Below are 271,786 nucleotides of genomic sequence, written 5' to 3'. Positions count from 1 at the left end.
GAGAAAATCAAAGGATCCGATTTTTTAGCTCTTGTTGGGGTTTGGGCGAAATTCTAGTGAGCTCTGCGCTTTTTTTCTGTTCCTTTTTATGCCGCACCTATGAGTGACTCGAATAAGTATTTGATCTACACACACAACATTCGGCATTCACAGCTTTCGGATTGGCACAAATGACAAAAACTTATTTGTTATCGAAAAGCATTCATAGTTATCATTTTTCCATTTCTTTTTTGAAGAAATCAGAACGTCTCCAGTGTTCTCCTAGCCAAACATTCTGTTTTCCGAGCTAATACAACGCATTTCACATCATAATGGATTCCTGTTGCAATTTATTGATTGGCAATGTCAAGCAATAGCCAAGATTGTTAACAAACTTCATTACGGCTAACGTTACGGCGTCGTCTGCCTTCGTTAGAGCCTGGGAAGTCAGATCATTCGTAATATATCCTCTCAAATGCCCTATCCAGGACCTATCATCATTCCATAAGATGTTACCTCCAAAACTGAAACCAAAAGAGCCCAAATCGTTGTGCTTACCTAAGTAGCCGCGTTGCCGTGATATGAGCAGACCTCCGCATGATAAAATCTCTCCGCTAACGAAAATGAATAGAGAGGAACACCGCTTAGTCATGGCCAACGCAACGAGACCTTTGCGGGTCTTGATCTACGGGGTCAAATGCAGGTCGCATCCTAATTATTATTAAGGGGACTACGCCGAAATGTTAGCCGTAATGAAGTTTGCTAGCAGTAATGGCTCTTACCCACTCTCATTTCACAATCGATCGACATTTGCAATCGTTATGTCAGGATTCAAGGAATGTCATACGTTTACGCTTCTGAGAGATGAAACCTGTTGTCTGCCTCAAATCCATGCCTTCGATGTGGTGTTGCCGAGTTTCCATGACATTTTCCTCAGTAATTGAAACATAAATAAAACCCTAGAATGCAAATCCTAGAGCATCAAATTTTTGTCCAAGAATGATGTGGTGTTGTTCTTTCACAATGAACGACCGAAAACCAGATATTCATCGACGTACCTTTCATTTCTATCTTCCAGCATTCCTCCTCTACCACTTTGTAATGCTAAAACGAAGACCAGAAACAAAGAGCAGACCCCTACAAGTTCTCTCAATGTAGGATTCATTGCAAATCAAGCACTCAATCTCATATATCGCATGTCGTTTGGATCTACCCATATTTATGTTACTGAATTCGGCTAAAAAGTCGAAGAAAGAGGAAAATAAACATAACTTCTTGCAACTTGCGACATTGGTTTGGGACAGATTCCACTTACACGGCGAAGAGATGAACACGGTGTACAACTAAAGAATTACATGTGTATGTGTGTGCGTGTTTGTGTTTTTTGGGTTGGTTGATGTTGGAGGTAACATCATGTAACTACGTTAGTAGAAAACGAACGGAATGTACCACTTTTTCTAGCAGCTGTGGACGAAGTATCTGATCACACAGCTCAAAGGCAGCATACCACGAATGTGAGGTGGTGCGGATTTCTCCTTGCATCACTGCAAACAGCCGCCTCCAGAATGCTGTTTTGTACGACGCCATCTATTGCAAGGCTCCACCCTTTGCGCCGCCTCCGCCCTACGATTCGTCCAAGATCAATTCAGACTGTGCCGATAGGCTCTAATGGACGCTACGCGTGCAAGGGTGGCGCGCTGCAATAGAAGCCATCTTACAAAACAACATTCAGGGGCCCGCTGCTTGCAGTGATTCAGGGAGAGATGTGCGGAACCACACCGATCTCCATAATCTACGGCTCCGTATACGGATACTCCTCCTGAGATCTGTACCACCCCAGATCCGTGGTGTGCTGCCTTTAAAGTAAAGCTAAACGCAGGTACATGAATATAAAACATCCACGCGGGGCAGTTTACCAAGTAGTGTGACAAATTTTTCACGCATTTTTCAGTTCAACAACTTTTTTTTTCGTCATGTTTTCTTGTTGTGCCAACGAGGTTTTGATAAAATTTTATGGGTGACTTGGCGTTTCGATAATCTCGTCTTTACCAACGGCCTGAAAATGGCTCGAGGTCATTGATACTATGGATATCCCACCAAATTCCTTCTCTCTTCTATCCAATTCCCAGTATCGCTTTAAGTACACCATGAAAGAATTCCAAACACGAAAACAAACAATGGTATCACCTACTAGAAAAACTAGTGAACCACCACCTTAGAATTCTTACAGATAGGTCACCCAAGACGAATGAGATCGACACACTGCATAGTATCCTTAAAGGCAGCATGCGACCCCGTACACGGATACTCCACCTGAAATCCGTACCTCCCCAGATTCGTGGAATGCTGCCTTTAAGTATTGGTGTCTGAATAGCGTTGGAGAACAGCGTATAGGACATTCCTTTAGCTCACAGAGTTACAAACGTCATAAAGCCATTAGTTATTGATAAACACTCATTTTTGCTATTCATGGATGGATTTTAGGTCCGGTACAAATCCGGACTCTTTTGTAAGTTCAACAAGACGATAAAAACAGTACATATTTATACAACACAACTTGGCGAAAAGAAAAATATGACCCGTAACTATATGCAATAGAAAAAAAACGGTGAACAACATCTGACTGTCTACACAAACAATGAAAAAAATTTCGAGGTACACTAAAAAGGCATTCGTTCTACATACACCCTGTATGCAATAATTTTTTTCGGAATCAGCTGAATTCCGGTATTTTTGGTGTAAATCCAATAAATTAAGTATTAATAATATTAATGCCAGTATGCCAATTAATATTTGGAGTTGACCACATGTGTTTCACAGATTTCATCGCTTCTACAGTAAATTACAGAAGAGTTTCCGAATCATCCAATGACGTCACCGATCCTTTGGTGTTAATTGTGGAATTCCCTTTGCTAACATCTGGGCTACAGTACACTTGAGTTGAGTGCAGCTGTGGCTGAAAATATTTAGTAGGGTTATTATTATTATTATTATTATTATTATTATTATTATTATTATTATTATTATTATTATTACTATTACTATTATTATTCGATTTTTATTATTATTTTATCACTATTATAAAATTATCATTACTGTTATTGTTATTATCATTATTATTGTAATACTATTACTATTTTATTATTATCACTATTATTATTATTATTTTTATTTTTATTATTATTATTAGTACTACTATTACCATCAAATTTATTTATTTAGTTTTTATTCTATTATTTTATTTTTTTCTCTCATTATTTATATTCGCATTAATTGTGTTATTTTTAACATATTTATTTACTACAGATATTTTTAACGAAAGCTATTCAAAGAATTCTTGGAACTCGGTGAATGGCTTTCATTTTAAAGGTCCCAGTGTTGCATGTTGTTTAGTAGATCCCCGGATCAAATCAAGCGGGCTTTAATCCCTGAAAATTTATTTGATCTTTGATTTTTTCGAAAAAAATTCGTACATTTGGGGTATCACATGTGGGATAAAAAAACAACCTGTACTTTATTTATGCAATTTTTTCAAAACAACTGTTAATGAACCTCCGTATCCAGATTTCTCCGTCCAGGCAGATAGCAATTTTGAAAAAAAGAAGGACAAGCAGCTGATTTCCTAGGAGAAATTACCGTAGTCTTCGTATTTGAAAAGAGAGAAGCATTCTCTGTAGTTGTGTTTTCATGAATATCAAAAGAATAAAAAGTGAATTTGGCAAAATTGAGAAAAAAAAATCGGTGAGACCGTCTGAGGAAACAATATTTTCGAAAAAGCTACGATATTTATGAATTCTAAAGTAGTTCTAAGTTATTCCTAAGAATTATGTCCAGATTTTTGAGGACTGAAAAAACAAGGAAAATTTCTTATTTCTATAAAATAATCCATGTGTATCAAACATCACCATCATTTATACTGAAATATCCTTGCCTCTTTGTTAATAGATTCAGAAGTACGAGAAAATTTCGAAAATCCGTGTTCAATATATTTCACATTATACATATGTATTAGAAACTGAATTCCACCCAATCAATTTCAATCAATATGCGCATAGAAACCTACCCGAATTAATTCGGGGCTATTTGAATTGGATTTTTCAGGTTTTCGAGGTTCCTCAAAAACATAGGATGACATTTGGGATCGAATGGTCGACGATGCTTTTGATGGGAAGGATCTAAAAACATTTAATTTATCAAATTTATGGAAATAATCAAATTCATTTTGAAAAAAATTATGCTTGTAAAAGAGGCTGAAAAACATCGAAATGGTTCCATAAAATCCTCAAAAACACAATTTTTGATGCTATAAAAAGCGCGGTAAACAAGGATCAGGGTCAATTTACGGTTGTGTTTTTTCACTTGATCTAGATTTGGTTCCAGAAGAAAGATTTTCAGATGAACCTGATCGCATTTCGTATTTGAGCGCTTGCTTCGTCCGTAAGGCTTCGGAAACGACGACGTTGATCCTGTACGATTTTTGCATGTGCAGAACGGATTCCTGAAGTGAAGACAAAAAATACAGTATACAGTTTTTCAGGGGTGTGGAAAATTCTCAATCGCTATGAGTTGAATTAAAACCAAGAAATTTCGATCGATTCGATATTCGAAATTTCAGTAGATTCAAATATTATGGTGATTCGAATATCACCACTATGTCATTTATAACACAAATGATAATTAAACCTTAATTAATTATCTTAATTGGGTAATTATTCTTTTTAATGTTTTCTTGTTATGCTAACAACGTTTAGGTGAAACTTTATTATTAGCCGATGTGCCAATTCAATGTTTTTGTCCTCCCAGAAAAGTCTGGTACCAATTTTTCGATGGGATGAAAGGCTTGGTATGCATCAGGGCGGATTCGAACACGATGATCGATTATAGCAACAGCGGAACCTCTTAGCGACTGCGCTACAACCATTATTAGCCTCACGTTTCGACAATCGTCTCGTCTTTATCAAAGGCCTGAAAATGGTTGGAGATCCATGCATATCCCATCAAATTCCTCTCTCTCCTTGACAAACCTCAAAATCGCTTTAAGCACACCAAGCAAAACGTTAAAAAGGAAAAAAAATTAATAATAGTGTTTTTGTTTTCCTTTTGAAGGTGTTGCGTGGTGTACTTAAAAGCATCACTCCACGAATCTGAGGTGGTACGGATTTCAGGTGGAGTATTCGTATACGGCATAGTAGATTATGGGGAGGAGACTGATTCCGTCCATTTCTTCCTAATTGCCGTAAAAAACAGCCCGGAAGATACAGCTTCGGGCGCACTTTTTTCTACAAGGAGTTCGACTGGAGCGCGCCAGCCTTGTGTGGCGCCGCATCTTCCGGGCCGATTTTTTACGGCAATTAGGAAGAAATGGACGAAATCACCCCTCTCTCCATAATCTACCATCGCTTATACGAATACTCCACCTGAAATCTGCACCACCTCAGATTCAGATTCGTGGGCTGATGCCTTTAAAGCATTATCGAGGCTTGGCAAGAAGAGAAGAGGAGTTTGATGGGACATACGCATGGCATCAAAGACCTCAAACCATTTTTAGGCCTTTGATAAAGACGAGTCGTTGTCGAAAAGTGAGGCTAACAATAAAGTTTCACCTAAACCTCATTGATATGACAAAAAAAAAACATAGATCCACTTCCTAATGCTAAGGTTTCAAGAAGAGAGAACTTGGAGATTATCTTCCTTTTTTATTTCTATCATTTTACTAAAAAAAGAAACAGCTCACCTCTATTAAGTAACGTGAAAATAAGCGGATAGGCGACACAACTAACGTATGGTAGAAGATGAATGAAGTACGAGACGATGATCACTGGAAAAATCCGAGGAAAAATTAGTTCAATTCAAAAAAAATTTTGCCCACAACAAAAATATATGAATAAATAACTTTTATATAGTTCACAGCAGGCTCTCTTTACTATGCTATTTGTTTACATATTTGTATATTGTATCAATATGTGTGTTGTGTATGTGTTTATTGTATTTTATGTTTGTATTTTTGTATGAATTCATATATCTATGGTGATATAATATATTACCGTATTATTCTTAGCTTTTAGGCAACTGTAATAAAATGCTACCGTATCCAGTCTTAAGGTCACAAGTAACAATTCAAAACGTTATTTTATTCTGTTCAACGTTCACTGATTAGCTTTTCTGGAGACAAATAGAAACTGAAAAAAAAGAAAAAGGATTTTCTAAACTCTCAGCGGTATTTGCTCCTATTTGTAATAAAAGTTATAAGAAAGGGAAAAGGAAAAGGGAAAGAAAGGATTCATTTCGGATATATCCAGACAAGGAACGCCTAGTAGTTCAAATATTTGCACATCAACTAAGTGAAAACGAGTGCTGGACGAGTTTGTTGAGGGAATTTCTCCTTAACGTTTAGCTTTAGATAGTGGGAGAAAAATAAGAAACTTACTGCTGTTTTTTCCCATCGCGAAGATATTGTGAGCGAACATTGAGACCCAATACGGTGACCAACATAGCACATAAATAGCGGTAAGCAGAAAAACAGTTGTGATCACTTTACGTAATGCAGTGTCCATAGAACTGAAATCCACATTTTTTTCAAATTTTTCCTATCAATTTTTCACATGTGTTCTCTGGATAAGAAAAACGGTTGTCGGGATAAAGAAAAATGCCATTATTTTTATCTGTTTTGTGGAGAATGTCGTTTTTCCACAACTCCTCCATACAGTTTAGTGTTTTTGGATAGCCGAAGCCAGAGAAACAAAAAACCACCCACCTGGATGCCACTAATGTCGTCAAAGCTCGTCGTTTGAGGAAAAATGGCACGGATACGTACCAATAGACGATACCGAACAACGGTACAGCATATGAAGTGATACAAGCCACAAGATTAAACCAGAATTGTATTTCTGCAAAAGAAAAATCCACTAATCTGCTTCAAAATTGTTTCAAAATTCAAAAAAAAAGTGTTTATTGATCACTAAAAGTACTGCACCAGCTTCTCTTCCCAGAGAAAATTATGTGTGAAAATTTTGCGATCTTTTCCCGCGAGTTTTTAATGAACTGATCACAACAGTGCCAATAAATGAGTTTGAACTGTCACGGATGCGTACCTGGTGGTGGTAAAAATCCACATTTTCTTATCACTGTCACTTCGTTTGTTGCATTGTTGGGATTGAAGTAGAAGGTGTAGACCTAAAGAAAACGGAAGTAAACACTTGTAAACAAAAAGGTGCGAGAACATTGTTCGGATAATGTGACACCTTTAAAACCTAAACAAAATTTCGGGGAAAAGAAACGAATTTATCAGCCTCAATAAGTAAAATAGAGGCAACACGACACGACATTGACAATGTCAGAATTTCTCCATAAATAGATGGAGGTGGTGATGTTATTGTAAGAAAATAGAACGAAAGTTGGGCAAGAGAATGCTAACAGAAGACGTTGAGAACCAGAGTTCTAAAAATGGTCATCGGGAGAAGTTTTAATTTTAAAACAAAACTTGAAAGAAATTGCTTCATCATTAATCGATCGTACCCGAAAAATCTATGTTCTAAAAGGTTTTAGTTAGCTTTTCATATATATCTATATGCTCTAGATTGATTTCGTGCACATTTTAAAATAAATAAATTTACTGAGGAAATGGACCAGAATTAATTTATTATATCTTCACAAAATGATTCCGAAAAATAAAACAGCCTTGTTTGAACTGTCTTTCCAACGATACAACTTTTTACAGGTGATAGAACGAAAGCGCTTCGCATCGCGTGCACAATTGTGCGTGTTGAGCGGCTCCTGTTGCGGGAAGTTTTGAGCGGATGGGGGCAAGCAATACAGTCTTTTTCCGATGTCCATGATCCAACTAGTATAACACAAACAAGCAGCGGATGCTGCTCCAATCGCTGAGTTGCGAATTGCCCCATTTCTATTACCCGTAATAAGTTGCTTCGTTCTGGACATCTGTGCACCGTAGACTTTTCTGGATTATTAAAGGGAAATGAGCGTTATCACGCTCAAAATCGTGGACTACATCCCTCTTCCTTAGTATTCGTGGAGAGATCCCAACATCGCCTATTATGTAACACACGCTGTCTATAGCCAATTTAAGAAAAGTTGGGAGCAGAAATTGGAAAATTGGAAAAATTCGTGGAAAAATTTCGAATACGTTTTGCTCGACTTCGACGATTAAAAGTGATGAACTTTTCCAAATTTTAATTAATTAATTTCTAATTTTCAATTAGTAGACTTCTCAAAAATTATTAAAACAGAAAAACGGTGTTTTTGATCATTTTTGCGATACTCCCTGGAAATTGTACATTTAAGATTCAACAAAGGGTTTTTCAACGGTTATAACTCGAAAATTTGCTCGGCTATAAGCGACAGACGAGCGACTACGCTTTGAAAATATTCTTATTAATATTACTATTATTTTTTTAAAAACAATGCACCTACCTGTGAATAAGCGAAGACAGGCCAAAGTAGTACCATAACACATCCGAGCGCAAAAATTACTTGTAGAACAGCGTGCTAAACGGAGGGAAATAGGAAGAAGAAGCGGGAAATTCGAAAATAAACAGAGATATGGGGATGAAAGAAACGGAAATTCTGCTACATGGAAAAAAGATGACATGGAAATGCTTTAATTTTTTTCAAAAGGGAGAAATCATTAGAAAAAGCTGACCTTCAATGTAGCCGCACGTTCTCCTCTAGCTTTATCCAGACATACCGTAGTATAGCATGTCCTGCTGATCAGGAACACTATGATTGGAGCGACAAACCTAGAAGCGCAGGTGTTTATCAGTACATTTGTGGATCAATCTCTTTTTTTCGGTGGAAAAAAATCCTTACTTGTTCATAGAATCCAGAACCAAATACGAAGTACAAGCAGCAGCGCTAAATTGCCATGTTCCAAATACTAACTCGATGATTAGTAGTAACATCGCTAAAGTAAAAATTATTACAAATTCATGCAAAAATATGGGATTATATCCTGCAATTTTAGGAAAATTTACCAATCATCGTTGTCAAATCGCCAACAACCAGAGCAAATATGAAGAATAAGATGCTTTTTGGGACCTAAATGTATTAATAATAGATCAAGTATGGATTGTCGACATTGAAAAGATAACATATTTATTTGGTTTATTCGCATATTATTTGTATTTACACTTTTTCACTTCATTTATCTACTTTTATACATATTGGACACTACTGAAGAAATTTTAACTAAACGTTTCAAGAACATCGTAAAAAGTCTAGTGTGGGTCCCATCAATTTTTTTTCCAGATCTGTCCTTTAATATTAGTAATTGACGCATGATTTCCTGTTCATATGACCTGTTCACAAAAACGTAAAAGTCCCGAGCAAAATTCCAGAAAAACTGGGAAAAAAAAATACAAACGCGCCATGTAATCATCGTATTCCATTTGCGTAATAATATAAGGCACTTTGTGTAGTAAACATCCACACCTCTCACTGCGCTGGCTGTCCAGAAACTTTTCGTATATCGATTAAGTTTCTCCTTTGGCTAAGGACTGTGTGGAAATATTCAATGAATCACTGATGAATCAATGATTTACTCGATTTGTAAGAGATGAAAAGATGAAAAGTATCCTAAGAAGTATTTGGTATTTATTTTACTTTATTTTTTTAGTTATTTTCCAACTGCATGCCGTGCAAAATGCCGCATCTTCTGAAGGTACAACTTGCTGAACTTTTTCTGAACTATATTTTGATTCTATATGGCTTTTCACTCGAAAGCTTCCATTCCTTTTTAATTATTTAATTTTCTGCACAATTTTTATCTTTGCTTTTATCTCTTTTTTATTTTTTAGAGCTTTATGTAATCTGGAACGAAGCAAAGATAATGTGAGCCATAGGCTTCTGTGTGAACAGCGGAAGAGAAGAAATTTTGTAGAGTGTACTATCCTACATTATTCTGCATACAGTATTCTACAGTAACGGGAAGCACGATGTTGGGGTGGTCTTCTAACAACTTAAAGGCATCACCCCACGAATCTGGGGTGGTGCGGATTTCAGGTGGAGGGTTCCTATACGGGATCGTATGTTATGGAGAGGAGGGTAATTCCGTCCATTTTTTTCCTAATTGCCGTAAAAAACAGTCCGGAAGATGCGGCGCTGGACGAGGCTGGCGCGCTCCAATCGAACTCGTTGTAGAAAATAGCGCCCCGGAACGCTCAAACCCGTATCTTTCGGGCCGTTTTATGGTAATTAGGAAGAAATAGACGAAATCACCCTTCTCTGCATAATCTATAACTCCGCGTAGGCATAACCCATTTGAAACTCGTACCACCCCACAGTCGTGAAGTGATGCCATTAAGCATGGACTAATTAGTGAGTTAGAAACAAAAAAATAAAAATAACTGATACTAAAGAAATTCAGGATCAGCACTTCATTTAGGGAACGATGAGTCTACTAATTTTCATATTTCTCTCTTTCCTCCAACGGTTTCTCATTTCCTGTGATTGGGACCTTCCCCAGAAAAATCTTAACGCTAGAAATTTTATCTTTGCTTCCATAAAGTTTATTCATTATGAATTCCAACATTTTGTAGGGTAGATATACAGGCCTCGAAAGCCCATGTAAAAGGTCCTATTCCTTATGGGGACACCCATAATCACTACGACACGAGGCACATAGAATGAGACCCGGTGCGAACCCCTGTCGTTTCCGCGGTGCATCCATTGGAAGTTTCTCGAACGCATTTAAAAAGAACCTAACCCTATGCGACCTATATCTCTATGAGACCTCAAGGAAACGCATGAATAAATTCTTCAGACACTATTGTCCTCTGCAACACAAAGCGCTAAAATCTCCGACTTTTCACACAATTCTTTCTTCTTCCGTGTCTTTTCACCAAGTTCAAGTTAGAAATTTATCCAAGCATGAACAGAAGCTCAGTTTTTTTCTCTACTTTTAAAAAAGTAGCATAGGTAGATTTCCTGAAATACACTAACCTTGACTGCTGGAGCGAAAAGCAACGGTGCAACCACATATAATACCCATAAGTTGACAACAAATCCCACAATATTGAAACCGATGTAGGTTAAAGCCACATAGGTACGGTAACCCTGAAAAACAAATGAGTGACGTTAATAGATGGTGCCGTCGGTGCACATTCAAATAAACTTTCAAATCTCTGTTCTGTTTATTTCACTGGATAATTTTCTGGCTCTGGATGATTCTGATTCATATTCTGGTGAAAAAAAACACATTTCGAAGGGGGATTCGTCCGAAAACATGACAGCTTTGTCATGATAATTTACTAAAGGAAAAAAATTGGTTTGTTGAAATAGGACCAACACATTTATGAGATAATATCGATATTATTTCTGGATCTTATGGAATTATAAATACAAGCAATAGCAAAAGAACAAAGCTGATGTGAGGGCCATAACCTTCAGAGCACATTTTTGTAACTTCCGTTGATGAGCTCACGCTTTAGCCAGTTTCTATAAAGATAATTGAGGATTGTGACCTTTATTTCAGGCTGCGCCACAGCTCTTTATGCATTTATAGTTTATTTATTCATTGTTCTTATTGTTAGTATGTTTATTGTTTATTTTACTTATTTATGGTTTCATACCATCCAGAAATAATCCTCTGATTTGTTATTCTAAAAGAATTTTGATTTTATCTTGAGAAATCGTAGCTTCATCCTTAGTAAATTACGGTAGGGACAAAAAAACATGAAGAATGGTCCTGTCACGAAAGCGATTGCGCTCGACGAGCGGTGCAGAGAACCGTAGCGGTTAGGGGACCCTTGCTAGCACCATTCTTTGCTGCAACTCGCGAGGGTCCCGCCACGGCTCCAACCGACTTCTCCACCGTGGCGCTTCGAGCGCAGCAGCTTACGCAACTGCACCTTGGTTAATGTCGTTTTGACCCACGACCTCATTTTACAAATTTTGACTTTAAGCAAGTAAAAAAAATTATGTAGCCACAAAAACATTTTGTGAACACGAACGGTGCGGGATTTCGTTTTGCGTATCGCTTATAGCGCTACACAAAAAATCTTTACCCTTGCTGAGCTTCAATACAAAGAGTGATAATTGCTTAATTTTGCAATTCTTTTAAAATTCCAAATTCAAAAACTGAGGGATTCTCTCGGTGACCTGGTGAAGAAAATGACATGGTTTCTGATGTGCGCTAATAGCGCCGCAAAAAACAAGACATCGCAAAACGTCCCAGTAACGAGTCTATTTCTTATTTTGGCTTACTTAGGGCTACTACGAATATTTTCCACTTCTATACTGTTTATAAACCATTTACTACTAATATTTATTGTATTTACTGTCATTTCTCAAAGAAATGATAACAAAATACCGTAATCAATCATATTAGGCTTAATTTCTCCACTTAAAACTGTAAACATTCGATCCATTTCATCTACATCCTATTCCTATCATGTAACTAATTTCTGGATTTTTCTTCTTGGACCCAATAAACCCGTCACTTCCTCACGGGCGGCATAGAAGAATAGATAATTCGTCTGAATATCGGACTCTTCCTCATATGGACGGGACGGACGTGAAGACATATGACCTGACTATTCTAGGAGCACGGCGAAGGTTCGTAGTGGGAAACTCGCCCATATTTAGTGTGAGACATTCGAATAGCGCCAATACGCGTATAAATAATGTCAATTTCCGGATGCCGGCTCAAAAACGTCATGTATGGTTGATTTAGGAAGTGAGTTACTAGCCGAAAAATCCGGGAATATAACTCGGATGCGTTAATTTACCAGTTGAAAATGATTTTGCTGGAATTGACGTCAATTCTCGTTACTTCTCAGGAACATCTAATATATATTAACGTTTAGATGTGTATTATTGTAGCAAAAACATCATTTCTATTAAAAATTGTCTATGGAATGGCGACTCGGGCTTTTCAGCGCTGTCGCTACAGTTGTGCCCTATCTAAATGAGGAACAAAAGGGCACAATTTGAATTTTGAAAAAAACGCAAAGTGAAATGAAATCTTTCTGGAATTCCCTATAACAAATGCAGCAATCTTTACTATTCTAATGCTACACTTTTTCCTTCCGAATTTCTCATTATCCGCGCTTTCACAAATCGAAGGTTTTTGTTTGAAAATTTCGTAATTAAAGGCATCACCCCACGAATCTGAGGTGGTGCGGATTTCAGGTGGAGTATTCGTATTCAGGATGGGAGACTACGGAGAGGGGGGTGATTCCGTCCATTTCTTGCTAATTGCCGTAAAAAACGGTCCGGAAGATGCGGCGCGGCACAAGACTGGCGCGCTCCAATCGAACCTCTTTTACAAAATGGTGCGCCAAAACGAATGAAGCCGTATCTTCCGGGCCGTTTTTTTACGGCAATTAGGAAGAAATGGACGGAATCACCTTCCTTTCCGTAGTCTCCCATCCTGTATACGAATACTCCACCTGAAATCTGCATCACCTCAGATTCGTGGGCTGATGCCTTTAATTAAGGGAGCAATTCAAATGTTCAGCGTTGCGTTCAGCTGCAGCATATTTATAGAGATAATTTTTCTTTTCAATTTTTGGAAGAAATTTTAGTCTTGTAAATTTTGGAGAAATGATGGAAACAACCATTGACAGACAGTCGAGTCGAACATAGTCAGTGCGGCAAAAAGGGTCCTTAAGCGAAAAGATCCCACACTTTTGAGGATTATGTGACTGTTTAGCTATGTATCCTTCACTTTTTCAATCAATTGGTCAATATTATTCAGTAAAGTAAAAGAATAAAAGATAAAGTGTCTGGTGAGCACCAGAGCGGATACGAACCTCTGATCAACGGAACCTCTAACCGACTGCGTTACACCCGGAAAACGGAATAAACGTGAAATTCTTCCAATCAACCTCGATTGCCAGTGTTTTCCGATAACAATTTATGATTGATACGACAATTATTGATTTTTTTCTGATTCGTTACTCACTGAAGGACTGCGACTGCCGATGACAATTTCTACGGTTCGATACACATTTCAGCTGAAAAGAAAAAGAAAACGCCAAAGAATGCACTTTAGGTTTATAACCCGGCCCTGTCAGTGGAGCATGAAGGCGCGTTCGGCGCCAAGAGCGAGTTTTTTTTTAATATTACGTTGCGGATGCTAATTAGAAGCATCAAGACTTTCTTTCCAACATCTGCCTGCTTTCACACCTCGTCTTCCACAATACATAGGCAGCTTGGAAGAATATCTTTGTCTGGAAACACGCCGAGCCGCCGTATTTAATCAAATCAAATCCCACCCTCATTCCTGGATCTTGTGGATAGATTTGAGAAAAATTCTCAGGATCTGCTGTAGAAGTCGAAAAAAGGCTTTTGAAGCTTTCTGGCGCAGATTTGATAAATTAATCTATTTGAACTTGGTTCCGTAGTGGACTGATTTCATTTCATCACCAATTCTTGCAAAAATACCGCCAAAATGTTTAATTTAACTTACTAATTTAACTTACTTGATCTAACTTAATTGCTTAGCTTAAGGCGAGCAAAAATATTTCTAAAGTTGATATCTTCCTAATTATCTTATCTTACCTTTTCCTCTTTCTGGCAAGACATTAAATACAATAAATAGGCAAATAAATAAGTAAATAGAGCTCCAAACATGCGTATATGTCTAGGTTTTATTTTTTTTACACTAGAAAAATCTTCGAAGCCTAAACAAACGAAAATTTGGCTATAAACACAAAATTTCACCGTTAGACAGAATGTTAGCATAAAATCAAAGATATAAGTAATTGGTTAAAAACATTGTTGGAAATTCCCGTCGAAAAATCGAATCTTTACTCCTTTTTCTCGAAGAAAAATGAGGGAAGAATCCAAGGGAGGAAAGATGGTGAAGGTTCTAAACATTTCAATTTTGAAATGCAAAAATTGTTAGTCCCGAGAGATTTCAGAAGATTTTCAAATTAATTCTTATGCTTTTTCAATTTAACCAAGGGGGGAATTTCCGGAAAAACTTTGCAGAAAACGACTCAGCCTTGTACGTATGTGGGTGGTGAGACGTTTACGTCATAGAGCCTTCATCCATTTTCTGGTGGATAGCCCTCACGAATGTACATGTGTGTTACGAAAAGTGCAATAAAATACATCGCATCCATGCCCTCGTTTCGCTATTTCAATATTTCTTTCGACTTCAATAGCTAAAAGTTCCATGTACCTCTTGATTACGAAACGTCCCAAGAAAAAAAAAACGATGCTGTAAGAGAGGAAGAAAATCCACACAATGGGGAAGTGATGGAAAGGCGAAAGGCTCAATGGAGTTGGATGTTTCCATCTTTCCGTAGGAGACAGACAGACAATGATGCACTACTGACTCGCTAATGGTCTGTAATTATTTGTAACTCAATCATACTATCATGCTATATAATAAAAGACTTATTCTATGTGTTTGTGTGTGTTTGTGTATGTTCATTACTGAAAAGCCGATTTAATAGCGATAACCTTGGAAAAACAAACGATACAACGGCTCAATGAACGAATCATGCGACAATTACGATGTGTTTTGTGTGCGTGTGTGCACATTTTCATACCGGAATAACAGACTGAGAGAACGTATGAAAATTTTTGCACAACTACATACTACAAATACTACAACCACATTATTCGAATTTTACTAGCCAACCAATTTTTCTCTCCAGTTCTCGGGAATTGGATTCTTGACAGAATTCTTCGAACAACTTGCTCTTTTCGTTGAAAGGAAAGTAGTCTGATTTATTGATGAGAGCTTAGCGGAATATGCAATGTTCTAAACAGGAAGACCTTATGCGAGAAATATCCAGAATAATTCGCCAAAATCAAGCGCATCCTGCACTGATGTGCAAAACTTGAGGACGAAACTAATTTTCGAATGACATGTCACGTGACAGGTAGGATAGCTTGGTGGCCACTTGGAGCATACACAGAAAGAACTGTTACAGTATGATAGAGAAAGTAACTGAAAGAAATACGCAATGAGATCAACACAAGTGACGATTCTATCCGAAGAGAATAATTAATAAGGATTCCGTCTCTCCGACGATACAACTTATTACGGGTGATAAAACGAAAACAATCCGCAAAGTGTCTACACTTTTACGAATGAGGCAGCTTTTGCTGTTTAAAGATAAAGGATAAAGTTCCTAGCGTTAATCAATCCGCTTAGGATGCGCCCCCACGTTCACTTCAATTCAGAATCGTTTGAGGTTTACGAACGTGTAACTGGCCTATACAATAACTTGCGGTGGCTAGCCGATGTGTCAAGTTAGTGTTCTTCTCCTCCCAGACAAGTCTGATACCAATTTATCGACCCCGGAGGGATGAAAGGCTTGGTGAGCACTTGGGCGGATTCGAACCTCGGATCGATCGTGCAGGAAGCCGAACCTCTTACCGCTATATTACACCCACCCAAGGACAATAATTATACACTGAATTCACCGCGAATTATGATGGTTCCCCGGATATTACGGTAACAAGTGGGACGTCATTTTTAATAGGTTGTGTGTTTGATCACCATGGACGTCACGGCACGCTTTGAAACGGAGTGCGATGCTCATCAAAAGGTGCCCGAACTAATTGGGTACAACCGACGAGGCTAGACAAGACAAGGCTAGTCAGGAGAAGTCAAGACAAGTCGAGACAAGTTATAACAAGGAAAACTTGACCAGTGATTTAGTGGAACTCTGAAATGCAATGAAATGAGTAACCAGAGGACAGCATGAAGCCATGGCTTCTACTCCTGCGACAGGAAAGAAATATATCATATAAATATGCTATAAATATATCTTCCGCAAAATTTTTTCAGTAACAAAGCAAGGAATTCCACGGCAATACTCTGAGATAGTGATTGTGATGACATAACTACTAGATTTCAATTCTTCGATGAAATCCGCGATCGGGTCGTTAACGCTTCGTCGACGGATTCCTCCTACGCACGTGTTTTAAATAATTTATACATATTTATATGTATTTACATGAGCAATCTTTGAAACGTGTGAGATGGTTTCTGTCAACTTGTCCTAACTTGTCATGTCTTGTCCTGTCAGGGTTGCACCCAATCGGTTCGGATCACTCCTGAGCGTCCCCCCTCATTTGCAAGGTGCTCTCATCCTGGTTGGTTAGGATTTCGTTACGTTGACCTCACGTCATGTGACGTCCAACTTTCTGTGAACGACTGAGGGACCTTTGGCACATTGCATCCTCTCACATTTTCATTCATTTCCATACCGTATCGTTAATATTTTTTGTTAATAATATTATTTCTTTTTAATAATGTTATTTTACTTTACCTAACTCGTCCTTAAGTTCTGCACAACAATGTATTTCTATCGAACACACAACTTCTTCTTTGTCACTTCGTGAATTTCTGTTCTCTTCAAGCAAACGAAGACAGACAAGAAACAATTTGATTCTACATCCAGAATCGTCCAAAGAATACAAATTTCTTGGACAATTCCGGATGCGAAACTACTTTTCCTGAAATGTCAAGCTATAAACAAAGGCAAATGATGTTTCAGCAAATTCTTAGTTGAGCTCATAAAACCATTCGGTAGCATTAGCAAAAATTTGCTCGAAAAACAACATTTTACAGACTTCAAGAACTCTAGGATAAATTTAGAGTTATAGAGAGGTGTACTGTAGCTTGTAAGCATAAGTAGAGGAGTTCTCAACAACAAAAAAAGGCTAAGAGCCCTTAAAGAAGTTTGGATGATAAATAAATGAAGCTCGAAGGAAAATTTCTAGAGAAACTATGTTTGTGCGCTTGCATTAGCAGTTTGTCACCGATTCACGTCACCTCTCAACGTCGTAAGCCTAAGGGTTTCCGTGAAATTTGACATTTTTGTGTAGTTGCAGCTTCACCCAGTGACGTCGATTTTAATTTTGATTAAAACTCACCATCAGCATCCCCAGAATGTGCTGTCAGAATTTCCTGTCAGTTAGCTTAGTTGCAGACGAAGAGGTGGTGAAGCGAATAGAATGAGTGAAGAAGGCGGCCGACGCATAGCCACATGACCACACCCCCATCCATATAGATGCCGTCGAATGTAGAAGTTAGGAAGGCTAGGGGAACTGCTAACTAACTAATATGCAGAAAAATCCGGCATGCACTAGAACGATTCAAGGACACTAGACCACAGGGGCAAAGATTCGTGTCTAGAGAAGTAAGACATAGCTGAAAATCAACTGGAGTGAACGTTCTATGAGGAATCAGTTTGAGAACCTCCGAATAGCTAGTATACTCCGAGTTAACCGATCAAATGGACCTGATTTTGGAATTTTCGAGAATCTTCCGATAAACCTAGTTATTGGAAGGAAACATAGACAGATGAATAAAATCAAATAACCATTAAAAACACAACTCATAATGATCTTAGAATTTTCAAACACGTCCTTGAACTTAATCACGCATCCAAAAAAAAAAACTCACAAAATCCAGAAGTCCCAAAAATTTCTACTTCATTGTCCATTCTTCTATTTCTGTTATTGTTATTGTTATTATTTGCTGTTTTTATGTCTCCTTCATTACTTAAGAATATAGTGGAAAATATTGCAATTTTATTCAATTCTTTCTATAATTTGTTTAAAAAATGATCATAAAAAAACTGACCCAGTTTTTTTTTTGCATTTGCGTGCTTAGAACCACACAAATATTGAATAATGATTCTAATAAATAGCATGTTTCTATGAAGGGACCATTGTACAATCCTTAACAGGATTTTACCGGATACTTGAATGAGAGATCACAAAATAAATTAATTACCTAGTACGTGGTAATTAAAAAGGAAAAAGGAAAAAGTCACTCGCGTATCAATCCGCTTGGGCATAACAAAACGACGATGCAACTTATTACGGGTAATAAAACGAGGGCAATCCGCAGCGTACGCTCGCTACGCTTATACGAATGGGGCAGCTTTTGCTGTTTAAGGATAAAGGATAAAGTCACTGGCGTATCAATCAGCTTGGGATGCGCCACCACGTTCACTTCAATTCAAAATCGTTTGAGGTTTACGAACGTGTAACTGGCCTATACAATGACTTGCTGGGGCCAGCCGATGTGTCAAGCGGGTGCTTTTATCCTCCCGGACAAGTCTGGTACCAATTTGTCGACCACAGAGAGATTAGTATGCGCTTGCAGTTGTATTTGGTAATTATCAAATTAATTATCCATTATTTATTATCCATCAGTCGGTCTATCCATTATTAATTGACTAATCCAACTATTAATTAACGACAGACTAGGAATAGAAGTGAAATTTGAGCTCAACCCATAGTTCAATCTCAAATATTAGACAGCAAATAAATATATACGAGCAGAAACAATATGTTCATTACCGTAAACATAACCTAGAATCATTCTCACACAAATCTGAGCAGTTAGGGGAGAAATTGCATAGATCGCTCGTAATCGGCTTGAAATAAATGAAAACGATACGTTAATACGTGATCAGATTATCTGGAAAAATGATCTACATCACAGGTTTCAAATTTCCTACGCATTACGCTTTGATGGAAGTTTTTACAGCGATATCCCGTAATAAAGCTTCATTTTCACAAGTATATGGGCTACTTATGGAGTAACGCAGTATCTCCGTTATTTTGTGCCATAAAACGATCTAAGAAGGCATTTTATAAGATATTCGAGAAAAAATTCATTTTTCATTCATTTTTCCTTTCCATGATTCCATTTTTTTTTCTCATTCATATGGTTTGAACAAACCAAGAGAGATCTGTCCTAGACTTCTGGTTTTTTTGAGGATAAATCTGTGCCAGTATCCAGTCCTTGGGAGGACAAACACAATGAAACTGCGTCTTCTTTTTCAAATCGTGTTATACAATATTATTCGATCGATTTGCCGACACAAACTCGGTGTAGTAGCAGTTCGTTGAAGGACTTAGCAATTACTGAACGAATATTTCCAATGTTTGAATGAGTGCATATGCGTATTTCCGTTCCTTCGATGCATTTAACAGCGGACAAATTTTCATTTTATGACTAGTACCGTGTACTGGTAGAAATCCAATTTTATACTTTAATTTGTTGCATACTGTTACTGTAGGTAGTAAATTCGTCACGTTGCCTTACCGATTTCGTAGGTTTAAAAACATCACCTCACGAATCTGAGGTGGTACGGATTTCCGGTGGAGTATTCGTAAATGGGATCGTAGATCATGGAGAGAGGGGTGATTCCGTCCATTTCTTGCTAATTGCCGTAAAAAAACGGCCCGAAAGATGCGGCGTGTGCACACGGCTGGCGCGCCCCAATCGAACTCGCTGTAGAAAGTAGCGCGCCGAAACGCTCCAAGCCGTATCTTCCAGGCCGTTTTTTACGGCAATTAAGAAGAAATGGACAGAATCACCCCCCTCTCCTTAAAATCTTAATCTACAATCCCGTATACGAATACTTCACCTGAAATCCGTACCACCTCAGATTCGTTGGGTGATTTCGGAATCCTTAATATAAAGAGCTCGCTCACAGTTATAGTGAACCTGCCATTCTGCCTAGCCCGAAGCTCCCCGTCGTGGCGGAAGCCCGATATACGGCTGCGGTTGACTGGACATCTCGTTCAACTTAAGGGTAAGGCCCAAGGCAGTCGTGGAGTGTGATCGAGGGTCTCGAAGGTGTTCTCCCAGGAGAGAAGATCGCACCCATAATAGGTGACGAGTCTCAGAACTCCTTTGGTTTCCCAAAGCGAAGACCCAAGCGAATGGGTTGAGGGAGCGTGATTAGCGCCAGAGCGATTGGTGTAGGATAGTTGCCTACAACGCAGAGCGAGGAAATCGTTCTGGAGCGGTACCGTTGGATTAGAGAAGGCTCCCGGCCGAACAGTCAAGTAGACAAGCGCATGATTATCCAGTTATACTTTTAACCTCCTGATTGTAGTTGTGCGATAAGGATGAAAGTTAGCTGGCTACATTTATTTATTAAAGAAAATCAAGGGACAAAGTGCTCCACTATCGTCGTAACCTTCAGGTCGATATGCAACACCCCAACCACAGCTACATAAATATATCCAGTAAATTCCAATGTATCTAGCCTGGACATATTTATTCGTCCTGGCGCGTATATCCACGTAAATAAATGACACTGGACACGAGATCTGAACTTAAATATTCGTTCAAAAATTTAGAAGGCAGACGAAACTCCTTGATTAAGGAGTGTAACTAAACTATGGGTGAGCTAATAAGCTCTTCTCTGTCAACAAAGAAACTTTACGACGAAAAAATTGAATTTATCTGAGGGGACATCTAATTGAGGATTCGTTTTTAATTTCCACTGCATTTTCGCTGCAATCCCGTTATCTGCACTTAATCGCAGAAACGAAAGCATTCGTTCCTAAAAGGTTATTTCCTGAAGAAAAACCATCTTCAAAAACTTTCTACGTGGGTTTTAAAACAAAAGATAAACGATTCGAGGAAGTTACGGTAATCGCCTGAGGATATAAGCATTTACAATTTATCGCAACGTTAGAAAAAGCGCTTCGGATCACAGAGAGATCCTCTAATCTGGCACAGGTCTGCACTTACAGCACAAAACAATGCAATAAACCATTTGAATCAAAAGTAAACGGTCATTCTCGTATCTTTCCTTCTCGGGAAAAAAATTAATGCTATCAGAATTGATTTCACATTCATTACTCCTATGGGTGTCAAAAGTTGTGTCGTCGGGTAGGCTGATCTATCTGGGTGTTCATGTTTTATGGTTTTCTAGTGACTTTCAACGGAATATACATAGTCGTCAAGTGATCATTGGTATACAAAAAAAAACTTATTTTTTAAAGTCTATGCTACTGAAAAACAAAAACAAATTAAACATGTTCAATAATTTTTACTGTTACTGACTGTTTTGATTGATGCTTCTTTAAAATATTTTGTTACTATCACTTATAAACATCACTGTTTGTTATTTATTTGCTCACTGAAGCTGAATTTTTTTCCCCCAAAATACTTTTATTATATTCCTACTACTTTCTTACCTAGTATTACTTACTATAATACTATAAATATTTACTACAGATACCTTTTTTGTATCCTCTAACGAATCACAAAGGCGATGAATTTGAAGCTTGAAATTTTTGTATGTACAAAACAAATTTATGGGGTAAAATTACATCGCATTTCTTCTAAGTAAAAGTAACAAAAGTGCATGCATCAGAAATGAGCGCACTATAGTTAATTAGGAGAATATATTTCTTTAATATTTTTACCTAAGCTCTCCAAAAAAAACTCATTGAAACAAAAATTCTCCTCAAATTCTGAATGTATTCGAGGAAGAGACATACAAAAAATTGCATATACGCATATAAAATAAAGTTTTATAAGAGAATAATGCGATAGGGTTGCAACTCATATGAATAAGTACAGAAAACGGGGTTATATGTAGTTTCTCTCGAAAATAACATTCTCGGAGTATAGTGGAACTTTCCGGATGATCTACTCCTTCAAGATCGTTGAATTGCAGGAAAAGAATTCGATTATCGTATAGAGTGGATAAGTAGCAAGTCATTTTCTTAAAAATTTTATGGAATTCCAAATAAAACTCCAAATAAATAAAAGTAAAATTTCTTGTAAATTTGTGTGACTACATGAAATAAAAAATTAAATTTTCCGAAAAGAAACACTAAATCCGTGAAAATATCCGCATTTTAGTGTTGGTGACACTAAAATATAAAATAAAATATAGAATTCACAACAACTTAACATAAAATATGCGCTTTCTCTAGGTCTTACCATTATATTTTGAAGAAAAAGAGAAAAATGAATAGAAAAATAATGAAAAGTAAAATAAAGTAAACATAATAAATAATAATAATGGCTATAAATAATAATGGAAAAATGAAAAATAACTGGGAGAAATGGGGGAAAAGAATTGAAAAATAAATTAATGGAATAAGATCATTGAAATGTGAAAATAGGAAAAGATCGCTGGGATTTGAGTTCATAGATCACTTCATGCCAATGTAGATTACCCGGAAGCAAAAGTTACTCATCTACGGATAATGGCTTGATAATCAGATTTGGCGGCACTACACTTTCCGTTCCAAAAATTATTACATCTAGGAACTACATACTACTTCCGCTACGGCTACTTCCTTCAGATTTAGTTAGAAACGGGAACGAGGTCAAAAAAAAAATCTAACCTGAGACCAAAGTGAGTTAACTTCGGCTTCGGATGAGAGCAAATGACGTGAAAAAACACAAGAAAAAAGAAAAAAATTACATTAGTAGTGAAGGGAAAAGAATTAATGAATATGGAAGAGAATAAAGGAGAACTTTGCGACCAAAAGTCTATAGAACCTTTCAGATAAGATCCATAAAAAAGATAAGGCTAAGTAATAGGGTAAGCAAGAATCCATAATAAGCTGTTGAAGGTCAAGAAAACGTGGTCATTGAATATTTGAGCCGAACAAAATAAAAATCCAGATCAATCATCAGATCATCGCAATCTGGAGAACACGTCATGAGCTCTGATTTAATTATTATTATTAATTATTTATGGTTCTTGTTGTTTATATATTTTTTTAAAATATTTAAGGTCTAAAAAATTAGGCAACCTTAAAATATATGTACCAGGGTACATTTCACCAAGAGAATTAGATTATAATACTAAATTAATTTGAAAAACATTATTTTCCCACTGCCTCCTTTTACTTAGGTGACCACTTCTACATTTCATGATGTTGAATCTAATCCTGTAATTCTGACTTTGAAAAAGTTCCTAGAATTTTCTTTTCTGAATAAATAACAATAACTTGAACAATAGTCAATAACAATAGCAATGAATAACATTTTTTCTGAAATGTTTTGAAGCCGTAAGGGTTTTTCCACTAATCCTTCCGTTCATTTCTCGTCTCCAATAATCCATTCGAATGAGTGAGGCATCGGAGCGTCATCCGAGCATCACCACATTGACTCGTGTAAAACTTCCATGACTCATGAAAGTAAAGGATAAAAGATAAAGTGCGCGGCGTCGACTAATCCCTATCGGGATGCGCCTACGGATTCGACATTAATTCAGAGTAGCTTGAGGTTTATGAGTTCACGTTCAGCCGTAGAATTAGTTGCGGGGGAAATCCCCAGTGTTAAGTCAGTAATGTTTTTATCTTCTCCGACATGTCTAGCTCCAATCTATCGTTACCGGAGGGATGAGAGGCTTGGTTGGCGCCGGTGGGGTTTCGAACCATCGACAGCGTCGTCACACACGAACCTCTTACCGGCTGCGCCACTTATCAGACCTACATATCAGATCAGAGAGACACAGACTTAATCCAAATTAAACTCAGGTAGAAAAGAGCTAAAGAACAGAGAAAACTGCTCAAGTAAGGGAAAATCACCAGAAAATATAATTATCATTATTCCATATTTGATTGATCAGAAAAAGAATCTATTTTTTCCCGCACCTCACAGTATTACAGCGATTTTTCTCTACACCCTTGGATATATACCCGCCCGATTTGCAAAAATGCTTCCGTGAAATTTTCTAACAACTGCCAACTCATTCTCGCATATCTCCTGCTGTTTCTATGGTACTGGGGTGAAAAAATCTTTTAAATGGACTTTCATTTAAAAAAAACTGCGGCATGGTTACCCATAGTCAACGCGGAAGTAGGGTCCTTACGCGAAAAAATGTCCCAATTTTTTTAGTCAATTGGTCGTCAGTATTTCTTAGTAGAAAAAAATAAAAGAAATTCAATTTTAAATCGACAGAATATTGCGATAACGTGTTTTCTCTTCAATACCATAAGTCTACAAGTCTGCGGAGAGGTAAGCCCATGAGAAAATTCTAATTTGTGATAATCTCGTAATCACCTCGGGATCACTCGTAAATCCTCTCTTCTCGAGGATTATCTGGATGCGTCACTCGCGCTTAAGACAGGAAACAACAACGGTCTGAGATCAGCTTGAAAGGAAGCAGCAAAAATTTCTGCTGAGTCAAATGAAGGATGTTCGGGGAAAAAAAATTCACACAAACGGAGTTTTGAGTCAAACAAACTCATCTACTCACTTTTAAAAAGTGCTTTTACCCTTCATTTGGGGGTAAAAGAAAAAGCTGAAACAGTTTCTAAAAAAAATGTATAGATTTGAACAGGAATGAAACGGCGTGATCCAAATTTTTCTTTTGTAGCAGTATTTTTTCCTTTCCTTTTTCTCTATGTCCGAGAAGATAACCACTTCTAAAATTGCCCGACTTTCCACTTTAATTCTTGAATCGACCTCTATATTTCCGGATTTTTCTTCAATTTTCTGCTCTACGGCGAGTAAGCATGTCAGTTAGCTGGAATTTGCGCATTTTCATATGCTATTGTGATTCTAGAAAAATTATGTGTATACATATTTTTCCTAAAATCCCAATTTACCTTCATTTTTCATATTAGAGGTATCATCTACGCATATTTCATTGATTTGCAGTGTTTTGTTTTGATATCTAAGGCAAATAAAATTTTTGAATGGTATGTAATCCTATGTACTGCTGATTCCTACGAATCATTGCTTAATTTGGTTCTGAGTCTGGTTGTTTTTGATCCGCGCTTATAAACATGGAGGATGGAGCAAAAAATAAGTAAATAATAAATAATAAAAGTGAATAAAATAACAATAACTATAATAAATAAAATTTTTCTCAATGCAATAGGATACAAGAATGTGATCGTTCTGATTTTGGTAAGAATAAATTTCCATGCCTGAAAGCGGCTGAAAAGAGCCTGGCCAGTTTTTCTTTTTCCTGTTTTTGTCTGGACGGCTGCATCGACAACCAAGTATCCTTATTATTATTATTATTATTATTATTATTATTATTATTATTTGTTCTTTAGCATTGGTATTTTTAGGATGACTCTTAAAAACCCATACAATGAGTTCTAAAAATTCGGAAAAGGTCAGAACAGTGAGAGAGATTTTTTAGACTCTTAGGAATTTTTTTTTGAATGCCATCGTATGTAATCCAGTGGCCAACTTCAAAAAACACACTTATGAAAGAACAATGGAGTGCTGTGGATTTCCTTAGAATTTCTTAGAAATTCTCGGGAAAGTAAGATACATTTTCTAACACTCTCCTTTCCTTCGGGAGAATATCATTCCTTTCGAGAATTCCATTAGTAGGAGTAGTGAATGGAGCACAAGAAGCCCGCTGTCCTTTTCCTTGATTCATTGATTGCGCCAAAAAACGCGTCCACATAAACAAAACTTAGAAGAATAGATAAAGAATAGATTTTTAAATAACAGACTCGTTTGATTTCTGTTTTTCGCACTTTTCGAGGATCAATGATCAGTTTGTTTACGATGGAACATGAAAAAACAACAAAGTTCTGGTACAAATTAAATTAATTGCCATCAAGAATTTCATCGAGAATTGAGAAAAGTTCAAGTCTCATTGTGAGAAAAAGAACGAATAGTTAAAGTGGAGTGTTTTTCATTCCAGAAAGTTCGTGTTTTCCCAAATATTGAAGTTAGTTGTACTTTGTTTTTAATTTAATTTTTTCCCGAGTAAACCTGGAGCAATTTAGAAAAAAAGAGTCCATTGAGAAGTGCTAGCTTCATACAGCTTTTTCGGCTCTACAATGAGCCCAAGAAATTTGAAAAAGGTCAGAACTGTGGTAGAGTTTTTGAACTCTTTGGATTTTTTTAAAATCCATCTTATGTAATCCAGTGGTCAATTTCAAAAAAGACACTTAGAAAAAAGACTCAGTACATATACTGTAGCGCCTACACTGCCCAAAGACGAACAAATTCATGGAAGTATTAGGATAACCTTTCCAGCATCAGGATTAACTGACGGCTTTTAAACTGATAAAATGTGTTCAATTAGAGTAATACTGCTTAAAAAATTCCAAAAAAAATTGTGGACCGTTCAAAATGTCATACTCTTATTATTATTTATTTACTATATTTAGTCATTTATTCCTGAATATAGTGAATAGAATTTCCTTATTCCTGAATAGAATGAAACGAAGGTTTCCACGGAATTGAAGGGTTCACCAAATCTGTAGCGGTGGCCCACCTCATAGTAAACTCATTCAAAGAGCAAGTATCGGCGACGTATGCGTGAAGTTGATGACAGGGAAAAGCGATGAAATCATGGATTTTTTATTATATTCATATGCTATTTATTTGACATTATTTATCCATATTATCACCATTTATTAATATATTTTTCTAATGTATATTCTCAAAATTAGGTGGAATGTGAAAGAGGGGCACTGTGAAGAGGAAATCTCAAAAAAAAAAACCAAAGTTTTTCCACTATCAAACTCGGATGTTTTAATTTTATGTTTATTTGTTGTATTACTGTTTATTTGTTATTCTTATGTCCACTTCCTATATGATTATTTATCATGCTAATATTTACATTTATGTATATTTAGGTATACAAGGTGCATCATAAACATGATCATTTTTCGCGCTTCATTTTTCTTTCTTCAAGCAAATCTTTCGATTCTTCGTTCATTTCACCATGTTGGGAGAAGTTTAGTAGATCAATTTATCTTTGGACCTCCCTAGTTCTATTGCCAGTTTTTATATTTGTCGAAAATTTTCTCAAGTGGAAGCTATCGTAGGAAATGGATTTTAGGTCTTATATGTGCAAGAAAAGTTGACAAATAAGTCTTTTCCAAGCATATCAAATATTTGTCATATAGAAGATCCATAAGTTGCTTCATAAGTCATGGATCCATAATAGGCAGGTCAGCGACTTCTTCGACCCTAACTCTGAGTTCTGAGAGAAAGGGATCGTTGACTTGCCGATTAGGTGGGACACATGTGGATTAGGTTGTAATTAATTAACTTTTTTAATAGTAATTATACTATTGATTAAATTCTGTTGTAAACTAAGAAAAAAATGAAGCAGAAAAAAATGACAATCATTCATGCTCCGAACACTTTTCTAAACAAAAAGCAACCAAGCAAAAACAGCAGTCCTACCCTGAGCGTCTGAAGGTGGTTGTTCGTATCAAGTAGAGTCATATTGAAGAAAGACCTTTTTTCTTATTAATAAGATTATTAATAGATCATTATTAATGCTTGCTGTCTTCTGATCAATTTCGCTTGAATAACTCCATTTTTATCGAGTGACCATATTTATGGCGAACTTTGTGTATACATTTTTCATAAGTGGATTCTATTTTGGTGGCGACATTAAACATCAAATGACGCATCGTCTTCTTAGTGATAATGGGGAGAATTGAACGCAATTAATGAGTTCTTTTGAGACCTACGGAGGCTATTTTTGACTCGTTCGTAGCAAATGTCGAAAGCATGCAGGAATGAGCACACACTGGAGCGACAATGGATGAGAATCTCCGAAAGAAATAGTGGATATATGACGTCACGATGATGATATATCACGTGTCTTTATTAACGTCTGCCGACGGGGGATCCTCGTAAGGGAAAAATAACGCTTTTGAGTTCTTATAATATCACGTGACTTTTTGGTTTTTTTTTTCCTTCATGGAAGGATTCGTCTCAAAAGCTCACATCCATAATTCTCTTTTCAGTTTTTAAGGTTCAATTTTTGGGCTATGCAATACCGTAACACCGGCCGTTTTTCTCCGTGTTTTTCCCAACTGGATACAAAATTCCTATTGATTTAGAATTTCTATCTTTTTTTTTCGCCCCCACATGCTACATATTTATTTACTCATATAAATATATATATATGTTTTTATTTATTTATTTATTATTTCCGTATTCATATCTATTTATCAGATTCCCTAAAAACGATACGATTCCTTAAAAAAATTTTTAATGAATTACAATTTACACTTACAATACACAATAAATTATTCAACCATTATTTTTTGTTTCAGTTGTATTTTTTGGAAAATTTTAATATTTTTTCATTAACATGAGGCAGCTTAAAACTCCCAGGAGTAGAGAGGCTATTTTTTGAATGGAACAACCTAAGACAAGCTGTACTGCCTTACGTATTTCGTGCATATTGATTCAACGAAGAAAAGAAGCGTTATTGATTTTTTTGTGATAGATGAGAAGCATTCATGCCAGTTTCCAGGGGTTCAACGATTCTGCTGAGCTAATATTGAGTGCGTGTATTTTGAGTACCGATGAAAAATTGCTGTAATTTCTCGCAAAAATGACACGCCTGGTGTTTCAGCCTGGTCCAATTTTTTTCTAAATGCTTTGCATGCCTTGCATATTCCCTTGTTTCTACTAGAATTCCATCTTTTGAGTATGGACACATTGAGGGCGCTAGGATTCCTCTAGGAATAGATAGGGTTAGCGGTACAATTTAAGAGTATGAGCACGGTAACGTTGGATTTCCTTACAGTCTGAGGAAAAAAAGGTGTGACACGGCCTTGTCGAACTGAATTTTCCCCCTACGAGGCTTCTAATAACGTCCCGCGTCTGCGAAAACAGCATACACGCCTCCTCTGCAAGCAATCCACCTGAGAATGGGCTAATAGGATGCTCTATGCCTTCTGCTCGCTCGCAGAGGAGCGCGCCTGCGTGCGCCCGTGTGGACATATACGTGACACGTTGTTAGGTGCCTCGTAGTAGATTCGCAACGGCTAGATGGTCTTCCATGCTGTTTTTCTGGATAGTTCCGTAGAATTAAGCGCTATGAGACCCCTGATACTCGTGTACTACATCCTTAACCCTATTTATTTGTGGACATTTACCCATTTCCTGATAGTATGCTATTCTTAAAGAAATGTGTTGCAATAATTGCTTCAGGAGGCAAAGTTCCCGGATTTGCGTAAGTCATTAGAAAGTTCTTCTGTTCGGAATTACTTATTTACGTCAAACACCAACTATTTTGTTGTTGTAGGAATAATCGGGAAAAGTTTTTCCAGAAGTTCAGAACTGAAAATTCCATGTTCTCTTTGTTACTTCGAATGACACGCAGATTATTTATAAATCGCTGGAGGGTGTTTCATGTTCCTAAAATTTAGTGGTTTTTGAATTATTAATCGGTTAGTTAACTAATTGTTGGACTATTTTCGTTTTAACTTCACCTTTTATCTTTTATTTTTAGTTTTATCATTACTTTATTACTATCCATTATTATTATTTTATTTTTCCTTCTTTTAATTTTTTTTTTGCAACTTTTTTTATTTCCGACTCCAACTGGAAGAATTTCTTGTATGAAGAGCTACAAGCCACAGCCTTTTCAGCTGTACGAGGCGTTCAAAAAATTATTAAAAATTATTATTATTAAAAAATAGTTCAAAATTAGGAAAACGTCGGAAATGAAGGAGATTTTTTGAACCCTTTAGAAATTTTTTTTCAGATTTAAAAATAATCAATCGTGTAATCTTCTGGTCAATTAAATAACTATGCTCTACAAGAGAGCGGGTTTCTTGCTATTTTCCTCAAGAGGACCTCCACACTGACCTGAAAAGGTGTACGTGGCTCCAGGTGAGTCCAACCTTCGTACTCATCGTCCGAATCCGATGACATCATTTCCTGCAAATTGTCATTACTATGTTAAAATCTGTATCTGACGTAAAAAAATCAATACGATTCGACGGCCAAAAATCAACAGACGAGTAATAACGAGCAGCATTACTGTAATGGAGATAAAGAAAAAAGAAATGCGGAGGATTGTCTGAAATTTTCCGAAAGTTACTTGAAAAAAAGAGATAGAAAAAAAAGAAGTGAATTAAAATAAGCTTACGGTTGGTTGGAAAAAGCGTCGAGAATCTCTCTCCAAATAGAAACTATAGAAAAATGTGAAAAAAAAATTTTTCCGTTGTCAGAGTGCATTTGCTCAAAAATGTTGTAGGAGATTCAAAGAACAAAACAAAAATACATACAAGAACTGAAGGAAGACAAGATTCAGAAAATTTCCAAGCATTCGAAGGATGCACAGGTAGAAATAGTGTCAAGCATTGCGATGGAATAAAATCGAAATAAATCTAGTCATCAAAATTTTTCCGTTAATGTAAAACCCGACGAATCCCCATCATATTGTTTTAAATGTTAAATTTTTTTTCTGGATTTATTCTCTATTTTCTTTATTTCTGGATTTATAGAAAAATTAAAACATTTAAACAATAGAATAAAAATAAAGAAATATTTTATCGATAGGTATAGAACTTATATCATAAATAAAAGATATAAGGTAATAAACTAGTACAAAATCAATATTAAAAAAGTAAAAAATAGTGAATGTTATGTTAAAAGTCGCATGTAAATTAAAGAAGTTGCTCGAAGAAAAAGAAGAGAAGGAAAAAATTGGAAAAAAAGTCTCACTACTAAATTTCTAATAATATAAAAATAATAACTTCTAATATAAGTAGATGAATTTCGTTTGTTAGAGGTCATCTTATTCAAATATTCATAAAATACAGAAATTAGTAAAAATTTGAAAGAATTCCCCCAGGAATAGGAATGCGAAAAATCTTGTCCACGTTTTTGTTTGTGAACGATTTCTCTCTTCCTGAAAATATATATTACAGCTATAAACTAATCATTATAATTGTTCTCACCACGTTCACGTTCATTTCATTCGTTCTTAGAATTCTTCTAACACCTACGTAGTAATCGTATGAACGTGTGAATGATTAGAAAAATCCATAAATACGTCCTTAAAGTGCAAAAATTCCATTATTTTGACGAAAAAACACTATTAAGCTTATGTTACGTCGTCGGTATTACTTCTCAAAGAACTATCATTACTATTAAAAAGTGAATTAGAATTACAAATTACCCTACAACTATTATTATTAATTGATGTCATATCTTATATTAATACATGTACGTGAAAAATGAGTAGATAAAAATTATAAATTTCTTTGAATTTATTTGTAGAAATAGACCACATCTAAAGAAATTTATTTTACTTTTTCCCCTAGAAATTTTCCTTTTTCATCTCTATGTACGACTTTCAATATTTCCTATTCCTATTTTCAATATTTATAATATTCCTTTATTTCTTTTTCGCTAATATTTTTCTCTTCAAAAAGATAAGATTCTTCCTTTGATTTAAAAAAGCTTCATTACAGTACACAGCAGTGAAATTTAAGCTTAGAAGATAGAAGGCTAGGAAACCTTGGAAGAAAATGCAGGGTTATATAGATTATATTTATTCGATTCATTATTTATTTATTAATATTTTTATTTATTAATATTTTTATTTATCGCTTTATTTTCGCAGAAAAAAAAAACAGATTTTTACTTTACAACGTTCCCGCATCTTCCCGAACCCTGGAATTATCCTCCTGGGCTGCTGCACGCATAGCGTACTCAATTATACTGAATAAATACCTTTACCACGATAGAAATTAACGAGAGGTCACTGAGTTTTGAGAGGCGCAGAGGCGAGGAAAAATTCCCGGCGTTGACATGATTTTGTAACGATTAGCGATCAGCGCGGTCGAGCAAGGAACCTGCCGTTCTTGCGCAGTTTATCGCTGCTACCGTAAACAAAGAAAATTTTAGCTGTAGTTTAGAGAAAAACGAGAGAAAAAATAAAATTGTGTGAATGTGCTAGATGGTCGAGCAAAAAAAAACATCTACGTATCATGATCATTTTTAGATCAAAAAATAAGGAAGGATGTAGGAGAGGAATCCCTGGTGTTGAAGGAATATTTATGAGAATTATTGAAAATCGAATTATTATTATTGTTAAATTAAACTTTTATTATCGAATTATTGAAAATTAATTATGAGAACACTTAGCTTTTTTTACTGATTTGATTCAGCTGTAGGCAAGATAGGTATTGATTTTTCCCCGTTAACAGCTGACGCTTCGACGCCAGAGTTTGGGAACTTAGAGTTATCAGCGATCTATCCTCGTAAACATCACTCATCACCCTACAGAAAGCATTCAAACGATAAGGTACCTCAGAGCACAACACACTGGCTGATGCTTATTCCCTAAATGAGGTAAGCACTAGCACTAGATATATTGTTGAGGATGTTGATGCTTAAGAGGGGGTACTTCACTGATGGTTCTGATTTTCCAGGCACTAACGAAGCCGATAACGCCGTAACGTCACCTGTTCATAGGGAGAAGATCAATACTTATCTTGGCTACAGCTTAAGGAAATCAATAAAAAGCTACCTACGTTCTGTTCTGCTCTTGCCAAGATTCAAGGATACAGTCAAACCCGGTCAAACTGATTATGACAGCATTATCCATACCTAGCATACCTTTTCAAATCGATCCACGTATTTTGGCCATGGATCTGATCTCAGAGAAATGTAAGACAAATCACGTCAATAGTCAATTCTTCAGAACCCCTGCGGGACCCTCATACTGTCAAAGATAATACTTCGTAAATTCCCCTCGTTTTTGAATGGGTCCCCTAAGATTATATGATTAGAAATCCAAAAAAAACTACAATTTTTTTAACGGGCATTAAGCCCCTTCCTCCATGATACAGTATGCTACAAAAATAAATATTACTGTAGTGAAGCGAAATAATAAATGCAGGTATACAAAAAAAAGAAACAACAATTCGTTTTTTGGGTGCATGAGAAAAAGAGGCGATGAAGGCTTGGCTGGTTCACAGCCGATTCGAACCATCGACCGTGCAGCAGCAGCCGAACCTCTTACCGACACGGCTACACCTGCACAAAGTGATAATATTAGTAGTATCATAATATTGTACTAATAATTATGTAGTAAAGGAAAAATGTAGAAGAGTAATATTAATAATAGAATAACATAGAATAATATAATGTAATAAAAATAATATTCATAGTAAAATAAAATAACATGATAATAATATATATTATAGAATCAAAAGAATGAAAGAATGAAGTCACCGGCGTATGAATCCGCTTGGGATGCCCCAACACGTTTTAATATTTCAATTTTTTCTCGTAATTTTTTCGCAGTTGAGGTTTACGGATGTGTAACTGGCCTATACAATGACCTGTGGGGGCCGCCGGTGTATCAAGTCAGTGTTTTTATCCTCCCAGACAAGTGTGGTACCAATTTATCGACTTCGGAGGCATGACAGGCGTGGTTGGGATTAGGGCGGTTTCGAACCCTCGACCGTGTGGTTAAAGCGGACCTCTAACCGACTGCGCCACACCCGCCCTAAGAAAAGTAATAGTCATACATAATAGAAATACACTTAAATATCTGATAACTCGTCATAGAGTGTTTTTTAATATTGTCTCATAACGTCGTCGGACATTGTTCCATGCGGCAAAAAGATGTCCGACGGAATCGTCGGACATTGTCGTCAATGGATTAATGGATGAATGTATTATATTATATTAGAATTTTGAAAGAAAATTATGTTCACCTCACAAAATGCAAGCAAACTTGAATCATAAAGAGATGTTCGGGCGGACTACTTATATTTTATTACATTTTTACTGGCGATTCGATCGAATTCAGTTTCATTGAGACTGTATTCATCGAATTTTTCGAAATCAGGTAGTGGAGACGTAAGTGAACGTCAACGTCAAAAAAATCTACGCGCGGAAATCAATCGATAATCGTTCTCGATACAATGTTTGTTCCCTATGAATTCTGGAGGAAAAAAAGCGGTCAAACGGTTATTTATGATCCACGAGCTCAGCCTTTTTCCAGATTTCCAGAAGTCTCAAACAATTTTTCAGCACTTCTCTCATTGAGCTTCTCTCTTATCGCTTTTCTGCGTCGTTTCGTAAGCTCCGAGAACTTCTTGGATTCATAGTTCCCTCCGGCTCTTTCGATTGCATTTTGACGTGTTTCTGGTGTTTTTCGAGAGGTCCCAGGGGTGAGAGGCGACCAGCGGTGCCATCATCATAAAACGTAACTGTCAAGAGGTTCGTTATGATTTTGAGACATCAATCGCTTAAATTTTGCCATTTTCTCCCTTTCCCCGGGAAAGTAAATCTTAAATGATCTGGACTCATGTGCGAGATGAGGATCCATCATTATGCAAAACCTTTCAGAATTAGCGACGACAATATGAGATGACGATGTAAAAAAAAACGATAGTTATGTAAAATGGGTCCCGAATGATGAATGGAACAGAACGCATAAAATCCTAAAACGATCCTCTTGGAGCATCTGGAAACATTTGAATATCGCCAAACAATCGAAAACGCCATTCGTATTCGATATGATTTCTAACATATGAGGCATTCCGCTTTTTTTACAGCTTTGTCGTGAAAATAACAAATGTGAATCCTTGTTAGAGGAAAAACATTTCTAAAAATAAATGTCTCGAATGTAAATAAATTAACAACAAATAATGTAAGTAAAATTAAAATTTGTTGGGAATAAATTCTTCATGAAATAGAAATCAAACTGTCCACGGAACCACTTCAAAAAAAAAAAGAAATCGAGAAAGAGGAATCCTACCGTCATCTATGAGTTTACAACTAAAAAAATTGAAATTGTCCTCAAAAAAAGAAAGCATGCAAGTAATGGAGTTTTGAAATGAAATGGAATGCATTGAATGTTCTATTTATCCGAAAAATCTCCTTTAATGAAATCCTGGGATCAAAAACATCGAAACTACCGCTTTGCTTGGATTTACGATGATCAAAGTTTTTTTGCAGATTTTTTTCTTCGTATTATCACATTTATTTTTCCATGTTTATTTCCGTAGATTCTTTCTGAGAAAAGAAAATGGAGCAAGAAATAGACAGTAGAGATGAACTTCCTGCACATATTCAGCCGCTTTATTTTTTTCAGGATTTCAGGATGGCGTCACCAATAAAAAGGATTACATTCTTCTAAATGGAAGAGAAAACAGCGAATAGAAAACTTCTTTAATCTCTGGAATTTCGCAGAATTACACAAGAGCTAGGATAAAAGGATCAAGTGTCTGACGTTAATCAATCCGCTTGGGACCCGCCACCACGTTCACTTCAATTCAGAATCGTTTGAGGTTTACGAACGTGTAACTGGCCTATACAATGACTTGCGGTGGCTAGCCGATGTGTCAAGTCAGTGCTTTTATCCTCCCAGACAAGTCTGGTACCAATTTATCGACCCCGAAGGGATGCAGGGCTTGGTGAGCACTAGGGCGGATTCGAACCTCCGATCGATTGTGCAGCCAGCGGAACCTCTAACCGACTACACTACACCCGCCCTGGCATGAGTTGGGATAGGTTTTTTTTTTTCTTCTACAGCTCCACCACTCAGGAAAGGCTGCCTGGAGAAAGTAGGGCAGAAATTCCGTGAGCAGCGTTAAAAGTGGAAACGATATGAGGGGAAGAGTGTCGAGTGTCGAAAAAAAAGTGAAACTCAAGAAGCTATTGTGTGATACACATCATTTCTGGAACGGATACATATTTCTGACACTCTATACGATCTCAAAGATAGAGGAAAAAATCCTGGAAGTGCATGGATAGTGTTGATATTTTCTGCGAAACGTGGCTGCCCCGGTCGGAACTATAAAGGAGACTGCGTCAATATGCATTGTCCAGAAATAAATTGCGTTAATTTTATTCTTCCCTCAAACATAATATAGCTCCTTTTTCTGTGGTGCATCATTTGTGTAAAATAAATAAATAAATGTTAGTGGACAACATGAAATAAACGAACGATAGTAAATAAATAAATAAATAAATAAATAAACATTTCAAAGCAAAGCAGAGTTCTGAGTTGCTGGATTTCCTCATAACTTTGTGGCGATAAAAGAGGAATTTCACCAGGAAAAAAAGAAAATATATTTTGTGGTTTTAAAGCAGAGGAGCGAATTTCTCACCACCTAAACTTATTGGTGGATTTGGATCAAAAATGGAAAATGTTCCATAACTGTTCGATTTAAATACTGCAATTAAAACCTATCAATCATCTAAAAAAACATCTATTCCTATTTATGAGAAATACATTCAAATAACACTTTACAGTATTCCAATTATGAATGGTTGATGGTTAATTAACGAAGTAAGGGGAATATTGAATAATAGCATTAGCTACCATTGAAGAAAAAAAAAAACCTGAAAATTTGTCCTCAAACTCATTATTGAGGTGATAATGACCACAAACAGCACAGTTTCAGAGTGCTCGAGCAACTTTTTCTTTGCAAATGAAGCTTGATGATGTCAAAGAATGAACTATCGCTTCCTCTCGCCTCAAATTGATATCAAATCTGCCTCGAACCCCCTGAGGGATTAAAATTGAAACACCTGCTAACGTATGTTCAATCAATCAATAATTAAAATAATCACATGTAAAAGGATTACAGACACAAGAATGAATAACGGGTAACCGATGAATGTGAAAAGTTTTGGATGGATCGCAAGAAAAAAGAAAAAGAAAAAAAAAGTAATAAAGAGATCATGAAAGGACATTTTTATTTGTCCCCTTCTATTATTTATGGTAACAATTCCTTGAGAAAAAAACAAGTGAAAAGAACTATAAATGTTATATATTTTTTTCTATTAGCACCTACGCGGTTCTTGGATGGAACTTTCATTAGCCTGACATTTCGGCGTTTTCGCTTTTTCGCCGTCTTCAGAGGTCTAAATTAGGTAAATTAAATTAAAAATTAAATTTAGACCTCTAGAGGGCAGTGAAAAAGCTGAAGAGTAAGCCTAATAATGGTTCCGTCCAGAAAACTCGTAGGCACACTAATGAAAAGTGAGCCGAAGCTTCAAGACACGAGAACGTTTGAAAAAAATTTGATTTGCACTGTGCGATTTCTCCGGGAGAACCAAGGACAATGTTGATATTTGCCGAAATTCGGCGGAAAGGGTTCAGGACAAATAATCCTAGTGGTCGATATTTTAGAGGCAAACAGGATATAAATTACTCTATAAGTAATCTGGATATATAATAAGAAAGTAGTCAGAAAATCAGGCTTCCAATAATCCCGTAAATACAGAAAATCCATTGCCCCATTACATATATTCGGATATATAATTAGATATGTATTGCATACAAAAAGAACAGTACCAACATTTTGATCTACAGAAAAAAAATTCCGCGATTTTCGCCGATAAATTGTGAAACTGCTAAATAATTCCCTGTAAAACACATAACTGCGGATTTTGAAATGCATCAGATTCTTATGCTAAAGAAATAGAATAAAGTAGTACATCGCCTGAATAGAATAAAATGCTAAAGAAATATTCTTATGCTAATGAAATAAAAAAAAAATAAAATAAAATAAAGAAGTACAAAAAATTCCATTTTTTGGGATAATGATAGTGACAACGGTATAGTTCACGAGCATGGGGAGTAGATCACGCTCAATTCCCCGTAGTAATCCAAGAAAAGGTTTTTAAGGGGGGGATGACATGATCCTGTCTCCCTAACGATGCAACTTATTACGGACAATAGAACGAAAGTATTTCGCAACACGTCTACGATTGAACGGGTATAAGGATTGTTCGGCTGCTTATGCGAGTTATATTACATGGATTGCAGACGGTGAACGACAATTGTCGATTGTCCGCGTTCTATCACGTAATTAGTAGCATCGTTGAGGCAACCGGATCACGCAACGCTCTTTCACACCTCCTTTTATTTGGACGAATAAGAGGAATTGAGCAATTACCACCGCCATAATCCTACACTACACTCCACTATCCTACACACTACACTATCCTTATCTACGTATTCTATGGGGGAAGATCCGAATACCGTGGATTTCGTGATACGTTGCCTTTAAGCAAGTGTTTTTTCCTGCTTTCATTAGCAATGCTAATCCTTTTCCAGTTACTTCGATCCATACCTCTTCGCTAACATCACTCTCATTGGAAATTTTCATGCATATACATTAGGGATGGACGTTTTTTTGTGGTATTATTCCGTGAAACACAAAAAACTCATCATTGAAGAGGTGAGAGGCGAATTAATGCGAATAATACAAAAGTTCTCTGAAAAGGTATCCTGAAAATTTTCACAAAAGGAACGGCAAAACATGCGAAGGACCATTGAAAATCCAAAATATCTATAGCTGTTGAGGGCATAATGACCAACCCTTCACGCTTCTTTTCACTAGAATTCAGGCGATGTACTAGTTTTATAGCCCTCTTTGTGGACTTACCTGGACAACATCCGGAAAAAAAGCGCTTATCGAGCTCAACGAACATGTACTCGAGGAAATCCATCACCTTCCGGAACAATACATTGAACATTCGAGAAAATTAGGGGTGGTGTGAAGGGAGGGGGGAAAGGAGGATTAGGAGGAGTGGATAGCGACCCTGCCGCTATCCACTCCTTTAGCAACCTAGAAGAAAAATCGAAGAAAAGAATAAAGATAAAATATTTTTTTAAACTGTCGTAAAATAAATAAAATCAAAATAATAATAGATAAAATAAAGTAAATTTTAAACTGAATTCGGTTCTTCTATTCCTCACCATTTTCCTCTCTTTTTTTCTAATTTATTTTTATTTTACATACACTTACATACACCAATGATGCAACAGAAAAGAAGGATAAAAAATGGAACACACTTTGTCCGATTCAAAAAAACCTTACGAGAAAATAATTTACAATCTTTACTAAAACCAGAACCCAATTTATTGTCAGATGAAACTGATGCTGTGTTTTTTTTTTGTGGTGGACTGAAAAAGTCGAAAATGTCGTTCCCCCTCTCCAGAAAGTGAAGACATCTACTCCCTCATCCAGAGCGATTATCATTGGTCCAATTATCGATACAACATGCATGTGATAACATCACGTGATCATCAGGGACAGTTCCACTGATTGGGACCCCAAAAAAATATCCAGTTTTCTCTAAATACCTTCCTTTAAAACGAATACGTTCCATTCAGTGAATGCGTAAAGTAGTAAATATTTTGCAAAAACACGACCATAGGAGCCAAGTGTTGATCATTCGGCGAGAAAAAAAAAACCATTCCCAAAAAGAAATCCATTTAAAGGCATCACTCCACGAATCTGAGGTGGTACGGATTTCAGGTGGAATATTCTTATAAGGGATAGTAGATTATGAAGAGGGAGTGATTCCGTCCATTTCTTCCTAATTACCGTAAAAAACGGCCCGGAAGATGCGCGTGCACAATGCTGGCGCGCTCCAGTCGAACTCCTTGTAGAAAATAGTGCGCCAGAACGCCCAAAGCCATATCTTCCTGGCCGTTTTTTTAACGGCAATTAGGAAGAAATGGACGGAATCACTCCCTCTCTATAATCTACGACTCCGCATACAAATACTCCACCTGAAATCCATACCACCTCAAATTCGTGGAGTGATGCCTTTAAAATGATGTGTCGACCAAAAAAATGAATAAAACAAAATATTCGAGACTTAACCGATAATGAAAGGTAATACGCGGACCCGAAAATAATCACAATATTTAGTTTCTTCCTGCGTTTCCTGCGTTAACGTAGAAATCCCTGGAATTTTCGGAGATTACATTTTTTTTCACTGGCTATCTCCTACGCTGACACATAAGATTCTAGGACCTCTGAAGGATAAAGAAAGGAAAAAACCCTTCAAAAAAAGATACCATATAACCTACAGTACTCTTTCTTGTGATTTAATTAAACGAGTCAAGGATTTTTTTTTTGCCACATGATACAATTTGCAACTTCGTACTCTTTACTTAATCTCATTACTATTTTCCCACTATTTGCACACACAGTTACAACCACGTATTCAAAGGTAGAAAAAAAGCAGAAAATGATATTTTTGAAACAAAACAATCTTGAAGATCAAAAAAGAGACGTGCGTTCTTCAAGTATACGTGCGAATACGGCACTACGTCGAAGGAACGAAGTTCCGGCAAGTTATCCGAGAAAAAAAATCCGCTCACGGCTATATTGGATAGCTCTAGAAAAGTGGATAGCATATCCTGTGCGCTGTTTGTTTCTTGCACGTGATGGATGTGGTTTGAAAAAAAGAGGCATATCGGAGGAGGTAACGTTAAGCTTTTGAATATCGATAGCAATATGTGTGTGTGTGTGTGTGCGATGAAGTGAAGGAAAGAATTCTCTCTTAATCGTTCGTTTTTTTTTTCCATCGAAACGCAGAAGTGAACGCAAAGATTTTATTGATTATTTTTCTTAGGGCAAAATCAAAGAGTTTTGTGCAGGATTCACGAATGAAAAATATAATTTCACGGATCTCAAGAATGAGTCAAAGAATACAGCCCTGCTCTAAGACCTTTTTGTTTTGCACCTTATACGTTCTCTTCGTGCCCCGTGCTACTCTAATTGAGTTCTTCTCCAGAGATTCGCTGCTTAATGGAAGGATAGGCCAATGAACAAAGAACAACGGATAGGAGTTTTTTTTCAGAGAAATATTGAAAATTTCTTCTTTTTTTCTGGAAAAAAGTTGTGTATGTAGGTTCGAATTGTGACAAATTGAATGGGGAATGGTAACCTGGAAAATCTCGCATGATTTCGTTCCGCTTACAGCGATTCTGGCTTGATGACTTGACTTTCTTTCCTTTTTCTTAGAAAATTTTTTTTGACGTTTGACTCTTTTCTTCTTCTAAGAAACGAAAAAAAAATCTTCTTCTTAAAGAAAAGAAGTGTAGTTTTGATTGTGACAATGTAGAATCCAGAAAAAACTCGCATTTGTTTTGCCGTGCTTTTAGCGATTCTGGTTTGAGTTGATACGAAAAGCACCAAAACAGTTTAATCCAAAAATAAATTAATTTTTTTCTTTCGGAGAATGAAATAAATTCCTCTGTTTATGAACGACGAAATAATTTTTTCCCTCTTTCTCTGGCAAGGTTTTTTTTCGTTTATTTCGAAAATATGAAGAAATCCAACATATGCGCAGAAACCCAAAGGTACTCCTGGATATCATCCTCTTTTGTCAGCTAGACAAGGGGGCAATTTCCAGGACCACACTTTAAAACGTGTGATCAAATCGAAATATTTTTAGAATTACTCGAAATTTTAAACGTAAAAGCACGAACATCTCCAGTTAATTTTAAAACACATCCTCAAAATTTGATCACGAATTCAGGTTCCTAAAAAAACGTACATGAAATTTAAAAAAACCAGGAAGTTTATGCACTTTTAAGAGATTCTCAAATCGCAAATGTTTTAAAGGGATTAGCGTGATGTTCGATAAATTATTTGCACAGACATTTAAAAAGATTTAGAAGGAGAAAAAGAAAAAACTGAAAGAAAATACATCCGCTTAATACGGTCGAAAAAGGAGGAAGTAATAGATTGAATGCAAAAAATTAAGACGAACAAGAATCACGAAAAAGATGACAAATAAATAGATAAAATTAAATTTTTAGAACAAGTGGTTGTATGTGAAATAATCTTTTCATAAAATTAGAAATTTCCATTGAATTTGGGCTTCACCCTACAAACGGACACAGAAAGATCCGAAAATGACTCGAAACCCTCCACCCTTTCACACTCCTGGGCTGACGTAAACTTCGAATCTTTTCGGGACCATAAAATTGTTGCCCTGGATTTGTCTGCGACCATAAGGAGATTGATTTGATACATCGTCTGTTCCCTCCCTCCAAGCGCTCCTCCTCCACTCTATGCCTCCCTCCGTCCTCCACAAGTCATTTGATAAGAGCACAAAACTGAGTCGAAAAAAAATTGAAGGTGAATGTGCATCTCAAAAAAGGTTAAGAAATCATTTTAGGTTCTGAAGATAAAAAAAAATGTTTTTGAAACATTTTTAGCATTTTTTTTCAACAAGAATTGAAAAAAATACATTGAACAGTAGTAAAACTAGAATTTAAGCGTGCTGGAGATGTTTCTGGAGATGTTTCCATCAAATCTCAGTAGACGATCGCTTTGGGAAGTTGCTTATTCAATAGATATGTGCTATAGTTTCTTGAAGTGATTAACCTCGAGAGAACTTTATTATCCACTTGAATGTACTACGCGCAGAGAACGTCAATAACTCAATCAAACAACTCCAGTTAAGCATTCCGGGAAATTTCTGCTTGTGGTTGAGCCAGGACGAAGTCGCTACTGAAAGTAGAAACCCAGGAGGAGGCGTGATCGTGAGGAGAAGAAAAATTGATACATATGTATTATAGTTTCTAAGAGTAATAAGCGCTAAGAAAAGCTTCTTAGACACTGAAGTTGAGGGGAATTACAAAAAAAAAGAAACAATAAAAACTTCAGTTAATCATTCAGAGAAATTCATCTTGAAGGTTACCAGGACGTGGCCGCAACCTAACTGGAAATAGAATACCTTATTTGGAGTGGTCGGGAAAGAAAAAAGTTGTTTCTGAAAGGTCGCAAAGAAGCTAGTGGCTTAAATGTTATAAAAAAAAAAGTTCATTCGATGTTTTCTTGTTTTGAAAACGAGGTTTTGGTGAAACTTTATTGATGTCCTCACGTCTGGATGACCTCGTCTTTAACAAAAGCATGAAAATCGCCAAATATACTGAACATCCTAAACATTTCCCATCAAGCTCGTCGTTTCCCCTTGCCAAGTCACAGCATAGCTCCAAATATGTTACCCAAGAACCACAAACAGAAAAACAAACGGATCACTTTTATCGATTAGCGGGGATGGCGAACCATCACGCCTTACAGCCTGTTACCATGAGGAATGAGATCTTTATACGGTGCACTGTCCTTAAAGGCAGCTCATCACGAAACCGGCATACATGGGAACCTGTGGGAACGTATAGGGTTCGGGGCGTGGATAACGAAGGTGAGCGTGGCCCCGCCCAATCGCTGCTAATCGTCCTAAAAAATGGCGCGGAAACGGTGTTAGTTCCTATGAGGTACGTGAGAACGCATCGCCTCGTACACGTTCCGATCCCCTCAGCAGCCTCGATTCATTGGTTTTCCTCGAACACGCTGTTGATTAGACTTCATTGATTTGCCGGACGCTCGCTCTTGGACGCGGCGCGTGCACAACGGTGAAAACCTTTGTGCACGCGCCGCGTCCAAGAGCTGCACCACGATCTCTATACTTTCCAATAGGTTTCACACTACGTTCATTTTTTGGTATAGGTTGCCTATGGAAAGTTTCTGCACAAGGTCGTATATTGCACAAAATCAAGTGGTTCCGCTCACCTCTCAGTAGTCGCCGTAAAAAACGCCGTTTTTGCGGTGGCTTTGACTGCAACGCATCACCGTTGCGCACGCGCCGCATCAACGAGCGAGCCTTCGAGGATCAATAAGGTCTCCTCAGCAGCTTATTCAAGTTAAAGGCATCACAAATCTGGAGTGGTACAGAGGAGTATTCGTATACGGGATCGTAGATTATTGAGGTAAGGATGATTCCGTCAATTTCTTCCTAATTGCCGTAGAAAACGGCCCGGAAGATACGGCTTCGAGCGCTCCGGCGCACTACTTCCCACAAAGAGTTCGACTGGAGCGCGTCAGTCATGTGCACGCGCGCATCTTCCGGGCAGTTTTTTTACAGCGATTAGGAAGAAATGGACGGGATTACACCTCTTTCCATAATCTACGATCCCGTATACAAATATTCCACCTGAAATCCGTACCACCTCAGATTCGTGGGGTGATGTCTTTAAACTAACGAACAGACTGCTGAGGGGAACGGAACGTGTACATAGAGGCGCTTTCTAACGCACATCGTCGGAGCTAAAGCGATTTCCATGCTGTTTCCTGCGAAGATCATGGAGAAATGAGCGGAACCGCGTCATTTTCCGCAATCTACGACACCATATAAAAGCTTTGCATGAAACCTTCATACCATGTCAGATTGATGGTATGCTGTCCTTGATTAACTGCTTATGGAACAATCTTATAGCTCACAGAGCGCTAAGAATAGCATGAAGTCGTCAGCAATAAATAAGCACTCATTTTGTTATTCATGGATGGGTTTCTGACGGAAATCCGGGATAGTTCTAATGCGTTCCTAGCAGATATTTATTGATGGTGGACTAAAATAGCGCACTTTATTTCATACTCATTTCCATCGTGCTTCTGATTGCTGATGCTCTCAGAATAGTGTCATCTCGGACGTCCATTTCCTTCTCAAGCCTAATATTCTCTAATACGCTAGCTCAACATCCTTCCAGTTTCTCTAATAAAGAAGAAAAGAAGAGCTCGGTTATTATGAATATGCGACAGCCAAAGAATTCCAAATATTTACAATTTCCATACCATTCATAAATGATCGAATCCGAATAAGTAGTATTTTCCAATATCAAGAAAGTAAATAATACTAAGGAATCTGAAATCTGTTCATGTCCAAGAAGAAAAACATCAAAAAATAGCACATAGAAAAGTAATAAGTGGTCTCATGTCAACAACAACGAATCCCTCCAAGTTGGAGAAGTACCGTAATGAATTTTATCTTCCATAAAGATCCTATATCTCCTAGATTCTATCTTCCATATATTGATGTTGACCTTCAAAAATTGAACACAGATCTTAATACGGGGATGGGATTTTTTCCAACAACAAGCAGAAATATAGCAACTACAGCAACTATAGCAAGTACACAAAGACCAATGTAGATCCCGGCTGAGGAATCCCTAAAAATAATTACGGCTACACAATATGTAGTTCTGAATTGTTTGTAGTTGTACTTTTATTGTGAAAAAATAGTAGTAGTGAAAAGGGCCATGTATACGAATCTGGTGGTCGGCTGCTGGCGATCGTTGTGCTTGTACTAAGTACAGTCAAATGTTTGGATATACGCTCTCTACACATGTACGAGCTATACGAACTTGCACAGTTATAACGAATGAAGGTATCCAGATATTGCAAAAAGGTGCTGTCGTCCGGAACTCTGCAAATGTTCAACGGAAGTAGGTCAAAATGTAAAGAGCGTGGAATCTTTGGTAACAACACTACGTTTCATTACGCTGAACTGCCGGACAGGGCCGACCTGCTGGTGCCAGAGAGAGTCCGTGTCGAAAGGGAATTCACGCGAGTGAGCGAAGTCTTGCCGAATATGGAATGGTAAGGAATGGATGGATTCTGTGCGAGTTGTTGCTGTAGAACGAAAAGATTTGGCAGAACTGTGTTCGAAGGCATCACGCCCGTGAATCTGAGGTGGTAGGGATTTCAAGTGGAGTATTCGTATACGGAGTCGTAGATTATGGAGAGAAGGGTGATTCCGTCCATTTCTTCCTAATTCCCGTAAAAAAACGGCCCGGACGACACGGCTTCCGCGGGCGTTCCAGGGCGCTATTTTCTACAAGGAGTTCGATTGGAGCGCGCCAGCCTTGTGTACGCGCCGCATCTAACGGGCCATTTTTTACGGTAATTAGGAAGGAGTGGACGACGGAATCACCCCCATCTCCATAATCTACTATCCCGTATACGAATACTCCACTTGAAATCCGTACCACCTCAGATTCGCGGAGTGATGCCTTTAATGACGACACACCTCGGCGAAAATGTGAGCAACCCCAGAGAAGGGAATTCTACTATTCATCCGATTAATCCAAGTAAATCGCGTACGGAGTCTGCTTAATGAGTTCTTCCTAAAAGCTCGAAGTAATCACGGATCTGATACGCTTCTCTTATTACATTATGTACTCTATACATATACTTATGTTCCTTTTATGATATACTTATATAACCAGGAAAAATATTCGACCTCGACAGAACATTCTTCCGTTCCAACAGATTTGTGGTTCATGTTTTTCGACCACGTCCGATGACAAACTCACTTCGAGGCATAGCAGCTTGGCAGTGTCATCTCATCCGAGCGTTGTACTAGTCGTAGCAAAGCATTAGATGAAAGCACTAGACATATAAAGTCACATAAGCATAAATAGGAGAAAGTGCTCGGCGTGCATGGGCAATTCCCCCAGGATACCTCTACTAGTTCTGACTTCAATTCAGAATCGCTTAAGGTTTGTAAACACGTGTGCAGGCGATACAATGACTTGCTGGCACTGGCCGAGATCTCAAGTCAGTTTTTGTTTTCGCCCTCCCCGACATGTAATGTACAATTTATCAATCCCTACTAGAAGGGTGAAAGACTTCGCTGGCACCGGAGCGGATTCGTACCTCCGATCGCAGCGGAACCTCTTACTGACTGCGCTACACCCACCAATAATGACAGATATTTTTTTGCTGATATTGCCTTTGCCGACTTTTTCCTACTCTTACCGTATCTTGGAAGTCGCTCGAAGTTTCGAAAAAAAATTGGCCCCTTATACTAAACTGAACATCTTAAGCTTTTGCACTTTTCAAAAATTGTTGCAAAAAAACCATGGAGTTCCGTCTCCTGACACCAAATAATCCCCTTCCCTCTTGAAACTACTTATTAGTCCTCGTTACATTATTTCGCAAAATTTGGTAATATAGTCGAGCCATAATAGAATCGGAAAGGATATTTCCCTACTTTTTCCCCCCATTCCATCCATGCTCGGATCGGGATAGGAGAATAAATGGAATAAAGGAGAATAAATGGAACGTATTGTATTGAATTTCTTCAATGAAACAACCAAGCAACAAAACCGCGTCCACAGATGGAGATTCTGCATCCAGCAAAGACGGAAAATGAAGGAAAAATTATTTCGTACATTCTGGCGGAAATAGAGCCTTAATGAGGAAAACAAAACGAGAAAAGAGGGAAATGAGCAAAAATAATCGTAGAAAAAAAGAGTGATTGACAGTGTAGGTGTAAACTACTGTAAATTAGTATCTGAATGAATAGAATTATCAGTTTTTAGCACTTTAGCGCTTAGGTACCTAATTAGGCGATAATTGTTAGGCTAGGATAATTGTGAGGCTGATTGTTGCACTTGTTCCTACGGTGAGGATGGAGACTCTAGAGCCCGTCTCTAAGATGTCTGGGACGATAAATGCGAAAATAGAAGCAAAACCATCGACGACTTCTTCTAGTCTTATTATCGAATGTTACTTGGTTAACGCTAACTCGGTGCAACGGCATTTCCCTCCGGGACCCAACCGATTGTGGTGCAGAAACATTTCCCGCTGTGCAAAAAGTTGTAGAGTTGAAAAGTAGTTAAGTCGCTGGATGCGTTTGTCCTTAGGCGCGAATTTCTCATTGGATGGCAATGTATTCAACCAAGGCACATTTTCCCCCGGAGTGTTTTTTTAGTATCTGGAATTTCATACGGATACGAGCTCAGGATTACTAGGAGAACGTGTCACGTGCATGGAGCGTGTGTAGCGCAGACGGGAAGAAGTTCGGCTGTGACTGCCGCGATAGATCGACGGCTCTCAACCGCTCCAGTGCCCAGCAACCCTTCTATCCTTCGGAGTCAATAAACTGGTATCCTTTCTGTGAACTTCTTCAGCCATCCACTTTTTTTTCGCTTTCTTAATCCAACATCTTATTCCTTCAGTGGAATTTGAGATGTACTCTTTCGGTGAAGTGCTCCGTCATAGCTGTCATAACTACGTTAACCCTTCCACTCTTAGTGGATTATGGATCATGTCCAGAGAAATATTTAAAGGTTCCCGAAGGGAAACTTTTCTGACATGCGACATACGTCCGTCCTATCAGTACTTACGACGTAAATTTGTGTGTTATCCGCAAGGAATTGTTTACACAATAAACTCTTCCAAGACAGAGCTAAGCTGATTTCTCCCATAAGTTTTAGTTCTCAGACCTCGAGATAATGATGACTTAGTATTTGGTTTCTTAAAGGCTTAAAGGCTGGTACGGATTTCAAGTGGAGTATTCGCGTACAGGATAGTAGATTATGGAGAGGGAGATGATTCCGTAAACTTCTCCTTAATTGCCGTAAAAAACGGTCCGGAAGATGTGGCGCGTGCACAAGGCTGGCGCGCTCCAATCGAACTCGTCGTGGAGAATAGCGCGCCTAAAGGCTCAAAGTCGTATCTTGCGGGCCGTTTTTTAGGGCAATTAAGAAGAAATGGACGGAATCACCCTTCTCTCCATAATCTGCGATTCCGTATACGAATACTCCACCTGAAATCCACACCATCCCAGATTCGTGGGGTGATGCCTTTAAATAGGAGCGAGTTCTCGCGTAAAGAAGAGGGATTCCTCTTTGCGAGTAATCTTTGGGCTATTAGAGTGGATCCAGAACGCTTCAAGAGCCTCGCGCCCCCGCAATACTAGGTTCAGCCGCCAATATATTGATCTTAACGTCAAAATCTTCTTCGTTATAACGTTGCACCCTATGAACATCCAACACCAATGTGTCTCAGCAGTTATTTTTTTGTGGACATTGTGTTCCCTCAGTCATATAGGTAATCCTGCTCAATATAATCGATTGAGCATTTCCTGTTTCGTTTTTCCGGATCATGGATAGAAACCGAATCGTCGATCGTAAATTTCGGAGAAAAAGAATCTAGCGATTCCTGAAGAGTCAGGCACACAGCAATCCTGGTGACTTCCCAGCGATCCCAACCCCAATTTTTATCCCATTGACAGCCACATATGATGCACCATGCAAGATGTGAACGCGGCAGGGTTCTGAAGTTTTTTTCATTGATTCATGCGATCATTTATGATTGCTGAGACGCCTACGTAATATCCTCAACACTGATGGGGCACATATGCCCAAGTAATTTTACTGGAAAATTCTTTGTTTGAAAAGAATCCGATATTAGTTTTAAGACGCGTCGAATATGCTCCATATGTTGAACTGAACTGATAGCATTGAAGAGAAAAACAACAAAATTCGGCATGGAAGAGAGAAAGCGTAAAGAAGATTTCTTTAGTATAAACGCTTCTAATCTCTCTACTATAGAAAAAAAAGGGATTGGATCGGAGTTTACATGAAGATCAAAGATTTCATGGTAACAGCTCGCAGAAATAAAAAAATCCACCTCTTATCCTCCTAATTAGTTGGATCTTTTGAATCCCAAAGGAGCATTGGACTGTGTGAACAACAAAATTATCCCCGTCCGCTCTGCTTAATGATTAATAAATCCGGATTAGATGAGCAAAGATGATTGTGTCGGAGGGAATTCCCTAGGTCAGAGATCATCATTTTGAGTTTTGAAATTGAATTTGTTTTTTTTTTCGCAAAATTCAAAACTCTACGAGAGTACGAGAAATCATACAAGAAGAATTAAATACATAAACAAAGTCGTACATAGCTGTTTTTTTCTGATCGCATAGGACAGAACAGGAAAAAGAGGAAAAATGAACGTGTCGAAGAAGAGTTGAGATGTTTCCGCGATTTCTCGGAAACGTTGCGATAAACAGCAAATGCCCCAACAGCTCAATGCCCTTCGATGTATATAGGAATCGGTGGCCGCTAAATGAGATTAAAAGAGAAAAGTACACAGCACTATTGCGTGAATCCTTAACATTTTGAGGATTCCAGTCGAAGAAATTCCATGCAGTGCATGTTTGAAATAACATTATGAGAACTGATGAGAAAAGATGATTCAATTACGTGAGGCGAATAAATGCATTTTTCAGGAAAATGTTCCCAAAGGTGAGTGTTTGCGAGGTTCCTCAATTTCTCCAAAAATTAAAAAATGAGATGTTAGCCCCGCCCATTTTGGGAAACGCACGAAAGCGGGTATATTACTTTAATACATGCATATATATATATATATATATAGCAATATGATAATATAATATTCAATTAATTTCACATTACAATCGAATTTCTTTTGGAGGTTTGTTCGCTAGGAGCAGAAGGCAAACGTTTAGCCTGAATCACGGCAGTGGGCGTGCATCAAAAAGAAATGCTTAGCAGCGAGATTACCCCGATACGGCTATCCTGAAAAAAAATTAACTAAATGAAATTTGATAAAACCTACTACTCATATAATTAGATATACGGATCGGAAGCGAGCGCTGAAGAATCTAAATTTCTTTGGATTTTATGTGGAAAAGTTAAACGCTTCTCCCACAGAAACGTAATTTCTTTCGAAAACTAGATAAAAAAAAATCAAAATCAAAAATCACCCTCAAAATATTTTTCTGGTCCCAGAAGAGTCGAACAAACCTTGAATCGAAAGAAGATATTTGGAGAATTTCCAAAATCAACCCTATGGATAATTTCTCAATTTAAGGATTGTGACCGCATGGATAGCACGCAAAGCGGGGCAGGTGTAGCGCAGTCGGTAGGAGGTTCTGCAGTAACTGCACGATCGATCGGAGGTTCGAATCCGCCCTAGCTCTAACAAAGCCTTTCATCCGTCCATTGCTCCAGGCTTCTCTTTGATAGCATAAAAACATTGATTTAGGATATCGGCCAGCTCCAGAAGGTCTTTGTATGAGCTGAACACGCGTTCATAAACGTTCTCAAACGATTCTGAATGAAAGTTGAACACATTCCCGAAGGGATTGTGGGCACGCTGTGCACTTTATCCATCATCGTCTATCCTTACTGTAGCGTTAGTGGTAATTTATGGACACCCACATATTAGCCTGAATTCTAGGAAAATTTGTCCTTTAACGAATAATACTAGTAATTTTCTAGTGGAGAGCTGTTCACTAAGATGTATTCAACGTTCATTATGACAAAGAAAAAGTCACCTACAAAAATGTCAGCGCCATTGCTCGAAATGACAGGTTTTCCAGAAAGAAAAAAATCGAGATAATAAATCTCATTAAGTAACGAGATGCTAGCATACCACATACTAAACGAAGGTCAATCCCTGCACGGTGCATGAAACATTTTCAGGGACCGCGTAAGGATTTATTCATTCTTTTATTGATTTATTTCACCACCACGTTCATTTTATTCTCGATCTGTTATCCGTTTTATTCCTTGTTTCATCAATTTTTCTAGGAAGAAAATCCAGTGAAAAAACAAAATACAAGAGAAAATTCGTTCGTTTTGACGACATTTGAACGGGACGGGTACTTGAAGAAAGTCGACGTCGTTCTGCTCTTGGACTTTTTTGGATTTCTGGATTTTTTCTTTTTGAACTTCAAATTGAAATACGTTCAATTTTCATTGCAACGGCGAGAAACTTTCCGCTAAAGAATAAGTTCAAGCATTGACTTGTCACGATTCTCGTCTGACATTCGTCGCTATTCAGCGATTGGTAGCTAGAAATCCCCTCTGAGTTGAACAATACAAGAGGGCATTCCTCGTACTGCACTGAATACAAATCCTAGAAGGATTGGTACCGAGAAAGCGCATACGCTGGCGATCTATGGTGTCTATGTTGTCGACGGGACTCTCCTTCTACCCCCGTGAAGTAAAGAGGGAAACTCGAGCGCGGGAACCTCTCGTTTTGAATTTTTCAAAAATAAACGCACAATGATTATTCAAGAAATGCAAAAAAAAACGAAAAATGTAAATGTAGGTAGTAGTTCCGAATCTGGAGCGATCATAACGTCGCCGTTTAAAAATTGAAAATTTAAAAATTCAAAAAATCTAAAAATTGGAACGATACTACAAAAGTTGTTTCTTTCGGATTCTCTCTACTTGGATCAATGAAGATTGCTCCAGAACTTTAGCCTACACCTTCGGGCAAAACGCTTCCTCATGAAGATTGCAGAAATTCCCTTGAGGAAAGAATGTGGACGAAAAAAGACAGCCGTTATTTTTTCCATAAGTTATGGAGTTTCTCCTTCTTTTGAAAATTCAAACTCGCGAACAAAAAGGAGAAGGGTTTAGCGCTAGTAACAGATTATTCAAAAAAAAACATCCTTTCTCTGCACTATAAAGTTTCGTGGTCTTTTTTACGCTGATTTAATTTTTTTAATTTTCAAATCAACATTTAAAAGAGCGCGAGCTTCAGAAAATCTATCAACGTTGACATTAGAAATAGACTTAATGAGCATTGATTTCTAGCACGGACGTATAAATTGCATTTATTTAAACAGAGAAATAAGAATGAGTGAGATATGCACAACCTGCTGACGAATTTACAAGAAATTCCTGAAACAATATTCCAGCGACAATGGCGGTAGCAGAAATTTCTATCTGAGAAAAAGGAGGGCACAAAAAAATGCACATAAAAGGGCGTGGCCTCTGGAAAAACAAAATAAGAATTTAAAACTGGATTCGAACTACTGAAAACAGAGGTATGAAGCATTTTTACTCTAGCAAACGATTAGAATGAGTTAAAGAGAAGTAACTATGTAAGAGTTCGCGGAGATTTTTGAAAATTTTCTCAAAACGTTCTCTAGGCTGACGCATAAATTTGGTTCTGCATTACAGCAACATCACATCGATCTTTTTCTTTTTTTTCCCTGTATTCATAAAACACCTGCGAAATACAAATATAGAAGGACAATTAGTATAAATACCATGTTTGCTGTGTCTCACGCCATATGTTCACTAATGAGACCGCGACATGTCATGTATACGCTTGTTCTTCCGCCGTCTCCTTAATTTGCGTTACGTCTCTCATTCTACTACAGGGACGCTTATTGAGCCTAAGGCTACAGCCAAATTTTTCCCTATTTTATCTCTACTCCGGCGCCACGCCGGCCCATGCACTAGGCTCTAACGCTTGTGGATACACATATGGATTGTTTCACCACTCTCTTGTGGCTCCTGTGTGCTCGACTGCATACAGTACTCGCTGAGTGCTTACTCAGTCTTCATCCCACTCCACCAATATATTCATAAAGTTAAAGGATAAAGTTTCTGGCGTTAATCAATCCGCGTGGGATGCGCCCCCAGGTTCACTTCAATTCAGAATCATTTGATGTTTACGTACGTGTAACTGTCCTATAACTAATGACTTGCGGTGGCTAGCCGATGTGTCAAGTCAGTGTTTTTATCCTCCCAGACAAGTCTGGTACCAATTTATCGACTCCGGAGGGATGAAAGGCTTGGTGAGCACTAGGGCGGATTCGAACCTCCGATCGATCGTGTGCAGGAGGCGGAACCTTTAACCGCTACACTACACGCGCCCAATATATTCATATTAGAGCATAAAAGTAGTGTGGCCTGACCAGCCTCTCACTAGGGGCCAAGCGAGTGCAAATCGTCGGGCGTATGAGCAAACCGTGGACGCGGGAGCGTGTGCTCCACTCCGCCAGACAGTCTTAGAGACGCTGGTTAACTCCTGTTTGCGGTGGCTCCTCGTGCTCATCCTCTGGCTGGTGGCATTGCTCGAAAGTTGCGCATTTTGCTTGTTTGGGTCACTTCCGCTCTTTTACCCCGTTCCCCTCGTTGATCCAATAATGGTACAAAAAAAAATCCGGCTTTTATAGAGGCAAAAGTAACCAAGCCGAAAAGTGCGCGCAATGTAGGAGCGCTGCAGGACCTTGTCGTTCCCTTTCCTGCGGACCCTTTAGATGGAATCTGAAAGAGTCACATCGAATCCGCGACACCCCTAATTCTTCAAAGAATGTAGATGTGCGTTTTATTTGCAGCTAAGGAGCGGACGTGCCATAACCGTCAGAAAAATTGTGCAAAATTTCTCAGAAATATCGCTCCAACAAATTTCTGGATTATTCCTAATAAAAGGAGGGCGGAACATCCCATTCTTTCTTCACAATACGATTTTTTCTGTTAAATGAAGAAGCTATGAACTATATCTTCTGCATTTGCGTACTTTTCTTGAACATTCAGCTAGAGATTTCAAATTGATTTGTGCTTGACCTTTACAAAGAAAACAAAATTTCAATTTTGTGAAATCAACATTTCTTTTTTTTTCTTTTGAAAACGTCAATGTATGTGTGTATGTAATTAAAGAAAAGGATTTGAAGAAACTCTCGATCCATTATCTTCTACTTAACACCCTGATCGTTGCCATTAGTTTTTTTTTATAGTTTCCTGAACACGATCCCTAAAAAATACAATATCTTTTCTTCCAAACTCAGAGTTCAATTGTTCGTGATGTTTCCACAATCTTCTTAAACTCATTCCAAGCAGCACTAATTCAATTACTGTAATACTTATCAGGTTACGGTAGTTCTGCTGTAAAAAAACTCCTCAATGTTAATTCGTATCAACGTCGGTTCCATTGTCTGGAGCAAAATTTGATATGCAAATACTGGCTGGAATTTCTACTAAGAACAAAAAAAGCAAGAAAAGACTTGGAACCGAGGCCAATCTCTCAACAACGCTTTTCCGGGAAAAGTTTAATTACATTTACAATTTTAACAGTACATCTATGGCAGTTTTAGTTAATTCACTGAATCAGAAAACTAAAATGTAACATAGTTCCCTTATTTGGCGGTCAATAAATGAAAATGTTCGCAGGAGAAGGCAGGCAGAACGGGGAATCCGTACCGAGCGATTCCCAGTGCTGCGGCATATTTCATTTGAGAAAAAGGAACAAAAAATATGCTAAACACTTGTACTTCGCACAATTCCTTTTACCCACGTAATATGTTTGAAAAAAAACACTAGTAATCCACAAATTCCTACGCATCGGGTATTCGTCATGGAACGAACTAAAAGTGCACATTGTAATATGGTTAAGAACCATAAAAGACTCCAATCAACCATTTTCAATGGTTTTATGCCGTATTAAATGTCACACGACTGAAATAAAACCCCCGAATTGCAAGCCATAGTCGAAGAAGAACGGGGGAATTCTCCGTAAGCGTTAACTAGAAAGGTCCCAAGAAAAGTCAATCATAAGAAATTGCATAGATCTAGCTTTTTAATTCATCCATTAATGAATATTTTAATTCGAATATTTGAGCATTTGACGTCACCTAGAAGCAGGAAGTGAAACTTTTCGGTGCAACCTCATTCACCGACCTATCCCCTAATTCATTTTACATTTATTCTCGAGTGAAGACCTTTAAAACGACTATCACAAGGATCTCGCTTTGGATGAAGAGTAAATTATTATTCCGCTCCGTTTCAGTACAAACCTATGAATGAATAGTTGAATGAGTGAATGAGTGAGTGAATGGGTGAATGAATCGATGATAAATTGAGAGCAAGTGAATGAACGAACAAACGAACGAATGTACCTCTCGAATGAATGTCGAATGAATGAATGTGGAGTGAATGGGTGAATGGATGGATGAATGTTGGAATGATTGGATGAATGAATGAATGAATGAATGTTGGAATTAATGAACGAATGAGTAAATGGGTGAGTGAATACGTGGGTGAATGAATGAATGAATGGTTGAATGGATGAATTAACGAATGTTGGAATGAATGTTGGAACGAATGAATGAATGTTGGAGTGAATGAATGAATGAATGAATGAATGAATGAATGAATGAATGAGTGAATGAACCAATGAATGAATGGAGGAGTGGATGAACGAATGAGAGAGTAAATGAGTGATTGACCGAGTGACCGGATGTATTGATGAATGCTGAATTGAACGAATCGACGATAAATTGAGAGGAAGTGAATGAACGAACAAACGAGCGAATGAATCTCTCGAATGAATGTTGGAATGAATGAACGAACCGATGAATGAAGAAACGAATGAATGAGGAAACAAGTACCTAAACAAAGGAAAGATTTAATCGATAAATTAGTGAACAGACGACATAATAAAACACTCAAGGAACTAAGAAAAAAGTTACACATCATATTCCTACAAATTAAGAAGTTTATGCTTTTCCTGAAACCTCCAACAAGTACTGAAGCGTGAATGAATGATTGAATGAAGTAAATAAACTATGGAAGTGTGGGCAACGTGTATGGAACTTTCAACAACATTATCTAACGGTTATCGTCCATTTTTTTCCTTCCCTAAAAATTCCTTCAATTTCATTTTAAAAATTTTCAATTTCAAAAAATTTTCATTAAAACGTTCATTTTTGCCAGAAATAAAAGAAGCTTGATGACGATTTATGGTCTCTTCCTGGGTTCCTGGATTGTTTTGCTGACCTGTTGCCAAATTTCGCAGCGATCTCTGAGAGAATCTCTTATGTATTCACAATTTTGAGGATTCATGAGCCATAAAAGATGAGCTTGGATGTCGTAAAGTTGCTGTTGTTATTTTTTTTTCAACACGCAATATAACAGAAACGTAGGAAATCATCACAAATGTCAAGCGAACGTTTGAGGTGAATCCGAAAACGAGTGTGACCGAAATGGGTGGCGGAAAAATTTCTAGATAAAAACATTCAACGTCTATTGGTTCTTATATGAGAGTTCCACTGTAGCATACCGTATACAAAGCACGCAGGAGAAATCTGTTTTTTACGTGAGCAATGGACTTATACAGGAAATGAACAATATTTCATTTGGAAGATCACTACGTGGGCGTAATGATGAACGCTTAAAAAATCCTATAATTTCACACGGTGGTGATAAGTTTGTGATGGAGGAATAATTTTATAAGGACTCAACAGAAAATTTGTCTTAAAGGAGAACAAATAATCAATTTACCAGTAGAGGATGGTCGTTTTAGGACCTATTTGTGATGCTAAGAGTCTTAATTATGTGCTTGTCTAATGAAATTTAAATTTGTGCACTGTTGATGGTCGTTTTAAGATCTACATGTGACGCTAGGAGTGATAATTATGCGCTTGTCCGATGAAATTTAGATTTCTGCACTGTTTAATGATTCAAAAAAAATTCTAACCAGTTTAAAGTTAAAAATTAGTTGAAACATAATTTCAGAGTGTCGTTTGAAATTAAGATTAAGCCATTGAGAAATTAACGTAATTAAATATACTTTATTATTGACGTTTTCATACCATCATATTCCTCACAATACCTAACTTTATGATGATTTTTCTTTATCTTTATTTTTCTTTAGAAATTATTGGAATCGGAGACGATTTTATCCGTAAATGGATGCACTCAACCACCTTTATTCTACCATCTTTAGGTGTTAGGTTTCGATCAATAACCGATAGTCAGTCGATTATTGATCGCGGAAAAAATCTGCGATTGGCTAAGCGCTTGAACGTTTGCAGAAGAGCGCGCGCATACTCATAAAATGAATTTAACATCACTGTGTCTAACGCGAACTCGGTAACAAAAATATTTTTTATGGATTTGTGTGGATCATCTGGAAAATTTTTTAAAGAAAAACCTTAAAAAAACACAACCTAACAGTTGGAGGTCCGCCGAGGAAAATTTTTAAAGAGAACCCTAAAAAAAGATAACCTAATAGTTGGAGGTCCACGGAGGAAATATTTTTTTTAAAAGAAAAACCTAGAAAACACAACCTCATAGCTGGAGCTCTAGATTCACCACCTAAAATCCATAGAATAAAAGATAACGGAAAGTTGTGCGAGTGTTGATAGACGAGCTCCATGGTTGAGCTGCTCTAATTTATGAGCACATACATATATCAATTCCTATCCACATTTTCATGGACTTCATGCCTAAAACAAACGCTTCCACACTTGTTTTTTCCCTTCTGCAATATCCAGCTACAGTACGACAATTCGGGAATTCTGTAATTTAGTGTTTTCGGTAAGTGTTTCAGAGTAATTCTTCGTCAGAAAACGCTGTCGAAAAAAAAAACGCAGACAAACTTACATTTTCCATTTTCTGGCAACGACCATATCGTGGCTATTGCATCTAATTTCGGATTCGAGGAGAAAATCCTATTTTCTGTACGATTAAAAGAATTTCAACGAGAATTGCACTTTTAAATGGGAAAATTTACTAGGTTTTTTTGAGAACGAAATGGAGAAAAGAAGGATTTCGAGAAAGCAGGAATCGAGATTGGAATATTTTCTCCTGAACCATGTAAGGTGGTACATATTTTTGCTGCGACCATAAAAACGTACTAAGAATTTCTATTCTCGGAATCCATTACCACATTCGAAAGCGATTTTTTCGATAGTATAGTAGGTCAAAAAAGTCAAAAAAGAACGAATGAAAAATGAATGGGAGAAGCAAGAAAATCGCTCGATTGTTATGAGTTCATGTAATCCGAGGTGACAACTCAGATGACGTCAGGGCTAAATCCGTCAAAAATAACGGCGGTTTCCCGGCGTGGTAAGCGCGGCGACTAAATTTGATCCGACGCTGAGATAAGAAAAGATCCGAGCTCGAGCACCGCTAATCCGATTGGATCCTTGGGTCAACGATCAGAAATTGCAGAATGGAAAGGAAAAAGCGAACCGGGTACGGGGGAAACGCGTAAGGAACCCTAAGAATCCAGACTTTCCGGGACTTCTCGACCTCTTCGCGTGACATGTAAAAATGAAGAAACGCACATATATCTGTCATAGGGCCATTTCAGAAAATTAATAAAGAAAAAACTCAGAATTTCCGCCGCATCCATTACTCTCCCGTCGGATTCCTTCAGCAGAATGTTCAGGCACAGAGAACATTCCAGAAATCACCAGTGAGTTACTTCCGATCGCATCCAGCACGACGATATCAACCCATTTTAAGGAATTCATCGCGTCCAATGAGTTCCATTAGCTGAGCAGCAGTTCCATCAAATCTCTGAAAAATCAAAAAATTAGAAAAAAAATTAAGGTAGCAGTTTAAGTTCAACGAGAAGGGGCGAACGTCACATTTAGTATAAAGAAGGCAGAAGAAAAAAATCAGGATAAAATCAAGATGGGACCAAATCATTCCTGGATGAATACGAAATAAAGTTGTTGGAAAACGAAAGGAACAGCATGAAAGATCAGAAAATCTTTTGAAAAAAAAATTGTCATTTTATGTATGCTTTTGTTTAAAAAATGATTTTCAACAGAAACAGAAAGGAAGAAAATGAGGAAAATAATTGGAGGAAAAAAGTAAACTGTTGAGATTACGCAGGTTCTACTTAATAATTGAATATCTTTAAGATTTTTTAATGCGCTACAATCTGAGGAGATACGAAATCATCCGTGAATCCACAGTCTATCTAATTATTCTCCATTTTTAGATTAAATAATTGACTAATTATAACGCTAATTAACAGACGGACTAATTACTTAAGTAAGTGGAACTAGGTTTTCAGTCATTACAAATAATGAAGTGGAAGCAGTGGTGCTATTAAGACAAAATAAAAATATTTTATATTATTCACTTATTTATTTTTATTTTATAATTTTTTTCATTTGTGTCACCGCAGGCTAATTTAGAGGACCACGCTTAAAAAGTTACCAAATATTCCGTTCTTAGAAAAACTTGTCCAAAAAAATCACGTGAAAATCATTTGAGTTGCCGCTGCTTCACAGAGCACCTGCGATAACCAGAAATGAATGAATGATGCACCGGTGAACAATGCATATGTAGTAGCGCCAGGACAAACATACCCATTCCCCTTAGCAAAATGTTGCAGAGAAAAGAGTTTTTCTCTCAATGAGGGTGTCTTGAATCCTTGATCGCTGAAGGATGAGGGAAATGTTGCCGAAAACGTTGCAGAGCAGAGAAAAAACGTCAATACACGGCAATTCAACCCACATTTATGTGCCATCATTCGACAGTGGGAGGAGAAGTGTTTCAGTTGATATTATAGCTAAATTGCCCTCAGCTACAGTATCCCGGGGGAGTACGGTATCGCAGCAAGTAATATGAGCACTTATTACTCCCATGGTTTCTAGAAATCATTCAAAAACTTGATTCCGAACTCCGAGAAGATCATCGTTTTAATCAAAATTTGCAGCCATATATTTAATTCTACTACTTAATTATATATTTATTTTTACTATTATTTTTATTTTATGCATTTTATTTTTACTATTTTACTTGATTATTTTTGTTATAAAAATATGGAAAGTGTCAAATTTCGCTGTAAAGGACAGATACATGCTACACGTAAGTTTTGTGGCAATTACGACAGTTAGTAATTATTAAAATTATCCGCATAATTATCACATCACATCAGTTCAGAAATATTGATTATCTGCATAATTATCCCCATTTCATTTTTCCTTCTTCGTTCATCCGATTTTTTTTTCACGGATACATAACGGAGCTTGTGCGACAGTTTCCATGTGCAGTGGATGATAGTCAGAAATATAGCGCGTGTAGGACGAGAAGAGATGCCAGGAATGTAAAAGAATGAGAAAAAATTAGATAAAATAAATGAAATGAATTTAAGAAAGATGCACGACCGCTCGGAAAAAGAAATGCGATGCTGTGTTGTAGTATTGCTCCAGAAAGCGGCCATCTCACAGAAAAAATCCCCAACTTTGTAATTCCTGGCATCTAATGCATTTCAAACGAATCCTCCGATATCTCTGAGGTGTGGAGGTGTGGTAGACGTCACACTTCCAGGAATTTCTTATGATGTGATGGATTTTTCTGGAACTTCGAGGAACCGTACTGGTGGAAAAAACCGACAGCAGTCGGAGTGGGCTTCGAATTAACCCCATTAGAAAATGTTCATGAATTTTCTGAAGGAATTTTTCATACGGTAGTTCCCAAAAAGGTTTTGGAAGAATGTTCAATGAGTAGTTTCCTAAAAAAAAGCACTTTTTATGAAGGGCGTTACGGCTGCTCTCGATAATTTTTTGTTTAAAGACATCAAAAAGGGGCGACGATGAGAAATTGTCAGATTCGTTAATTGCTCATTTATCCAAGGATTCATTCGATTCTTATTTATTTATTTATTTATCAAATTATTAAATCCAGCCATTTTTTCGCTAAGTTGTGAAATGCTCGTAAGCGGATAAAATTCCCGGCGATAACTGGAAATTTGATCGAAGTGAAAGACTGTAAGGCACAGTCCGTAGAGCTGCATCCAGAAGGCTCTAGACAACCAATCACGCAATTTTTACGTGTACACGAGAAAAATTACGAGGTATTTTACGAAAAACAGCAATACGTACGATGATAACTTTTCTATTAGGCGAATTTTTACACCACTTCGGTGTCCAGAAATGTCTACGAAATGGAAAAATAAGAAAATAAGGGAAATATGTAGCCTATGACACAATTGGGTAAGATTTTGCATATATTCAGTGATTATAAAATATAAGATTACATAAAATGGAAAAAGTTTAAAGTGCCTGGCGTTAATCAATCTGCTTGGGACCCGCCAAAACGTTAACGTCATTTCAGAATCGTTTGAGGTTCACGAACGTACAACTGTCCTGTACAATGACTTGCAAGGGCTAGGCGATGGGTCAAGTCAGTGTTTTTGCCCTCTCTGAGAGGTCTGGTACCAATTTATCGATCGCGGAGGGATGAGGAGCTGGTGAGTGCTAGGGCGGATTCGAACCTCCGATCGATCGTGTAGACAGCGGAACCTTTCACCGACTGCGCTACATCCGGCCCTCCTGGATAAATAAACCGACAAATGCTCGTACATACATTTACAAAAATTCGAGTCTCTTCGAATCCCTCGCAAGAAGAGAAGCCGCTGGACAACCTTTGCACCTGATCTGGACCCAATGGAAGGGCCACCGGTCCCAACTCGAGCAAATCGATGAACAGCGGGACCACAGGCGATACATACATAGAAGTCCAGGGACCTGGGATCGAAGAACGAAGATGAAGATCCGCTCTGAGCTCATCCTCATCCCTTCATCAGTGAAGTGGCGTACTTCCAAGTGGTGAACCAGAGATCTCAGCTATTGGTAGTCGTTCGGGGCAGTGTCCGGACTAAATGCCGGATGCAGGCTGGTGGCCCAGTCGAGACTGCGCAGTTTCATCTCACTCAACTTTGTGGTGCATGGATATGTGGTCATGCAAGAAGAATGCTTTCCTCTCCCTATCCCAATAAGCTTTGCAGCCATCCGATCCAGCAGCTTGCAGCACTTCTTAGCAGCAGAATCATGTGACAAAAGCTAGCAATGAATGACTCCCTTGAGACTCCACCAGCAAAAAAACATGATCTTCTTGGACTCTGTGTCGACAAGTCGACGAAGAAACATAACGTAGCATAACAGAACGTATAACGAGGAAGAAACTCGTAAAATTTGTAACGGTAATTACTGTGATCGTTTGTGTACGGCTGATGCAATGGATCGAACCAAATGGGTGACAAGAAGCAGAGAGGCGGACCCTGCAACAACGCGGGACAAACGCTAGGAAGAAGAAGAAGAAGAAGACGAAGAAGGGGAAGAAGAATTACTGTTACCGATTCAATAAGTTTGAATAAGTTGATGCTCACTTTCTGTTGTAATGTCTATATTCGGAGCTCATCGATATATACATTTTAGGTTCTTTTTTGTATATAAGCGGTCCATTCCCATATTTCAGACCCTTTGGTGGAATGAAGACAAAAATAACAAGAGACAAGTGTTCTGTACTCCTGAACAAGTCCATTAAATCCGTGGGTCCCGCATGGCAGTATACAAGTTAAAGGCATCACCTCACGAATCTGGAGTGGTACGGATTTCCGGTGGAGTATTCGTATACGGGATCGTAGATTATGGAGAGAAGGGTGATTCCGTCCATTTCTTCTTAATTGCCGCAAAAAAACTGCCCTAAAGACACGACTTCGAGCGCTCGGCGCGCTATTTTCTACAAGGAGTTCGTTTGGAGCGCGCCAGCCATGCGCACGGGCCGCATCTTCCAGGCCGTTTTTTACGGTAATTAGGAAATAATGGACGGGATCACACCCGTCTCCATAATCTACTATCCCGTATACGAGTACTCCACCTGAAATCCGTACCACCGCGGGGATTCGTGGGGTGATGCCTTTAATTGATCACAACACTCCGATTTCTCCGATGTTTTGGAGGAAATAAAGGACCTGCATCTTCCACCAAACTGATGGGACCCTAAATGATGGATTATGGAGTACTTAGGGTAGATTAATAATCTATAGTATTGAGCTAACAGCCCAACTACCAAACAACTTCCTAGAGCTAGAAATCTCTAAAGTGTGACAAAAAATGGTTACCAGCCTAGAATATCCTAGTGGTTGATAATCCAAGAGTTCTCCAGTGCTTCTATGAAAAAAATGAGAGCACATGCGTTTCAGTAGGTCCCATGGGTCCCGCACCATCATCATCATCTCCATTAACTTCTTCATTTCAGTTAACAAACAAAAATTAGATTTTCCTCCCGCTGAAATGGTTTTGTGTGAAAATTAGCCGGAAAATTTAGTCCACATAATCTGCAAAACTCCTAACCACCACCAAAATTCTTCTCTCCCTTTCTTCGGCGCTTCCTTGTGCGTAGAGCAACGATACTGAAAAATCGACGCTCATCTCGGGACCTCATTTGATTTCCTCTTATTATCCTGCAACAAAATGATTTCTCCTCTTCTCTGAGATCATCTCTGTTCACGATGAAAAATCAAAGAGCAACAAAAAAGGTAACGAGCGAGAATTCAAGGTGAAAATTTCTGGGAAAAAAATCCTTACGATTCTCCTCTACCCAGACATCATCCCTTTCCCTAGAAATTGCTTTCCTTTGACTAATTTTGAGTTAATTAGTTGCACTTCAAGGATAGAAATTGCATGATTTCTTGTTGTTAGTAAGTTAGCATTACAAGTTATTATAATTACCAGTTAGCGTGACTTCATACAGTCAACAGTCTAGCAACAATCCAGAAAAAAACATCGGCGGCTAAGAAAAAACGCTGTCACCTTTTAAGAATGTACACAAAACTTTCATAAAAGATAGTTAGTTGCTGGTGAGGACCAAATTTCGCCTGAGGCCACGTCTAAAACTCGTAGACCGCGGGAAAAGAATTGCTGGATTGTATCCCTAATAAATGGTTGGAATGAGCACAACAATTCTCTAATATCCATGTTGTCCACGAACGTCGAGCAGTTTCTCATTTCAACGAAATTGTTTCAGTGTCGAACCATGGGCGGAAGGGGTTATTCTAAGGAAATGTGAATGAAAATTTGTTACTTTCATACTTTGATTTGAATTTGATTTGATTTCTTTTTTTCTCCAGATGATCAATCGGAGGCATGAGCGTGGAAGACCTGAACGTTTAGAAAATTTCGAAAAAAAAGCGGAAAAGAACTGGTCCACAGCAAAAAAGGCAGCTTAAGAAAGGAGAGAAATTTTTATTTGTAAAAATTGTAATTAATTAATTAATTGTAAAAATTTGTAAATTTGTATCAAAGTGATTCCATCTTTAAAAAAAAGGATAAAGCCAAAATTAATATAATGAAGATGATAATAGTACAAGGTATAATAATATGTATGTATGTAATAATGCAATGAAGATATGTTAGGATAACAAGGAAATACAGATGATGTAAAGATATACAGTAAGAAATTTCTGTGTTGTGTGCAAATTCTATGATATTACCCGAAAACTCGGGAAAATTTCGCCTTAAGAGTATCCGAAAACGTCATCCTTTTTTTAGAAAAATTGGAAAAATCAAAATGAGTCATTACGTTCCTCTTCTCCATTCAGTGGATTGATTCAGCAGGATTCGAGCGAATATCCAAGGATATGGTGCAGCCGAATAATGGAGTTTGGATGAGTGATGCGATAAAACCAGCAAAACTCTCCCCCCCCCGTCTCCCTCCTTCCCTCCCCCTTTTTTTATTTAAATTCCAATACATGGATCTATGTCACCAATTAAAAAAAGAAATTGAGCAATAAGCAATATTATACTAGCAATTAGTTAATTATTATATTGATTAATATTATTTTAATCATCACAATGTTAATATTATTCAAATTTTCTCGTAATTAAATCCAACTGTGATGGGGCGGGTGTGGCGCGGTCGGTTAGAGGTCCGTTCTAGTCACACGGTCAAGGGTTCGAAACCGCCCTACTGCAAATCAAGCCTTCCATCCTTCCGGGGTCGATAAATTGGTACCAGACTTGTCTGGGATGATAAAAACACTGACTTGATCATCAGCTGGACCCCGCAAGTCATTTTGTAGGCCAACACGCGTTCCAAAACCTCAACGAATTCCAGTAAAACACGTTGGCGCATCCCAAATGGATTGATACGCCAGTGACTTTTAAATCCAACTGTGAAAGAAACGAACTGTACTGAGAAGGATTACTGTACATGCTCGAATCTTCCCGTCAAGTTACTGTAGGATTAACACAAGGAAGGAGAAGATGCTGAAAAGATTTCGTAGATTGTGTGACGCAACATATAAGCTCATGCTTATCCTGTAAAACGTCCCCATTCAGGGATAATTTTCAAAAGAAAATAATACCGTTTCGAAAAAAAAATTTCATTTTTCACACAACCGTGCAAGAATTACTTAAATCCTCAAGAAATTTCTTTAAAAAAATCAGGTTAAGGAAAATGCATTAATCTTTTTCCACAGAAAACATAATATTCATAGATGGGTTGAGAGCGAATCTTGTTGCGGACCCAGAAAATATGATATATAAAATAATAAAACATGTCTGAATACACGCAAAACGTAAAAGGATAAAGGATAAAACGCCTCGATCAATCCGCTTGGGACCCACCACCACATTCACATCAATTCAGAATCGTTTGAGGTTTACGAGGAGCCTGTAACTGGCCTACACAACGACTTGCGAGAGCTACGCAATGTGGGTCAAGTCAGTGTTTTTACCCTCCCTGAGAGGTCTGGTACCAATTTATCGACCCTGGAGGGATGAAAGGCTTGGTTGGCGGTAGGGCGGATTCGAACCTCCGATCGATCGTGTGTGTGCGTGTGACACATGAAACACATATGAAGTAATTCATAAAAATAATTTTGTAATATGACAGCGCAAATAATATAAAGAAATAATAGTATAGTAATATAAATGAAATAAATAAAAAATATAAAATAATTAAATATATGCAGGAAATAAATAAATAAATAAAAATATATAAAATAATTAAAATTATATAACTATAACTATAAAAAACTATAACTATAAATAAAATTATATAACTATAACTCAAAAATACTTATAATGTATAATTATTTGAATCTGTGTCTATGCACCATGAGTTCTCATTTTTACTTTTGATACTTTTTTGATAGAGAGCAGACCTACGAAAAACAGAATAAGCTGGCGTAGGAGAAGGGAACGATTACTGTAATCACTACGAGGGAAGAGGATTAAGTACAAAAAGAAAGCCAAAATAAATAAGATGGAGGATAAAATCGAAGAATTCAAGTTGATGTGGATTTAATCACAATTCGGCTCATACCGCAATGTTTGTTTGTTTTTGTTTGTTCGTTCGTTTGAAAAAACCCCCACAACAAAACTGCTCGAGAGTTGATGTGCAGTGCAGAGAGTGCAACGGAACGGGATACGCTAGTTTTCTCATTTCTCCCACTTTTTCAGTGGAGTACATAGTTCTGCTATGCACTTCCCGCTGAAAAATCACCACACCAAAATTAAAGCAAAGACCGATGCGTGATCGCCAGATGAGGTTACTGCTGATTTTTTTTTGAGGAGAATTTTCGTCACTCCAGAAAAAAAAGATAACCTGTGCGAATTTTCTTTCTTCTAAAGCGGGCATTACTCAGAACTTTAGACCTACTGTGTGGTTTTTCTCTCGCCCTCCTTCATCCTCATATGTATTCATGATTAGTTTCGTTAGTTAGGAACGAGTCTCCTCGCAGCTAATGGCTCTTAAAGTGCTGACGAAGACCCGTAGGCGCGAAAATGACGTTAATTTTACGGCGAAGAGCGCTGTATTTTTATATTGTTTTTTTTTTCGAAATTTGCACTTTCATCATTGAATAATAAATAGATTGAATAAAAAGATCTTTAGGTGCGAGGGAAATCGCTTTGATTTGTTACAGACACCAGTAACACTCACGAAAAATTACACATATTCCTGTTTACGTCCAGTATAATTGAAATAAAAATGGAAATAAAAATAAAAAATCCAAGTATGAACTATTTCGAATTTAGGACGGATTAAAAACCATATAAAACCACACAAAAATGCTTCGATTTTGTTGAATTTTTGAATTTTGTTTATAAAAATGTTTAATTAATTTATCGTACGAGTTTACATCACAACCTCACAAATACATATATGTGATACCTATTTGTGTTGACGTTTAGAAATCGTCGAAGGAGAACTGTAAACTCGTCCACATGTCCAAAATTCATGATCAGATAACAAGGCCGATCCTGAGAAGAAAAAAGACACGGAGAATGTGTTGGGAAGAAAATTGATTAATGAGGTGTTTGGTGGCTAATTCAAGCAGATCAGGCGAAATCATACTATCAGGGAGGAAAATAAGGAAAAAAAGAATAAGAATAAAAATGAGACATGATGTGTTTAAATCACTTTGAGGAATTTAATTTAATTACTTCAAATGTTAGCATCCCACGTTAGCACCGTTAACGTTTCACTTACTATTCTTTTATAAATTAAAATTTGAGTCAACATTAAGGTGAGCGCTTACCGAAAGGGGTTACTATAAAAAATCTGTTCCCGGAAAAGAATCGCGACCTATAAAGTACATAGATCGCGCAGTTTTCTGTCCAGAAAATCTTCTACTTGCTTTTTTTCATTTATCCCTATTATTAATACTTCATTGCACAAGTTTACATCACAATCTTACACATATGTGATACCTATTTGTATTGATGTTTAGAAGCGGCGGAGAAAAGTGAACTGAAAACTCGTCCACACCGATCAAAATTGGTCCATCTAATCACATTTCGGCAGATATCGCCCAAATTTTTGGCATTAACGCTGTAAATTTTAGCTCGAACATAAATGACTGCAAAAAACACCTTTCACTAAATTCAAAAACATAAACGTACGACTTTCTGCGTCGATCTGTTCCTACAAATAAATATTAGTTATAAAAAGTTAAAATTAACTATTTTTAGAAAAAGAAAAAATTAGAAAAATTAGATAATTGTTAGTTAAAAAGTTATAAAAAGTTAAAATTACAATGGAGCAATGGATGATGTTGTTGTAAACAAATATCCAATACCGTAATTTAATGAATGTCCTCTGGCTGCCGGCAGTGTTTTCACAATTTCTGCTTTGAATTTACATGAACTACTAGGGCAGGGAAATAATTTTCATATTTTTTTATATATTTTTTTATATATTTTTTTTATTTTTAACATATTTTTTTTATTTTATTTATTTTATTTTTAACATACTTTTCACGCTACATGATGTTCTAAAAATTTCGGATTATTTTAGGAACGAAAAAGTTGAAAAAGACACTGAAAAAGACAGTTGGAAAAGACTGAAAACACTACAAATTCAAAAATATTTCGAGAAAACCTAGTCTTTTTCTCCCCACGAGTGCGAAACGGAAAGTCCAAGAATTCTCGACAAGAACAACTTCTGATCTATCGTGATGCTATTATTTTCGTCATTTGTCAGGAACTATCGTATGCATGGGGCCCGAAGTACATAGATCCATACAGAAAGCCATAGAAAAGAAAAGCTCATGAATTTCTTCGTTGTTTTCGACTGAAACCCTCTATTTACTTATGGTATTCCCACAGAACTTCAAGGATATCAATTTCACTGTGAGTAAATAAATTTCAAATGAGTGCCAGTAAAAATACAGTAGTTCCAGAAAGTTATTAAAAGTTTTCTCAACGAAGCACTAGAGAGAAAATATATTCTATAGGCGATTCATGTTTCCCATTTTCTATGATTTATTAGTGTTTTTTTTCGATGGCATTCACTTTTAGTGTGCTCTCGCTTTAAGTGGACAAGAAACTCGAACCGCTACTTCATGGATTACGGTTTTCATGGATATATCGGTGAAAAGATTCTTGCAGCCGTAGGACATAACGTTCCCGCATAGAACTTGTTTTGTCTCCGTCTAATTCCCTTATTTTGACGCCAAAAACATTTTGGATAGCGGTTAAATCCAATATTCCTGCGATACGAACGGATTTCATTTGCGGAAAAGCCTCATCAACTTTATTTCTTCTTCCTCGAAATTAAACACTGCACGAGAACGTTGTCCAGAAAATCGTCCCTCCCCAGAAAATCAACCCTAGAACGAAGGCTCGTAGCAGCAAACAAAGAGGAGAATCTGCAAAAGTTTGAAGAAGAAATTCCGAACGTTGGTAATTCCCAGGACGTCAAAAACTGAGCTGTAAAGGATGGAAACTGTTCCTTCTCTCCCCCATAATGAACCTAGAGGTGAAAAAACATTGACTGAGTAGAAAAGATAAATTTAAAAAACATCGAAATCCGTGATATTTTTGAAGCTTGCTCAACTAAGTTTGATAGTTCAATACTTTCAAAACTAATATTTACTATTACTACTTCCATAACGAAAAAGATCGCGCCGGTACGCGGCTCCAATCGCAGTGGGTCCCACCACGCGTGTCTTCCTACTGTGACTCCCGCGGCATGCTGGTATATAAGGAGCCACTTGCAACGATCCGGTTCCTGCTCTGATTTCGTCATCCTCATTTTGTGATTTCGTTATGCGTTTTTTCCGATTTCGTAATCTTCTATGTGTAATCGATCAGGAAGACTCGTGAACGACATGGAAAATGAAAGCACCGGTGCCTTCTCTAATCAAGTAAAGCCGCGGATCTTTAGGAGGCACCATGATGACCATGTCTGCCCTTAACCCAGTGACGGCAGTGCGCTTTTTTGCGTGTACTGCACGTGAGAAGAGCGCCTTTCAAACTATTTTACCCGAACAGTAATGGTAAATGTCTGTAAGTTATACAATGAAGTAGCAGAGAAAATAAAACTGGATGAGTATGAAAAGACCGACAAATACTTCCGAGAGGATGATGCATCTGCTAATCGATCCCGCCGAACCCAGGATCACATTCAGACAATCTTCATTACTGACAAAGCTGTAAGCAGTCTGATTTCGGTCTTGGCTGGCCATCCAGGTCACCTGATTTGTCATTGTGTGATTACTTTCTGTGGAGAACCCTCATTGCTAAGGTCTACCACAACAACCCTCATAATCTTCAAGAACTGCACCAGAACATTTATGATGAGGTTGCAGCCATCCCAACAGTCCAGCTTCGATCTACCTTCCGCAACTTACTGACCAGGACTCAATGGTGCCAAGAGATGAATAGTGGTCATTTTCAACATCTGTAACCAGATTAGAGAACTACATATCTTTTTTCCTTTGATGTGTTTCTTTGTAATCTGGAACTCTTTTCCCCGGCCACTTTCAGTTTCCCCATTTCCCACCCGTTATCACGAAAGAGACATATTCGCTATTATAAACGACTCTCTCAGGAACAGTGACGTCTTTCGCTTCCTACAACATGAAACTCGTCAATGCTAGGTGCTGCAAATGTAAAAGCCATTCTTCCAGTGAACGTTTCCAAAAAAGCACAAAACTGTGATATCATGGTTGGATTTGTTGATTTTCAAGAAATAAAAACGTTTTTCTGGTCTATTTAATGTGTAAAGTTATTCGAAGTTGGTGAAACCATCAGGAAAAAACTTTAAAAAAAAAACTAGGAAGTCCTGAAAAATAACCGTTGAAAGGTGTCTCGAGCACTGTTGAACCACACCGTACCAACAAAAACAAAAAAACGTAGCTCACCATTGGGCTGTCCTGTCGACAAAAAGTTAAGGTAAGTAAGGATTTGTAATGTATTCCCCCTAACCATGTAATGTATCGTCCTTTAGTGTATATACTTTAGCCGTTGCCATGCCATGCCGTTGTAAGTTTGTAAGTTCGTTTGTTAAGTTCTTTTCTATCGTTAGTAGTGTATATCCAGCTATTTGGTATTGTAGTAGGGTAATAAGCATAAATCGTATGAAACCATACTATATGAAACAGGAAATACAGAGCCTACACCATAGTATCCTACATGTTATGCGAAATGAGAGAAGGGGAAAGTGAGTAGGAGGGTGAGCCCCAAAGGAACTCGGCAAGCGAAGTCAGAATCGCTGACCACACACCTGTACGGATCCACAAAGGGTAAGTCGCCAGCTGTTGACGTTGTCCATCTGAAACAATTCAGGATCTGAGCAGCAGTTATTGAAATCCCGCTGCACCTTTGGAAGAGATCGAATCGGACTCAGCATACGAAGAAAACTGTACAAAAACTGCAAAAATTTTGTTCCACAAAAAAAATGAGTTAGAAACTAAACGAACGACCATGACTTATAAAGGCATCGCCAAGCGAATTTGGGGTGGTACGGGTTTCAAGTGGGCTACGTCTATCCGGGGTCATAGATTGTGGCGAAAAGGGTGATCCCGTCCATTTCTTCCTACTTGCAGTAAAAAACGGCCCGAAAGATACGGTGCGTGCACAAGGCTGGCGCGCTCCAATCGAACTCATTGTAAAAAGTAGCGCCTCGGAACACTCGAAGCCACATACTTCGGGCCGTTTCTTACGGTGATTAGGAAGAAATGAGCGGGATCCCACCCGTTTCTGCGATCTACGATTCCGTATAATCTTTGACCATCGGAAACCCATATCACGTCAGATTCGTGGGGTGACGTCTTTAAGTTGAAACAATATGGGATTTTTCTAGAATATTAGTTAAAAAATTCCTAACTTAAAACGTCGAGTTGATCAATAGTGTGCACGAAAGAAAAACAAAAGCACCATTCTCTGACCTATGCATACGTAGAAAATTCGATTTTGTCAAGTCCGAAAAGATTAGGAAAGTCATGAAAACATAGTGGGTAGTTAAGCTGAAAAAGCATAGGAAACTCAATTCCGTAGGAAGTTCAAAATGGTTAGGTCAGTAAAGAAATTCGGCGAAGACTTGATTATTTCGAAGATTTCCGGAAGTTCTCCGTGTTCGGAGTTCATTCTTCTCTAATCAGATTTTTGCCCTAGTTTTATATCAATTTTTATTGCAAATTTGTCACAAAACCCGGAAAATAAAGTCCTAAGCAGATCCTTGAATTATAGTAGAACACAAGAGAAAGAATGAGTGGTGCTTACGGAGAATTCAGAGTCACTCCACTTTCCTACGTGGTCTGGTACCGCCCTAGATCGCATGACTCGTGCAAGATTTCTTAGAATTCAAAAGAGGAGTAAAAATTGCTCGTAGGAAGTTCATTTATATTCGCACATCACTCGAATTGTTGTTCTCCCGTCATCGGCCGCAATTATTTGCAGCTGATTTGAATGCGATGCAGTTTGCAGCAGCTGCTATTCAAATACTGATCTCTGACCGACCATGATAATGACGTCAGGGTAGACTTATTTCAAGCAAGCGAAAGTTTCAGGCAACTAACTACTCATCGAATACTCGGAGATTTTCTAAGTCCCTAGAACGTCAGACTTGGTCGGGTTCAGCTACAGATCTAGTCAGGTCAAAACGACTTGAAGCACGGACAGTTGCGTAAGCGACTACGCTCGAAGCGGTGTGATGGAGACAGCGATTGGAATCGAGGTGGGACCATGACGAACTGCAGAGATGGGCGACGGTGGCGAGGATTCTTACACGATACACGATTCACGCCTTTCTTTTGATCTACTTGCACCACAATTTCTCTTATTAATTTGTCGGAAAAGTCATGAAATATTTTTTTCTATGTTTTCCAAAATTATTCATATAAAGAAAAAAGCTCAATCAATGATATATTGTCCGTCTTGTTCGATGACATTTTGCCGATCTCTGAGTGACCGTCAAGATTCCTCATTTATGGATGAATCTGTCTTTTTCGGTAAAAAAATTGAGCCAGGTGCTGACTTACAATCCCATCTTAAATGAGATTTATACCATGTAAGAAGTTTTGATGAAAGCGAAACATGTGAAAATCTGATGGTGCAACATCCGGTGAGTATGGAGGGTCCGAGGAACGCATCTTATCAAAGTTCTAATAATTTTTGAGTTTGATCATCTGTCAAAAATTTTTGGAGTCTGGATGGGCTGCGTTCCTCACACCCTTCATATTCACCTTATCTTGCGCCATCAGATTTCCACTTGCTTCGGTGTCTTCGAAATTTCTCGCATGGCATAACATTCAGTTCAGATGGGGCTGTAAATCAGCACCTTACTCAGTTTCTCGGCGATAAAGACAGATCCACCTATGAACGAGAACTATTGAGGCTCATTCAAAGATGGCAAAATGTCAAATGTCGAACAAAATGGGCAATATATCACTAATCCTTGTCCTTTCTATGAATAAATGAACTTTGAAAAACGTAGAAAAAATACGTCCTGACATTTTCAGCAACCTAATATTAGGTGAAGTGAAAAGATCTGTGCATTTTTGCTGGATGTCTTTGATAAGCCATATCTGACGATGTAAACACCACATAGGATACTATGTACTGTACGGTGATTTTAAAGGCATCACCCCACGAATCTGAGGTGGTACGGATTTCAGGTGGAATATTCGTATACGGGATCGTAGATTATGGAGAAGGGGGTGATTCCGTCCATTTCTTCCTAATTGCCGTAAAAAACGGCCCGAAAGATGCGGTCCCGTATACACATACATTGGAGCGTGCACAAGGCTGGCGCGCTCCAATCGAACTCCTTGTGGAAAATAGCGCGCCGGAACGCTCGTAGCCGTATCTTCCGGGCCGTTTTCTACTGCAATTAGGAAGAAATGGACGGAATCATCCCCGTTCCCCATAATCTACTATCCCGTATACGAATATTCCACCTGAAATCCGTACCACCTCAGATTGTGGAGTAATGCCTTTAAGGTTACATCACGAGAACAAAACCTGAAAAAGATCGTGGGTCTGAGGGCTGAGGCGGCCCAACCGTAGCCGGAGCCCTGATTGACGTTCAAGAAGATTTTCGTGGGTTTTTGGTGGAATTGAGAGGTAGTAGTCAACTATGAGCTCCTCCCATCGGCCCAAGCAAGCAAGCACTCAACTCGGACCTCTTCTGTACACAACTCACCAGATTGAAGCAGGCGATCGACTAGAAGCTACCAGAATTGGCCGATAGGAAAGGTATTGTCTTCCATCAAGACAGCCGCAGGCCGCGTACAAATCTTTAACAACGCGTCAGAAGCTCCGAAAGCTTGGATGGGCGGTTCTACCGCACGTCCACCCTATTGTCCAGACCTGGCCACAACCAACTATCAACTTTTCAAAGGATTTGCAACATACTTTCTTGACAGCACCAAAGATAAAGTTTTTTTTTCTGAAGAAAAGCTGAAGATAGATGGAATTCTCCGAAGAAATGCAGGAAAAATGTTCCGTTGAATAAACACTAGTAGCACATTAAAGATTAGCGACCGAACTTTTCAAGAGACGGAGCGATTGTAGACGAAAATTGCATGCGTTGTTCGCGGATAAGGACATTCTACTAGAGAATATGAACGTTCAAGTGTTCGTTGTCTGAAAAACAGAGTACTCGAATTGAAAAGTACCCTCTTAGTAAGTACGCCAAATTATTCATTCATTATTTCAATGACATTCCCCTCGACCCTTACGCGGTGTTCCGAGCTTACAGTACGACCTTACGACGACAACAACATTTTTTCTTTAGGCGCTTCACATGGAAGCGAAAATGACAAGGAAAAAACGAAGAGTGGAGGAAAAATCGTTGAGGGAAAAAAGCGAAAAATTGATCGCTTCTTATAAATTTCTCTTTTTTTTCCAGCGATTCGATCAACGACGAATCGCAGAGCAATGTTTTTTGATGAGAAACATTTGATGGATGTGAGGAACCGATTCACACGAAGACAACCTATTTCGGTCGAAAACAGAATCAATCATGAAGTTGAACGTCACCGACCTCCTCCGTACTGTAGTGCACCAAAGCCCACCTTATATTGTTTCCACAGAAAATTCCTTTTTTTCAATTATTACTCTCGCAAAAAGCAAGAATGTGGCGTATCTTTATTTTTTCTCTTATTTTTCGTTATTTTATTTTTTAAAACAGAGCTGTTTAAAGTAGCGAAAGATCTATTCACAAGGATATTTGGGAGAACTACCGTAGCACAAAAGAAATTTCTAAAATCTCATCTTAACAGGCCAAATTCAAATCAATTTTTCATAAAGAAAAAATAATGCGGAATAAATAGTAGTTGTGTTGTTGTTGAGAAGTTGCAGAAAAAAATCGATACGCATTTAACCTACGATGAAATTACGGGAGGTTTAGCAGAAACAAATATCTGCATGTGGAAAATAAATTTTAAAAAATAAAAAACTATGAAAAAATACGTACCTGAGAAACAAGAAGCACTAAACAATTATTCCTGGACTCTAAAAATTAAAATCAATTGAGTAAGGCACTGTTACGTCGATCACTCCGTGAGATCCATAACTGACACTATAATTTACGCGATTATACACACAATAGTGAACAAAAAACATTTCTCAAAACGAAAAAAAAACTGTGAAATCACCAAAAATTTTTGAGCTGAGCATCTGTTGGAAGTGAATAAAGAGAAATTCACGAAGACGATCCGGAGATGTATGCCACGTGCAAAATCTGCAACGATGCGCCAGAGTACCTGGAATACTTAGATTCCGCCTTCTCGGTTTTCTCTAACGTTAAGAGAATTTTTCGAAAAAAATCCTTGATGAAAGATGGAGTGGAACTAAAGAAAAGAAACATCCAAAAAAATTTCGCTTTAGACCGGGTTTATAGGTTTGGTGAAAATCTCTTGATTTTTTTTTTAAATTGAATTCTAGGATTGGTGAAAATTTCCTGAACGATTTAATGGATAACTGTTCTTCTGAAATTTGCTATTTCCTCTGTAAAAGTGCACAGAACATGAGTGTAGGCACTGAATGGAAAAATTTTTCAAGTGAAAAGAAAAAGAAAACTTTAGCGGAAATGTTAGTCGTAGCAGACTGCTCGTTGGCTTAGTGAAGAAGTAAAAAAAAACTAAAAAAATGACCACTGAAGACCTTCTCAAGTGGTGAAAATCCATTCTTATAGTAATAAAAAAAGGGAACAAGTGGAAGAAAAGAAGGAAAACATCAAAGTTGAAAACCAGAATATTCAAAGTAAACTCTCGAAAATATTGATGGGCGAATTTTTAAAAAGGTAATTTCAAAGGAGTGGTTAGAATTTTTTTTTTCTAAAAAGATGGAAAAGAAAAAAACTAGAAGATAAAATAGTGCAGATACAGTAGCTACCGTAGCTTTCGTAAAACCAGCTACTCTTACGTATATTTTCACTATTTCCTCAGTTAAAAAGAAATTAAATTTCATTCAAACTTAAATTCAATTCAAATTCATTCAAAAAAATTTTAAGTATACTTTTTCACGGCTCGACTACCTTCGTAGTTGCTGGAATTGGCGAAAACATCGAAAACTCGCACTCCCTATGCCGAAAAGAAGAAGACGAAAAAGAAGTTACGTGAATGATGAGTGGGTGGGGCGTGCGTTAGCTCTGTTGACCTTCCATGATAAATGCTGCGCGCTCATCAAATCCTTTTAACCTTTTTTTCCACGAAAAGTGAGGAATTGCCCTTCAAAAGCGTCTAAATGCTGGGCAAGAGAATACTAACAGAAAAAGTTGAGAACCAGAATTCTCGAAATAGTCGTCGGGAGAATTTTCAACAACAACCGAGAAAAAAGTTTCGAAAAAATCGATAATACCGATAATAATCGATATTATATTGAAATTAATATTATTATTATTTAATTATTATTACTGTTATTATTGTTAAAATTAATATTATTATTATTTAATAATCGATATCATATTTTAAAAAGTCGATAATAATCAATAATCGATCGTCCTCGAAAAACGTCACGTTACAAAAAGTTCCTCCAATTAGCTTTTCATTTTTCTATACGCCCTAGATTTCATCAATATTTCAAAATAAACAAATTCACTAAGAAAATTGACGAGAATAAATTTTTTACTTAATTTTTAACTGATTAAAAAGATTAACAAAATAGAAACCTAATATTGGAAAAAAATGCTCGAGTCCTCACTTTTGACATTAAAAACATTCGCTTAGTTGTTCTTTACTAGTATTTGGAAACTATCATTGACATATTAGTAAATATTGATTGAAATATAAATAGAAGCTTTATTGGATGGTCACATATTGAAAGAAGTAAAACTAAAATAGAATAAATTTTTTCACGGAATAGGAAACCTTCTAAAAATATAACTAAAACTAGTACTTTTTTTAAATAAACTAATATAACTGACTAATAAAACTAAAAAAATCTAAAAATGCCTAACAGTATCAAGAAAATCGGTTGCACCGACATGAACAACGAGGATTTTCCAAAAGAAAAGGATTACTTATAATCACATGCTACCTATAAAAAGTAACTATCAAAAAAGGAATGTAAAGGATTATTCGCTTCAAGACAGAAACTTCGAAGGAAAAAACGAGAGCCAACCAAATCGAAAAAAAAACTTAGAAGACAAACAAAAAGATAATTAGAATCAAATAGAGAGAAATTTTCAAGTAATCTTTGTCAGTGAATTTTTCACAACCGTTCTGGATGCAACGCTTCCAGGTATGCGTTGTTTTTGTTTCCCGAACAAATCTAATTACTTCTTCAAGTAAACAAGAAAATAAAGTTTTCTTATCTACGAAATACCCCATTCAAATAAATGAAATCTCGTAAACATAAACCAGAAACGTAAACAAACATCCGATAACTAATCACCGTACAGCTCTAATATCGTGCATTAGCGTAACAGTCAGGAGTCAGTTTTCCTAAGTTTATGTTGTTATTGTTGTTTTTTTGTTGTGTTTTCCAGAATTCGAAAAAGCTGAGAGAGTAGAGTGGTTGGTAAGATTTGCTATGACTGCGTGATGGATAGTCGATGGTTCGAAATCACCCCGGTGCCCACCATGACTCCATTTCCTCCGAAGTCAGTAAATTGGTGCCAGAGTTGTCTGGGAGGACGGAAACATTGACTTGATTATACTATACTTACTTATAATTTCTTTTCAAGGATCAGTAGATTCAGGGATTTAGAGGAAATCAATGAAGACATTAGCAATAAAAGCTGTAAACGATTGCTTAACTTAAAAAACGTCAACTCTTTCTGATAATCGCTTGTCATTTATTTCATGAGGTCAGATAAATTTTAATATTCTTTTTTATGACAACATAGAGCGAATGATTTTCCTATCGAATTTCCATTTTAATTAGTTACGAATTAGTTTTTCCTATTTGTTCTGTTTCATTTGAATATTATCATTTATGTGTATTGATGAGGTGGGTGTAGCGCAGTCGGTAAGAGATTCCGCTGTGGCTGCAGCATTATCGATCGGAGGTTCGAATCCACCCTAGCGCTCACCAAGCCTTTCATCCCTCCGGAGTCGATAAATTGGTACCAGACTTGTCTGGGAGGATAAAAACACTGATTTGGCCCGTTGGCTAGCCTCCGCAACTCATTGTATGGGCCAGTTACACGCTCGTGAACCTTTAACGATTCTGAATTGAAGTGAACGTGTTGGCGGGTCCTAAGCGGATTGATTAACGCTGGACACTTCATCCTTTATCCTTCATGTGTATTGATTACATTATTGATTACATTGTGTATTATACTTAATGATATTGTATTTGAGCCGTCCCGTATGTTATACTGGAGCCGGCTAGCCTCCGTAAATGATTCTATAGGGCCGATACGCGTTCACAGACCTCAAAAGATTCTGAGTTCAATCGATTGTGCTGTCGGAGCGTCGTTCATTAATTTTTTTTTTTTTTGACGCCGATCATTTTATCCTTAACTTAATGTGAAGAAAACTATGGAATATTCCAGAAAAAAGCTTTTTGTAGCGATAGCTATGACCGAAGTTGGCTGATACGTAACTTCACCAAAAAATGAAAGGATTCCTTGTCTTAGAAAGGCTGGAAGAAATTGAAACGAAAACGAATGAGCTTACGTCACCAAATACGTCATCGGAAGAAGAGCACCATCTTTTACGATGTCGCTTTGATCACAATCTTGAGAAATTAACATTAAAGGCATCACCCCATGAATCTGAGATGGTGCGGATTCCAGGTGGAGAGTTCCTATACGGGGTCGTAGATTATGGAGAGAAGGGTGATTCTGTCTATTTCTTCCTAATTGCCGCAAGAAACGGCCCAGAAGATAAGTCTTCGAGCGTTCCACACTGAAATTTCCACACACATTCCACCAATTCCGTTCCACACACAACTATTTTTTTTAACTTTAAAAGCGTTAGAATTTTTTTGAATCTTCATACAGTGGAAAAATTTGAATTTCATTAGGCAAGCGCATAATTATGACTCTTATCATTACATGTGGCTCCTAAAACGACCATCCTGTACTGGATACTCGCCCATTCTGACCCAATACTCGGAATCATTTAAAGGCATCACCGGTAAAGTATTCGTATACGGGATTGTAGATTATGGCGAGAAGGGTGATTCCGTTCATTTCTTCCTAATTGCTGTAAAAAAAACCGCCCGAAAGATACGGCTTCGAGCGTTCCAGCGCGCTATTTTCCACAACAAGTTCGATTGGAGCGCGCCAGCCTTGTGCACGTGCCGCATCTTCCGTGCCGTTTTTTGCGGCAATTAGGAAGAAAAGGACGGAATCACACCCCTCTCTATAATCCACTACGCCGTATGCTAATACTTCACCTGAAATCCGTACCACCTCAGATTTGTGGCGTGGTGCCTTTAAAAAAATAAATTATTACATTGTTGTAAAATTAATTGCAATTATTAATATTGTTATAAAATTACAACTACTATTAGTTACAACAGGTGTTCTCTCTCCTATGACTTACAGTAAAACAAAACTAAAAGATATAAAACTAATTAACATGGAATAAAATCGTAATTGAAATAATTGTAGTAATAATATTAAAATAAAATAAAATATTTAAAAAAAAACAAAATAATGTAATAATAGTATTGTTTATAAGACTAATTGATATAAATTAATTAACATAGTATTAACATAAAACATAAAATCATCACAATTTTTCTGAATAGTCAAAAAACCCGGAAAAACTTATCCAAGCCAAAGCTCACTGTTTTAGTTCATTCAAAAAACATGCATTAAAGTTACAAAGATTCTCTTCTAAATTTTAACAAATAAAATCCAGAGTTTCCGGAAAGTTACTGAAAATGATTGAAAGGCGACTAATGAGCATTGAAAACCTTCCGTGGTGATTTTTCCTTCATTATTTTCCTACACTGTATTTTTTTTTCACCTGTTAGACTGACAGTCTTTCTCGCTGAACCATTTATTCACTTTTTCATTAATTCATTCATTCGTTCTTTCACGATCTTTATTCTGTTTTTTGTTCGTTCTTTTTTCCTTTTTTCTTGACTTATTACATTTCATTTTTCATAAATTCATTGTTTTCATTCATTCACGGACCGACTGACTCTACATTTTCCTTCCTTCACCTCTGCATCGTCACTCATCCATTCATTCATCCATACTCTCCGTAATTCACCGTTTCACTCACTCTTTTTACACTTCTTCCTTCATTCTCCTTTCAGTTATCCTTGCTCGCTTCACAGCTTTCATTCATACATTTCATCATAAACAAATAAAGTACACATACATACATGTACATAGCCGTAAATAAACTTTTTCCTATTAAACGTGTTATAGGATGGTGTGTAGCGCAGTCGGTAAGCGGTTCCGCTGTGACTCCACGATCGATCGCGGGTTCGAATTCGCCTAATGCTCACCAAGCCCTGCATCCCTCCGGGGTCGATAAATTGGTAGTATAAAAAATGGCGATTTGTACGACAGTTCCGTTTCAGAAAAAAAAAACCAGACCAGACCTCTCAGGGAGGATAAAAACACTGACTCGACACATCGGCTACGCCCCCACAAGTCATAGTCTGTAGGCTATAGTTTTACGCATTCATAAACTTCAAGCGGCTACTGAATTGAAGTCGAGCGCGTTGTCGTGGGTCCCAAGTGGATTGACTGAGCTCAGACACTTTATCCTCTTAAATTTGTTCTATAAATTATGAGGGACTCGTTTATAGTCCCGTACTCTATTAAATTATTGGTTTATCCAAGCGTTTCAATTTCATTTCCATTTTCCATTTTTTGAAATACAACAAGGGAAAAAACGGATGATGAAAAACGGAAAATGGAAAACAAATCTGGAATTCTATTCTATCTCTTCTTCTTTTTTCTCTTATTCTTCTACTTCTGTTCTACCGAGAGTGCAAAGAAACTATCATTCACTCATTCATTTATTCGATCATTCACCTCGAATGGATAAACACGTCACGAATTCAAACTTTTAATGGCTAAGCAGAAAAAAAATCCCGCAAAGAAAACAACATTTATGGAGTCTGCGACTAGCATCAGGGTATGTAGTCGTGAACTTATTGAATCGGATATAACTGCTGCTCGAATCTAAGCGCACATACACGACGATTAGGCTAATAAACTGCAAAGAAGCGCTGAAAGAGCAACGATTGCAGAACGAGAATAAATAAGCGACAGTAGTCAATGGAAAAAAAAATAAAAATGAAAAAAATATCGTTAATAGTCAGGAACTTCGCAGAATTGTAAAAAGTACATTGCGATTATACGGTAAATTAAGTGTGAGTGCGCATATAGAATTTCTGAGCTCAACTGTGAATCAGAAGAATATAGGAGGAACGAGGGAAATTCCTTGGAAAAAAAAATATTTTTTCTGTTTTTAATTGATTTTCTTGAGCTGTAACCAAGATTGGTATCGATCGTCTTCTTTATTAAACAACAGCTAACATTTCAAGAAAATCAATTAAAAACTACGTTTCAACATGCCGAGATTCAAAAACAGTCGAACATGGGCAATATTTTTCTGTTTTTTTTTTCGTAATTTTTTCGGGTAGAAAAAAAGCATTTCACGTTGAAAGACAATAAATTGTTTATAAAATTATATTTTTAGTGTTTTCATCATTTTTTAATCTAAAAAAAAGTTTGTAAACACGGCGTAAATGAGAGCATTTTTATTTCGAAGTTCTTAAAGTAATTTCTAGATAAGTTCTAAGTAACTGGGTTTTCCTCGAAAGTACATATAATGGGGACCGTATAAGAGGTAAATTACAGAAAAAAAAATCGAATTCGCTCAACTGATTGAAGTCGGGGCAAACAAGCGGTACAAGAAGAGACGAAAACTAGTCGCACAAGCAAAATTCCGGCGAGGGCGTTGCGGTTGCGCGGCGTCACATGGACGTAAACACCACCGTTTTTCGGTGGGAGACGAATATCCTAACTCCCAAAATTGCCGACCACCAAACAAAGCAAAGAACACTTTATTTGGATTTTTGAAAAATAACATTAAAATATTTCATGGATGAGAATCACCCTCGAATGTTCTGGGCGGCGTTTCCGATATTTTAATTGAATCTTAGGAAAATTTGTGGAGTAAATAAAAGAATGATCTAACCAGAACTAGAGAGAGACTATCAATAATGTGTGACTAACGGCGTGTTTACAGTTTTTCTCCTCGAAATTATGCCTTGAGGCATTAATAAATCTGTAGCTAGCTCGCTCGTTAAGGTTTTGTTTAAGAAAAAAGATTCCCCTGCGATGAACTTTAATTTCAAAATAGGAAATTGAATCTCGAAATAATCGAATCCTTTTGATGTCGTCCATGTTTTGCCAAGGAAAAAAAAAAGAAAACCTTTGCTCTTCTACTATTGTGCACGTTTTTAGAAATAAGAAATCCCAGGAAAGTAGTCATTTTCCCAGCGGTATAGTTGCCCCTCTATCCATTATTAGTTGAGAATCGTTCCCAGATAGGAGACCACCACGATTCTCGAATATCCTAGAAATCTCCATAGGAAACAAGAACTAGATATGTACTTTTTCCAAAAATCGTTGGTGCACTGCGAGATTCTACGGATTCGGTGGATTTTTCAAGCTCGAGCTGAAAATATCCACAAATTTTCTGTCAACAACAACTGGGTGGGATTTTCGTTCAACCACCGTACATATATCGTTCTTTTAGGAAGAAATCCTCGTAAATCCCTCAAACTCTCTAAATCTTCCTGACTTCTTTTCCTGAATATGAAATAACGTTTTTTATAAACTTAATTAAAAAAGAAAAATAATAAATCAGTACACAAATAAACAATAAACATAAAATCATTGTCAAAAACTTTGGTAACCCAGAAAATTCTGCAAAATGAGTCTAGACGGGAAGGCGAGAACGAATGGCAGAGATCAATGCGGAGCGAAACGGAGAGAGGAATCCCAGAAAATTACACGGTCCATTACATAACGGCAGATGATCATTTCCTGTTGTTTTTGTGTTTACAGGACGACCACGACGACGACTATAATTAAGTTACTCAGCAAACTGTTTGCTGTGGTGGGAAAGATCGGACGGGAGGGGGGAGAGGGAGGCGGAAACACTTCCTCCGAAACAAAGACGACGAAAATGATGTTAGAAAAGTGATAGAATATACGTAAGGGAAACGAGCACTGGATTACGGTAGGGATGATTCTCAAATCGTATTTCTATTTCCTAGAAATCATATTTTTTCCCAGGTTGATGCATGAATAATGGTGTTTTGGTTTTTAGAAATAATTTCCCGCACAAAAGAAAAAAAAGAGTTTCTCTTTAAGAAAGAGGTTACTCGAAAGAGCAGTTCTCTCTCTACCCGGTACTTTTTTCCTTAATTTTTTATTTCCATGGTTTTTTCTTGGTTTTTTACAATTATTTTTATCCTTTTTTATGTTGATTTAGTTTTTTTCTAATTTTTAGATCGATATACTATGAATGAGTGGGTGAATGCACAACGTGCACTATCGCCTAGCGCAATATCCATAAAATCTCTCTCCACGCGTAAAGGACATCCCTATATCTTTCATTTTATATACGATGCATTATTTCTGTGAATAAATGCACATAATTTACGTGCTTTGAAACGGGCCGTAACGTAAAATTACGGTAGTCGGAACTCTGTACGGCACGTAACGACGACGCGGCGCTTAACTATTAATCGTGCTGAACCCTATGCCTAAATGCTTTACCCATCAAGAGAGGAAAAAAAAAGAAATGAATTGCTCTTACCAGACATATAATTTCCGAGAAAAAAATGAAAAATGAGACCTTCATAAAATATTATACGTTCCTCGCCGTGTACGGCTGGAAAAATAATAACGACAGTACTTTACTGGGAAAAAATTCCAGCACTATTTAACTGAGAAAACATTGTTTTACCATGAAAAAATTGGCTCCCTCGAATTTTTCTTGAAAAAAAATTAAAATGCTTTCAAATTTTCCCCTAAAATTTAATAAAAATATGAGAGATGAGAAAAAGAGTGATGGAAAACAGAAAAAAATTAGCGGATTCCTACAGATATTGTGTATTGAGCACCAAAAATTCCTTCAAAAGCAGGAGAAGAGCATTTTAAAAGATATTTTGTTCTTCTAAAAGTTCTAAAGGTTTTTTTTCTAACGTAGTCTAGTTCCGTCTATGTTGTTGCAAAGCGATCTCGACTCAAATCAATCGTTAGGAATGATTTCTTCGGTTACCTTGGCATTTTTTCAACTAATATTGACTTATTTATCAAGAAATCATGCAAATTTCTGAGCTTAGACCTTTCGCCACTCTTCGATGCTATTTCCCTCCGAATTATCCTTAAAATGACTTTGAAAAAAGAAAAAACATGGATTTACAATGATCGCAAAGTGCTAAAGGCTACAAATTTATTTTCCAGAGGCCGATATACTCGATAAATGTGTCTTTGAGAGGAAAAATACGACAGAAACGATATCGTCGATGAGCTCCTTTTCCCGACCGTATTATCCGATGTCGTTTGGTATTTTGCTGACGCAAACTCGGTGATGCAACGACATTTTGCTGTGGAACCTAGTCTAGTTTGTTGCAGAAACATTTCCTGTGCTAAATAGAGTGGAAACGTACTTCCGCTCACGGTTCCGTTTTTCCACGGACAATTTTTTAACGGTTAGCAATGTGGGCAACCGAGGCGGATTTCTCCGCTAAAGCGCTAGCTTATCCAGGTGAAAAAATTTTACCGGATACGGGATGAGGATCTTTTAGTTCTTTTGTAAGAAATATTTGCTTATTACTCATATTCGGTTGTGTTTAAAATTACCTGATCTCACAAAAAACATGCGGATTTTGGGTGCATAGCTAACGTTACTTATGTTCACTAAGGCGACCGCGACGTGTTCACTGCAATTCACTCATCTTTTTCGTAACAAATATCCTCCCTCTTTCTAATCAAGAGTATAATGCTTTACTTCGAACAGACACAAATCCATATTTCCCACAAATCCATAAATATCATAAGTTGATCTCTGTTTTTGAATAGATTCCACAAATTTTTCCCCCACGCAATGGGTTTCACGCTGATTTTACTTGTAACCGTTTCCTTCTTCGATGAATATGAGGATGTTTGGATTTGTGATCTCACTAAAAACATATGAAAAAATCCCATTGCTATTCGCTGTTCATCCAAAAAATAAACCAAACCAACCAAAACCAAATCTTAAAAGAACCAAAAGAATGCTAACCAAGGAAAAAAAATAGAAGAAAAACCCCACTTCTATTCCGAAGCAGTACGGTGTTTCTTTTCTGGGATTCGCTATGCCATCTCTCACGTCAATCCCGCAACATCCATTAAATGATTCTTATTATTCTGCTGATTCCGCATTTAAGGAGATAGAACTTTACTTTTAATTAATATTTGTCATCATCAATTATCATTTATCAATTATTAAAATTAAAATTACCATTTTATTAATTGTCAGTTGTGAACATAAAATTTACTTGTTACAGCGAATTATTGAGGTAGAAATAGGTGAAACGAGATAAGAGCATGTGGTGAAACGTTGCTAACTTACGCTTCATTGGCTCTGCTCACTCACTCTCGTTTAGTTCAGAGATTGAGTTTGAAGTTCAGAGCAGGGACTAAAAAAAATTTAGGGGAGTGTAAATTCCTACAACTTAGATATTTCATTAGTAGGTTTCGGAGTTCGGATAAAGCAAACTTGCCCTGAAAGTCAGGGCAGAAATGCTTACTTGAGGACGGAAGTCGCTAAATTCCTACGGATTCTAGCGTATTCCAATATTCCATAGCGTTTAACGTCATCTTTCAATGGGTCTTTTTTCAGCAGAAAAAAAAAATAAGTTCAACATTCCTCCATAACCTGTGGTGTACAGAAGAGTTCAATAAATAAATAAATAAATAAATAAATAAATAAATAAATAGGGATAAAGTCTCTACCGTATCAATCCGCTTGCGTTGCGCTAACGTATTTTGGCGCTACAGTTCAGAGTTGTTTAATAAACTTATTATTATTTATTTTATTTAATTATTTGTTTAATTTTTGGATTTTACAAATTTAACAAAATAATTTAAACTTAACAATTTATTATCATTATTATTATTATTATTATTATTATTATTATTATTATTATTATTATTATTATTATTATTATTATTATTATTATTATTTTCCAGTTCATGTTTTAGAACGCCGATCTAACCTATACAATGAATTGCGGTAGCTGGCTAGCCAATGTATCCGTCCAATGTTTTATCCTCCCAGTCAAGTTTGGTGCCAATTGTTCGACCCCGGAAGGATGAAGGAGTTGGTTGGCACCAGAGCGATCTCGAACTCGAAGATCGATCGAGGAGTCACAACCGGACCTCTTAACGACTGCGCCACACGCTACACGCAGTTCCACTGTGTTGTTTCTTAGGACGATTAGAGAATGTTGAGTGAGGTGACGTCGATATTCGTACTTTACACCTCCGATCTCTTTGGTGTCCACCAGGCTTCGGACACTTCGTCGTCAATTTTTTGCAGTCTTTGAACAAAAAAAAAGGCGGAGATATCAAGGATACTCGTTTCTCATTACTTTGACATTCCATTATACTAGTCTTGGAGCAAGTAAAAAAGAAAACAGTCGTTGAAAAAAAAACCATTTCACGCAGCAAGGACACCTCTTTTAAAGACAGCATACCACGAATCTGAGGTGGTCTCTCCATAATCTACGATCCCGTATACGAATACTCCACCTGAAACCCGGACCACCTCAGATTCGTGGGGTGATGCCTTTAAGTACCACACAACATCTGGCTATGGCGTTGCTCAATCCGCTTGGGACGCGTCAACGCCGTTCGACTGCACTTTCGGAATCGTTGAAGTTTTGGAACGCGTATTGCCCTACAGAATGACACGGGTCGGAGGGTCGGCCAATGTATCAAGGCAGTGTTTTTATGCTTGCCAGACTAGTCTGGTACCACTCTTTCAACCGTAGAGAGATCGAAACTTTTTTGATTGACTCTAGAGCGATTTCGAACCGTCGACAGTCCAACCCCAGATATTTAACCTCTTACCAATTGCGCTACATACTACATACCTTCAATTGTGCCTCTTCATTTTCATTTTCCTAATTTTTTCAAACGTTTTTTGTGCTTGATAGGTTTACTATTTATCACTATTATTACTATTATTATTATTATTATTATTATTATTATTATTACTATATTATTATTATTATTATTATTATTATTATTATTATTATTATTATTATTATTATTATTATTATTATTATTATTATTATTATTATTATTTCCTCGTCCAAATATAGCTCGTAAAAGTCGACCGGAGGCAGATAAGCAGAAAAACGCGGTGTCGAGGGTTAATTAACAATTTCTAGAGTCAATTTCTCAGTCTCTCACATTTTATAAAAAAAATATTTTAGCACCGAAACTTTCGCTCACACCATGAAATTCATCTTAAAAGTCATCTGGCTGGGCCCAAGTCCTTATGGAAAATAATCCAACCATGCTACTTTGTGAAAAATGGATTAGGTTGCGCTGTAAAAGAGTACTATTCCCGGAATTCCATCACAATCCACTCATTCGCACTACGAGAGCAACGTTGAGCCGTATTACGCCTCCATGAAGAATTCTTTCCAAGAAAAAAAAAGCGCTACACATACAGAAATACGAATAAACCGAGGGAAGAGCGGCAAAACACCGCAAAAAAATGAGAAAATGCCGCACAATTTCGCCGTTCGTATTCACTCCAAAAATTTATGATGTCAATATTTTTCATCCAGCAGTCAGAACACATATTTGTCTGGAAACAGTTCATAAATTCTAGCGATGTTTTTTTTCCAGAATCACAGAAATTTTCCCTATCTAGCTGGAAAACGTGCTGCTGAGTTCGTTCGTCTACTAGGACTGTTCGGAAAAAAAGAATCATGCTACCAGAACTCAACTGCATAGGGAGAAGGGTGAAAGGGGGGAGGGTCCCGCGGTTAAAATTGCATAGACATCACAACAACACTTCACCGCTGAAAAGAATAGTCATGCAGAGAAAATGAGCCCCATAACAATGATGTCAGCAGCATGAAAATTTCAAAAACTAATCGCTTGTGCTTGCAATTCTGGATGGAAAATAATTAAAGTTGCCCGATGCCGTGGCCAACTAGAAATTTCCCAGAAATGAAGTCTTCGGGAATTTCGGAAACGCGTAGTCAAATGGAAAGAAAAAATGAACGAAATGAATGTAGGAAACCGATAATAACGGACGTTGAAGGGAAAAAAATAGGTTTCTCCCATACCCGTTAAAAACGAGCAAATGGAAATCCACTAAATGAAGTAGGAACCAGAAAAACGATCGGAAATTATTCACATGTGTGAGAAAACGATGAAAATTACAAAAGCAGATGAGCCATTCGAGTCTGGAACTTTCTAGGAGAAAAGACGCGCAAAAAAAACCATTTCACCAATTAATGAAGTATGAAACACGTCAAAATTCCACAGTACAGAATTCCTGCTTCGATCAATAAAGTAGGAATTTTATCAGAATTTCACAACAGCAACAACAGAAGCAGCAACAACAACAACAAACTTGGATAAAACAGCCAGAAGGACGACGAAGAAGCTTCCCAGATGAACAGAACACATCCGGAGCTGCCCCAGAGAAAAACATCCGTAATTACGTACGGCTTAAGCAAGATGTTATGCATTTTCAACGTGTTAATGTATTTCTACCAGCAAAACGAAAAAAATTGTTTATTTGCCTTCGACATTCTGGAAGTGATCCGAGAGAAAAAAAGAAGAAAAAGATCTTTGAACGGATGGAAATGTAATTATAGACGCTAATCTAATCCATTCCCGGTCGAACACCATAGATTTCTAGGATTCACAGGGAATATCTCTCATCCTCATCTCATCTTCCTTTAGGAATAAGAAATGGTCGTTAACTACCAGATTCCATAGGGATAATTACCGGTCATAGGATTCATCGAGTTACTAATTCTTGATGTAGATTTGTTAATACGGAATACACTTTCCCTGAGTTACCGTAACTCATAACTTTGGACGTAGAACTATAGAGAAAAAACAGAAAAAAAGAAGAAAAAGAATGAATGTTGAGTGTTATTGAATTAGTATTGAATAACAGAAAATTGTGTAATTCTGGAAAGTTTTAATGAAATGCAAAAAAGGCAATTGCACATGATTCAAGGCTTACTGTAGCGGATTTATGGCTGTTTAAATTTTACTGTAAGTTGTACGTAAAAAAACTATCTTAAATAATTGAATTGTAAAATCGATTCTTCCCTTTGGTTCTTGCCTCAGCGGCGAAAAATAAACGAGGCGGAGAAATTACCGCCACATTAAACTGGCACATCAGTTACGAAAAAATTCTATTTGAAATAAATTTAAATTTTAAAGAACTTCTTGAGATTTGAGAATTGAAGAGAAGAAACCAACGAAAGGCATAAAATTACATATTTCTTCTCGGTTATAAAAAATTACATTTAAAAAAAATAGCTCAAGTAATATGGCATCGTTCCGGCACGTTTATTTGCTTCGATAAAGTGTAATTTCGAGAAAAATTTTAGAAAAAAAAGTTTTTTTCCATAAACTCACGTTAAAACCGAGAAAATATTTAGAAGAAAATGAAATTTGCGTGCCATGCGGTTTTTCCAAGTTTTCCCATCAAACGACCACGGCCAACCTATCACTTTTTATCGCCTTAGTTCATATTCCTCTCCAGCGACGAGGAACATTCCGCGCTATCAAATTTCTCTCTTAAAAATTTACTTTCTCCTTTTCAGAGCAAAAAAAAACATTTTGCACTACTATTTCTACTTTTATTACTAGGTTATTGCATTACTTTTTATTTTTTTTTACTTTTTCGGTTCTATTTCTGTTTAATTCTTCTCTTCTCACAAAGTAAATATTTTTTTCTTTCCCTTCGACCAATATTTTATTTTTATTTTTGCAAAATCGTATAAATGCAGCTCCTAACTGCAACTGCTCCTAACAGCTGCTGTTAATTATAATATGCTCTCCATGTGCGTCAGAGTATCCTTTTGAGGAGCGGCAGCAGAGTTGGAAAAGAAAAACTCATAAAGAGTCAAGTAATAGTTATGAGTCGAACAACTATCTCATTAAAGCGAATAAGCGGATGTCATAAAACTAATTCGTTTAAGTGTCAGCACTTACGCCTCACAGGGGAACACGCATTCTCCTCTACCGGTAAAAACATTGGCCTTTTTTTTTCTCTTTCATATCAAATTTTACTTCAATCACCATTTTCGTCCGCTTCGTTCGACTTTTTTCAGGAGCAACATATTCCTAGGTAAAGGATAAAGGACAAAATGTCTGGCGTTAAAGGCATCACCTCACGAATCTGAGGTGGTGCGGATTTCAGGTGGAGAGTTCCGGGTACGGGGTCATAGGTTATGGAGAGGGGGGTGATTCCGTCCATTTCTTCCTAATTCCCGTTAAAAAAAACGGCCCGGAAGATACGGCTTCGAGCGTTCTGGCGCGCCATTTTCCACAACAAGTTCGATTGGAGCACGCCAGCTTTGTGCACGCGCCGCATCTTCCCGGCCGTTTTCTGCGGGAATTAAGAAGAAATGGACAGGAATCACCCACCTCTCCATAATCTACTATCCCGTATACGAATACTCCACCTGAAATCCGTACCACCTCAGATTCGTGGTATGATTCCTTTAATCAATCCGCTTAGGACCCGCCAACACTTTCACCTCAATTCAGAATCGTTTGAGGTTTACCAACGTGTAACTGGCCTACGCAATGATTTGCGGTGGCTACCCGATGGGTCAAGTCAGTGTTTTTATCCTCCCAGAGAAGTCTGGTACCAATTTATCGACCCCGGAGGGATGAAGGGCTTGGTGAGCACTAGGGCGGATTCGAACCTCCGATCGATCGCGTGCAGTCACAGCGGAACCTCTTACCGACTGCGCTACACCCGCCTATATATTTGTAGGTATTGTTCGAAAAATTCTAGTGTTACCAGAAGCAAAGATTAACTTCCTTGAATTTCTGCATAAATAAGTGTAAATTCTCGGTGATAGTTGTGCAAAAAGCAAAAAAAAAGTGGCGACGCCCAAGTGTCAGAAGCCAAATAAGGGGAGTTAACAATCTTGGTTCCTTCCTCATATTTCTCATTATTTAATATTTTCATTATTTGTTTTCTATTAGTGTTCCTACGAGGTTATTAGGTGAAACCTTTATAAGCCTAACGTTTGGGCTTCTTCCTCGTCTTCATAGGCCAAAATACAGGGAAAAGAGAAAGAGAATTGAATGAGTGACTAGAGACCAATAATTGCGGCGATTTTTTTTATTTGAACGCGCAAAAATCATTATTATTCGTAACAAAAACTAATGAGAGAAATTAAGAAAAGAAAAAAAGACATATAGAGTTCATTTCAAACAAAAAAAAAAGATGACAAATGATTAAATGCGGAAATGTTCCGCAAACAGTTATTTTTCTTTAGCGAAACTTTCTAACAAAGTTAATTAGTGCTCCGTTGAAAAGAGGAAAGTTAAGGAAATTCAAACAAAACTTACACAGAGCTTCATCTGAAGAAATTTCCGTGGAAAATGTCCAAATTTTTCCTTCTATTCCGAAAAAAAGGAACGAAGGCCTTAAACTTTTTGCGATGTTTCTCTATAAGTGAAGCTTTGAATTTTGTGAATATTTATAATATTGAAATATAATATAATATATACAATAATATTCAAATGTTATATATAATAATAATTCATAGGTATTTTAAGTACAGAATTGAATACTAAATGCAGGTTGGATATTTATATACTAGCCGAAACTAATTTTTAAAAAATCTTCAAATATTTCAATTCCACAAACCTAAAGTTAAACTAGTTTTAGTTAATTTTATTGTTTTTCCGTTTTTCTTTCAATTTTTTTTCGTTTTTTTTCGGGTGCCTATCAAAACAAGCAATGATTAGTCATTAGTCGTTCTTCCGAGAGGTGGAAATCTACAAAAATTGAAGTGATGGATACAAAGAAAGAGAAATGTTGTATCAGCGAACAGCTGTTAGTAATTACTTTCTCTTCTGGAGGAGGAAAAACCGTGAAATACACCGTGAATAGATACCCAAGAACGCTGGTCGCACACCACCACGCACGACGTATCGTTAATTAATGTGTTTTCTGGAAACATCCGGCATCCGTGGAGATCCTTAGAGAAAAATGGTTCGTTTCCCTCCCTAGAACACCCTCAGAAACTGAAAAAGAGGAACGTTATTCATCGTGCGTTTACCGTACGACCGTAAGTATCGTATGCTACATAAATGTACAGTCGGGTTCGAACGACATGAAGCATGGTGTATTTGCGTACACGCTTGGAACGGTGGTGGCGGTGACAGCGCAGTGGTTGGAACCAAGGTGGGACCGTCGCAAACTTCAGCTATGGGCGGTCCCAGCAGCAAGGGTTCCACTGCGCTCCCAGCCGCGACGCTCCACCGAAGCACCCCGAGGGTTGGTCCAACTTGTTCATGTTCTATGACATTACCACACATCCCGAAACTTCTGGAATTCTTTTTTTTCGGCTCAGATTTTAGGAAAAAATCTACTACTCGATCAGGAGATCCACATTTTCATCCCAAAACGTTGTAGCGCGTCAAAGTGGCAAATGTCCTCAAATGAGGTTAGGCCACGGTCAAAAAACCTATTAGGATAAGGACGATCAGAAAGAGTTGCCCTTTTTCGGCTCAAAAAGCTTCTTCATTAAGATTTGTGTCTGGCGATAAGCACTGATTCTCGGAAAGTGTTGGGAAAAAAAACTCGCGGCTCTGGAGATTGAGTGAAGTTAATGGACTTCTGCTACGGTATCTCCGGGTTGTGCGCTAACTCGTCCATGTCTAGTTTTTCATTTACAATCAAAGTCTTCTCTGAAACGTTATCCTTAGTGCAAACATCGAAAGAAACCACATCTTTAGGAAAAAAAACTATTCCCAACGCAGTTAATGTCCTATGTTAAGGATTAATCTTACATTTTTGGCGATAGACAAAAGAGCTTCGTACGAGTTTGAATGCATTTATTTTATCCAGAATATGCTCAGCGATAGAAGCAGAAAACAACAACAAGAAAAACTACAAAACTACAAAAAACTATTACTAGAAATGAGCCAAGCCTCACTTACATATTGATCTGCATTTTTTTTTTGCTACCCAAAGATTTTAACGATGAAAAAGCGATTTTGGACGAGTTTGGATGGAATTATTTCATCCAGAAAATACTCAGCGATAAAAGCAGAAAAAAGGTAAGAAAAAATACCACAACTACAGAAAAACTACTGCAACAATAAAATTACTAAATAAATAAAATCGCACCTACTGATCTGCTTCTGATCTTCTTATACTGAAAAAATCAAAATTTCAAAATATCACCTTCTAAACGAAGGATTTTTGTGTCTGCCAAGAATAATACGCCGGAACATCCCGTAAAATCCTTTACATGAGAAATTTCGATCCGATTCGCTGAAGCTTTTATGAAAAGGCGTTATCTCTAAACGCCCACACAACAAGGTCCCAACATATAAACATGACAAAAACACACACATTTTGAGTTGAAATCCGTCAAATCCTCTACTCACGTCCACAAAATTACGTCGAGGTATCGTTAGAGCGGCTGAGATGAGGTACGGGGTGGTCCACATGAAGTGCGGCGCAAAAAACTATGAACCCACAACTTTTCACCAATTAATCCAAATAGGAAATTTTTTCCTGTTCAATAGTCAGAAAATTCTACGTACGTTCTCACAAGATCACATATAGAATGACCACTTTTAGCTTTAATACAAGCATCCAATCTCTTCCGGAAATTTTCGAGGATACCCGCGATCATTTCCCATGCTCCGTGCCTTCTCCAGGGTTCTTTTCAGCGAATCCAGAATGACGTCGGCTTAGAAGAGCAGGCTTTTTGCCCTAGAATCAATCAGACATCAAAATTCACAAGATCGGGCAAATTCGACGACCAAACACCTTCGTCCAGAAATCCGGAAGATTTCTCTCATACCGATCCATTGTCTTTTTTGCGCAGCCGCCGCCGCTGGCGCGCAATCTTACTGGAAGGTCCAGTCCGCATTTCGTTAGCGTTTTCTTTGGCGCAAGGAATTTTCGCATTTCTGATCGCGATTTTTCACACCCCGTCACACTTCATGTGGACCACCCTATGTATCTGAGAAAGAAGTCTCTCAGCGGTCCACTTTATATTGTTTTTTTCCTGTCCTTCCGCTATGTATTTACTTAATTTTTCTAATTTTTCTCATTTCATTTTTTTTCATGTATATATGTTTCTTTGTATTTTGTTATTTGTTGTATTCGTATTCTTTTTTTTGTTTTTCAACATCTTTTTTGACACAACATTGAAGTGAAACATTAAAAAAACAAATATCCATTGTTGTTAAATGTTGTTATAAGGTGATTAGTGTCCAGCCGTACAAGCTCATTAGCAGCATACTGTAAAATCCGGCTGCGAGAAAAAAGGAAACAAGAAAGAAATGAAAAAAAACTATCCTTTAAACCAAGCCTGTGCGTAGTTTTTATCGGTTCAGAGGGAATTTTACGGATAGGTGAATCCTTAAAATTGGAAACTTGTGTATTGCATTGGTTAAAGTAGGAAATTTATTGACAAAATTGGAAAGAAGTATCTTACAGTTAATTGAGTTAATTGAAAAACATAATAGTAATAAAAAACGGAGTAACAAAAATCATAATAAATTATTGATAGTCAATTTAAAAAAAATAAATAAAATAACAATAAAAACTTTAAAAAATAAAGGATAAACGCTAAAATAAGCAAAAATAAAATCTCAGAAGAGTTGGAATCTAAAATAAAAATTAAAAAATAAGTTGATAGAGAAAATAAATTAAAGTTCGAAGTTCATTACAGTTTTAAAGAGAAAAAAAGACTTATGGGAAAAGAATGAAATTATTGGGAGGTCTGCTTGAGAAGATTTTAAAGTAATATTCCGAGCGATTTGATTAAACTTTTGAGATTTCAGTTGAATTGTAAAAATCCATTTGATTATCTTGCTCGTCCGCCCTAGGTCACATGTTGCAGCGGGTGACCGCGACGCATCCACTGGAATTTCCGCGCGGACCCTAAAGCACACCTCTTCTGCTTGTAGTGGCGTCCTTGCGACTTCTAGCAGAGTAAATGTTTGGTGAGAGCGTGCAGCATGGAGCAGGACACATACGTCAACATATCTACATAATTTGCCGCTGTCCAAAAATATCTCCTCTGCAGCTGATGGATGGATGGCATACCAATCGCTCTTTTTTGTCATTTCCTAAGAAAAACCCCAGTATCCAATAAATCATTTTATTCCTCCACAGGAAAAGAGTCTCTTTTTTTTCTGAACACATAAGAAAAGTCTGTAGAGAAAGGTGCAGCTTTTTTTTCCTCTATGAATACATGAGAAATGTGACATGAAAGTGTAACATCTCTCTGGGAGTGAGGGGAAAAACTGGAAAACTTCGTAGGAGATTATGAGCTGCATGCATGGAATCAACTTCACGAGAGAATCGATTGATTATTCACTTTCTTGTGTACAATATAGGTCAGGATGGAGAGGGTAAAGGAGGAAATAATGAAAAGAAAAACTGAAATGAAAAGAGTGGTTAAAGCCATCACCCCACGAATCTGGAGTGGTACGAGTTTCAGGCGGGTTATGCCTATACGGGGTCGCAGATTGTGGGGAAGAGGGTGATTCCGTCCTTGATTCTTTCATTTCTTGCGTCCCGCCCCCGCCTGCGATTCGCCGAAAACGAATTCGGACGAATAGTAAGTGAGGGTGAGGGGGTGGAAGGGTTGTTGCAAAGGTGGCGCGCTGCAGCAGTAGACCTCGTAAGAATCAGCGTTCGGCGGTCGTCCATTTCCGCTGATTCAGGGAGAGATGGACGGAATCACCCTCTTTCCCGACCCCGTATAGGCATTACCAGGCTGAAACCCGTACCACCGCAGATTCGTGGGGTTATGTCTTTCATGATGATACACAAATGATAAAATTGACTTGAAAGGGTTAGAGGAACATTCTTCGGATTAGTATCCGAGAAATACGTCCCAATGAAACACACACACACACACACTTCTAATTTCCGACGAAATAATCGAATAAACGTTCAACAACGGACAATTATGTAGGAAATGACTCGACTTATTCAATTATCTAATAATCCGCAACAATCGATCCACCACTCTCTTACGACGACCAACAAACATTGAAGTTCAGATTTATGGAAGAAGAGAGAAAGAATGAAAGATAAAGAGAAGAGAGGAAGAAAAAAGGTTAATGAGAAGGAAAGAAAAAACGTTAATGAACAAAAATTATCAGCGAAAGAAGTGCTAGAGCGCAGCATCTGTGAGTGGGAAAAAAATAAATCGCCTTTCATTTCGTTCCACTTATCAAAATAGCACTTTTACAGCTTTTACAGCCACGTTGTGCGTCATTCTGTTCATAATTTTCTGGATTCTCCAACGCGGACTCCTTTAGATACGAAAAATGTGTTCTGAATGTATTCCCCGCATTCTGTCATAAATATTAACGATGTTGGAATTTTTCCAAAAATAGGTAGGGGAGGGAGTGTAGTTTAGAAGGGACTGTGCGTTATCACGCTTAGTTTCCTCTAGTAATCCAGAAAAGATATCTGAAACAACCTCTGGTGATCCCGTCTCAATAACGATACTACTTAATACGCGATAGAGCACAAGCAACCTCGTCCTCATCCAACGATCCAATTAATATCACTCAAATAAGCAGCAAAAGCTGCCCCATTCGTACAAACGTGAACACGTTGCGGATTGCCCTAGTTTTACCAGCCGTAATAAGTTGCATCGTTGGACCGGAAAAGATATGTGGAACAACCTCTACTGATCCCATCTCGATAACGACACTACTTATTACGCGATACAATAGAAACAACCTGGTCCCCATCCAGCGTCTACAATCCAATTAAATCACTCAAATAAGCAGCAAAGGTTGCCCAATTCGAATAAGCGTAAACACGTTGCGGATTGCCCTCGTTTTATTACCCGTAATGAGTTGCATCGTTGGGGGAGAGTATCGCACAGCATTGCTTGCGCCTGCTTTTTCCCGATTACTGTGGGATTTCCAGGGTGACTCACGTTTCTTGAACTGTACGCCATCTCTATTTATCCTCATAGAGAGATCCCAACATCATCGCTTCATGATATCAAATTAAAATTAAAATTAGTTAAAAAAAATTAGAAACTGAAAAGCACTATCACTTTCAGGAAACCGGAGAAAATTAGATGGTGAGCAAATCCATAGGAATACAAGAAGGTGTATATACGTGAGTGTATATCTTTGTATTGGATTCGGCAGCAACGAGCAACTAACACGGAAGTTATTCTTGCATAAACAAACGGTTTCGTTCCACCGATGCACGGCAAAATATTCAATGAAGCTGGAATCGTTTTGCCGAATTCCACACGCAACTTGAGTGAATGATGAATGAATCCACGGACAGAGATCATAATAAAAAAAAAGAAATCAGCAGATATAGTAGCGGACTCGTTGCACAGAGCAATAGGAGTTTCTCAGCGAAAAACGCTAAAAAAAATTCCCCGAATTTTCAGAATGTCGTTTGTGATTCGATTGAGAATTTTTCATTCTACAAAAAAGTTGTACTTCAATTTAAAAAAATATTAAATCTTGCTCCTTAAAATCATCAGAGTGAAATGTCACGATGACAAAAACGGAGCATTTTTGGAACTATTTTTTTTTTGTTTTACAATTTATCGGGGTGATAACACCACTGAAACTGCTTAGAGGATTTTTGTAGGGCATAAGCACCGGTATAAGGCATAAACTTTTTTTAAAAAAAAAAAGAGGGAAATAGGTCTGGTGCAAAAAAAATAGAAAAAAAAACAGAAGGAACCATGAAGAATCATCAAACAACTAAATTATGATGGGGAGAAATTGTTGGAAACGATACGAGAAAACAACAGGTAATCTGTCGTTTGATTCGCAGCATTTTTTTTATATTGAAAGAAAAAAATTGAAGAAAAATTTCCCACTAACCCGTAAAAATTGAACTCGACATTGCCAAGGTAAATACATCCAATTTCGAAGCGCGAAGGCGAACGGTAAGCGGGCTGTTTTCAAGCATTGCTCCTTTTCCAGACACACTGCCAATTTTCGCTTCAGTACGGATTTATCATCTCAATTAAATCCAACAAATCGGTAATGTCGAAGATCGTCCATTTCACCTCTTCGACACTCTAGTTTAGCTTTCTGAAGAGAGAAAAAAAATCCAAGGATTAATGAAATTCAAAAACTGAAATGACAAATTTCTTATAGGGTGAGAAATTCTCTTTCGAATAGTTTACAACATTTAAGAAGTACTTTTCATTTCTATGTTTATTTTTGCACACATGTGAATGGCAAGAATAAGTCACGAGAACAGACACCTTCAGGCGTCCGGGGAATACAAAAACACGACGAAGACAATTTTAGAGGGGAATTTTTTGAAAAATTCCAAATCTTGGCGCACGAATCTAAAATGTTGACTCGAAAATTCCGGAAAACGTTCTGGACACCACGCCAAAAATCGCTAAGACCAATCGTGAGGGCGAAAATCTTTCGACTGCGTGAGAACTCCCGTGAAATCTCGAATGGCTCCTCAGATTTGAATGAGACATTCGAATTATTCGCTCTCGTGATCGATCAATCACTGGTCACTACAAGGTTTCTGCTGTAGGAAGAGACCGTTTAATATCATGTGTCAAGGTTAATTGGTGAAAAAATAGGTTTAAAGTTTGTCTGCATAATAATGCAGATAAATAATAATAGTAAGGATAGTAAGGATAATGTTTCTGGCGTTGATCAATCCACTTGGGACCCGCCACCACGTTCCCTTCAATTCAGAATCGTTTGAGGTTTACGAACGTGTAACTGGCCTACACCATGACTTGCGGAGGTTAGCCGATGTGTCAAGTCAGTGTTTTTATCCTCCCAGAGAAGTCTGGTACCAATTTATCGACCCCAGAGGGATGAAGGGCTTGGTGAGCACTAGGGCGGATTCGAACCTCCCATCGATCGTGCAGGAAACGGAACCTCTAACCGCTACGCTACACCCACCCTGTTCCGTTGTTGAGAGAACTCCCGACGAAGTGGGTGAAATTCTTCAACTCGTCAGCCAATTTGGTTGTTTTTCTGCTGATGAGATCGTATATCTGAGATACAGTATAAATGGTATGAATTCGAAACAGTAATAATAGTAATAATAATAATAATAATATTGTATTACTGCACAGCGCGCAGATCTCATACACCTTGGGTTACAACTTGGTGGATGTGTAAGAACGCGGTAGTTCACCAGCCCCGCTAGTCGTTGAGACTGGTCGGTTTTTTTTCCTTTTAGAGTTCTTGTATGTGCATTTTGAACAAAATCGAGACTTCGCAAAGAGAGAAGAGGAGTTTGACGAGATATGCATAACACCAAAAACGTCTAGTCGTTTTCTAGTCTTTGGAATAGATGAGGTTGTCGAAACGGGATGCCACTATGTACCAGAGTTTCACCAAAACCTCATTAACCCAAAGTTTCACTAAAACCTCATTTGCGAAACAAAGCAAACATAAATACAGTCCCCAATGCCGAGGTTTCAGCAACAAAAGGATCTGAAGAATGCGGAGAGATTTGTCGGCTTAGATTGTGAATAGACTCGCTCGAGCTTTCCAGCTCCGAAAAAAAGACGATTTCCCGAAATCAATAGCCAATAAAACCAATTAACAACCTTGTGTACACCTCATCAAAAGCAATATAACATATCTCATTATGCTGAGTTTCATCGAAATTCGCCAGATTTCGAGAATGTTCGAGAACTACCGCTAAATTTCAGTGAAGTTAATGATGTTTTCAAAACTGCAGAACTATCGCAGGGGACGGGAAGGGAAGGAGAAAAGGGAGGGGGAGGAGGGAGGATCAGGAGAAAGTTGGGACTGGATCGTATCTCTTAAATGACCAGACTCTGAAGATTCATATCTTAGGTGTAAGAACTGACAGTTCATGTTCTGAGCTGTGAATTTCTGGATGGTAGATGGGTGCGCCTTTTTGGCGACTTTCTGCAGAAATATTGGTACCTTTGGTGCGTTTCAACCCCACCTGAACGGTTCTGTGGAGGTAACCTAACGTCCCCTACAGCGAAAACGTTGAAACGTTGACATAAAATTTCAAATTCAAAAATTCAAAAAATTAAGGGTATAGTCGGCGTTAAATGTGTTGCATCAGGTGAAGACGCACTGCTTTCTCGGTGATTGGGTGCATAAACGCGTTCTGCACCTCAAAAATGTTTTCTCATTTTTTACAGTTTTCTTCAAACTATGAGGAAAGTAAATAATTAATAATATAAGACCAATAAATAAAACAATAACTAATAAAATAAATAAAATAATAAATTAAATTCCTTTAATACGTTCACGTAAATTTAGTCAGGTCCCTCACCATTAACTTGTTGTGTTTTGTTGTTTGTTGTTGTTGTTTTCATTGTTCTCCTCCTACAGCGCCTCTTAGTTTGTGTTGAGTGAATTTTTCTACACTTTTTCGTGTAATTCTACACGATTAGCATCCTTTGTAGTCGTAAAACTAAAAGAAATTTCTTTTCCACTAATTTAATAGTTTTTCTAACGCAACACGACATCTCCTTAAAACGTACATAAGTTTCCCAGAAATATGGATTTCGTTCCTACTTTTCGTGTAATTCGGCGCAGATAAGACGTTCTTCTACGACAGATTTTGGGGCTTAACGATGTCAACAACAGAAGCCAGACATACGTCATAGAGTTACACGAAAAAGGAGGAAATTACTTCTAGAAGCAAAAATCATGGATAGACAGTTATGGGATCATGGACACCAGAAGAAACCATAGAACTAACCAGGAAAAGAACCTGACTAACCTTTCCATATATGAGATAGTAGCAGCCGGTGCTCCGGCGCTCTTCACTTTTGGACGGTTGGCGAAAGGATCCTCATCGCTTGAGCTGCACCCACGAGCTGGATCCCCTTCACCTGAGAAAGGTCCGGTTCCTCTCTATGAAGGTTACGTTGTCCAATTCAAGCGTACAACGTCACGTAAAACTACGAGGAACAAGAAGAAGAGTGCTCCAAGGAGTTTTCCTCGCTCTGTGGAGAGCAGTTAAAGGCATCACTCCACGAATCTGAGGTGGTACGAATTTCAGGTGGAGTATTCGTAGACGGAGTCGTAGATTATCTAGAGAGAAGTGATTCCGTCCATTTCTTCCTAATCGCCGTGAAATACGGCCCGGAAGATACGGCTTCGGGCGTTCTGGCGCACTATTTTCTACAAGGAGTTCGACTGGAGCGCGCCAGCCTTGTGAGGCGCAGCATCTTCCGGGCCGTTTTTTACGGCAATTAGGAAGCAATGGACGGAATCACCCCCCTCCCCCCCTCTCCATAGTCTCCCATCCCGTATACAAATACTCCACCTGAAATCCGTACCACCTCAGATTCGTGGGGTGATGCCTTTAACGTACGCGTACGCCTTCACCAGGAATGCAGTGAATCACTCCGATACAACGCGTGTTTAGCGGAGAACGTATACTTGGCAGTTGTTTGTGATTGTGTTGTTGTTGTTGTTGGCTGGTTGTTTTTCTTTTGGCTTATGTCAACGTTTCAGTCATGAGGGTGCGTTTTGAGGACGTGCGATTATCTCCTCAAAATTTTTTGCGGAGTTCCCTCTACAGCTTAAAACAACCGAGGAGACGACACTAGTGAATTCTTCGTTTCACCGAAGAATCTTCGAGAATCTCCCCGTCGGATTTGCCCGGAGTCCAGAGGTCGTCCCTTTTGGCTTGAGCTAGGTTAAGTTAGTAGTCTGAACCCTTATGTGTGGATAAATTCACCAATATCGACTGTATTCAGGGAACAGACATCACAAGAGGATTTTTCACTTTCTGGAGTAGGAGTGTTCTATAAGTTATCCACCCCGAAAAAGACTGCGCCAAGCTCTATCGACCACAATATTGGGTTCCGATTTTTTTAGAATGTTCCAACTCAGACAAACTGTGCTTCTTTTTCATTTCTTTTTCTTACTGGTGTACTATTGGTGTATGAGAAAAAAATAAATACAGCTCACATTGAAAAGTTGAACTTTCAGTTAACCTCGGCATAGTAAAATATCGTATTATTTTTTAATGAACTGCACAAGAGATTGTATCCAAAAAAATTAGTATATAATAATATAATAATAATATAATGTATAGTAATATAGTCGACAGACAGAGAGAGCAGAAAATGAAAAAAAAATTGTAAAATGTTAGAATTTTCGAATGAATGACTTCCAAAGAATTAAAAGATTGCATAGAAAAACCAGTATGTAATAATAATATAATGTATAATAATATAGTTCAAAGAACAAGAGAGCAGAAAAACACCTGGAGCTAGAAAGTGGAAACAGAAAAGAAAACGGCTCGAGAGGAAAGTCGTTACATACGATGACATTCTTTTTTTTTAAACGTTTGGGTCCCATAACGAAGTTATGGACCAGATGTGAAGTTAATCAACGTTCAACTGGCTGAACTTCATCCGAGAAACACCTTTTCAAGCAGAACTCATACCGCGCCCCATGGTTAATTTTCTGACACGGCGTTAAATGTAAAAATTTGAAACTTAAAAAATGAAACCATTCTAAATGAACGAGGAAAAAATGAAAAAAGGGAAATGAAACGAAACAGAGGATGTAGTCGCTCACATTAATGTTGCCCTATGGAGAACTGTAACACGGGAAAAGTTATTAGTTAAGTTAGGGAAAAGTCATGGAAAAGTTCCATCCTCTCTTTTTTTTCAGCCGGGAAATTTGACTCCGCACCAGAAAAGAAAAATGCTGCTCTAATGCATAGCAAACAAGCACTGCATAGAAATCAGTTTTTGTTTGTGGGATGTAATCCTACAACCTGCACGCAGAATCAAAAATAATTTAGAAAAGAAGACTTTTTCCAATTCTTGAGAAAAAAGAGTATTTATTTTAAACTTTCCCCAAAATTTGCACCTTTTACGGATGACAAGTCGCCAGAAAAAAAAAGAGTTGCTAGTCTGATGTCAGCCATTTCCACGAAAAGAATCCTATGATTAGTTATTTCCAAATTATGAACACAATTAACAAAGATGAGGAAAGGTAGTAAAAGTTCAAGAAATGATGCGAAAAGTAGAAAAGAAAGATCTTAGAATTAGATCTTAGAGAACTGCCACTGTCATGACAACATCCAGAAACTCTAACTCCCGAGGTTTTCCTGTTAAGAAAACCGAACAGCTGTGAATGAGGTCCGTATGGCTTGGAGAATTTGCCTGATGATAAGGTGAGTAGAAAAAACCCAAAAAAATAAGGATAGGAATTATAATGTAAGAAAAATTATGTAGAAATCAAATAGAACCAAAGCTTAGTGTTCAAGTAGAAGAGAAAGAGAAGAGAAGGGATAAGAAAAGGAAAACATCCTACAGAAATTCCTTCTGAATTTTTTAAGCAGAAATTTGTTCCAATACGAACTGTTGTAACTAGTATCTATAGCCTATTCAATGGTCAAGGGATGAAAAAATGAATTCAAGGGAAACTACGACGAGAACGCGACAACAACTCCTGATAAAGGTGGAAAGCATAGAAAAAATGATATTAATTAGAAGGTCTAATGGTCCTGCGGGGAAATTCATCATCGCTTCTCGCAAAATTCGAAGACTCGAGAGGACAGAAAACAAATATGTAAATGTTGATGAACAACCAAAACATGCTAATCATTCCAGCTTCAATCCATCATAGCAATGGGACGGGTCCCATGCAGATAGTCTTTAATATTTTTTCAAACCCGACCTTCTATTTCACCAGCGAAGAAGAAGATCAACAGTTCAATTTAGTTGTAACGTTTCGCAAAAAAAAAAACAAATGGGATCTTCAAAATTGATGCAGCACAGCGAAAATATTAGGCGGTGGACTAGTGGGAACCACTAAACAAGAGCCGCTGGTCCAATTTTCTGTACTAAAAATAAATTGGGTAATTTTAGGAACAAATGCTAACATTTATAGATAAGCATTTTATCGGTTATATCATCTTATTTATATTATGTACTATTTATATTTATCTATATTTTGCATTTATATTTATGGTTATGTTGTGCAACTATTTATGTATGCGTATTTATGTATTTTATCACTCATCTCACACTGATCTCGAGTACGCCGACGATGTTGTTATATTCGCGGAAAGCAGTACAGAACTCCAACATGTTGTCAACCTTGTATCGAAACTGGCCGCAGCCTATGGACTACGTCTACGTACTGGTAAATGCAAGCAGATGTGGATCTCTTCGAGACCTCGAACGGGAATCAGGGTGGACGGACAACCAATAGAACTCGTCGATGAGTTCTGTTACCTGGGCTGTACGCTGAAGAACAACGGCAGCTACGAGAGAGATGTTCAGCAAAGATGCGCTAAGGCCACTTCTGCATTTCACTCCTTAAAGAAATGTCTGTGGTCGACCCCCATCACCAACGAAGTCAAGCTGCAAGTCTACCTATCCGCAATTCGCCTCATCATGATGTACGGATCGGAGACTTGGGCAGCACCATCAACGGTTATGGAGAGGCTTGACTGCACGGAACGAAAGCTGCTTAGACGGCTACTTGGCTACTTTTGGCCTAGGGTATGCAACAATGAAGATCTTTAGGCCGAAATTGAAGTGTTATACCGGCGGATGACACGTGAAAGATACCAACATGCCGGGTTCGAGCTGGAAGAAGCCACCTGGCCGAAAACGGAAGTTCTGGACTGAGGTGGTGAAAGAGGACCTGAGGACACTCGGCGTGGATAGGCAGTTCAGGCGAGACGTAAGGTTTCGCAGAATATGGAATAGCGACGAATGGATTGATTCTGTGCAGGCTCTCGCAGAAGATCAAGAAGGTTGGGCAGAGCTGTGTTCAAGGACGGCACACCTCGGCGAAGATGCGAGTAATCGCGTCAGGCGATGACATCAGCCCGCCGATTAAGTCACGTAAGTCATCACACATTATTTATATTATATTATACACATATTAGGGCGGTTGTAGTGTAGCGGTTAGAGGTTCCGCTTCCTGCACAATCGATCGTAGGTTCGAATCCGCTCTGGTGCTCAGTAAGCCGTTCACCCTTCAGGGTCGATAAATTGGTACCAGACTTGTCTGGGAGGTCTTGACACATCGACTAACCCCCGCAAGTCATTGTGGAGGCCAGTTACACGTTCGTAAACCTCAAATGATTCTGAATTGAAGTGAACGTGGAGGGGGGTCCCAAGCGGATTGATTAACGCCAGACACTTTATCCTTTATCCTTTATTATTTATATTTCTATCATTTCATTGAGAACAACATGCGGTGATTATTTCCGAATGGAAATACAGGAAAATTTTGGGTGAATTGAAAGTAAACAGGGAAATTTGTGGATTGCTACAATCCCTAACTCCCAGTCTTCCGGGGGTGGGATGATTATCTGCAGATTTCAATCCCATCCGTCACTCCCAGCCTATTCACATAGTCTCCGCATACAATTCAGACTACTAGCTACTATTATTTTTTATTTAGATCTCACAAATTTTTATCTTTAGCATTTCCAAATCCAGCCACGAACGGTTTCAACAAATTCTATTAACGAGATCAAGGTGTTGGTAGTAAAAAGTGGTTGAGAACTTCTTCGCTTCGAGGAAAAAAGAAGAAAAAAGGAAAAACGATGAGTTACAAAATCAAGAGGATCACTACTGACACGGCGACAAATCATAATACGACGAAAATGAAGTGTTTCTGTAAAAAAGCGATACTGGATACTGGATTCTTAGAATTTTTGGAATTTGTGATTTTTTTATTAATTATCATTTTTGTTAGTTTTTATTATTAATTTTTTAGAGTGGAATTTTCTTGGAATTGGATTTCTCAACGGACCCGGGTTTCTCTTAACATTCTCAACAATATTCACATAGATAACCAAAAACACTGTACTGAGCGATTCCAGCAGAATTTGACACTGTTTCAAAATAATAATTAGAAGGTATAATTAGAAGCGTTCTTTCCATGCTAAAAATTGTATTTAAAAAATGTCTGTACACTGTGAAATTTTAGAGGAGTTGGGAAATAACGCGGCAGAGAAGCCAAGAAGTATAATTATAGTTGTCAAACAAGAAGCTGAAACGAGAATAAAATTGAGAATCTCCGTAAAAAAAAACGAAATGTTCAAAATACGTTCCAGAAAAAAGATAGGTGTAGCGCAGTTGGTAAGAGGTGCCGCTGTGGCTCCAGCATGAAATTTTTTTTCGGAGGTTCGATTTCCTCTTAGTGCCAAACAAGCTTTTAATTCACCTCCGAGGTCGATAAATTGGTACCAGACTTGTCTGGTAGGATAAAAACACCGACTAGGGACATTGTCGCCAGGAATTCATTTTGTGAGGTTGCACTCGGCTTCGTAAACCTCAAACGATTCGGAATTGAAGTGAATACGGTGGCGCATCCCAAGCGGATTCATTTACGCCAGACACTTTATGCTTTCTCGCTCGGTTCCCGAAAATAATAGTTTCTGTTTTCGTTGGAGGTCAGTTCATGAGAAAACTTCGAAATACTCGGAAAGTGACTTCACAAGCTCATAAATAGTTTTCTAGTCAACAAAAATATTTTTCTCAATCCATAAAAATCAAAAACATCTGCTGGGAACGGGAAAATTTACTCCATTACCCTTCTCGAGAGAGAGAGAGCTATTTGTTCATCCAACATTCCGAATACTACCTTATGCTAACGTCAACAGCCTAATCTGAATTCTTGATGTACATGCCGTCAATCCCATATGACAGGCGACGACATGCAGGAATTCCTGGAGGAAAAAAAGAGGCAACAACATGTAATTAGGATAACATGAAGCTAGGATCGCTCATGATGGGGAAAACTCCTTAGGAAATAACCACAGCGGCATTCATAGATTGCTATTTTAAAAAAATTATTACGATTACTATTAAGGATAGCGTACAATCCATTGCATGGAATCCTCTCAAAATAAAATCTGACTGAGATCAGCATCTCAAGGAAGAAAAAAAACAAATACAAAAATTTCACCAACCCTTTTTTTAGAGAAGCACCAATTCGACCTAAGGCATCACCCCACGAATCCCCTGGGGCGGAACGGATTTCCGGTGGAGTATTCGTACACGAGATAGTAGATTATGGAGTGGAGGGTGATTCCGTCCATTTCTTCCAAAAACGGCGGTTCCGTACGGCTTCAGGCGTTCTGGCGCGCTATTTTCCACAACGAGTTCGATTGGAGCGCGCCAGCCTTGTGCACGCGCCGCATCTTCCGAGCCGTTTTTACGGCAATTAGGAAGAAATGGACGGAATCACCATTCTCTCCATTATCCACGATCCCGTATACGAATACTCCACCTGAAATCTGGACCACCTCAGATTCGTGGGGTGATGCCTTCAACTCCTTACCTAAGGCAGTTGCATTTCAACAAAACCATAATCACAGTGACACTCGGACTTTTGGGACGAGTTTTCCCAACTCGGCCCTCAATCGATATCAACGATACCAGCTACTGGGAGCTACTATAATTACAGTTCAATAAGTCACTTATGTGGAGCTATGTACATGATTAATAATTAACTTTTAATTATGTCTACTAATTAACTGATTTCGTAACTAGTGTAGGTCCCACATTTATCAACTCCAAGTTCATTACTTTTATAATTTTAATTTTAAATTCACATTTTTTCAAATATTCGATGTAATCAGAATTCGAACTTTTTTTTTGGTTTTGCTGCAGAAGGTGGTATTTTTAAAGGGCTTCGCTTGCTAATGACATTAATTTATGCATCCAGTCGATTATGGAGGAATCGTAGGCGCAATCCTGGAAATCTTTCCCCAGCAAATCCAGAGAAAAAACACGAGAACGAAGATTGATGCGAACGGAAATACGAAAGAGAAGATCGAGCAAATCTACACCAAATGAAAGAGTTTTTCAACGAAACCACGGCAAAAATGGGAAAATAGCTTCGCATATAAAAAAAAGAACAATTGTTCTTGTTAGTTTGAGAACAGGAACAATTTTTTTCCTGAGTTATCTTTTTGCTTTTGATCCACACTTCAGCAAAACATTTTCATAAATGAAAAATCTGTTCGCTGTGAACTTTACAGGAATTTTGATAATATGGAATTTATTTTTTTTTAAAAAAAAGGACTAGATTTTAGGAAATTATCGATATACCGAGAAGATTTTATAGAGGCCACAATGCCACATCGTCCTCTTATCTCCTTCCAAATATTCCCAGAAAAAAAAACTGCGATACCAAAGACACTTGAAAACCCTCCACATTTCATGGAAAAGTCTAGTCGAAAACCCCTGAAATTGTTCTTTTTTATTCTTTTTTAGCGTCGAAAACAATGAAAAATGAGAAAATGGAAAATTCGAATGATCATCTGTGTCTTTCTTGTCCTTTCCGTCTCCGGAATGAACGAGAAAAACATCGTGCTAAGATTTTAGGACAAGGAAATAAAAAACAAAAATGAAAACTCGTCAATTTTCTTCGAAAACGGCAAAATTCGCGCTGGCTTACTCTTCTACTACAGAATTTATTCCTTTTTTTGAAAAAAAAAACTAAATTTTAGGAGATTGTCCATAAACGGAGAAAATTTCGCCGAGATCACGATGATTAGAGTCCTCTTATCTCCTTCCAGGTATTCCCCCGAGAAAAACCACCAAGGTTTTTCTTTTCTGGGAAGTGAAGGCAGAAGTGTTTAATTTTTTTGTTTATTTAAGTGTGAACTCTAACTTAATATTTAATAATTAATTAATTTTAATAGACAATCAAATAAAATAAACACAAACAAATAACAATTTGAAGTACATATGCAGAAAATAAACCTAGACCGTACCAACCACGTGACACTCCATACACTGACTAGCGGTGTATGTGCTTTCAGTCTCCGGAGCGAAGGTGGGTTGGGCGATTGATGAAGTGTCCAGGATCCGTAGCTATTATCATACACGCGGATACTGTAGTTTCAAGAAAACAACATATTTAAAGACAGCACACCACGAATCTGACGTGGTGAGGGAATCCGAGGGAAACGCTGGCGATGGGTATGTAGATTCCGGGATCCGGGGTGGTTCCGCTCATCCCTCCCGAGTCCTCGTGAAAAACGGCGTGGGAATCGCTTTAGTTCCTACGAGACACGTTAGAACGCTCTTCTATGTACACGTTCCCGTCCTCTCCGGTGCATATTCGTTTGTTTTACTCGAAGGCATCACCCCATGAATCTGAGGTGGCACGGATTTCCGGTGGAGTATTCGTATATGGGATCGTAGGTTAAGGAGAGGGGGGTGATTCCGTCCGTTTCTTCCGAATTGCCGTAAAAAACGGCCCGGACGATACGGCTTCGGGCGTTCCGACGTGCTATTTTCTACAACGAGTTCGATTGGAGCGCGCCAGCCTTGTGCACTCGCCGCATCTTCCGGGCCGTTTTTTTACTGGAATTAGGAAAAAATGGATGGAATTTTCCGGCGGATTCCTCCACCACGTCAGATTCGTGGTATGCTGCCGTTTAATTCACTCATAGATATGAAGACCTCACATTATCTGCGAGGATTTCTTTGATATCCAACCCTACTGTACATTTTTCTTCTAGAACATTACCCTTCTGAGCTCTTCCCTCAATTTGCTCAAAAAGATCCCATGAACCTCAGCTTAACCCCTTCGGAGGTACCGTGTCAGCACGACTCATATTTGTGTATTTATTTATCTGAATATTTTTTTATTTCTTATGGTATCTCACTTTTAAAAATCCGAATTAAAAACAAAGTCAGGCGCCTAGCCAAAGAGGAAAAAAGAAACGAATTAGTCAATTATTTATAGTGAATACGAACGAATCATGTATGCAATATCTATACGTAGGCGCTAAAACGAAGGTTATAAGGCTAAGGTCCACAAATGCGATTCCAGAAATCTTACAAATCTTACTAATTACTCTTGGTAACTAAAATAGATGGCCTCTATTAGGCTTTAGCCGCATCGCTTTACGTCTAATCACATGAAATATGAAGCACTCCATTCAACGGCTGAACAAATAATTTGAAAAGAAATTCTCATTCTCTTTTATTCCAAACGACTTGCAAAGAAGAAGAAAAAGTCAACATCGGATGTGAAAAGATGATTCAATGATAGCGTTACAAATGCAAAATAAAGAGAAATGTTTTAGAAAAGAAAATGTAAAAAAGGCAAAAAGACAGAGAGGTGCCCGATTGTGATGAATCCATCAAAATGATGGACGGTACTCCTTAAGGTTGGATTTCTAAACCACGACATCGATCGCTCTCAACTCCTGAGCTCTTGATCTTAAGAGTTCGATTGAATGCGGGGGTCCAAGTTTTTACTTGATTCATTATTACTTGCCGTACAAAACAATCATTGGCACAAATTTTAGGTTCCAGACCGCTTGAACTCCCCAACAAAAAGAATGGACCACACATTTTGGTAAATGAATCCGGTCATTTCAGGAAAAAACTTTTTTTTGGAAGAAATCATGAGGTGGAGAGAAATCATCCAAAATTACAATCCACTGCTTTCCCGTTGTTAGTACATAGATGTTAAGAAGAAACTAAAAAAAAAGTATAATAAGAATATGAAACACAACTATTTGTTTCCCAAAATCCGGGAAACAATCTCAGCGAATTAGTTAAAAATTAATTAATTAATTAAAATCCGCCTGAATCTTTGGAAATTAGTAAAACGAAATTTTGAAGACACGAACTGAAAACGCAGAAAAGGAAAGTAGGAAATAAAAAGTGTAGAAAAGTAGGAAATACTTTTTTTCCGGAGATCCACCTCGATACATCACGTTTGTCGATCGTTTTTACCGAACATAAGTGATCGCCGAGCTCATGGTGAGGTGCTGTTGCTTAACGGTGAATTTTGTAAGAAAAGGGAAAATAAAATAAACACCTGATAGTAATAAATAATAAACAACAAATATTCTATAAAACATTTGATCAAACTGAACTTAATTTTCAAAAAAAGGAAAAAGAAAACTTTTCAAAAAAAAAACTAAAAATTAAAACAAAGCTTAATTTTCCAAAGTTAAGTAATTAATTAATTTGCTTGACTTGAAGGAAGTTTATCGGATCAGCGATAAAGATTATTCTAAACATGTACCTACGGGGATGATGGTGGGACAGGATTTTTTAGAGCTTCAGAAATCCCGAAGCAGTTTCCCGCCCACACACAAATTTGCAGATCTCTGATGTTTTCGAGGCGACAAAGCACAAAATCGGCGGATGTGAATCGGAGCACACTGACACTGCAGCATATTGTTCGGCCTTCACAACGATCGCCATGGAAGCAAGGCGGTCGTTTCCGAATAGGTTAAAGGCATCATCCCACGAATCTGGGGTGGTGCAGATTTCAGGTGGAGTATTCTTATAAGGGATAGTAGATTATGGAGAGGAGGGTGATTCCGTCTATTTGTTCCTAATTGCCGTAAAAAATGGCAAAAGATAAAAAAAAATACGGCTTCAAGCGTTCTGGCGCACTATTTTCTACAGGGAGTGCGAATGGAGCGCGCCAGCTTTGTGCGACGCCGCATCTTTCGTTTTTTACGACAATTAGGAAGAAATGGACGGAATCACCCTCCTCTCCTTAATCTACTATCCCTTATAAGAATACTCCACCTGAAATCTGCACCACCTCAGATTCGCGGGGAGATGCCTTTAAAAAAAAATAAATTATTACATTGTTGTAAAATTAATTGCAATTATTAATATTGTTATAAAATTACAACTACTATTAGTTACAACAGGTGTTCTCTCTCCTATGACTTACAGTAAAACAAAACTAAAAGATATAAAATTAATTAACATGGAATAAAATCGTATAAGAATACTCCACCTGAAATCCGTACCACCTCAGATTCGGGGTGATGCCTTGGTCGTGACGTCGTCGTCGTTGTGAAGCCGAGAGAGAAAGCGAGAGAAGGTCGAACGCAACGACTCGTAAAGACCACCGGATGAACGATGTGCGCACGGTTGGACGCATTTGTGTGCGCTTGCAGCAATAAAAAGCTTTCCGGGAAACGGATAACGCATCGCCGAATCGGAACAACAAGAAATTTATGGTTGTGTACGCATTCCGCATACGTTTCTGTGGAAACGAGAGATTATCTCAAGTCACTGCTTCTAGAACAGCATCGTATGGATTCAGAACTACATCAGAGGATGTTGCCGTCATTTCAAACCATGTTTCTACGATCTTCGAGACTGCGACGGAATCTTCGAGAGTACGATGAGTGAACGAAGTGTTTTTCTAAGTTCCGAAGTTTCCAAACACTCGCTATCTCTAACGGCACCAGCAGTGATCAGCTGCTAAGATTTATCGAAAGGATTAAAGATCCAGCACGATTCAACCATTTTCTTCCATTTCTGTACTGCTATTCGGTCAATTTAGGGACCGCTAACAATAAATTGCAGTTGAAAATGTGATTTTCTCAGTGAAAGTATGTAGAACTAGCAATTTTCCATTAACCCTCAAGAATTCCACGTTATGACATGATAATATACGTGGCTAAGAAAATATGGGTGTAGCGCAGTCGGTAAGACTTTCTACTATGACTAGATGATCGATCGATGGTTCGAAACCACCCTGGTGCCAACCAAACCTCTCAATTCCTCCGAGGTCGATAAATTGGTACCAAACTTTTCCGGGAGGATAAAACCAATGACTCGCTGCATCGGGTACCCCTCCTCCCCCGTCATTGTAAAGAGTAGTTACACTTTTGTAAACCTCAAACGATTCTAAATTGAAAGTGATCGCGTTGGCGCATCCCAAGCGCGGATTGATCGAGGTCAACCGCTTTATTATTTATTTTTTCAAGGAAATATTCTTGTCATTTTTCCTATGTCGAACCTACAACTGTTACTACTGCGATAAATTTCGTCAAAAATGCATCGGGAGTTTTTTTTTGAATTTCATTCTGCGCCGATTTTGACGACTTCCAGCGAGAAAATACACACTGTCGTCAAAGTGTTGCGACAAGAGTTCGAATTAATGATCAACTCATAACGCCGACGTTTTTCTAATATCCTTATAGCATGCACCACATCCTGCCCCGAGGCACATTTGGATCAAAACAACCTGTGGCTCGGTGTAATTGCTTAAGCGCGACTGTGCCCGAAGTGATAGGATGGGGTAAGCGAACGGGAGCTGGATAAAACCGTTACTCATTTCCGGACTCCGACTCCAGCATCCAAAGGTTCAAAAGAAAGCAGAGATCCCTTAAAAAAATTTCCTTTATTTCTTGAGTATATTCTCTTTTCGGAAAAAAAAATAATCGATCTACGTCGAAGAGGTTGTGGGTCACTCGAAAGTCGTCCGGCTCATCGCAAAACCCACATAATTCTTCCCTTTTTCAAGAACAATATTTTTCCATTGCTGCTAAATTACGATAAATCCTCCCACACAGTTTCCGCCCCAGAAACCTTTCTTTGGAACATTCTGACATATTTCCTCAACGATGTAGAAAGCGTCAAATTTATCACATTTCTTTATTTCTTCAATAAATTTTCGTTTATTCAAGTATCCATAGGAAGTGCAAGTACGGATGATGTTTCAGTACAAATTTTCAATTTTTACGTTACATTTTAAAGTTGCCGAAGGATGAGAACTGCGATAGAGTTGTCTATCCTTTAAAAACCAAAGATATCTGAGCGATACCACATTATATAGATATAGTAAAAGAAGTTTTATTCCTCTGTAGGAGCGGAATCCATAAAAACCGGAAGAAAAACAAGACATCCTCAAAGACTCATGTGAATGTTTATATTTACGCCAGTTAGCTAGTTTGAGTTCGTGATCAGAATTAATCATCGGAGTCGTTGGAGCCGAGAGATAAATATGGCACATAAGGCAGCAGTAATGGGGATAAATCACGATGAAATTATGCATTCAACGAAAACACGTGGATAAATTCTCGACGTACGGGCTCGTTTTAGCTCACCTGACAAAACTGTACGGTAATCAGAGGGAAGCATTTTTTTTTAGTTTTTCAGTCTTCTGAAAAAATAGGCATGAATGAAATTTGAGGAAGGAATTCCCGTTAATTGTTATTATTATTATTAATATTATTGTTATTATTACTATTATACTATGAATCCGAAAAAATAGACATGAATGAAATTTGAGGAAGAAATTTCCAAATCGTCATTATTATTATTATTATTATTATTATTATTATTATTATTATTATTATTATTATTATTATTATTATTATATTACTATTATTATTATATTATCATGACTTATTATTAAATCCTTATAGTCTCCTTAAGTCAATAAAAAAGTAGGACTTTTGTTTAATTGCGCAAAAAAACTATAAAGAAGCTCTTCATAGAGTTCCTCTTAGATCTCTGGTGGATAAATTCGATAAATTCTGTAGTTTATGAGCCTAGAGAAAATTTTGAAAACAAAAAATATCTTGTTACATTTTTCTGTAAGATAAAAATAGTAATAATAAAATTTACGAAATAAAAATAAGTAAAGCAATAATAATAATAACCGCAATAAAGATAATAAAATAATAAAATTAATAGAAAAATCAGACCAGCTACCAAATGAAAAAAACCGTAAGGTAGTCCTGATGCTTTTGCATTATTCATTTTTAGCGAAAAGAAGGAATAAGGATCCAGCCTGAATAGTTCCTTTTTCAATAATGACAGAATCTAAATAATTTTCTTTCCTTTGAGACTAACTAGAACATAAATGAGAATTTCCGGAAGAAATAGCAGTCAGGATTCATCTAGTAGTCCCGAGGCACTCAATAGGTCAATATACACGGAACCACCAAGTGTTTGAATTTGTTCCCGAAACAACGAAATGGATCGCCTCATCCGCCCACGGCGAAGAGGTTCTCATGTTTGTTTTGTTTCCTTCGCACCAGAAGATGCTGGCGAACATTCTCGAATAACACAGTTTTCGTAATGTTCTGATAAGGATGAGCAGAAAAAAAGAAACTGGAGGTGAACAGATGTGAACGTTAGAATCGTTGAATTGATGGAGATCATGCCGAAATTTCTCCTATTGGAAGGAAGAAAAAGACAAATAAATAAATAAGGATAAAGTGTGTGGCGGCAGTCCGCTTGGGACGCGTCCCCACGTTCACTTCAGAATCGTTAGAGGTTCACGAACGTGTAACTGGCCTATACAATGACTTGCGGTGGCGAGCCGATGTTTCGAGCCAGTGTTTTTTCCCCTCCCAGACAAGTCTGGTACCAATTCACCGACCCCGGAGGGATGAAAAGCTTGGTGAGCACTGGGGTGGAATCGAACCTCCGATCGATCGCCCGAGAGCGGAACCTCTAACCGCCAACACCACACCCGCCCCGGGTAAATAACCAATAAATAAATACTCAGAGATGAATAAATACACAGAGATAGATATAATAATTATCGATTTACTTACACGTAAACAAAGACCCTTTAGAACATTGCAATCACAAATATTTTCTTTGCGTATGCTCGAAACTAAAAACAGCATCTACATTAATGAGCGTATTCAGTTTAACCCTTTAGTAAAAATGATGCTGGATCGTCATCCCAGAAATCGCACGTCTCGAACGTCAAGGAATTGTAGAAGATGCAAGATTTCACGTAAAACTTGTAGGATTACGCTCTAAAAGTATCATATCAGTAAAAGTATTATTTGATCTTTACTATTCATAATAATTTATTAATGTTTATTTTTACTATTTGAGTTAGCGGTGGTTCAGTTGTTCGTTAGATGCCACGTGAATAAACCTCAAACTTGGGTAATTAAACCTTTATTTATCACGTACAATATACACCAATATCAGTGGCATGTTATGTTATTATATAAGGCACGTTACATGACAAATGTAAAGTAACAGGCGTGATATAATAATGCACACACAGAAATGCATAAACAGAAATGCAAGCATCACAAAAAGGGAGGTAAAAATATGTAAGCACACGTGGGAGGGAGGCAAGAGAAAAGGAGATGCTTTAGGCGAATGCTCGACTATGCTCTGAGCAATAAACACAGTTGGACTGCTTATATACGGTCCAACCTCTTTGTCTGCCCTCGGCGCTGTGTTGCTCTCCCAATCTGATTGTGCTCGAATAGTTTTTGCACACCAGATGCGCCTGCTGCGCGAGAGTGCAACTCTCATTCATTGCCTGTTATTCAAATGCTCTTTGTTTGAGCATACCCACCGAGCGTAAACATATTTTTCTTACTTCTTCATTTTTATGATCTATGGTCACATTTGTGACACTATTTTTTATTTATTTTTATTCTTATTTATTTTTTATTATAGTAGTATTATTTAGTCGTTTGTATGTGTTTTTGTGTATATGCGCAGAAAAAAAGTGGAAAAATGGATTTTGCGAATAGGAATCAATTTATGTTCATTCCTAATGATGAGCAAAATGAAATAAGTTACAAACAAAACAAAAAAAAAACTAGGATATGCTTCTTTTAATTTTTTTTTCTGAAGAATTGCTCTACTACGTACATGTGTCTCATTTCAGTAACATGCGACATTTCGTCACGTAAAGACATCGCTGTTCATCGCAGTGCATTATTTAGCGTTACTTCGTCATTTGATCAGGGGCTTTGTTCCGACGAAAATTGCTTGCAATCTTTAACATCTAAAAAAACGATTGTTTTCTGTTGATCAAGTTCCATACGGAAAATTTACAAATTTTTGTTTGTATCACATTCATTGCTTTTCGGGCCACGAACGAATTTCTGTCACATTCATTCACATTTACTATAACCGTCAGTTGCAGTATGAACAGCAGCAGATGATATGACGAGCAGAAAAAAAAACGTCAACACCAACCAAAGAACTTATAAGGCAAGGATCGCGCTCAGGATTGCATGGAAAGCTGATTCGTAGAATTTCTGTCGATTTATGTGAGTTCTGAGGGAAACGACCGAAGAAAATATGGAAGTGGCAGAGGCGAAAATTGAAGGAATCGGATGTTTGTTGAATTTCGATATGATGCAAATTACAGCGTTTTGAAGAAGATAACTAGTGGATTCACAACCTATCGGACGAAGCGTAAAACGTCGGCGAAACAGAACGAACGTTGCGAGTTTTTTTTTTTTTAAAGGCATCACCCCACGATTCTGAGCTAGTGCAGATTTCAGGTGGAGTATTCTTATAAGGGATAGTAGATTATGGAGAGGAGGGTGATTCCGTCCATTTCTTCCTAATTGCCGTAAAGAACGGCCCGGAAGATGCGTCGCGTGCACAAGACTGGCGCGCTCCAGTCGAACTCCCTGTAGAAAATAGTGCGGCAGAACCCTCAAAGCTATTTTTCTTTTTTGACGTTTTGACTCAAACAAATGTGTTTTGTTTTTTTTCCCTTTCGGTACACCATTGCTGTAAGTAAATAAGTAAATAAATAAATAAATATTCTGACTAAGACGAAGTGTGCTTCTACTTTTTTTGGTCCATCATTGGTATATGTGAATTAATAAATAAACAGTTATCCGCATCCACTTTCCAGATACCTATTTCCTCCTCCAAAGTTAATGTGATCTGGGCTCAATAAATAAAACCAGTGTCGAGAAGCGTCGATTCCAAAGTCCTTTATTAGGGCGAACTCACCATTGCTAGATCGTCGTGCTTATACATGGAGCGATTACAGAGGAAAATGTCGAGAATTTTCTAATAAAGCGAGCACAGACAAAACATATAGCGTGCATATTCAGAACAAAGACATCTGAAGGACTGTATTACTCATGACTGTTATTCTAGAATGTTCAAAACTTCAGGCATAGATTAAGCTTAATCTACATCTTCGATGACAGCCAGTAGCAGACACAAAAAGTAAAAAATCAGACCAGATTTTGTTAATGAAAAACAACAAACAATTAATGGAAACTTTGCTGATTAACGGAACTTTCACACAAAATTTATCGCTTATCCAGTCTCTCCGCAGCTTAGTTTAAATATTCTTCTCATAAATGCTCCATAATTCCTTGCAAAATTTTGCAAAAACCACTCTTTTGAAAGATCACAATAAGCTTAAGCAGATGTGGATATAAGTACAGATATAGGTATAGATATGAGTAAAATTGTTTGAAAGTAGTATAAAGTGGTGTGAAAATGTTTTTAAAACGTGTTCTTCGTAAGTTTTCCCTGAAATAATCATTCCGGCGGGGGACCAAACCCTTGATCGCTCGTTATCTCGTTATATTATAAAAGAAAAATTATTAAATCGAAGACAGGATGAAAACTTCCTGATCTTTCCAAGTGGTATGTGCACATATGTGCTGACACTTCTAATTCCTGCACTGAGCTATCTGTGGCATCCTTATTATAGCATATATTTTTATTTTACTTGCAACACTATGTATTAATGTTCAGAATAGTACTATTGAATGATATTTATTCAATCATATTTTGACATTTTATTTTAATTTTTTATTGAGTCTCAGTTTGTTTCTTTAACTCAATTTATTTCAGCTAACTTTCGATAGCTATACGAGCAGCTATCCTACAAAGAATTGGTGATGGGGTTATTTCCAAGGTCTTCCAAGAGAGGGAGGTCGTTTTCAGGAGGATTTCCCCAACTACACGCTTGACTCTGATTAAAACGGATATCTTTTATTTCGGGATTGTTCAGAATATATAACTCAGAAGAGAACAGGTTTTTTTTTCTGACTTAGAAGAACCAACCGTGATTTGTGCTCCGTTTTCTTCGTCTTCCATAGGATCCACTGTCTGGACGGAAATTTCCTTTGTTCCAGAAATATGAAGATCAAGTGTCATATAAGCGTACAGTTGGGTGCATCTTTAATAATTCAAAATGTATCAATCCTTCCAGTGTGTTCACGGTTTCTCGGATCTGCTTTAGAGCAATGGAACTAGTTTTTCAAATTTTCTTGAAGTTTCCTCGTAGTTTTTTTTTCTACACGGTGTTAACTGAAAAGATTAATTTCATGCACACATATACGTTCACATTGAATCCTAGCAAAATATGACACTAAATCAATTAGGTTTCCCTTCACTTATTCCTCCGCAGAGATAGACTTCTTCTAGGAAAATCAGCGGAAATCGCGGATATCGCTGGAAGGATAGTTTTGGAAAAAATTTTGCTCTGCTCATGTTAAAGTCATCGTGAAAAAAAAGAAAAATTCATAAACGCAATTTTTAATCAGTAGGAATCAGGCAACACCTCATTTCCACATATCAGTGATCTTCTCCTTTTTTGGCGCACCTCTAGTGTATCTTAGTTAACAAATAAATAAGTAAGTAAATAAATAAATAAACAAGCTTTGGCGGCATCACCACCACCATCACGGGAATTGGGACGCCACACCTGAATGTTCGTTGATCGCAAGCGATTGCGCAACATTGTGCAAGTGTTCATTTTAGTTGTGCTTTCTTTAAAAAGATCCTCACCTACTTATAAACCGTCCTCGTTCGTTGTGTTTTCCTCAGTTAACAGTTATAGGTACAAGTGCTTCTATTTGATGTCTTTCCATGAACTTAATTTTTTACTGCTGAACATATGAATTCTCCTCTTGTAAAATAAACCTCTCCGAACTTTTCGCGGTTTCTTTGTTATTGAATTTAAGTTTAATTGTAATAGAAGAAGTTTCTGTACCTTTTACATATGATACGAACGGTACCACCTGCACTAGGGTTGCATCTGATTTCTACGTGAGATGGTTTTCGTTTATAAAGTTTGTCTACAACTCGCAAATCCTTTTTTTTTTTGATTAAAATTTAAATTTTATTTGAATTTTCTCTATTTTGTAAATGCAAACTATTTTGTTAGATAATAAGCTGAATTACACCGATGTTTGACTAGCGGGTGTAGCACGGTTGGTGAGAAGAGGTTGGGATGTTGCTGCACCGCTGATGGTTTAAAACCGCCCCAGGACAACTAATGCCTTCTATCCCACCGGGATCAATAATTTTCTACAAGACTAATTTGCAAAAATAAAGTCATTAATTTAATAAACTTTCGGTTTCCGCAAAACATTTTTTAGACCAGGCAGCTGTTTATGAACCTCAAATGATTCTGGATTGAAAAAGTATTGAAAAAACGCGCTGGCCCCATTCCAAGTGGATCTATCAACTCTAGACACCTTATTCTTTGATCTTTTCACCGGGTTTTAAAGTAATTATACTAACATGCTTATTCTGGCAGCCTAATTAATTACTAATTATTCTCAAACAGCAATTGAATTGTTATTCTTCTTCTCATCGTTGTTTTCCCAATGTTTCGTCAATTTTCCATTAATTTACTTGCGTTTATCAAGACATCACTATTGTTTATTGATATTAAATATTATTATACATTAAATATTTTTCGTCATTGACCTAAAATTCACCTCAATATGAGATGCTCATGCTGTTGCATGGCACTAATAAGTATTTATTAGTGTTTATTTTTTATAGGACATAATAATTAAGTGACTAAATTAGGAAAAAAACAGAAATTAATCGTTAGTTTCCTTGCAACTTTTCTTTCTATGTTTCGTTTACGTTATTCCTTTTTTTGCGTTTGCGTTTTGCATGGGCTAAGTGGCTCTTTGAAGTGGGGTTGAAGCGGTTCTAAACGCTGACTTCTCTGACCCAGACACTCTGACTCATTTATTTATTTTCTCATTTTCATTTATTTTCTATTTTATTTTATTTTATTTTATTCATTTTCATCTATTTTCATTTATTTTCTTTTGAAGAAATGTTAGTGGATGTTGGGCACATTGGAACTTCCTCTAAGCTTTCTTTCATTGTTTTTCTATCGCTTTTGGCACCTTACGTACTGGTTTATTTCTCATTTATCTCGGGAGAATTCCAGAGTTCTATCCGATTTTATAGCGAATTATTCACATTATTAAACGTGATGTAGCGACACTTGGAGTTAGTATATGATCCTGGGAGATTTTAGTAATAGTAATAGTAGCGATATTTCCGTATCTTGTAGTGTAGCTCAATGAAAACGTCTCTGAAAACCAATTTGGCAAAAAAATCAAGTTATGAGAGAAGACAACAATTCTTTCGTTAACATAAAATGTTCACGTAATAATGTAATAAAATATGTATGTAAAATGTAAACAATGTAATTAAGTGATGTTGGCTTCCAAGTCACATACCGTCCTAGGCTGGTCAAAAAGTCAATAAGTAAACATCGAAAGGGGAGTGCGAAATATCGAAGATTTGATGAATAAGAGCTGATTTGGCAAATAATGAAAATGAATTATGGAGAAGTATTAAGTGTACATTTTGATTCACTGCAAGGAAGTCTTTCAAGAGCCTTAACGTCCATTATTATTTCACCACCAGCACACCATCATTCAAATATTTCTTGAAAAGTAGCGTAACGATTACGTTGAATTAACCTGCATCCATTCTAAGAAATCAAAAAATCTAATCTAGTGCTAAGAATTCACACTTTTGACCCATGTTTTTCATAAGAGTGCTAGTTTTTTAAAAGCTATATTTCCAACATTATCTGTCGATACTTTGAAAACTACGATTTTGAGGTCTGTCTTCTTTGAGGAACACCCTAGAAGATTCCAGCGATCGTCGCTAACATGTTTCTTTTGATTTATCATGGAAATTCGAAACCTTTGTTTATATGCCTTTTCTTATCTTCTTTTTTTATTTGTTGTCTTGGAGCAGAAATTGGAAATAGTTGAGCATGCATTAATCAAAGTTGCTTCCAGATTACTACTTGCCTCAAAGATGCCACCTTGGAATCACGAAGGTTATCAACATGAGTAAGTCGTAGTTCTTTGGAGTTCTTTTTTTAAACTTACGTAATTGAATTTTTACTTTACGTGTACCTAAAACAGAACATTTGTATCCCTTGTTTATTCTCATTGTTTTTCTTCATTTTCCTTAATTTTCAACTTTTTTGAGTCCGATGTGTTGAATTTATTTGAAAGAAGGATCTCGCTCTTTGGTGAGCCGACGAAGACGCCATCAATAAGTTATTTGTTTAAAAATCTTTTGAATTGTTTCCGCTCTCACAATCCTCAAAACAAAAAATAGTGCAACAGCCTACATAATCTGTAGTTCAATGGCCATTATTATTTCTTTGTAGCTATGAGAGTATGGTCAACAAAGGTCCCCGTGGAAACAACGGACGACGTAGGCGTTATGACCGTTATCCAGGAAAAAAGGTTTCTGATCAGACGTTGATCTCAAAAACCGTCTATGATCCTCAGAATACCTTGAGCAAGGTGTTTATATCTTCTTTCTTCCTTAATCAACTGTATTCACCCTCAGTAGGAACCAAACATTGCAGAGAGCATATAAACGTCTTCGTGCTGATCAATCAGATGGCTTTTGTTTGAATGTGAGCTACTCTTTGAATAGGAAGCAGAGATGGAAAACGGTGAGCAAAATTATATCTTTTCAAAACTGACCCACTCCAACTTCCTTGTGTTCCGTAGTTTTTCAGATTAATCCTGCATCGCTTCTCAGCGATAATCCTCCATGGTTCCCAGAACCTTGTATAGTGAGCCGTGAATTTACACCTTTCTTCTTCCGTTCTGGTGAGCATTTAGTGACTTTATGCTTTGTATAACCGGTAGATTTGATTCGTTGGCAAATATTTACCTAGACACAACTCACAGTTGTTAAAGACAGCATAGCACGAATTTGAGGTGGTGCGGATTTCAGGTGGAGTATCTGTATACGGGGTCGTTGATTATGGAGACGGCGGTAGTTTCGCTCATCTCTCCCTGCATCACTGCAAGCAGCCGCCTTCAGAATGCTGTTTTGTACGATCTATTGCAACGCTCCACCCCTTGCTTCGCCGCCGCCCTACGATTCGTCGCAAATCAATTCGGACTGTCCCGATAGGCAGTGGGGGACGCTACGCATGCAGGGGTGGCGCGCTGCTATAGAAGGCATCGTACAAAACAGCATTTACAAAACAGGGGCCGGCTGCTTGCATTGACTCAGGGAGAGATGAGCGGAACCACCCCGGTCTCCATAACCTACAACCCCGTATACGGATACTCCACCTGAAATCCGTATCATCCCAGATTCGTGGTATGCTGCCTTTGAAGAGCGAGACTTCCACATTGTAACACGGGACATTATCTCGATGAAAATCAAAACTTACACGAATACAAATATTGATGGTTCTGAAAGCGTTCTGTAGGAATTTCGATGTGAGTAGCGTATGCCCGACTTATACGTTTTGTTCGTTTGTTACGGAAAATTTGTTCTTTCCTTTTCTCTTTTTTAAAGTTCTATCAGCTAGTTTTCGAAAGCATGGACTAGTCAAATGCTGACTATTTACACCTTGAGTATCAATGTGGGGCAATGGGGAATACTGAAATCCCCAAATAACCAGGACTACGCTTTGCGTTATCTTCTGACAGACATTCCAGGATGTTTTTAAATATGAGAAGAAAAGTACAGATGTGTTGAAATATCCACGGTTCTCCCCCACTAGTGACATCACAACCTCTTAGCAGCGAGCGTCCCCAGGTAGCGTGGAGCTAATCGCGGACAAAAAGCGACCTTGTGCCCAGCTTGAGATGGATTCAGTGAACAGAATCTCTGTTTCTGTTGTGCTAGGACTGACCCATAACATCCTTAAATCCCGCTCGTCGGTCAGGCCAAAAGCCTGCAATCAAGTGACTTCGAGGTGTAAGGGAGGAGTTTTAGAGTCGCCTCCGACAAATAAACTCGTCTACTCCGGGATTTACAACGCACGTACGCTTGCATCGAAAACGACTCTTTTAAACAACTTATGATGTGAATCAGACGTATGCGGATGAGATGTTGTTCAACACCAGCTTCGATTATCTTCGTCGCTTGCGCTCCAACATCGAGCTGCGAAGAAGTCGAAGCTTTCTAAATGGAAATAGAGAAAACCTACAGAGAAGACCCCGACTTCTACAATCTTTTTGTAGAAGTCATAGTCTTCTCTGTAAGTTGGTGATTTCAACGCCAAACTTTGTTCCAAAAGAACGGTACCCACGGCCTACAGTACGAACAGGGGGAATGGCCCTCCGAGTTTATCATGTTGACTAATACCAACCATGGGGACTCGGAATTCCAGAAGCCCTTCTCTGGACGTGGGAGTCACCCGGTGGAGGTTACTGTGACCGATATGTGGTAACAAAATTGACCACACCATCGTCAGCAAAAGGTTTTGTCTGAAGGATTTAGCTTTTGCACAAAAGTTCTATAGGGGATCGGACTTTGCCTCCTCCGAGGGGAACTTTTTTCATACGGAGAGAAGAGGAAGCCGCGAAAATTAGAGAGCTTAGTTCCAGGACTATCGTCATCTGGGATTTCTTCGCTACGCTAGCCGGCTTTTGGAAAGACTCCGCAACAACATAGACTCGTTGAACACCTTCATGACTGCACGAGGAGGGCTGAGAGTTTTAAAAAACCATTAAGAGACTCCTGTTCCCCGAAACTATTGAGCCAATATGCTAACTTGTAGCAGCACGAGCCGAAGGCAACCACGAACTCAAGTCTGAGCTCGCAAGACTTTGAAGAGAAGTGATAAAAGAAGATCTTAAAGAGAGAAAAGCAGAAGTGTTGGCTGAAGTTGCAGAGGCGGATAGGTGCGTCCGGTTTCCTCGTTGAGATTTCATCAATCGCTAAAAGAATATGGCTGGTTGCGTGGTTGAACCAAAATGGAACAACTGCAACAACTGCATCGAAAAGAGGAATGGAGAAAATTATCCACGATTCTTTTCTGACCTCTGTTCATGTCCACTTGCCTACTCACTCTGTAAAGGAAGATGGGCATGTCATTCCAGGGGTTCTTCCTTCCGAAGCATGTTATCATGCTATCATGTCGGTTGGACCTACCCCAGTATCAACACACGATCGAGGATTTCACTCGTTATCTGTCGGAATGAATGGTTTTAAGCTACGGAAAACCAGCAAGACGTTGTTGTATAAGAATTGAGATCCACACGACAATTCCAACTTTCGCCCAATCTGCTTACTATCTGTCATCTACGAGCTCTTTACAAGAGTAATCCTCAACAGTATTGAAAAAAATGTTAGATGAAGAACAGCCTTTGTTGCACTGTTTCGAAACTCATCAAAGTATCACAGGAGCAGCAGGAGCCGCTGTGTCTTAACTTCATCGACCTAAAGAAAGCCCTTGACTCAATTGAGACGGAGGCGGTCATGGAAGGCTTTGACAACCAATCCCTACTAACTACACAAAGGTACCTGCAGAGTTGTACAGTAACTTCACAACCGAAAATTCGCCATACTGCAAGAATATCATCATCGTGAAAAGAGGGGTTCGAGGCGACACAATTTCATTTATAATGTTGACGGCCACTCTCGAGGACGCAACGCGGAAGCAAGCACGGGACGAAATGGGAGTGACGGTTGATGGTTGGCAACTGCACTATCTGTGCTTTGCTGACAATATCGTTCTGTTAACATCTAAGATCAGCCAAGCGGAACGAATGGAACGAATGCTGGACGAATTCGACTAAACATGCCGATGCATCATCCTTCAGGTGAATCTGCAAAAAGCGATGTTCATGCGAAACGGGTGGTTCTCGGATGCCCAGTTTACGCTTGACGGAACGAACGTATCCGAATCCACCAACTGCATTTATCTGAGTCGGGAAATGGACATGAAGAAGGGCCTGACCCCCAAGCTGAACAAGTGGAAACAAGCTGTCTGGGATCGGTTTAAGAGCGCCAAGGATGTTGCGAAGAAGACCGAGAATACCCGACTCCGTGTTCACCTCTTCAACATCACACTACTTCCTGCGCAATCGAAAGAGTGAAGCTAGGAGCATGTTACTTCACAAAAGTGATTAACAGGATTTATAGTTCCTTCCTACGTCAACGATCAAAAATTAGAGACGTCGCCGCGTTTGCCAAGGCAAGCAAATTAAGATGGGTCGGACACGTGATGCGCTTCGACGAAAACCGTTGAGAGCCATGGGCGACTGAGTAACACGCAACATTAAGCGCACTGCGGAAAGACTGCCGATCCGATGGTCCGATTTCTTCACGAGTTCCTTCAATGTGAATTTGGATCAGAAACCACTAAGAACTCAGGTACGCGATCGAGACAAGTGGGAAGATTACTGTCGCCAGATCGATCATCTGGAAGATCAATGGGAGCTAATATGATCAAAGTAAAATAATGTTAGAATTTTATTGATTGAATGAATTCAAATGCAAATTTTTCGTGAAGGTAGTAAAATGCTGAACACCATGATGTCAACTACCTCTACATCACAACCACTAATCAATTACTGAACTTATTCTCCAATCCGTTCACTTTGTCGCTCCACTAACATGTCCATATGAAATAATGCTAAATATTTCTTTAAAATATTTTGTAATATTACATACTTCCAGATGATTCCATTGAACCTTCAATAACCAGGCTGCAGTTCCTCAATGACGATGTGTTGACGACATTTTCCTCTGCAGGAACCAAAAAAACCGTAAATATTTCATACATTGCTGTAAGCTAAGGTACCTTTTCTACGAGTGAACAAAAATTTTAGATTCGACACTATATTATTCGAGTGAATGAGAAGCGCGAAACGGAGAAGGATGAGGTAGAACCTGCCAGAGTGCTATTCAATATCATCAAGCCACCTAGGCTTAAATGCCATGTAGATAAGAGATTCAAGGAAGGTGAGATAGGGGCTTCGGGCTCTATTCGTTCACCTGAAGGAAAGCACATTAATAGGATATTGATAGAGCTGCTGTGTGAATAAAAGTGGTCGCGGTGCAGCCTATGAGATTTTTCATGCGCGTAGTTGGGTTTATCCACATACATCCACAAGTAATCCGCTGGTGATTTCATGCATCAGTGACTAACGTTCAGACACGATGGATGTGGATGTGGATGTAAGGAAGTTTTGGAACGTATCAAACAAATTCTACCTTCACAGTACAGAAATGATTATTGATCTAGTGGCAAGGAGGAAAATAATACTGGTCCCACTTCGGTGCAAAAAAAAATTCAGGCTTTCTTGGTTTATTGTGGAGGTTCTAGAGCACCATAATCATAATCATGATAATTTTAGAATGTTATATGAAGTAAGTTAAAAAAAGTAACTTTTCGAACAGCATGGAAATGGATAATAAATTCTGAAGGAATGAGAGAACCATAAGATGTTCAACTTGTCCCGATAATCTTTTAGTAGTAATATTTTGCCAGTTGCTATTTTTGTTCTCCCTCTCACATTCTCTTTCTTTATTCCTATTCTATATTCTCCCTCCTCTTTTGTTCTCCCTCTTATATCGTCATTGGTGTTCTCATTTGGAAATATTTTAGAAAAATGGATACCCACTCCTTTAGAAGATCCCAAGTTCGTTGACTGGGATGAGGTCATAGACTGTTCACCCGCTCTCGAAGAAAGACTTACCGATCTTCAAATTTCCGCTGCAACTCGGCGGTGAGGAATATTTATTTGTCAACAAGTGCCTTAATTAGGAGCTATACGATTTTCAGCGCTAAACTTACACTCGGAGATTTTATTTCTGATAAACCGCCGTCAATATCTTCAAGAAGAGCTAAAAGTCTGAATTGTACCTCTGATACAGATGATTCCTTTGAGGTAAGTCTCAGCAGTTCCGCTATTGATTTTTCCACCAACGAAAATTAAAAACCGTTATTTCAGTTTGTCACAATGAAGCCCGCTAAATTGTGCGATATCTCGAAATATACCAACGCACCTCATATTTTTGAAATTTTTGACATTAACATGAAGGATTTGGGCAATTTTGATTTGCAAGAAGAGGTCAGTGTTTTAAAATCCCATTACTGCAGCTAGCATCAAAGTAGGTAGGAAAAACGCTAATCCATAGTTTGAAGTTGTCCCTAGCTATCCATGGAAATTATTTTTAATGACTAGTGCCCACATTCCATCACGTAACAAATTTTTTAAAAAACCGTAACATTTTCGTTCGGCGTAAGTTCGAGATACACACGATTATATTTCCGTACCAGTATTTCTTAGTCATTTGAGGAACTGCGATCTACACATTCTGTGACTTTTTTAGGTATGACCATTATTATTATTATTATTATTATTTATTACTGTTATTTTCTTATTTTCACCTTAAAGTCGATGACGCAATGTTTGTGCTTATATGGTTGTCTGAACTTAGAGGAAGTATGTTTGCGTGAAGCGTAATTTTAAGCGATGTCTGGAAATATATGATCAAAGACCTTTTTGAAAGCGACTAGTTCCAGTTTCTGTTTACTGTTTGTTTCTTTTTTGCTTTTCGAAACAAAAACAACTGTTCCTGCCCTTCCCTGAAGATATTCTCTGACCTACGCATGCATCATTAAATTATCTTTTTTTCTTTTTTCGGAGAAAACATCAGTTTCCCTCTTTTAAAATCAAAAAAATGCGCTACTGTTGTAATCCTTCGGAAGAAGTGTGGATAGAGTTACAATCACCAGATAAACTATTAAATAACTTTTAGGTTGCACTACATGTGCCCAGTTATTGGGTGGTGCAATGGTTTGGATCAGAACGGGTGTCTATCGCATCTCAAAGTATGGTGCAATTGAACTTTGTTCTGTTTTTCGAGATCTTAAAAGAATTTGGTGTTCTTAGGTAAATTTTATTTATTTCTTTTGGGTTTTTTTTTTGGGGGGGGTTTAAAAAATTTTTTTTTTTTTTTTTTTTTTTAAAAAAAGGGGAAAATTGGGCTCTTTTTTTTTAAAAAGTTGGGGGGGGGGCGGGGTTTTGCCGCCCCGGCTCCTTTTTGTTTTTTTTTTTGGGGGGGGGAAAAAAAAAAGAACCCCCCCCCATAATCTTCTATACCTGTAAGAATATCACCCAAATCCTCCACCTCAGATTCGTGGGATGATGTCTTTCAACATAATTTGAACAATTTCAGTACAACCACCAAAAATTTAGTCGTACTTCAGGATTCGCTTGAATATAAACTCCCAGTTCTCAGCGGAAGAACACAAAATTGCGCTTGGAAAACTTCTCAGAAAGGAAAAAAATTCCTCGTCATTATTCAAGGACCTTGTCGGGTTCATCTTCAGGCTGGAACCGTGAGCATTGTTTTTGGCATTCTGTTGTTGTTATCACATACTCAGAAGTGTTACGACTTTTTTCTTTATAGGATTCACACTGAAAAGGAGGAGGAGAATCGGTTCGACAGCTGCAAAAACAATTTTCCCCGTAAGGTTAACAGTGAAGAGATGGCCGTAGTAGTGAGTATCTGGATCTGTTGACTTGATTTCTCTAATAAGTTTAGATGACCGCCGTTGCATATATGAGTTTAACATTTCTTTTCAAATCGTGCAAAATGGAATCCTACGATCACCGTACATAACACAATCAACACTTCAGTACTTTTGCTTGAACAATAGATTTCAGAAAAAAAGTGAAAATCAAGAAAAAAAATCAAAGATCAGGATTTTGTTGTTACGTTACATCTCCTAAGGTATGAAAATTGTAATTGGGCGAAAGTGTTTCATGGCTGCTAATTTGTACTATCCTCTCTCGTTTACATCAGGTTGGTCTCTGCAAAAAGGGTTAGTGTACGGCGCATACGGGTTCACCGGACTAAGTGAAGGTTGCTCAACATTCTTTGTTCTTTTTTCTTTTTTTTTCTTGAAAAAAAAACTAAGTTAGGTAAGTTAATTAAGAAAACTGTGAAGATGTCTACAATCAATGATTTCTCTTGGGATGCGTAAATGGAATCGAGTTCAGTACAAAATCGCTCAAATCACCGTATGGTCGTATGCCTGGCCAATCCAGTGATTTGCAGGCGTCAGCCGATGTGAAATGATGTCGGTGTTTTATCTTCCCAAGCAAGAGTGGTAATTTAACGGATTAGGAGTAATAAAGGATTCGCTTCGCCTCGGGCAATTTCAAGCAATCGAATGTGCAATCGCAGCCAAATCTCTCCAACACTTCCCCATTAAAGCAGATAGTAATTCTTTATAGCTAATGCAACTGCGGATATACAATCGATTTTTCCTCGTCTGGGAATCCAACGCAATCGTTCAGTACAAGTCTGAATGATATCAGGATGATATATTCGAATTTATCAAGACTGCTACGCCAACTTTTAAGATGTGAAGCATCAAATCTTGTTCTAGGCTACTCGTTGTAACGAACGTGACCAACTGGAATTCGTCCGACCGTTTTACAGTCAGGATGGCGTTGAATTCGATAAATCAGTGGTGAGATCACGAGTATGAAGTTTTCGTTCTGCTTTCATTCTCTCCTTCCTTACACATTATAGAAATTAAGTCTTTGAAAAATGAATCAATCCTTCACCTAGGAAAATGGAGCGAAGTGCAGTAATTGTAATTCTTCGAATGCGGATGATCTGTTTATGAGTACAGATGGGATGATGTGCAGACAGTGTGTAGCTGCTTTCATGATTCGACAGCTTCGTCTAAACCATGCACCACCACTCTGCATTCCAGTTAGTTCTTCGAATCCGAAATTGTACTTTGCATGATCGTTTATGATACTAAACAGATTAAAGAGGCATTATTTCTAGCTTAGTGGCTCAACACAGAGCTCCTCTATCGACCTCCTTTATGCTGTTCTTCCTCTTCCTGTGATGTCACTGATCGTTAAGGTAGCGTGCTTGGTCATTTAAAATCCGAATGTGACTAGGAGAACAATCTTGCTCTCCGTTAAACCTGTATGATTTCTGTCTTAGATACTGGTGAAGGGTGGAGAACTATCGTCTTAGTATCGCTCGCAAAAATGAATTGTAAAGGACCCTGAGTCAAATTACCTGCACCTTCCGTTCGTCTGATCATCAATAAAAAGCTCACGGGGTAACTGTTATAGGTGGTGTGGAAGAATGGCTAAATTCATGTTCGAAAAGTTCCCTTCCCTTCTTTGCTACTCGTTACTGTCGTCGATAGGTGAAGTAGGTGAAGTAAGAGGTTCTGAGCGTTTTTTTTTTCGCTTTATTTCGACGATAAAATTTACACGTTTAGGAATAACCGATTTAGATCAAATATGCGCCGTTTTGTTCGTTAACTTTTGTTCATTTTGAATTCCATAGTTTAATGACAATTTCATGATTCCGCATTTGGAGAAGTCCTCGTCCTTGATTTACATGACTTAGTCAGCGGTCTGATACTATTTCCCGACGAGATTGCCTTTGCAAGCTTGAGCCCGATGAACTCCTCAGAACTCGTTGAACGAGGCGATCTACTGGTCTCCTCAGTATATGTCCAAAGAAGCGAAGATAGCCACATCAATTTCCGCACAAAGATCTTCACAGTCGCATTCTCCAGGTCAAAATTAGCCACGCGGCCGTCTAAGCATCTTTCTTTCCGTGCAATCAAGCTTTTTCGTCACCCTAAGCGGCGCTGCCTAAGCATCCGATCCGTACATCATGATGGGGCGAATCCCGAATACGTAGACTCGCAGCTTGACGTCTTTGGTGATGGTGGTCGACTACAGACATTTTGTTAAAAAGTTGAGTGCGGAAATAGCCTTAGCGCATCTTTGCATCTTCTTTATCTTTCTCGTAGCTGCCGTTGTTCTTCAACATACAGCCTAAGGAAGAAGAAGAAGAAGAAGAAGACTTCCGATCAAGTTGCTGACGTGGATTTTCCTAAGAAAACGTTGCCGCTTTTGTTTTCCAACAGTGTTCAAACTTATTAGTGACAATTACAATCTTTAGCCAACCTTTGACCTCTTTTTCCGGGAAGGTGATTGTAACCACCAGGGTTTGTATCGGCATCCTTAGCTGCTACGGCGTAGTGCCCTTCTCAAGATAACATCGTCATAGTAAATTTTTCCCGTAACATTTTCTATTAGACTATTATTATTCATATTTAGACTACTTTTAGAAGTCGTACCTCCACCATTTCCGCCTAATGTACCCACAATCTCGATTGCTTCAGTGCCCTCAATGCTCCATCTCTCTTGTAATAAAGGAACTAAGCGGTAGTTTCATTGATTTTTGGTTGATAGTCGCCTCTGGACAATGGTAATTTTAGAGTTCAACTGCTGCATTTGTTCATACTGTGGGTGCTGTTGGTGCTATCTGTGTAACTGTGAGCCGCATTGGCCACTGACTTGTAAACAGTTCAAGGAGTGGAACAAGAAATGGGAAACACAATGTAAATTATTTTGACATTCCGCAATCCACATGTTATCCTCGGTGACTTTCGATTTATCAGAATACTTAAAAGCATCACCCCCACGAATCTGAGGTGGTGCAGATTTCAGGTGGAGTATTCGTATACGGGGTGGGAGAGTACGGAGAGGGAGGTGAATCCGTCCATTTCTTCCTAATTGCCGTAAAAAACGGTCCGGAAGATGCGACGCCGCACAAGGCTGGCGCGCTCCAGTCGAACTCCTTGCAGAAATAGTGCGCCAGAACGCCCGAAGCCGTATCTTCCGGGCCGTTTTTTTACGGTAATTAGAAAGAAATGGACGGAATCCTCCCCTCCCCCTCCCCATTCTTATCAGTGAAGAAATTTCAGACCTCTTCGAGAAATTTAATCTGGACGTCGGCGAACGCCTCTTATGCATAAAGTGTTGCTGTGAGGGCATCTTTTATGTACGCAGTGGTGTTGTTTTAAGAGTTTTTCAAATTTATCGATAACATACGAAGTTTCTAGATTTCCAAATGTTAAGGCTGCTGAGAATTCAGCTCATGGAACGTTGTGCAGCAACTTCAACAAGAAATGTTGGCGCCAGTATGATAAGGACGGGCTGATGCGCCCTAAATTCGATTTATACTGGCCTTATACTCCAAGATTTCGAAAGGAGTTCCACAAGCCAGATGAGGATGAATTTTTCAAAAATGTGGGTTGTTACCGCTTTGTTTATACGCAAATAATAATAATTAGCAATGTTTTGACTCAAATAGGAAGTTTTATTTAGGGAACTCGTGTTCATCCCGAATATCTGGAGCCGAAAAAGCTAGTCAAAAAGGAATTCGCTGCTGTGAGTTTGCGTGTACAAGGAAGAAATTTCTTACTTTGTCATATAGAAATGCGTTTAGATATGTGCAGAAGCGAGGAGCCTTCGTTTCGATGAAAAGAAACAAAGAAACTTCGAGGAAGAAGTATGCAAGATTTTTGATGACGAAGCGATGCAGCAGAGAGCGATTGGAATCCGAAAGACTGTAAGATCAATTGCTAAGATGTTTCTAAAAAGACTCCTTGAACCAAAATATTTAGGCGCTAACACTTGTGGAAAACTGTACAGCTTTGCTGTATCTTCATCGAGCTGAAAACAACCAACATTTAAAGAGGAAGGTATCGCGGCTTTTCCACCTGTACCTAATCTTCGAAGAAGCAATTTCCAGTCATCGGTATTTCCCATCCTTTTTTTTCGTCAAATATTGAGTGATCACAATATTTTACTTTATTAATATAGTAATAATATTTTAGACAGGATTTTAACGCTCATTTTGCTAATTTGGACAAAGAACTATCTGATGTGATCATCTCATTTCGTCACTATCTCGTACAGGAACAACCGCAAGTCCTTCTGTAAGCATTCATAGGAGGAGAGGAACTCCCACAAGTAAGATAAGGTCGATCATAAACTGATCATCACTAAACCTGCACACGGATATGTACATGCAACATGAAAACAGAATAAATAAAAGTTTTATAAAGTTCACACTGTCTTTGAATGAGTAAATCCAGTAAACACAGTAATCCGCGTATTTGAGTTAACGTAGTTTTCGTAACGTAGCATTTCTGGGAACGGATGTAGCGCAGTCGGTTAGAGGTTCCGCTGCCTTCACGATCGATCGGAGGTTCGAATCCGCCTTAGTGATCACCAAGCCTTTCATCCCTCCGGGGTGGATAAATTGATACCAAACTTGTCTAGGAGGAAAAAAACACTGACAAGGCACATCGGCTAGCCCCAGCAGGTCATTGTATAAGGCAGTCAGACGTTCGTAAACCTCAAACCATTCCGAATTGAAGTGAGCGTGGGGGCGCATCCCAAACGGATTGATTAACGCCAGACACTTTATCCTTTTTTCATGTAATGTGATTTTACACCGAAGAAGTCGGAAAGCACAGTAACCAATAGTTCAGAGGACAAGCCTTGCTCAATTTCTCATGACAAAGAGGGCAGAAACGTTCACTGCGGTGTAGCATTCCAGCGCTTCAGAAGACAAGGAACATTGGTGGAAGCTCATTTGTTAGAACGAAAAGTATTCATTCAAATACTTCTCAATATAACTTATCCTATCAACTCTCGATACATCTATCCGCTCTTTTCCATTCATTCATCAAGCAAAGGTGTCAAAAAGTGCACTTAGGCAAAGATATTTGGAAAATACTTGCACCAACCTCAAGTTGCTTGTTGCTGTAATGAAGAACTGAATGTTGAAAAATACAAATTCGCCTTACTTTACGCGTTGGCATATTTAAAATGTTAGGCAGCATGTGAACTAGACAAACTTGTACCGGAAAACTTCGGGGACAGAAGCACAACGATAAAAGGAAGGTGAAAAGCAATCGGCATCGATCAATCCCGTTGGAATGATCCAACAGTGACGATTTCAGTCCATAATAGCAATGGTTTTCAAGAAAAGGAGAGAATGAAAATAAAATCTTTTAGCAAAAATCCTCCTTCGTGAAACACTGTAAGTGAAGTTAGTTTTTATAGACTAAGTGCTGAGTTATTGGACTCAGTCCGAAATACTACAGGTTTTAACGCGCAGCTGATAGTCCAAAATTTTCTCTTTCTTTCGTTGTGAGATTACGATGGCACGGTGCCATAAATTGTTAAAGCATCAAGAAAATCCCTTGACTGCAAATCTCGATCTCTGCAGGTATTTTGGTTCTCTCAAAAATTAGTTGAGAAAAATTCGATAATTTAAGCCAAAATTTAGCATTTTCTCAACTAGTTTTCAAAAAAGCTAGGAGAGATAGAAACACCAAACTCTGCTGAAATATAAATCTTTCTCTGCAATCTTGCAAACTTGTTTTCCAGGAAATTCACTTTGAGCGTCCTTATTCAGAAACTCGTGGAGCCTACTTTGCCCTAATTTTATTCCTATTTCCGGCTGTAGATATCTTTTCCGCTTAGTATCATCATCGAAATTGTTTTTTTTTAAATGAAAACATATAATATAAATACATGTATATTATATGTGTATATATAATTCAACCACGCAAATTTTTAGATTTGAGAACTGAACTTGAATTATAGTTCTCTTGTTTTTTTTTAAATAATAGTAATAGTTCAGTGCCCGACTCTCATTGTCACGCGGGTCTCTTGTCAACGGTTAATCGACGCCATACCACAGACCACCTCTTTGTTACGTCAAACTTGCGTATTAAAGGGGAAATATTTTTAAAAAAAAAATTTCAAACCCCCCACCAAAACTTAAAAGGGAAAAAAGGGGGCCCGTTTTTTTTTTTTTTTTTAAAAGGGGGGGGGGGGCGGGGGTGGTTTTTTTTTTTTTAATAGCTTAATTTTTTTTTTTTTTGAAGGAATTTTTATTTTTTTAATAAATAAAAAAAATAAAAAAAAAAAAAAAAGGAAGTGTTTTTTTTTTTTTTTTTTTTTTTTTTCCCCCTCTTACTACAAAAAAAAAAAAGGAAAAAAATATTGGTCCTACCTTTTTTTCTTATCAGATAGTAGGGGGGGGGGGAAACCAAAAAAAAAAAATGAGGAAAAAAAAAGCTCAAAGGTACAAATCGGGAGAGCACTTTTCTTCCCTTACCGCTGCTCCTTTCCACAGCTTTTACAAATTGCTAATAGTAATAAAATTCCTAGGTATTAAGTATTCTTTAATGCTACGCGGTAGTTGGAACACAAACAACACACAAGAGCGCCCACTTATTGCCTTAAAGTTGGGTGATTAAACCGACTATTAAAATCTAGTAACTCGTACAACCACGTTCTTAAATGAATAATGGAAAGGTGAGCAGAAGAAACAAAATAATAACTGAATAACAGCAAAAAAAAACAAAGTGCTAAGGAGAAAGGTATAAAAATTATAAGGAACCAGTACAGAAGAGCAGCCCCAAACGGAAATGAGAAATAGAACAGAAACTGGAGTAATGCTGAGAAGCAAAACTAAAGCTAGGGAAATTGACACGCCTGACATTTTATGAAGAGCTTTTTTCATAGATGCGCAATGAGATAACTCCTAGACTCCTAACAGTTCTCAATTCGGCAGCGTTACATTTTTCTGCATTCCGGATTACAAGAAGTGTACAAGTTACTAAAGTCTACAAGATCACGTTCGCGATAGTTCGTACAGCAGTTCACTTGGCAAGTCGCAGTTGTCTCTCCAGGTCTGCCAGTTGGTGCTCATAATAAAGCAAACCATTTCGAGCTCCAGTCAACCGGTGGATAATGTGTGCTCTTCTCTCAGGATAATTTGCTTGCTGAATCGTGACCGAAATCGTCACTATGATAGCAAAGGGTGTGGAACTTCCTACAGTTGTTCTCATCGCGCGTACAGAAATTTTCCAGATAATGGACGCAGGTCACTCGTTCAGCAAAGAGGCGCCTGCTGTCCGCAACTGCGAGGACAACGAAGCTCGAGAGTGAGCGATAATTCCCTGCCCTATCACAGAAAGCCCAACGCATGAAATCCTTCTCAAAGGCACGGTTAGCGCCTCCTTCAAACCTTCTAGGTTACTTCTGAAAACATGGCTCAAAATTTTACCCGCTTGAAGCAATGATAAGTTGATTATTAAGTGAATATTAGTCATAGTAAGCAAATAATGGTACAAGCGAATAATAATGCAACATTTGAAGCGATTAGATGAGCATATCTTTCTACTTGTGTAAAGGATATACTCTATCTTTATTACTACGCCTTAAATTGTTTGGTCGACCTTGTCGACAACCATCGTGTTCAGCTTTATGGTCTGGGAATAGGCAATGTTGTCGCCACGATTGACCCAAACACATGCAAGACATGCAAGACAGCAAAACTAATACGCGTAGAGCCAGAGTCACTGTCACTGAAATAATATTGCTAAAATTTTCTGATCACAACTATGGTAGTTTGTTCCTGTGATGCGACGCCGGTCTTAATAATTGCATGTATAGTCGGTTCAAGACGACATGAAGCACGGACATTTGCGTAAGCGGCCGCGCTCGAAGCGGTGTAGTGGAGGCAGCGGTTGGAATCGAGGTGGAACTATGGCGAACAGAAGCAATGGGTGGCGGTAGCGAGGATCTTTACATGATCCCAACAGCATGGTTCCACAGCGCAAATTCGACCGCAGCCGTTTGCGCAACTATCCGTGCCTCATGTCGTTTTGACTCAACTATAGCTCGACACACCGACAGTAACAATTTGCCTCAAACTTGGGTCATTGAACAAATGTTACACGTATAACTATAGTGAGAACGAAAACCAGGCAGAACGATAAGCACACAGGAATGATCATAATCTACAGTGGACAGGATATTTATGCAGCTGAAAAAGAGGTTTAGCGAATAACAATTGATGAAGCTGATGATAAAGGAGGTTGAAAGTTCAGAGGACTTCGATCAGCCATGAGATAGTGAAAGTTACAATATGAGTCATAGGCTAGAAGAGGCTAGTTCTATTAAAGGCATCACCCCACGAATCTGAGGTGGTGCAGATTTCAGGTGGAGTATTCGTCTACGGGATGGGAGACTACGGAGAGGGAGGTGATTCCGTCCATTTCTTCCTAATTGCCGTAAAAAAAACGGTCCGGAAGATGCGGCGCTGCACAAGACTGGCGCGCTCCAATCGAACCTCTTGTACAAAATGGTGCGCCAAAACGAATGAAGCCGTATCTTCCGGGCCGTTTTTTACGGCAATTAGGAAGAAATGGACGGAATCACCCCCCTCTCCGTAGTCTCCCATCCTATATACGAATACTCCACCTGAAATCTGCACTACCTCAGATTCGTGGGGTGATGCCTTTAAGCCTTACAATCTGATGTAGGTGAAAACGAGAAAACAAGGTAAGTAGACAGGATAGAGAAAGATGGAGGTTTCCCCTGTAATAACGATGTTTGCTTATAATGAAATAGTAGATTAATCTCATCTCAGAAGTGTGCTTTAACAACTGCAATTTGTGCCTCTGTCCGGCGTGGTCAATTCACACTGGTCCAAAGTTTGCGCCGAGTGTGTATCTCAATATGGTACGTTCTGTTTTCGAGCGCTCAATCATTTTTAAAACTTCTGTTCTCTCCTCGAGTGCACATCTAGAATTTCTTTCTTGATCCGTTAGTAGAGCCGGTGTAGTGATTAGTCGCTCGCCTTAACACCCTTTTGGACAACCGGATTGTATTGTACTTGGAAACAATCAAGATATAAGAGAATATCTAGAATAAAAAACATATAGAAAATAAATATAAGTCACACCTTTATCTGCTTTTTAAGCGCACTTGTATTGTCTAAATAAATTCATCTAATGCCACGCGGGACTTAGTACTTGTAAATAAACTTGTCTAGGAGTACAGAGCAGGACACTTGTCTCTTGTGCAACGTTATCCTTATAGCACACAAAAATCCCCTAACTGGGAAATCGACAGTTTATAACATGAGCATACGTACCAACAACATACAAAACACAAACAATACATACCCAACATACAAAACATAATGTACATACTGGTAAACTTCGCCTGTGAACATAACCAAGAAATGAACAACAACATACAACTACTATCACTGCGTTGTATGCGACGGTGACTTGTGTACTTGTTTGGTTGCTCGCCAACTGGTCCTTGACCTCCCATGCAGATGTAAAACTAGCAATTTCACACGATACAAACGCGACCAAAGTAGGCTTTTACTTCAAACTTAGGTAAATAAACCAGAAGATCACATGCATCAAATGCATACGAAACAAACGAATGATATTCACAATGAGCGATTTCATACACTTTTTTTCCTATGAGTTCTTCTAGAAAACAATTCCAACTACTTACGAAATGCATAATAGCGCACAAATGAACATATACGAGTGACATTCCATAATTACTTACAGAAATAATGAAATGCATGATGAAATGAATGACGAAAAGAAATGAAAGTACTTGAGCTACAGAATTTTAACGAGCAAACATCGTGAGGAGCCTATCAAGGCTAACTTGTGGAAATATGAAGCAAATTTAATGGCAGTTTGAAAACACTTGAAAACTCGTGAAATGAGTAAAGCAAGGCAGACTTGTGAACCAAATGAAGCGGCTTGCTACAACGCAACCAGTGAACATTCTATAGGATGGAGAGGAACGTTGTGTTGTTAGAGCTTTGCGTGGATTTTAGATGAAAACTTCAGATATCACATTCCTTGCCTATTGATTGACAGAGAACCGATACTTGACTAACAGTTCAAAATACAGAATACTTGATATAGTACATAAAAGTGAACTAATACTTCATAGTACACAATAGTACAAAAAAGGAAAAATTAATTGAAGTCGATCTTATCGACAACCATGCTCTTATACTCCTTCGTCGACTTCGTCGACATTTCGGTCCAGCAAATTGCGAGATGGACTTCATTGCCTCCTTAGTCGTTTCAGCTCCTGTCTGGCATCTTCGATCCTTTGCCGCAATTCTCCTCTTGCGTTCGGCACGTTGCACAGTGCTCTGTGATGATCACTGTCTTGTGCTGTGAAATCTTCCGCACATGTTCCTTTTAACCGTTTGCATTATCAACAGCTTCGTTTTCTGAACCTACATCTAACGGGGGGTCACTTGTTCAAACAATGCTTGCACAGTCCATTGAATGCTGCCAAATTTTATCTTTCGTCTCCGCCAGTTACTCGAGTGGATATGAGTCTGAGTGGTGGGGTCCAACCTCTTTGCAGAATATAGCGCCCACCAACCACTCTTCGACTCCTCTCGACAATTCACCAATAGTTCGACAGAAGAAGTTTCTTAAACCTTGTTCCATTTCTTCGATTTCTTCGCGAACTTGTCGGATTTTCCAGTGCACATCACTGGCTCTTCACTCGTCACTCGTCTCTCGTCACTTGATATGGTTGTTAGGCCTACTTCTTCCCCATCCTTATCCATATCCTTGCGTAAGTCAGCGTTGACTTCCCTGACCACTTTATCGAAGTATTCTTGATCTCCCATACATTCCTCGTTAATCTTATCCCCGACAAAGAGTACTTGTCGAGTGCAGGTGAGCTTGCCGTTTTCGATTCTTCTTTCCACCGTTACTTGTTTCATGTTTTGATCCTTTAAAATGCTTCTCGTATGCCACGCTTGCACAAGTAAAGCGTCCAACCTTTATTCACACCCAATCGACAACGGTGGCGATTACCTCAAACTCGGCTAATTAAACCCGAGAAGGATCTTATTGAAAATAAAATACGAACAATACAAACATGTATTTTTTTACGACAGAAACATTGTTTTTTTATGAGAGACATACATTTGTCGCGAAAAAAGAAAATGAGGGAATTCAAAAGTGCAAAAAGTCAAGCAAAGGAAGCACCGAGGAAGAGTAAAGCGCTGGGCATGAAGAAGCCTGACTCTACCCCTTACAGATTTTTCTCGACCGTTTTTTCTCAGAAAACATCACAAAGAATCGCGGTCTTTCCCCGATAATCCTCACATGCGTTCACTTGTACTAGGTGACCAGCCATTGTTCTTCTACTTTCTGTGGGACATACTCTTATTGCCCTATCCATGTCGACAGTCTTTTTCTGATACTCTTTTTTAGCCTCCAACACTGATCTTAACACTTGGTCTTCGTTTTTCAAGTTTTTTATGTCGTGTTCCAGGTCGCTGATCCTGCTTTGTAGGAGAAACAATGTACGCTTGCGTATCTCATGCCTGTATTGAATTGTAATCCCGACCGATGCAACATAAAGGGCACTTGTAGTGTCTACATAAATTCTTCTAATGCCACGCGGGACTTGGTACTTGTGAGTAAACTTGCCCAGAAGTACAGAGCAGAACACCTGCCTCTTATGCAACTTTATCCTTATAGCACAGAAAGGGCCCCCAACTGTGTAATCGACAGCATATATACAATATACAAAGCAAGATGTTTATACTGATAAGCTTCACCTGTAAACATAACCAAGAAATCAATAACAACATACAATAACTACCACTGCTATTATATTCCTTCGTCGACCTCATCGACAGCTTCACTGAAGTGGATGCTTCTACAACATTGAATAAACCAGATACACCAGAACTATTGTAGAGCGGAATAATCGTCTTCTGGCTATTAGGAGAAAGTAGGTATTGTATCGTCCAGTGGAAGTAGCAGCGAGGAACCGAAATTGGAAGCGCAGATTGAAGCGTCCAGCGTTTGCAGCCCACCAAACTCTTGAAGCTTCTGCGGTGCGTCCGACGACGCTTACATACTCTTCGCACGAGATGGGAAATTTTTAGCTATTGTAGATTATTGTAGCACAGCTATAGCCGGCAAGGTCAAGTAACAAGTGCCTCTCCCCAGTTCATAAATGTGTCTCCGGTGCACCGGAAGGAAGGATTGCATCCGAAGTTTTGCCTTAGTCAGGTCCAACATTACAGCTGCAGAAAGTGGGCCATTCAGCTCTCCAGACATTTCACGTCGTTTTCTCTAATTCACTGGAGAGAAAACTGATGAAGGTCGACAAGCGTTCTCTAGTGCTTAACTATGATCACTCAATCCAAATTCGAAGTTGCCACGTGTGACTTTTGAGCACTCGTCGATCCCTTTATACCGTACGTGAGTGCGACTGATCGACCTTTGATAAAGCAATCTTTCCCAAGGCTACTGCTGATCGGCTAGGTGATAATAGAACCTAAGCTACAATATGGGTCATATAAACTACAATATGAAATCCCTTAGTTAAGATGGGATGCATTGCATAGAAAGGCGTCGAACGCTCAAAATATTGAATAGAGTACAGTATACTCCAGCCCAGCTGAGGTGGTTCAGTGAGTGTCCTTCGAAGTGATGGGATAGCAGCCGTCTCCGATGATCGCCTGCGCCACGATGCTCATGCTCCGTCTCGTCATCTCCTTGTGCGCTGTGGTACTTCTTCCTGGGTCGCTGTACTCTTGCTGAAAAAGGAGAGCTTACCATCTTTATTGTATCCTGGTCTTCTAGATCATCTTTGCACATTTCAATGATCATCTTTAAACTGATTTTGGACACTGCGCAGGTAATCGTGGTCTTCGGACCGTCTGCGGCAGTCTTTGTTATACGCAGGAGATGATTCATCATCATCAACTTTGAGAGATTCAAGATTTTCTGCTTTAAAACGCGTAGAAACAATCTCAAGCTTTTTCGTAAACTGAGTCAGTAAGCGTTTATGTGAGGAAAGCTGCGCAGACATTATGGCACAGTGATTCGCAAGTGCGAACGCGAGTGTATCAGCGATGAGAAAAACTGATGGAATGAGAACGCGATCTTGCAAAAAAAATTTCTGATCTGCAACTCAAAATGTCGGTCGCTGAGGAAAACAGTAGAGAGCACAGCAGGAATCTTGAAGCGAAAGCGAATCTTGAATACTCGCAAAAGTTTTACTGAGCTGAGCTGAATCCGTCGGAAGGATGCACCATAACGCGGCTAGTGGTTGGACTCGATATCTTTGGCATAGCTCGCCTTACTAGTCCAGGCTAGTGCCACGCGGATATGGTATACCTCAAACTTGGGTAATTAAACCTTGTTTATTTTTATTTACAAATAAAATGCGACATAAAAGAAAAAAACGCGATAAGTAGGCAAAGCAAAACCATTTGCAATGAAAATACGTAAAAAAAAAAGTGAAAGTAACGCAATAAATGGAACTTTCACTGACGCGTTCTTATAGCGTCTTCATGTTTAACATTCCTAGATTCTTGGGGTAAATAACATGAGAAAGCCATCAATCAATAACATTCTAGACGGATGAGCGTTCATATTCGATTACAATTAAATACCATACAATTATTGTATCACTCGGTCCTTGTCACCAGTCGACATTTATCGACATGCATTGGGATCAGTGGTGTTCTCATCTCCTTGTATGACATGTTCGAAGATGTGCCTTCTAACGGGACCCTTCCACGCGGTAGCTGCCTCGCCCAAACCATAATTGGTTGCCACGTAGTTTGACCAATGGAAAGAGCCCTTAATATTGGGTAATTAAACGGTCATCTATAAACTTAATTACTTCAAAATAAAAGGCGAATTACAACGAATAAAGTCAAAGCTATAGCTAAAGAATAAATTTAAGGTCAGAAAAGAGATCTAGGTAATAAATGATATAATAACACGAATTATTTATTAAAAACGATTAAGCGAGGATTATCATAAGTGATGCAGGGGATGAGTGATAACAACTACAAATAAGTGAGAATAAATGAGCATAAGCGAGAATAGCTAAGCGCATTCAATGAAAATTATTCCAGTAATGTACGAGTGCGGGCGAAACAAATCAGACAAAAGGATATACGCACTTTATATGAACAAGACCAGCGAAGGTAAAGAAAATCGAAGCAATGAAAGTCACCATCTAACGGATTCGCCCCTCCCGCATCAAATATATAAACGAATAAATGTACCGTTTCTCAACGTCGTCTGGTGCCTTTAAAAATTCTTGCACCTGCCCCCAACGACGCCTCTATCAGCACTGACCATCTCATGCCACCGAATCCCAATGATTTTTCCTAAAAATCAACAGCTCAAACACAATTTAGAACATCAATACTATTAAATAAAATAACGACGACATTTTTGGTAAAAAAAAAAGGTCTCAAGCCGCTCCATTGCCGTTACATTGGTTCTAGCGTGGATCTTTACACGTTGCTTCAGTTGCTCCTTTGACGATTTGTTCCCAAGACGTTTATTATGATTTCGACAAGGTATATATATATATATATATATATATATATATATATATATATATATATATATATATATATATATATATATATATATATATATATATATATATATATATATATATATATATATATATATATATATAGCATGTCCGAAACTCAATCGTACAAATCGACTTCGGCTTAGACAAAACATTAGACGTTTTAAAATCGTTGATTAAGGTTTTAGACTTTCATATTAGCTTGTGATTCATTTCAGAAAAGTTCAGAATTCTGCAGAGTTGCAGAAAACTCCCGCGGAAGCAAACAGAAGCAAACGAGTCAGATTGCCTTTTTTCGTGCTTTTGCTCTTTGATAAGTTACGAAAAGTCGCATAAGAATAGTCAGGATCGGTGTGATAATCAGTATGAAAAGCAGTGTCTTAAATGAGAGGGGAGGTGAAACAGTCGATGTACACAATGTACGAAACATTTCCACAATTTTTTTCAGCGGATGGCAAAGAGAAGTGGTTATCAGTCAGAAGATTCGTTATTCCTTGTTGTTTTAGCAAAACACCATCGCTGAAGTAGCTGAGTTCTCCGACAATTTCGGAGAACTCAGCTTCTTCAACGATGGCGTTTTCTTCAACGAAGGAAACCGTCCCTCCCCAGCAGAAAATTGTGCAATGTTCTCGGATTCTTGATGAGTTGAAGTTGAGGAAGACTTTGTTAATGTGGCCGCTTGGGGTACAAATCGCAACTTGAAATTGATGTCCACAGTTGATTTCGGCTGTGATTTCACCTTCATCGGATTTGCATGCGATAGATACTTGTGCTCCTGTGAAGCAATCGTAGCATCAGGATAATTCTGAGGTGATTATCAAATAATGTGTGTGACGTGAAGAGACTAGCTGTAAGTCATTTGTGATGATGTGGAGTTTTGCGGCAGTTCCTATTTTTTTTTTTTTTTTTTTTTTTTTTTTTCTTTTTATAAATTATTATTTTTTTGGTAATTTGTGGTAGAGGTGTTTTCTTGAACAGTTCGCTGATATCTACATTACTGCAGGTGCATACAGCCTGATTCGTTGCTGGTGAGCAAACGCACGCGTTACTCGGAAAGTTGCATCTGAAATGTTTGGGATCGTCGCGGCTCATACGTTGTAGCTGACAAATTGTATTGGGGATGAGTTGTCCTGATGACGCTGGTTTTGTTATAGCTGTTGTTTTTCCATCGGTTACAAACGTAGCATTGGCATTTGGGGTACCATTGACGTGATCAGTGACAGTGGAGTGTTGTTCCATCTAGTGGTTTTCGCGGGATGTAAGACAATGTCTGTGCCTTCCGAGTGACCATTCTGTTGCAGTGTTACACGTGCTTCGACGGTGAATTCCCATAGTGGATAGTTGAAAACCGTGTATATTGTTCGCGATTCTGGAAACGCGTAGTAGCGATAGAAGAGACAGCTTGTCAAACAGAAAAAGCAGCCACTGCAAGTTAAACATCCACAGCTCGCTGCACAAAATGCATAGTGAGGATGGCTATTCGCTGTGTGGGAAATTTCTTAAATTTTGTCAGTGGACTTGACTTTGTCATAAGTTCCAGTGTTACAACTTCCCGCAGAGCGACATCTGCGCACTGATTCTGAGTAGAAATGATGATCCCTCGTGAAAAATTCGATTTTTCTCTTGCATGTGAAGTACAATCCTTTCACTCTGATTGTTATCATACAGACGTAGGTGTTATTGCCGTTCTTGAGAACAAGACATGTTTCTTGATTGAGAGATTGTAACGTCAGAATTGACGCTTAGTTGAAGGTGCAGGTGTTTTCGTTTCCACTCTGTATACATGTTTCTTCCGTTGCCGTGAAGGAGATGACCTCTGAGCATTGATTACTTGAGCATATAACGGTGAAAACGATGGCAAGTTAGAGTCTACGGCGATGTCGTGTGTAGACGGCGAGGTTTTGTCGTTTTCTGACGATCTTCGAGAATGTTTCCTTGGCTAGTTGTCGACAAAGATGGACTAAAAGCTCGATCACTACGGAGAGGAATCGTACAGCCGGGAGGAGCATGCTCAAAGTAAGGATAACGATGATGAGGATGCTTCTAGTCATTATAATTTGAGTTTTGGACCAGCAATTTGGGTTGTGGATGAGTTCGAGACATAGTGAGCAGTCGATGAGTTCGCATACAGAAGAAGGTTGACAAATCACTTCTCGTTTATATGTGAGTTTTACATCGTTCCAGGCAGAGACTTCTACTCTGTAAGTGAATGCCACGAAATTTATTGGGAAGACGATATTCTAAGTTGATGGGTTGGTGATGAATTGAGAGTATGTGGTTGGCTGCAGAATTTGTTTGAGTAACGCTCGCCTTGAAATTCCCTTAAGAATCGCCACGCGGGATAGTTACAGAGAATTTGGTGTTGAAGCAGCTCTTCTTGACAGGCATGTTTTGGGTATTGCAGGTACTGAACCGTTTCTTGACTTGGTTATTGTTTCCTGACGACCAGATGCCGAGAGTCCAGCGAATATTTGTTCGAAGATCAGCGAGTAGAGTGGTATCGACGGGTATTGACGCTATCGACCGAAGGGAAATGTCGGTTGGTGAGAGTCAGCGGTAGAGGGCAGGAGAAGCCGCGAGAAGCCGCCAGAGGAAAAGTGCGAGCGTTGTATTTTATACATTACTGTCGAAGCCTACCCTGTTGAACTTTCTCCAATCTTCCTTCGAGGTAAGTAGGTGAAACCGAACCTTAGGTCGTCCAGGTCCTTCCGCATGACTTTGATCGTCTGGTCTTCGGAATTGGAGAAATGACGTTTTTTCTTCGTTGTGTTTCATCGGTGTTTCCTCGACTTTCACATACTCCTTTGTTGGCATGGCTTCCTCTGCTTTCGCCTGTCCGGACGGACCAGGCTGGGTATTGCATCCGCTGATTGTTCCATAGCCGTCTCGGCGAACAGTAACTCTAGATATCGATCGTCAATTTCTTTGTCATCGACTTCTGCTGCCTCAATCGCAGAGTGGTAGTGGTCAAGATCATGAACGCCCGTCATGTTTTCTTCGTTGCCCCTAGAGGCATCTTTTTCCGCCGTCTGACCTATTGACGGTTGCGAAGAGCTGGACAGTACAGCTTGGGGTGTCATATTGCGAATCGGCTGTTCGATGCGGGTCAACTGATCCGTTACTTCTGCAAGGCTTCCTCTCTCGTTATCGTACATTTTTTCAGCAAGAGCTAGTTCACACTCCATGTCTCGGATGTCGATATCTAAAGTATGAAGTGTCCTGCCAGCCTTCCTTTGGATATTTTCTCCTTTAAGATTGAGAAGCGGTGATAGGTACAGTCCTTCCGACTTGATCCGGAGCATTGCTTTCAGGAGTACATATTGTTGCGTGATTCCTAGAAGCTTCTCCTTCGTAACGCAGGCCGTCCCCAGGAAGCGATTTATTGGGAGGATCTGCTCTCCGCCTCCCGATGCGGAACAAGTACTTTGTATTCCATGTTGTTTCCATTCTGCATCGAGTGCGTTTGCCAGTTTGATTTGACGATGAATCTGGGACATTACGGAGGCTATTGCTTCTTCTATGTCTTTGATCTCTCGAATTCTTGACAGGCGTGCGAACGTGGATGTGTAGTTTTCAGACGCCAATATTGTGGAGTTTTCTGTGAAAAAAAAATTAGATATGGTCAGAGGGTAGTAAAACTATGAACAGAAAAAATATATACATATATACAAATGCAGAGTTGCTTTTGGTCTCCCTTTCGTCAATGTTGTTTATTGTGCGTCGGAACGACAATTTTCAAGTATAAAAACCAAATCTTTTTCAGAAGGGTTCTTAGTATTCTTATGAGAATTGTTGCCGTCCCAGTGGTTAAACACCAAATAATACGCACTCCACATGTGGACAAGAGGATGTAGGTGATTCCAATGAGTAGGACCAGACCTAGTATTGCAAAAGTGAGGGTCTTATACCATTGCAAGAATACTGCACCTATATGGGTGAAATCTGGCCTTTGTAGCTCTGAGTAAGATACTGATTCACCTTGTATCCATTGTTGCACTAACCCCTGTGCTGAGGCTGTGAATGTGAGAATACCAGCTATTTCTACCGAGGTGACAACTTGCCCACAAGAGACCGAACAAACGAAGTTTACTCGCGCTCTCGAAATGCTAAATCGTAATTCTGAGAGGGCACCTGTCGTATTGCATGGTATCGTGAAACTTGCTTGTTCGCATTGAACTTCAGCCTGGATATTGTCGCGGGAGGAAATGCATGTGGCCATTGTTGCAGCTCCCTTCGCGAAGCCATAGCAACCTACTAGATCGGCGATCGAGAGCTGACAGATTACTTCATCTACCAAGATGACGGAATCGATATTGTCTTGAAGTCCGTATTATTTATTATTATTTCTGAAGTCACCATGTGGAGACCGCGTGCCTGTACTTTTGAGGTAGGGTGCTGTCGGAACGATGTAAAGGAAATATTGCTGGCAATTGGTTTTCAACGTTATTGAACCATTGACCAATAGGGAAATCCTTACATTTACAATTGACTTTAGTCTCGGCTGGCATGCATACACAGCCTTCAAAGACTTCGCAGCTCAATGTTTGCGCATTGTCACGGATAAAACATCTGAGCGCAGGTATTGCATTGGTCTTCCAAACAGCAGTGTGTTTACCGTCTGATATGAATCGGGTATAAGGTAGTGGAATTGGTGGTAACGAAACTGAGCTGAGAGTGGAGGTGAAAGACTTTTCGCTGAATTCCGTCAATGTGGGTGATTTCGACTTTAGCAGCTTCGGCCCATCTATTGCAGTGAAGGATCTCAAAAGTTTTGTTATTGATGGGTTGAAGGTAGTTTCTATGAAACAAACATCCAGAACTTGGAAAAAAGCAATCGCATCCTGGTCCTCCGCAGGATTCTACGCAAGCTGTATTGCCTGGATATTGGTTTCCTTCTGCAAGTTCGGGTATGATGCTTGATGAGTTTATTGACGCGCATTTGTCACCTGTACATGAGCCACTACGAGGACAGCGCTTGCTATCCACTACTTTGTGGACAGTGTCTCTAGTGAACATGTCTGTCTCGGGTTCGCAATTGAGGAGAAGCGATTTCCATTGAAGACGTACCTCATGTATGGATGTGTCATTCCGAGTAATTTTGAGGCAGGCTTCACGCTTGAAGGGGTTTATTTTAAACACCTCTGAGAGCTCAATCTGGCACGGTCCGAACCCATTATTTGTGCATATGGTGGACCGATCCGTGACGATATTGATGAGTTGGCACTGCTTTGCTGCCGGTATGATCGCTATCAAGGATATTGCTATGATTTCTGCTGTGGAGTCTCTGTCGACTTTTGTCGGGAGTTTAACGTCATCTGATCCTGCAGTGGTCGAACAAAAACCAAACAAAATATGGGCTACCATTCTAATCGGTTTACCGATCACTAGTGGAACGTAGAGCAGTACGTAGCAGCCTGTGATTAGGAAATACAACAGGGTTGCTGTCCCTAGTATTGCACTTATCGGCCAACGTTCTGGGTTGAAGATATTGGCTGGACAAAAGCTGTAGGTTATTGCTTGACATAATGAAGATGGGTGACATAAGGTTTCGATAGTGTTCAGTTTTTCACCAAACTTCCACTGAACCAGGTGTTCAATAATACACCTAATACCTAAATACCTAAATATAATATCTGGCGGAAAACTGATATTCTCATCGACGCGAGGGTTATCGAACTGAACACAGTAATTCTCCGCACAGACTTCATACGGGATTCTATCGGGGGAAATAAGATGGACACCTCCTGGGACGCACTGTATTGAACGTATCGTTTCTTTGATTACTTCGCTCTTACTAGCAAGTATTGTAACACCCAGTGATAGCATCAGAGAGACTTGAAGTAATGTGGAAGCTTCCATTATCTTATTGATGCGTGCGATGGGTTCTGTGTCCTCTTTTTTTTTGGTGTAGTTGATCTTCTGTCGTGGACGAAGATCGTAGCGGTTATTGGGCTGCTGAGCTGTTCTTAATACTGGCGTGTCACGGTCTGATTGGTCTCTTTGATGAGACGGTTCTGTTGATGTCTGTTCCTCTGATTTGAGCTTCTTCGAAATTTCTTCAGTGCTACTGCCTTTATCATCAAGTTCCAAAGAGACGAGTAAATTTACAGGGCGCTTTACGAGGCGCTGCGATGGTAACCGTACTACTACCTCTCGAATTTTCCCTTCATTATTGGTTATTACTTGGTGTATCACTCCATGTTTTCATGAGCGAAGTGGTTGTAGAGAATCACATATAACTATCAGAGTTCCCACATTGTCTCGCGTGTCCGTGAACACTGTGACACACTTCGCGAGTATGCTTTTCACGAAGAGCCGTTAGGTATTGTGTCTGCCAAGTATTCCAAAACTTGTCCGTAAGTTTGCACGAGGCTTCTAAAGCTGCAATTGTTTGTCGTTTGGTGTTAATAACTGCTGCTTCTGTTGGTGGAAGATACGGGGGAGATCTTCTGATTCCGAGGTGAACCCCAACGGATACGATAACTGGATATCTCTTTGCTGAAAATCTATAGGGCGCAGGATTTGATCGTTATTGAAATCGTTCGTGATGTAGGTAAGTGGACGTGTATTGAGAAGTGCTCCTATGGTTGTTCAGTTGCCACGCGGGACTTGTGTATGAGAGTGCTCAACGACCAGTAGGCACCAACGTTTACCTTAAACTTGGGTAATTAAACGCAGATACAATTGTAATGCAATACAACAGAGGTTTACATAATGAAATAGATTCAAAGGCAAGACAAAATGGAAAAATGATCGTACGTACGGTGAGCACCACTATTTATGTTGCTCCGATGAGGAGGAGCGAGCTGAATGTCTCGAGCAAGTGGATTGATTGAGAGCTGTAGGTCGTTGTCGCAGAGGAATCGCTTGTCCTCGATGCAGAGGCGGTTGTGCTGTAGTGACTCGGTGACTTTATCGATTCTGGTTACCGTAAAAGTGTGCGGAGCTCCGTTGGCATCCCACATTTGCAGTGCCGTAATTCCACACGTCTTCAACAGTGGTGCGTTCGATCCAAAGGTGCTGATGGTAAGCCGCTTGGAATGCACGTCTTTCAGTTGCAGTCGTTTGGCCAACTCGTTGCTGATGAACGATCTGACGGCTCCTGTGTCGAGCATCACGTATATGGGCTCCAGCATTGCCGATTCTGGATTAAGCACCTGTGCTTGCCCTGCGAGTATCATGACTTCTGTATTGTCGTTGACGTGCAGGACTGTATTCGGTTGCGGCTTCGCATTGAGTGTGGGCTCGAAATTCACTAAATTCACCTTCGCAGGCGTCGCCGATGCCCGTGTTGTCGGTTTCGTTGGCTGTGATTGTTTCTCAGGCAGTTTTACTGGTGGAGGTAAACGTGATGGTGAGTGTGAGTCGAAGAATTTTTTGCAGATAGACGTATGATGTCCGGTTGTTCCGCAAACGCGGCAGGATCCTCTAGGACACTTCGTAGCTATGTGGTCGTTGGCTCCACAATTGTGACAGAGTTTCTTCGTTTTCATGATGTGTAGTTGTTGCTCGATTGTCGGTACTTCAGTACAATTTTTTGGTTGGTGTCCGCATTTGTCACAGTAGAAGCAATTCGTCGGTCGTCACTTCGTGGGGATATTGCTGGTATCTCTATTTTCCGGTACAACACGTTGCCGCTTCCTAGTTGGGTTGTGCTAATACTGCTCCACTTGTCGAGTGATCTTGAGTTCGGACTTGACGTACTCCTTGGCTGTTGAAAGCAGGGCCATTGTATTCCACGTGTTGTCCTTCTCATGATATGCTTTCTGCCGCAAGATGTGTCGCTGTATGTCCACTGAGAATTTAGCTAGAAGCTGCTTCTGCAGGAACGTGTTGTCTATATGTTCTCCTTTGAGATGTAGCTGTGAGACGATGGAATGTAGTTGTTCACACAACGTTTCCTGCTCTTCTAGCCGTTCGTTCCGAGCTGTTGTCGTTGTAAGTTTATGTAGAAGCTGGTCCACCAAGGCCTGTGTGTTACCGTATTTCTCTTTCAGAAGTTCGAACACGAGTTCGAATACGAATACGTACTGCCTGAAATCTCGAACTGTTTTACCGACTCCCTCGCATCTCCTTGTAACGCATCAAGAAGATAGTTCAATTTGAACAAATTGTCGATGTTCCTTGAGTGTACCGTGTGTTCAAACGATCTCCAAAAGGTTTCCCATTCCCAGATCTGCCCATTGAATTTAGGAATAGGAATTGGTGTAAGTTTCATTTCGTGGACATCTAGCGATGTGGTGGTATCGTTATTTCGTGATTCTTCGAGATCTTGTTGGAGTCTTGTCAGGTCTGTCACAGCTTTTTGGGTCTGATCCAAGAGCCCTTGAGCTGTGTCCACATTCGCCTCCACTCTTGATATGATTTGTGATATGGATGGTGTTTCTTTGTCCAAGTTGTCCGCAGCGCTTCCATAGTTCTCTAGAGCAATTTCGAGTTTGTTTGCTTCAGTTTCAAGAACAACCTTGGCTCTGCGAATACGCCGTCGAAGGGTTCTGATATCGGAGTCGTTCATCATTGAGGGGTCGAATTGCATGTCCAAGAGGTTTGCCTCTTCCTTCAGAATAGTGGACAAGCGATCTCCTGTTCGAGTGAGAAGGCCTTGTCGGGTTGACGGTGAAAAAGTCATGACTATAGCTGTGTTAGGAATGCTGAAGCTATCGTGTGAAGACGTAGACTTTTCGTGCGATGACAGGACAACTTGCAAATTGAGACGTGCTGAAACTCACTTCTGTCCTTATGTGTTGGTTCGTGTTGCCGTTGGCCGATGCGCCATATGGTTGTTCAGTTACCACGCGGGACCTGTGTATGAGAGTGCTCAACGACCAGTAGGCACCAACGTTTACCTCAAACATGGGTAATTAAACGCAGGTACAATTGTAATGCAATACAACAGAGGTTTACATAATGAAATAGATTCACAGGCAAGACAAAATGGAAAAGTGATCGTACGTACAGTGAGCACCACTATTTATGTTGCCCCGATGAGGAGGAGCGAGCTGACATTTGATGAACTGGTGATAAGTATTGTTTAACATTAAGGCAGTCTGATCAGCCATACGATAACGAAACTGAGCTTAAAGATGAGTCATGGCCGGTATGGATAAATGAAAAGAAAGAGAGGATAGAGTAGAGGTTTCCTCTTTAGCTCCAATTTCGACCACAACTGTGGAAAGTTCTTCCATTGACACTGTTGAGCTAGCGAGAGTTTTGTGGAGCGAGTGCTTGACTATCTAGATAAGCCTTTCGTAGAAACCTCTTTGCTAGGGAGCATACGTCGCTATGTGCTTCCAGTCAATTTCCTTACTTCCTACTTCTCCCATAATAGCGGGGTCATTTCGTGCCGCTTAGATATTCTCTTGTAAAATAGTATTGCCTAAATCGAATGTAGGAGCGTTATCGCTTGTGATGGAACGAGGTACTCCTCTTCTAGCAAAAAACCGGCGCAGCATATTGAGAAAGGCGGTCGTGGTGAGATCCGATACCACGTCCAAATGTATAATTCGTGTTACGATGCAATCAAGAATTGCTCCGTAACATTTCGCTTGGCTGTTTGAGATTGTTCTTATTGTAAAGGGTCCGAAGTAATCGAGTCCCACATGTTGGAAAGGAGCAGACCTGATGACTCTTTCCTTAGGTAAATCTCCTTGAGTGGGATAGCGATATGGAAGGTTATTGAATCGTTGACATTGTATGCACTTCCGAATTCCTGTTACCTGAGGATGTATCTTTGGGATCCAAAAGTGTTGCCGAACGAGTGCGACAGTGTGATTTATACCCGTATGCCCTCTTTGGTGGTAGTCCCGGATTATAATCTCCGCCAGAAATTATTTCTGAAGAATAAAGACAGGATATTTGGCACTATCTTCTAATTGTGCTTTACCTAGACGTCCACGACAGCGTAAGACGCCTTCATAATCTGGCTGTACATTGAGATGGTGGAGAGAACGCACTATTTGCTCCGTGACGTGGATATCTTGATGGTTCTTCATGAGAAGTTTTCCCGATAATTGAACCTCCGTTCCACTCAGAGGTATTGAATCCAGTGAATACTGCAGTGAGCATACGGTGGAGTTGTGTCCCGATCATTTGCAATGCGTGCAGCGTCTTCCTCGCCATGGACGTGTTCTCTCATTGAAATAGTAGTAAGCAAGCAAATATGACATCTACTGGTGGCATCCAAAACGTTGATACGTGCGGTAGATACGTGTAGATACGGTGGATACGTTCGATACGTGCCATATCGTCTGCAAGAATCAGAGCAGTGCTGTCCAAAGTAAAGAGAACTCAGTAGCCATTTAAATCGAGTCTTTGGTATTGCCTATGAGCAAAATGAATAAGAGTTAAAAAAACACTTTTACAACAACGTGACTTGTTACAAATACAAATCAAGTCATGCAAAATTCTAAGAGCTTCTAGGCAAAAAAAAGATGGTAGCCATGAGACACCGCGAGTCTATGTTGAGCCCCCGGTAGCAGGATGCTTTAAAACGCGCTTGTCCCACATAAGCAGTATACTGCCATTCTTTAGGCAATAATTCAGCCTAAGCAATGTGTAAATTACGCGTCCACTGATCCAGAGTAACATATGAAGATAGGGAGTTTCCCTGCTACGTTGCAACGTTACGTTTGATGACCGTTACAACCTCCAATCGGAGGTCGTCGTTTCCTGTACGTATTTACATCCAAGCTCCGCCCAATGCGGACGAGCTATCTTGAGAATTTGAATTCTGAAATTGCGGGAAATTTATAATACGCCTTATGAATGCTTTCATTAAGGCTTTCTTTTAAAATTCATCGTTGTTTTCCTTCGTTTTATCCATACTCTCCCATCTTACGAGTCATGTTTTAACCGCAGGTAACAGCAAAGCTATAATTTGCCGTGCTGTGATCCGCACACAGAATCCTACCACTTTAAATTATTTTCTGGAAGTGTTTGTCATTGTATGTCAGCTGTTTCTTCTCCGATCTTCTAAACATATATATTTCTTTTTGCCATGCAAAATTTACTATTTGGAATCCTCCGGCTGTGATTATCTTGTTTATCACGTGACTAGTATTTTATCTAGATGCGTATCCTTTTTCCATTCCCCTATTTTAGGTTTGTAATTTAGATCTTCTTATTCTTATGGCCCGTAAGAAGCGAGTTGGTTCTTCGGACGATGACAGTGACTTTAGTTCAGGTACTCTTTTAATTTTCTTTGTTCTTTCTTCCTAACATCCATTCTGATAAGAATTAAAATTTCCCATTTATAGTAGTAGCTTACCATGATTCCCCACAAGTTTTCAATAATGTGCTGGTGGCGTTGAAGTCATTGAATGCCACTAATACATTGAAGTACTTTTCAATTATTGATAAATATAGTGTTTCTTGTACTGTACTTCTGGTATTTGTGAACCATCACTAAGTTCTATGGGCTTTTTTTCTTTCTAGGAAAGATCTTTATGAGGTAGGGTTATGCCTGTAATGAAACTGTCTTAGTATTGAAGCTTTAAGTTAGTCGTTTCATGGATATAAGTCGTTAGGATTAATCTTCAGCCTTGTATTCACTTTTATTATGGAACTAGCTGCTGCTCAAAAATTGTAATTCGTGTGTAGATTGTTTTCATCTTTAGATGAAGAAAAGAAAAAGAAGAAACCTGCGAAGAAACGACTCCCATCTCCATCTAAAACACCACCAGCACCAAAACGAAAACAAGCCAAGCTTACCACACCGGCCAGAGCGGGTGCAGCAAGTAGAAAAGGACAAGAACAGGTGAATTCCATCGATATGTGCGATAGTCGGAGTCGGTGTCTCGACCCCCTTCACTTTTCAACTATTGGCACTTGGGACCTCCTTCACTTTTTGAATAGAACTGCACCCGATTAGCCAGACCTCCTTCGCCTGAGGAGTGTCCGGCTCCTCCCTATCGCACCTATGATTCCATCGAATATTTATTTGTCCTCTTCCACTATCTTTACTATTGCAGAAGGATGCCGACAGTTCATCTGAAGAGGAGAATGAGTTCGTCGAGAATTACGAGAATGAAGACCTCCTACGAATGGTACTACTGCATTGATTTTTGGAAATCCCTATAGTATAAGCTTAATAAGCACCGTTACTCCTAGGTAATTCCTCCAAGACCTCAACCTTGTATGAAACCTGATGGTAGTGGAGCAAGGCTCGTAATCAGGGAAATTGTTTGTACTAATTTCAAGTCATACTTCGGTACACAGCGAATTGGACCATTTCATAAGGTGGGAAGCTTCCTTATTTGAACCGTTCCTATTTCTACTTTTTGTCACTGTTACTCTTCCTCTTTTCTTACCGAATTTATCTCTGCTACAATTCTTTGCTACTGAACTACTTTGCTTCTACTCTTTATTTTCAGCCTGAGTTCATGTTCAAGTATTTTTTAGTCTCATCACTGCTTTAGAATTTCACCGCTATTATTGGTCCAAATGGTTCAGGGAAAAGCAATGTTATTGACTCCTTATTATTCGTTTTCGGATATAAGGTAACATTAGACCCACTTTTTTCCTTGTTTTCCTTTTCACGTTGTTCCACATTTCACGAATTCTAGGCTTCAAAAATTCGTTCTAAGAAATTATCTGTACTTATACACTCTTCAAGAGGTCATGACGACATTAATAGTTGTACCGTTGAGGTTTTCTTCGAGCAGATTATAGACAAGGTTGTTTCTTTAAACATTCGTTTCAACTATGTTAAATATCAAGCATTTAATTTCATAATCATTATCTTTTTTCGTTTTTACTAGATGCAGTAAGAAACTAAAGTTTCAGTTTTTTCTTCAGAATAATTGATCCCAACGTTTATTCAAACCAAACAGAATTTTGTTAATTTTAGGACGGTCACTTTGAAGTTGTTCAAGGTAGCGAGTTCAGTGTTTCACGAACAGCTTATAAAAATAATAATAGTGTTTATGCTTGGAATGGAAAGGTAGGCGTATTTTCGTAATTCTTTCTGTTTATGCTGGTGACTTCACTGATTCTTATCTTAGACAATGTCCATAAAAGAAATTGCGGGTCGCTTAAGAGGGTTCGGGATTGATCTCATCCATAATCGCTTCCTTATCCTGCAGGTTAGTAAGTATATATGAATGTTTTATATTCTTTAACACACTGTCTGCTTCTAGGGAGAAGTAGAACAAATAGCAATGATGAGGCCAAAAGGAGAAAACGCTCATGAGGAAGGAATGCTCGAGTATTTGGAAGATATCATTGGATCCAGCCGTTTCCGTGTATGATTTAAATAACAAACAGAAGTCGTTTCCAGTCTACTACATTTCTTCTATTTATTCTTACGATAGAATATAGTTCATAAATTTCTCAATGGGAAATATATTTGTGACATCTTCTAGATTCCCATCGAAAGGCTGAGTGCAAAAGTCAATACTTTGAAGGAACAAAGAACAAATGCATTACAACGGTTTGTTCGTACAGGTCTTTCTAAATTTCCAAGTACTTTTTTGTTATTAGTTTTTGCCTATTGTCGTTTTAACTTGTTTTCAACGAGTCCTTCAGTTTCATAGGTACTCTTTGAAGGGCATTCTTCATAAACTTCTGTGTCCTCCCACTGAGTTCAATAGTTACTTCTCTCGCTAGATCTTTGAAAAAATAATAATTTTGGTAAACGTTCCGAGATGAAAGAACTAGTTTATCAACCTTAATACATTTTATGTATTTGCATACTGTGTGACACGTCACATCCAACTTATACCGGCTCACCTCTCTTGTGCTGCTCTCTACATTTTGCTTCCTTCCTCATTTCGGTTTTTTTTTCTCAGGTTTTTCTTTTCCTTTTTCTCTTCTTTCTCTTTTTTGGTCGGGAATAACCATCGCTTACACAATAAACTTCTTTATTTCACTTTTTTTCAAGACATCTCTGGCTGTCTTAACCCCTTTTACCTGGACATGCCACAATTTGAGTTATATATAAGTTTATGGACTTTAGTGTGGAATTTAGTGTACGAGTAGCGGAACGGGATAAATCCGCCCTGGAAGGACCCGTTCGTGAAATGATTATGTACCTCAAAGCAGAGAATCATGCCGTGCTTCTCAGAAACCAACTTTTCCATATAAAATTGTATGTTGTACAATCTTCACTTCCTTGTTCCGTATATCTTAAATGTCCTCTTATTTCAGATTTAAAATTCTGGAGGAAATCGATGAGATACAACCTCTTCGGGATGAAGCGTTTGGGAAGAAAAAGGCGGTTGATAGGGCTCTTAAAGAGGTTCTCGACGCCAGAGAGGCAGATAATGATCGTTTAGAGGCTGCACAAAGGTACAATTTTCTTGATAGTATCTCTTGAATAGGAGGGTTTAGATAAGTGAAACATGTTCCAGGAACCAAGCAAAAATTTGTGCGGAGGAAAAAGCTGCTCGTGATGAAATCAATGCTCTTGAAAGAGCGGCGAAAGCTCGCACGAACACGATGAAGAGGAACGTAACCGAAATTGCTCGTGTCGGTGATGAAATTGAAAAGGAGAAACAAAAGGTGAGCAACCGAGTGTCAGATACTTCGCATTTCATGGCTTATAGGAAAGAATTTCCGAGTAGCTTTTATTCCTTAATTGTAGTTAGAAGAACTGAAAGGTGTCCCGGCAAAAGCTACCGCTCGACTTGAAGTTCTCAAGGCGTCCATTGCTGAATTGAACGAACTAGAGCGTGACAATATCAAGAAAGTTCGTTTATCCAATTCAGTCGCTTTATTCTATCTCAAGTATTTTCATAAATACTGTTTTCTTTCTGTAGGCTGATGACAACCGAGATAAGTTTGACCGAAAGGCGGGACCAGAAAAAGCTGAACGAGCCAGACTTGAAGAAGAGATGGGAGTCCTTGTTTTGAAGGAAGTCGATGCCAAGAACAAGGTCACTTTTGCTTTCTGACCTTGGTAGACATTAATTAAAACGTTTGAATTACCTGTGCTTATTTAGATCCATATTGCGAAGGAGGCTCTGAAAAATATGACTCATGAAGAAACTAAGCTGCGAAAGCGGTTAGCTGACTTCCAGAATAATCTGACTACTTGGAAAGAAGAACTGGAAAAGAAAACTACGTATGCTGTTCTTTTGTCTTCCAAATTTTCTGAGAGATTCATAACATTGAGCAAAATTTTTTTGCTTACTTTTTTAGTGAGATGGATGAATTGAAGGTGTCTTTGCCCAAGGTCCAGGAGGATTTGGCGCAAGCTCGAGCTTCCCTTCCACTCATCAAAGAAAAAGAGGACAGGCTTATGGAGGAGGTAAATGCGTAGAAATATAATGAAATGTGCTGATGTTTTTGCTTGTACAAAACTCTCGGACAGATTTGTTCTGCGACACTGCATACAAACCAATGTTCTAAATTGGTTAAATTTGGTTCGGTTTTTTTAGGTTAATGTTTTGCGTGCCAAAGTCTCCGAAGACAAACAGTTGGTGTCTTCTGGAATTGCTGGAACAGAGCGTCAAAAAGCATTGGGTAAAGCGAAGGCTGAGGGCCTGCTCAAAGGACTTATTGGCAGACTGGTGAGTTATGGAATCAGTTGGCCAATCAATAAATCTCTTATTTGATTCGATTCAGGGTGATTTGGGTACTATCGACAAAAAGTACGATGCAGCCATCTCGACAACCACAGCTGCTTTGGATTCCTATGTTGTTGAGACAACAAATGACGGTCATGAAGCCATTGATTATCTTGTAAAGGTGAAAATTAGATAGGATATTCTTCATTCTGCTGCATAACTCGACACTGAAATTTCTAGAGAAATCTTGGTCGAACTAACTTCATCATTCTGGACAAGACAAACGAGTTCAAAGATAGTATAGATACAAAGAAAAAGTTGTAAGGAATACTAACATGGCCAATTTTCATTTTTGTCTGTTTCTCCTAGTTCGATTGGTACTTTCTAGCCCTGCTCCTCGCTTATTCGATCTAATCGATATACCAGATCCCCGACTTCGGAAGGTTTTCTATTCTACTGTGTTTGACACTCTTGTGGTGGATACGTTGAAGGAAGCGACGGAACTCTCTCGTAAAGATAGATGTGAGTTTATTTTTTTCTGGGATTTTATCCTCTGGTTTTGTCCAGTCAGTAAATGGTTTCATCTCTTCTTGTTTTTAAGCACTGCGCATAGTTACTCTTCTGGGACAAGTCATCGACAGCTCTGGTACAGTTTCTGGAGGAGGTGCGCCGAAATAGTGAGTCTTTAGGGGTCAAATTTCAGAATGCCCTTGTGATATGATTGTGCAGCGATGACCAGAAACTGGATGTTAATAATAATTTTGATATGCATTGCTTGTTGGTAATTTCAGTGGACTAATGGGAAATAAAGAGAAGGGTCAAGCTGAGAAAGCTATGCGTGATGCTCAATCTCGATTGCCGGCCATGACTAAAGAGTTGGACGAGAAGAGTGAGAAACTTGCGGAAACGTCTGCTTCTTGTCGACAGGTGCATACAGCTGTTGATTTGTTCCATTTGATTCTGACTCTATCTCTGAAATTAAAGAAATGATGGATTTGTACTGTCACTGAATTATTTTGCTTTTATTGTTTATTCTTCAGATGGAACAAAGGATATTTGCGCTTAGTAACGAAACAAACAGACTACGTGCCCAGTTCAATAGCTGTGATAACGAGATCCTTGTAAGTTCTAAGTCTTGTGAATCAATAGTGATGTATACGGTTTTCTTTTCTAGAAATTAACCGAACGCATCGCTCACATGGAGAAACAGGTTGTGTACGTAAGTGAACAGCTGGAGAAAAATTTGGCAGATGAAGCAGAAGTTGCTGCTAAGAAGGCTGAAATTGAAGCAGCAACTGCGGGTATGTTTTAACAAAAAGTTGGAAGAATTCTGCATATTCCTGGTTTACGTTTATTTTCAGAACGCGAGGAATGCGCGAAAGAGGTTGCTGCTGCGAAAGCAAAAGTAGATGTGGTTGCAGCCAAAGTGAAATCCATTTTTCATGAGTTTGTGCAGGTATAATTTTTGTTTCTATTGATAGTTATTCCTATTGAGCAGTAAAACACCTGTGATGCAGAAATATCTGGATGAAGCTGATACAGCGAAGAAAAGACGTCAGGAAATCGAAGAACAAGCTGTGAAGGAGCGAGTGAGCATAGATTTGAACGAGCATAACATGGAAAAGGTTAGAGTTGCACATTTTTTAAATGAAGAAAACCTGATTCATCCTTGCTCTACTTTTTCAATACCATCATCAGTACTATCATAGAATGCTTCTAATGACAGTTAAAAGTATGACAAAATGAGATCAGATATTCGCTGATGTTGATAGAAAAACTCCTTTTTATGCATGCTGATGGCCTCAGTTATCTATTCTATACTCTCGGAATGCCACCTCTTGGATATCTGTGGGTTACATTCCTTCTTACCTTTTTTATTCTTTTTAGGTCCAAAATCGTATCAAGTTCCTCGAGAAACAATTAGCTGATAAAAAGGCGAAGGAACAGAAACTTGCGGAAGAAGAGGAGAATTTGCCAAAACTTGTAAACCAGGCAAAAGCTACACAAGCTGAACTGAAGGTAACTATTCTGAACTACTTTAAGTGTTTTGTTGGAATCCATTTGTTAATTTACTCATTCTAAGATCTCGTTCTAGTGATTTTCAATTTCTTTGATTTGGCTACAGGAAAAACTCGAGGAACTCGAGGAATTTATCAAAAACACCCGGCAACGAAGAGAAGACTTCAATCGTGATGAGCTTAAATTCTTAAAGGAGGTCAAGGTAACGATTAAGAAAGTGTTTCTTTTTATATTCTCCTTTCACACAACATATCTCAAGCAATGCACGGACGACCTGAATGAGAAGGACGCCTGCTTAAAGGGACTGCGAATTGAGACAGAGAAGCTGAGAAAACAGGTAATAATCCAAATTTGATCCAACTGTCGAAGCAAAATATGGGGTAGCTTGTAACTCAGATGGATGCGCTGACATTGCATCAAACACAAGAGTTCGATATCATCCCAAAAAAGACGAAGCGCTTCGACATAGATGATCCTATGGACGACTCATTCTTTGCCGATTTGTCCTTGGTAGATCGACCACAAGAAAAGAAAGATAAGAAGGTTCTAGAACTCCATTTTGAATTTATACATTTTGTAGGTACTGATTTTCATGTCTTTACTTAGGGTGATAAAAAGAAAGGTGCCGACGAAGCGATTGAGTTTCTGGAATCACCAGACGGAACTGTACCAAAATTGACGAGAGAAGAAGTGGCGAAGTTGGACAGGGAACACATCAAGTTTACACTCACGAATATTGAGCAGAAGCAATTGTCATCTCGTACTGACATCAATATGCATGTCATAAGTGACTACAGAGTGAAGGTACGTGGATAAACAGTAGTCAGTATCCTTTAATTTCTTACGATTAATTCGATTTCCTTATGCAACATTGGCGTTTAACATTGCTCTCGTTTTATTAAGGATCTCTCTCAGATTTCCTTTTACCTTTTACGTACTCAATTTATATTGTATATTGTGCGTGAAGCACTTGAAGTACTGGGAAATACATCAAATAATGATCTCCCGCATTCTAAGCCGCTATAAAAATAGAGAAAACATTTAAAAAAATTGATCATATTTCCGGGAAGTACGAGTGTGCCATTTTACTGATTTTTAAAGATTATATCTGACAGATGGCGGCTATCGTAGATACATTGTTGAAGACGTTACCGGAAATGAAATTCTTCATCACTTTTCGGGTTGGCTCAGGTGGGATTTCGTTGGTTCCCTACAGGATCCTGTCTTCCAAATTCAAAGGGGTTGAGGACGATCTTTGAAAATATTTTGCCTCAGCTATCCTCAGAGAAAAAGTCACATGGGCTTAAATCTGGTGACCGTGCCGCGTTCCCCCTAAGTGAGATTAAACGCCCGTGGAACATTTCTCTGTTAACACTCGCAGCGAACGTCGTGCTGCGTGAGCTGCGGCATCGTCTTGTTGAAACCACAGATGTTCGGAATACAAGTCGGTTAGTTTGAAGCGCAGAAAGGTCGGTCTCTTACATTTCCCCGTAGCGGTCACAGTTATCGTTCGACCAACTTCCTCAGAAAAGTATGGGTCGATCACAGAAATTTTGAAAACTCAATAAATACTGCAACCTGGCATTTCGTATATTTTTCAGAAATATGTTTGGTTTCTTGATATGTGCCACCCTTTATGATTAGTTCTTTTATGCAATATACTTTTTTGTTGGAAGCAATTAAGATTCTCGCCATTGGTGTAGCCGACTGGACAGTCATCCAGTCGTGTATCATTTTATGAAAAAAAAACTTTAGCGCATAGTGAGGTTCTTGGTGGAAAGCTGTCTCTTCGCTAGGTTTGTGGGAGGTCCCAAATTTGCTATGGAACGGCATCAATATGTGCATAGATTTGGTAAAGATACCCTACACAGAATAAAGAAGAAAATGAGAGCTGGACTGAATTAAAGCTGGAGTAATTATTGGTGTTGTATTGACGGCGTAATGGATAACGTTATTTCACATCCTCCTTTCCATTTGGAAGGAATAACTGAGAAGTAAGCTTTTCCCTCCAGTATTTTCTAGGACACGCATTCAGCGTGACAGTTTCTAGTTCTCCATTCTTTTCATTTTTCTCTATTTGCTTTTGGGATGTGGATGCAGTTAAAGAATATTTCTCACTGGAATTCCATTGAAGATCATGTCTTGAAAGATCTAGCTGCATAGGAGTAGATTTATTTATAATCAGAATGTTTGCAAAATAAGACCAAAGACTGAATGCTTGAGAAAATATCTTGTGTTTTAGCTTATTCTCATTTCACACCATTTCCAGCTAGCAAAACTCGAAACCGAAAGAGCTGTGTTGGACGCAGCTAGGGAAACTATGGAAGAACACATGGCAGTATTGGATAATATGCGTAGGGATCGATTAGCGGAGTTTATGGTGAGAATTTCTGACCTTCGTGAAGTGATTTTCCATCTTTCCCCTCCTTTAAAAACTTACTTTTCTTTATAAGACGACCTTGAAGATCAGCTGGTATGGAATTAGATGTGCTCCCTTCTGTAACTGATTAGGCGTTTATTTCAGGATGGATTTGAAAGAATCGGTCTCGGTCTTAAAGAAATGTACCAGATGATTACACTTGGTGGAGATGCATCTTTAGATCTAAAGGATTCTATGGATCCGTTCACACAAGGAATACAATTCATGTTCGTTTCTTCCAATAACTTGCAGAAAAATCCCATGTAAGGGGTTGTAAAGTGGAGAAACTTCAAGAACCACCCAAGATATCTCAATAATGAAGTCTAAGAATAGAATGCAAAAAGTTAGGTTCCGGCGAGATTCGAACTCGCGTTACTGGATTCAAAGTCCAGGGTGTTAACCGCTACACTACGGAACCACGGAGGCAAGGCGCCGAAACGTAGTTCACCCGACCGCGCTTTGCACTTCTCTGGTGGATCGTTTGTGAGAATATCTTTCATGTGATAGCATTATGAACAAAATATTCAATGTTTGCGAAAAGTTTAAGGATTCCACCATCTTTAACCGTATGCTATTCGTTTGGCTATAGTCCCGCTTTAGCAACGGCTCTATTGAGTTGACTCAGCGCATTGTTTGCTCAAAGGTTAGCTGTTGGTGTTCGGCGAAATGTCCAAAACGGTCATTTTCACCTCGTATTGGATTTTTACAGAGTTCTCTGTAAGCTGTACAGGAAGACCTTGCGGAGCTTACTTTTTCCTGCTATGAAAACAATTTCTGTCTGTTATGAAGCTCTTCTAATTCTCATCTTCTTATTTTTATAAGGGTACATGCAGTGTGAACAGCATTATATAATATTATATGATTAATATTTTAACAATAAGCAAAGTAACTTTTTACAGGGTTCGACCTCCTAAGAAATCCTGGAAGCAAATTGAGAACCTCTCAGGTGGGGAGAAGACTTTAGCGTCATTGTCCCTGGTGTTTGCTTTGCACCATTACAGGTTTGTTCATCTTTTTTCTGCGCATTGAGCGAAAAAGAACAAGGTTTTGGAAGGATATCACGTAATCTTTTCCAGACCAACACCTTTATACGTTATGGACGAAATCGATGCTGCTTTGGACTTTAGGAATGTTTCAATTATCGCCCATTACGTCAAGGTACGTAGAATATATTTGCTGTCCTATTTTGCTGGAGGTGAATTTTTAGGACCGCACGAAGAATGCGCAATTCGTGATTATCTCCCTTCGAAACAACATGTTTGAGCTCGGTGACCGGTTAATAGGAATCTACAAGGTAAAGTTTGGGAGAATTTTAGGAATTCTTGTAAGAATATTCGTAAGTAGCTCGATAACAACTGTAACAGTTAATTGTGAATTGAAAAGGAAAGGCTCACTGGCATATCCCGGTTTTGAATTGTATATTTCTGAACCTAAACACTTTTAAGCTGGTGGTACTTCACACCATGTGATTTTTCCTTTTTCCACAATTCACAAAACTCATGTATTCGTGAGACACTGGGTGGTATTGAAGTAATTGAATTTTGTACTAATTTTGTGGGGACAAAGACTCGGACACATTTATGTAGAACCTATGTAATTTTTTTTTCAGACCTTTGACCGATCTCAAAATGTCGTAATTGATCCACCTCAAGTGAAGAGCGTACAGGCTGAATGTGCTCGACGAGATCAGGAAGTGCTAACCAAAGAAAGCTCAGCTTCTGATGAAGAAATAGATGATGATGATATGGATGATCTCTTCCCTCCCACAGTAAAAGATAGTCATCGACGAAGATCCCGTGCCTTTTCACGTGGAGACAATAAGGAGGTACTATCGGCATACTATACTTGGATTTATTAGCTCGCCTAATTCTATCTGTTGTCTTCTTCTTTTAGAATAGACTCTCACGCATCTCACAACGCACACGATTACCTTCCATAGCAGAGGATCGTGAGACTGACGCTTCTTAGGTAACCACAGGTACCTTCTGCGTAGTTCTTTAAATTATTTTTGTACTATTTTCATACCATTTTTATTTCTTTCAGCTTTATTTCTATGGACTAGTGATGCTAGAATGTTCTCATATCCGTGCTGGTCGGTGGAATTTGATTTTCGTTGTACTCCAAGACGATTTTACCTCACAAACATCTTACAACCTCAAAATGTAGCAATTTTTTGTATTATATTTGATTAATTTTCAACTCTTCACTGCCTTTGTTTTCGAAAAGCATTTTCAACCATTGCGAAAACCCTATGATTTAATTTTGTGCACTTATTGATACTCATCATCGTGTAAATGTGGCTAACGTGTACATTGATTTCTTTTAATGAGAATGATAATGAATGAAATTCAATTTGCTGTGTTGTAATGCTCCAATCATTTAAAAAAACTGTTTTATTGCTACCTGCAGCTATCCCTGCCAAGTGTAAAAGATTGAGTCCCATATCAGTATCTTAATCTAAAAATTTTGCTATCTACTATGTTTATTGTAATCCAGGAAGGTCGCAACGCTATGATGCACCACGCGAGACACCCTTACGTGACCTTTAGAAGGCCGCGAGGCTACTGCTGCAATATCCCGTAGATTACACTTTTTTCCAATGTCTTTAGGCGTTAGAATGTAAGCGTTCTGATCCGTTACTATTCATATGTAATCCAGGTGATGTACAATCACCATTAGGAATTGAAGAAAAGAAACTGTGGTCATACTGTGATTGTTTGTATTTTATTTCTCCTGAAAGCCCTGATATCTATGTTCCATGTTTTTTTCCTGACAGTTCAATATTTCTATGTTTTCATCGATCGATGGGACGACATCTAGAAAAAATGTACAGATGCCTTTTTTTTGTCCTAAATTTAAAAGCCGCTTGAAGGCCAAAGCTCGATAATGTTATGATGTTTATTACTGATTTATTTCTATATATTCTTATATATAGATGAAGACCTACACAATACGAGATATTCATAATTTCGTACTTTCGCTGATCAATTTGATCAGAAGGTCATCAAGTTTCCACAGATCAAAGAACTGGATCACTTGGTGGCTTTCGAGGCATTGCATCCCAACTTCCTGAAAATCTAGACGGTAATAAGTTTTCAAGCCCATGAATTTGTGCCGTATCGGATGATCGCGACGCGTGCACCGTTCTTAGTGTGGATCACACTGCACCCATTAAGGTCACCAAAACCGAGTTAAATGTTTTTGAATGTGCTTATAACACTCCGAAGAGAATTTGTTTCCAAGGTCTTGAAGGAGTTTTTTTTTTTGGTAAGGACGACTCGGTGCAGTTGCGAAGGGGCCGCGCTCGAACTGATGAAACAAGCGGTGGAGGTCAGGGTGGGACCTCGCCGTGCAGGATTCCTCTTCGATCCCAACTCCTATGCTCCACCGCTTCGACTGCAGCCACTTACGCAACTGCACCGAGCTTCAGGCGGTTTTGGCCCGACTGTAGGATAGGATCTAAATTTAACCATATACTCAAATTACTAGACAACAACCTACAAAAATGTTGCCGATGAGAAGAACCACGTTTCCGGTTCGTTCAGCAATCTCGTCGTCTGACATACCAAGATTCGTGTAGTGCAATGAAAGAGCTCCAAATATGAGATCAATCTGTGAGAGAAGACATTTTTTCAGTGTCGGTGAGACGTTGGCAATCGCTGGAAACGCGTCAGTTATGCACGATAAAATTAGCATGATGTAGCTTACGGTATGTTGGTATCCGTAAATTGACGATATGATTCGGATAGGAAATATGTAGAACGCTCACATGTGCTTTTAAAAGTGACCAATGCCTTTAGAATCACGTATTCGATAAATGTTATGTTGATTGCTTTCATCGGATAAACAATATCAGCGAGCACACTATCGAGTAGAGGTCGGTAGTATCTGAAGGAATAAAAATTCAGTACTATCAAAATTTTTGAACTCAAGTTTTGCGTTTTAAGGCCGTATGTGAACTTGAACTTGAAGATGTTGGCATCTTTGCACGAATAGATAAGGCTAGGGAATAGGTAGTGCTCAGAGAAATTGGGTTTGATCGCACACTCGTCAACTACACCCTTAACCTCTTCTATTCGTGGAAAGATACGAGTACTTAATTAACTTAATTAATTTAACTAATTTAATTTTTAAGTTAATTTCTTGGCACGGTGTCTTTAATTATACCTTTTAAATTACATAGTTCGACTCTGATTACAAATGAACCATTAGATAGAATAGAGTCCAGAAGTGCCACGAATCAGACGAGGAATCTGTGATCCATTTAGTTTCATCTAGTTATCCTATGTTACATCTATGCGAGAACTGTCCCTCGTCCCTCTGATCACGAAAATCACTGTTCGACATTCCTTCTCGTTCTCCGCAACGTCTTTTTCTCACTTTCTTTCTTGTTAGCACAACACTAGTACTACGTGTTTAGGAATGGCTCGATTGGAAAACCTCTCCCTTAAACACTACATCTTTCATTTAACCAAGTCTAGCTCGTGCTTGGTTAAAGGGAGGATACCACGAAATTGGCGATGTTGGGATCTATTCACGGAGATTGGTAGTTTGGATCAAGAGTAAGAGCTGGAGCTTGAACGCTCAATTCCCTTAATGGTCGTGAAAAACGACGTGGGACACGGCCTTGTCGATCGAATTTCCCTACGAGGCACCTGACAACATGTCATGTATGCGAGTGCAGCCATACGCGAGCGAGCGAAGAATCAATCCAGCTGCTGAAGGTCATTCTTTCGCTTGCCGGCGGGGCGGTGCGTATGCCCCCGTCAGGTATATCACACCTCTATAGGCTAATCATTTTGCCGTTCAGTTTTTTTCTGTCTGGATAGGATGTTGGGAGAACCTCATTGATTTTTGTCGCGCGTGATCAGAGAGGAAGGGGGCGTTATGAGGTGCCTCGTAATAAAATTGGATCAGCAACCGGTTCTTTTTTTTGCTCCGTTTTTCAGCAACAACGTGGGAATTGAGCCTGATTGTGCTCACACTCGTAATCTGCACCATTAACCCTACTAACATTTTCGTGGATATATCCAAACACCGTCGGTGGCGAGGTATGCTAATTTTAAGTAAAAGAGTATTTTAGTTCTCTGACAAAGGTGGACGGTATATAAGAAGCGGTTAAATTCTGCTAGAAGAATTGTTTCGAAAAATACTATTGGTTAGCAGATTACTTTCATTCTCCTTGGAAAAAGAAAAAGTACAATTGATGGAAGAACACCATCACAACAAAATCACCAATTGAGAAGAACGAACGTTTTCTTCAGATTCGCTGAAATGCACGTCTCGTCTCGCCATCCCTCATCCGAACCTTCCGCGACTCCGACGAACATCCCATTAAACATGACGAACCTGTACGCCGCTTTATGAATAATCAATAAGAATAGACTGGAATTCAATAATTCGGCGAATAACCTGTTTGGTAATCCCAGCCTCATTGTAAGATAACATGGATCAACTATTTGATGGAACAGTGTGCATCGTCGAAGGAAAACTTTCTGTAAAGAATGTCAAATATGAATAAATTGTAACTAGTATTAAAAGTTAAAGGTCAGGAGAAAAGAGCACCAACGTCAGATAAAATAAATGTTTCGATCAGCTCAATCATTTTAACTAACCCCCTTATCACAATCCAGCTACTATAGTAGAGTCAAAACGACATGAAGCACGGTGCAGTTGCGTAGGCGGCCGCGCTCGAAGCGGTGCGGTGGAGCGTAGCGGTTAGGATCGAGTGTGGACCCTTGCTATCAAACCGTTCATTGCTGCGGTTCGCGATCGTCCCACATCGATCCCAACCGCTCGCTATCTCCACCGCGCCGCTTCGAGCGCAATCGCTTACGCCAACTGCGCCGAGCTTCAGGCCGTTTAGGCCCGACTATACTTCAAGCGTTTTCCAGATAGGACCATGTTCACGTATTGCTCAACTCTAAGATAGAAGCCATAGAACCTTTTTGAATTTTTGTTGAATGTTCCCACTGCAGGACGGATTTCAACGGTTGGAACAATGGTTTTTTTTTCTGAACAGAGTAAAATGTCTGCGCTTCAGTTTATCCGAAATAATGATCTTTTAGTGAGTCAAGGGTGTCTTACTAAAAGATCATCATTCCGGATAAAGTACTGAATATGAGTAAAAATGAATGAAACGAGTAAAAACGACTATGGCTCAGAGTTTTACTTCAATATTAAAATAAAACTTTTCTAACTTTCGCATGACTTAGTCGGTCTCTGAAAATGACCCGAATCAAAATTACATCGCTCGTGAACCATAGGTGGAAATCGGACATTACTTTCCAATGCCCACAAATTTGTAAATCTATAAGTTTACTTTCTTAATCGACTCCTTATGAGAGCACTGTGCGACACAATAAACTATTTGTAAACACCATGTTGGCAAGAATCTTGGTAGGAACCTTCATCCAGAATGCCCCATTTCTTGAGTTTTCGTTTTTAAATCAAGCAAAATTAGTTCTTCTTTTCAATTGAAACCACTCCCTTAAAAAACTATGGTTAGGGTTCATTATCCCTTTTCGCTGACCTTATCCGAAATGTTCAAACATTTGAAATGGTTCCATCCACGAATCCATTCATATGTGGCAAGAATTTGCGCCCTGATATCCTTTTGTACACCCGCAAATGTCAATTCGGTAAGATCCTGAGAGGAGAACGGCTGGAAGAGGAAATATTTTCAAATTTCACTCTTAGAAATGTTTACCTCTAGTTTTGTTCTTGCAAGTTTTTTTTTATTTTCCTTACAATGTCATTCACTTCTCCTGCTGAAAGTATTTGAGAAATATTGTTTCTGACACAATATAAAATACATCTCCGCTCATTGTAGAGTCGTTCCTCCCTTAAGAGCATTTCTAGCACACTTTCAGGTGTTTCTCTGAAAGTGGAGTAATTATCGGGGATTTTTTTTTTGTTGAATTCACCATCCAGCACTTACTGTCCAAACGAATGCGTTGCTGTTTCTGGATCTTCAGAAAGTGAAGACGAATACGATGCAGCATAGGGCACTTCTGGAGATAAACCAGAGAATTCCTTAAAGTAGATTTCTGCTCTCTCTGCTCTCTTCTATTGGGAAGAAGAAGCGTAGCGGCCAGCACTTATGTCTACCTAGGTGACCGCGACGCGTCCGCCACAATTCTCGTGCCTTCGTCGGTTCGCGTACACGCGCGCGCTGCGCTCGACCAGGTAGACACAAGTGCGGCCCCTTACTAACGCATACCATTGCCGAAGCCAATTTATCCATCGATTGCTGTTGTGGTGGTGAGCGATTTGAGTATGAGATTTTTCGGCGACCTGCGTTACGATCACGGCGAGGTTGAACAGCTACAATAATGAGGCAATCGAAGGGGAAATGATTTTTTACAAGGGAAAGTGAATACCTTGCCTATCCATTCCCATCTGAATACATTTCGTATAACGGCATGCTCGACAAATGATTCGCATTTCTGGAAAGAGCTATAAAATTACTGGATTTCCCCGTTGATCATGCAGTTTTCCTGATTTTTTTGTCTGGTTTTTTTTTCTCATACCGTAATGTACTCTGCAACATCCACTCTTTGCACATACAAACTGCCTGCCCAACGTTACAGATCGTCTGAAAAGGTGAACTTTGTGTTTTTGTTAAAATCAGATATTAATCTTATTTTAATGAATTTTCTAAAGAAAGTATTACTGTTAAAAGGTCCCATTATGCATATATAAAGGCATCACCCCACGAATCTGACGTGGTATGGATTTCCGATGGACAAACTCTATACAGGGTCGTAGATTGCGGGGTCAGAGGTGTGCTTCGCTCATCTCTCACTAATCGTAGTTATAAAACAGCTTCAAAAACTCCTTTTTTCACGACGATTTCAGTTGCAACGCGCCACCCTTGCATGTACACGCGCCGCATCCAGCTGCGCAGTGGTCGAAGACCAGTGAGTTCTTCTCGACTGCCTATTTGAGTGAAACCAATGAATACGTTGCTGAGGGACCAGAACGTATACATAGAGGAGCGTTCTAACGTGACTCGTAGGAACTAAAGCGGTTCCCACGCTCTTTCTTTGCGACGATTAGGTAGAGATGAGTGGAACCGCCCCTCATCCCGCAATCTACCACTCCATCTCTAAGTTTTGCCTTAAATTCCTTCACAACGTCAGATTCATATGCTGCCTTTAACATCTCTACAGTTCTAATTTTGTCTTTCCTCTTCCAGAGAGGAAAAATGGAAAATTTCCAACAAAAAAGAATAAATCCAGTAGAATATTTGAATGATTTTTCTTTTTAAGTTTTTTTTTATGTTTTAAGTACAATGGAAAAAAGAAGAGGAACGGCCTTCAATTCGGTTTCTATCTTTTTTCCTTTCTTTCTTCTTCTTTCTCTATCTTTTCTTCCCCCTTTCCTTTTCTTTTCTTTCTCCTCTCTTTCTCAGTTGTTTGCCTATGTAACGCTCTTCCTTCTGTATTACAAATATGAAAATATTGGTAGAAAAATCAAAAAAGAAAATAAAAATATCATAGCATATCCTACATTGTCCTAGAATAGAGAAAAAAAAAATTCTTAAACGATCTTTAGTTAGGAAAAGAACGAACAAAGCTCAAAGTTTCCCTACAACTCTAACTTGGTGTACACAGCAATACCTGCGCTTGCACCGTTTCGCTCACAACACATGAGTATTTTATATTATGTTTATACTTACCGGAAAAATGCAGCACAGGCGGAGCAAGAAGGTGCGTTAAAATGATATCCGTTCGAAGGTGCACCACAGACTGCGCACTGCTTACACGGGGACGGAGATTCTGTCGGCCATTCCATGCATTCTGTAAATTGAAACAAACAAAAACATTGCTCTCAAAACGATTGGTTACAAAATTGTGGTAAATTTTGATCGTTTACAGACCTGCTTAAAGGCATCTCCCCGCGAATCTGAGGTGGTGCAGATTTCAGGTGGAGTATCCTTATAAGGGATAGTAGTTTATGGAGAAGAAGGTGTTTCCGTCCATTTCTTCCTAATTGCCGTAAAAAACGGCCCGGTATATGCGGCGCCGCACAGGGCTGGCGCGCTCCAATCGAACTCCTTCGATAGAAAAAGGTGCGCCAGAACGCCTGAAGCCGTATTTTCCGGGCCGTTTTTTACGGCAATTAGGAAGAAATGGACGGAATCATCCCCCCCTCCATAATCTACTATCCCGCATACGAATATTCCACCTGAAATCCGTACCACCTCAGATTAGTGGAGTGATGCCTTCAAGTAAAACTAGTAACAGAATAGAGTTCATTCCCAATGATTAAGAGAGCTGTACATCGGTTCATTTGTGAGCATATTTTCTGTTCTCTCGTAGGTTTGGGCCCTTTATGAGATAAACCAAAATAAGCACACAGAATATTGCTCAGATTTCTCTTCAAAGTTCCTTATTCCAAGCGAAAATATGCGAAATTGAGTGAAAACACGAGAAAAAAAAATTGAGTGACGATATCGGAATACATACCAGGTTGACGATAAAAAGTCTCCTCTACGGGAGACTGATAGAAGAATTCGTGCTTGACAAACTCCAGGATTTCTGCTGAAAATCAGGACAACGTGAGAATTTCGAAACACGACGTGGATGGTACAAATATACGGTTGAACATGTTGGTTTTGGTATGGAGGAAAGAAGTAGAAAAAAAAGAGGGAAAGTGAGAAGAAAGGGAGCTTTACCTCGAAATTATTTCTTCTTTTTTCAAAGATTTTACTACGATGATGATTTTCTTGCGATTTCACTACTTTTACTACTATTTTGAATAACAGTTCCATGAATTCCTGGAGATTGATGAAGAAATGCATGTTTTGCAAGTTTTAATACACATCAACTGAGCAATTTTTGCGAATTCCAGTACCACAGAGTAATTTTACTGAATACAATATATTAGAAATACATCATTATATTACTTATACTACTGTAAAACTCAGCGATACTGTGCGTTGACTTTTTATTTTCTGATTACCAGGTCCTTCCCTACCAATTCTGCCCAATCCATCTATACTTCTGTAAATGTGCATCGCCTTCTCCACCTTTTATGTACAGCTTTCGAAACAGGAATTTTTTTACAAATATAGAAATATAATAATAAGCAGGTGTTGGGAGCAAATAAAATAATGAATAACAAATGATCAAACAAGGAATTAATAAATATTTGACTCCTTGTTTATTAATTGTTTACTTGTTTATAGATCTCTGAGTTATCGTTTAACCAGAAACCACCGACAAAAACAACTTTTTCTCAACTTAGAGCTTCCAAATTGGCACAGTGCAAGCAGCGATTAAAAAGTGTGTCGTAGTCGCATCAAAAAATGTCTGGTTTGGATGTCTTTGATCTTTTTTGCTCTTACTTTTCCCACAAACGGTAAAATATCGAAAATTAATGAGAACTTCTGCACATCTATGACCTAGATTAGTACAACTATTTTGAGTTTTTGAAATTGTGAGAACTTTTTTCGTTTTGAAAACCGATCCATTGAAAACATACTGTTGGATAGTTAGATGGAATGAATTTTGTTTTTTTTTATGGAGCGATTTATTTCCTCAAGACAGAGCGATCTCAAAATGAATTATCCATAGATACTACGGTAAGTAGTTCTATTTCGAAGATATTGCGGTCATCAGGATTTAGGTGGAGTTCTCAAACCCTAAAAGGAACCAGTAAAAATTTCTTCTAATGTACTAGCAGATTCTGGAGTGAAGAAGTCGTGAAGTAGTCGATATGGTTACTTACGGTTCTCGGAACCTCTGTAACTATTGTATACACAGTTGAGAAAATGACAGCTGAAGCAAATTAGCACTTTTTTCACATCTTACCTCAAAATTACGATAAAACAGAAAAAACGATGCAGTAATAACAATTAATAATAACAATTACAATTATAAGTTATAAATCGTTATCCAAAAGAATCAATCGATAATCGCCGAAGCTGCCGCAAACAGTAGGTCGTGATTATGAGGGCGCTTATCAGTGAAAACATTTGCGCCTGCTAAGATAAAATCTCTTGTGACTACAACGATACGTTACGACCATTAGTGTACACTGAAGCAGTACGGTAGTAATTGCTGCTACAATGTGTACGAGCGTTTTGCACTCCGATCAGCACAATCAAACCTTCGATATTTTGATCAGAACAGTTGAAATGTTCGTAATGAAAAATTCACGCCATAGGAGCAAAAACACCTAGAATATTTCATTTCACATTCAAAAATTCTACAAACATGTACAGGTATCTTCGTACTTTGGAAAAACTGCTATTCAGTGGTGTTTTAGCTCTGCGTCTTCCTTTCAGATCGGGCCATTCAGTTGAATTCATTCATTTGACCATTCAGTTGAACTCATTCATTTGACCATTCAGTTCAATTCATTCATTTGACCATTCAGTTGAACACAACCTGTGAATGGTATATTTCTAGACCGTTCCGCTAAGCGTACAATGCATCCACTTATTATCGAACCTTGCTGCATAGAATCTTCTGGAATCATCGTCATACCGTATCAGTACAGGGTATTTGTGGAGGTACTGTCATATTGTCCTAACAAAAGTGTATTAAATACATTTTTCCGTTCCAACACCTAACTATCCATACACTAAGGTTCAATGCTTCGTCGCATATCCATTGATTACACTCTCTATTGGTTCAAAAATTTATTCATTGCAAACTCTTTAAAATTCACACACAATCGTCCACTGCATTTTTTCTTTCTTTCCTGTCAATTTCGATTGTACAGTATTATTTTTTTATCTCTCGTTTTCGTCTACATTACCTAAATTACCTTTTAACTAAATTTCCTTTGTTATTAATCTATTATATGCTTCTATGGGTTTTTTTCTTGCCTGACAGTTCTCCTTTCCCTACGGTTCCATTCAAACTTCCGTAGCTGTGAATTCGATAGCACGTAAATCCTCCATTCCCAAAATTCCTTTAGAGAGCAAACAATTGAAATTAGGTCATAAACGTATATTATTAACGTATATTCCATGTGCAAATGCGATTTGTTCGTGAAATTGATTGATTTGGTAGTTGGATGAAAGAATAACTGAGAATGAGCTGCATATTGGGGCTAGTGGCTATGGACCACTCAGGCCAATTATTTGATGTTTACTTATTTATTATTTTTAACCTGGACGCCTGTAGCGCAATCGGTTACAGATACTCTGTAACTGCAGCTGTAGTAGTCGATGGTTCGAAACCGCTCTGGGCCCAACCAATCTTCTCATCCCTCCGGAGTCGATAAATTGGTACGAGACTGACGTGGTTAGGATAAAAACACTGACTTGTCATATTGGTTGGCCTCCGTAAGTCAATTTAGAGGCCAACACGCGTTCCAAAACAAAGATTGCGAATTACAGTAAGACGCGTTGGCGCATCCCAAGTGGATTGATACGCCAGTGACTTTATCCTTCTTTTATCCTTTACTTATTTATTATCGATTCGCATCAGAAAGGAAAAATCGAGCTTGTGCAGCCTTACTACAAGCTCCAGTGTTATGAATTTTTGTCTCCTGGCTCAAGGGATTTCATGTTTAAGAGCAGCTCAGCGATAACCCTGTAAGTTGCCTGGTTGTTCGCTGGTTCGCCTCTATGATAGAAAAGACCGATCGAGCCACTACTTCCAGAACAGTCCAGTAACTCACCGATAACGTTGTTATGCTTAGATGTTCGTTTCCCAGCTCCGATGACAGGTCCAACGATGTGTTATTTGTATCCCACAATAGCCTTATTATATTGTATTATTTGTTTCCCACAATAGTCTTGAATCCAGTGATTCTTTCAATCGATAGTGCATTATCGAGTACGCTCATGCTTTTTGCTTCGTTTCCAGAAATACATAGGGTCAGCAGAACATTTTCGCGGCAATTCACGCTCTTCCTTAATCTTACAAAGACTTGCTGGAGGTGAGGTGCGCGAGATTGCCCTGATTCAGATATCAATTCCTACGTTGACATACCTAAAAGCATAATACCACGAATCTGGGGTGGTGCGAGTTTCAGGTGGGTTATGCCTACACGGGGTCGTAGATTATGGGGAAGAGGGTGATTCCGTCCACTTCTTCCTAATTGCCGTAAAAAACGGCCCGGAAGATGCGGCTTTGGGCGTTCCGGGACGCTATTTCCCACAAGTTCGAATGGAGCGCGCCAGCCTAGTGCACGCGCCGCATCTTCGCGCCGTTTTGTTTTTTTACGACTATTGGGAAGAAATGGACAGAATCACCCTCCTGCCCATAATCTACGACCCCGCGTAGGCATAACCCACCTGAAACCCACACCACCCCAGATTCGTGGGGTGATGCCTTTAAATACACGCAATGAAAGTTAGCGAAAGAGTCGCTTAGATGATAATTTCGTCAAAGGTGTTCCACCTCCAGCTTCAGCTGAAACCTCCGATTCTGTTACTGCTCCTTCTTCCCCTGAAATCCTCTTTTTTTAATGGATCTCCTTCTGGACCAAAATACGAATTTTTCGATATAAGTGATTTAAAGTAGGTAAATAAGTCAGTTTCTTATCTATCTAAATATCTTGCTTCTCTCACAAAATATTAATTACCAATAGTTAATAACAATATTATTATTAATAATAAATAAAATCATTAATAATAATAGAAGATATAATAAGTTCTAAGCGCAAAGCTAAGTTGCGCACCCTGTTTCCAGCTTCTCCAATCACTTCTATCTTAAATTTATTTAAACGAGCTTTGACTATCACTCAAACTAGACATCGACTGTTAGGCGAACTCATAAAGATTACAAGTAGGCCTGAAACAGATGTAACCATGACTGCTTTCGCCAATAAAAAGCAATGTGATGTGCTGGTGAACGAACATGGAGCTCGTTTCAGGAAGAACTTGCTGATAACAATTTATTGCCGAATAATAATGATAACGGCGACAAAATCCGCGGAAGACATTGTTAAAAACTCATTAATACAGCCATTTTTTTCTTGCAAGAAATGCAAAAACAAAAATTTACTAGTATAAATTAATGCAATGCAAAAACAACCTTATCCGTGAAAACAGTCTAAACTCTATATGGTTCTAATTGGGGAACAATGTTAAATACACTGTATGTGGGTTAGGCAAGTGAGAAGCAACTGTAAAGTAGGATTCTTGAAAAAAAAAGAAGAAAACCGGAAGAAGAGCAAAAAAAAACCTCGGAAGAAACAAAGCAAATAGAAAAGAGATTACCCGGAGTTGTATAACGTAACGTAACAGAGTTTGCAACAATGTTACAGTAACGAATAGCCAATAAAGCACTGAGCGTTAGGCACAAAGCAAGGGTGGGGTTTACGATCTTCCAATCATTGAGGGATGAGGGACAAAAATCACCGGAAAGCGACTAATTTATCGTAATTTGTTCCGAGATTTCGAAAAAAAAAGAACCTCAAAAATCGCCAGAACACCAACACCACCCGAGATCCTTAGTTAAAACGAATATACATTACAAAAAATCTAGCCCATACAAAAGCTATGTCAAAGCTTATGATGGGCCAATCTCATCCGTATGCCCATTTATTCGATTTTGTTTCTCTCGCTTACTTTGTTCTCGGGAGATCTGAAATCGTTAATCCAAATAAATTAAAAAATCCGTACACAAAAATCTAAATCAAACAATTTCAACCGATCTCATTACGAAACTAAATTGGTAGTAATTAACACTAATTTCCATCAAATTCGAAAAAATATTGTGCATATGTTAAACTTTAATTTTTAACAAGCCGTTAAAACTGTCCTTCACTTTCTTTGTCGCCCAGGTAAAAATCATGGGCGCAGGATTGAAAGACGGATAAATTCAGATCACTAAGAAAATGGAACTGATTCGGACTCTGATATAAAAGAAAAAAATAGCAATTTTTTGGAGAAAATCTTTTTGAAGAGGAAGAAAAATTTGACTCAAAATTATCGTAAAGCGCAAATCGTAACTTTGCGGAACCCCGAAAAGATCTCATGTTTCAGTTCTTGTTCTTGAAGTCAATAAATTAAAATGAATAAAAATAGAATTAAATGATCAGTTAATTAAATTAAAAGGCTTCTAAAAATATATGCAATTAGCTGAAAAACAACCCACCGCAGCTAACTTCATTTGAAGTTCTAAAAATGCAGGCATTGCTGAAGAATCGTTTATAAGTATGTAACTTCTGATAGTTTCCAGAGCTGATGATAGCTGAAATCGACTGGAATTGATCCTTGAAAGTGCGTAGTTTAATGTCAAATACGTCCCCAATACATGAGAAAACGTTCCCGTCGTAAACAAATAAGCAAGCTTTTCTGCTTTGGAAACGAGGAATTTTTTTTCCACAAGAAATTTTCTAGGTAAAAACCAAAGCGGAACGACACATAGATGTTCTGACCTCTGGATATGAACCATCAAAGAACTTGCACAGAAAAATCCAGTTAAGCGCAACATACTACGAATCTGACGTGAAAAGATAATCTGCGGGAAAAGTTAGGGATGGGGCTGTGTGTAGATTGCGGGACACGGGATGGCTCCGCTCATCTCTCCCTAATCGTCGTAACGAACGGGGTGTGAATCATTTCAGTTCTCAGGAGGTACGTTAGAACGCTCCTCTATCTACACGCTCTGATCTCCTCAGCAATTGGGCAAATGAATTGGGTTAACTTGAATAGCCTGGTGAGAAGATATAACTGATCTTCGACGGCTCGCATTTGTGCATTCTACGTCGTGTTTTTATGACATTTAGGTAGAGATCAGCGAAACCATCCCGAATTCCGCAACCTTATCTCTAGTTTTACCTGCGGATTCCCTCACCACGTCAGATTCGTAGTTTGCTGCCGTTTAATAAACCCAATCAAAGCTCCCCTGGTAATGTGAAGTCCTCATAGATATGAGAACTTCACATTACCAGGGGAGATTTGATTAAATCCTACTCTACTTTTTTACTAATTACTCTTTGGAGCTCTTCCCTCAACTTGTTCGGAAAGATCCTTTCAGAATAAACATTAGTTCTTTCCCTTTGGAGGCATCGTCCCAACACGATTCATATTTATGTATTTATTTCTCTGAAGATACATCAAAAGATTCGTCATGAATACAGGAAAAACAAAGCGGGGCACACTGCAAGTCCATTTATATATTTTACCGCAAGGATTACATTATCCTGCCATCTATGCCTTTGAATTCTCTAATGCACAATCTTGAGACTTTCAACTACTTTCTAAAAATAACAAAATAAAATATGCAAAATCTGAATTTTCAACAAGCTATTATAACTGTCCCTCTCTCTTTCTGTCATGTCGACAGAGAAATAGATGCGGTAGTCGGAGCCAGTGCTCAGAACCCCTTCACTTTTGGACGGTTGGCAAAGGGACCACTTTATTTTTGGACGATTAACGGAAGGACCCCTTCACTTTTGGATAAGTGAATTGGTCCCTCCGTTAACCAAAGGCAGAGGAATCCTGATCACTTGAGATGCACCCCACGAGGTAGACCTCCTTCACTTGAAGAAAGTCCGGCTCCTCCCTATCGCATCTATGAAAAGAAATCATGGACGCAAGAATAAAAGACAGTGAAATTCAGATCAGAATTATTTGTTATTACTATTAGAACTTGCCTCCTTATCGTGCACACTAATCGCTGCACTCTTCACAACAGCTGCTATGAAACCATGTTCGTCTAGTGACTGAAAACCTTCTTATTGGAAAAATCCGTTGACTCTACCATTCATAAATATGTAAGAGGAAATCGCTTTTAAACCAACCGTTGATGGCGTCATCTGCATCTGTGAAGGAAACCTCGAATGATGTGGGGTGACAGGAGTGATGTGTGACACTCCATTCACCATATTTCCGACCCCGTTAGTGCAAGAGGAATCTGTCAAAGCAGAGGTTTGATACTTGAGAGTTAAGATAACTATATAAGATCACCAATTTTTACTCAATAAGCTGAAAAGAAAAAGAAAATAAAGAAGTGAAAGAAAATAAGAAAGTGAAAGAAAAACAAAGAGAAAGAACAGTACCATCCGCGGTCCTGAAGAGATTCCCTAGATCTAATGGCTTTGTACTCGAAATGCTGGCGACAGCACCAGCTGGCGGAGCGCTCGCCTTCTCAACACATTCCAGGAGAGCTGCTGTAGTTCCTAAAACATCAAGGATTTATTTCGTTCCAACGCAAAAAAAGCACTAAAGCACCTACCTTCACTGGACGATTGAATCTGAGAGATGTTAATCTCATGCGGATTCGCTGTTGAGTTACTTGTGCTAGCGTTTGCTACGCTTGCCACAACTGAAAAACCACTTCTCTTCTTTTTACCTACGAATTTGAGAGAAAAACGTTGATAACCACCGTCATCATGATCCTCTTCCATTCTATCATCATCCGTTTCTTCATAGTTCACAGGCACACCTGACATATTTTTGAGATCAATTTTATGGCGTCTTTTAAACGCATCCAGCCATCCCTCCGAGCCTTTGAAGTTTTCTAGACCTGGAAATAAGTCGTTATGAGGTAGTGCTGCTCGATTGCATTGCACAAGAACGGAGAGAAGAAGAACAAAAATTTGAATTTCTACAAAAACACATCATTAACTCGCAGGAAAAAAAATTTTAACGACTTTCTCATAATGAGAAAATAGAACCAGTCCTGAGTAATAATACTCATAAAAGACGAGGAAGTACTTAAAGGCCAAAAAAAGTGAGAATTCTGGTGAATACGAATAAGTGAAATGAATAGAGACCAATATCTAGAAAAATACACAAAAAATAAAAACAAATATAAAATGTTTCGAAACGTTGAACGAAGCGATATAGGGTACGAACCTAACTGCCTTGAGATCATCATTGCATGCTCCTTTAGCAACTTCCCGTTTAGGACGATTCCACTATCGCGACAATCCTTGAAGAATCGCCACATCAGAATGTTCAACCCAACAAATGACGTCCTTCGCACCTTAAATATCTAAGATTTAGGAAGGATCAATCGGATTTTTCAAGAATTAATATACTATATATATAAATATATACATGTACTATATAAATATACATATATACGAAAAACAGCACCGAAACTTTCAAATTTACATGACTAAAACCATGACAACCGTCTTAAATACCCATAGAATCACAGATGTACGTGTGGCGCCGCATTTCCGATTTTGGCTTTACGATTTTGGCTACTATCGAGTACGGGAACAGCAATCCAAGAACAGTCATCGATAATCAACAATAGTTAGAGCGGGAAGTGCAGTGCCGCAAGTCCGGGTATGACTTTGCGGGTAGTCTTAGAAATACAGTCGTCATCCTCACCATAAACCGGCAGGAAGTATATGCTGTCGAGGATGACGAAAACTGTAGCTCTATGACTTTACCGGAGGTAGAACTTGTAACGCCATCCAGCCTACATCCAGTCATCCTGAATCGTGAGTTCTACGATTCAGGATGGTAAATCAGTGTGCGTTAAAGGCAACATACTATGCATCTGGTATAAAACGGATTTCAGGTGGAGTATCCGTATACGGGGTCGTAGATTATGGAGACCGGGGTGGTTCCGCTCATCTCTCCCTGAATCACTGCAAGCAGCCGGCCCCTGAATGCTGTTTTGTACGATCCCTTGCATTGCAGCGCGCCACCCTTGCACGGGTAGCGTCCCGTACTGCCTTATGGGCAGTCCGAGTTGATTTTCGACGAATCGCAGGGCGGAGGCGGCACAAAGGGTGGAGCGTTGCAATAGATGGCGTACAAAACAGCATTCTGGAGGTGGTTATTTGCAGTGATGCAGAGAGAGAGATGAGTGGAACTACCCCGTCTCCATAATCTACGACCCCGTATACGGATACTCCACCTGAAATCCGCACCACCTCAGATTCGTGGTATTCTGTCTTTAAAGAAAGTATGGTTATTTACTGAATTATGAATATAACCTCTGCAAAGAAGTATAGATGTTGGCGGCTAGAGTTACGGCGGAACGGAACCCACTGCTCTTTTATTAACTGGACGTACTATTATTGATAATTGAATGGCTTAAGTGGATGTGAGACGTGCCGGTGCGAATGCATGATCGATGGTTCGAGACCACCCTCGGCCCACGAAGACCTACATTCGTCCTCGGCCGATAAATCGGCACCAGATTCTTTTGGGAGGATAAAAACACTGACTTAATAGCGGATGTCTAACACTAGTCATCATGTAGGTCGAGATATAGGGAAAGATAACTGCGATTAGTGTGCAAAAAGGGGACTACACCAGTTATTACCAGTATTGGTAATTTTCTGGAAAATATGGAAAATGGAAAATAATACGAAAGGATTTTTTATATTATGCTGTTCAAAACTGGTATGACACGACGGAAAGCTGGCATGATTTTCTACTTGGGATGTCGATTAAAAAATGAGACCAAATTTGCGCTATTAAATCTTTTTAACAGTTTGCAGTGGGCATAGTATAAAAGGTGTATTTTCCAGAAAAATCCCAAAATCTTCAATCAGTTCAATCTCTTCCCAGAAGAGTACAAAATCGCAAAATTGGAATAGTGCCAAATGTGTTTTAACATAAAACAGTACCAATTTTAAATGCAACTAATTAAACTATCCAAAAAAGATCGAGAGGAAAAATTCAACGAATAATATGAAACTGTGCACCTTACCCTGTTTTTCTTTCTAGTCCCTTGTAATATCTGCTTATCTCGCTCATCGTCCGCTTCTGCCATTAAAGCAGCCGTCTGATCACGAATTACTTCCGCACGATTTAATATTATTGATTCTATCTAGAACACGGCATGGATCTAGGAAGGCAGAAATTTCAAAACGACACACAAGCTCCAACCGCTTCCTTCGGCACTTCGAATTTGAGCGATAACTCCTCAACAGAAGCACCAGTGTCAAAATGAGTCACGACGAGACCTTTTTGCCGAGCCGACAAAGGTATACTGTAAAAAAAAGTTGAATTTTCAAAAAGTAGATCGCTACCATTATTCCACGTGCTTTTTTTTGCGCTTATGTGTACCTCACTTGAAAGGAAAAAAGATGCTTGATATTTGTTGCCGGAAACCGGAGAGAAACGTGGAAAAAAAAGTTATGGCAAAAAAAAACAATACAAGAAGATTCACTTACTTTTGTGTTTTTGCGACAGGCTTTAAATCGTCGGAAAATGGCGGCGTAACTGATCCAGAAGAATGTGCAGCCGACTGAAATACTACAATTTTTATGGTTTCGAGAAATTAGCGCCGCTCCATCACAAACGTTTCAAATCTTGGCACTGTTACGAAGAGTTATCGCAGCAAAACCAACAATCTCAAATATGATTATGATATGATATGATTCTTTTTTCATTCTTTTACGAGGAAAGAAAGATGAGATCAGAATTCAAGACTGAAGCACGAATTCGAATAAATGGAAAGACTGTATACGAGTAGATGACGTGGTGAGAAACTGGAACGCTCTCGTAATTTCTGGATAGGTTCACTCCAGACACAACAATGAAATAGTAATATTGAGAATTTTCTCACTTTAGATAGATATGAAACAAATGAGTATTTCTACCTTCTATTCATTATTAACTGTCATTTAATTATTATTGTATTAATTAATTAACATAACAATTATTTTAAGATAAACGAAAAGCATTTCAAAGAAAAAATTTAAAAAAAAAACGGAGATCAGCTCAGCAATACCCCTTACGAAACATTCAAATCAGCAACTCAGCCATTTTAGGAATTAAATGAAACGATGGGAAAATAAGTAAGGAACACCAAATAACTGCACTCAAATAAAACATATAGAAGTGATTTCTTCTTACTGTGGGAATTTCATCTCACGAATAAAACGTGAAATCGTGAACACTAGTTTTAAAAGAGGAAAACAGGAAAAATAAAAAGTGGTAGAGAAGGAGATAAGGGGTTTTGAAGCTGTTAAATTCTGAATAAAAACAACCCAGAAAACATTTGAGACTAAAGTCATTCATTGTATAATATTATCAAGATTAGATTACACATGCTTTACACAAACAAGAAACAAAAACAAAAACAGAGTTCCTGTCAATAAGACGAACGCAGGAGAATTAATTAGAGAGAAACTAATAATAACTACGCAGTTACAGCCTTCCTACTCCTATAAGCACTCATCTCATCCACTTCTCGAATCAAATTTCGAGAAAAAAAAGGAGAAATAAAGTCATGTCATTCCGAAGAACGACTCTAGGGACAAGAAATTAAAAAAAAAACACCTTCAGCAATGGATCCAAGTCGAACTAAGATCAGATGAACCTGATCACAATGGAAAAGAAAATCACTTTTCAACAAGATAGATCACAGTTCACAAACCATTTCTCAAAAGAAAAATAAAAATACAGCAACATACGGAATACCTTACTATTACGATATTTCACTGGTAACAATTCTCGAAAATTCAGTGTTGAACGTATCAATTAAGGCCAAAATTAATATGTACCTTCTGTGAAAGAAAGCTAACGTGCTTACGTTCTTTATTTTATGGAACAGAATTAAATGTTCATAAGGTTTAGAAGTCCGGTCCGGATCCAGCTGGTATTCTACTTTATTTCATATCGTGAGCGCTTATGTACGGCAATACCGCTCATTTATCTGGATTTCGAAACGGGAAGCGCTTTTGTGAAGCTGCTTGCGCTTTAGTGCAGAAAAGGAGCACAATCTATCCAGGATAAATCACAGGTGACTGACGTGGATGAAAAATGCTCAAAAATCCGTGTCGTAAGCAAAAGTAACAACGTGAGACGAGAACGGACGTCTCTCAACGACAAAAGGCTGCACGATTTCGCAACCGAAGAAAGGAGACACACGCAACAAAACAGCAGCGTACGATCCAAATCACAAAAAGATGACTGACGACGAGATCGCCGAATCAGATCCTGGGCGAGTGAGAGAAGCGATGAAACGCTTAACCACTAACGTTACTGGGGTCGTTACGGAAAGCTTTCATCTTATTTTACTTATTTATTACTATATATTATTTATCTTATATTTCTGTTATAATATATTCATTTATTATTATTTTTATAATTACTACTTATTTATGATATTATTTTGATTATTTATTTATTTCTTCATTTATTTATTCACACACTACAGGTGCACCAAAAAAAAAGAAAAAGGGAACACATATTTTATTTCATATTTTATCCAAGCCAGAGCAGAAAAAAAACAAAAAAAAAATCAATTTCCCAATTTTTTGTCAAAGGAAACTGGCGCGTTCCGGGTACAATCTTTACTTTTAAAGGACTAATTGAAATGAAATGAGGGCAACCAACTAGCCTCAGACTTTCCTCAACTTCTCGGGAAAACAATGGATCCATGCAGTTGGCTTTTAACAAAAAGATAAGTACCTACTCAAACTTATTCGAGTGAATTCATGCAAAAACCGACTTTCAGGTCCGAAAAATTTTAAACGAGAAACACATAAATAAAAAATGTCGGAGGAGAAAGCACATAAAAAATAATCAATCATATTAAAATTAATATGAGCTGACATTATATGTAAATCTCAATGTAAAATAATACAAATAAATGTAAATAGCCGTTAATGTATCAAAAAAGAATTAGAAGTATTTGTAAGGAAACCAGTAAAGAAATCAGAAAAAAAAGAAGGCGGGAAAAGCACTTTAAAGGAAAAATATCGATTAAATTGAAATGAACAGGAATCCACATTATAGGTAAATCGCAATGTAAAATAGTGTAAATAAATGTAAATAGCCGTTAATGTATCAAAAAATAAATATAAAATAATATAAATATAATAATATAATATAAATATAAAAAAGGTATCTACACGGAAACCAGTAAAAAAAATCAAAAAAGTAAGCGGGAGAAGAACTTTAAAGAAAACAATTAAACGATTAAACAAAAATAAGTACGACCTGACATTATATGCAGGAATGTATCAAAAAAAGAAGATAAAGTTGTACGCAAAGCAGTAAGCCTGACTACAAATGAGAGTATTAGCGGATATTGTTGTTGCTCAGTGAAATACGAGTTAACAGCGCAAGTTATTGGCTTGAAAACAAGACAATTCAAAAATGTCGTAACTCCACTTCAATTTATGTCGCGAACGCGCATAAAAACAAGTCATATCAGCTGCAATCATGCATAAGTTACATTACATTCACATGTACAATAAACTAAACGCATTATGATATCGATGGGGAAAAATATAATTCAATAGGGTATGCATGTAGAATATCCAATGCTGGTATATGCCTTTAATTATAGACTGTTTGTGTAATTATAGCTTCCTATGCAATTATTGAGCAGCACAGTATTGAACCAGACATAGCTGATAGTGTAAGGACCACTGTGGATTCTTTGATCTTCACCTTATGGATTCAAAAAAAACCTCTCTCTCTCTTCATTTTGAATCTCCAAAACGAACCGTAACAAAAAATCTTATTTTTCTATCTTGAACCAACTTTACCGAAGGTCCCACACTGTCCTCCTAAATACTTTTTTTCCCCCCGAAAACCTCCATTATTTCTCAAAAGAACTGCGCATTAACGATGAACAAATTATCCACTTCATCGATATTGCGATGTTTTTAGGCGATCCGCTAACCGGTTCATTAAAAGTCCGGGTTTTGGGTCAAATAATCGACCTCAGCCCGTAGTCACCTCTTTAACACCGCATCGTTCACCATGCGTCCTCTTGAACAACTTCAAAAATCTGAACGCCAAGAGGATAATGCGGTCATCGAACCGATGCGAGTTGCGAGTATCCCGTTTTACACAACTCAAAGAAACGATTCGCGGGATTTTGATACGGGTGGCGTAATCGCAAAAAAAAAAGAAAACATTGTTGAGGTTAGATTCGTAGTATACTCACTCGTATTATGTGCATAGCATATGCGATTACGAATGAATGCTTTCAAAGATATTTATGCGCATTGAGCAGGTGAATCCTAATCAAAAGAGCTAATTACGCCTGATCATCCCTGCTTCAAAATCAGACGTACATTCATTTGAAAAAATCTCACACATAGCCCCATTTCCATGAATATGCAGGAGATAGCGTTATCTATATTTTTTTGTTATGCTTATTTTCCGGTATTCAGTTCGCCATAAAAAAAAAACAGGAAAATTCGGTTCTTACATCCTTAATGTCCCCCTACTCGTAATCTACCACTGAATGGATATTTATGCAAATTTGTAAGCGATAGGTAGATATAAACAAACTACCTGTTGAAAATGCATGAACAAAGAACAAGAATTTACTTAAAGCCATTTACATGAAACAAAACCGCTTTTACAAAGTAATTAAATGATTTCATGGGTCACTGCAAGAAATATAAAATAAAAAAGGAGAAAATCACGAAAAAAAAGGAAGGAAAACTAATAATGTGCACGTAGAAGATTAAATAAAGAAAATAAGCAAATTCTTTGTTTAAAAACCAAACTATTGGAGAAAAAAAGAACGGAAAAGATTCCATGTTGACAAGTATGCGTTATTTTGAGATGCTGAAAACACCACAACCACTAACCGCAGCAGCAAATAAATTGTAGAAGTGAGAAAGAGAAAGCCGACTTAATTGTGGCAAAACATTGCAGAAATACTATTATAAGCAGAAAACTAAATACAACCGGCAAATGCTGTTTGTGCTTTTCTCGCTGCTGAGCAAACTTCAGTTCATTTTCGAGTTTGTACTTCCTATTAAAACCCTCGATTTCGGCGGGACCTTACATATTTTTCGTTCGATACCAGATAATGAGCGGAGATTTTTAAAGAAAGAAGAGTCAATTCTCAATGTGTTCTTGAAGCAATTGTTTCAACTAATAGTAAAACTAGTATAAGTTCAGCGGTAAAAGCAATTTTATAGGAGCAAGATTGAAATCACTTCTCTTGAGCGTCTGCACATATCCACATTCACTCTAACAATTAAGATTTGGGATAAATTCAAGGATTAAAAACTGAACGACTATCTTAGAGATTCCATCAACCCTATATTTCATAGTTCTAAAAGATTAATAGGGAGAAAATAAAATTCAAAGGTAGAGAATAAAGAAGTTCAAGAATAAGGGAAACACACTAACCACAAGAAAAATCCTCAATAAAAAATCGACGGAGGAAAAATAAGCAGTCGACGACCGGCCACCGCCTTCTTCCTCCTCCGCCTCAACTCTCTACCCATCCATCTCTACCTCATTGTTTCTCCATCGAATCGTACGCAACAAACGCTCTCTCCCTCTTTCCCTCCAATTGATTGCTTCTCTCCTTTCCATGTTTTGTCTCTCCGCTCAACACATCGTCTCTATCACCTCTAACATTTTGACACACTAAATGAAACAGCTCCCGTCGTTTCTACGATACCAGTGCATCGCAATCGTGCAACGATAAAAGAAGGAAAAGAAAAGAGAAGGAAATTTTTCCTCTCAGAAGAAAAACCTCTGCTAGAAACTTCAATTCGTTATTATAAAGAAAAGAGCATTCACAGAGTCCCACAAATAGGAAAAGCGAAATTTACACACTGAAAATCTCCTGCGTTCGACGTATGAGTCACAAATAATCGCTTGGAAACAATGAAGGTTGCCGCAAAAACATCGTTTGAAAGCTGAGAAGCGTGCAACAGCTGAAGCACAGACAGGATACAGAATACGAGTGAAAAGTGTAGAGAAAAGTCGCAAATATCCGTCGCTAAGTTTCTCAAACAATACCAATTCAAGGTCATTATCGCCTGCGATAAAAAAAACTCGCATTCCGTTGGAAAATACTGCGATTATAAAGACAGCAAATGCACTGCGAGAAAACCGGAAATCGTCAATCGAACACCCACAACACTGTGACCTAAAGTAGGTTGGGCATGGATTAACAGAAGAGCCGTATAAAATCTGTCAGCAATTTATGGTAATGAGAAGCTCTTGCAAATCAAAATACCCTTTTGCCTTAACAACCACTGAATGAGTTAGCTCTAGGTGATATTTCCAATACATTCCCAAATTTCCGTTGCCTCGTTTTTTGCGTCTTTCGCGCGCCCCAATTTGGAGACATTCCGGAATAGTTTTCTGAGTTTCTGCAAACTCAAAGTAAATGCAGTTTGAACAGGAGATAGTTTTACAAATTGGCTACTATCTGTGATCTTTGAAAAACTGAATACTGGGAGCTGAAAAAATTACAGGAGAATTTTACATAGTTTTGGAAATGAATAGGTAATAAAGATGAATGGAAAGAAGCTGCGATTCGATGACAACGGCCGGAAAGGCTAATCGACTTTAGCGCATTCAATAGTTTCTAATGCGTTGGCAAAATCCCATCATTATTTATAAATCCATGAAATCGAACATAAAATTTCCAGAATAAGAAAGCTATTTTATCATACAATGCCTCTTCAGACTAATATTAATTTGGGAATAAAATTTCTTTTGAACGGATAACTGCGGAAAAACCGAAAAAGAGCACAACTTGAACAAAAAAAACCATACATAAAATGACCTCAATCTGAATAGAAAGAAATTGCGGATATGTAACATAAGCATAGTCCCTGATCGGGCTTCTTTGCCAAATAAGCTATGGTATTTCACCAGTAGGTGAAATTACCGATAAGATGAGCCACAAGCATATGAAAGTGAAGACAGCAGCATGCATACATCACAGTAAACGAAGCGAGCAGGCGGAATTTCACATTTCGAATACCCGTCAAGATATATTGAATAGGACAGCACTGAGTCCTGCGAAAGGATGACTTATGATGTTTGTGTGTGTGTGTTGGTTTGAAAAGAAAAACGTAACAAATAAAAGTATTCGCTTGTAGCCGAGATGGGCCTGTGTCTACAAAGAAAAATTCCTCGGAACACCTTAAATAATTCGCTGGAGTTAAATGTTAATTAAGTTAATTCGTTGGAGATCAATGCAAGTGGACTGGAGATCGTATTCAACATCGAGGAAGTCTACTAATTAATCAAGCTTGTCAGGAAAAAAATCCACAAGAATTAATGCATAGAATAGCAAAGACAAAAATGAACCCTGAAAGTAGCAAGAAAGAAACTTGGGCGCAAAACAAAAAAAATTGAGCAGCTCTGCCGCACAGAGAACATTTACCATCATTCCCTGCACCACAACGTAATCCTCATCAAAATACAGATACGTTATAGCCAAAAAACAACAAGTTTAAGAAGACAAAGTTTTCACTGAAATGATTTCGTACATTAAAAACGCGAAAAGTGACAAAATGTTTCCGGAGCACTATACAAAGTTCATGCTTAACGAGTTTTCGTCATCCTTCTACTGTGTTTAAATTAAATTAAATTAAATTAAACATAAATTTAGGCTATTTTCGAAACCAAATTAAACGACCACCTGATCAAGAACCATGTCTATGAAAATCAAAATGTGGGGAAAAGAACAACATAATTCTAATCATGCTTGTGAAGAAATTCTAGTCATACAAAAAAAAATGAAGTGAAATATAGTAGATTCAATACAGCTGTTTTAATCCTTAAACACTACTGAAAATTGAATATAAGTAAAGATATGCAAGTATGAGAATGCATGACCGAAGAAAATCTTGCTAACAATCCCCCAATTGCAATCTGATACTTTAAATCGATACTCAAGGAACAGTATAGAGAACTTTTCATATAAACAAAAGCGCAGAAGAATATAAACTATATAATAAGTTATTACTGGAATGGCCTATTAGTTTCCAGACGTATAAAAGAAGGCTTCTATCGACATATGGAAGGATTTCGAGCGAACTATCTGGCAATAAAAAGCGCTCGTGTTGCTACCCTTCCGATAACGACTTCAGCAAAAACGTATTAGCAATTGAACTAAACTATGGAAAATTATCACTCACCGGGTCGATCGAGCCGCTGGAAGAGCATTTTAGATTCAACGGTCTGGAATTGGCCAAAAAAGCGGCTTGCCTTGCAATGAGACACTATGAAAAACTGCTTACTTTGTTGATGTTATCACCGGTTTTACGTCCTCACACACGGAAGGCGTAGTTGAACCAGACGGAGAATGTGGAACTGGCTGGAATAAGCTATGTAAAATCAATAATGCAAACTTAAAGGCATCACCCCAGGAAACTGAGGTGGTGCGGCTTTCAGGCGGAGTATTCGTATACGGGATCGTAGATTATGGAGAGGTGGATGATTCCGTCCATTTCTTGCTAATTGGCGTAAAAAAACGGCCCGGAAGATGCGGCGTGTGCACACGGCTGGCGCGCTTCAATCGAACTCGATGTAGAAAATAGCGGAACTCTCGGAGCCGTATCTTCCGGGTCGTTTTTACGGCAATTAGAAAGAAATGGATGGAATCACCCCCCCCCCCCCCTCCTCCTCCTTAATCTACGATCCCGCATACGAATACTCCACCTGAAATCCGTGCCACCTCAGATTCGTGGGGTGATACCTTTAACAAAACCGAAGATATTCGAAGTGAAAGAAACCCAAAAAAAAAAGAATTGAAGTCAAAAGACAATTCATGGCAAAAGTAGCACTTTTTTGAAGAAAGATGAGGAAGGAAGAGAACGAGGAGAGACATTAATTCACACACAGAATTCATCTCAAAACTATCATTCAATGCGCCGCTTACTTTGCAAAGAAGTGTACATGCCTTTTCATTCGTTTTACGTCCCTCAAAATTTACATGGAACCTTTAAAATTTAGCCAACATGACAGTGAACATAAACAGACGTCTCGATATCACATTTACCATTAGAATAGTGTTAAATGGGGTAATAACACGCATATAGGAAGCATACTGAGTCAGTCTGCAAACAATTTGAACCGGAAACAAATCTGAGCATAAGAAGAACGTCCGAGATAGATTAAGTGCAGTAAAGCAAATACACGCCTGCGCTATAAAAAAAAATCACTCGTACACACTATATCCATCACGAAGAATTCCTTAAGGTCTATGACAGACTGTACAAAGCATGCCAATTTCCTCGCAAACTTGCACAAGTTTTTGTTTTTTCTATTTTCTAGACTCTTAATTTAATAGCCGTGATTGACATTGAAATGACCTTAGAACAAAAAGGAGAAGGAATGAGATAAGATACCGCACAGCTCCAGGAGGAATAATGCGCTGTTGAAGCAAAGAAAAGTACAACATTTTGCATCTTACTGCAGTATTACAGCTACAACATGGTTTCACCCCGCATAACTTGCCCTAACTTTTGATTACAATGCTCCGTTTAATAAGTATTCTTTTAGGACTGTACAAAACTTTCGATAAGTTGGCAATTCCCTGCGATGCGATTCCCAAATATGCAGTAGCTTTAATAGATGAACTATCAACTATCTTCAGATGAAGATAGTTGAATACTGGCTTAAAAGAAAATTGTAATAGGGAAGAAATCGACTGTTAAACAGCAAGTAGGCTTTGCTTTCTCAATTATAGTTAAAGGCATCACCCTTCGAATCTGAGGTGGTGCAGATTTCAGGTGGAGTATTCGTATACGGGGTGGGAGAATACGGAGAGGGAGGTGATTCCGTCCATTTCTTGCTAATTGCCGTAAAAAAACGGCCCAGAATATGCAGCGCCGCACAAGACTGGCGCGCTCCAATCGAACGTCTTGTACAAAATGGTGCGCCAAAACGAATGAAGCTGTATCTTCCGGGCCGTTTTTTTACGGCAATTAGGAAGAAATGGACGGAATCACCCCCCTCTCCGTAGTCTCCCATCCTGTACACGAATACTCCACCTGAAATCTGCACCACCTCAGATTCGTGGGGTGATGTCTTTAAGAGGACTAGTGAGCATATAAAAAATTGTTTACATACAAGTAAGTACGTGAAAACCCGTTACTGACCGTACATGGGTCGAACACTTCATTGTGACCATACCAACCATTTAAACCCCTGAAATCACTATCTATTCGGGAAATACATGAACTCAAAACGAAATTAAAATGCAACTTACAGCTCAAAATATTGCGGTTTATGACATGCAAATGGAGGAATCTCACAGGAAATTGGAATAAGATAATGTTCTAAATGAAAACAGATTTTGTCTACATTATCCAATAAAAGCTTCAAAAAATTGAGATAGAAGCGAACCTAGGTTCAAAGCTGCCAGCGGATTCAAGGAATTCGGTCCACAGTTCCACAAGAGATGATCCGCAATAGCATGCTGTATGAGGAACACGCTAGGTGTAAATATCCCTAGAAAAATTGTCGTTTCAGCATACTATCAATGTTAACACAACGTTGAAACTTACTACACAATTCCTTGCAGTTTTTAGGATCATTTATCGCGATACCGTTTGCTAAAAGTAAATCATTCAGGGTGAATGTCGCGAGATGACCATTAAGGTCAAAACCCATCGGCAAGTCGAGAGAAACAGCCAGAGCATCACCTTTCATTAACGTTCTGGAAATCTCATTGAGAATTTGGAAAAGATGATATAAAACGTAAAATGTGCGTGGAAAAAATGAAGCAAAATACACGCAAATAATTGCGCCAGATATAACGAAAACTTACGTTATTTGCACATATTTGATTCCCTGCACATAGTAGATTCCACGATAGCCTTTGGAAACAATTAGAGGAAGCTTCCAAAATGGTGGCAGTGAGTATATACTTTGGCCAGCTTTTTCACTGTTGAGTGACGCAGCACTAAACAAAAATGAAAATAATAATGTCTGAAGGAAATTTAAACCTCGTCTTCTCATACACATGAACAGTGGGATATACCAGACTACAGAGCTCCATAAGAAGACGCTTAAATCCATACTCATATATTCCCATATATTTCAAGCCAATGAAAAATTTTCGGCAAGCGTATTACTCGGCACCTCTGTCTTGAAAAGCATCGTTTCGACAAAGACAAAGGATGTGCACTTCGACACCTGCGTGAGTTTCATTCTTCCGCAAGGAGAGTGCAGGGAACGAAATTTAACAGCTGATCGTAGTTTACTTTTTTCGGTCCCTCAGAATCTTCTAGACTTCTCGCAAAATTACATTAACACCACAAAACATTGGAAATGGAATTCTTGAAGACCATAAACTCTTCAAAATGGTGAAATCGAAGAAGTAAGAGAAAAAGTAAGAAATTACAGCATAAGAACATAGCAGGAAAGGCATTTTTCGTAAGAGGCATTGAGAAAAATATGCATTGAACACGTATTTGCCGATCAAATGACGCTGGATATGGAAAAAAAGTAGTTCTTACCTGAACCGCATCAAAGTGCCTGGTTCTGTGACAGGATCACTTGGTTCAGGCTAAACAGTCTTTCTCAAAAAAAAAAAAAAAAAAAAAAGTAACTACTAGCTTTTTTAACAAATCTCAAAACATATACCTTAACCAATGTAGTTAGATCCACTTCCGATGTTCCATTATCCGATGATGAGCTAGCACCATCAGCTACGCTGACCAAGGCGGTAAGCGCGTCTCGAACAGTAGTCATTGTTGGTGTGGTGGCCGTTACGACACTATTCTCGTCCACAGAATCGTTTGCAAAAAGTGAATATAACACAGCTATAATAGGAAAAGTTAAGAAACAAAACTTTAATTGCCGGGAAAATCCGGAACTGTGGTTCAAATTAGGAGACGGATCGCAAGAATTCGTGGACACCAAGAAAAACAATTCTCGCTTCAGATGAAGCTAGTTACCTAACATTTTAGCAGATTTAATGTGGAAGACGCAAAAAGAAAGCAAAAGCAAAAAAACAAAGAGGTTTTCCAAGCATCCACACATTTTGTGCACACAAAATTTCAAACTCACAAGGATCAATGGCAGGATCAACATCGAATTGTATTCTTTTCTTTGGCAATCGAACTTTGTAGTTTCGGAACTCTTTAGCGAGAGCCTCCTGAGAAACAACACGAACAATGGAACGGAAAAATAAATATGGGAATATGAAGTAAATATGAATTACTCGTACAAACCTTCACGGACATCCCTTTGTCGGACTGTTCTAAAATTTTTCTCATCGGATGATCACTAGGGATAGAGAAATGCATCTGCTCATCTGCTGGTCGATCAGTCGGTACCTCAATCTGGAAGAAAGCTCAAAAAATTATAACCTGATTGATATGTATAATTTAACCTACGTCGTACGGACGTCGTGCTGAGACAAAGTCGCGTAATTTCTTTGTTCTATTCTTCCGAAAGAATTCTTGGATTGCATTTTGATCGTTGATAGAAGGTAGCTCCTCCCTATTCTCTGTTGCAAGAGCTGACTCGCTTCCCTATGATAGCAATTTTCAATGTTACTGATCTGGTCAGAATACAAGGTTAATGGATGGAATCCCAACAGATGACCGAATCCAAAATTGTTCAGTACGATAGCGAACGGTTTGAGTCAGCAAGAGGAATCAAAAAATGTGTTACAAAATCAGAAAAAGAAACTAACCTTCCCCTCCAAAACGTTTACGCTGCCAGAAACTTCAGGTTGCTTCGAAAACAACTGTAGTGCGCTCTCAGCGATTTGATCTCCATTCATAGACGTGCATGGATCGGCAGAAGACTCTATCTTAAGGGCTTTCGCCAGCAATTGTATGGCATTTTGACAATCCACACGGGGTCTTCGTTTGCGTTTCTGCAACAAATAAGACTCGATGCGAACGGATGCACCAATGTTGCACTTAGTCCGACGCTATCCATCCATAGAAACGCGCAATTCACGATCAAACAATGCGCGTAATACTAAAGGCGGCAAAATTCCGGTCCAATCGAAACTAACTATACTCTCGATCAGTTTCAACTGCATCACAGGAACCTATAGATAAGGTTCTCGAAGGCGCCCAATTATTTACTGATAACTTATTTAACTACTCAACTTATCTTCTTTATATGAACAAATAACACTTCCGCAGCAAATGTTTTTTTTTTCAATGAGATATTACAAGTTCATCATAATTTTCATGTACTTGTAATATCTCAGGAAAAAATGGAAAAATTACTGGCGCCCGCTCAACTAGTTCGAAGATCAATGGGAGTTAAGGTAATCAAGGTAATTACAAGTTATATGGGACCTTATCTGATTTCCTTTTTTATGCACAAAATAAGGTCGAGAGGAAACAATATTTCTTGCGTGCACAGTGTTTCTATGACGTCTTCAAACTTTAGAAAGTTTAATGAGGGTGGAGAAGCACTCAACCGCGCTCTTACTTCTGGAAGTGAATAACTAAGCTAGTTGACGCCTAAAACCTAAGCATTAATTTTAGAGGATCTATGACATGTAGGCTAAGACAAATAAAAAAGACGGAGCTTGCAGAAATAAGAGCGCGGTTGAGTCCCCCCCAACTACATTTTCCCCGACAAGACATCACATCCTGAGAAGTTGGGTCTTCTTAAAAGACTTCACACCACATATTCTTTCCTGAAGATGATTGAGATATGCACGATACGAGCATTTTTGCAACGTGACGAACAAATTCGCATTCGATCGATTCGAATAAAATAACACTAATCCCTAACGATTATCACCGAAGCCAGACATTTTGATCAAAGATCCAACCTGATCAATTACCATAACCCCTTCGACGTAATGAATTAACTTCAAAATAGAGGTTTTTGCGTGCAGGAAGGTAAAAAGTGGGTAGGAATTCATCGAATAAATCATTCCTTCATCGAATTTCCATATAGTAGTGCGATGCCCAAATCATTACAAGAACAAGGAAATGAATTATGTGAATTTGACAAACCAGCGCCGCAGAACTACCGCAATATTGCGTGAAATAATTGCAGACAGCTGATTCAAACACTGCATATTCACTTTGTAATCACATAACGTTTGAATCTTTTACGTTTTTATGAATTCCGAGGAGGAATGTAGTTGTTTTTGTTTTCAAGCACGTTCGGGTTGGATGAGGAGAAAGTGCTTCTTTTCCTTCATACCATTCAGGAATGAGTTTCTATGGATTCGTAGACGGGATTAAATAATTACCCATTCCAGCTAGATGGTAATTGCAAGAAATATCTATCAGATAATTGTAAAGGGGGAATGGATTTCATGGAGTTGAATTAATGAAAGGTTTCTCAGAGAGAACATTTAACACCTACCTGAGACCCTATCGGCGGGTTCTGCTCTTGATTGCTATCTAAGGTTTGCATGAGTCACCCTGAAAAGAGGGGCCATTTATTTCAAATTGAAAAAAAAGTAGTGTCGAAAAGCCGTAGAAATAGATGCATCACAGTGTAACTTCGAAATAGAGGTTTTTTGCATTCTTATATTTATTTATATTTTACATATGTTTGAATTTCTATGCGTAGGTCTTTGTAGGATTGTCCGAAAACAGAATCTCTGCCATGAACTTTTAGAAACCAAAGAAAATTATGCGGTACTTCCGCAGTTGTCCAGCCAGCAAGGTAATTGTATAGTGAATCTAAACTTCGATTTATTAGCGAAAGATATCTATAGGGAGCTAAGACCTCTCTATGTGCCGAGCAGAAAGTAGGAAGTAAGCAGAAGAAACATCAATATTTGATTTTTTTTTGTCAAGTAAAAATTTCTAGAAAGAAATAGGAAGGGAGCCTGATGCATTAAGAAGGTTTCATTGAGAAAAAAACTCTAATCGTCGTTAAAAAAACGTCAGCATTATGAGTCACCGATAGACTATCAACCCTCATAGGTTGGCGCCGTGCCAATTTCTCATTTCTCTCAAAGGGAAGCGAGAGTAAATTTGCACAATTCCCCGGGAAACCATAAATGAGGGGTTAGAGAACCTTTTCCGGATGAAATCTTTTCCGTTACACAATAATACAAGGAAATGGAATGTTTGAACGAAGGAACGATGTATGTGCAATGTTGTATGTATGCGTATACGCCCCTGACACCCTCTTCGACTATCTCTCGTCGTCTTGTACGCTCCGTAACTCGTGTGCACTCTAACGCTTACTTTTTGCAATTTGTCCCTCTAACGTCGGCAATGCCGGTGTAAGAGCGCGCGAAATGCGGAGATAGCAGACAAGCAGACGGTACGAGTGCTTGTGGAATGATTCGGATAGTGTGGACCAGACATGAACGACAGAGACAACGGGTAGTCGATACGGGGACATTGACTCTGCTTCTCTGCACACGCTCCCACACCTCCATCCCTCCATTTCTTCTACACTGATAATGGGCTCACCGATTGCGGGGTCGTTCGGGTAGGCGACGAGCGGTTTCTGGAAAATTACGTCCGGATCCGAGGGAACTACGCGGAAGAAAATGGCAGGGAAACCCCGAAAAGAGTTGCGTCGGGATCTACCCGCCTCCTTCAAAAATCGACAATCTTCCCACCTACGACTACATCCTTTTGCTCTACCTACCCGGTATTAATCGGTTACGCAACTCTATGTTCTATACTCGAGGTCCCAGTGTGTCCCATACCTCAAATCCTTTAATTTTCCGTCCGTTTCTAGACAAGTGATAGATGGCTGATGACACCATTGGTCAATTGGGACCTTCTTAATCCGTTAGATCTTCATTTGACAAGATCCGCACTAGTTCCGATTGTTTTGCACTATAACTCAGACATCATTATGAAAGGTTCCTTTCGTTCCGAAAAGCCAATCATTATGATCGACCAGATCAGATCAGAAGAGAAATCCTTAGATTAGAAGTCTGTTTCATCATCAAATGTACATAAACATCCATAAGTAGAAAAAAAAATCCATAAAAAGCAAATAGTACAAAATCCACAGGACGTCGCACAGTAAACAAGTTGGGTATATGGGAATATCGAGAATTATAGATGAATATGAAATGAAAAGTGATCAGCGATGGTGAGAAGAATCGAAATTGCTGCTAATTATGTTGATTATTATATGATATGATGCTAATTATTCCACTACAAATCCTCTCTGTTACTCGAAATTTGCTATTAGCACGTTAATTCCAGGAAAATGAGGCAAAATCTACTGACACCCTTCTAGGTCTGTGCCCATATTTCGGTTTAGATACCATTAACAAATGACCTTGCTTGACCTCATAACCAGCTCTAAGCACTGCAAAGAGAGAAACCTTCAGGAAGGAATTCCTTATAATGTTACTTGCAAATCCAAAAGTCGTAAGTAGACTTGTTTTCTGGGAGCCCTAGGACCAATTTCCTAAAAGTGATCAAATGATCCGACAAAGAGTCGTCAGACGATTTCATTTAAATGCGCAGAAGTTCCTAGACTTTTCGTGGATGGCCGAAAGTAGCTTGCGTTATTAACCTTCCCCTTAAAGACGAGCTAGCGCTAAATCCAAGCAACTTATATGATTTACCGTTTCTTCTGGAATCATACATAGCACTTCCACTTTTCCTAACTGACTACTAGTTCCTCCTTCAAACTATATACAAGCTATTACTATTTCCTTCATTCTTTCATTTTCTCTCCTTTGTATCTTTTCCTCGTCTGTTAACCACTTTGACATCTCCGCATTCGTCCTTTTTGCAGTTGATTGCAGAAAGTGCTGAAGTAGTGAAGTGATTCAAAGACTTCTTGTAATCTTGGAATATGAAGCTCAATGTGGTCGCTACATGTTCTATATATGTTTGGTCAAAACTAGGCGAATAGCCTTTCCTCAAATGCGATTGACACTAATTACGAGACGTGACGCGTACTGTGTACTAATAACTAGCTGGTTGCTAAATTTAAGAAGTGCTTGCCAAATCTTCTCTGCTAAGTTAAGTTAGGTCAAGCTGCTAATGGACGATACATTGCAGGCGGGTGGCATACACCGACAAGAATCAGCTATCCCTATGATGACTGCTTTTCGTTCCAGCTGAAGAATGCTGGAACGAACGAACGTTCCAGCATTCTTCTGCGTTTCGTTCGTGGTACTTCTACGTAGAACATCTCTTCTCTGGTCCCTTTGTGCCGTGCGGTAGGGCCGAACCACAATTTTATCTCGGCGGCTTTTCTAGTTATTCACAGAATCGATCTGTCTATTGTTCTTTTTCCCTTGCATCGGCTCCTTGTATACACAAACTTTAGACTGATTTCCTTACAAAAACTTCGTTCCATTGACCTCCCGTACAATGACTATCCGTATTCGATCTCACCGACCTTCAAAGCACGCCTTACCTGGTCAGCTCAATAATCGAATCCATGGAATTTAGGAGGGCTCCCCTAGCTGGAGCGATTGCCACAGATATGTCACGATATAGGACACGACATAGCAATTTTATTTGAGGACAACTAATTAGCGAAAGAGAACTGATTGAGCAAAACGTAAAAGCCACACGAGAGATTATAGTACGGCCAAAACAACAACAAAGCACGGTCCGTCGCGCTCGGAACGGTGCGATGGAGCACAGTGGTTAGGATCGCGTGAGGACCCCTGCTACCACCGTTCATTGCTGCGGTTCGCGATGGTCCCACCTCGATTCCAATCGCTATCTCCACCGTTTCGCTTCGAGCGCAAACGCTTTCGCAACTGCACCGTGGTTCATGTCGTTTTTAACTCGACTATATGAACAATCAAATCATGTTCACGTAGTTATGCAGGAATCACATTCTTTCAAATCTTTGAAAAAGGAAAAGAGAAAAAGAACATATGCATATACAAAGAAAAAGAATATATGTATATTATATAAACAATGTAATGGCACGTGATTTGTATTCAGTACATATAAAAGCATGGAGCTATATCAATGAAATTGTTCTCCTACCCACAAATTGAACGAATCTCGCACACTGAAACAGGTGAATATTAGCTTTTTCATGGATCAAAATAATGAATCGAATGTGGATGAGGATCTACTTAGGATAATGAAAAAAAGACTTACTTTTGTACTTTATAAGTGGTGACTAGAAAGCGACTCTTCGAAGTGCTTCAACTGCTGCATAAAACCCATGTTCGGCCGCACCTCTAGAAAATTTCCTTGAAAAAAAAAACAAGAACTCTCACTTCGAAAAGAAAAAAACATGACCAAGACCAAAAGAAGCGGTGTAGAATTCTGGAAAGTTGGTAAGTATGGAATACAACATATAAGTGAACTGAAAAAAATGAAACTATCTCACTTGGTCTAGCGCTTTTAACAACTTCTATGGCTTGTTGTAGCGACATAGCGTGATGAACCATCAAATATGAGATCACAAATGACGCTGCACGAGAAATTCCCGCATTGCAGTGTACAAAAACCTGAAGAGATGAGAATTGTATAAGATTCCACACCTGAGACGTAACTGGAAAGCGTGCATTCTCTCACTACATACCTTTCCTCCACTATCCACACAATCTTTCATGAATTCGTGCGCCTCCCCAAAACTTTGAATTATGTCGGTCCAGGGCAGATCTAGTACCTCCAGGTGAAGATATTTGAACTTTTTGGGGAAATAATTGGGGACCCCAGTTGCACAATTAACGATATGTGTGATACCCTCGCCTTCGAGAAGTGTTAGATCACCGGCGACATCCTGGCTTCCTGAAGAATGATGTTGTGCACGGACAGCGAACAAGAACAACACGAAAATGCTTGTCAAAATTAACAAGGCTTAAGATTTCGCCTGCAACTCTAAGAGATTGAGAAAAACCAGTGGCTGGTTCCCAATGATTAAATTCAGCGTATCACGAAATTGACGATGTTGGGATCTCTCATGAACAATTTAAGTTTCGAAGTCTAGACTACGAGTATGAGCGTGTTCACGCTCAATTCAACCTCACTAAAAACGGCGTCAGAAATTCCTACTATTTCTTCTTTCTCTCTCTCCGTACACGCGTCGCGCCCGCGAGCCATTTTTGAGGACGATTAAGATGAATTGACCATGAACAGGCTTTCACTCATAATCTACACCATGAACCCAATAGCAAGAGATCCCAAGATCGTCAACTTCGCGAAATGTTGCCTTTAGGAAATATAATTGCAAACGTGGGTGCTATAGGAAGGAGCCGGACTCTCCTCAGGTGAAGGGAGTCTAGCTCTTCGAGTACAGCTCAGGTGATGAGGACACCTTCGCCAATCGTCCAATAATGAAAAGAGTCGGAGCAACGGCTCCGAATATCGCTTCTATGCTTCCAAAAATATGCAAGGTGTAGCATAACAAATGCCTACTGAACGACTCAGCTCCTCAACTTGCGGAATTTGTTATTCTAGAACACTTGACATTTGACATCTTGCATGGAAAGCAGATGGATAAAAAAAATGGTACTGGCAGATAACAGAACATTTTGAAATTTTCGACGTTTCGCTTCTGAGGCAACCCAAAATCTTCCTATCTATTGGTCAGTGACACAAATTTTTGTAGGCAATCAAAGAAACATATTTCACTATGAAGTAAGCAGATATGGATTTTGTTGGACATTATTGCGCTTGAGTTCCAAACATAGATATAAAATGGACGAGACCAACAACTTTTTTTCCGAAGAGCACATGGTTACATCCAAATTGAACTGATTGGGTATATTTCTCGTTTGATCGTACTATTTCTGAGTATGTAATTATTCATATATTTCTTCTGAAGAAAAAAAAACTGGAACGAATGGAATAGTCACGCAATGATTCTGCAGTCACACCTAAACATACTCCAGGGCAAATCCGAGCAATCTGAAGATCCGGCTGCAGATCCACAACAAAACCCATTCGACGCATCCGTTCAACCTTCTTCCGTCGTCGATTCGAAACAACTACAAAAATGGAAATTGAAGGAATCTCAAAATTATCAAAGATTGCGAGTCTCAGTAAATTTCGTAAATTCAATGAAATTAATAAGTTTTAGAGATAGAACACCGGTCTACTACAACAGTTCATCATTATGAAACGCTCTTTATTCAAATTTCGTTTTCTAGGTGGTTCTTTATGAATGCCGCAGACCTAAAGTACCTTCTCCCGGTTCAGAAACTTCCGCATCGACGATGTCACGAACAAACTCGCCATCCAGGTTTCTACGTTCGATTGCCTCCTGACCATCTTCGAGAAGAACCCTTCAACAGAAAGAGACAATTAAATCACTGCAATCATATCCTCAGGGTGCCGGCGCAAGAATGTATCAAAGGTAAGATGGAACGAATAAGAGAAGAAATAAATGACAAAAAGCAGGACTACGTGAAAACCTCTCTTATTTCCTCGTTTAACACGATAATAAGATATCTTCCATACTAGAACAGGCAAAAGGATTCTGAATTCTAATTGTTAGATAAAAACCTAGTTGAATAAGTGGAGTAGCTCTAAGATCCTTTCATAACTTTTGACACTTATCACTTAAGGATCAGGTTTTTAGATCTTCTAAGAGTTGAACTTCTTAGATCACCTAGATTCAACAGAAGAAAATTTTAGAACCGTTGATGGATGACATACTCATGAATTCGAGGTTGTTCTGTATTCTCTCGCTGAACATACTATCAAATATGCTCAGCCGACATCACACAAACTAATCTAGTTGCAGGTCAAGAGAAGTCAAGATAAACGCAGTTCCAAAATTTTAGAACTAGTACAACAACAACTCTTTGTATGGCTGCTAATACCGGGTCAAAACGACATGAAATTTGGCACAGTTATCCAGGGGTGCAGGGGCGGTGGACCTAGGGATTGGGATCGTGGGGGATCAGTGCGAACTGCAGCGATGAATGGCGCTAACAAAGGTCCCACCTCGATCGCAATGCGTTACGCACCGCACTGCTTCGAGTGCAGCCACTTCCGCAATTGCACCGAGCTACATGTCATTTTCACACAACTATACCAATAGTTGCATCCCATAGTGTTCTGTTGACTGACGCGTTACGTCCTCGGCAGACAGATGCTGTGGCGCTGATGGACGGGACGATCGATCGATAGGGCGGCAGCACCGATAAACTCCTCGGGCTCTTTCTTTGATAATTTTTATTGTTTTTTTTTGTATGGTTTGGCTATATTCAGAACATGAACAGTGCCAATCAACAAGATAAACAACAAGAAAATAAAAATTGGGTGACAATTCAAACACAATTATGAGATGATGTTTTCTCAGCTATCTTTACTCTCTATCAATCTGACGTAGTAAAAGTGATGAAGTGCATGGTGTTTATTCGTTCATATGGGAACTCCTCTGAGCGTTCGATTTCAATTCGAAATTGTTTGAGGTTTATGAACGCGTGTGCAGCCTTACAATCACCTGCGGAGGCGAGCCGATATATCAGAAAAGTGCTTCTATCCTCCCAAACAAGTCTGGTACCAATTGAACGACCATAGAGGATGAAAAATCTGACTTAATAGCTAGTTTTATGCGATGAAATCATGGTCGAAACAAAAATTTACGATGTATGGTGCATTTACACAACCTGACTAATGTATAGGGTTATTTATTTTGTGTGCTGAAGTGCTTTGATATCGATTAAATGCATCACACAGAACCACTCAATCATCCAAGTATCCTACCACCAGCCATCAAGATTTTCTTTACATGACGACGCAAGCTTCCTCTTCAATTACGTATGTAACAGTAAAACATTACGTGTGGCAGCAAAAGTGCAAATATTATAAGAGGGAGAGTATAAAGCAACGAGAACGGAAGTAAAATAAAACAAGAGGTCTTGAGATAAGACACGATTATGTAAGAAACGGAATGTACAAAGTAAACAGTACTCACACGGTGGTGGTCGGCTTCAGTTTCTCCCTGGCACATTTAATTTGTTCCTGGAGAGTCATAACGTCGTGAAAAAACTTCAGCAGCTAATAGTATCCGTAGAAAATCATTCAACAATGACTCTGGCCAACCCAAACCGGCCGGAAGTTCTCCCAGACTCATTTGTGCACGGATTGTCCCGATATTGATTGAAGTGCTCTAATCGTAATGCGTTGTGAACCCACTGTTGCGTCGATGGAGCGTCGCGGCTGTCTATGAACGCTTCACAACCGCCGTCTCATTTTTACGCTTTTGTACTTTTACTTTTTGGTATTTGTTTCCCGAGGCTGACTTTTCGAGGATCAAACACTTACTTTCCGTAAAGAGCATTCCAGTACTTAGTGTCTATTTGAGTGCTCAAGGTACGTCTTGATTTGATTTTATGCGACCGTCGCGGGTTTTGTGATCGACAAGGGAAAGAACTCTGTTGTTCTGTTGTTGTTTCTCTTGTTTATTTCCAGTTTTCATATCCGATTTATTTAGACTGAGTCGACTTAGGAATCGAAATGTTTTGCTTCCTAGCTTACTTTCTTTTACCATCATATATATGAATCCACATTTTCGTTCCCAATAGTTCATTCGTTTTCTTCTTTCTCTTCGACTTTCATCTTTCTTCTTTTTTGTTGAACCTGACGTTGGTACTAAAGGTTTTAATCTCATATTTTCGAAAAGAAGAGACCGAAAACATAAAGTTCAGATAATATGAATCGCAGCTTCAAAGGAATATTAGTTGAAATTGTCGTCGTCATTTCTAGAAGATACATCAGAACCTTTCTTGGAACGATTTTTTTTAAAGAAAGGTTATGAGAAGAATCAATTTAGTTGAGCTAATCGTATTCAAGTTTTTCATTGTAGTCAGGCTGTCGATTTTCACTCGTCACCTTGAAATAACTATAAAACAGAGCTTGTAACTTATTCACCTGACTGGGACCTTTTACTCGTTTCTTTTGAAGTATTTTGCTGCTTTAATTGGGAATCAACGACATTTTTCTGACTTTTCATATTTTTTTATACTGATTACGAGGGTGCGCAGACCTACATGTCAGGACATACTCAAGGATGGAGCCATCTACCCCTTTCCCTCTTCCGATGTATGATTTAACGGAAACCTTTTGGATGGATTTTCAAGCGAGGATCGCCTCATTTTTTGTTTCCAGTGAGGGCAGCGATTTGCATGAGCGATTCACTTAATTTATGGAACCAGTTATCAAGCCACAAAAAAGAATAAACCATGGGTTTCAATTTCAAAGTAAAGTTTTAAATGCAACAAAATACTGCAATCGTTTTGGGGTGTAGGTAAACGAAGAAATTCTGAGTCTTCTCCAAAAAAAAAATCAGGGAAATCATTGAAGCGATAAAATATGGTAATATAAGGATATTTTAGGCATCTCTAGAAAAGAAAATTCGCGCAGACGCAATTTTTTCATTCAATTAAAGAATACGATCATAGTGGGTCAAAACGACCGAAGCTTGGTGGAGTTACCTAAGCGGCTGTGTTCAAAGCGGAATGATGTGGGTAGCGGTTCCAATCGAGGTGGGACCCACACTAGTTTTACTCATCACTGCTGTCTGAGTAGAACTAACTATGGTCTCAACTCGATCTGAACCGCTAGTTCCACCTCGCCGCCGCTTACACAACTGCATCGAGCTTCAGGTCTTTCAGACTCTATTGTACCTAATTTCAATCTCGGATTTATTCCACCCCAGAATCCCTGAATAGTCTTTGGTTCTGTTTGAACGAAGCGACTATCGAGACGGGTAGTGAGTTAGTAGTCGTATTTCGAAGGTCTCGAAAAAAAAGTGCTCCCGGAAATTAATGGGAAAGGTGTACAACGTAAACGGAAGACTTTTCCTAGAAAATTTATGTTTGCGCGGTTTCATTGCAGTCATTGATCCCATTTAGCTGTTCCAGTATCATTCTTGAAACTGCTTTGATGCCTTCTGTTAAATTAAAGTTGAGCGTACATTGAGACAATTTATCGAAATATTGTACTAGACTGCGTTAAATAATTGGGGCTGCTTATCGCTTTACCTCTAAAGATTACGAGTAGCTGAATAACTTGATTTATACTTATTGAATTCCATCATTGCACTGTATCTCATTGTTCTCGTTAAATATTAGCGAAAAAACGAGTGGCTACGTTGGAATCGCTATCTTCTCATTGTGTTTTACGTAGATGAAGGGTTTTTTTTTTCGCAGTTGACTTTTTCTAGTATTATTCTCGCTGATTTCAAGTTGGCTCTCTTTTTTCCAGATGTTTGTTATCTGTTTCAGAGTCTAAAAGGCCATTAGCAACAATTGTGTAGATCGACTTCTCGTATAATGGCTCCAAATTTAAATGGAGTTAAAAACTCAATACATTCTTTGGGCATACGTCATGGAGAGAATCTACGAATAACAGTAGCTGCCAATCAGGTTGGTGGTAATTTGTCTTGATTGTCTTGATTACACGATAGACTGAAATTTACTGTGTTGTTTATTTTAAGGGCGGACGTAAATATATGGAAGATCGCGTACATATTGAAACTGTTAGGGACAAGAATGGTTCTATTAAATTTACATTCTGCGGTATATTTGATGGCCACGGAGGACACGAAGCTAGTGAATATGTTAGGAGAAATTTGTTGAACAACATTATGGTATGTATTATCTTCGTTCAACTATTTTTTTGTTCACAAAGTATTAAATTTCTTGTAGGCAAGTGATCTATTCGACTCGGACGACGATGATGATGTACTGGAAGCGATTCGTCTGGGTTTCCTCGCTACACATCATGGAATCTGGAAAATAGTCTGTACGTTTTTTTTTTCATAATGAAGCATGCCTGCTTTTCACTTAGTTTAATCCTGCATTTGTGGTAATCCACCGTTATCTCTTTGTGTTGAAACTTTTTTTTGTGAGACATTGCTTCAGTTTTAGTTCGTTTGCCTTTTCTAAAATTGCATTGCCACTTTATCTACCATTCATAGGCTTATTTCACTACTTCCATTGCATTGCAGAAAATCCGTCCGGATAAGTCAATTTTTTCAAAGCTGAATGCATGATACACATAGTTTCAAGGATGGGGTTGTTCACCTTCTTTTCGAAGTTTCCCGTAAAAGTACTCTAAGGATATTATGTTCACTATTTATTTATTGTTGTTAGCACTTTAATCTTATCTTCACAGCTCCCAAACCCTCCTGCTGTAACGGTGGCGAACGATCAAATAACTTTTAACAATGCGTTTTTCTGTTTCCTTTATTCGTGCTGATTCTGATGCTGCATTGGTGTACAATTTTAGCTGAGTGGCCCCGAACTGCTTCCGGATATCCTAGCACTGCTGGAACGACAGTGAGCATTGCTATTATTAGAAACGGGAAACTCTACACTGGCCATGTTGGCGATTCTGCGATTATCTTGTTGAAGCGATCATGTGAGTCATACCTCTGTTTTTATAGAACTCCGATTGTAAAGTGTCTTGCTGTTCGTGCATCGTGGACTCAAGCGATAAGATTCCTGCAAGTTATTGGTAGCATCTCGTTGTTTTCATGCAAAAAGCTTCTTACCATAAGTATCCGAACTCGTTTCACTGACCTTCTTCAGGATAGAATCAGTTCCTTTGCTTTAATACTGGTGATATAGACTTGTTTCCAAAAACATTTTTTTCCTGCTGAGTTGATTTTTCCCAGAATGAAAAGAATCAATTCTGGTGATTTTCTGTTATTGTATAAGAATCTGGCGGATCTAGCAATAGCATAAAAATCGAGCAATTTTTTTGGAAATTTCTATGCAAGTGTCACTGACTGATACTGTTGGTTTCACCTATTTAACTTAAATAGTGTTTTGGTTTCTGAAAAGGTCTCTAAAAATAAAAAAAGGCGAAGGAAGTTACGAAAATGCAGTGTCGCGCTAAAGCTATTCTTGTGCTTTGATGCATACCTAGTTTTGTCAAATGAAATAGCCACAAGTCTTCAGTCTGCACCTCAAATTATTCACATTCACGCTTTTTTTTGGAGAGATTTGGTATGATGGTCATCTTAAAGAAAAGTCGATATTGTCGAAATTTTCATACACATCTGTTACGGAATCCTTTATCCTTTTGAACACTCTACAATCACAAATGTGGTAGTCGGACCCAGTGCTTCGATTCCCTTCAGAATTGGGTGTTGTCGAAAGGATCCTCATCAGTTGAGCTGTACCCGATGAGCTAGACCCCTTCACCTGATGGGTCCGGGTCCTGTCTGTCGCTCATGTGCTTACAATTGGCTCATTCTACAACTTTCGAGAGAGCAGAACCTTTGGATTATCGGAAAACATCGACATTATCATCACAACTTTTCCAATTTTCGTGGTCAGCACCTTCAATAACCAGAACGCGAATTTCAGAAGAATATTCAAGCCTAGAATAAAGAATGAATAAAGAATGAAGAATATTCAAGCCTGGTCTGTGTCAAAAACTCATACTTTTTAAAACAATTTATTGACTCCAGCTATTTCTTTCGGTATTGTATTCTTCTTATTTTATGAATTTCCTTACAGATCTCAAGGACAATTCCGAGGATCTTGTTCCTCTTAGGTTGACGGTAGATCACAAGCCTGAAAGTGAAGATGAACAGGCTAGGATCCGTATAGCAGGAGGATCGGTGATTCTTTGCATACAGCTAGTTTAGCTGATATTTTCATTCTCTTCTTCCTCATGTTTTCATATTGAAAGTCTATTTTAGGTGGCCTTAAAGAGTGGCGTGGCACGTGTTGTATGGACTCGTCCTCTCAAGCATCACATAGGTCCAGTTAGACGCAGTACGCCAACGGAGAGTATTCCCTTTCTCGCAGTTGCTCGAAGTTTAGGTATTCAGTACTTCTATATCATTTAGTATTCAGCAACAAATAAAAATGCTTCATTCTTAGGTGATGTGTGGTCCTACTGCGAAGATACCAAAGAATTTATTGTGTCTCCGGAACCTGATTTGGCGGTTCGAGAAATTACTGGTATGTTGCTGTTCTCTGTCTGTTTGTGCCCATTCCATAATTTTCGCTTTCTCATTCCTCAGTTTCCAACCTCTAACGTTTTTGCTTTAGTGAAGTTTATTTTAAATTTGAAGTTTTTTTCTATTTTCTAATAATGTGAAATATGATTTACAATATTTGGGTGACATACAATATTGCAGTTAGTTCTCCCATGAATGGAAAAGCTGAGACATGTTGGAAACACTGTCCATTTTTTCTAGTCGATATTAACCATGTATATAAGTTAAAGTCGAACATGTTGATCAGATTTCCCAAGACAATGTGTCTAATGTTCGTTGTCTCACAGATCGTTTGTTTCTATTTCTTCAACCCTTTGACTCACCATCTGCATTACTCGTTCACCATAAGCAGGAGCGTACGCACTGATAAAAACGGTAGTCATGCAATTTAATAGAACAATTGGAGTGCTTCACACGTAGAAGCATGTATTTCAACAGGCCAAATAGAAATATGGCAAGCAGACATGATATTTTTCAAAAAAAAAAAAAACAAACAAACAAACAAACTTGAAATGATGTTTTGTCAGCGCATCGAAACTTGTGCGATTCCAACTTGCAGTTGAAGTTTTCTCACTCTTTGTATATGCACAAAGAAATGAGACTGCAGTTCATACCCCCTCATTGTGTGCTAATGTTGACGAGCATGAGCTACAAGGTATCATTTTTGGGCTACATACATACATCGGTACATGCCTTCTGTTCATCGTAAGTCAGCGTAACGTTGAGGATGAAAACACAACGACTTCCTTCATCGGGACGTCTCACTACCCACCTAGTAAAGTAGTAAATGTCGTGGGTAAGGGAGCTGTGAGAGGTCTCGACGAAGGAAGTCGTTATGTTTTTATCCTCAACTTTAGATTCATTCCACTTACCTACTACATTTGAATACATGCTGTTTTCCAATACTGTTCATATAGTTAGCGATATCCTTACAGGGGATGACGTATGCCTTGTTCTCGCATCTGACGGCCTGACAAATGTTCTTGGACCAATTCAGGTACGCTGTTTTCTACAGGATAGCAATTTTTATCAGTTGTTTTTTATCTGTGAAATCCTCAAAAACCGTTCTTCCTGTCTATGTCCATCATACTTTTTCTAGAAACCTTGTCTACTTCTTTTACCTTTTCGCTACTTTGGAAACGAGTTCGTTTAAGGTTGCTGCAGTCATTGATGAGGAAGAATGTGTCACTCAAATTGGAGTTGACAGATGTGAAGATTTAGTTGTAAGTGGTTAAAGTTTTGTAACATTGTTTATTTCTTATAAGTCTTGTTACAGTATCGTGACAAGCACACTAACTTGGCTAGAGTTCTGGTTGCAAATGCAATACGCAATTGGCGACATCTTAGAGCCGACAACGTAACGGCTATAACCGTATGTACTTTTTCGTTAGCACGTTTTTTTTTTCAAGCTACTCTAATGAGTTGTCGAACACTGTCATTCAATCCATGGAATTTTCTCTTGTGCATCAGCTCTAAGTGGAACGTCGAGTGCACTGGTATCCTCATTAACTAGGTTTCAATTTCAACATCTGTGTGTATGTGGATCGTAGCACCCAAATGATGAATGATGAATGAACTTGAAATGATGAATGAAAACGAGGAAAATCAACTCAGTCGACATAACTGATTACAAGTGACCAATGCAATAAAAACGCATGTGCACTCTGTACGACACCAAACACTATTAGTTTTTTTTTTTTTTTACTTTGGAGTTTTTTTTTTCAACACTGAAAGGAAGCAGAACAAGGGAGAGTACTGAATGTTGATGTTAAAAAAGAAGTTATGTTAGCCGTGAGTACAGATACATCTTTACAAAGACTTTATTTGGTGAGAAACACCTACGAAGATAAGGAAGAATGCTTCTCTACTTCTATTACTCAACTTTGTGATTTAAATCACGACTTCTTATCCAATCTTTTTGGGTCTCAGGTAATGTTCGACTCGCCCTATGCCGACTTGCCACCGGATCACCCTTGCGTGGAAGAATACATTGAGAACAACTATTCAATCGACAAAGTATTCATAGACGATCCAGAATGTATGATTAGGATCTCTCCATCCGCAACTTTGAAACTGCTCACATACCGGACTCCTATTGTTTACAAAGGCGCCAGAGATCCGCACTTCTCAGGTGATTACATAGTTTCTTGAGTCATTTATGTTTTATCCCGCTACTGCTTTCTTTTTTGTTTCAGTCGTCGACTACACTGGGCCAGGATTCATGACACACACTGAAGAACGTTTATTAGAAGAACGATATCGAAAATCATATCATGAAGCCACTGATGGAATTGATAACGGACTTGAGATTGCATCAGAGGCAGCGATAAGTTCACAGATGGACGCTAGCATTATTTGCTCGGACGTTGCAGAACCTACAATTACCGTGCCAAAATCCAACGTAATTTTTGTATAATTTGAGTTCCTAAATGACATCAGACGTTAATTAGGCTGGTAATTTTTTGTTTTATAGGGATGTGATGATCGAATCAAGCCGACTAGATCTGGTACACCTTTACTGATCGAGAGTCATGAGGAAACAGTAGTCATCAGCACTGAGGTTCACAAAGAGCTCATTGTTTCCTATTTCAAAAGTAATATTTATTTTTAAGATGAAAACAACTCCAAAAGCTGTTGATATAGATGAGGATGGTACAGACGAAGAAGAGGAGATGCAACCGGCTCCGATGTCGCAAGGAACCAATAAGGTTTATTGAGTTTACTAATGAACTTAAAGTAGTTAATGGGGTCCATGGAGTCCATCTTTATCATATTTTTAGTAGCTCAAATTTCCCTTCCTTTGCGGGTCCATTGGTTTCGATCAAACACATTTCAGCGCCTTTCCAAGTCGCCGAACAGTAGAGATGACGCTACAATTGTGCCAGAGAAGCGGATCACTAGATCCGCCTCCCGAGCGCCGAACGAGGTGCGGTTATTGTTATTACTTCCTTGTTTACTACTAAATGTGCTTTTGCCTTAGGACTGCTCGACCCCATCTCGCACACTTGGTGTTGCGGTTCGACGTGCATCAGGGACACTTACTAGAAGGGGACCGTGTCGATCAGCTTGTGTTAACGTGGAGGATAAGGTTAGCAGTCAAATATGTTTATATCTGCAACCAACGAATACATTCTCCTTTAATTTTTTAGATACAGCTTCATAGTTACTTTATAAATGTCCACCCAAATAATGTTGATTAGGTATTTACTATTTGAAAATAGAGGAAGCAAAGACTCATAGAATGCCTGCGATCACAATAAACAAAGATTAGCACGACAGAAGAAAGGGAGAAAAATCTACGGTGACGCAGAACGCTAAAATTGATTTAATTATCTGGATTGATTGCTAACACTTTCATAAATACTCGCTCACTGGCGCCTGTTTCGACCAAGCAAAAGAATAGATAATCAAATCTCAAGATGAATGAAAGTCACGTCTGTCATGTGAACACAGTGCGAAGGAGAATAATAGCTTAATGATGGTTTTCTTATAGAAGAGGCTTCATGTTTATGTATTTGATTGTTTAATTTCTAAGATTAAGCTGCTGCGTCATTTTATGAAGTGTGATCATTGCCGAAAATTTCCTTTTCTAATTTCCGCGTGGATGTTTTTCACGTGAGTGCTGAAATTAGGTTACAGGCATTCTTGCCAATTAGTCTCACCTTTCTTCGCAAGTTCTTCTTTCTATAATGTGCCCCTAGTAAACAGGTTATTCGTCATTCCCGTATTATTTTTTATCCTTAGCAGCTTTGATTTCCAGGTAATTACTCCATCGGGATCGGTCGATATCAAGATACATGTCGAAAGTTCAATGACACCTACTTTTGGAATGATTACTAGGTAATCTTTTCACTGATTAATTTTTCCAAACACTTTTTTTATTGTGGGAGCTAATGTAGTTTCTTTCTCTATTCTTACTTCTCTAACTTAGTTTTTCATATTTCATCACCTCGACAGTGGTGTTTCCATTTTTGACAGATATTGATCGTAAGAGGAACAATCGTCTTTGTTGTTCCGCCCAAAGTCAATATTTATCAGAATGAAATTGCCGTTGCCAGTGACCATAGTGATCGGCAACCATGGCGCACGAAAACTTTCCTATAAATTTATGTTCCTATAAATTATTAGCTTAAACAGCTTTATCGAGTGCAAATTTACTTGAAAGTTTTGACTTGTCCCGCACAAACTTAGTATTAATCGTTCAGTTGATTTTTCACGTTTTTCTCTCTGTTTCTGCTTTCTTTTTCCCCTGACTGCAGCCCAATAGTCCTTTTTATTTATAATACTGGTACATCTACCTTTTCAGATCGCGCGATCGCAGTTCGACAACGTTGGTGGTTGATGTACGTTCCCCGACTCCGCGGAGTGCTGCGAAACGAAGTGCTATTCCGGTACCACAAATCCGATCGGTTTTAAATGAAACCGATTCACCGCTTCCACCTACTCCATTGACCGGCAGTCGAAAGAGATCACATCGTGTGCTGCCTTTGGATTCTTGCGGTGTCACACCTATCGTTCATCGGCTTAATCTGGATACAGCCCGACGAAACTCATCAGATTTAAGTGATACAGGGTCCAGTGCTGTTCCACCAAAGGTGAGAAGTGCGCCATCTACACCTTCTAAAGTGAGTTCCATTGTTGTTGTTTTTGAAAGGCTGTAATGAAAATGTCTGTGTATTCAGGCATGCAGTAGCTCTTTTCGCATGGGAAGCAAATGGTCGTTGTCGAAATTGGATGGAAAGTCTTCGCTAAAGGAGGAGTCATCGGGAGCCTTGGAGTTGGGAGAACCACCATCAAAAATGCGGCGGATATATGGCTTCATGCGCCGTCTTGTCGGTTTTGGCCTTGGAAATGGACAGTAGTTTTCTGGATGCATAGCATCTCCAAAACCTCTTAATGCCACGATAAATGGTTCGTTTGCTTGGACAAATTCATTATTATCGCATCAAAGTGTTGTGGGAGTGTGAAATCTGTGAATGCCTCCGCTGGTTTTAGAATAAAGAGTAGATTAACGCAGAACTTATTATTTCACGGTTGTGAATTTCTTTCCCATGTCTTATGTGCAGCATTTCAGGTCAACTCTAATGCGTCGTGGATTTGTTACAGCATGCATATTCGGTCCTTGAAAAAAATGCCTTTACGGTTAGATATACTTGATGAATATCTCCCCTCACTTTATGCTTTGAGAATGCGCCCTGCAAGGTCTGGCTCAGATCCACCGCTCAGATCTCGTTTTGTTACAATTATTCTGCCAACGGTTACTTTTTTGCTTTCTTCCACCTTAAAATTGTTTTAATTTTTATGTCTTTTAAATAAATCACTCTCTATTGTAAGTGTCTTTCGCAAACCATTTTTGTTTGCACGCTAACTCCAGTATATATAACGTTAATTTATTTTGTTCAAATTCTGTCTCTAGGAGCTTTGCTGGGAGCAGACGTGTATTTTATTCCGCGTTAAGGCCATTCTATTATGCATATTTTCGTTGGACGTGTATACTCTCATCACATTCGCTCATTTGTCGCTTTCTCTTCGTATTTCATTTTCAGTTGTTTGTTTTGATAATTATGTTATCCATTAGAACTGAAGAGCTAGCTATAAGTCTTTTGAATTCCAAATTCAGCATGACTTTTATCGTATTCGGTTGATCTGTTTGGAACTGTGTTCCTGTATTTAAAGTACTTGTGAGGTATTTATTAAAATGAATCCTTATCACTTCGTGATGAATTATTTGATCAAATTCTGAGGTCCAGTTACCCTTGGTTGAACCATATCACAAAAACAATGTTGTCACCACACCATCATTGTCTTTTTTTTCTTAAATGTGATCTTTCACAGCGCTCGACCGCCTGCGTCCTGCGTCGCACCAGTTCCGAAGGGAGCGGTATGGCATCAACTGTAAACTTGGAAGAGGAGACCGGTGTCATAAAGTCGGGTCCAGTCATCGCTGGCTTCGCCCCAATCAAGTCAAGGAAGTGCTACTACGCGGTCCTCTGTGAGCGTGCTTTGGAATTACACGAGAGCGAGAAAACGTATCGAAAGCGTAAGTCGGCTCGACATCTCATAGATCTGTCCACGGCCTTCAATGTTCACAACGAACACTTTGATCCAAAGCTCAAGCGATGTGTCTGCGTTATGGGTCCCGATGAAACACTGTGTCTGAAAGTAGACGATGGCGGAAAAAATGGTGAGGACGGCCGTCAAAATACTGAGTGGTACAACGCCATAATGTCGGCTCTTATCCCCTCGAGAGCCCTTCGTTTAGGAAGGCCGGTACAGCCGTTGGAGTTTTTCGAGTGTGCCTGGGACGTTGACGTAGCTAGTATGCCGAAACTGAAAAGACCTCCTCGCACAGAGGAATCGTTGCAAAACATTTGCGTTCGTCTTCCGGAAATAGCAGGTCCTAAACGGTTATGTTTCTACGCTCACACCATCATACTCTGCAAACGTCGTATTGAACCTGCTATTAATGGTCTGCCATCATCAGGAATTCCCCCCTTTCGCGTAGACGAATTCACTGAGATTCCGCGCAAATGTGTCGCATTTTTTGGCTGTCAGGAACGATTTTTCCTGATGCGGCTAGGAAGAGGCGCCCCCTCAGGGGCGAGTGAATTGTGGGCTCAGTGTGACAGTGAGGAGGTCGCTCTTGACATTCACAATAAACTGAACGCTATCATTGAAAGGGAGTCTGAGAAAGAAAGGAAAATGAACAATGGTGTCGTGAAACCTCTTGGATTGTTGACGCTTCGTTCCCATCAAGGACACCACCGCGAACGATGCCACACACAACCGCAAAGGCAGCGAGCAACCTCTTTCCTCAGTGGACGTGTTGCTACGTCCACTTATTCGACGAATAGCCCCATCAGCGGTAAACCGTCGACACCTTCAACTCAAACCACCTCAACCCTAGGATCTCGGGCGTACAGTATTTCTTATGGTTCCCAGGCAGCATCGAAAAACCAGCCGCCCCTTCTCAACACTCTCATGAGTGTTTTTCCACGTCAGCCTTCTCAAGAAGACTGTGGAGTTTATCAGGCTATGGTAGCGCCCAAAAATTCATGTACAACTCCATCAACTTCGACAGCTAATGAAACTTCTACGGATAACGTTGATGCCATCAGTACTGCGAAACCAAAGGATCAGGTTCTTGATGAAGCCCAGAGCTCTCACCAGTTATCTTCTGCTACACACCATCCCATATCTGGAGAACTGACACCTACTCCAGATCTCCACAGAACTTCAACCACCTTTGACGACGGCTACACCCCAATGCATGCAGCAGAATGGACATCTGCTGGAAGTAACAGCCATCTGATTATGCCAATGTTTGATCGTTACAAGCTGGAAGAAGTTCGCTCCTATGTGTCCGATAGTAGTGACTACTGCAGTTCGGCTGGCGCTGCAAATTGTAGCACCGATTTACAAAGCCCAGCAAACCCACCTCGTGCCTATTCTTTCGCTGGTCGTTGTAATCTTCGTCCTGGAGCCAACGCGGGCCTTGCTGAGAGCGCAGATGCACGCACTGAAAACACCGAAAACGCTGGGGGAGGACTTCTTCAGCCAGTCGAGGATCCTCGAAAACGGGCATTTTCTCTTGGAAGCAAGACGCTTTTTCAACGACCGTTTCGCAAAATCTCACAGCACACCTCTAGACAACAGCGCGTCTCACAGACGTCTGTCTCCAGTGTATCACTTGCTTCTTCTGAATTTTCCTCGTCTTTCGGACCGTCTTCTAGCGCAAACCATTTGTCAGCAGTGAACTGTGCCGATAAGGATGATTACTCGCGAAATCGCTCTGGAAGTTTCGGATCAGGTCGCAGCACCCCACACCATCGTAAAGGTGGATCGTCAGCGGGGCAGCGTGATGGAGCTGACCACTTCGTCGAAATGGATTTTGGTAACGACATCAGACGGTCTGGAAGCGGCTCCGTTGTTAGCGTGGATAGTCCCAGCAACTGTATAAGGTCTCGCACGTCTTCCTTTGGATGCGCTATCCGGAAAGATACGGAAGTCTTCTCCTACCCTGCTGACCTGTCGGAAGCTGAGCTGACACCCAGCCAAATCGTTCTTGAACAAGCTCGGCAGAACAGTATTGACGAATCATGCGACTACGTGATCCCGGTAGCTCCGGATTTGGAGGCTGTGAAAAGCGCATTAAGCGAAGCCGCGAACGACCATCCACATTTACTTGGCTTTCCCACTCGAATTGATCCGAAATCGATCGACATGCATAGTTCGCAGCATTTCGAAACTATAGTGGAAAGTACTTCGTTGAAATCCTCACCATGTTCATCGCAGAGTTCCATAACGATGGATCTGAACAAGGATACGAGTAAGGAAGAGGACTACATCACTTGTATTGGACAGAAATGTGAAGTTTTATCTGAAAATCCATCTTTCGTACCTTATTGTGCTCGGACAAATCGACCAGCGTCCAGTCCTGGTGCAAAGGAAGTTGCTCCCAAAGCAACAACGCTCTTGCCTCAGTTGACGAGTGTACCACCAACTCTTTCTAAGTCAGGGATTGTTTTCTCCCATAATTTCGAGGCAGGAAAGCCACTACTCGAGTATGCGTCAATTAAACCTGTCCGAGCTATGTCGTATTGAGGATAATGTGAAAATTCTTACATATGTGTACATTTAAAGGGTGTATTGGATTGTTTTATCATTTCATCTTGTTTCCTAATTACTCATTTTTCAGTCTAACGAGTCTTGCGTTAAGTGTCCCTCTTTTTTCGCCTCTCCGAATTTCCGCTCTTATCATCGCTTTCTATCGGAGATACATCGGTGTGTTGTTGCTGCACTTGTCTTCAATGTATTTGAGATTATCATTCCTGTTCACTCTCCTAACAGTAGTCAGTTCTTTCCCCACTTTTTCCAACCTGATCCTTATACCAGTGAATCCTTGTGTTTTCTTTTTTTTTTAATTTTGATATGTTTTCTCAATTCATGTTTGATTATTGCTTCAATATCGAAATGGTATAATTTGTAATAGATATAAATTGTAGAGCTGATTTGTACTTTGTTGAATATACTCGCAAAAAAAGGTTTTCATTCTTGTTTTTCTTCATATATGGTCAGAGAGCCTCTAATATCACTTTTGCAATGACGCAGTTGTGTTCAAACCCCGAAACTGTGATCCCGTGTTTAAAGACTTCAGGCGGTTCATTATTTGACAGTAGCGTAAATAGTTAAAATTCAGCGCATCATGGATGCGTAAACGGCTTAGCAGACCCGCTACCTCCTGACATTTGTGAACTTCATATTGCGAAGTGCTTTTGGATGCCAATAAGATGGAGTTCATATAGTTTCAATGCAAAATACATGTGGACGATCTTTGCAATGTGCTTTTTCGACAGGTGGTGGCTAGGTACTTCAGGATGTCTCAGTCGTCGAGTGTCGTTTCTGCTGACGAATTTGAACAGCATCAGGAAGATCTTATGTTAGTTATTTATAAATGATCCGATTTAAATGAGAAAAATGTTACTTTATAGAGAAAAACCGGTTCAACCACTTTGTTGGAGTCTCTTGCACTTCTTTTTCATCTAAATAGTGATGAATATCGAGACAATTAGTTCGTTCATTATCTGAGTGACCTACTTTGCAAACAACAAGTTTTCTACTCTTCACATACGTAGCTTATGGAACTGATTGTGTTTGTCAAAATAATTTGTAGTATGGATGAGTAATGGTAGGTATGTATAGTAGTATGAATGCATACAGGAATAGTTTTGCGCTACCGAGTGTTTTGCAGTAGAAGAGGTGTATGATCCGTCTGAAATAAGAAGGAATTCTGTTCTTATTTCTCTTTCTTAAGTGTAATAAAGTGGATAAAGTTTCCTTCGTTGATTAGTCTGCTTGGGATGCGCCACCGCGTTCACTTCAATTCATAATCGTTTGAGGTTTACGAAGGCGTAACTACCCTCTACAATAGCTTGCGAGGGCTAACCTATGTATTAAGCTAGTGTTTTCATCCTCAAGGCACTCAAGTGTGATAGATGTCAGAAATTTTGGTCTTACCTCATCAGGGTTCAGACTGGAGCACATACGAGTCGAACGTATGAAGGTTATTTTGTAGTTTGTGCGTGCACTATGCAGCGTTACGTCAACAACAGGGATGGTGGCAGCGTTGAATGAGGTAGTTGGAAGGTCTTCCAGTATCTTTCAAAATCTTCAGGTCAACGCGAATCAACATCATTTCAGTGTAATGGGTTATTTCGAGCGGTGATTAGGATAAGTAGGACAAATGTGCCAAAATTCTGCCATTGTATGTGCGTGAGTTGCGCTCCTGTTATCAAATAGAGTTGGATACTGTGGTGCGACACACTCAGTACCAACAGCTGGGTCACAATAGCCTGAAACTTGGAGCAATTGCGTAAGCAGTTACGGTTAAAGTGGGCTACTCTCTTGCTCCAATCGGTCTGCAGAGATGAGTAAAACTTTCACCACACCACTCCGAACACAGCTACTTACGTAGTTGCACCAAGCCTCATATCGTTTAGATCCGACTATATATAGTCAGGGTAAAACGACATGAAGCTCAGTGCAGTTGCGTAAGCAGCTGCTCTCGAAGTGGTGTGGTGCACCGTACCAGTTAGAATTGATGGGGGACCCATGCTAGCATCATCGTTGCAGTTCGCGATGGTCGAGTCGAACCGCCATCTGCACTGCGCAGCTTCGAGCGCGGCGGCTTACACAACTGCGTCGTGCTTCATGTCGTTTTGACACGAGTACAGACGAATCTTGGGCAAGACTTTCTTAAAACATGGCTCTAACATCACAAAGAGCTTAGAAAGAATTATTGGTGTTTTGTCTAACACTCAACTATTCTATTCCCTAATGGTTTTGCTTTCCATGCATAAAATTATGACTTTTCGTTAGCTAGTCCAGGTATAATGATGTGACAAATTAGCTGGAAATGCTGGTGAAGTCCGAGGAGATGCTTGCAGATCTATAGATATCTCTCACCATCTTGAAGATGTTGTCTACAGCCCAAAAGTCGCGAAAGTATGAAACCTCAATACTTTCCAAATTAACATTTTAATAGTGAAGGAAGTGTTTCATGAAACATATGAACATTCTGTTCACTTGGTTCTGGTTTTGACGTGCCAATGTTTAGCTACTGTAATAAAGCTGGATTCATTGAGACATCATAATTAGGCGGCTGTGGTACAGTCAGTTAAATGTTCGGCTGTGACTACACGATCGATTGATGGTTCGAAATCGTTTTAGTGCCAACCAAACTCTTCATCCCTCTGAAGACGAGGTATTGGCATCGGTCTTGTTCGGGAGGAAAAAAAAAACACTTTCTTTACACATCGGTCCATTTTCGCAAGTTATTTGTTATTTGCGTGCGCGTTCATAAAACCTCAGACGATTCTGAATTGAATTCGAACGCGTGGGCGCATTCCAATAGAAATTCATCAGCACCGTGCGCGGTGTTGATGAATTTCTATGGGGATGCGCCCACGCGTTCGAATACTACGCTTTATCCTTTTGCTCTTTATCATAATTAAACTAAGTCTTCTTACGAAATTTATGTTAGAGCGAACGTGCGCAGGAACATATCTTCTTTTTTCGAACAGTTTCATTATCTCCATCGTAATAGAACTATTGCTTTAATCTTACTTTTCCCAAAAGAGTTGAAAGAAACATCAAGGGCGAAGCGTTCACCAGATTAGTCTCACCACAAGCACATACGTGTTGATTTCTAGTCATGACTATCATATGTTTAGGAATTTTTCGGGATTCGGTACTCTATATAGCTGACCATTTGAGGATATCTTTGAGCATTCGTTTAGGCCATCTACTTGTGGACCTAGCAAGGTGACTACATGCGGGTGTGTGACACGTTTCGATACTGCCGATTTCCATTACACGTGGGTGATTGAAGATTTCAGCGCTTTAATGGAGTTGCACGCAATTGGAGAATACATAACAAGCAAGTAAGACTGCTTTTCCTTGTATTTTTTAGGAGCACGCAACTTTTCATATTTCATTCCGTAGGACGTCATTTCTTGTAGGTCTTTCGGTGACAATAACCACGAATTTGTGCTGAAATTGTTTCCGGCAGGCAAGGATGACGATTGTGGTGGATATATCTCACTTTATCTTCAGATCATTAGTATGTTTCTCTTCTTCAAAATTCACGAAATTTGGTAAGAGTATGATGTGAATCTTCTGTATGGTTGCAGTGAATCGTTCATTTTCTCTACTAGTGTTGAGAATACCTAGTACTTTCCGTTTGTTTCAAACCATGATTTTGGCGCTTTCAGCGGTATATTTCGTTCATCTCTACAAATGTACAAATGTTGCTTTTCTAGTCTTCCTCACTGAAGAAAAGCAACATGTGAAAGCTAGGAAAGAAACCAAATAAAAAAGTCTATAATGCAACAGCTATATTATACTTAAAAGTTAGCCATTTTTTACTCTCGAATACAGTATGATGTATGAAAATTTGCGCCTGCCTTGACAGCCAATGTTATTTGTATTGTATTTGCCCTATAATGGTTATTCACGTAACTATGTTGTATTATACGCGTGAATGATAAATTTGCTTTTTTTTTGCTTCAAGGGAACGTAGGAAGAGGGCAAACTTCTCGCATTAGGCATATTTAATCTCTATTTAGCAACGCAAGTTCCTCTTTTAAGATTGCCCAAATCAGAAAGTGCAGCTGCGAATTCGATTCAGTGTGGACACACCAGAAGGTATTAGAGAATGCTCTCTGAACAAAAGTGTGTTATCCATAAATCGTGGTGGTATTATCACTGCTAGCAAATTTTTCCATTCCGATATAGTAAAGGTATTGTTTTAGTATTTAGTAAACATTTTATCTGGGAAATTTTGATGCCTGGTTCAGAGTCGTTTCCTTCGCAGAGGACCACGGGAAGCATTGAACGTAAATGCTGATATCACCGTTTTTCTGGAGTCGAAAACTACCTCGGTAATATTTGTATCACGCTTCGTTGTTTTTAGATCTTGGAAACTCTGTATTTCAAACGCTTTCCTGTAAGTACTGGATTTTTGAATTAAATCATATTTTCTCGCTTTGTTGCAGACTCAAGACTTAATCAACCGAGATTGGGACGATGAAGAAATGGTTTTATCGAGTTCGTACGATCTTCCAGTCGAATGTGCTGCAACTTCGCAAATTTCTGGTAAAAATGAACAGTACTAATCAAAATAGAAATTTCATATCTTGGGATGGGAATTCAAAAGAGAAATGAGCCTTTTTCCGTTTCTGTTCCATTCTCGAGTTTTTGTGGATCTTCCACTTCTTTGGTGATAGTTATACTATTTATGCTATTTAAGAGCATGTAATTGTCCTAATGGTTGCATTATTGCCACTATTTTAATGAGCTTGTTCAGCGCGAGGTGGCTTCGAGTACTTGCAAAATGCTGTCAGTTAATCCTGGCTGGGGCGGGTGCGGCACAGTCGGTTAGAGGTTCGTTGTAGCCACATGGTCGATGGTTCGAAACCGCCCTAGTGCAATGCAAGTCCAAGCCTTTCATCCCTCCATTGTCAATAAATTGGTAGCAAACTTGTCTGGGAAGATAAAAAACGCTGACTTGATCATCGGCTCGTCCCCGCAATTCATTGTATAGACCAACACGCGTTCCAAAAACCTCAACGATCACGAATGGCATTAACACGTGTTGCTGCATCCCAAGTGGATTGATACTGCTGTGACTTTGTCCTTCTTAGTTGTGACTGTGATGCTGCGTACCGCGAGGCAACAAACCTGTCACTGACTGGAGAGTATTGCTTTTTAGAAAGAAATTGTTTATACCCCGCCCTTCCTATACTTTTTTCTTCTCAAAACGTGGATTCACAGTTACCGTATATTGACAGATTGTAATGGATCTTCTACAGACGTGCTGCCGGCAATGCTCTCCAGTGGTCGTTTTGCTGATTTTGTTGTTGTCGTCGAAGGTCGCGAATTCAACCTGCATCGTAGTGTACTGGCTGCCACATCACAATATTTCAATGCTATGCTCAAGGCTCAAACATTGGAAGCATCTGAGGGCCGAGTGAGTTTCATCGTTGTGGTTTTTCTAGATGTTATTTACGATTTACTGCAGGTGGAACTGAAAGATGTTTCCGCTGACGTGTTCGAAACTATTGTTCGATACACTTATGACGTGAAACGACCTCAAGCTGATGAGATCACCATGGATTTAATCAAAGCAGTGGACATGTAGGGTTTTTGGAATTGATTTTCCGACTTTTATAGTGATACAATGAAACCGAAGTTCGTATATACCTTACTGGAACTCTTAATTGTTAGGGATATAGTAAGAGAGCTGCTGTAAATTCCTAAAGATAGTGGTGCTCTCTCTCTTTCTCTCTCAAAAATTCCTTTATACAGCTTTCTAAAAACACCAAATATTATTGGAATCCATTTGGTTTGACACTCGTAGTAAACGTGCTGAAGTTGATTTGTTCATTTTTTTATCTTTAACACTTTGTTTTGCCTGAAACCATCATTTTCAGGCTCATGATGGATAGCCTAAAAACACACTGCTGCGCTGCATTGCTGCGCGATGTGAATATTTCGAACTTTGCGTTTCGATTGCAAGTCTCGGATTTTCTCAATGTGCGTATTTGAATCATTGCTTCTAAACAGTGATATCTTCTCAATCGAATGAATATAGCATTTTCAGGATGACCGATTGTTCAGACGACTTGTATCATTTTTGGCAAGCAACCGCAAAAGCGTAGTTACGCATCCGGTACGTGGTTATTGTGTTAGGCGTTTCAGTTTAAAGTGCGTTTACGAAAATTAACTCTCCTGTGGCGAATATCTGCAGGGATTAGGAACAGGAACTCAAACTATGGTATCACAGTGTTCTTCCATCTTTATGGTCACCTAGCTATTAGCTATAGTCATTATAAACACGCGACTGTGATTGCGTAGATGTCGTTTTTTTATGAGGGACGTGTTTTCTTTTCGATTTTAGTGAATATGGTCATAATTTGTAATTTTACAACGTTGATTTGCATAGCTTTGTGTGTGCAGAAGAAGTCATCTAGATTGCAAATTTTTTCTACAATTTTTTTTTAAAATTTATAATGTCAGTACTTACTTAATCTCTCCCTATTTCTAGGACTGGATAGAATTAAAAAATGTTCATCCGAAATTGACTACTCGCGTGCTAGAAGCTGCATGGACATACGCAGAAACCTTGCTCCCTTACATCAGACCGCCAAAACGGCGTCGTTTTGGCCATTAACCTTCATAGCCTCACTGTCGTTTCATAATCCTAAGGATTTCATATGATTACAAAGTGATCCGTTTACGGTTATAGGCAATTACATTTCCCTCAAATCAGCAAGATTGTGCTATTTAATTGTTTTTATATTATTGTAAACGAAGAAAACATAGCCTGTGCATTGTACTTTTTTTATCAAAATGTAATACAATGTAGAATTAATATTAATATTAACTGATTACAAATCACTACAGGTATTGTTGAAGATAAGGTGTGTCATTCTTTGTCATTTGTCTTAACGTACATTTTCTTCATCTCGCTTAGCGATTCAAAGTGTTTCAGACAGTCTCTGTAAATTTTTTTCTTTTCTGTGAATGAAGAGTTATCGCAACTGTTCCTATTTGGGTTTCATACTCGAGCATTTCTCAAAGATTCATCTGTACCTCAAACCAGCGGAATCCCGCGAAAGGAAGTGTAAAGCTAATACTAGATATAAGATTCATCTAGCACTTTAATCATATGTTCATAGAGACAGTGTTTTTAGTCAGAAATCACTTTATTTTTTAATAGTTACGGCGAACAATGTACATCTCTATCAAATATAGTTCGTTCAAAATTTTTGAACCAGATGGTGCACGATTCTATGAGCACTTATTTGTGTACAAAGCGGCGGTGCTTTCAATCTCGAAACCTTCTCGCTGATAAAATTGCGGTGCCTCAAGTCCCTGGCTTCCAATGCATCTTATTTGAAAAATTCATTTGCGTGGAGACATGAGAGAATGGATGCAGCATGAATAGTGTGGATTAGTGACTGTACTCCGCTTATTGATGTTGTCCTGCGGAATGCCTACACCACGGTCACTACAACGTGACTGTAGTAATCAATAGGACAAAGAAGGGAAGCAGTATGTCAAGCGGCAGTAAGCTGCATTCTTGCAGTCAGTGTATCCTTGGAAAACAGACTTCTTGAGAACTATATGGATCATCAATTCCAAAGAGTCGAAACGCCCCAAATTTCCCTAAGTTGTCATGGAAGTGCCAATCAGACATTCGCCGTTCGTTCCTCGAATTTCTGGAGATCCGTAAAATATCGAAAACAATTGCAAACCGTACGAAGGTACCATATCTGCACAAATAGAGTAAGACTAAGGACAGAGAATATTGTCATTGCTGACCGTTCTGAAAACATGGCGTGTTCAAGAAATGGGTCGCTGACGTGAAATTGAGCAACTTACTGTATTCTGCTTCCTCCAAATTCACATCCACAATCAACCGTAGAATATGTTTCGTATTACATGGTACTGATATTATAATCATTGCCATTGATACCGCAGTTCCAAAACCAGAGAAAATCTGCATTAAGACATTTAACACAGAAAGCTTCAAATTTCATCTCTACAATCTTTCCCCTTTCAACCTCTTTCCATCAGAGACAAATGATCTCATTAGAATCCTTGTCAATAAGTATACAAAACTTTGGGTGGGGAAGAAAGGAAGGAAGTAGTGAGAAGGTGATGCACATTAAAAAGCAAGAAAGATATTGCAGGTCTGAAAAGTGAGATATCGCTCTACAAAAGTACATTTATAACCTCCGCTAAAAATTTTATTCTTTTTTTTTGCGAATATTGCGTGGTTTTCTGGACGCCTACACTCACATGCTTTGGTCGATGTTGATGTTTACTCTAAGCACGTTATGAATTAAGTAGTATTTATTTGAATTCTTATCAGCTTAGTCAAGTGCAAAGGTCGTAGCATGGCTGTGGTACCGTATTGATGAAGGTTATTGTCGGGTCAAAGAGTCATGAAGCTCGGTTCATTTGCGTAAACAGCCGCGTTTGAAGCTGCGCGGTGAAGCTAGCAATTGTGATCGAGTTGGCACCTTCACTAGCTCCACTTATCCCTGTAGTCCGAGTGCTCGCAACAACAGAGCTGGTTTGATCGCAGCAGTTTAGGCAATTGCACCGCGCAACAGGTGGTTTTTATCCGACTATTACTTGCAATAAGTCACGTAAACCACAAAAATGTCGAACATTAGGAAAACCATAAAGTTAATTAATGACCGGATTTTTGACAGGAACGAGTGACAAAACCATCTCACCACTCATAAATCTTTTCCAAAAGTCACCCACCTGAAGAACTATAAAAGGATACAGCAGCTTTGGCTTTCGCTGTATAATCCCCACAAATAAGAAAAGCAGACAAATGACCACAGGAGCCAGGGGAATCAACCACAGTTTGAGATTAGGACGTCGTTGCTTAAAAAAACAGTAGTTTATTTTTTTCGAAAAAGATCTAAAAAGTCTACTTTTCCAAATGAATTTGCGATTTAATTAAGCTTTGAAGGATTAAACGTTGAACTAAAAAATAATACCTCCTGAGAAGTGATCACGCAGTAGAAAAGTGCGCAGCAAACGCCCACGAGTACATTGAAACCGGTAAAACATGCAACGACCTAAATTATAAAAGCTAACAACAAAGAGGGGGAAGACAACAAAATTATGTGGATTGCATAGGAATGAGTGGAATTCTTTTGGGCTCCTATAGTCATAGAAGGTCATCGTAGAATCTGTTCAACTGGCTGAGTGCGGTGCGTCCTGAATTGAGGTATGGCATCGTGGGATCGTGGGTTGAGAACGCAAAGAGCTTGCGATGCGGTAGATGCGTCGCGCCTACCCGGTTGAATACATTCTGCGCCGCCAAACTTATATATCTGTGTGGTTTACAAGTACAGTGCTAACAACAAAATCCTCTATAATACAAGTAAAATTGATAAGAGTTATTGAAGATAAATGGGAACGCTTCTTCATGTCACATTCTGCGACGGGTCAAAACGACTTGAAGCACGGCACAGTTGCGTAAGCGGCTGCGGTGGAGCTAGCGGTTGGGAGCATTGATACGGAATCATCGGGAAATACAGCGAAAAATCCAGCAAGGGACCCCCTCCCCGGCGCCCTCTCTCTTCCTAGACCATAACCGCTACGCTGCATCGCGCCACTTCGAGCGCACCCGTTTACGTGACCGCACCACGCTTCATGTCCTTAGGGATCGATGCTTACCTTGACATGGACTGCACCGAAACAAGTTAGGTAGGTACGACGACGGTGCTTGAACACTGCAACCCCTCGCTCCTCGAGACGTCTACGAGCGAGCGCGGAGCGCTTTAGCGACCAATCGCGAATCGGTCTACGCGACGACACCGACGGAGTCTCCAACTTGGGAGTCGGATGCGCTTTTCCTGAACTTTCAGATTTTCAAAATTCAACCGAAATGATCCTACCTCTAAACAACGAATGAATCCTAAGGATGAGGAAATTAGAGCAAAGGAAAAGACCAAGTTTGTATCCATGCTGAGATCCACAAAATAGTAGAGGAAAAATTGTTTGGAAAACACGACGATGCCCGTAGGAGCTAGGAACGTGTAAATAAACCATAAATCTTAAAAATTGAGTTTATCGAACATTTACAATGTTGTCTGGAAATGGGTGTCATCCACGGAATAACAAGAGTATGAGTGGAAATCAATGCAGATTAGCGGCTTATTGCTGGGATTCAGCGCATCCAACAGCGTCTCTTCCCTAAGATCCTAATCCCTAATGGCTGCAATGTTCAAATCGATTTGCATATTCTATGCGCAGACACCAATAAGTATGAGGTATGAGGGAGTTCCTCGTTTCCTCGTCGAACATTGAAAGACTTCTTGATGAGTGTCCGTAAAAGATTCATTAGGAATCAATGAGTCAGCAATATAGCACGTAGATGAGGAAATGGGAAGGGATTAACAGAGTATAATCCAAGAAATTCACATCCGAGTAATTGAGGGGCTTTTCTGTGATCGGAACCTGACCGATATGAATTCGCGATAATAGTATTACCACAACATTAAATTTGCCGTACAAGCGTACTTTCTGTCGTCGACATTTTTCTTTGCTCGTTACCTTATGCGAGGTGGAAACTAGAAGAAGACGACGCATCCGTATCCGCACATAAGGAACTGTTGCATAGCGATCTGAAATACTATCAAAATATGGTAGAGAAGCATTCTTCTAAAGTAATTGAACTGAATTGGTGTAATATCACCTAATTTTAAATAATTTTTTTTGTAAACTCGCTTTACTGCTTGACCACACCCTTTCCCTGTACCTTGCTAGAATCGAAAGCGCATCGCGATCACACACTTCAAAACATTTCTTACACTATGACGATGGATTCAGAAAGTAGCTAAAAAGAGCAATGGACAAAATAGGGAATATGTCTAAATAACTAAAAAATAAGTTCTCCAGGAGTCGAGGGTTGAACAAATACAATCAAAACGACATGAAGCACGTACGCAATTGCGTACAAGGGCGGTGCGGTGAAACGTAGCGGCTACGAGTTTGTGAAACCTTTGCTGGCACCATCCATAGCTGTAGTTTCTGAGGGTCCCACTTGGTCCCAACTGCTGCCTCCACCGTGCCGTTTCGAGCGCGTACGCAAATGCACCGCAACTACAGTCGTGGTCCATGTCGTTTTGACCCGACTATATAACTATAGTTACTAAGAGAAAAAAGTAAGTTGGAGCGTCGAGAAATAAGGACGCCACTGAGCGGTTCCCCCCAACTACATTTTTATTCTTTTAAGGGTGAAAGGATGCAGCTACAAAATACCTATAGTATGGTAGTGGGGTCAAAAGGACACGAAGCACAGTGCATCTGCGTAAACGGCGCGGTGGAGCGTAGTTAGAATCTAGGTGGGATCCTTGCTCTTCGCTGCAGTTCGCGATAGTCCCACCTCGATTCAACCACTTTACCCACCGCGCCGTTTCGAGCATAGCCGCATAGGTAACTGCACCGTGCTTCATGCCGTTTTGACCCTACTACATTTAATTCTATAATAGACAAAGCAAAAAGAATTAAAGGCATCACCTCACGAATGTATCATCTCTCCCTTAATTAGTGTAAACGGACAACCCCAGAACTGTTTCTTACGACGGGTTCTGTTGCAATGCGCAACCTTTGTGCCCCGCTTGCGATTCGTCCTAATGGATTTTCGACCAATCGCAGGCGGGGGCGGGGGGCAAGAGTGGCGCGTTCCAATAGAGAACGTCGTCAGGAACCGCAACAGAAATCTACACCACACCAGATTCGTGGGATGCCTTTGATGGAGGGAGAGGCGCATCCTGATATTCTGTCTAAAGCTATGTACAATAATCTTGCTGATTACAAATCAGCTTATTCATTTCGAGAAATCATCTACGGATAATACTCTTCACACAAATCAAAGTGAGAATTTTGCAATTCATCCCTGAAATCCCGCCAGTAGAAAATTTCCTAAAGAGGTAATACGTTACATATCAAAGCACACACAAATGATAAAAGGATTTATGAAGGAAAGGAAAAACACTAGTATTAGACGATTTTATTCCATGATGGTATTCTTGAGACAAACTCTACAGTTCCGTACAATTCAAACAAGTGAAACTAACAAGAATATGAACGAAGATTTCCCACTCTGAACATCTTTGAATTCTCTTGAAGAATGAATGGGTTGCAATTAATAACTGATGTAATTCTCGTGATTTCTCATTGTGAATTACGTGTACGGAATGAAATACGGACTGGGCAGAGCTTTTTTTCCTGTGAATATTATTTGAAATGACTCAGACAAACAACAGGTAGCTGGAGCTGGTGCTTAGGATCTCTCCGTACAGACAGAGTATTTCTCCGGATCCCTCCCTCGTCAGCCATACTTCGCAGAAATTTCAGAAATCCTCTTTCTAAAACATTTAATGCAACTTGGGAAGCAAAATCATCCCAGTAATAACCACTGTATTCTTTTCTATTGGAAAAGTGATCCCAACCCTTGGGCTAGTCCAGAACTGTGGTAAAACGTGATGGGGGAAGGCCAATCTCCGACCCCCTTATTTCCCGAAGTAAATAATTTAATCAATCGGGACCCCTAAAGCCTCAGTATTAGTCTTAGAGGATCCATAACATGTAAGCTAAACCTATTAAGAGAAAGAAGTAAGTTAGAACGGGGAAATAAGGACTCCACTAAGTGCCCCCAGTATATTTTCCCCCAGAACTGTAATGGAAGACAGAACACCATTTGTCTCTGGAGAAACGAGATGATCCCTCTAACCTGATCGCAGGATTTTGGGCGAAATCCACAGTAACTAAGCACTCCATCATAGCAATGTACACTAAGTCGTCACCTTTACTCTCTTGTTTTCTTTACTTCCTGCAACTGATACATACCAAAAGCCGACCACCATTAAATGGGACCCTACTAGACAGAAAAACCTGAGATTCATCCCACAACTATCCGTTTTCCCTCCGTTGCAATTTTTCTAGGCGCAAGACGAACGAGCACTTTCGTTTAAAGGTGTGCCGCATGCTGGTCCCGCATCGATCGCGTGCTTTGACGTCAAGGAGGTTCGAGAAACTCTCCGGAGTTTTTGGAAATCTTTTCTTTGGGGTTATTCTTTCCTTTTTCATTAATAGTGGAGGGAAGTGGAAACGAACGGCTACGTATTTCTATATTTTGCGGATTTTCATCCATTCCTGGTTGTTTTGCATGCATGTCTTTCTTTTTCTTTGCGTTTGGAATAAATGTATTCTATTTCTATGATATTCCAATGAGTTTTATTACCAAAAAGGTCTCCACTTCTCCAAAGAGGTTTGTCTGTATTAGTTGTACAATTTGATTCGAATTCTTTGATAAATGACAGTTTTCTTCTCAGTTTATTTTCATTTTCCTCTAAAATAACATGTTTTCGTGAATCTCGTACCGAAAGTATTTGTTACACTCAGTTCTATTTCTTGCTCTAACGGTATGTTTTAGGGGTAACTTCTCCATTGCTCATCAACGATGGCTGCAACGGCGCAACTATTATTCGACGAATTCGGGCAACCGTTTATCGTCATGCGTGATCAGGAGAAACAGAAGCGACTTACTGGAATTGAGGCTCTTAAAGTATGGTCATTTCGTAGTAATTTAGATACAATGGTAGTTGGAGATAGCTGGTCTGATTTTTTCTTTTTCTTTTCGTCCTGGCCTACTTCCGAGTTTCTTTTTTCCATACACTGAAAACGAACATGACATCTTTCCGGCATATAAATGCAATCCTTCTACGGTTTTCAAAGAAGAAAAAACCGAAATCACCGAAAACTGCTTTTTGTGTTGAAAACTTAAGCATTTATTTTGCGAATTTTGCGTAAGGATTTAAATTTTACATTTTGAAATAATTTTTTTTAAACATAAATTGGTGTTATGGTTGTGTTCCACAGCTGAAGTTACCTCAAAAGACGCCTCACTTTCTTTGGGTCCTGCTTGCTGGTCTCTCCCCCACCCCCCTCCAACTACCTTAACACCGCAAATTACCCTCTAGTTTAGCTTTTTTTGTATTGATGCGATAATCGAAGTTTTCTAGTTCGCCAAATTGATCTATTTTTTTGTGTTTTGCTCATCTGCAATACTTTTTTAGAGCCACATTCTTGCCGCTCGTGCTGTAGCGAACACACTACGTACTTCACTTGGGCCACGGGGTCTCGATAAGATGCTGGTTTGTTCCCTTTTAATTATAATAATCGTTGGAGTTCTTGATAATGCTGTATAATTATGAGTCTTAGAAGGTTTTCATCCTGTATAAAGAACAAGAGATTTCAAAGTTTTTGTTTTTGCGACTAGTTTTTTTTTAGCGAACATCACAGGAAGGATCTTTACGTTTCGAGCGAAACTGATTGTTGATAACACTTTTTTTCGTTCTTTACCTCCATTCACTCTGCCTCAAAATTTTTAAACACCCGATCACTCGGTCGTCGAATCTCTTAATTTTAACGAATTTCGTTGTGAATCTTGAAAAGGCTGAATTTGAGCTGATCCAACAGGGGGGATTGTAAAACTATAGCGTTCTGAGATAATTATTATTTTCAAATGTCCATCACTTCGATTCTTTTGTATTTTTCCCTCTCATATCCATACATTCACCTCACTTCACTTATGCTCATTTATACTATTTCAATTCATTTTCATTCATCCTTCGTTCTGCTTTCTTCAAACTAATCTTAGCTCTTGTTCCCTAACTCACACCGTGTTGTCTCCGTGCCTTATACGAGACTTGTTCAGGTTTCCCCAGATGGGGAAGTCACTATCACAAATGATGGGGCAACGATAATGGAGAAAATGGATGTGCAACACCACGTGGCGAAATTGATGGTTGAGCTCAGTAAATCCCAGGATGCTGAAATTGGTGATGGTACTACTGGCGTTGTAGGTTGGTATCTGTTTCCTTTTTCATGAAGGCTTCAAGCTTGACTTTTTGCCCGTCTTTTCGTCTATTTTCTTGTCAAAGTTTCTTCTTGATCAAATTTTATGCGGTGTATTCTACACACCATTTCATCGATTCGAATTCATGTTCAAACGAAAATTCATTCCATTTTTTGAGTGCTCTCCATATTGACTCATTTTTTCCTGGGATGTCCTGCCATAGTCCTGGCATTTTATGTTTCCCTTTTTCCCATCCATACTTCGACTTTTTCGTCGCACAAGTCATGGTTATGGCGCAGTTTGTGACAAGCTGTTAGCCTGAGATGCGGAGAATAAAGAGAATTTCGAATCCCACATTCAAACGAGAAATCGAACAGTTACATTTTTCTACCAGTAAAGGGTCGTCTAGATTAGTAGCGTGTCTTTGGAGGTACTTGTGGCTACCTAATAAAGTCTGGTTATTGTGCTTCGTCAAGCAAATAACAATAGCAGAGCACTTAATGTGCTGTTGAACTTTACCTAGATGCATCTCCTAGATACACCATTCATACTGAATCCATAGCTCGTGCGGTTACATGTTGTGCAGCCATAGTGCACTTGTCGGCGATTTTCCTGAAATAGAGAGGTGTGAATATGATTCGTTATGTTTGTTAAGCTCCTATGATGTTACGTTCATAGTATAGTCACTGCTTGATATGTAACGTTTTAATAATGGAGTTGGTAGGTGCAATTCTGGACAAGGTGCACTCACCTGTTATATTGACGGGCGATGAGAATGAAGATTTTTCAAACGTTATCGCAGCTCACTATCCCCAGTAAAGTTTGTGAACGGTAATTTATTTCAGTTCTTTAGCAGAATACAGCCCTATTCAGCTGTGATTTTAAAGTCGCTACACATTGCGGTAGAATCAACTACGAGAACTAAATATTAATGTGGTGAAAATCAAGTTTATTTTTCCTGATTACACATTCCTCTCCCTTTTTTAATCGCTGTTGCAATTTCCAGATTTTTTTTGGTCCAATAGTCAAGTGTCACTATAAATGCCCTGTAAAAATCTCTCAAATTTATCAGTAACTTTATGTGGTTTTTTGTGCGTGATTTTATTTCAACTTCACATTTTTCGCATTTGATAAGCTGTGACAAGAGCAGTTTTAGCGTCCAGCACTGTGAGTGTGATGATACGGTTCAGCAAACCTTTTTGCTTGCCGATCAGTTAGCGTGGTGAAAGCAGAGATGTCGTATCGCATATCGTAGTCCTTGTTGCTTGAGAAGAATTACATCTCAACAGTTTTTTTTCCTGTAAATTTTCGTCAAAGATAGTTGCAGAGTCAGAGTTGGTTAGTGAAGTTCTTTCCTTCATTTTATTCTTTCTTTTTTTTCACGACTTCAAGGTTTGGCGCTTGAAGATTGAGCACTACTCTTTTCGGTTTGTACGAATCCAGCAGTGATATCTTTTATTTTGTCATACATTCCTTAAACGTCGCAGTGGTCACACTTTAAGAGGTAGTGTTCTAGATTTGAATTTCTCCACAAACCTTTTCAAGTTTCCTAACCCCTATTTCTCATTTGTGGCGTGATATCGCCTTCTCTGCTGATGCCAGTACGTGACGGCATGTGAAACACTCTGTGAGTTTGTCCGAAGCGAGAGGAACAGTCTTGCATCATCACGTCACATCTGTGACATCGTTAATTTTTGGAGGGATCACAAAACATATCAGTATTAGAACTGTCAAGAAGAAAAATACTGTTACGTAGGCGTGGAACCTGTTCAACGTTGCTGTTTATTGTTCTTAGTGAAGTGATTCTGATATGATATGATAATCCATTGATGGGGAGATTCACAGCGCGGATATTGACTGATTCATCCAATGAATTCTAAGTAGTCAAAAGTAGCTGCTATGAATTTCAATATGTTTTCAGTTTTAAATTTGTACTAAATCGATCGAAATTTTGGAAAGTTCACTTGTTTTTTTTTTAAAGAAAAACTGCCGAAACTCAGCCTAGAAGTTATTTCCAAGTGTAGCAGAGGATACTAATCTAAGGACATTTTTCGAAGAGACATTGACTCAGTACTAGTACTCAGAACAAAACATTCCTTTTGTTATCGAACAGAAATCCTGAAATTTTTCGAACTTCTAGTTTTTTTCACCCGACGTAATTGTAACCAAAGTAACAATAAAACCACAATTTTTTGTTATTTGTCCTAGTATGGGATGCGGCGCAGTTTTTCGGATGTAGTGGAAATTTTGCCTTGGATGTGGAATTTGAAAATCTTCAACCTGCTAGTGTCTGAAGACTTTGTAATGTCTCGAAAGTATTGTTGTACTTCTTTCTTCTTATTCTTGCCTCCGATAAGAGTAATTTTTATACATATATTTGAAATATAGGTGTCTTATGGGTTACATTTAATGCGTTTTGCCCTTATGAAAAATCTTAAAATTTGGTCGAAACATTTGGAGATGTTGGAGGTTACTTCGCTCAGCAAAAGCAATAGTTTACGATTTCTTTCTACCGACATGCAGAATCTTTGCAGAATCAGTCCTAGCTCAAGACGTACTAAGCTTGATGTTTTCTTTCTTCCAGAAATCGTGCTCATGCCTATAAACACGTTGGCAGTGAAAAAAGTACAAAATAACTCAGTTTCTCTAGGTCCTGACTCTAAGCCTACTTTCCTTTGCCAGAAATCGAGAGAATTATTGGAAACAAAAATGGACTGTTATTAAGCCGTAGACCGAGTAAATCGGAACTACTAAAGGAGTTTGCTAGTTATTATTTGCTTTTTCTAAGTGGTGGTTCATCGAATGCTAAAGTTGCTTATCACTTTTCGTTGCCAAACTCGTCAGCAGTGCTTTAGTTTACGAGCTCCAGAGAACTGGGTTATTTTTTTTTTCATTCGTCAACTGAAGATATTGTCGTCGTTTGCTGGGCTTGGCTGAAAGTATACTAAAGGCGATGGGAATTACTTCACAGGCGAACTCTGTTCGGTACTTTTCATAATAATAGCGGCCACGTTCGCTTTCAATGGCAAGTTCGATCAGATAAGTTCTATTTTGAAGAATGATCACGAAAGTGATGTTGCGAACAAGAAACAAAAAAATTCTGATTGGTCCTGTGATTGAAAGTGTGAAGTTGTCTATTTGCGATTAAATCAAAACGGCTTTATCTGTGATCTCGGTGTAGAACAACATAATTGCGATCCGAAATCTATTGCGAATTCTATACGGTTGTTAAGTTTCTGCCTAATAAACCGATACCACGTTAGAAATTGCATTCTTGGTCAGAGTGGAGTTATAGAAGGGTATGTTAATCGAACTGTTTTTTTTTTTCATCTTAACTATGGATGATCTACTGCAGGGATCGTAAATATTCTTAGAAAAGTTTGTTCTTTTTATGCGTAGCAGGAGGCATTTTTTTTCCTTACGATCCCTTTGCTCCGTCTCAGAAATAGCTGCTAATTTGCTGATGGTGAACATAAATGCAAGGTTCTTAGACCTTTGCACTCAACATCTTGTAATTGATACATATACGTATACATCTTGTACTTCTAATCCTACCCTTAATAACAGTGGTTTTGTTTAGACTTCGGTCATGTGAGCAAGTAAACAAGCAGAATTGTTTGTGCTTTTCCTTTGCTCCGTTTCAATGTCACTAGAGCAATGAAAAGGTAGCAGACAAACGTTTTCAAGCGTTTTTCCTGCCACACAGAGTATTTCAGGCTTTTCAAATTGGGAAATGATGGGGCGCATTAGAGATAACCATTTTAGTCAATTTGTTTTAACTTTTAATTGAATGGTGCTTTTTTTCAGTTCACCATTAAGAAAATTTATAACTGTTGTGTGAGATGATTGAACCTCTCAACCCCATCTTCTTTCCCCGTAAATGTTTCACTCTTGTGGGTTAATTGCTGTCGTCAATCGTGCCGGTAGTTATGTTGTTCCGTACGACCGGTATTGGGCAAGAACAGCGCATTTTCTTCAGCCAGGTCCAAGGAGTTGAGATAGCCAGTCTGTCTTATCTCCACCAACCTGATTCGCCCTCACCCAGCTCGCTAGTCAACGATAACATGCAGGTGCAACATGCATGGCCTTGCGGTAGCTCTGAACAGTGGTGTCTGAACATTTTTTTCTGAACCTGCAATACGTGACACCTTGGAAACTGTGGAAGTTCATTAGTAATGCAGTAAAGTAGTTTTTTTTTTCTGGAAGTGTTGATGTCTACACTCTTTGTCTGATTAGCAGTGTTCGTCGGACGTTTCTGTGATACGTCACCGTTTCATTGAACGTCATTATTTACTTTAGATTAGTGATAAGTGATATTGCAGTTAGTGATTCCTCACCAAAAGGAAAGATTTTGATTTTGGGTTCCATTTGTTCTGCCGAGATAAGGGACATAACTCGTAATTTCTGAATTTTCAGTTATTAATTTCCAAAACGCGTTGACATTAGCGATTTTTACGGAGTGATTATTGACGAATCGTTGTTACGGCGAAGCCGATCAATCAATGACCACTCAAAGATTTGTTGTCGCTGACGATAGCAGCGTTCGGCTAGGAGAAAAATGGAGTAGTTCCGCGTTTAAGCGAAGAATATTGAACTTTTTAGATCTGCTATACTTTCCATCATCCTCACAGGAACTTATGAGTTTCGAACTTGATTGATTTGTTGAATTGATTTATTTCCTTAGAAGAGTTCTGCTCTCTGTTGCTACTTCCTTCGTGCTTCCTTCGCATGATCGTGCTCTCCCATTTTGGCCTTTTTTTGGGTGTGTTGCTTTAGCGCGGCGATGAATGCTGAATGAGATGTACTTTTTTGTTTGCTATCTGCTCAAATGTTCACATGTGCAAACGAAAACACTGTCCTTAGACGTGTTCGTGACAACTGACAGTGAGAGTTTCGAAGAAAGAGGAATCATTACCTTTTATGAGGTTCCCTTTAATTATTTCAGTTTTTATTTCCTTTTACCCTACCGACTTAAATTTACCATTTCTTTGCTTTTTGAACCTATCTGCTGTCACACCCGGAGTAAGTGTTGTGCTCACCTTACTTTTTAGTTTCTGTTCAAAATTCTTCAAAATGACAGATTTTACAGTTGTGTAGCTGTTGCGCTGTTCTTACATACCAATATATTCATTCTACTGTGTCAAGTGTCTGCGTTTACTTCGGAATTTTCATTTTTTTCCAGCTCTTTGGATTTCTTATTTGTTTTCTTCATTATTTCTGGCAACTTTGTGAAATTGAGAAGATCTTATCACTCTTCGCAGTACTTCTCAACTCTGACGAGTAGCAGCGATTTTCATACTTGCGACGAGATCTTCGTTTCATGTTCGAATGAAACTAGCTACTCCCGTATAATGTTCGAGAGCACCTCGTTTAAAGACTGCACTTTATATCCCTTGCACAATCCCGTCGTTCTCTCTGCTGTTCGTCGTCAAGTTTTCGTTGTCACACTTGTTTGCTTTTACGTCATTGTTCGACGTAAATGCAGCTTTTCACTATCAGAGAACCTCTTAAGCCAACGGTCGTCGCAAATTTACCGCTTGTTGCTTTGATTCTCTTCGCCTAATGTGCCGTATAAAAACAAATCATTTGTGAAAGTTCGACATTAAGTCAATAGGTTCTCTGAACACTATTGTGAGTTCGTTAAGTTATTGAAATTTAAGCAATGCTTCAGACATCTGATTAAAACACATTCGGCTGATATGTAACTTATTAATTGGAAAAAGCAGCATTTGACAGAAAAAGCCGTTTTTGGTTCACCTCCACCCGTCTATCACTTTTAGCTAAGTTTTTAGTGTCTTTGCTTGGTGAAAATCGTATCAGTAAACAATAGATTATGTTCTGAAGGCATCTACGTATTCGTGGATGTTGAGATGACTATGATTGACTTATAATTCTTACTCGTTCACCCTTTATTAAACGTGTGTTTAATGTTGCAATTATACTCTGCGACAACTATGAAGTGTTGTTTCGACCAGACGACGACGGATTTGTTTTCGATAGCCATTGATAGTGGCTGGGACGAGATCGATAGCGATCTTCGGTTTCTCTCCATAGTCAATACTACTGAAAGTGAAATCGTCATCACTGTCTCCGTTGCCGTCGGCAGTCGATGACTGGTTATACGTAGTGGCGCTCTAAAGACTCAATTATTTTATAATTGAGAGTGATTTGACGGAGAACCTTAATTCAGTAGTAATCGCTTCTCCCAGTAAGATTTTAAAATCTGAAGGCTCTAGAATATTTATAGGGATATTATAGGGATGTTAAAGTTTTTTTTTGAAGTAAAGTTTTAAGTAAAGTTCCTGGTTTTTTAAGGTCCTTTTTGCTCATCTAAAAACTCGCCAACATTTTTACTTTGATTGTTCTCGATTATACTTTTTCTTGGCACCTCTAGAATACACCCTGATTTCATCTAGCGAAAGGTGTCATTGGTTGTCACAGTAATTAGTGGAACAGCGGTTGGATCTAGCGGATAGCCCGATTATCACCGCTTTCGTCGCTGATAAGATCTGCTTAGACTTGCGGCGCAGATACGCACGCCGTTTTCTGTCTGTGTCTATGCGTTTCCACTCGATACTTATTTGGATCTAGTTTAATTTAATAGAGCACTTAGATAAAGTAGATGAAATTTTGGATTTATTTCTCGATTGCCGCGAAATCAGCTGCTGACGTAGTGGAGTAGAAATAAATTGCGTGAACTTGCAAACGACAGTCGACTACGTGGATACAAAATATAGCGGTGGCTACAAAGTGCAAAAGTCAGGAAGCTGTTCTCTCGTAGTTTTTATTTGCGTATGATCATTTTGGTTATTTTCTCCATAGATTAGCGTTATGATGTTGCCGGAAGACTTTTCCGATAATTATCGTTGGCTACGTTATTCAGGATCTTATTTCAGTTATGTTTTACGATATATATATATTGTAATAATTTTTTAGATAATTTTATTTTCTATTTAGTTTTTTAGCGGGATTTTTCGTGGTTTTGATTTTTTAAAGATAGCATGATGGTGGATGAAAACCGTTCAAACTTTTGCTTCACATAGGAGTTTCTTTCCCCTCCCCAAAAAAAAACCGTTGCAATGGATCCCAGTGAGGTCATCATTCTTTTGAAAAAAAAAAAGAGCTCAGGATTTTGTTCTTCATAAGGGGAACAAAATTGAGTATTGGTTGAATAGGGTTAAATCAATCAAATAAATTTAATTTGGTTCTGTTATCCATGTTGCTAGGACGCTGAGGATGGAAATTTTAGAAATCTCACAGAATGCTTGCGGTGTTTTTCCTCCAGATGTGCTTTATGAGGTTGCTATTCTTGATATATGCTAGGAAGGCTAGGATCATTACCATATCTTCGTAACGAATCAGTCCTCCTTTCATTCCGATATGGAAGCATATTAATTATGCTGGTGCTCTAATCTATTCTAACGGGCACGCTTGTTTCTAGTGCAAGTTTGCACTTGATCCATAAATTTTCGCCTCCTGAACTACGCTGTCTATCTCTTGCGCTGATCACCATCGCTGCAACTTTTTGTTTTCCTTCATATTTTTTTCCTCGTCACTTGTATTTGCGATGATCATTCAGGCCATCATGTGAACGATGCGCTGACTTGTAGAGTATTTCGAGATCTTTGTTCCATCTCTACCACGTAAACATTCCACTTTTTTTCCTCCCACTACTCGGTTAGTGTGGTGTTTTGATCGTTCGTGTCTGGTGCAGGCATGCATTTCTGCTCCGGGCGCCCCTTTGTATCGATTGTGGGGCTGTGGAGAGAAGGGTAACTCGGTGTGTTGTCTCCTCATCTCGCATTAGCATCCGCTTCATAGCTGATGATGATGATAGTCCATGATCGTCAGCGATTTGCATCGTTTCCGCTGTGTTGTCTAACGAGATAGGATTGCTTGTCTATCGAGGTCTTTTTTTTTTCTTGATATATGTACCGTTGCTGCTGCGATCGTTCATGATTCCATTAGTGCAGCCTGCTCATGTAGCCATACTTCAATCCGAGCAAAGAAATGTAGAGCTTACTTGGATTTGTGTGCATGCGGATTGTATTTTGATATCCTTTTCATGTGGACCAGGTTCGAGCTTCTATTTATTGAAGTTTTCTATTTGAATCTATTCTATTTTCAATCTAAACGCTGCACTTAGTTGCCGATGAAACATTTGTTGTTCGTTCCTAAAGGAGCGTTAATTCCTGTAATGTTTTGTAGTCTTATAGGGTATTTCATAGCAAAAAACTTCTATTTCTACGAATTAACTTCATTCATAGAAATGGAGTTGTTTTCAACAAAATTGCTGTGGTAAATGACTGAACCAGATGTGGTTTCGAGTTATACTACTCACTAATCATATTTACTTCGATCCTGTGATAGTAGATTCTCCAAGCTAAAATTAAAATGGTTTTAAGTAGTTTTGTTGCTGATTATGTCAGAAAAAACTAATAGGATTAGTGGGAAAATTTTGTTTTCTTTTGTGATCTTATGAACGCACTGTATTAGTTTCTGTTGTTCGTAAGGATTTGCACTTCTCCTGCCGGTCACTCTTCAACTTGTTCTAGAGTTAATTTTTAATTAGGCTTTGAATCGGTATTGTTTGTACAAGTGAAGTTTTTAGTTTTTTTGATGAAAGAGCTTACGAGTCCGCAATTGAAGGGATTGTCCTGATCTGTTGCGGGTTTGCTTAGAAATATTTTAAGTGCTCTTTAGTTTTGATTTTCTAGCACAAAGCCTTCAAAAGATGTACTTCTAAAGGTGGTGCAGGCATCTTTGTTGTTTTTGCGCCTACTTGCCGCTAGCATTCTTAGTCTTTGGGGTTTCTTTCTGTAGGATGTTCTTTTCGTAACTTGTTACAGCATTATTCTTGATTTTTTTCTTTTTTTAAAGGTTCTTTTTAATCTGGTCTTGAATTATGAGAGGCCTGAGCATTCAGTACCTCGAAGTATAGTTGAAAAGACGACTTTCCAATCGAATATGAATGGTAGAAGGAAAATATCATGGTGAATTATAAAGTAAATTAAATTAATGTGGTAGGAAGTTAAAATTTAAATTAAAAAATTTAACATATTCGGAGGTTCCCGGGGAAATGTTGTGTATCAAAGAGGCAATATAGTAAAGGGAAACGGAGTTTCTTGAAAAATTGATACCTATACAGCTTCGGTCCCCGCGGCCACTTGTAATGTTTCACTTTTGAGAAATATTACCACGTTTTCAGTTGAAAACGTCATTTCACATTGATAACTAGAAAGTTTCTTTGTGGAGGTAACGGTAGCGCAGTTGGTAAAAGGTTCGGCTGTGACTGCACGGCGGAAGGTTCAAACCTCGCTTTGGCCAGCCAAGCCTTTCATCCTTCCAGTGTCGATAAATTTGTATCAGACACATTTGGAGGATAGAAACAATGACTTGATTCATCGACATGTCCCCGTAATTCATCGTATACCCTGCACACACGTTCGCAAGCCGATTCCAACGATTCTGAATAGAAGTCGAACACGTTGGCGCATCTTAAGCAGACTGATTAAAATTAGACATTCCACGCTTATCACCTTAGCACTCGCTGTGCTGTGCTGTGTTCTTTTCGGGAACGCTTTTGTTGCTACAAATCGCGTGACTGAAACCGGCCACATATTCACCTTCATACTATTGTATTATTACCATAAGTTATCATTGAACGTTCTATTCTCCGTGATGAAGAGTTGCCAAACAATGCCCGAATTCACAAGTTCAAGACCAAGTCACCTGTAATGTCTCACATTTTGTGAAATGTTACCATGTTTTCAGTTCAAAACATCTCTGCAAGTTTACGGTAACATTTTACATTGGTAAGCTGAAAATGTTATTGTGGGAATTTTCTTTTTTTCTCCACATATCTGTGATTTGTTTGCCTTCAAGGAAACGTAGATCATCTGGCTTCTAAAGTCAGAAGTTGAAAGTTTACTGTTCCTTTATCAGTTCCAAAGTGCACTCAACGGAGACGAGTAAATGAATTGATGTTTTATGTGTGGGAAGCAGATAAGGAGTTATTAATAAACAATCATCACTTGCCTGCAATGCTGTTAGCTGCTAATATCTTGTACTATCACTGTTTATCAACTGCATAGGGTTGACTTTGTAAGAAAACATGAGAAAAGAGCATTCTTCTAGTAATTTTAGTTGCAAAATTAAACGAGTTTTTCAAATTAATTGGATGTCTTGTTTTTCTCAAGCTGCTTGTTCTGTTGTTCCGAGAAAAACTTGCCTTAATGAAAGTTCTGCACTAACAAGTTGTTCCTAGGGGATTTGTAGTTCTGATGTTTACGGCGTTCGTAGTTCTATTGCACCTCGTATTTGTGAGGAGAAGCGTTCTGGCTTCTTATCCTTCTACAGATAGAAAGGATTTGATTTAGACTCACGGAATTTCTACGAAGCGTATAATCAGGGGGGGGGGGGGGGGTAGAACCTTTTTATTTTCGAGACCACTCTTAATTGTAAGACAAATGAAATTTGTTACAAGCGCCATAATAAACTGTTATGGCAAGATTTTCTACGAGAAATCGAAACACATTTCCAGAAAAAAAAGTGATTTCCTAGATGTTAATATACTAGCACTTGCTGTGGAAATTTACGACGTAATTAATCGTTATATTGCTTCCTTATATTTGTACGCATATCATTTGAAAGTGACTTTTTTCCTTTCATCTCCGTCCCTCTATTAAAGACAGCGTATCACAAAATTGACGTAGTACGGAAACCTCAGGGAACTCGTAGAGTTCAGGTTGTGGATTACGGAATCCAGACTAGCCCCGCTAAACCGCGCCCTAATCGTCGTGAAAAACGGCGTGGAAGAGGGAATTCCTTCCAACGAGACAAATTGGAACGTACCACTCTTGTGCACGCACCGCTTCCATCTGCGAGCAGTCGAAGATCGTTTATGCATCCTCATATTCTATTCAAGTAAAACCAATGAATAGGATCCCGAGGGGACCGGAATGTGTGTCAAGGGACGTGTCCCTCGTAGGAACAAACGAAGTTCCCACTCTTTTTAGGACGATTAGTGGAAGTTGAGCGAAGTCACGCTGGGTTCCGCAATCTACAACCCGAAATACACAGTTTCCCTGGGGTTTCAGTACTACGTCAATTTCGTGATACGCTACGCTTTGAACACATGAACATTGATGATGCTCACGTGTTTAGGTGAGGGAGGTTTAAGTTTATTCCTTGCTACTGAACCGTTTCTTTTCTCGGAAGCTCTTCATCCCGAAAAAAGAAACAAAAATCAACTTTTCCCCTCCTCACGTGAATGATTTATCGGGAGGAACCCAAATAATGCCATGTTTGTATGAAGAACTAATCTCCAGCCTCCGAACGACGATGCTCACGGATTGTTCCAGAGATAAATGTTGTTTGCCGCCAAAATTTGCATGCAATATTGCATTTTGTTGGCGGCTCTGATGCATGAATCGGTGCTTTTTATTTAGACGAGAGAGCATTATGCATACGCAATTGCTTACTAGGATTCGTAATTCGTCTGTCGGCCCATGATTGACATGTATTTATACATACATGTGTGTGTGTGTGTGTATGCGAGCGGTTTATGTTTCTCACCTGAAGATCCAGAATTATCGTGGAGTTGTGGCGTAGTGAGCGTGCAGGTGAGACATCTTGTGGTTATCCGGCTGCCCGCCGCTATCGATTCCATGGCAATGTTTGCATTTTTGCGTCGCTTTTTACGTAGCATCGTGCGTTGTGTGCGGATACGTCCCAGCAGTGATGTTACACTGATTGATGGTCGAAAAATAACGCACTGTATCACGTCATACACAGAGCTGTCGTTATTCTCGTTCAAACCGTCGTCGGGTAGCCGCAAAAATTTCCCGTTCATTCGATTTCGCTGGTATTTTCTATTTTAACTCCTTGTATCATTGGTACTTGTTTTAATTATTTAAGTTTCTAAATTTGAATTTGCTTGGCTGGAAGTCTAGAAGACGTCTTTATTCATACATAACTGTTCATTTTTACGTCTTTTTTTTTATTTTTCTTCGTTTTTGGGACAACAAGGAAGTCATTAATCATTTTGGATCTGTTTCATTTATTTCATTTTCCTGGCTATTCATTTCTTTTCTTTTTTTCAAATGAAAATAATAAAATAAATAAGATGTAGATAATAGTAAGAAATAATAAATGGTGGGCCTCATACCCTACGCATCCATCTATCTATAAAATTTCGAAAATCATTTCTATCAAACCATTTTCAATGGCTTGTAGTGTTAGTTGCTTGTATGATCTGTCCAAATGTACGCGTGTAACTCGTGATATTTATTTTAAAATACTATAAATGTATGTGTACGATTATACGTGTCCCGAGGCAACCTTTATATTACTAGTTTTTCTATGGAAAACATACTGTAATGCAGCAGTCAAAGGCTATACGAAACCAGAGAACGGTGGTGTATTGTGACATCTTTTTGAGCTGTAGTGGTGTTTTTGCCTTTTTTTTTTCGTCTAGGCTGCAACCACTGGAGGGACGGTATAGGCTTTTTTGAAATAAAATTTCGAATAATCCAATGCTTTCCTTCTATCATCTATCCTTCTTTGTGATTAATAGTAGTTCCGTTGCCATAACCATGAAAAACAGGAGAGAAACGAGCTTTAGAGTCTTTTTTGCCACGTTTGATTTTGATCGCTTTCATATTAACGTCTTTTCATCGTAGTTTACTATTTAAATTCTATCACACTGGGTTTATGATGATGGTTTTCTCATCGTTTAGATAATTAGGAAACAATTCTGCCACCTTTTAATTTCTCAACACTTACAAAGATATATGTGAGTTGTTTGAACCTTTCATTTCTCATTCACAACGTATAAGCAGCACTATCTCATAGGAAGAGAGCTTCGTTCTGAAAATTTCAACAGCTCACTAAATTAAGTATTGATTGAATAAAGAATGTTAGTGTTAAGTAAAATGAAGTATTAAGAAAATTCGACAGCTCGCGCTAAATCTCCTAATCTAATCCGCATTGATAAGTGCCTTACTTTCTCTTTTTTTGGATATGAACTACGCTAACGTACATATCTGGCAGCAATTCCTAAACGTGGTATTTATTTCTCACGTACCTGTTCCCACAGTCTACCTTGCACTCATCTGTTTGTAAAACTATTTTTTTTAAAATAAAACTCACGTGGAAATGGGACGATTCTAACGAGCACGAGATTAAATTGCTTGTGGACTTGTGCACTTCAGCCATGTGACACTCTCTATTGATTCTGTGAGGAGTAAAATATTTGTGAGGGAAAGAGGAGAAAATGCGGGTCTTTTTTCCAGATATTTAATGTTTTCTCTCTAAGTAGTGAAATTAAATGCCTGCTTTTACATGGTGTTTTTGCAAGTTTGGCTGAGATGTTCCTCTCTTCAGGATCATATTCATCTTGGATGGATTTATTCTTTTTTTTTTCTTTTTCCGTAAGACCCGTACTACCACCAAGGCCACCAGGGTCCATCTACTTTTTCTTATATTTCCATATCGAATTGCTTATAAGATGAATATAATGGTAGAAATGCTAAAACTACGCTTTGTTCATATATTTTATGGTAAAGTGTAGCTGTATGAGCCGTTAAATATTTTTAACGACACATTTTCCTCGTCTTATTGGACGAAATTGGACCCTACATGGTGCCATTTAGCGAAGGGTAATGGAAATGGCAGCACAACGCATAGCGATGCACTTTTTTTGCGAAAGCATAGCCACCATATCCGTCCGTCGCTGCATTAGTAGCAGCAAACTTTATCTTCCGCCGTTTTTTTTTTTCGGGATCAACGAGAATTACTCTCTGATGCGCGAACGACTGCGTGGACACGAGGGAATTGCAGCAATAGGCTTCCCTTTCTGTTATGTTCATGCATGAAAAAATGTTTCCCAGCGATTACTATGCTCTTTCATTTGTTTCCTTGATATTGTTATTCTTGATCCTGTTTTCGTAATATTGTATCTAATCCCTATGTACGACCTTCAATGAATTGGAACTTATTGGCAAAGGCTTGTACGGGTTCGACTTCTTCAGAGCCTTCGAATCGGAGGATTTTCATGCTGCAGCCAGATCCCCGTGATAAGGTGTCCCCCGATCCTGAGGCTCTGAAGAAGGCGAACCTGCGGAAACGTTAGCCAATAATAAAGGACTATAACAACTCTTTGTCATGCTGAACTTAAGAACACAAAGATTGTGTCTAATGTTTCATTAGATTTAATCTCTTAATCTTTCCAAATGGGTTTAAATTGCTCTTAATCTTTGTTTAATAACTTAGGTGCCCGGGGGAGAGAGAGCAATGAACAAACGGGCTATTCATGAATAAAATTATGCGCAAACTCTTAGAGTAAGTGGATTGAGAGCTATGCAATTTAATTAACGGATGAATGAGTAACACATAACTGCGATGACTTATGTGAGAGCACAAATGATTGAAGAGGTAGTAGGGAAGAGCATTTTTTCACATTCTAAACAAACCGCTCTTTCAGATAATGTATTATCCACGTTAAAAAAACCTACGCGCCATACCTTATTTTATATATATTAAAACCTACAACAAGAAAAAAGAAAAAAATTACAACCTTAGGGGTCGCAGGTCCGACGCGGTACGGTCGAGAGCGACAAGTGGGATTCCCAAGCAGTAGCGCACGTGGGTTCTTCTACTTATGCATACATCTCAACCTGGCTCCCCCGCCCATATCACTTCCAACGGGCGCGTCTTGTGCGCCGGACACCCCGTGGTTTCGTATGCGAGTTTCCTATATCTCTAATATCTTAACCTCATCTCTACGTCCATACTTCCTTACTTTCGTCCACGAATCTGGGATGGTGCGGATTTGAGGTGGAGAGTTCCTCCACGGGGTCGTAGGTTATGGAGAGGGGGTGATTCGGTCCATTTCTTCCTATTTGCTGTAAAAAAACAGGCCGGAAGATGTGGCGTGTGCTCACGCCTGGCGCGCTCCATTCGAACTGGTTGTAGAAAATAGCGCCCCGGAACGCTCGAAAGACGCCAGAACGCTATCTTTCGGACCGTTTTTTACGGCGTTTTACGCGTTCTCGGTTTATTTAAATATTCCATTGCTCTGTTGTAGTTTATTGAATTCGATATGGCGTTGAAGTGCTATGGCTCGAGTTAGTTCGGGTTTTTTTTAATTGTTTAACTCTTCTTTACTATTCTTTTTTATCTTCAATTACTTTTCGCCAGATCTTCACATTCACATTTTTCACCCCATGAGACGCAAAATTTTTCTTAGTTCTGTACCTCTTGCAAAAGAATGTCTCCCGAATAGCAATTCAGTAATGATGAGAAGTTTAACCCGGCCTTAAATATGATTATTCTTCGTTGTAATCGATTGCAGAAATGAAAAAGAGAAATGTGTTTTCACTGGAAGAGAATAGAGTAACTAGTTAGCGCATACTCAACGTGATGTTTTTCTTTATGGTTAATAGTAGTTGCACTGCCATAAACCATAAAAAGAAGTAGAGAAACGAGTTTTAGAGGTTTTTTTTTGCCAGGTTTGCCAGATTTTAATCGCTCTCATATTAACGTCTTCTCATCTCTGTTTGCTATCTAAATTCTATTTTGGAATAATTTCTATTTTCATCCAAGATTGGACCGACGATGGAACATACTTGCATGCATCCACTAAGAAATTTGCCACCGTTTATTGATTTCGTTATTTATGTTCCGTAGAAATTTGCCATTAGTGTAAATTGTTAGACGTATGGGGTCTAAGCTGAGAGTTAATTCATTCCCAATCACTCGGAGTCGGCGGATTTGATACTGCGTTAATCGTGGGGATAAGCTTGTCACGTCTTCATTTAATGTGTCACCACTCCTCTGTAATGTCAACATGTGAGATGTTCGCGGGGGATTCGTATCACTTTCAAGCCGCTCCCTCATCATTGTCCTCGAAGTGCAGTTTCTATCACAAAATCACTGCGAACGTGATTTTGTGATAGAAATTCCCGCGTGCTCCACGTGTTTTCAAGGCGTCCTGTTGTTGCGGTGGCGCTATTTTCACGCTTCGACAGCTGGAACTGCTAGTATCTTGCGCCGAATGGCACCTACGGGAAACATCAACCACCTCTTGGTCGGCTCTTGGTATCCGTTGAAATAGTTTTTTTTTACCTGAAATTTTGGACCTCTTCCGAAGAAATTCTGCGTGCGATCACTACTGACGCTGAATCATTTAGAAGCACTTTCTCATTCCACACGCTGGATTCGTCCAAAGGTCTAAAGGGCGTGATAGCTTAACGTTCACCACACGTTTTTTTTTTGTGTTCGGTAGCATTAGCACGAAACTAGGATGAAATTAATCACGTATTGGTATGGATATGAAATATTGAACGTCATTTGCAGAAACGCAATATCGATACTTTTTACGAGCTTTACGAGCTGCAGAGCATTAGGCAGAACATAATGTTTGGTCACTAAATCTACGCACTGTAAATAAATACGGTGGGTACCATGTCATTAAAGAAAGAGTGTAAACCTTCACCTCTCTCACCTTTTAGGCTTTTACTGCGAAAATTCATCCCCGTTTGTTTCCGTAAACACCGTAGGGATGAATTTTTCCTCCAGAAAACCCCTCTTCACCACGAAAACATCCTTTCATGTCGTATGATTAAGTTTGATGCATTTTTAACCTGCTAAAGTAGAAAGTGCACTTTATTCTCGTCAATCAATTCCTCAAACCGACTACAATTTAAACCTTTTCGAATCCTAATTCAATTTAGGATTCAGTTTGAAGGAAAAATACTGTGTACTGAAATGTGGTATTTTCCACGAACATTAAATGTTGCAACATCATTACATGCACAAGAAATTTGCTGCAAAAATAGAATATATGGGGAATGTTCTGAACGAAATGTTTGCATATGGCGTATCGTATTTCTGAATGTTCATAAAACATCTTAGCACTTATACATATAACAACACATCGCTTAGAATATTCTATGCATTGAAAATTCCTTGCCAATTTAGCAATTTGGTTTTCTTCTTGAGGATTTCGTAAGTTTTCTCGGTCATCGATTCGTGCAACGATAGAGGAGAAGTTGGGCAAAGCCGTTATTCTTCATTGTTTGTGTTTTATTCACGTTTGAATTCCCATTATAATTCGTCTTCTAAGTTTAATTTCCTGCACAAACTTGGCACACATTCGTCTCCTCCTCTTCTTATTTCTAGACAGTTCAAGATTCAGTATCCATGATTCTCATTTCTCATTCCTCTTTTCTTTTCTCTTGTTTTGTGCTCTTTTTGGCTTTCCTCAGAGCCATAATATGTCCTGCCAGAAATGAGAGAATTTAGATTTTTGATTTTTCCTGTGAATTCGACGATTGGAGAGAAAAACGGTGTTGAGCTTAACTAATTATCAAGCATTTATCTAAACTTGTTCAGTTTTGCTCATATCCCATAAGTATCAATTATTAATAATCCCTATAAGTAATATATGAATCATTACAGTATCGCTTAAGAAATATGTGAATTATTAGGGTATAACATAGTTGAACATTATGTTTACATTATACTTCAATTCGCTTTGCCCTCAGCGCTCGGGATTCCATTAGGGGCGATGAGGAAGTACATGACCACATCATAACTATCTTGCCTTTTCAATTTGATTAAACTAGTTTATTATTGTTAGTCGCCCCCGTTTAATTGCGATTAATAGCATCATTGATCGTTATCGCGAAATTGACGTAGTTGAGAAACCTGTAGGAAAATATAGAGCTTGGGGTGTTGTTTACGAGTATAGGCATGTATCCACTCAATTCGTCGTAATTGTCCTAAAAAAAATGGCATGGGAAAGGCATTTGTTCCCACAAGGTACGTTGTTAGAACACACCTCAATTACGTTGTTAGAACACAACTCATTGTACATACACGCTCCGATACCCTCACCCCCTATACATCGGCTTTACTTGGATAGACTGGTGAGGAGACCTCATTGATCTTTGACCGCTCGCTCGTGGACGCGACGCGTGCGCAAGTGTGGAGCGTTCCAACGTACCTCATAGGAACAAATGTCATTTTTCAGGACGATTAGGGGGAATTGAGCTTGACCACGCTTATACTCCTGATCTACACGACAAGCTCTATATTTTCCCTCAAGTTTCCGAACTACATCAGTTTCGTTATACGCTGCCTTTAACTGATACGGAGAAAAAGAATACGCAGAATAGTACTGTATTAGCCGCTAGCCATCGCGGCAGACATGGATTTGATTTTTCGGAAGTGCTTATAACGAGAAATTTCATCGGTAATGTAGTAGATTGACTAGAAAGTCAGACTGACTTTCATTTCGTTCCCTTTCGTGCGTTCGAAAAAGCGTTTGTTCGCTATTTCCGCTTTAGTTCTTAAGGTTAGTTCTCGAAAGAAGGTCATTGAAATAGGTTTTTCTGAAAAGATTACTTTCACTTTATCGTGAAAAGAGAGTTTTTTATTCCCGTGCGAAGATTGTATTGTAACGAGCTGCGTTCACGCGGCGTTTTGTATCAGAGATTACTGCTGCCATGTTTTTCAACGTCGAGTTTGGAGAGCGTAGCGCTTGCTCGATCAAAAAATAAATCAAGCTCATGTTCGCTTATCGATTACTGCTATCTCTTCGTTCAGCCACACAACATTCTTTTCCTTATAATACGCCGTTGAAAACGATTTCTCGTGTTTTATTTAACAATATGGAGGCGTCTTTAGTTTGAGAAAAAAAAAAGAAACTGTCTGATGACTGCTCTTTTGCTTGCTTTTCTTTGTCCACTTGAAGTGATCGTTAGATTACTTTCCGATAATTTCACATTTCCTATCGTTATCGAAAACACTGTAGTTATTACACGGGACGTTTGGTCATTTGAACATTTTTTTCTCACTTTTTTAGCTCGGTGAGCTTTGAGAGAGCAAAGAACCTCTTATTTATTCCATCCTTCATTTTTGAAAATTTATTCTGGTCACGAGATTAACGGGATAATCGATGGTTTGTATTTGTATTCTTTTTTCGTGGGAAATTCAAGACCATAAGATGTCTGGTGCGAGTGCGAAAATTAATTACAAGTTCAGTTGTTATGTTTATTTTGAATGTCGGTAGTGATTTTTATCGATAATTTCTGCAAAATGTTGATCCTATCTGTGTGGACTCAATAAATAATAAATTTGTTAGGGCTCTGTCTTTCATCTTATCTCTTTCCAGAATTAAATCTTGAATCCTATTTCTCATAAATATTTTTTCGCCGATTTTTAGTAGTTATCTTTCATCCTGGTTGCTCCATTTGAGGCAACATCCCTTAATTCCAGTTCTTGCTGGCGCTCTTCTCGAAGAAGCCGAACGATTGTTGGACCGTGGAATCCATCCAATAAAAATTGCCGACGGTTTCGATCTAGCATGCAAGAAGGTATAGAATTATATGATTATGTGGTTTCAAATCGTAGTTACAAATCCCGCTGCTTCGCACAATATGCACTTTTGTGGTTGAGTTACTATTAGTGTAACCCGTACCCGAGAACGAGCATTGATCGAAGAGAATCTCGTACGAGTTTCTTCTCGGAGTTCATTGAGGGGTTTTGGCAATTTTTTTCTCCGTTTGTGACACGCGTGATTGATCACAGGCACTACAAACTCTCGACAGCATAGCCGACAAATTCCCTGTGGCTGACAGAGAACGCTTAGTGGAAACTGCACAGACGTCTTTAGGGAGCAAAATGTGAGTTAAAACTAGGCTTATTTCAAACCTCAGAGACCTCATTTTTATTTTTATTGTTTTTTTTTTCTAAAAGTCGGAGCTCGTTCATCCATTCAAAGTTATGAGTTGCAGAGTGAACAAATGCATACGACAATTTGCTGAGATAGCTGTTGATGCCGTACTGTCGGTGGCGGACCTTGACACGCGAGATGTAAATTTTGAGTTGATCAAGGTGGAAGGGAAGGTATGTTTTTTGGTTTTTGTTCGAATCGTGTTCAATTTTAATCATAACTGATGGAAACTGCTTTTTTCTCATTAAATGTATATTTATGGATTTTGTTTCGGTGAACTTTTAACAAAACTTGGTGCTTTTTCTCATGTTTCACCATGAACTGTGCACTTTTCGTGGAAACAAATGACTAAATCAGAAGATCGGAATGCCGAGACATGCTTTGCGATATGTTTGCCAATATTGCCAATGTTTTTCCTGGAAGGAAAACTGATATGTGAAGCAATTTTGCTGCAGAATTATTCCACATAAATATTTCCGTCTCTTAAGAGAAATTGTATCGAATGGATTTTTTTTTTAATGTGAAGCTAATTCTCTGAAGCTGATGAAAGTGAAGCATATATGGAATATTTCATATGCAGTAATAATGAGTTTGCTAAAGGTCATTGGAGGAAAAAAGTTTCTTTCATTCAAACGCCTGAAGGCTTCATTTCATATAATCTCCTATGCGTCCGTATGGTTTTTCTCTCCCGCAACTAACGATTTTCTGCGGCAAACAATTATTTATTAGCAAATTCTTCTCAAAGATATTTCAAGATACTGAGAATCACCTACACTGGTTCGCAACTACCTAATTCCATTGCTAACTTATTCCTAGGATTTAAAGATATCTCCACTTAACACGGGGTGATTGTTTTTCATTCTCTTTGTTTATCAATTTTCACTTTGGATTCGGATTTTGCTGACATATGAATGGATCAGGGCGGGTGTAGTGTAGCGGTTAGAGGTTCCGCTACCTGCACGATCGGAGGTTCGAATCCGCCCTAGTGCTCGACAAGCCTTACATCCCTCCGGGGTCGATAAATTGGTACCAGACTTGTCTGGGAGGATAAAAGCACTGACTTGACATATCGGGTAGCCAAGGCAAGTCAACGCAAGTCATAGGTAGGCCAGTTACACGTTCGTAAACCTCAAGCGATTCTGAATTGAAGTGAACGTGGGGGCGCATCCCAAGCGGATTGATTAACGCCGGACACTTTATCCTTTATCCACTTATCCTTTATGAATGGATCTTCTTCTTTGCTGCAGTTAAGATTTCGTATAGTCATTCTTATCATATCCTTTAGTTTCATTTTTTTAAATCCTATTTTTGCTAAGTTATGTTTACGTTTGGTCGTTCACAGCCCCTATATTCTAATGAGTTCTTGCGTTGAAGGGGGTAAATGTAACTGGTTTACCACATAAGTGATCTTTATTTCAGAAGATTTACACATAATTTGTTGTTTTCTGCCTATTATTTGTAGAAAATGTGACATACAGACTCTCTAAATGTATGCATAATCCCGTTTTAAATCGACGTGTTGTTTGTGACTTATTCCCTTATAGCAGCTATGTAAATTATATTTATTCAAAAACGCATTTTCTGTCATGTGAATCATAGTCACAATCTTTGATGCCGTAATGTGTTTATGTTTCTGTAATCTGTAGCTCTAAGGTGTACTTGCTATTCAAAAACAAACTCGATTATTTGTCGTGGAGGAGTGATTCGCTAAGGTGATGTTTGAATGATCGAGAAAAAATATCTTCATCTTAAATTTGTTGCAAAATTACAACCAGATAGCTGGTGCTAGCTACTTCTTCACAAATAATTCGCAAAAAAAATGATAGAAAAATGTCATAATTGTCCCATTTATATCACCTACTTAACGAGCAGTGCGAACTTTGTGACTTTTTCCAACTAAGGTCATTCTGCTTTTTACGCGCGACACGAGACGAACGTTGTTCAAATTTCAATGTCGTAAATTAAACATAAAAGGCAACCTATCACGAAATTTTCGATATTGCCATCTATCTTTTGCACCAGTAAGTAGTGGTCGAGGTGTAGTTTTAGCTCACGATCGTGAGAGTAATTATCTTTGTCCCCACTCACGAGTCCAGCCAAAAACGCGTTTATATTGGACCTTTTTGGTTCCCACTACCCGACGATGCAACCTATTACGGTTGATAGGGACACGGACAATCCGCAACGCGATTGGTTGGCTGGAGCACCTCCTGCTACTTATTTCAGTTATAATAGTTGGATTCTGGACGTTAGACGACGACAGGGTTGTCTCGGTCCTGTTTCGTAAGAAGATAGTCGGGATGACGAAACCACACACGGCTACTCTACGCGCCTTTTTCTGGATTTGTGGAGGTTCTGTTCATGCAGAGATCCCAACATCGAAAATTTTGATACGCTGTCCTTAAGCGGTCATGACGTCATGCGAATTTTTGTAAAGTTCTGGCAACGCACAAATATTCACACTGACATTTTTTGAAAGGGAGATTGACAGCGGGAGCCTGCAAGGCTGCAAATGCATGCATTTCACCTGCATTCGTTTCGTGAGCTCAACTACGAAGGGGCCCATCCTTCTAACTAAAGAGTTTCATTTTGCATATTGGTTAAGTTACATATTGTGCGTAATAAAAAGCACGTCGTAAGCACATATGTACTTTACAAGAGCATTAAATGAATGTCAAGCGAATGAAGACTTAATTATATGAGCTCCATCAATTTTCCCCACGGTTTGGAATACAAATGTGAGACTTAAAGTGATATTAACATTTTGTCGGAAATGCAACCAATAGGTTTTTTCCGCTAATGCATGAAGTTTTCTCAAGCAGTTGGGTCTCACTTCTCTCATGTGGCTCCGGTAACGTTCTATAAGAGAAAGAAATCCAGAAAGTATAAGATTACACTTCGGTACAAAGATATTCGAAAGAAGAATTGCGCTATAGTTTCCGTTTCCGAAGATTTTGTAGAAATGAAGTCTCCATTATCTTCATTCTGGAACGAAATTTAAAATAATAAGATATGTTGCTCCCTAACCTATTCCATCCTAATAGATCGACAAGATAACAAAAAAAAAATTGCAAAAATTGCGGGGGAAATGGGTTAGGGGCTCCTGCTGTCCAGTACTCATCACGGTTCTATGTAGGAGTAGCTACACAAGTAGTTTTCTCGAGACATGATCGCGTTATGCTTGAAAAGCTCTTGTAGATCCCATGCTCAGATCGGCTAGGCTCGAGTATCTTTGGAACCCTCTTTGTACGCTTCTTAAAGGCATCACTCCACGAATCTGAGATGATACGGATTTCAGGTGGAGTATTCGTATACGGAATCATAGATTATGGATAGGTGGATGATTCCGCCCATTTCTTGCTGATTGGTGTAAAAAAACAGCCCGGAAAATGCGGCGTGTGCAAACGGCTGGCGCGCTCCAATCGAACTCGTTATAGAAAATAACGTGCCGGAACGCTCGCAGCCGTATCTTCCGGGCCGTTTTTTTACGGCAATTAGGAAGAAATGGACAGAATCACCCTTCTCTGCATAATCTACCATCTCGTATACGAATACCCCACTTGAAATCCGTACCACCTCAGATTCGTGGGGTGATGCCTTTAAAAAGGTTTTGTATAACTCGTACAAGTACATAGAGAATGTCACGAAACCTCAAACATGAATATATGGCTAAACCGCTGCATTCAAATCAGCTTCATACAGGCTGCCAGCGTGTTTCATCAGTGCACGCGCATATATAAGAGCGGAGCTGCCATGCTGCAGGCATTGACAAACGAACACCGTCCGTCTGGTTAGGGAATTAGAATGGAATATCTAACAGGTGGTGTTGTGCATAGCGCTTTACCACTGTCTACACCTTTAGCACAGATGTTTTGATAGTGCAATTAATGCCAGCTGCTAATGTCTGAGTTTTGCTTCTTTACTCCGTAATGAAAGAATTAATAGAATTTACGTTCGTCATCGTCAAGAAAGCAAAATATATTTTTTTCGATTATTTCCGAAATTTCCTACGTTCAATTTTTGCATTTTCTGCAAAACTTTCATGTGGAACAGACGAAATGAACAAAAGTGCAGTGTGCTTGGTGGAAAGGTTAAAAAAAACTAAATCGATAGCCATCTGGTGAAATGAATGTGCTCTGAAAGTAGCATCGATTGAGTTTTTTATAGGTTGGTGGACACCTGGAAGACACAGTGCTGGTGAAAGGAATCGTGATCGATAAGACGATGTCGCATCCGCAAATGCCAAAGGAATTGAAGGATGTGAAGGTGGGGATCTATGGGGACGGGCTTTTTGCTCTTTGTTTAATACCGTTGCCTGGAAATAGCCAAGAACATACGAAGAAAACTTGATATTTATTGGTTGGCATGAGGTAGAACGCAACGTTTTTGATTTAAACACAATTAAACTACGGGATTTCGCAATCACACACACATACACAATTTTATGCAATTGTTTGACGGCTTTTTGATTGCAGCTGCTTTTGTTCGCTGCGTTGTCCGAATTTTTGCTTCGCCGGTGAATTTTTTCCCGGGAAAATCAATTTTACTTGAGTTCTTTCACTTCAGTTTTTTTGTTTTGTTTCTTCTTTTTTTTGTATATTTCATATGGACATGTTAAAATACCTCTGCATTAGATATCGTAGGTTCTTGTAGTTGTTCAACCTAAGAGATCCTTGAGGACCCTTCGATTGTTATAGTAGGCAACAGAACATAAAAAATATCTCATTCATGAGTATTTTTCCTCTGAATTAATATTAACTCTAAATTTAATAATGATAAATGTGTGCCTCAGTAAATGTGATGAACTCTTTTAGGTTGCTATTCTCACCTGTCCATTCGAACCCCCGAAGCCAAAAACCAAGCATAAGCTCGACATCACATCCTCGGATGACTTCAAGGCATTGCGTGACTATGAGAAGGAGACGTTCGAAACCATGATAAAACAGGTATCTAATGTTTTGGTCATATTTTTTGTGAACAGAACCTTTTTTGCTGTTGCATTTGCCATCAAAGTTGTTTTTTTTTCCTGTATTTTGTCTTTCTCATATTCATTTCTTCGTTTTCGTCCGTTATTCATGCTTATTTCATGCAGTTAATGAATACTTGTCTAACTATGACTTTTTTCACGTGTGACGTAGCATGCTTGCTTGTTTTGTTATAAGGTCGCCAGGCATGACTATGACAAGGCGAAATCGCTTTGCGCACTTTTGTCGTTGTTCGGTTTTTTTTCCTGCTTCTGAAAGAGCCTGGTAGTATGGGCCGGTAGTTTGCTGCGTTGTCCTGGTGACGGATGCGCCGTATTCTGGGGTGTCGCATTAACGCGTGTTTGGAAAGTTACTAGATTTCATGTGATTTTGATGACATTCTCGTGGTCAGTGTGTTAGCTGCATAAATTGTGTTTCGAACACAACTTCTTCAAAAATCTTATCCGTACGCGGAAACACAAACATGGCGGAAACTGTTTCATCAAATATCACCTCTAGCATATCAGTGGTAAGGATTCTGCGCTATGATCAATTTCTTCCGATGCAGTAACGTGTTCCTTTTTCTTCCGCTAGAGGATTGTTCCGTGAGAATAGGAAATGAATGAGTAAATTCTGGGGAATTGTTTAGTCCTACTGGTTTTCTAGTGCCTTTTGAAATTTATGTTGTCGGAATCATTGTTTTTATTTGACGCTTTAGTAACTTTGCACGAACACTCTTATAAGCTGATAGTTTGCAAAAATGCGTTTTTGATTTATGTGTTTGCTTCCTTTCATGAACAATTTCCTATTGTTCCCTACTGTAATGTATATGCAATTTTTTGTATTTATTCGCAGATTTTTGTAAGCACATGTAAAGTACATTACATTGTCAATGAACTGTTCTTTGTAGGCTGCAGATAACTATTATGAATTCTGTTGCACTTATGTTTACTATCACATTGGCACACATTCTTTGACGTGCTGGTATTTTTCCATCCTCTTCGTACATTCTTCTATTGAGTAGGATATGTTCTTAATCGTACTTTTGCCTTTATTCATATTGGACCGGATTCAATCAAGAATTCGCTTCAAGCAATGGTCGCTGAGCGACATATCTGTATTATCTATATCTGTATTAATCAGTATGAAGGGGGATAGCAATAATGCGTAATTTTGGAATGATATTTCCGCTACGTCCCGCTGTAGACAAGCGCAAATGTCTTAGCCTTAGCCAACACAATTTGTTGCATCTTGAATGTCGACCGATTTTTTTTTCTGAATACTCAAAAAAAAAGTCTGATTTTACCTTCACGAGCAACTAGCGGAAGCGTTTTTTGATGGAGTAGACAGGAAATTATCAATGCCAACGATTTTCAAACTGCATTGCAACGCAACGGAACTGAAGGCGTGCTATAAGTGCAAAACTTGCTGCAAAGTCTATTCTCCGAACTATTTAAGCTGCTCATTACGCGCTTACGGCTCATGTGACTTCCATCCCTCTCTATTATGGATCTTCCTGAATGCGGCGCTGGAAATAGGGCTTGCACTTTGAGTGAACTTACGTACCTAAATTTTATTGCACTCTTTCCGTCGCTTCCTTTCCATATCTTTTCTTTCTTCAGCTTTTCTTCAGACTACATATTTCCCTTATTTTAGGTTAAAGATAGTGGCGCAACTTTGGCTATCTGTCAATGGGGCTTTGATGATGAAGCAAATCATCTTCTACACCACCATGAACTTCCTGCTGTTCGATGGGTAGGAGGTCCAGAAATTGAGCTTCTCGCTATCGCGACAAACGGACGCATTGTGCCAAGGTTAGGCTGTCAATCTCTCATTCTTCTTCTTAAATTCACAATTCCTTTTTTTGGATTTCCATGAGTATCAATTAAGATTCTCGGAGCTGACTCCGTCTAAACTTGGTTCTGCCGGTCTCGTCCGTGAGATCACTTTCGGAACCGCGCGCGATCGTATGCTATCCATCGAAGAATGTCCCAACAGCAAAGCAGTGACCATTTTCGTGAGAGGCGGGAACAAAATGGCCAGTTCTCCTTTATAGTTTATGCCTCATTGGCAGCAAAGTGGAAGGACTCCTATTTCAGATTATTGACGAAGCTAAGCGTTCGCTGCACGATGCGCTTTGCGTTATTCGAAACTTGGTTCGCGACGATCGCATCGTTTACGGAGGTGGCTCTGCCGAAACCGCTTGTGCAATCGAAGTTGCCAAAGAAGCTGATAAGGTTAGAATCTACCGATAGTTCATTATTCAACGTTGAACACGCGCAATTCCTACAAACAACTTGTTTGCTTCATTTATGTCATTATACTAACGACTGGATCAGACATCTATGAAAGATGAGCTCCTAATCCGACGTAGCATTAGTGTTGTGAGCTCTTCCGCATCGTATCACACCTCATCGCTCATCTACGAATGAAACCATCCAGACTCTATTACCATCTTCTATGGATTTTATAAACGTACCAATATTAATGTCATATAGCCTCGTTTTTACACGAGTTTTTTTTTTGCGTATTTTTTAGCAGTGTTTCTGTACTCGGATTCTTACTTATTTTTTCACTCATTTACGTACTTTTTTCGGTAACTTATGTATGTAGTTTTGGAAACTTCATTCCAAAGGACCTTGAAGTTTAGATCTACCTCCAATAAGTCGTTTCTCTGATAATTAGACTTTTTCGAGTTTTTGGTTAGGTTTTAGATCACGAGTGAAAGAGTCTCCTGGGATCTGTTCTTTGCCATCGGTGCAAAATTTACCTTCATTCACCCTAGAATACTTTTGTTTACTACTAGAACTTTAATATTTTCATTTTGCTTTCAGATCGAAGGAGTGGAGCAATACGCTTTCCGTGCGTTCGCAGATGCCTTGGAAGCAATTCCAATGGCATTAGCCGAGAACAGCGGACTGGGCCCCATCGACGCAATTACCGATTTGAAGGTTCGTCGAGCAGTGCCGCTGCTGTGTATCGAAAATTTCTTCCCTATATTTACTGGTATATACAATTCAGGCGAAACAAATCGAAACTGGTAAAGCGTATCTAGGGATTGATGCACTTTTCTGTGGTACAAATGACATGAAAGAACAGAAAGTCGTTGAGACGCTCGTCTCGAAGAGAGAGCAGATCTCGCTAGCAACGCAGGTGGAGCTTTGTTTTATTTCATCGCTGTGTATGAATGAGTAATTACATCTACCGAGCTCAATCATTCTGTACGTATCAACTCAGGTTGTTCGTATGGTACTCAAAATTGACGACGTTCGAGTTCCGGACGATGAACACCAGTCTCCTTATTGAGAATCACAGCCATACAAGAGGATCTAGCAAATCTCTTTCTTTTCCCTTATTGGTTTTGGTTCCGTTATGTCTCTAATGATCTGCGTATAATAATCTTGCACTATTGTTGCCGTTTCCGTTACCCGTGTAATAGTTTCCTTTCTCAGCAATCCTTGCAAATTGATCCCTCCTACTTCTTTTTCTGAGTCCTCAAGTTTTATTTCACGCTTTATTGCTTCAGCTTAGTGCTAGTTCCCATTGAACCCGGCTCATATTCTGCAAAGAAATCAGACCATAAAGTTTGTTCCTGCGAATAGCAAGCTCCTTTTTTTGTTGATTTTCATTGTTTTGATGGCATAAATGTTGTCCACAATCCTTGAAGTTCTGTTTCATTTCTAGAGGTTTCATGCCGTTTATTTGTGGCTTTAAAATCACACTTGGTTCTTTTCAAAGTTTTTTTTTTTTTAATTCTGCTATCTAATTTCATCATTATAATTAGGCAAGAGTGAAGAAGAATAATGACAGTGTAAGGTCGTCGTTGTTGCCGTTTCCAGTGTAAGATGTCGTCTGTGGTCACGTCCAACGGTCATGCCGCTGCGACAGCGTCGCTTAACAAGGAAAAGGTGAATGATCGTTCGCTTATTCATACCAGTTTTGTTACTATTCTCTCTTTCGGATTTCTTTTTTTTTCGAAATATGTTTTTAGTGGAACTTTGAAGAAGTTTTCTAGATACAGCTTACATATCTTTCAATTTCTTCGGTCACAGTTTCCAATGAAGTTGGAAGTAGAGGTAATGTAATGTAATCTAGAGTGCAAAGTCATACTAACATAAAGTCATAGTCACTTTCATTTAGATCTCTTGTTTACAATCGAAGTTGTGTACTTAATCCAGTATAACTCATTGTCTTCTTGCAATTGCTTGTACTTTGAGTCAACTATAGTTTGAGTCTCCAAAATGAGTTTTTTTTTTCTTTTTCAAGAAGACATGGCATGTTTTATTCTTTTGGCAGTTTACCATTATGATTTTTATGTTTTCTATGACATGATCAAGGGATTTTTACAGCTATTTTATTATTGAAAAGGAAATTAAAGCAGGTGAAATACGGCTTTATGTTCTATTAACTGCATTCTTTCAATCAATATGAATGACTAATAATACTAATTAAAGCCCTAAGCCTAAATAGTAATGTTTTCTAAGAAGGATTTTTTCTTCGGATTTATTTCAAAAGAGTGAGTATGAAAGAGCCCCTTGGTATTATAGTACATTGACAAAACGAATTCCAACGGAGTGATGTGAATAAATTTTTATCTTTCAAATGACTTCTCTGAATGAAATGACAAGCGTAGATTTGCGTGAATTAGTAGATAAAAGGTATATCATTGATGAGGAATGTGAATATGGTTCAAAGCATCTTTTTAACGTAGAATTTCAAATTGTAGATATTTATAGTGACTGCTTACTTTTTTGAACGTCCACAAAATCATGTAATTATTTCATTCTTTTCTGCTCTTCAGTAGAATGCTATCCTTTTTTCTGCCGAGAACAAGCTTCCACATATTGCAACATCACAGACGCACATAGTTTTTTTCTTGCATATTGTGGACCATCTAAGATTTGCCACTATCACAGGTTTCTGTGAACAACTGATCCTTTTTTCAGAAGTGGTAGATTTTCCACAACAAATGATATGTAGAAGGAGAAGAAACATAATGATTTCGAGGAAATGATGAGGAGTGTAGAGCAATGGGCACTTCTTACTCTATAAGTAATAATAAACCTGGAGTTTTATTAATGACGGGCTCTTTTTGCTCCATAAATGATAATAAAGCTGACATTTTATTAGTGCCACCTAAACGTAAAAATAATGTAAGGTCCCATTATCGTTTATCGAGTGTTGCTGCTTCTCTCATCCATCATTAGACTCGGTTCGGTCCGCTATGCAGTTACTCGCGAGTGGTGTGCGTGTTCTCTCATCGTGACGTCGGCGAAGGAAATTATTTTGGCGTTTCGCCATGCACGAACCAGTTCCCACGTTGTCAAGTTGCGTCATTGACTATTTGGAGAACGATAACTTTCTGAGGTCATCGCAACAGACATTATTTGAAGAAATCATCCACAACCTCTTCAAAGATTTCTTTATTCGTTCAAAGAAAAAGTTGTATTTTATTGGTGTCTTGAAATTTGCCATCATTTTAGTGGTTCTCCACCGAATCCTTAATGAAATGTCGATCAAAAAAAGCCGAACACTTATTTTATTTTTGATGTTTGAAATTTTAAAGTATTTTTTCTAGAACATCATAAGGATTGATCATAACCACACCACATCGATTGTTCCCTAGTTTCATTTATTGTATTACTATTACATATTATTATTTATTGGTTCGCGCATCTCCTAACTGTATTTTGGTCGGATCAAAAGGAAAATTAGGATAACCCAGGTATATGATATTTCTGAACTGCTTGTATCCAGAAATAAACAAGAAGTCCTGCTTCTCCCGATATTGAATGTTAAGAATGATCCGATCAAGTCATCTCTGTTAGTCACTTGCCTCTTTTCTTCTTGCGTTAACTCCACTTGTTCTTACAACTGTGTACTACAAGTGATCGGGTATTCAGTCGACCGTCGAATCGGTATGACAACACTTTAATGTCGATTTGTGATCATTTAAATCATTGTGATGATTTAAAGATGTTGTCTAACAATTGCAAATGCTTGTTGTTGTTGGTGGTGTTTTACGCGTGTTTCATCTAAATTTCATATCATCGTCTACATCTGTTAACAATATTATCATTTTAGGCAATCCGAAAATCATGATTTTGTTCTTATAGTAAGGTCAAAACGATATGAAGAGCGATGTAGTTACGCGAATGAGGTAGCAGTTGGAATCGATGCGGAACTATCGTGAAATACAACGAAGAATAGTGTCAGCAGGGATCTCGCTAGCTGCTTTCCGCTACGTTCCGCCGCACCGCTTCGAGTGCAGCAGCATACGCAACTGCACCGTGCATCATGACGTTTTAACCCCACTATACATTCTTTCCAGTACTTAAATCCTCAATTTAACGGATATATATGTTATACCGTGCCAATTTCAGCGTGTACAAATCGTGACAAACGACGTTTCGCCTGGCGCTGATCTTTTAGAGACGCCGAACCCACAAAGATTGCTCGGGCTTGGCGGCACCACACCACTAGGAGGTAGGAAATGTTCTTCAAAGTTACACTTTTTAATGAATTCTTTTGGTATTGGCTCAATTAATGCGGGAGTTTTGGTCCTGGTCGGTGATCATTTAATTTTAATCTTTTTTTTCGATTTGTATGGTCAGTAGCTGGTTAGAGCGTGAACCCATGTGCTGTTTTTAAGAAATTCAAGCGCAAACCCTGTCTACTTATATCGTATCTGCGATATTCTCTCTCACATCTGCATTCCACCGATTTGCTATCGAATGAATTGCATTTTAATTAGCAGCAAAGTGATGTGTGATGCCAAATAACGGTGGTCACGACTCAACGCTGCCATCCTTTGTGCTGTGATTGCGCTGTTACACTCACTATGCGTTGACCTGTCTGTATTACTGTATTATCATTGGAGTATTGTCGTGTCTTTTCTTTCTGTTTTCTGCTCCGGTCCAACTTCTACCATGATCGATTCTTAAAATAACTGCGTTGTAGTAGATGTAAGGTGGGTAATTTGTTTTGGTGAAAGTTGTTGTTTCGTGGTTCACCCTCATCTTAGTCCTTTTTTGCATGATGTGTTGTGTTTCTGCATTCGAGTCGTAAAAATCAGAAGAGAAAAATCATTGCAGAAAAGCAATATGATTTGATTATTTCAAATAATGATTCTGTTACATTTTTTTTTACATCTTTCAAGAGAAGATACACTTCCTACTCCGTTCACAGAGCGGTAGATTGTGACATGCGGAGTCAAATTAACATAGGCTCACAGAAACAGATCCATATCGTCTTGAAACGAATAGTAGTTTCTCACGTTCTTCCTTTTCCTCCTCTATAGTTGGGAGCTGATAATTTTTTAAAACTATCAAAATAAGGCCTATTGTAATAGAGTAAAACCTCAGCTTGTTTCTCTGCACACAAGAACATCGTAGATCGTTGATGCAGACCAGTATACATAGTTGTTGTTTTGCGCAATATTATAAAATACCCTCATAATGCTGCTTGAAGCATTTCATTCTGCTATTTTGCGGCAATGCACTTCACTATTATACTACTATGCTACCGTCTAAATAAAACCTCTTTAACTTTATTACAGTAACCTTTCACATATCCTCTCCGTGTATCTACTCCGTTCTTTCGTACATTTTGTGCATCTAGAATTAGCATCATCAACTGTTACTTTCTTTTGCGACTTTTCAAGCAGCATCTTTCACTACGTAATAAAAGTGTGAGAGAAAAGAACAGCTAGGGAGAGCCTTGTCTTGTAAGAATAGACTTTTTGCCATCATTAGTGCAACTTCCCTGGTCAAGACACCCATTTTCGGTTGTTTTTAAAGTTTTTTTTTCTTTTTTTTTCTCATTCTAATTTATCTATATTTTAAATATCGCTCGTTCCTAGTTGGTATCAGAAAATAAATGTCACGGCTGCCTAACGTGTTTTTAGTGCAACTGGCCTTCCTTAACAATTCTCTTTCTTTTATAGCAAATTTCAGTTTCGTCGAAGGATTCCCACATATCTTCTCTTGCATTTACCGCTTGCAAAATCTCATAATACAATTTATTGCAACCTTCTGACTTGAAAAATCAATAAAATGAGCAGAAAAAGCAAAAGCAGCGTATCACGAAATTGACATAGTACGGAAATCGCCGAGAAAACATACGGTTCGGATTATTGATTATGGAAACGACTCCCTCTCAATTTCCCTTAGTTGTCCTAAGAAAACCACGTGGAACCCCTTTAGTTCCCACTAACGCTTGCCCATGCACACGCTCCGATCCCCCCAGCAGCCTATTCATTTTTTTCATTTGAATAAGCTGGTGAGGAGACCATATCAATCTTCGACCGCTCGATCGCGAAGGCGGCACGTGCACAGGGGTGGCGCATTATAACTGATTTCGTTAGGAAGAACGCCGGCTCCCACTCCGGTGTTCACGATTAGGCGAGGATGTGCGGAGCAACGCCCGTTTCTGTAATCTACAATCCGAACTATACGGGTTCCCGGGGATTTCCGTGTAACGCCAATTTCGTGATGCGCTGCCTTTCAACAAGGTCCCTCTTTTTTCAAAAGAAATCTACACATGGACAGTTTTATCAGTTTCCCACCACTACGGCCAATGATTCCAGACTTTCCGCTAACTGCCGAGTTGATGCAGAAGTGCATGACTGTAAATCCATTCGAGGCGAAATTTCGAGAGGCGAATAGGAAACTGACGACGGGAGCATTGGAGGCGAACGGTCTTGTGCCGGCAACAATGTCTTTGCCAAACACTAATGGTTAGTCGTTTTTCAGCATTTTATTCTCAACCAATTCCACTGCTTAGCTTCCTATTTTCCAGACAGTAATAGTGAAACTTCAGCGTTTTCACTGCTGAAGTTACCGTCGTCGTTATCCGATTCACCTGGAATATTTTCGAATATAAGCATTCTGCAAACAGATGCGGATGGTGTCGTCAATGAGAACTTGAAGACTGCCGATATTTCGAAGTTGCTGCTCCAGGTGAACCGTTTTCCATTCAGGATGCTACAGTTAAATGATGTACTGGAAAGAGTGTCTAGTTTCCAGATGAAGGATACAAGCTCCTCGATCTCAGATGGATCCAGCACACAGCAGGCGCCGCGAACTGCCGATGTCCTGAACGCGGTGCTCGATATGCACTCGGATCGACTGCATACTATCAATTATATAAACAAGCAAGTTTAAAAAGTTATCATCAACCTTCCGGATCTTGTTGTTGTTCTTTCTATTTATTTTTTTTTTGACATACATTTGCCTAAGCCCTTTTAAAATAATGCGTTTGCTTTTTTGTGTACTTTGTGCGTTGCGTCACTTCAAATGTCCAATCTTTTCAAAAAAAAAAAAAAAAAGATTACATCACATAAAGTGAATTCTAACGTTGTGAAATGTTCGGAATGTACGACCATAATTTGAATTCGTCCATAACAAACCACGAAGGTCTGGCCGTATGCTATGCTCGATTAACTCATTGTAGTGCTTTTACTCAGTTACACTAAGTAGATTTGGCGGCTGCACGTAAGCTCACCGATCTTGGGGTTCAATGCGGCTAATAAGTTGTTTCTTTCCATATATTAACGTTAGATTCCCGTAGAAATTTCGGAGCGACTTTTAATTCGCAAAGATGTTGAAGCATAATCTCATCCACTTTTTAGTGATTGTTACCTATTAAGCGTGATTGCCAATATTTTGACTTGAATTTGACTTTGCTGTAAGAAATAAGTGCTCCTCTATTTTGATTTGTCAAAACGTCTTCAAGCTTTACTTTTTGTCTCTTATTTTCAAATTGAGTAAGGGAATTTCTGTGGAAATCTGTACAGTCGCGCCAGGAGGTGTAGTCTAATTTTAATAAGGACTGACTCCTTGCGTCTGCGCTTCTGTGATCTTTTTTTAAGGCAAAAACATGGATGCGAAAATTGTAGGTTATTATTATTATAGTTCCTTACCACAATATTTAAGAATCATTGTAACACAAATGGTAGACTATGGCTGTTTGCAGACCTGACTTCTCAATGTTCTCCTCGTTGACGCCAACAGGGTCGGCACCGAATTCAGCAGGTATTTTGGCAGCAGCCGCAGTTGCACATTGCACTCCATCAACGAGTGGGGGTTTGCTAGCACCTCCACCTCGAAGCGTTACCATAAGCCCTGTACAGTCCCCACGAAATAAGGAACAGCCAGTTCTTGAGTGAGTAATTCCTCTTATTTGTTTTGTAATTGATTATGTTTATTTGAGCTCATACTCAAATGAACTCTTCGGTTGTTTCAATGTTGGTGGAGCATTTTCAGAAAGCGTTCGCCTGGCGAACCTGATACGGTTACTCCTGCATCTTCTCAAGCTCATCTGCTTTCCGCATTACATTCTGCGGCTTCAGCAGCAGTAGCATCAACTGGTGGTGTCGATCCAGCAAGTTGGGATCCGCGAGATGTGAAGCCTCCCGTAAGCAAACATGTATGTAAATCGATACGTTATTATAGTCTTGCAAATAATCGGAGAGATTTCTTCGTTGCGGATAAGCTGTTATTATTGATCATTTTGAAGTTCTCTTTCATTTTTCTTTTGAAAAAGTTTCCTGTTTATCTTCTGATAGGCATATTTTATTACTCTACCTTTGGAACTGGTATTTATTACATGTGTTGGTGCGCACTAAATTTACAAGTTTTGTGCGAACATTTTTAGGAGAGCTGTTTTCATTGTTCTTTCACTTGTTTCTGATTGATTCGCTTTAGATTGTTTGTTTTCTTTTTCTTTCCTGAAGTTGTTACAAGATACTTCAATTTTTTTTTCTAATTTTATGCTATTCGCAAACACATGTTTGCCTCAACTTTTTCAGATCCTGTAGGTCGTAGATACATCAGAAATAAATCATTACATTCATCAAAAACAACAGCAAAATTTCTGTCAATCTTTTCCTTGTCCTCTTCCTTCTAGTTCCAATTTTAACCAAATCTATCTTCAAACATTCCCAGTTAATTGAATAATTTTCTCTTTCATCACTGACTCACTCGTCACCCAGTTTATTACATATTTTCATTTATTTACGTTCTAGTGAGAAATTTAGAATGCTAGCGGCTACTTTGAGCAAGAGGACACGTTGATGCCATCTTCGAACTGTGGCGGGCTTCCCCCAACAGTCGCTGCTCCTGGCGCCTCCCATCTCCTCTCATTGGATGATCGGACTTCCTCGAAGACTAGGTAAATTGAAAGAGTCTCTTCTTCCAATGTAAAGCATTGTGCAATTGGAACGAATTTCAGCCCTGAAAGTACCACTCCTGCTCCAACAACAGGTAGAGGACGTGGTCGGGGACGGGCGTCGTTGGCATCTGATATGCCGCCAGATGAAAGGAAGTATGTCCTTATCGGTTGAATCCAAATAAATGCGGTTGATTTTTGTTACCTATTTCTCACAAAGTTCCAGAATGACGATACTTGAGAGGAATAAGGCCGCGGCTGTCCGCTACCGGAAGCGGAAGAAGGAAGAACACGACGATATGATCTCCCGTGTGCACACGTTGGAACAAGAAAAAGTTCAATTAAATGTAAATTTTTCATTATTCTCAGAACACGCTTTCCAAAAAGATTTCTTCAGATATGATACGTGTGTCCAAAAGCTTAAAAAAATGTTTCAGACGCAAAATCAAGTATTGCGACGAGAACTAGATCGGTTAACGGCGCTACTACGTGAGCGAGAAGCTCGATGTGTGTGCCTGAAAGGAATGCCGTTGAGCACGGATCCTAGGGCCGATTCTCCTGTTGAGGTGAGTTTTTCTTGGTATTTGTTCTGATCTTTTTTGTTTTGTTTTTCCATTCATTCCGGAAGTTATACTAGTTATAATTTATTGCCTACAGAACACCGCGCATATAAAAACTGTATCCATAGCTTTTTTCATTTCATATTTTGTAGGATACATTCAGTTATAATGTTAGAGTACAAATGTACAGTGGAGAAGTTTAAGTTCAAGTTAGACGTAATTAAATTCTCCGAAATGAGTGGGTTTTTTTTTCGTACGGCTACCAGCATAACTTAGAAGCAACCGAATCATTTCCGGATAACAACCTCTGCCACTCTGTGCGAAACTATTTACTCTGCTTTGGTTATTAGAGACTAATGTGCATAAAACTTTCCAGTACAACGAACTTTTTCATTCCTTTCTATAAATTCATTAGTGAGATGAATTCCACAAAAAGTATGGTAGTTATAGGTGGATCTGTTGTCAACTCCACAACACAGCAGCATGTACATACCACAAGCACAGCAATTGATCAATGGTTTAAGCCTGCCGAATGGAATGGGCTTAAAACGGCCGAAAATGTAATTTGCGGTTCTGTCTAAAAGAGATCTACTTGTATTTTTTTCCTTTAAAATATGATTAGTTCTTCATTTCTTCCTGGTAGTTTTTGGTGTAGGTTTCGTCTAGAATTTACTTTTTTTTCCACATGGTGTACTGATCTTGTCGCCACCTCAGTTTTTCTCCTTTCTTTATTTCAAATACCTTTTTATTTGTCAAACAACTACTGCGCTCTAACTACCCTTTTCTTCCTCCAAATAACGAATTTTCAATAATCAATCATATCGAGCTGGTCTCGATGTACATCACATGTAATCTTGGGCTTATCGTTCCCGGTAACGAATGATGTCAGCCTTATTGAGGTCGACATTGTCCAGACCGTATATCTCACTAATCATTCTAACGTCCTGCATCTTATATACAAATTCCTAGCTGTTTTTTTTTCTCGTTTCGTCTCAAATTTTTGTTTCGACTCTCGTTGCCATGTCCCCATCGTCTCAGCTAACGATATCTTTGAAATAGTCAGCTTATCGCCTCAGACATTGAAAGCAAAGCAGCAGTAAAGCGAATTTCTGTAACCCCGATATCATTACGGACAACGTACAGAACGCTGAATACTAAGCGGTGTTTACTTATATTTCAGGTTGTTAAGAGTTGTGCGCTTGTTTTGTCTTTTTTTTTCTTGTTTAGTGCAAACTGGCGTGAACACTGGCATCTTTATCCATTTCCTTTTTTCCCCTAGTAAATCACCCTCACTCTCAGAAATCCAGCTAGTGTTCACGCCGCCCACGCTTTTTAATT

At 38.8% G+C, this 271,786-nt stretch overlaps 19 protein-coding genes across 32 annotated transcripts; 10 read left to right on the top strand and 9 right to left on the bottom strand.

Moving 5' to 3' along the window:
• Positions 1-2,821: 2,821 nt before the first annotated feature.
• Positions 2,822-30,358, bottom strand: RB195_011744 (uncharacterized protein; the record flags this gene model as incomplete). The annotated part of the gene is made up of 13 exons (XM_064193292.1): positions 2,822-2,935; positions 4,043-4,154; positions 4,381-4,477; positions 5,714-5,797; positions 6,407-6,537; positions 6,734-6,866; positions 7,071-7,152; positions 8,410-8,484; positions 8,639-8,735; positions 8,806-8,899; positions 8,970-9,033; positions 10,936-11,049; positions 30,290-30,358. The coding sequence occupies 13 exons, from the start codon at positions 30,356-30,358 to the stop codon at positions 2,822-2,824; spliced, it is 1,266 nt and encodes a 421-aa protein (XP_064050875.1).
• A 54,664-nt stretch (positions 30,359-85,022) lies between these two features.
• Positions 85,023-87,732, top strand: RB195_011743 (uncharacterized protein; the record flags this gene model as incomplete). Its single annotated transcript, XM_064193291.1, has 2 exons — positions 85,023-85,071; positions 87,506-87,732. The coding sequence occupies 2 exons, from the start codon at positions 85,023-85,025 to the stop codon at positions 87,730-87,732; spliced, it is 276 nt and encodes a 91-aa protein (XP_064050874.1).
• Positions 87,733-94,221: 6,489 nt separating this feature from the next.
• On the bottom strand, positions 94,222-94,503 carry RB195_011742 (uncharacterized protein; the record flags this gene model as incomplete). The annotated part of the gene is made up of 2 exons (XM_064193290.1): positions 94,222-94,305; positions 94,363-94,503. 2 exons carry the CDS (start codon positions 94,501-94,503, stop codon positions 94,222-94,224), a joined length of 225 nt encoding a protein of 74 aa, XP_064050873.1.
• A 10,012-nt stretch (positions 94,504-104,515) lies between these two features.
• RB195_011741 (uncharacterized protein) lies at positions 104,516-105,079 on the top strand (the record flags this gene model as incomplete). Of its 2 annotated transcripts, none has more annotated exons than XM_064193288.1 (1): positions 104,516-105,079. In XM_064193288.1, one exon carries the CDS (start codon positions 104,516-104,518, stop codon positions 105,077-105,079), a length of 564 nt encoding a protein of 187 aa, XP_064050871.1. The 2 variants fall into 2 exon arrangements, with proteins under 2 accessions (XP_064050871.1, XP_064050872.1); XM_064193289.1 differs by having other exon boundaries at positions 104,543-105,079.
• A 49-nt stretch (positions 105,080-105,128) lies between these two features.
• Positions 105,129-105,380, top strand: RB195_011740 (uncharacterized protein; the record flags this gene model as incomplete). The annotated part of the gene is made up of 1 exon (XM_064193287.1): positions 105,129-105,380. The coding sequence occupies one exon, from the start codon at positions 105,129-105,131 to the stop codon at positions 105,378-105,380; it is 252 nt and encodes an 83-aa protein (XP_064050870.1).
• Positions 105,381-122,140: 16,760 nt separating this feature from the next.
• Positions 122,141-133,884, top strand: RB195_011739 (uncharacterized protein; the record flags this gene model as incomplete). Its single annotated transcript, XM_064193286.1, has 23 exons — positions 122,141-122,175; positions 122,502-122,640; positions 122,706-122,795; positions 122,862-122,955; positions 126,773-126,861; positions 126,925-127,057; positions 127,704-127,824; positions 127,881-127,986; positions 128,050-128,169; positions 128,861-128,994; positions 129,312-129,443; positions 129,515-129,605; positions 130,500-130,583; positions 130,685-130,831; positions 130,910-130,990; positions 132,225-132,321; positions 132,375-132,497; positions 132,864-132,940; positions 133,018-133,188; positions 133,267-133,329; positions 133,388-133,510; positions 133,566-133,699; positions 133,779-133,884. 23 exons carry the CDS (start codon positions 122,141-122,143, stop codon positions 133,882-133,884), a joined length of 2,490 nt encoding a protein of 829 aa, XP_064050869.1.
• A 6,355-nt stretch (positions 133,885-140,239) lies between these two features.
• RB195_011738 (uncharacterized protein) lies at positions 140,240-140,536 on the bottom strand (the record flags this gene model as incomplete). Its single annotated transcript, XM_064193285.1, has 1 exon — positions 140,240-140,536. The coding sequence occupies one exon, from the start codon at positions 140,534-140,536 to the stop codon at positions 140,240-140,242; it is 297 nt and encodes a 98-aa protein (XP_064050868.1).
• A 1,707-nt stretch (positions 140,537-142,243) lies between these two features.
• On the bottom strand, positions 142,244-151,670 carry RB195_011737 (uncharacterized protein; the record flags this gene model as incomplete). Of its 3 annotated transcripts, XM_064193284.1 has the most annotated exons (6): positions 142,244-142,372; positions 143,267-143,423; positions 146,815-146,908; positions 146,978-147,775; positions 149,124-150,341; positions 150,941-151,670. In XM_064193284.1, 6 exons carry the CDS (start codon positions 151,668-151,670, stop codon positions 142,244-142,246), a joined length of 3,126 nt encoding a protein of 1,041 aa, XP_064050865.1. The 3 variants fall into 3 exon arrangements, with proteins under 3 accessions (XP_064050865.1, XP_064050866.1, XP_064050867.1); XM_064193282.1 differs by lacking the exons at positions 142,244-142,372; positions 143,267-143,423; positions 146,815-146,908 and adding exons at positions 144,558-144,952; positions 148,156-148,360 and having other exon boundaries at positions 149,245-150,341; XM_064193283.1 differs by lacking the exons at positions 142,244-142,372; positions 143,267-143,423; positions 146,815-146,908; positions 149,124-150,341; positions 150,941-151,670 and having other exon boundaries at positions 146,970-147,479.
• Positions 151,671-151,832: 162 nt separating this feature from the next.
• Positions 151,833-152,806, bottom strand: RB195_011736 (uncharacterized protein; the record flags this gene model as incomplete). Of its 2 annotated transcripts, none has more annotated exons than XM_064193280.1 (2): positions 151,833-152,147; positions 152,234-152,806. In XM_064193280.1, 2 exons carry the CDS (start codon positions 152,804-152,806, stop codon positions 151,833-151,835), a joined length of 888 nt encoding a protein of 295 aa, XP_064050863.1. The 2 variants fall into 2 exon arrangements, with proteins under 2 accessions (XP_064050863.1, XP_064050864.1); XM_064193281.1 differs by having other exon boundaries at positions 151,833-152,211; positions 152,259-152,806.
• A 19-nt stretch (positions 152,807-152,825) lies between these two features.
• Positions 152,826-166,089, top strand: RB195_011735 (uncharacterized protein; the record flags this gene model as incomplete). Of its 2 annotated transcripts, XM_064193279.1 has the most annotated exons (41): positions 152,826-153,034; positions 153,220-153,274; positions 155,278-155,359; positions 155,793-155,932; positions 156,147-156,221; positions 156,286-156,414; positions 156,594-156,674; positions 156,741-156,851; positions 157,025-157,117; positions 157,179-157,259; positions 157,314-157,418; positions 157,539-157,606; positions 158,144-158,263; positions 158,323-158,463; positions 158,526-158,676; positions 158,759-158,863; positions 158,934-159,050; positions 159,117-159,238; positions 159,316-159,424; positions 159,555-159,686; positions 159,742-159,864; positions 159,924-160,003; positions 160,072-160,205; positions 160,285-160,360; positions 160,475-160,610; positions 160,724-160,804; positions 160,858-160,984; positions 161,045-161,139; positions 161,201-161,308; positions 161,571-161,702; positions 161,809-161,904; positions 161,962-162,039; positions 162,099-162,245; positions 162,309-162,506; positions 163,972-164,082; positions 164,227-164,348; positions 165,021-165,122; positions 165,198-165,279; positions 165,329-165,415; positions 165,731-165,946; positions 166,015-166,089. In XM_064193279.1, the coding sequence occupies 41 exons, from the start codon at positions 152,826-152,828 to the stop codon at positions 166,087-166,089; spliced, it is 4,632 nt and encodes a 1,543-aa protein (XP_064050861.1). The 2 variants fall into 2 exon arrangements, with proteins under 2 accessions (XP_064050861.1, XP_064050862.1); XM_064193278.1 differs by lacking the exons at positions 152,826-153,034; positions 153,220-153,274 and having other exon boundaries at positions 155,305-155,359.
• Positions 166,090-167,082: 993 nt separating this feature from the next.
• On the bottom strand, positions 167,083-171,567 carry RB195_011734 (uncharacterized protein; the record flags this gene model as incomplete). Its single annotated transcript, XM_064193277.1, has 10 exons — positions 167,083-167,190; positions 167,623-167,780; positions 167,891-168,009; positions 169,375-169,470; positions 169,534-169,616; positions 170,654-170,785; positions 170,872-171,001; positions 171,062-171,156; positions 171,344-171,447; positions 171,504-171,567. 10 exons carry the CDS (start codon positions 171,565-171,567, stop codon positions 167,083-167,085), a joined length of 1,089 nt encoding a protein of 362 aa, XP_064050860.1.
• Positions 171,568-178,601: 7,034 nt separating this feature from the next.
• Positions 178,602-198,097, bottom strand: RB195_011733 (uncharacterized protein; the record flags this gene model as incomplete). The annotated part of the gene is made up of 25 exons (XM_064193276.1): positions 178,602-178,676; positions 179,190-179,285; positions 180,694-180,762; positions 180,841-180,953; positions 181,099-181,218; positions 181,275-181,364; positions 181,425-181,565; positions 181,898-182,027; positions 183,720-183,839; positions 183,899-184,001; positions 184,186-184,259; positions 191,884-191,926; positions 191,986-192,062; positions 193,849-193,897; positions 193,959-194,028; positions 194,096-194,200; positions 194,257-194,408; positions 194,520-194,654; positions 195,211-195,260; positions 195,338-195,516; positions 195,764-195,851; positions 195,928-196,038; positions 196,093-196,230; positions 196,395-196,580; positions 198,047-198,097. 25 exons carry the CDS (start codon positions 198,095-198,097, stop codon positions 178,602-178,604), a joined length of 2,565 nt encoding a protein of 854 aa, XP_064050859.1.
• Positions 198,098-201,603: 3,506 nt separating this feature from the next.
• Positions 201,604-205,575, bottom strand: RB195_011732 (uncharacterized protein; the record flags this gene model as incomplete). 3 transcript variants are annotated; one of them, XM_064193274.1, is made up of 8 exons in its annotated part: positions 201,604-201,649; positions 201,742-201,763; positions 201,807-201,824; positions 201,977-202,097; positions 202,172-202,380; positions 203,469-203,579; positions 203,767-203,876; positions 205,517-205,575. In XM_064193274.1, 8 exons carry the CDS (start codon positions 205,573-205,575, stop codon positions 201,604-201,606), a joined length of 696 nt encoding a protein of 231 aa, XP_064050856.1. The 3 variants fall into 3 exon arrangements, with proteins under 3 accessions (XP_064050856.1, XP_064050857.1, XP_064050858.1); XM_064193275.1 differs by having other exon boundaries at positions 203,776-203,876; XM_064193273.1 differs by lacking the exon at positions 201,604-201,649 and having other exon boundaries at positions 201,751-201,824; positions 203,776-203,876.
• Positions 205,576-207,875: 2,300 nt separating this feature from the next.
• Positions 207,876-215,421, top strand: RB195_011731 (uncharacterized protein; the record flags this gene model as incomplete). The annotated part of the gene is made up of 19 exons (XM_064193272.1): positions 207,876-207,968; positions 208,040-208,192; positions 208,251-208,347; positions 208,834-208,965; positions 210,072-210,175; positions 210,257-210,380; positions 210,441-210,521; positions 211,495-211,556; positions 211,714-211,782; positions 211,836-211,931; positions 212,489-212,690; positions 212,755-212,960; positions 213,033-213,119; positions 213,172-213,267; positions 213,396-213,485; positions 213,540-213,647; positions 214,320-214,399; positions 214,866-215,184; positions 215,242-215,421. The coding sequence occupies 19 exons, from the start codon at positions 207,876-207,878 to the stop codon at positions 215,419-215,421; spliced, it is 2,379 nt and encodes a 792-aa protein (XP_064050855.1).
• A 46-nt stretch (positions 215,422-215,467) lies between these two features.
• On the top strand, positions 215,468-219,163 carry RB195_011730 (uncharacterized protein; the record flags this gene model as incomplete). 3 transcript variants are annotated; one of them, XM_064193271.1, is made up of 3 exons in its annotated part: positions 215,468-215,470; positions 215,634-215,816; positions 216,395-219,163. In XM_064193271.1, the coding sequence occupies 3 exons, from the start codon at positions 215,468-215,470 to the stop codon at positions 219,161-219,163; spliced, it is 2,955 nt and encodes a 984-aa protein (XP_064050852.1). The 3 variants fall into 3 exon arrangements, with proteins under 3 accessions (XP_064050852.1, XP_064050854.1, XP_064050853.1); XM_064193270.1 differs by lacking the exon at positions 216,395-219,163 and having other exon boundaries at positions 215,634-215,855; XM_064193269.1 differs by lacking the exons at positions 215,468-215,470; positions 215,634-215,816 and having other exon boundaries at positions 216,443-219,163.
• Positions 219,164-219,936: 773 nt separating this feature from the next.
• On the top strand, positions 219,937-225,791 carry RB195_011729 (uncharacterized protein; the record flags this gene model as incomplete). 2 transcript variants are annotated; one of them, XM_064193268.1, is made up of 12 exons in its annotated part: positions 219,937-219,998; positions 222,358-222,396; positions 222,457-222,501; positions 222,580-222,680; positions 223,208-223,359; positions 223,417-223,500; positions 223,615-223,714; positions 224,431-224,588; positions 224,640-224,755; positions 225,052-225,154; positions 225,222-225,290; positions 225,666-225,791. In XM_064193268.1, 12 exons carry the CDS (start codon positions 219,937-219,939, stop codon positions 225,789-225,791), a joined length of 1,155 nt encoding a protein of 384 aa, XP_064050851.1. The 2 variants fall into 2 exon arrangements, with proteins under 2 accessions (XP_064050851.1, XP_013300189.2); XM_013444735.2 differs by having other exon boundaries at positions 222,358-222,501.
• Positions 225,792-226,812: 1,021 nt separating this feature from the next.
• On the bottom strand, positions 226,813-230,607 carry RB195_011728 (uncharacterized protein; the record flags this gene model as incomplete). 2 transcript variants are annotated; one of them, XM_064193266.1, is made up of 9 exons in its annotated part: positions 226,813-226,949; positions 227,006-227,123; positions 227,900-228,025; positions 228,142-228,222; positions 228,827-229,005; positions 229,048-229,117; positions 229,706-229,776; positions 230,153-230,286; positions 230,414-230,607. In XM_064193266.1, the coding sequence occupies 9 exons, from the start codon at positions 230,605-230,607 to the stop codon at positions 226,813-226,815; spliced, it is 1,110 nt and encodes a 369-aa protein (XP_064050849.1). The 2 variants fall into 2 exon arrangements, with proteins under 2 accessions (XP_064050849.1, XP_064050850.1); XM_064193267.1 differs by lacking the exons at positions 229,048-229,117; positions 230,153-230,286 and having other exon boundaries at positions 229,724-229,776; positions 230,414-230,577.
• A 2,009-nt stretch (positions 230,608-232,616) lies between these two features.
• RB195_011727 (uncharacterized protein) lies at positions 232,617-262,025 on the top strand (the record flags this gene model as incomplete). The annotated part of the gene is made up of 14 exons (XM_064193265.1): positions 232,617-232,721; positions 233,233-233,310; positions 233,874-234,021; positions 253,299-253,396; positions 253,611-253,705; positions 253,817-253,928; positions 257,923-258,021; positions 258,570-258,701; positions 260,376-260,533; positions 260,610-260,757; positions 260,819-260,956; positions 261,554-261,670; positions 261,741-261,872; positions 261,957-262,025. 14 exons carry the CDS (start codon positions 232,617-232,619, stop codon positions 262,023-262,025), a joined length of 1,629 nt encoding a protein of 542 aa, XP_064050848.1.
• Positions 262,026-262,564: 539 nt separating this feature from the next.
• Positions 262,565-271,012, top strand: RB195_011726 (uncharacterized protein; the record flags this gene model as incomplete). Of its 3 annotated transcripts, none has more annotated exons than XM_064193263.1 (12): positions 262,565-262,627; positions 265,103-265,205; positions 267,307-267,456; positions 267,540-267,679; positions 267,746-267,873; positions 268,695-268,883; positions 268,985-269,147; positions 269,758-269,891; positions 269,952-270,044; positions 270,115-270,235; positions 270,326-270,454; positions 270,899-271,012. In XM_064193263.1, 12 exons carry the CDS (start codon positions 262,565-262,567, stop codon positions 271,010-271,012), a joined length of 1,527 nt encoding a protein of 508 aa, XP_064050845.1. The 3 variants fall into 3 exon arrangements, with proteins under 3 accessions (XP_064050845.1, XP_064050846.1, XP_064050847.1); XM_064193264.1 differs by having other exon boundaries at positions 267,519-267,679; XM_064193262.1 differs by having other exon boundaries at positions 267,519-267,679; positions 270,109-270,235.
• Positions 271,013-271,786: the final 774 nt, after the last annotated feature.

The sequence above is a fragment of the Necator americanus genome, chromosome III (assembly GCF_031761385.1).
Source record: "Necator americanus strain Aroian chromosome III, whole genome shotgun sequence".
Taxonomy (NCBI): domain Eukaryota; kingdom Metazoa; phylum Nematoda; class Chromadorea; order Rhabditida; family Ancylostomatidae; genus Necator; species Necator americanus.
The sequence above is the reverse complement of the archived record's forward strand: the minus strand, read 5'-3'. Positions and strand labels throughout refer to the sequence as shown.